The 222,635-nt window shown below is 39.7% G+C and overlaps 6 protein-coding genes and 1 long non-coding RNA gene across 15 annotated transcripts; 5 read left to right on the top strand and 2 right to left on the bottom strand.

Moving 5' to 3' along the window:
• Window positions 1-4,560: 4,560 nt before the first annotated feature.
• Window positions 4,561-20,919, top strand: FBXO28 (F-box protein 28). 2 transcript variants are annotated; one of them, XM_085575924.1, is made up of 6 exons: window positions 4,561-4,804; window positions 10,516-10,625; window positions 11,560-11,698; window positions 13,773-13,968; window positions 15,227-15,334; window positions 15,833-20,919. In XM_085575924.1, exons 1-6 carry the CDS (start codon window positions 4,592-4,594, stop codon window positions 16,225-16,227), a joined length of 1,161 nt encoding a protein of 386 aa, XP_085432050.1. In that variant the 5' UTR covers window positions 4,561-4,591; the 3' UTR covers window positions 16,228-20,919. The 2 variants fall into 2 exon arrangements, with proteins under 2 accessions (XP_085432050.1, XP_021399985.1); XM_021544310.4 differs by lacking the exon at window positions 15,227-15,334 and having other exon boundaries at window positions 15,833-18,909.
• Window positions 20,920-22,456: 1,537 nt separating this feature from the next.
• DEGS1 (delta 4-desaturase, sphingolipid 1) lies at window positions 22,457-26,813 on the top strand. 2 transcript variants are annotated; one of them, XM_021552917.4, is made up of 3 exons: window positions 22,457-22,575; window positions 23,306-24,048; window positions 25,801-26,813. In XM_021552917.4, exons 1-3 carry the CDS (start codon window positions 22,494-22,496, stop codon window positions 25,945-25,947), a joined length of 972 nt encoding a protein of 323 aa, XP_021408592.1. In that variant the 5' UTR covers window positions 22,457-22,493; the 3' UTR covers window positions 25,948-26,813. The 2 variants fall into 2 exon arrangements, with proteins under 2 accessions (XP_021408592.1, XP_021408593.1); XM_021552918.4 differs by lacking the exon at window positions 22,457-22,575 and adding an exon at window positions 22,874-23,095.
• A 5,418-nt stretch (window positions 26,814-32,231) lies between these two features.
• Window positions 32,232-70,515, bottom strand: NVL (nuclear VCP like). 2 transcript variants are annotated; one of them, XM_031504195.3, is made up of 23 exons: window positions 70,423-70,515; window positions 68,453-68,526; window positions 67,849-67,901; window positions 67,662-67,758; window positions 66,738-66,792; window positions 65,952-66,218; window positions 64,659-64,782; window positions 64,294-64,370; window positions 63,867-64,001; window positions 62,332-62,433; window positions 60,384-60,501; window positions 59,757-59,901; window positions 57,186-57,444; window positions 54,761-54,979; window positions 54,094-54,198; window positions 53,276-53,338; window positions 52,011-52,130; window positions 51,229-51,328; window positions 43,371-43,477; window positions 39,643-39,719; window positions 38,079-38,167; window positions 34,271-34,341; window positions 32,232-32,503 (listed from the first exon to the last, which is right to left on the bottom strand). In XM_031504195.3, the coding sequence occupies exons 1-23, from the start codon at window positions 70,477-70,479 to the stop codon at window positions 32,459-32,461; spliced, it is 2,559 nt and encodes an 852-aa protein (XP_031360055.3). In that variant the 5' UTR covers window positions 70,480-70,515; the 3' UTR covers window positions 32,232-32,458. The 2 variants fall into 2 exon arrangements, with proteins under 2 accessions (XP_031360055.3, XP_085432045.1); XM_085575919.1 differs by lacking the exon at window positions 68,453-68,526.
• Window positions 70,516-70,567: 52 nt separating this feature from the next.
• Window positions 70,568-95,537, top strand: CNIH4 (cornichon family member 4). 2 transcript variants are annotated; one of them, XM_085575921.1, is made up of 5 exons: window positions 70,568-70,670; window positions 71,998-72,066; window positions 72,854-72,966; window positions 76,946-77,086; window positions 95,389-95,537. In XM_085575921.1, the coding sequence occupies exons 1-5, from the start codon at window positions 70,602-70,604 to the stop codon at window positions 95,411-95,413; spliced, it is 417 nt and encodes a 138-aa protein (XP_085432047.1). In that variant the 5' UTR covers window positions 70,568-70,601; the 3' UTR covers window positions 95,414-95,537. The 2 variants fall into 2 exon arrangements, with proteins under 2 accessions (XP_085432047.1, XP_021398971.1); XM_021543296.4 differs by lacking the exon at window positions 95,389-95,537 and adding an exon at window positions 77,673-77,874.
• WDR26 (WD repeat domain 26) lies at window positions 74,963-113,409 on the bottom strand. 2 transcript variants are annotated; one of them, XM_077781911.2, is made up of 14 exons: window positions 112,615-113,061; window positions 110,996-111,095; window positions 110,823-110,879; window positions 104,154-104,290; window positions 103,495-103,592; window positions 102,558-102,714; window positions 97,850-97,988; window positions 94,272-94,412; window positions 92,873-92,992; window positions 91,994-92,139; window positions 91,382-91,460; window positions 90,662-90,791; window positions 88,052-88,237; window positions 74,963-75,215 (listed from the first exon to the last, which is right to left on the bottom strand). In XM_077781911.2, exons 1-14 carry the CDS (start codon window positions 112,971-112,973, stop codon window positions 75,202-75,204), a joined length of 1,863 nt encoding a protein of 620 aa, XP_077638037.1. In that variant the 5' UTR covers window positions 112,974-113,061; the 3' UTR covers window positions 74,963-75,201. The 2 variants fall into 2 exon arrangements, with proteins under 2 accessions (XP_077638037.1, XP_021398970.1); XM_021543295.4 differs by lacking the exon at window positions 74,963-75,215 and adding an exon at window positions 85,934-86,662 and having other exon boundaries at window positions 112,615-113,409.
• A 246-nt stretch (window positions 113,410-113,655) lies between these two features.
• LOC146768028 (uncharacterized) lies at window positions 113,656-146,229 on the top strand. Its single transcript, XR_014953983.1, has 2 exons — window positions 113,656-134,241; window positions 143,947-146,229. It is a non-coding gene; the product is annotated as an uncharacterized LOC146768028 (long non-coding RNA).
• A 628-nt stretch (window positions 146,230-146,857) lies between these two features.
• On the top strand, window positions 146,858-208,136 carry CNIH3 (cornichon family AMPA receptor auxiliary protein 3). 4 transcript variants are annotated; one of them, XR_014953982.1, is made up of 7 exons: window positions 146,858-147,063; window positions 167,438-167,506; window positions 170,364-170,411; window positions 185,756-185,868; window positions 188,274-188,417; window positions 190,117-190,609; window positions 191,294-195,600. XR_014953982.1 is itself a non-coding variant. In XM_031504269.3 (6 exons), the coding sequence occupies exons 1-6, from the start codon at window positions 146,983-146,985 to the stop codon at window positions 190,142-190,144; spliced, it is 483 nt and encodes a 160-aa protein (XP_031360129.1). In that variant the 5' UTR covers window positions 146,858-146,982; the 3' UTR covers window positions 190,145-208,136. The 4 variants fall into 4 exon arrangements, 1 of the variants encoding a protein (XP_031360129.1); XR_004147979.3 differs by having other exon boundaries at window positions 190,805-195,600; XR_014953981.1 differs by having other exon boundaries at window positions 190,117-190,960.
• Window positions 208,137-222,635: the final 14,499 nt, after the last annotated feature.

The following is a 222,635-nucleotide window of genomic DNA, read 5'->3' as shown; positions in this document are numbered from 1 at the left end:
TCTCATGGTTAATTTATCTATTTTCTTTGCACCTTCTCACACAGGGCTGTAGTCCTTGTGCCTCAGACTATCAAACTCTGCTTGAGATAACCCTGGCAGACCTGGGGACATCAAAAGTACTTGGCAGTTTGTTGTGTCTATGGTATTTCACCAAGCTGAACTGATAAGACACTGAGACATTACTGATGTCTTCCCTGAATTATCTTTATCATAGTGTAAATATGTGCTAGTATACTGAAATTAAGGGAATTCCTTGGAATTTATATAAAAACTGAGCCCTTTCTCATGGTGATAACTAATTCTGTGCCCTAGGGATGGCAAATATCCTACAAGAGAATAATGCAGAGCATTAGCAAAAGTCATGTTATCCAAAGGAAGACTCTTGTTTTTTTATCTAAGCTTGTTCACCAAGGTTACTTCTGAGTACAGCCGTGTGAGGGAGGATGTGTAACCTGACCAAGTCATCACGCTATCAGTAGCTGATTCTGCAGCCCTCCTTGGGGGAGGTATTTTGACTACAAGGAAATAGAAAGGGTATTTGTCTAAACCCTTGTCTTTTTTATCCCCCAAATAAATTGGTTTGCCTGATTTGTAATTAATTATTAGTAGTATATAATCAATAAAGTATGTGTCAACAAATGCCAATTTTTCTGTGGATATGAAAACACTTTAAGTTTTAAGAGGTTGAAATTTGACACACAAAAACATATTTGATGAAAGCTTGACTGTGCAACATGCCTGGCATACATAAACCACTCAAGATTAGTCTGGTCCCCACACTTTCAGTTCAGAAAAATCTACAGGGGTTGTATTTTCTGTCTTCCTGTCTTCTACATGTTTACCTTTTACTTCTACCTCTCATCTCCCATGGAGCATCATATTCTTCTGCGTCTCAACATCAACTTATGATTATTATCAGATACCTAATATACAGTATTACAAGTAAATTAAGGGGTGGATGTATATTTTAGAGTCAATTTCTCAACTATTTTTTTATGCAACATGTAGCACTACTGGGTCCGAAACTGATTAAATTGCAAAGGATCCAGTTAAATATTTATATTGGTTTAATTGAACTGGGATTACATTCCTATCTGAAGCTGACTTCATACCACAATATTTACTCATTTACTTATTAGAGGATTAAAAGTTTCAGCTGCAAAAGATTAATGTGTTCAAATTTACAGTGCTGTCTGTGTTTATTAACAACACTCTCAAAGGAAATTTAAATATTACTTTTTTCCCCCTTTTTAATGTCTTTCACAAAAAGACCTTACAAGAAAGACTTTACTCTGCCTTAGTGTCCAGCAGCCTGAATGAAAGTACACCTGTGTGAATAGACCAGACTTCTTTCAAATTTAGCATCTCTTTAAAAAAATCCCAATATCCATGAAATGAGCAAACTGTTGCTGCCCCCAAGAAGAAAACATATCATGTGGGAAAGCTTTTCCTATTTTTCTATTGATTACACTGACTTAATAAAACAAATCTGTTCTCCTCCCACCCAACTTCTGCTCTTACCATCAGTTTCTGAGCACATTACTCCTCTTTGCTCCAATATTCCTAATCAACATGACAGTTCTGACCTACTTACACACTTTCCTTCAGCTCCCAACCCCTGCTGCTAAATTTTTTCCCCCACTCCCATCTTCTCAGATGTCTGCCTGTTAGCTCCTGCTTCTCACTCTCTTTCTACCCTTTCTTAATTTCTTCTCCTTTCTCAGATCTCATAGATACAACTTGACTTGTGTTTGAGTCAGGCTCCTTCCTCTTCATCACAGTTCTTGGTGTTGCTTTACTAAGCCCAACCAAAACACTCCACACAATTTCAGTAAAATTTCACAGCCTGAACACACCAAACACCACACTCCAATCACTGGGGAGCACAATATGTAGTCCAGAGTATGGAGATATCCAAATTTCATTCCCTCAAACATAAATCAAAATAGTATGTGGATTTTTGCATGAAAGGAGTGAAAAAATTAATTTCCCCTAACACCTTCTTGTGAGTCATTGAGAAGTTAAAAATATCAATCCAACTATGCATAATTCTAACGAAATAAAAATTATGGCTATTTCAAGATTTTAAGATTTAGAGGCTATTTCAAGATGATACATGACATGTAATATGCAAATAGATCCTACATAACTTTATTTTATCCCTTTCAGAAAATATCAAGTTTTCTGGATTCACAGTATCCCAAAATAACTGAAAAAAAGTTCATCCACTGGAGAGTCTGTAATGGGGGTTTTTGTGAAAGTGCATGAGAACTGTGTTTTTCCAAATTAATGCAAAGTGATGCATGCTCAGAAAAATGACACCAGATGCACTGGGGAAAGATATGACTCAGAACCTGGAAGGCAGCAGAATGACCCAACTTACTAAAATAGAGTTATTAACTGTTAAGCTATGTATATAGTTAGCATAAAATATATATTGTTAATTGTAATTAATCTGTTTGGTTATATGATAAACATGCAGCTTATATTTATTAAACATAGAGCTGTATCTAAAAAACTGAAATTGTCTAAATGATATGACCAAAAAAAAAAAAACCAAACATTATTGAAACAATGTGAAATCCTCTATGCTTAGGTAGGATGAAAAACGCATTTCCTTTTAAAGCATCAACGCACTGCCAGGCCAAACTTCATGTGCCAAGCCACAAGTTCATAAAGAATTCTCCTGAGTGAGTTTTAAACTGCTGATGGTGCATGTGAAAGGAGATCAGGTCTGAAAACCATGCACAAGAATAAAACCCTTGTTGCAAGATAGCGGCATTGATGAGTTGAGGGGAGGGAGCAAAACACATCCAGACCCATACAAGGCACACAGTATTCTGCTCCCAAAAAGGAAATATTAATTTCAGTGCACATTTTTGGAGTGCCATTAGGATGACACACATAAAGCCTTATTCTTGCATTTGCCCTGCTCCCAAGTTAATTCTTTTCCAGATGCCTTTTTTTTTTTTTTTTTTAATGAAAGAGATTGCAGATGAATTTTTGAGGAGGGGGGGGAACTGAAAGAAATGGATTAAGATAAAACTTCAAAGAGAAGAAGCATGGCTAAAAAAAAATGTCCAGAGGTGCTGCAGGCAGCTAATTCTTTAGTCTTGTAATATTTTAGGCTGTACTACCTTGGTAAGAAGTGGTCTCTTTCTCCACAAACATTTGATGTCTTTTTCCCAAATACTTTGCTATCATCACTCTTGGCATTTGTTTAGTGATTTCCTCTGACAAATCAGTCTTCAGCAGCAGCAGCTCCCCAGTCAAGCACAGACACCCAATGCTGCTGCTGAGAAACAAAGCAGCAGCAGCAGCTCAAGGCACTGATGAGACTGGCACCATACTTTTCAAAGGTTGTGCCAACTTCTGTCAGGCTAAAACGCGTGTGAAACCGAGATGTGTCTGTTCTCAGAAGCACTAGGGAATGTTTTAGAAAAAGCCCTTGGTTCCATCCCTTTGTTGTCTCGGCAATCTGATCCAGAACCCTCCTTAACATGCAGGATAAAGGGCAAATAAAGGAGCAGGGTTCGCTTTATTCTGGGTGTTCTGCCTGCTCAATTGTGGCTGGTTCCAGGCAGTGGTTTTCGGGCTGCCGGGGGTTTTGCCAGCTGGCTCTGATCCCAAAGGCTGGCAGCGGACCTGCAGCCCCCCTGGTGCTGTGGCTCCCCCTGCCAGCACAGTAGGGGCAGCTTGGACATCAACCACAAAAGGGGCGCTCGCCCACCCGTAGGTAAAATACAGCGGGCTGGATTACTTTGTATTGAGGATGTAGTTTTGTCTTGCTTAGAAGCTACGGGGTTATTTTCCACCGTGTAGCTGCCTCGCTGTAATGCAAGCACATTCTCCCGGTAAATCACTGTGCTGTGCGGGCGGAGCACTGCCGGACTCCTGCGCAGCAGCACCCACGGAGCTCGGGGGGTCCTTCCCACGCAGTTTCCTCAGAGGGGCATGGAGAGGGAGGCGCCCATCCCTTCTCTCCGGCCTCCAGCCGTAGCACATGAGGGGATGCTCCAAAGCCGCCTCGGGGGAAGTTCAGGTTGGGTATTAGGGAAACTCCTCAAGGAGAGTGGGAATCCTGCATGGGAATCACAGAATCGATTTTTTCCCAATCCAATTAGGGTTGGATTTGGAGATCACCAGTCCAATCCCCCCTCCCAGGCAGGGTCACCTGGAGCAGGTGACACAGGAACGCGCTCAGGTGGGGGTCTGAATGACTCTCGAGAGGGAGACTCCACAACCTCCCTGGGCAGCTGTTCCAGTTCTCTGCCACCCCCAGCTTAAAAAATTCTCCCTCGAGTTGGCGAACTTCTCGTGTTTTAATCTACGGCTCTTGCTCCTCGTCCTGTCCCTAGGCACCGCCGAGATGAGCCGGACACCATCCCACCATCCCTCTGGCACCCGCCCGCGAACGGCTCCCCGGGCAAGGGGAGCGACCGCAGCCCTCAGGAGCCGCCGCGGCAGCACCGAGGCGCCGTTTCCCTCACTCCCTGCGGGAATGCCGGGGCGGGGCCGCCCGTGACGGCTGCGGAAGAGGCGTCACAGAGAGGCGGTACCGTCCCCCCGCGGAGGAAGGACGGGCTGCAAGATGGCGGCGCCGGAGGAGCGGCTCGTGTCGGAGGGCGAAGGCGGCGCCCCGGGCTCGGCGCGGCTCTCCCCGGCCCCGCTGCCGGAGGCCGCCGAGCCGCTGGCGCCCATGGAGCCGCCACCTCAGAGCAACACGCTCATGGGGCTGCCCATCGTGGCTATCGAGAGCATCCTCAGCTTCCTGTCCTACGATGAGACGAGCCAGCTGCGCTTGGTAGGGGCCGCGGAGGGGAGGCGGCGGGGCGGGGGCCCCGCTGCGGCCGGGACCGGGCTCAGCCCGCCGGGCTCAGCCCGCCCGGCTCGGGCAGGTGCGGGGGTGGCGGCGGCCCCGGCGCCCCCCGCCGGGCTGCTGCTCTCCCAGGGAAGGGGCTGGATGAGGTGGGGTGGGATCGAGCTTTATCCCTTCTTCGCTCTCCGTGTGCGCTTCCATACACGTATTCCTAAAGCTCTTTATACCTGTATATGTCTCTTACTTCTTTCATTTCTTTCACGCTCTGTGAGAAAGCACCGGGCTGCTGGCAGCTGATTTCTCCTAGTGACTGGTTGGGGTGGGTAGTCTATTGTGTCTCATACGTGTGTTTATTTTTGCTTATAGGGCTTAAGCCTACAAGTGTAGGAGGTGGTGAGCCTGCTGCTCCAAGAATCTTCCCCTATCTAGAAATGTGGGTCAAAAAAAGAAGATGTTTAAAAAAAAAAGACTGCTTGCTTCTTGCAGTCTTAGTGGATTTGTAATTAATAAGATATAGTGTCTGCACCTCTGAACTTGATAATGCCAAAAAACCCCGCAGCTGACAGTGAGGAGATCAATGTATATCAATATTTAACTGCCTGCATAAGCAGCCTGATGTAAACTATGTCATATTATGATAAGCTGCTGTCTTACTGAATCTCTTACGAGGTTGTAAATGGAATAATAGGGAATTAATGCACAGCTTATGTAACTCTTAGTAAATGTGCATGCACTGTACCGTTTCTATTTTAAGAACTCTATTAGTCTAAACTGGATAATATTACAAGTGTATTTATGCAGGAAATTGGACTGTGTCTTGGATCAGCAACCTGAAGTGTTGCATCCTGACTGTAACTTAAACCAAAAGCTCTTCAAGCAGAAAATCTGTTCTCATTTATACTACCCCAAGCATACCAGTTCCTGAATATTTCTAGAGTGTGCTGTCAGGCCCCTGAAGAATTCAGCTTCTTCTGTGAGAGTAGTGGATCTGTAAAAAAGATGCGGTACTTGAGAACCACAGAACAGCCTGAGCCACGAGTCCAACTCCAGGCCCTGCACAGGACATCCCCAAGATCACAGGTGGTACTTGCAGTTTGACCATGGGGAAGGGAAGTATCTTGCGTGCTGTTTGGATATGCCACGTTTCAGGCTCAGAATTGCAACGCCAGGCATAGCCCGTGGCTGCAGCTTTCCCAGTGCATCTTATGAATGGTAGTGCTGTGGGAACTCTCACAAGTCTGCAGAAGGCTTTTTCTTTCTCTAGCTCTAAGTGTTTGTAATGCTCTGTTGGCAGTGAAGGTGAGAGTAGCAAAGGTGAGGATGTCAGGACTAAACCAGCTGTTTAACTCTCACTGGAGCTTAGGAAGTCAAATGTGACACTTTTATGCTCTCTTGTATAGCACTTCCAAGTTCCTTTTTCTAGAAGAGGACTGCCCTTTTCAGAACTTTCAAAAATATGCAAAACCAGACTTGATAAATACCAACTTTAAAACATATGTAGAACAATACTGGGCGTAAAAGGAAAGAAACTATTCAGTTGGTCTTTCCCTACTTTGAGTTTTGGAGTCAGTGGCAGCCAAGAAAAGTAATCTCCATCAAATTCCCAACTATTCCTTTAAGTACATCAGAAGGCATTATGAGCATTCTTGTGAGAAGAAAGTAGCCTTTTGTTAACCAGAAGTAATGTAAAGAATCAGAGCCTTTCTGGTTTGAGCCCATAAGCTTGATCAGCTGGGTCTTTCAGATGGCTGTTCAGAGCTGAAGGTGTTCTTTTGACAGCTCACTGAGAGGCAGACACTGAATGTTCTTCATAGCTCCAGGTGCTGTTGTCAGAGAATTAAGGTAGCCTTTAAAAATAGCAGTTCCCAGGCATAAATTCATAATGAAATTTCATTACTTTGGGATTTTTAAAGGTGGCAAGTAGCCTTTGGAAAGACCTTGCACAAACAGTACATTTTTGTTTTCTGTGAGGACTGACTTGAGCTGCTTATCAAAGATGAATGAATGTATCTTATAGTAAGTAGTATTGTGCTAAAGATACATTGCAGGAGCACATTAATTGAGTGACAGATATTAAATTGCTCTGATCTCGTGCATATTAGAAACATGCCCAAAAGCAGGTTCATTACCCCTTAGAATGTGGGATTCCATGGGATAAAGCATCTTGAGGAAGGCAGGAAAATCCAGGACAACAATCAACGTAAACAAAGTCTTATCATACATGTTTAGACAAAAAAAAAAAAGTGCATTCCCTAAACCAATAATTTTGATGCATTTTCTGGATCCCAGCATGGAAGGAATGGATGTCTTAATGTGCTTTTTATTTTGGATGACCTTAGCTCAGTGATCCATAAGAAATAAAGTCTCTGAATTGAGCTGGATTTAGATCTACAGTGTATACAAAACAACAGACTGAGGAGTTGGCTGGGTAGGAGGACATAGAACACCAGAATGTTTTCAGATTGAAATGGAGATAGGAATGTGCATTGTTTATGTGGAGCATAATGAGGAGCATAATCTCAGGCATAAGATCCAGAAGTCTTTTTCTGTCATCAAAGGATGAGGTAAAGAACATTTCCTGCTTGTGATGATTGCCATCAGGCAAGCCAAGACCATGGGCCCCTCATTGTGCAAAAAGCACTTGCTTTCCTGAGTATAATGCTTTCTGCTATTCCTGGGGTTACTGCGTGTGAAAGCATGAATGAAGCACCTACAGGTTAAGCAGTGAAGTAGATCCAAGGAGCAGAGATTAAACAATAGGTATTCAGAGAGCAGTCCTGTCTGAAATGAGGGGAACCTTGAGCCCTCAAACTTTTGTTCAGACAAAGTGAATGAGAGGAAAAAGCAGCAGCATTTTGCTTTCAGCCCTTTTGAGTATTTATTTAATCTACTTCCTCTGATGATCCCCATGAGAGAAACACAGAAAACCCCAAAGATGCCAATGTCTGAAGCTGTAATGCTCTGGACGAGCCTATTGTGCATGCTGAGAGGGAAGCTCACTATCTTCCAGCTTTTGAAGGCTCCTTTTACAGGGACATTTTTAGTGACTTTAGAAGCTTTGAAAATTTTACCTCAGTGGGATAATAATGAAATTCTTAAATTCCAGTTTATTTTTCAGTCATGTGTCTGAGCTTGGAAAGGCACTTCCATTCAGGCTATTACTACAACAAGCATGATTAAAATCACACAGCCCACACCTCCTTCCATGAACACTCTGAGAAAATTTTCTTGGATTCTGACACATGTCAGAATTACATTGATTCTGTAGCAAACTTGTGCTTATTTCCCGCACAGCACAAGTAAGGACTGATAGCCCTTGGACAGCATGGCTTTAATATTCCCAGTTTCAGTCTGTATTTAATATTCCCAATTTCAGTCTGTATTTACAGGCATTTCTATTTTAAAGTTTCTTGATGAAGTTATAAGCATTTTGCCACTTTTTTTACCCTAAAAAAGGCATTTTATGGAACATGGTGCCAGTGTACTATCTAAGAAAAATAACATGTATCGAATCTAAATACTCTAGGATATTTTATATTTGTTTTGGAATTGGTTATCTGGTAGTGAAGCTTAGAAGAAATAAAACATGCTTTTAAAGGAAGTTCGTAGTTTGTGTCAGTTTGTTTACAAATGAAGTGGAAAATTAATTTATAGGATCATAGAAAGCTGTTATCACATAAAAGTCAGTACATGAAGAAGCAACCTCTTTCTGCTTTTTTACACGGATTTGGAATACCTTTCTAACCCTGAAATTTGAGTACAGGGTCTGGTTGGACTTGACCTTTGAGGAAACACAGCCTCTTTTAGCTCTGTGACTAAAATAATAAAATATTCACCAAAATTGCACATACAAGGATAAGGAAATGAAACTTAAGATCTGTTGAATAGGTAATATCAAACTGTCTTGGACTGCTATGGACACCTAAAAGTGTAATGATGCTACTTTGTGTATGACTGACTGTGCAGTCTAGAAGAGATATATTGTTCTTATAAATCCAGATGCTCTATGGTTTATGTAGTGAACCTTCTGAGAATTATGAGATGATTGGTAACATAAGTTGGAAACAGTTTTGATTTCTGGTGGTCCCGGCGTTTGGGTTCTAGACTGATTATTGGCTAAATATGGGTAACGTTGACAAATTGGAGCAAATAATCCTTCATGCGGTGTAGGGCAGGAAGAGGAGGAAGGTTAAAAACCCCAGTGTGGTTCGTGCGGTGGGCTGCAGCTCCCTGGGGCCTCTGCCGGCAGATGTCACTGTGCGCCAGGTTAAAGCCTCTCGCCGCCTCCGAGCGCGGAGCTGAGCGTGGCTGGCGATGTTTTCCTCTGGTGCCCGGTCACTGCGGAGCTGACGCAGCCCTGTGCAGGTCCCAGTTCCTGCTTCAGGGATTCGGTGCCACTAGAGCTGCGAGAAGGCTGCAAAGCCTTGGCTCAAAAACGATTTAAATCCGTGCACCCCTGGAGCTACGAGCTCAGGGAAGATCGATTTCCTCCTTCCTGTAGGAAGGGCCAGCATTTTTCATTATACACAGGAGATGATTTAACTGGATCACTGAATGTGGGGCAGAGTGTGCTGAGACTCTCCCTCTGCCGTTTGCCTGTCTGATCCTTCTTTGTTAACCAGAAAGATCTCACACCAAGGAGCACAGACAGATCCAGAGTCACTGCTTAATGGTCTGACCACACAGATCTGTCTGAAAGTGGTCAGTTCTCACAGAACTTGGGACACAAAGCAGAACTTCTTTCTTTTTATACAGAAGGCATTACACAAAGTAATTGCAGGTTTTTTTGGGAGAGGTGAGAATCTACTTCCTCAAGGTATAAACTTACATAGACTTTAAAGTTATGAAATGATGAGTCTATGGAGGAAAGGAGTGTTTATTAAAAAAAAAGTGTATTTATTGGCAAGTGGGGTCACTGTGGGAGCTGTGGACTTTAGTACCTAAAAAATCCCAACAAAACCAAAACTATTTTAAAGAGCAGCTACCCTTGCATCTTCAGAATTGAATAGCAACTGCTTTAAACTTTTGTATGAGTTGGCTTTGTCCTGTAACTGGTAACTTTGTGAAGGTTTAACTTTAGTAGTTTAATATATCTTCTGTAGCTCTTTGTGACCCTTCTTCCTAAATCTGTGGTGCAATAAACCCCTGAGACTATTGCTGTCCAACAGCAAATAAAGGAATAATTTAAACAAAGGAGAAAATACTTTCTTATACAAAAAGGAAAATCTTGTTCCATGTCCAATGTTTTCCATGTGTTTTTAAATTTAATTGTGGTTGACTTCAGAAACATGAGCCTTAAACACTGGAGGAAAACCACCATGATTTCTTGTCTTTAAAGGTTTCTATTTTTGAGACTACAAAATATTTCATCTACCAGAATCAACCTGGAGACCATGCTAAAATCCAGGCTTTGGCATTTGCAATTTCCATTAAAATCAGAGGAATTCAGCCTACTGTCTCTTGTTAGGCAAAATCAACAGATTTATTTGTGAACTGTGTGAAACATAGCTGCTCCTTTTTGGAGTATCATGATCTTTGGTGGAGATGGGGATGTCTTAATCTCAACTGCAGTTTTTGCTTGTTGAAATTGAGCAAAAAACAGTAAGAGAATCTTTTGCTACCTGGCAAGTAGGGATAAGATAAAAGTGACTTGTGGCCTTAATTGAGCCTTAAGATTTCTTTTTACTTAAATACAGGTTTGTAAGCGAATGGACTTGGTTTGCCAGAGAATGTTAAATCAGGGATTTCTGAAAGTGGAAAGATACCACAACTTGTGTCAAAAGCAAGTTAAAGCTCAACTTCCAAGGTATGTACCAGTTAAAAACTGGAATTAAATTTAATTGTGTTAGATTCATTTAAACAGACTATTGAAAAGGAATTCCTTTCTGGCTAATTCTCTTATAGATCTTGAAAATTTGAGTTACATTTGCCTTTTTTTTTTTTTTTTCTTTAATTCCTAAAAGCACCTTGTGGTGTGAAAAGTGTGTCTGGTGTTTCAAACAGAGAAGTCTGGGTTCTGTATTACTCTTCTGGCAAATCAAACAAGGATTCCTGGGAATGAATAAATGCCATTCCTTTTCAAGACCAACTGCCTTCACTGATGATTTATCAAATATACTGCTTGAAAAAAAGAGCAAAGTTTTTAATTGGCAAGGATTAAATGGGAACAAGGAAGAGGGATTTGACATGTGAGCATTACTGGGAACTGGTTTCTCACTAAAGCAATGTCTTTCTTCCTCTTCCATTGAATAAATGTAGGTGCTGCTGTGTCCTAACAGATTTCCCAGTGAGAGTGAAAAAACTAAATGCTACTTAGCATAGCAATCCTTTACCAAAAAGTGTTTCTATCTCAACCTAAATGTCGTAGTAGTTCTTCACTACATAAACTTCACTACTAATATATTACATTTATTATTTCAATTGCATTGAAGTACCGACCATATGAGTGAGTGGGATAAATATATTCACTCTGACTCAGTGTCTCCTGCTAGTTAGTATTGCAGTCTTCTTCTTAAATAGTCCTCAATTACATACAAAATTTATGGAGCACATATGTATTGTAATTATATAGAGAACAAATTTTGTCTAAGAAAGTGTAGTATGCTGTTACTAGCTGGGTCTCAGTCAGTATCTGTTGTTTCTGTGAAGACAAATGTTAGTGGTTTTAGGGGTGAAATGAAATTGACAAATGTTACAGTTCAATTTTTTAAATCAGTGTCACCTTGTGGTCTGTTTTCCAGACGGGAGTCAGAAAGGAGAAACCATTCATTAGCTCGCCATGCAGACATCCTCGCTGCTGTGGAAACGAGACTCTCTCTTCTAAATATGACTTTCATGAAGTATGTGGATTCCAATCTTTGTTGCTTCATACCTGGAAAGGTAAAATGCAGACCATATTATGTGAATATTTATCTATATTTAAAAAATAGGATTGTGTAACTTAACCTAGCACAGCTGGGAAAAATTGATATTGTGTGTATATATATATATATATACACACTTGTAAATAAACCTACAAACCAGTACTATGTTTTACCAGGCAGTCTGAAATGAATAAACCAGGCTGTATTTAAATATTAATTATTTTAAATTAGATTTCTATTTGCCCTTAGGTTCTCTCTTGATTCTGATGTTTGACTTGTGATATACTCATCTTCTACAACCTTTTAGAAAGAAACACGTGATCAGGCCATCTGAAGATGTAGTAATTTAGTTTACACATAATACTAAGTACTCAGTCAATCATGAGTCATGATTTTAGGCACCTTCTTAAGGGTTTGAGTACTTCAGGTTAATTGAATTAAGATATTCAGTATGTCAAAACACTGTTCAGTATCACAGTGGATGGTATATTTTTTGTACAGTAGGTGGAATTAGTTTTATATGTAAAGTGTGTTAAATGGGAGCATTACTGAACAGTCCTGGTGTTTTAGAATACCAGCCCAGCATTAAATATAAATTATGTAGGCAAGATGTACATTGGAGATACCGATGTTTTATAAGCTGTGAAATCACCAGTGCACAGGGGAATTGACAAAATCCTGCTCAGAGGAAGACTGGTACAGCTCAGGGATTAAATGAGATCAGTGAACATTATCCTAATGCTCTAGTCATTGATCTTCCCATGTAGGGTTTGGATATGTTGGTGTTACTTTTTTTGTGGGCAGAGAACTGAATTGCAGTGAGATGAATAGAAAAGTTATCTCTTGGATTCTGGGGAAGCATGCAGGCATTTATGCATACACTGGTAGGATAAACTGTGGTGTGGAATGTATTCTTGTCTTGAAGAAATAACTATTTATGTACATTCTTGTTTATTTGATATTTAATTCATTTTAAATTATATTCTTATTTGAATTTACATTATATTTTTAATATACCATGTATTTTTAAAAAATTAATGAAGTCAAATTAATTTAAGTCCCTGATAGTTACATGGTAGATGAGATATTAAAAAAAAAATGTTGCTTTACTGTTCTGAAGAGTAGAGGGAAATGTAGTACTCATCCTAGACCAGGGGTGTGCAGGACTTGGGCAGGTGAGCTTGATTTTCCTTGTGGGCACCAACTTGTAAGTACTGTGATTTTATTTTGATACAACTGGTAAAAAGTTGGTGGTGATTTTTTTTTTTTTTAACTATTTACTTAGTGTGTGAGATTGCTAGCGCTCCTGCTCTCTCAGCAGTTACCAGTTCACCCATTAATTAATATGTTGGTCAATCAGATTCAAGGCTTAGTGTTCACTTACAGTCTGTGGTTTCCGTCCCACCTACTTTGCTTCCCTCAGGAAATTTCACCATAGAACTGCCAGGAAGTGAATTTGTGTTAGAATATGCAAATCCTGGTTTGAGGTTCAGCATTCTGTGTGATAGCAGAGCACTGCTGCAAGGTTTCATATTCATGTTGTTGCTAACAGGATATAAAATGGGTGAAATTGGAGCAGTCATTTGTTGTTTGTTGCTTGATGAGAAACTTAGGTCTTGTCTCGCTTTTGGGACTTTTTAGCTAAGCTTCCTTTAGCAGAACAGAAGGTGCAACTGTATTGCAAGGTCCTGATGTGTGTTCTTCAAACATCCTTAATCCTGTGCAAAATACCTGTATGGCTTTGGCTAAGAGACCAGCACTCCTCTCTTGACCTGCCTCAGATTTTAAGGAAATGATCATGCTCTGCTGAGTATAGATTATGTAACTTGCAAACCAACTATGGCTGTACTTCAAATTTCACCCAGTGAGCATTATTTCATGACTTTGAAGAGAGCTGTTGTGATACATTAAATGAATAGCTTCTCTGAAATATCATTAGCAACACTTCAAAAAGCTGATCTGGAACTAAAACACACAGTGGTGTGCAACTGTTATGTGGTAAAAACCCCCTGAATATGCCTGAATTCCTAGAACAAACTGAAATAATCTTGCCTTTATCAGAAAATCCTAATTCTTCTTAAATGTTTTAGGTAATAGATGAAATTTATCGAGTGCTAAGATATGTAAACTCTACAAGAGCTCCTCAGAGAGCTCATGAAGTTCTTCAAGAACTAAGGGACATTTCCTCCATGGCTATGGAATATTTTGATGAGAAGATTGTTCCAATACTGAAAAGAAAGATGCCTGGGTCAGATGTATCGGGACGTCTAATAGGAACTGCCCCAGGTATTAATTCCAACGTATAGTTAAGTTTTATTTAGTTGTTCTTTAAAAAATCACAGCACTGTATGTTTTCTAAGCTCCCTCCCTTAAATGGGAGCTTTATTACATAAATATTGATGATACTTGTTTCTTAAGAATACTAACTGAAATTCATTTGCTTTGAAATTTAAGGAGCCTTTGTACCACTAAAAGAACAGTCACTTGAATGTATATTAGAATTATGTATAGTGTGTATGTGTTAAACAAATGCTTTTGTGCCACCAATGAATGAGACTATCACTGCATTTGATTGAAATTTGGCACATGAGATGACAACTCGATGCCTTTTATTTTTAGAACAAGTTGCAAATGAATTTGCCTAAGCTGTAGTAGTACATAGAGGGCTGGAATGAGTTTTTTTTTACTTTACTGGAGTTACTATTTTATGCACTAACAAGCAAAATAGTTACAGGTAATAGTGAAAAGTCAATTAAATTAACAGTCTGTAAATAACCTATTAAACTGATCCTTCAAATACTCTGTCAGACTTTCCAGAACTTATGTGAACCAAACTCTAAGGTAGTTGCCTCTTGGCTGAAGTTATCGTAATGGTAAAAGGCAAAAGATTGGTAAAATTGTAGAATTTTCAGTATAGACGATATGTTCACATTTTAGGAACTGTGAAATTTAACTCTCTAGAAGGATAACTTAGTAAAAATTGGGGGAAAAAATACTCTTAAGCAAAAACAATACGCCTAACTGCAGATGGTTTTGTTTCTTGTATGTCCTGTCTATCCTTTTAGCCATAAGTGTGTATGCCACCTTTAGCATATCCTGCTAATTGTACTTTAACTTTTATAATTATATACCTTTTTTAAAATTATATATGGGTTAATTTTTTAAAAATTATATGTATTAGTATATACTGAGCCTATCAGCTGAGGAAGTATTGCCGAAATCTACCGCTGATAGCAATCAACTTTTCAAGGCCAAGGTTTTGTAGTGCATAAAATGCCTCTCTCATGTTGAGGGAAGGGCATAACCTCTCCAATAGCAGCCCCTTAGTGTCACATAATGGTAGCTGTGCTGGCATCCTAATGGAAAAAAAGGAGGAAAATGAGGATGACTGTTCCAGACTTTTCTGTCTGTAGAGCACTTAAGTTGCACCTTAATTACACAGCATTGCTAGAAGAATATATAGATAGAAAAAGTGATAGATATCTTTTATGGCAGAAAAAGTGAAAGAAATTATACAGTAGCTGTTAGTCTCCTTGATTTGCAGGAACTTTATTAGAATCAGCAGTTCCAAGCTCAGATTCCAGTATGGTTTTAGTGCTTAGGAGGAGTGATTCTAAAGAAGCATGGAAAATAAATTCCTTTCTTCTAAAATGTAAGTTATACTGAAATACCTTGTTAAGTTCCAAACTACAAACTTGTAGAACTTTAGCTGTCTGCAGCCAAGACAGTAGAATTTTGCTCGTCTAATGAAAGATATTTATTCAGTCTTAATTATTCCATATTAAGTAATTTAGAGGTGTTTTGTGGGATTTTGTCTTAACATCTGTAACACTAAGTCTAGGTGACAACACAGTAGTTCTACACAGTTTTTGATACAGCAAAAGGAGGGGGGCTCATATACAGGAAATGAATTAGGAACTTTTCCAGACTACTGAAAAGCTGTAAGTATTTTAAATTAAACTGGTTGTGCTCTGAGATTACAACGTGTTCTTGTTAGACACTTAAGTGGCTGTAAATCTGCTTGCCTGTTCACATGACTTGCAATGGGTATTCAGATTCATGTGTGGGAAGTAGGGATAAGCAAAATATGAACACTGGACACCGTTTCTACCCGTAAGTTGCAGAGTATTAATCACAGTTCTCTCTGAAGTTCCAGGGCCTTCTGCAGCGCTGACAACAATGCAGCTGTTCTCCAAGCAAAGCCCTTCCAGGCAGGAAGTCACCAAGCTGCAGCAGCAGGTGAAAGCCAACGGCACGGGCCTGACGGCGCTAAAGCGGGAGATCTCGGAGCTGCGCGTCAAAGTGCAGGAGCAGCAGAAGCAGCTCCAGGATCAAGACCAGAAACTGCTTGAGCAGACCCAAATCATTGGGGAACAGAACGCCCGCTTGGCCGAGCTGGAGCGCAAGCTGCGAGAGGTGATGGAGAGCACAGTAGGGAATTCTTCAGGTTCCGGCTCAAATGAACAATCTCCCAGGAAACGGAGGAAGGCGGTGGATTCCACAGACTGTCCTAGGAAATCTAAACGCCTTCGGAACAGAAAATAACTGGGGAGGAAATGGCGCCTTCAGGAGGATACACTGCTCTAATAGCCCATGCAGGCCTGCTTGTTTGGATACTGTGACCAGCTTCATGGCGTCATTTAGGCTGCTGGCTCTTCAGAACACCACTTAGACTTGAACAGTGATTTTCTTTCATTGACTTTTCCCCTGCTTTCTATATGGGTGGGCCTAATGCACAGAATCTTTAAGATTTGCAATAGCTACATACTAACCAGACCTGCTCTGTTATGTTTTGACAGGTGCAGATGTGCACCCTTTTTTTCCGTGCAGATGTGTTTTAAAGTAAACTTATTTGTGTTTATGCATATGTTCACATGAAATCTTAAATAAATTGTCTTAACTGACTTAATGGTTAAGAGTAAAATCAGATGTCCTGTTCACTTGAAGGAAAGATCCGCTTTTAAAACCGTGTTTTTGAGAACTTGACCTTTTTTGTTACAAGTGACCTTGTCTGGAATGTCTGAAAAGTAGTTAATACTTTTTGGGGTTCTCTGTAATGAGTAAAACTGACTTCCTAAGCTACAGTATTGGCTATATATTTTTATAAACTTCCATGGAAGGGTCTTCTATCCAGTCTTCACATGCACACACCCTGGTTCTAGGTCTTGGGAGCCATATTCTACATTTGCATGAATAGATGCATGTACAGCTTAGTCAGCCTGCCAAAAGCACTTGCCTTGAAACTGTTCCAAACTCTGGGAGAGAGCACAGAGACCTATCAAGCAATTCTTTGTTCCTCAGCCATAACTCAGTCTCTGCTTTCAGCACAGCGGCTTCCTTGCAGCGAGGTGTTCTGGGGAGGTGAGCGACAGAAGCGTTTGAGCCCGGGCTGTGTGGCTGCCACCCGCCCTGCCTGGAAGGCAGGGATTTACTGTTAGCCAAAGCTGGAGGATGGAGAGGCTGCCTGTGCATCACTTGGGTCTGAACACCTACAAACTGTCCCTGGAGTCACCAAGCTCTGGGGACATCATTTGAGTGAAATGCTGTATTATGGTAAAACTTAAAACTATTTTATGTGTCTGTGTCGGGGTTGGGGTGGAAATTTCTCTGTAACACTGATGACAATATTCTAAGCTTTCCTTATCCTAAAAGGTAAATCACTTCAGACAGAGCTTTAATTTCTTTTGCACTTCTGTTTTGAGCTTGTAACTGGAAAAGCATGTCTTGCACTGTTCAGTCTCTCTGGTCACTTTAACCACCTCAGAGTTGTGTACAGTGATTATTCCCCCCCCGCCATCTGTATATTTTTGGAACCTTATACAAATACCATTGTCCTTGGTTTTGTTTTAATGTACTAAACTATGTAGCTTTATAATTTGACTTATGTTTTCTTTTTTTAACCAGCTGCTGCTTTGTCTTTTAGTGGTTCTGAATTCAAGTGGGTATGGCACTGAAAATGCAAATGCTGCATTTGTAGCTGTTCACAATCTTGATATTACTGCTGTGGGTTAAAGTGCAGTTTCATTTTGCATGGCTGTCAGCATAACCTAGTGGCTGTATTTAAAGCACCAAAAAAAATCAGAAGCTGTCTGGTCAGATATTATATAATCAGATGTTATATAATCAAACTGAAATTTTTCCTGAAACTTCAGCTACAATTTTTACTCCTAAACACAGTAGTTCGTACCAGAAGTATCATTACATATTTGACAGACATTTAGCTTTCAAATAAACTTCTCGAGTAGTTTGACTTCTTTTCAAAAAAAAAAGGGGCATTTTTCTAAAGCATCAAGGAAATTATAAAAGGCTATCTGGGAGCAGATTTAAACTGTTGAAGCAGCATTTGCCTGTTCTGGTTTAAACAGCTCAGATGTTTTTTACAGCTAAATCTATCTTGGAGACAGATACCTGATATCAGCTTAAAAATACTGGCATATAAGCATAACTTTTGAAATGTTTTTAAAATGTTTTGAGTCAAAGAGTCAGCATGATAGCTGGAATCAGTGTGTGATACAAATTCAGTGAATGGTTATTTGTGATAAAAAAATCCTGTAATGGACTAATTACCAGCTACTTGTGTTTTAATACTTCCAAACAAGTATAAACTTGTGGTTTTCATTTACTGAAAAGGTTTATTCATACATTTTGGATATTTTCTACTCCAATTTCTTTATTAATTTATAGAATATGCAGACAATTTCTCCTCCCCACCATCCCAGTGCACAAATCGTTTCAGGTCACTCCAGAGTAGCATTTCTGGATGTGTTGGGGAATCTAGCTGTTAGTAAACTGATCTGGAAAACAACAGCCAATTGTTATGGGAAATGTTCTCTGGGAACAGTGCCAGCTTGGAATCTTCAGCTCAAGGAAGTGTCATGTGCTCCAGGATTGCAGGTGCATCCTGCTCCTCCATGTGCTGACAGTGAAATGAAGTGAGGCCCATGAACCTTAAGGGGTAGAGGGGACGGCTACAAGGCAGCTCTGGGAAATTCCACAATAAAGGTACACCTTTAGTGTTTTCTATTTCATACCCCAGAGAGGGAGACATCAGATGGCTCTTGGCTGGAATGTATACCAGAAAAATATAGAAAAAGCCAGAATGAAGTAATTGTTTGGACAAAATAGCTGGAACGTTGATTTCTGACACCATATTGTCCCTTGTTAAAAGGATGAATTTTACAATATATGAATCACCTGAAGTAAAACTAAACCTCTTTTCACTCTCAATGCCTGTGTACATTTATATGAGTTGGTTATCAGCCTCGAAGTAGTGTTGTAGTGATTACTGATTGTATCATCTGTTCGAGGGAGAGCCTTAAACCAGTGAGACTGACATGTAGTTTGCAAAATTACATGAGAAATTGATTTATTTGCAGCCGCTGTTCAGTTTTAGTAATCAAGGGCTGAAACTGAAAGAAAGGCCAGAGCTGCCAGGGAATGCAATTTTAAGTGTCTTATATTTAGTTTCTTGAAATAACTTAAAACTACTGAGGCCAACTTTACTGCTTTTCTAAAAATAGCACTTGCTTAGAAACTGCTTTTCGTTTCATAGTAGTGTTGGGGATTTTTTTTTTTTTTTACAAATTTGTGTACCTAGTGAGCATGGTGAAAATGACATCAAAAGGTACCATAGTGGTACTTTTTTGAGGGAAAAGCTGTTTGCGACAAGATCTTGCTTCCCAAACTGAACAGCTTCTGTGTAAGTACAGTATGTAAGGACCCTCCAAATCTGGGCTAGTGGATGTAACAGCTAGAAGTGCTGAAGGAAGAAAGAGAACCTGCTTAACCAGATAAATTCCATAGATGAAAAAACAGATGGAAACAAATGGAACTTGGTCAGTTCCTGATACTCAGCATTGCATGTTAGTCACCGAATTCATTAATGCTACAAAGGATGCCTGTGTGTAACTTCTTAATGTAAAAGGTAAGACAGAACTGAACAGAAACTTAATTGCTCTTACTCAGAACTTCTAACAGTAAATTGCAGGGAGCACTAGGATTGCCAAAGGAAGTTTCAAAATCAAGAGTCTCTTGAAAATAGGATGATAGAGTATATAGTGGAATGTGTCTCAGCACAGGAGAGGATTCTCTGATTCTTTGGTGTTCCTGATGCTATTAAGAGGGTAACTAGCAAATTTCAGTGATTGTAACTTCATGAATCAGTAAATTCAGTTTGGACTATTTTACAGCAATATGTTTGCTAGTTGTGAACTGTTCTGTTTGACTCAAGTTGCATTTCTGTGCTACTTTACACTGTACCTGGGCCGGGTCGCTTGTCTATGTGTTCTCCACTCCTGCAGTTCTCCTGCCTGGATCTCACCTTTCCCATTCTAAGGATGCAGTCCTGGCTTTGGTTCACATGTAAATGAACATTCCAGGATTTTTGTTTAAGCTTTGTGCAGCTGAAGACAGTAGATACTGGATCTCACTGTCTCTGGAATGGAGAATGTCAGATACAAAAACTGTTGGCTTGCTGAAGCCTAATTTGGCTGGATTTGTTACACAGACTGCTTAAGCCAGACTAATTAAACACAGTGATTAAACAGGAAAGACACTTTGCTCTCCAGTACACTTGGACAATTAAATTGTCCAAAGCTTTCCTATTTAATATATTGTTGTTGTTGTTTAAACCTTGTTTAACTGCTCTGGAATGTTTAGTTTATAAACCTAGGATCTTCTGTTTCATTGCCCCACTGAAATTCGTGACCATTTACAAACCTATGTATGTTTGTAGTGCTGTAAACCTGCCTGAACTCCTGATGTGCTGTCACTCCTCTAGTGCTCCTGCTGCCACACTCCTTTTGGCAGGGTCCTTCCCATGGATGAGGAGGTCTTTAGCACAATGATGGATAGCAGTGCTAATATTTGAACTCCAACCAGAAGGGAACGCTGTCAGAAATGTTATATGTGGTGTTTGGAGTGCAGCTGGGTGAAACACTTGTGACCCTGGCAATTCTGCAGTCAGCTGCTGCACTGGCAACCCCAAAGTTTCCTGGTTTATTGTGAAATGGTCACTGACCAAAAAGTAAACCTGGCAAGGTCACAGAGCCTTGATGAAATCTCAACATCTGCTTTGCCTCTTATGCTGCACCAGTCTTCACAGTCTGTACAGTTCAGCTTCTGTGACTGAGGAGTGAAAGGCTGAGCAAAACCTTTTCCATGTCTCACCTCCTTGCTGCGTTTTTCACTTCTAAATCCCAGCCTCACGTGCTCTAATTAAAATTCATGCAAACCAAACTATTCACAAAAGTGCTGTTTATAGCTCCTGTGCCTTTTCCACTGCTTCATGGAATTGCAGACATTTCCAAGTAGGGGTTGAATTTCCCCTCTAAGAGCCCTGCTGCATATGGGACTTCCAGTAGCTTGTAGGCATAAACCTTTTGTAGTCATTATTACTAACACATTTTAAGTCATGAATCATAACCTTGAGATACTAATACTACCTGAAGAGATAAGGCATAATTTACTTTGTGATAATAGCCTCCATTGTTTTTATCACTACTGCTGATTTAGATTAATTTGAGTGGATTTTTGATCTACTGATGTAGATTATTCTGAGTGGGCAACTAAAATTCCAAGCAAGCAGTAGTTCAACTTCTGCACAGGGTAATCTTTCTCACTGAACAGCCCACAGTCAGTGTTTTATGACAAATACATGCAATGACAGATTAAATGGAGGTAAGTTCTTACAGAGTAGTTTGTCAAAGAACTTCAAATATCGTACCACAAAAAGAGAAGGAAACAGACTTTGTTACAGGCGTTTGGAGTTGTAGTTCAGTACCTTTAGGCAGGGGCCTGTAAGCACAGGGTCAGACCAGGACAGCTCACGGGAGCGCAGGTTTAGGACGGCCTGATAGCTGCTCCTGTCCCGCTCTGACAGCTCCTCCTGTCCCTCTCTGGGGGCTGCTCCTGTCCCTCTCTGGGGGCTGCTCCTGTCCCTCCCTGGGGACTCCTCCTGTCCCTCTCTGGGGGTTCCTCCTGTCCCTCCCTGGGGGCTCCTCCTGTCCCTCTCTGGGGGTGTCTCCTGTCCCTCTCTGAGGGCTGCTCCTGTCCCTCTCTGGGGGCTCCTCCTGTCCCTCTCTGGGGGCTCCTCCTGTCCCTCTCTGGGGGTGTCTCCTGTCCCTCTCTGAGGGCTCCTCCTGTCCCACTCAGGGGGCTCCTCCTGTCCCTCTCTGGGGGCTGCTCCTGTCCCACTCAGGGGGCTCCTCCTGTCCCTCTGGGGGTGTCTCCTGTCCCTCTCTGAGGGCTCCTCCTGTCCCACTCAGGGGGCTCCTCCTGTCCCTCTCTGGGGGCTGCTCCTGTCCCACTCAGGGGGCTCCTCCTGTCCCTCTGGGGGTGTCTCCTGTCCCTCTCTGAGGGCTCCTCCTGTCCCACTCAGGGGGCTCCTCCTGTCCCTCTCTGGGGGCTGCTCCTGTCCCTCTCTGGGGGCTCCTCCTGTCCCTCTCTGGGGGCTGCTCCTGTCCCTCTCTGGGGGTGTCTCCTGTCCCTCTCTGGGGGCTGCTCCTGTCCCTCTCTGGGGGCTCCTCCTGTCCCTCTCTGAGGGCTGCTCCTGTCCCTCTCTGGGGGTGTCTCCTGTCCCTCTCTGAGGGCTCCTCCTGTCCCTCCCCGCGAGCCCCTCAGGGCGCGCCCCTCCCGCCCCGCCGGCAGGGGGCGCCGCCGCGGCGGGAGCGCGCCCAGCAGCCGCGGCGGCCAATAGGCGGCGAGGGCGGGTCGGGGGCGTGGCCGCGGGCCGCCTCCGCCGCGTATAAAGCGCGGTAGCGGCGATCCGCGCAGCGGGCGCGCAGCTGGCGGGGAGGTTTGGCGCTGCCGCCATGGGGAACACTGTGGCTAGAGAGGATTTCGAGTGGGTCTACACGGACCAGCCGCACGCCGACCGCCGCAAGGAGATCCTGGGTGAGGAGCCGCGGTGCCGCCGCGCGTTGCCGCCGGCTGCGCGGCGGAGCCGGGGGGCCGCGCACGGGCACCCCACAAGATGGCCGCCCTTGTCGGGGGGCGCCGGGCCCCGGAGCCTCCGGCGGGGGCCCGAGTCGGGCCGGGCCCGCGGAGGCGGGAGCCGCCGCCTTGGCGGCGCTGGCGGGGGAGGGGAAGGGAAGGAGCGGGGGAAGGAGGGGGAGGGCGGCCGCCCGCGGGGGCCGAGCCCGAGGCGGCGGCGGCGGCCTCGGCTGCCATCCCGAGCGGAGAACGGGAGCCGGGTCCCCGGGCCGCTCCCCGCCCTGCCCTGCCCTGCCCTGCCGGCGGTACGGCGGTGGCGGGGCCGCAGAGGGCACCGCGGCCGGGGGCGGCCGATAGCGGGGGCGAGTGCGGCGCTGACATCGGGGCTGAGCCTTCGTGCGCCCTTCGGAATTACGGGTGGGCTGTCGGCTCAGAGCCATTTCCTTCCTGAGGAGGCTGATGTGCTGCTGCTGCTTGCCATGTACGTGTCTAGTTGCCGAGCAACGTAAAGTGCTAAAATGATTCATTATAGCAGCAAATATCACTAGTGGAAAGGTTATGCGTTTTCGTTAACCTTTGCAGACAGCTCCTAATTGGGACAAAGGGAGGAAAAAGCTGTAATCTAATTGGGGTGGTTGGCTGTGAGGAGAGCTTTGAAATAACTTTTTTCATTTAATTTTTTCCCATCTAGCTAAACATCCAGAGATAAAAGCATTGATGAAGCCAGACTACAACCTGATCTGGGTGGTTGTGCTGATGGTTCTGGCGCAGTTGACTGCATTCTATCTGGTTAAAGACTTGGATTGGAAATGGGTGGTTTTCTGGGCTTACGTTTTTGGAAGCTGTATTAGTCACTCCATGACTCTGGCTATTCATGAGATCTCCCACAACAGTGCCTTTGGCAACAGCAAAGCCATGTGGAATCGATGGTTTGGAATATTTGCCAACCTCCCTCTTGGCCTCCCCTACTCCATATCCTTCAAGAGATACCATATGGATCATCATCGTTACTTAGGTGGTGACGGCATCGATGTGGATATTCCTACCAACTTCGAAGGCTGGTTTTTCTGCACCCCTTTTAGGAAGTTCATATGGATTGTTCTTCAGCCTTTTTTCTATGCTATTAGACCTCTCTGCATCAATCCTAAACCCATTACTCGACTTGAAATAATCAATTTATTGGCTCAGCTCACCTTTGATGTGGCAATATATTATTTATGGGGAGTCAAATCAATTTTTTACATGCTTGCTGGTTCAGTACTTGGTCTTGGGTTGCACCCAATTTCAGGACACTTCATAGCTGAACATTACATGTTTTTAAAAGGACATGAGACCTATTCCTACTATGGGCCACTTAATTTGCTCACTTTTAATGTTGGCTATCACAATGAACATCATGACTTCCCCAATATTCCTGGCAAGAGTCTTCCACTGGTAAGTTAACTTCTAAGGTTATGACTTTTTCTTAAATTAAGGCCCTCTTTAAATGAAAATAAGGTCAAACACGAACAGAAGAATGGAAACTGGGAGGTTAAAAACAAAAAAAAACCCCCACAGTTTAAACTGATTGATAAAGAAGGTAATTTAGCATTTTAGTGATAGCCTGAACAAGCTTCCACTTTGCTGCTGCTCAATCCTCTTCCATAAAAGGAGAGGGGAGGGAACGCATGTCTTAAGCTTTGTGCTAACTTTAGCTTTCTGTAATTACAGCCTATCTTCTGAATTCTTGTTTGTAAGTATGCAGAAAGCTAGTAAAAGGTTGCAGGTAACTCTGGAGATCTGTTATTTGTTATTGAAATGTTAAGGACAGTACTGTAACATGTGCTTATGCTTCAGTCTCTTCTATCGGGGACATCCTCTGGTGGGGGAGAAGAGAGGGTTTGAGGTACTGTTAATGTTTGTTGTACTGTTGACAAATATTTAATAACTGCACTAGTCTGCAGCACTTCAGTTTCCTCTAGCAAGAACCTTTGAACCCTAAATAAGTATCAGCTGTATGTTGGCAGTGTAGGACAGGCAGAATGAAGAGTTCGAGGCCAGGACTTAGACCTGTCATGCCTGCATGAGTAGCAGAGGTGAAGTTTCTCTTACTTCAACCTTTGCTTCTTACAGGCAGGAGTTTCTTTCTCACTGTATCCGTGCTTCCCCAGTGAAGCATGGTAGGCCATTAATTTTTCCAAGTATTTAATTCTAGGAGTAAATACCCAGTTCTGCTGCAGGACTCATAATCCATAGCTCTGATAAGAAAAAAAAACCCTTCTTTTGGAACAGTGAAGTTAATTTGATTGGATTTGACTCTGCTGTGTGCTAAAGATCCCCAAGTACTGAACACTTGATTCCTCAGAACTGGTGAGCTGAGGAGTTATTAGTGTTGAGTAAAAGTACATTGCCTGGTTGCACTATTCTGTAGGTATGCTATGGGTCAAAACAAGCTTTGCCTTCAAACCAGCCGTGTAAAGGTATAAACAAACCCATACCTTGGGTTTGTTTATATTTTGGGTTTGTTTGCTTATACAGATTCATACTATTCTTTGGACTAAAGCAATGGAATTTTGTGAAAAAGCCTTTATGTTCAAGGCTCTAAGTGGTTGGCCCTAAAAAGCAGTATGAACCTGCTGCTCTCAGTTTAGACAGCGGTCTAGTTAACATGTGCAACTGAGAACAGTCTTTGGAAGCAGCTTATATTAATTCTTTCAAGTTTGTCTTCAGAAACAAAATATTCCTCAGAAATGCCTTTTTTCTTCTGAGTACTGAGATTTGAAACTACATGTAAAATAGCTGTGTTAAACAGCTCTTCCTATAACTTAAAACATCCTTTTTACTGTTATTTGTATATCTAGGAGTCAGCACTGAACTGAGTCACACACTTTCAATAGCAACCAAACCACTTGCTTTGTGAGCTCCATCCTCCTGTAGGCAACACGGCGAAGGGACTTCAGAGAGTTAGCCGAGTTTGTTCTGGCAGCTCCAAAAACTTCACACCAGATTTACTTAATAACCAGGGAATTGCTTTTTCCTTCAAGGAACATTCACATTGTGGCATAAGTGGCCTTTCCTGTAGGATGTAACTTCTGGAATGAGACTTCCTGTGCTGTTACACATTACTACGTTACACATTGAGGGTTGTAAAGTTGTCACAACTGATGTTAATATAACCAGTAAATAAACCTCATATCTTTCCTCCAGGTGAAGAAAATAGCAGCTGAATACTATGACAACCTGCCCCAATATAACTCTTGGATAAAAGTACTGTATGACTTCGTGATGGATGACACAATCAGCCCATATTCACGCATGAAAAGGCAATTAAAGGGTGAAGTGAAGCAAGATTAAACTTCTGGCAACCAAAAAACTTTGAAATGTCTGCTTGCTTTAAAGTGGCTGGTATAAAAGTTTCCTGCTAAAGCTGTTCACCTGTGTCCTGAATTAAGATGTACAGCAACACAGCAATGCATCCTTAAGGATTTTGTAGCAGACTCCAAACAGCTATAACATTCCTCACAGTCCTCAGATTTGTTGGTTTAATGTGTCTCTGTTTGCCTAAGGATCAGTGTTATATGCATAATGCAAAATCACTTTGTTACAGAAATTACTTTGGTAGGTGTTAAATCTGTATAAAATGTCTGACTCATAACAGTTTAAAAGTTCTCAATGTATTATACTGCCCTCAACATGCTATTTAGATGACTAATTTTAAAATGCTGTACTTAAACTGTTAATTCTAAACTAACATGATTTGTTAACTTAAACATTCTGTTGAAAATGTTTCCGAACTGATGGTTGGAAGAACTAAATTTGCACAGAAACATTCAGTCTGCTTTTGTTTAAATATGTGTCATTTGAAGCAATGCTTTAAAGTTCCACCTTTTTTACTGAGAGTACCTTAAAGGAGCAATCTATCAGAATGAAACTGATAACTTTGAGATTGCTTCTGTGACTTCTTCATAGAAAAAAAAAAAAAAAAAAAGGTGGGGAATTCAAAGGTATTGCCAAACTCCAAGGGTCCCACCTACTGCGTGAGCTGCTTCTGTTGGCATGTAGTGTGAGCAGGTGGCATTTAGGTAACTTAATATACCTGATATGGGGTTTCATGTTGGAAAAATCTTGTTTAGAGAGTTTGTGGGTTTTTTGATCTTCGAAGAAAAGTTATTACCATGTTACTATGGCTTGAAATATAATTATTTACACTTGCTTGGAAATTTGGCTTTTATGGAAGTGTGAATGGATTGAACAGATACTATTTTAGCAAACAAGTCTAGCTACAACCACTGTCAATACTACCTATTAGCACATTAGTCATTTTTGTACACAGAAAGGTTGTTAAATAATCTTGTTTGGTTTTTTCCCCCTAAACCTACAGTACCCTCCATAAATACTTTCTTACATATTAAAATGTGGTAAGAGGTTGTGTTATCAAACTTCCTACCTAGGAAGTTTTTCATTGGGAACAGATAGACTTGCTGGACAGTGAAGAACCTTTCCCTACCTCAGCACAGTAGGTTTGCCTTATACCCTCTAATGCATTGATGATGGCTCTAAGCAGTCAAACGTGGCTACAAATCACCCTTAAATCTCAGATGGTGGCTCTGTGGTATGTTCTTCATTTATCTGAAAGATGGAGTCCGAGGAAGGTGGAAGTTGTAGCTGCTGTAACTCAATTTTAGGCGCCTTCAACTCCTGTATTTTGGGGTGTTTGTTGTTCATTTGTTTTTCGCTTGTTTTGAAAAGGTGAGTGCTTGAAAAGATTGTACTGGTACCTCTTAACTCGATCTTGACTGCGGTGCTTGTTTTAATGTGTGTTTAGTTTAAGCCTGGGCCCTTATCTGTGGCTAGGCAAGAGAAGTGGTATGAAAGTGTGCCAGCCACTTAGAGTGACTTCATTATGCCCACAACCTGGGAGGTAGCCAGTGTGTTGTTCAGAGTGGAGTGTAATGTCAAAATAGACTTTGTCCAGTATTTTTACATGTAATTAAAAAGCAAAGATTGAAATAATACTGGTGAATTTTTGATTGGTCCTCTTATGCTGAAGGACTTAAGCGTTAGAGAAATCTGGTATTTCTAAAGTAGATTTGAGACCTTTCTATTGAGTGGTGATATAGATGACCTGTAAAGAATAATTGTCTTTCCTCCCTACACAGAGGAAAACTTGGGTTGAAATACTTGTAAAGGCTTAAGAAGTTGCAAACCTTTTAAATTTCTTTTTAAGCCACTTTATATCCCTTTGTTTTTTTAAATTATCTTTGATGTTGATGATTTAGTCATATCTGGATGAAGGATGGAAAGTGTCTACAAAGTTTTATGGCTAAGAGCTAAAGTTAAGAAGTTCAGTTATCCTACATGAATATTTAAGATAAGCAGAGTTCAGAGTAAAAATTTTGTAGTTAGTCTTCATTACCTACTTCATGGAATTCCTGCTCTTAAGCAGGGCTGAAGTTGCCCTCTTTTCTTGTTTAAAATTGCAATTGTTGTGTACTGAATGGTGGAGAATTCTGAGGGAGATACCTGTGCTTGCCATAATCTTTCTGAAACATCTGCTGCTGCCTATGTGCTGGAGAACAATTTACTGTATTAGGCTAATCTGAGCCAGTGAGATTTAAGTTTGGATCTAAACAATGGTCTGATTCTTGCAAGCATTGGTAGCTACCCTTAATCATAGCATTCCTGTGTAATACATAAGAAGCTTTAGCAGCCAACTTCAGTAGTAAAAACTGCCAAAAGCAGATAACTTTAAAGGTAACCAGCATAGTTTCATCCCTAAAAAACAAGCATTTCTGAACCACTGGTGAAAGTAATTAGGACCAGCTGGCCCTAGTTAACTTGTTTGATGTATTCTAAATGAACAATGAATTTAAGTTTTATGGCATGGTGCGTACTGCAAAGGCATGATACAGAAATATGAAACACTAACATTTTTTTTTAAAAAACACATATAAACCATCTAGTTATTGTTTTAAGGACTTAAATAGTTTTCATTAATACAATGAAAACATACCTGGCAGAAAGCTGTTAGTATAATTTTTGAAACTTTTTATCTGAAAGTTGGAGGGAACTTCAACTTACTGGTGAAGAACAAATTAAACCTAAAGAGCATCAAGAACCCTGACAGTTAACCCAGTTGTTTTTTCCTAAATCTATTCAGATGGAATGAGTTAACTTTGATGTTTCTACATGTTTATCAGGGTTTGTTCCATTCAGTTTGTCAGTCTGGAAAACCTCCTTTATGTGAAGTCAGTCAGGAATTTTAACTGTCACCCAAGTATTTTAGTTGCAGTTAAATTGTGCAGAGCTCTGAATCTTCAGGACTTATAGAATAACCTGTACTACTCGGAATAAATGTCCTTGCATGGCTTTTAATGCTCCCTACCCCCAATTATCTGGAGCTGCTTAAGTGGAGTAAGTAATGCATCCTGGAATCTGATTGTGCTAAGCATTAGTTTTCCCACAGGACAGGCGTGGGTATAACTCCTCTTTCAGAACAACCCTTCCCTCTGGCATTCCTGATTTGCTGTTGAACCTGTCTGCTTCCAACACGAACGTGCTAAATGGGTGCATCTGTGTCTCATTTCAGAGTTCCATGTTTTAGACTCTGGGCAGGGCTTCCTCCCTGGAACCAGAGGTCAGTTGAAACAGTTGAGACTTCCAGCTGTGTGTTTTGGAAGGCCTCTGGTGAACTCCTTAAGTGAGCACGTAAGACAAAGGCCTCCAGGTGTTGAGACATGGATCTGTTCAGGGCAAGTGACCACTGTCAGATGCTGAGGTCAGTGGCTCACCTCTGCCTCCCTGACATTTATTCTGACAGATGCAGTGGTATGCCACAGCAGAGCTTAAAACTCTTCCTGATTTAATGATGAGGTTCAACAGGTGTTAACATCAATGCTGCAGGCTGCTCTACTCCTGTTGGACTAAGAGGAGGAAAGTGACTTTGAAGCAGCAACCTTGTGTAAGTAGCTTGGCACAGCTTTTGGAAACTACTCTCTGTAATTTGGAAGTCTCAAAGACTTACAGCAAAGCAAGTTCTGCTGTTTAGCTTGCATATTGCAAGGCACAGGAGCCACTTTTGAGTCTGCCAGCATTGCTTCTGCAAGGTCCTAGGAAAACAATCTGATAAACAGGTGGGTCTGAATCATGTGCATCTGCTTTTGGCACAGCAACCTGCAACTCCACGCAACTGTCTGTTCTCTAGCAAGTCTTCTATTTCACAATCAAACCTGAAGTGGGATACTAGACTTTAGTCAGGATAACGATGTGGGAAAAGCTTCCTATTGAGCCAAGAATGACAGACCTCTGCACTGCCTCTCCCCCCTATCCATGCCTACATTAGCGTCTACTGTGCTTTGGGACAGGCTCATTCTTGTGGTTTTGATATGTTGTTAGCCTCGGGAGAAGGGAGAGGAGAATGGCATGACGAACAATTTCTTGATCTTGTTACAACAGAAACAAGATGACTGGAGGCAAAACCTTGAGGCATGTCTGCTAGGAGGGGCGGTAGCTAGCATATGCAGAACAAAATATTTGTGTCTATTGGGTGAAAAGGCTCCTTCCTTAAAGCAGTTCCCATTTTCTGTGTACAAAGGATCATTTAGTGATACATACTATAGCCTAAGCAGTATTTCCTACAAGAAGCAGTGTGGGTGCAACACGAGTGTGTGAGCAGGCAAATGGAATTCAGCTGCCTACCCATGCCTGCTTGTTGCTGCACATGGAGCCCAGACAAGGTAAGCAGACAGGATAAGGAGACTTGACTGACCTGGCTTTTTCTGCCTTTAACTTCAGATTTTCTTGTGCATTCAAACCCTACTGCACCCTACTTCCTCTATCACCTGTTATGAAGAATAATCATGAGACACCTTGTATTATAAACCTGGTTTGTGCTGGCACTCTTGATAAGACTGTAGTGCTATTACTACTCCTTGATAGCATTTTCTCCATTATCTTGCCTTGCAAGTCCTACTTTGCTTTCTTGCTCCATATATACACAGGAATCTTATCATAAAAGGAAAGGAAAATTCTCAGGTGGATATGCCAGAACTTGAGGGCTCCGCTTCTGCTTAAGGTCATAATCTGCAGCTATCCTCAAGTATGGTAGCAGGAATATTCTCTGTATATCCATGAAGGAAAAATCACTTATTCTTTTCACTGGTCACTCAGCCACTCAAGTGAATTGGGTGTATCATTATTATTATGCTTTTGTAGTATTATGAGCTAAGACTGAGAGGACTGTGTTTGTGCAGCCTTGAGAAAATAAAGTTTAGGGAGAGAACTTAGCACCATGTTCCAGGGGTGGTTACAAAGAAGATGGAGGGAGATTCCCTTTTTACAAGAGTGACCTGGAAAAGATGAGGGGTAAGGGGTGCTTCCAATTGGAAATGAGAAAAAACTATTCTACTAGTTGATGGTTCTCATTGTGAAAAATCTCCCAAGGGAAGTGGTGGATTCCCCAGTGTCAGACACTTGTAAGATCTAGCTGGGCAGGGTGCTGGGCCATCATGTCTAGACTGCTTTTTGCCAAGAAAGGTTGAACCAGATGATCGCTGAGGTTTCCTTCCAGCCTAGTATTGATTGAAAGTGATGATGCTTCATCTTGGATTTCTGGGAATCATAGCTGAAGTTTCAAGTCTGATTTACAATTAGAAGCAGACACATCATCATAATCTGTATTTTATCCAGGGACTTAATTTGTCAGTCTTATGAGTCAGAATTTGAGTCACTGAGGCGCCAGCTTCCCTAGGAGAGGAGGGAATGTCATCCCATGTTGAGCAGAAATCCCACTGGTAAGAATGAGCTGCCAAGAGCTTCAGTTTTTTTAAAATGTGAGTTACGTGATCTTTGGGTAAAAAGGTGCAGCAAGATTTCTTGTTAGCTGGCAGATCTGGAAGAATTTAAGATGTACTATATCAAGGTCAGTCTTAAAGTTAGATCTGGTTGTTCAGGGTATTTATTAAAATTAATTCAATTGGGAGATTAAATGAACTCCCTCTTAAGTGTTTAAATAAGTAGGGGGGATGCTTACAGATTAAATGTTGCTTACTAAAACTATTTCATTGGGGTTTTTCCCCTGAAGGCTTGTGGGTTTCATAATCTGTCACTTTTCAGTGTTTTGTCTTAACTCGGATACTTCTCAGTTTTGAAAATTTATCTATTTAAGAAAAATAATTAAGACCCAGCTTAAGTACCTCTTAACTCAAACGTTTCTTAGGTTGAATCATAGTGTCATAGCACTTCCAATTTCCAAACTTTACTCTCCCAGATAACTCTCCCAGCCTGCCATCTGTGAGCAGTTTATTTTGTGAGGTGGAAGGAAGCTGTTAGCAGCTCGGAGAGCCTGTGCTGGCACAATGTGTCAGTGTACTCGGAAAATGCATGATTAATGGTGTAATAACATCCAGGGCAGCACTTTCCCAGCCTACTTTCACAGCTCTGTCCTCCCAGTGCTTCTTTCAGTGTCCTTGTTCTGGAAAACACAGCAATCTTCTCTGATGGTTGAAAACAGCTATTTGAGCAGTGTAAACACTTGGAAGGGTTAGCCTGTGCCTCAGGGATTTCTGATTCAGGGCACCAAATAGATCAGAATGGTGTTAGCTTTTTAACACTAAAAGCATTCATTTGGAAAATGTAAATGGTTATAAAAAGGAAGCATGTATTGTATCTTTTATTCTGGAAACAGTTAATTTAAGGGTGCTTTAGAGCAGTAGGTTATGATTACCTTTTTTATAGGTGCAGTATAAAAAGTTGAGGGATGGATTTAGTACAGCTTCTTTCCAGCCTGCATCTTGAAAACAGGCACAGAACTACAAAAATCTTCATCAGTGCAGAGTGAGTCTCTTTTGGGAATTGTCCAAATGTATCACCTGCACAGCGACCGATGCAGTTGTTCATACATTATTTGATCCTAACAGTGCCAAGAGAAGAGGAAAAGGACCTCAGACAGTGGTAAAAAAATACACAATATTTAAAAGTGACTTTGTGTATTATTTAAGCAAGTGAAACAAACCAGCTCTGTGAGTCACTAGCTGCATTTAAAAATATTTACAAACAAAAACTTAAATAAGGCAAACCCCCACTACCCTGGCTCATAAATGAGGTAGAGTCACTAATGGTATGCAATTCCTAGAGGCCTCAGGCAAAGTTCTTGCAGTTCCTGTTGCCATGCTAGGTTTGATGGCAGCTTCACTGAGAAGGCACTGCCCTCTTCACTATAGGAGCTGCTGAATTGACACTTTCCTCCCCCATCTAGTTCTGCACAATGAACAGACAAGATCATCCTTTACAAGTTTAACTTAACTGTTCCTTCACCCTTTTTGCTAGTCACTCAAAATGAATTTTGAGGAACAGAGTACTTCCACTGAAATGCCTGGCTTCAGAAGGTAATGTCTTCACAGCTTAAAGAATTCTTTCTGTTTATCTTGAGTCAACCAATTAAACCAAACACAGAGATGTGTATGGGATAGAAGAGGTAGATGCACTAGATCAGTAAGATGCAGCTTTTTTAGCCTTTTTAAATTTTCCAGTATCATAGCATGGTCTGTAGTTTTTCTCAGACTGATTTTGCCTAGCAGATAGGAACTGGCAGCTGGAAAGGGGAGGTAAGTATCTTGTACTGCAACAGATATTTCAAAATACCTAACTGACATGTCTTCAGATTAATATAAGTGAAATACAGGTCTCTCAGATACGTGGATATCTAAGCTGCCTTTGAGATGCAGAATAACATTTTTGGTTAACCAGAAGGAATATGTTCTAATACTTAACAATCATTGCTAGGTTAGAGGAGATGTTTTAAATTTTTGTGGCTGTTTGCTTAGTGATTAGCAAAGGGAAAACAACAGCCAACATCATCCTTAAAGGTTCTTGGAGCCAAAGATTACTTTTAATTTTATGAAAGGTCACTGACCACCAAAAACAATAAAAATGAAAGGAAATAGTTTACTAACTTCTGTCTAGTTCTACATGTGAATACATTAATGTATTCTGGCTGCAGTACAGTACACTCTTGGCCACACATGGAGACCTAGACATAGGTTCTGCAATAGTAGCAATTCCTATATATTAAATTCAAAATTATAGTAATTAAGATGACTGAACAGCTTTCCTTTCAGTCATTAAAAGGAAAAGGGCATAAAGAAACATTTACAACAAACTTCCTTAACAAATACAAATAATGAAAACAGTGATAAGGAATAGCTAAGATCATAAAGTGTGTTTTATGTCCCATCTCAAATTTACATCTCTTGCACATCAACAGAAAAGACTGAGCATCTCTGTGTGTCATCATCACAGAGGAGGAAAAATTGTGGCAGGATGTGGTGCACTCTAAAGGACTTGACTTCTACACTGAAAGCTCAGCAGACATAAGAGCTTAGGGCCAGGTTAATAATCAATCTGGAATGTCAATGAAGTCCAAGGCACCACACTAAAAAGTAACCTTGGTATCTTGGTAAGCCATCTACATAGAGTGCATCATCTGCAGCTGAAAAGGGAGGCTTTGATTTCTGGCCTTAACACAAACATCAGATTTGTTTAATGTAGAAACAGGTAGTATCAGTTTGAAATCCACCTAAGGATGCTGCAACCTTAACCATTCCCACCAGTCTCCAGCATCAGAAGAGTGTCCTTCCTAAGGGAGCAATGAACTTTGCAAACTGGAATATTGCCTTACCTGTTTGGACACTGAAGACTTCACTTTCCTGAAAGCTTCTTCAAAGTGTTTATGAGAAATCTTGATTTCTCCTTAAAGAACAAAACATAATAAATTACTAAAATTGCAGACAAGTGACAAGCAAGTGACTGTTGCATGTATTTCAAGGCAGCATTCATGAAACCTAACTAACTGAATTCCATAACCTTTCTGGAAGTGAATCCCTCAAATTCTGCTGCTTCCACTTCTGGGCTTTTTTTTTTTTTAACATAAAGTCAGTATTAAACTTCCCTGTTATTTAAGAAGTACTTAGAAGACATTTTGCTGTCATTTCAATTCCACTCATTTTCTAAGTAATTGGCTTCATTTCATTGTGTTCTCTGGCATTACACAGAAGTGATGAAAGCTTTCACTGCTACAACTGCCTATGTTTAAGTTTATGCAAATTACCTTTTTGACCTTAATGCAGCTATCCACAGTAATTATTCCTAATAATAACCTTTTGAACAGGTTTTCTTAGTATGTTAAAACATAAGCATACATCAAATAAGTAATGGATTCCTCTGCTCTCACAAGGAAGTACCTTGTTTAATCTGGATTTAAAAATCCTAAAATGTCACTACATAAAGATTAATTACCAGCTACCACTATGCACAGGTACCAGATATGTCAGAAATACAAACTGTAGTTTTCTTTGGTGCATTATTTTCATCTCTTTCATTAGGTTGATTATTGCTTTTATTTCCACCTCTGCCACATGAAGTGGGATGTGCCAACATGAAAAAACTCTTTAACATTAATATATTTTGAGTCTGAGTTGAACAAAAATCTTCTCCTGATATAGTAAAAGACTAAAAAGCAAATGGAAGATACTAAATAAAAAATGAAATAGACATTGTCTAAGGTATTAAGCAGAACAGCAAATAGCCTATAGTTATTATTACCTGGGTTAAAGGTAAACATGAAGGTTAAATTTCACTGAACTAAACATAAAACCTCACTGCTCTGTCATCTCACTTCTCTGGAGCTCATGGTCAACATTCCTATTACTACATAAAGTTATACCTGGAAAATTTGAAGATGCAAGTTTAAAATATCAGGAATCTAACATATTTCCCCAAGGAAATGCTATTTACAGTAAGAAAAAGGTTCAAAGGTTCAAACTGGGACTTCCCCAGAAGACAGATAACTTAGACTGAGTCATTAAAACTCCATGAAACAATAAAATAAAGCTATGAGAATTTAATTTTGCTTTCACTTTTGTTTTTAAGCATGTAACTTTTAATCAAACTGCGACAATGTTACAGGGAGAGAGAAAATCTCCTGCTAAGTAGCAGACCTCTCACTGCAAGTAAGCTAAACTCCTCCATGTTTATTATGTGATAAAAGCTTGTCCAAAGCTTGATCATGTAGAAAATGTAGCTGTGAATAATCTAGACCTTGGCTACTTGCTTCAACACACTTTGTCTCAATTTCTAATGACAAAACCAGTTAGTCTGAATAAGTAAGTACAAATACTTTTATTGTTTAAAACCATTTCTATTGTTAAATTAAAATAATGAAGTCTATCAACAGGTACAATCTTTTAAAAATAAGACAATGTACTTAAAACTCTAAATATTAATTTGGAGTTTTCCTATTTACATGGTTCGTATCAAACAAGGCCCAGATCTTGCTTTACAAATTCAATTGCAAAGATGCAAAACTTTATTCCCACCTGTTAAACCACACTTGCTCTTAACTGCTTTAACAAAAAGCCTCATAGATTCTGTGCTTAGGATCAGCCTTACAGACTGCAGGTGATGTGGGACCACTGGCTCTCTCTTATAAAAATTCCTATTATTTCTCATACCCTGTGAATTCTGTGTAACTAGATTTGTTTGAAGTAAATACACAGCATTAAGCTAAACAGGTGAGTCAGGATGGGAATGGAAAGAAGTCAATGGCAAGAAGTCTCCAGGAGCACATGGTGTTCCAAAGTTGCTGAGGAAAAGTTTCTGACAGAAACTGCAGAGCTGCTGCAGTAGGGTGGGTCCTACTCTGGCAGTGGAGCTGAAACCACTTTTATGCACCACCTTCAGTGGTTTGGAAAAGGGAGGCAGAAGTGAAACTCCAAGTTTGCAAATGACAGTGAACTTTTCTGGGCATTAAGTGCTGGCCCAATGATAAGGAAATCCAGGAGTACTACATAAAAGTGGAAATCTGCCCAGTTTTTAGGAATTTCCCCTACAAACTTCTGTATCTGGCAATTCTCAGATCATAGTGACTAACATGATCAGGTTGCCTAGGCCTGTTCAGATTAGCAGTAGAATTTCTGAATTCTCCTATGAAGTATCAAAAAAAGGATATCTCTCCATTTCACTTTCTAAAAGTACCTTCAAGCACCACTGCCAAGCGTTAAAAAACCACACCCCGATTTTATTCCAGAGGGAAAATATCAGGTATAACAAGAAGTTGCAACAGTTTTCACAAGAATAGAAAGGAGCAGCCCAGACTCAAAGGACACTCAGCACCCATCCACAGCCAAGCAGAGCATGGGAGGGGAGGCAGCTGTGCGTGTCTTCAACAATGAAGGAAGAAAATCCCCAGTCTTATCTTGAAGATAAAAATGAAGAGGGTCTCAAATAAGAAACCAACTCACATGTTTTCATAGCAATCAGGGCTAACATCTTGTAAACCCATGGACAGACAAGCAAGCAGCTGCTATAAATATGCAAATCAAGCTGTACATATATTATGGACTTGCTGGCTGCCTACACATTCATGCAGTTGGTGCTTAGGCTGCAATCCTAACTGTGAAGGCTGAATTCAAGAGATGAACAGCTTTGGATAAAGTCTGCTGTATTCTGAACAATTATAAAAATGACCAGGATAAACTCAGATACTACTACCTCACATCAAGAGTTTTAGCCAGCTACAACAAGCAAAATGGGTAACCAAGTCATAAAACAGGGAATACAAACACTGTGCTCTGGTAACTTACTGTTGCTAAAAACCAGGTAAGATTGGACAGGTACTAGATCAAAAAGATTCATTCAAAGCTATTAAAATACAGTGTTGCTCTTAGAAATCAGGGGCATAAGGAAAGCCTACAATATTTTCCAAGGACATAATCTGAAAAGTCACACTTCCATTTTAGCTTTGCATTTTGGCTTAAAGATAAAATAACAAACAAAATTACTGGGAAGAAATCTAAACAGACAGGCATTTTATAGAAAAGTTTCAATCTATAATTTAGAAATCCCTACAAAAATACAACTTAAACCAGCAGTTCAGACAGATAATAAAAGGGCAGAGATTGTACTTGAATCAATTTATAACTCCCTGGTAAAGTGCTGGCAAGAGGCACTGATGAGCTAAGCACCAAAGATCAAAAGTGGCACAGATTTTCCCAACTGCTGGATATACGTGTTCAGTTACACAACACAGCTGGGTGCCAAAGGTAGGAAATCAGGGAATGTGCAGTTTACAACCCTCCTCCAAATACATGAGCATAATTAGTCTTTGGTAGTAACAGGGAAAATTGGCAAAGGAGTACTTAGTCTAGAAAATAATCAGTTTATATAACCATTTAACAGAAACTTTTCTTTAAGGTTGCAACCTTCACTTCTTTAAAAATAAGAATTACGCTGACTTCTAGCATAACCATTTTTCCTGTACCTTCCCTTACCTTCCCTTATGCGACTTAATTTTTGTATGGCTCGGAAGTCAATCAACCAATGATGTACAGCTTTCACAGAATTATGCTTGTCTCCAACTGTTTAAAATACTTTCTATTCCATTTATCTTTGCATTTTCAGTTAAGATTTTATTTTTAAATATTTCTTACCCTTCTTGCTTTGAGTATTCTGCAGGACCATTTCCTGTCTCAAGGCACAAATGGAAGCTTCACGCACGAGAGCTGAAAGGTCTGCCCCTCTAGGGATACAAACAACAGGTTATTTGGGGATAAATTTCAGTTATGCTGATGGCATATAGACAGATAAGACAGTAAAAATGGCATAAAAATTTGGTTGTGCTGTCACAAAGTTTCATCTTAAGAACACTAGGAAGAGGCCTGATGATTATGCAGTCTGCAGCCTTCATTATAGAGTAATGCCCTTCAGATTTTAGCCACAATTTAAGATCAAATTAATGAGAAACAAGGGAAGAGACAAAGGGTTGATTAATACTGTGCCACTTCTTGGGAACATAACTTCTTTTTTTATAAATTTTATGAAAGATACAAATTAAATCCCTCACCACTACAAAAAAGAGTTGCTCAAAGCTGCATCAATAGTAAAGTTAACATGCTCTTAAAATAATAGTATCCACAAAATATGGTCAGACCAGTTTAAGAATTTCTTTCCAGTTTTCCTGGAACTGGAACAGCTGGAACTTTTCACATGTCTTTTAGCTGGTGAAAGTCATTGAATCAAAAAAAAATTCAAAATCAACTCCCCATGCTTCATTTGGGGGTACTAGGCATAAAGTACTTAAAAATCAAAACCCCAACCAGATAAAACAAAAACCCCAAATAAACCAAAACCAAAGACATCAAAACCCACAACAAAAACCCAAACACACACAAAGCCCCCAAACTCAAAATACAGGTAAACAAAAGCATCAAAAAACCCACAACCAAACAACAAAATCTCAAACTAAAAACCCACAAATACCCCACAACAACAAACCAAACCAAAACCCCTGCACACTGAACAAAAAAAAACCACTGGACTATAAAGCAGTGAGTGAAAGGTGTAGAAAGGTGTAGAAAGAATGAAAATACTCTTTCCCAAGTAATATTGAGGCAAGCAGCCTGTCATAAACTTTATCTTTCACAAACTCCATAAAAACATGGAGTATTACTAAACTATTAACTAGCTTAAAGCTTTTTAAGTTTTATGGACCATAACTGCAAATGATTCTGACAGATTATGGTCATCAAGCTTTCCCTGAAGCCACACCTTGCTATTCCCAAAGCACAAGCTGAAATGGGCCTTTATGACTTTGTCAAACAGATGGCTCTCAACTCTGTGACAGAACAAGTTGGCTATGGCTGTTTAGCCAATTTGCTTTCATCACCTTTGTGTATGGACTCAACATAAAGAGGGCTCTTTGTTCCTCAGATGATGCAAGAATTATAAAATAAAACCAAAGAAAACAAACATGCCTCCACTGTTCTGTATTTGCAATGTAAGGACTATTTCAAATGAAGAAGATTTTAGCATCCATATATCCTATCAACTTCTTGGAAAAAAGCACAAGGGGAAGCAAAAAAAAATACCCTAAAGGAAAAGGTTTATCAAATTAAGAAACACTCTTAATAATACCAGCAAAACACAGCTGATCATGCATCAAAGACTGCTGGCACTGTGCATGAAGTATGAAAGGCAAAACCAGAAGATACTCACGTGTAGCAATCACAGTGCTGACTGTAAGCAATTTCCTCCAGGCTCACATCACTATCTAGGGGAGGCCGGGTGCCATCCTAAAGGAGTTGAGGTAAGGAAAAAGAGAAGGTAAGAAAACATTTTTTTTTAACATCTGCCATCCCTGAAGTGATGAAGTTTCTTTAATCAGGAATCATATAGGGGCCTGACAAGTTTCCTGCAATATCAACAAATATAAACATTTTTAATCTCAAACTGGCAAGAAGGATAATCAGCCTTAAAACCATTTAATTAGAAAATGTTAAGCAATGGTAAATTTTAACTTGCCACCCACAGATTAGATTTTCTCTAAGGAAATGATGGCCAGCCTGCCCCAGGGCATTGTAACACCAACACTATTCCATATGTGGGCTTATTTTCAATAATAGTTGGTTGCTTCAGCAGCTTGTTTAGCTGAACTTCCTCTAGTGTTACTGTGTGTTGAAATCAAACAGCTAAGTAATAGGCATGTCAGTTTAGTCTTACCACCTTTAAGACTAAATTAATTGTATATCTTTTATATTCTGGATATAAATTTTCAAACTTAGAAGTTTTCTATTTAGATTTCAGAGGAGTTTAGATAAACTGTAGATTTTTGGACACTACTTTTCCATATTATTACTGCTTTTGCCAGAAAGATTCTAGAAGTGGTTTCTTTTGTTATTGTTTTTGCATCTCCAACAGCAAAAATCTTAAATGACATAAATGGTATTTGAAACTAGCCAACAAAATTTCCAAACACTGTAAGCTTGGAGATCCTCCTGTTACCCTGAGACAACAGTAAACTATTATCATGATAGTACAGAGATTTAAGATGTCTTTTTGATCAAACAATATCTGAGTTTTGACACGAAAGAACGCTTTTATGATATAATGATACATTTCTGCCAGATACTCATTTGACAGAAATGCTCAAATTCAAATAAATATTTTCTGACTCCTTCAGAGGAACTCATATACTGCATATCTACAATACCTTCAAGAGAAAAAAATAAAATGTATAGTACCTTGCAAGTTAAAATATTTGAATACTTAACAGAGAGTGGAACTGTCAAGGACTAGGCAGAGTAAGGAAACAATCCTGAATGAATCTCTAACATTTAGAAAGGGAAAAAAATCCAGAACAGCACCACAACAAAAAGATAAAGGAGCAGCCTGATTTGAAAACATCCTGAGAGACACTAACCTGTAAACAAGGAAGCTTCATACAATTTCATATGGGATACTTTACTTATTCTTATAGAAAATTGCAAGCCAGAGAGGCACCTCCTCTCCTAAAAAGAAATGTTTTAACCTATTGCTTTGTGCAGCAAATACACTGGGCATTTTTACTCTCCCTGCTCTGGTGCCAAGCCCTGTTCAGCAGAGGAGCTTGATGCAGCTTCCAGGAATGTTTAAGTATAAAAGTAACTGAAACATGTAAAGACAGACTTCTCTTGCATAATGTGCATAATTGGGAATGACTGATTTGTACAACTTAACTGAAATAAGTCTTTCACAACAAAGCTTCAACCCACATTTAGACTGTCTGTCTTCCTGACAATCTGTGCCTCCCCCAGGTCCTTTTTCTACCCCTCATGGGTGCATTTCTAAGCATCCATGTTTTTATTCAGCCAGGATTCTGCTTCCACATGCTGTGCATGTACTCCTTGGAGATTCCTGGGAATGCATACCATCATTCAGCAGCCACTCACATCTGCACCAAACATTTTTTCTCTGGCCTTGAGCAAATATGTTCGCAAATTTTCACACTTCCTCACCTAGAACGCATGGATGAATTCTGACAATAAAGTTTTTCAATTCATTTAACACATTTTCCTCTCTTCCTACTCCATGTTATTCTTTCACACAACTCCTACACATCTTTAAAGATTTAACTCTTTGTTCACCACAAGGATTAGTAATCAAAATAATCAGACTAGTGTGAATTAAGCATGCATGAAAGCATCTTGCATACAAAAAGCATGATAAACAACATGATAACCAGTGACAGGATCCACAGAAACCAAGCTGATAAACACTGTGCAATGTGTTCTTGCTGTCAAGAAGCCCCATAAGCAGATAGAGTCACATCAAAGCTGATGTCAGCAGAAGACAAAAATATTCTGGCAGTGGGATAATAACAGGGTTACCACATCCCATTGCCACTCCTCTTGGTGTTATCCCAACAGGAAGATAGGATTGTAGGCTCAAAGATTCCCAGGAGAAGGGAGCATTTCAGTGACCTCACCCAGGATTTATGGCAGTAAATGCAATTCTGAACTTGATTCCTGATGGGAAACTGCAAACAGTTCTCCCTAACAACCAGCTGGTCATTGACAGACACGAATAAGCCAAAAGGTAAAGTGAGGAGTCACTACAGTTCCTTGTCCTCAGTGTTGCCCATGAGTGATCCTGCCCTTGCCAGGTGGGTTCATGTATCTTGGTGGCTACATATGGCTGTGAGAGTGTGAGCAAGGGAAACCAGTGAGAGTGAGAGAAATCAGCTCTGTTTGATCCACCTTTGCTCCAGTGAAGGAAGGAAAGCACCAAGCTCTGCTACACTGTTCCCCTACACCCCTAATTACCTTTAAAAATATATCTGGTAAAATAAAAATCATGATTCCTTACAGTATTCACAGATGTTACACTCAATTTCTCTCAACATATCATGAAGAACATTAAGAACAGGGTTTAAAAAGTATTAACTGCAGTATTTCTGTAAAACTTAGAGACAACAAAATGGTCTACTGCAAATATCAAATGGGGGAACACTTAATCTATTTTCAACCATGAAGTAATGCACAGAACAAATGAAGGGAAGTCTAACATCCTGAATTTTTAAGAGAGGTCACCCTATGAACATCCATTTTGGCATGAAAGAACAGGCTGGAACAAGTCCTCACTTTCTGAATTCTGAATCAATTATTGCCTATACACCACAACTTTAAGGTTATGCAAGTTTTATTACAGATACACTAAACAATTTCTGCCAGACTTCTCATAATGTTATCTTTTCTCTATAGAAAAGACTTTGTCTCCTTTGCAGCTCAAAGAAAGATCTGATAGAATACCTGGTCATAACAATCAATGTTGATCTACTGGAAAAAAGAAGGAAATATCCATGTTATTCATAATGCTTTTTATGATCTTTTATAAGGCCTTGACTCTTGCTGTGCCATAATTGGAGAAACACTCACAGAATTCTGTAATCCAAGTCCTTGAAGTGGCAGATTGTGCTGTCCACCACAGGGAGGACCCACGAAGGCACAGATTGTACATTTCCACATTTACTTTAACATACAACCTCAATCATCACAAGCTTCTTTTAATCCTAAGGCAAATTAGGTGTCACAACTACTGTTGAGCAAAAACAGATGGAGCTTGTGAATCATTCTGCTGAATGTCTGGAACCCCCCAAAAAAAGCTTACAAAACACTTCTAGGCCCATTACTCACTCAGATAAGAATCTTTAATTAAATCTGTTCAAAGTGTGACTATAAGGTCAGCAACTTCTATGTTTAACAGGTTTGCTTTACTCAACATTCATCAGCCCCTTGCAGTCCCAGAGCAAATTTAACAGCAGATGGGCTGAGGGATTATTTTTATGACCTCATGGAAAAGCTGAAAGTGTTTAATGAGACAGGATTCTGCAATTCTTTGTAATGTTTAATTTGTCTAACATCATTCCACCAAGCTTCAAGATTAAGGATATATTTCCAAATACTCACTTTGGTGATGGTCTTTAAAATAGCAAGTCGATCTTCAGGTGGTGGCAAACCCACATAGAGTGTTTTATCCAGCCTACCAGGACGCAGGATAGCTGGGTCAATTATATCTTAGGGAGAGGAAAAATAGAAAATAATTAATCCAGAAATGAGATACACCCTTGGGAACATCTGCACATGAGAAGGAATACATGCATATTTGTACCAAGACTCAAAGAAGCATTTGTGCCACGACTGAAGCTCTGAGCATTAAAGGAGCTGATTAAAAAAGTTTCATTTTTGTCAACAAGTCTCTAATACTCAATACAATTAAGCCACATCTGATTAATGATGGCTCATAAATACCACGTTCATCTCTTCAGATAAGAAGACAACTCTCTATTTGGCAATACAGAATTAGAACATTTTTGCTGAGGAATTCCATGCTAATTTTTAGCAGTTTCTTCTACTGGAAGGAACTCTACCCAAAGGGACAATGGTAAGTCAAGCAAAAGAAGCACACAGGGCCAATCACAACCATCCATATGCAAACTGAGTTTTATTGGTCATTTGTATTTCTACTACATAATGGTTATATGAATGGCAAACAGGAAACCCAGGAAAATGCCAAAGATAGCTGCAAAGTACAGAATTTGTTTCCCAAGGAGAACGACAGACTCCAAATTTATTATGTGTGGAGAAGAAACCAAATATTATCACAAATGTTTCTAGAAACCATTCAAAGCTTAAGTGCAACAGAAATGTGCAGCTGCCTTTTAGCACCACAGGCTGTGATACCAAATGTACACAAAGTCCATCAGGATATAAATACTGACTATTGGTATAACAAGAGCTACAGACATGGCATATAACCTGGAAAAGGCCTCAATTCCTGTCCGTATTTCAGCACAAACTGCCTGCCTGATGTTTTTCAATGCTTCTTGATGCCCTATTTCCCCATCTGCCAAAACCCAATAATGGTATTAATCGCTGTGTTTCACTAAGGAATTCTATAGAGTCACCATCCCTGGAGGTACTAAAAAGACCTGTAGATGTGGCACTTGGGTACATGGTTTAGTGGTGGACTTGGCAGTGCTGGGTTAACAGGTGGACTCCATGATCTTTGAGGTCTTTTCCGACCTAAATGATTCCGTAACTCTCCGATATCCTACATGCCACAGTAACGTGAGCAGCAAAGTTACAGAAACACTCACAGATGAAGAAATCTGTACTTTTTTACTAGAACAGACTATTTTAAAGTATGTAAATTATATGAATGTGTGAGGTAGCTACTGCAAGAACCTCTCCTAAAAGTAACAGTTGATAGTTCCATCTAAGTCTAAAGCTGGAAATTATCAAGGTCTCCCAATGAAGCTGCCAACACCCTGCATTGGCTCTGCCCCCCTGACAAAACAGAGCTCACAGACAAACTACTGCATTCCTGTACATTAACGGTGAAGGACTGGAGAAAGTGAAGCTGCTAATCTTTACTGTACAGATGTTTTAAAAATAACAGGCACCACCCAAGGCCTAAAAGAGCAACAGGGAAGTTAAACTATTGCTTTTTTGCAAATTAAGAAAGTTTGCTTAATTCTGTCAACATTCGAACTACCTGAGCCTACCACAGTATGGTCTTGATCCATTTTTTAAAAATGTTCATGGTATTGTTCAAGTTGCTCTCTCAGTTATGCTTAAAGGACAACTCTCATCTTTTTCTTGGACAAAAGCTTTTTTCCCCCCCTAGAATACAGCAGTCATGGGCAGAAACATCTACGGAAGAAAAATGCAGATGCTAATGTGATGAGAATGGTGAGGGAAAAAAAAAAAAGGAACTACTTGTATTAATTTAATCCAGACCAGATGAAACAAGGGTTAAACAGAATCCTGCCATGGCAGGCACAGAAAAAAAAATGTTACTTATACATCTGTGCATTGTTACAGATAACATTTTGTCTTCCTTTTGACAAGTGCACTTTCCTGTTTTTGTGTTTCTTGTCACATTATTAGTAGATGACAAAGTTCACTCCAAGAATCTGTTACAAACACCAAAACAAATACTCTCAAGAGGGCCCAAATTACAACACAGACACTTGCTGATTTCCCCATTCTAACATTCCAAAAAAAATTTATTAAATAATATTTGAAAATACTAAGCTTGCTATGGAAAATACTATTTCCATTTTGCACACTGACAACATGGTACTTGCTATTTGTCCAACAATATGAAGACAGCAATGTGGTCTGAAGTTGTATTTATCTTTTTGTATGGAAATTACCACACTGCCTGCATTCAAAATATTACAACAACTGCCAGAACTAGATAAACTGCAGTAATGGTAGTTTACAGCAACAAGACCACACCAAAGTCTGAAGCCCAGACTCCTCATCTCTTTATGAATCAACTAATTTCATTCTTCTGGTTCAGACCTGGGCCTGGATTTCTTGAAAACTCAAGTCTCCTAACCCAGAAAATTAGTATTTACTCATTGGACAAACTCACTCATTAGATGCACCTCATATCCACAAGGTACCCCTTTAAGAGATTTCAAAGCATTCCACCCTGGTAAATCAGAACACCCTCTCAATATCTATTATCTTAAAACTTATCTAAACAGAAGAGAGTCAACTCATTTTAGATACGTTTACGATTTTAATGAAATTAAGGCAGTTATTGGAGATACCTCTTTCAAAGCCTATTATCCCTCAAGTTGGAAGGAAAGTGAAGCATGGAAATGTGATGAAACACAGCACCCCTTTTCCAAGCAGCTGTCTCACACACAGAATATATTTCTACTGGGAGAAATGTTAATAATTTCCTGCCTTTCTGAGGTGGTCAATGGTGTTGACTGTCATTAGAATACAGTAGTATAATTTTCCAAATAATCTGACAAAATTACATGAGAAGGTATTTACAGTATATGCATTCCTTGCTCTGTTTTTGAGGGTTCAAACAGGCACTAACCTCTAGAGAATGAAGTCACAATTCAGTTTGCTACATTGCTCTTCAAACTACTGCAAATTCTTACAGAATTATTACATTCCATTGAAAATATCTGTGCATGAATTCCTATACAGTGACATTCTATTGTTCTATAGCAGAATCTCTTAATCCCACATTCATTTCTAGTTGATTATTTATGTCTTATCTCAACTGTACAGGAGCCCAGCACATTCAGTGCATACTAGCAATGACAGCTGTTGTGTGAGTCCATCAAACTTCTCCCATGCTCTCACTCCAGCTTTTAAAAATATATTTGGATACACAGGATCTAGGCCCTCCTATTTGTGATGTTCTGAAATGCAGGCTCAGAAGCCCTAAAAGTTCTGAGATTCCAGGTGAATGCTGTACTTAACTGAAGTTCCTGTGAAAGATTCACAACACTCAAAGGCTGCTGAAATGCAGAAATATAATTTGTGTGAATTAGAACTATTATGAAAGAAATTGTTCCATGCCTTATGTATTAAGTACTTTTCCTAGATCTTATCTTCCCTTTAATTCAGCAACATGTATAAACAGGTAAAAACATAAACAATGCCCAAACCCAAACTGTAACTATTGCTAAATACTGGTGATTATTTTTTTTATTGTGTTTCAAAACATGTGGTTCAGGTGAATAGCTCTAAAAAAATGAAAATAAACTTGCCAACAAGAATAGAACTCACTAAAACTAGGATTGTACTCAAAAGTAACAGCAGAAGAGAAATGTTTCAAGAATTAATTTAAAAAAGTAGAGAAAGAGGCCATGAATAAAAGCAAGACATTATCACAATTCATGACCAGTTTAAAATCACTGTATTGTCTGTTTCCTCACATGACACACAGTTCCCTAGATCCCAAGGGAAATGCTGCTGATGTCTTGGTCAGCATTTTTCTAAGTTTATAAATGTTCAAAGCCCAGGAAAGTAAGAGGAGAGCAGAAGGCAGCAGTATCCCATCCTGAAATTCAAACTGGTAGCCAGAAAGTGGTGGGAAATTACATATTCAATTCAACAGTGGTGTTTGGCAGTTGTGTAGTATTTACTCTTGAATTTGGGTAAGAAAGTGTACTGGAAAAGAATTTAATTATTCTGACTCATAAAGGTGCTGACAAGACAAGACAAGACAAGACAAGACATTTCTGCCTCTGTTTTTTTCCCTCTCTCTCTCCAAGGATACTGAGTGCTTTAAAAATTTAATCCTCTTCAGACAAAGTGTGACATCGATTCTGCATTTAGGTGGAGAGAGATTGAGTTTGGAATACTGCATCCCTACTAATTTAGAAGGAGAAATATCTACACAGGATATTCAAAGTCATTGAGTGCAAAAAACATTCAAATATCCTGCTTTTTAGGGCACATCAAAAGTTTTTTTCAGCACTGGCAGAATAAGAATTACCACTTGAAGATTGCAGATGATAAAAAAGGAACCAATCTATAGTGCCTACCCTTTTGTTAAAATGGGAGTTAAAGCCTTCCAAGTGTTTAAAGGCTATATGAAAGAGAATGTGGTGATTTTCAGCCATGGTGTATAAACCACCACCATTTCACAGGAATACTTTGTCCCAGGTGCCAACACCTCTCTGAAACAACTGTGCCAGGAACATACCTCAAGATGCCAAAAGTGGATGAACCACTGCTACCCTAACTGCAACTACTCCTAAATAACAATAACAATAATAGCAATAACAATATCATAACAATAGTAATAATAACTTATGTGAGAGACTCTTTCTATTGTATAATAATTTCAGGTTACAATGCTGACAGCAAACACAACAGTCATGAACAGTACCAGCAACCAACTCTCAAAGCTACCACATATGCAATCACTCTAAAAACTTATTTTCACTCCCAATAAATTATACTAATATGGATTAAAAATCATGAGATCTCACAATTTACAGCACTGGCTCAGTGGAAGACTGCAGAAGTTCTGCTGGGACACATATATTATTTAGATTTACATTACACAACTCCCCTCCCCAGCAGCACCTCTACTCACCACAACTATGACAGAAAAATCTTCCTTACAAAGATTTAAAAACCTTTTCAGGCACCACAACTTTAATTGTTTGGGGGAAGTACTTCAATATAGTAGCCAGTCTAAGCTATGCCTGTCCAACAGGTTTCTGCTTGGACTTTGCATTCTTAAGGTGGTTAAGAGTGTGCTTTACTAGCACAGACTTCACTGCTCTCTACCTGCAGTGTGCTCCTTTCAGCTACCCAGACCACACCAGCCAAACTTCATTAGGTGAACACTGCCTCCTCCTAGGCCCCATGAACAGTGACTAAACTACAGGAGAGAAAGATCAGCTTCCCCAACTTAACCACAACTTCAGCAGAAATTGTTCTGATGAAATTTTATTTCCTCATACTGACAAATGCAAGTATCAAATGCAAGGAAAAACTTATGGTCTAAGCCTTCCCAAAACATTATTCATATACACAGTCCTTCTGAAGCAAGACATCCATCCTATCCAAATGGCACCTTCCAGCTGAAAAAAATAATTTTTTAATGTTGGTAAAACAACTCCTTGTATCTTTATCAAGATAAAATCACCGAAGTGAAGGACATAAATTCACCTACAAATTCAATAAATAGAAATTAATTGTATTTGATATCCCTGCATTTGCATTTTCTTTACATTTGGCATTTTTACCTCAAATCCCCTTTTTTCACCAATGCCACTGACTAATAATACACTGCTGATTTCATGCCTTACATATTTCCCAGCTGCCCACAAATATAAGCCCAAACTTCATTATTCGGTAAAGTTTTGTAATTTTAACTATTCCTGTATGGTCAAACGGTAGATCTGCCACTGCAGCTGAAAAAGGCAATAGTGACTTTTTAAAGCTGAAGGGGAAAAAAAACCCAAACATCCCCAAGTAATTCCAGAGGTCCTTTCTAACCGCAAAAGGGTAAAAATTCACCTCATATAAGGCTTATAGAGAGGGGAATTAAGAAAAGCCTTATAGAGAGGGGAATTAACAATTGAACGGGTGTCTGTTTCACATATGCATGGAAATCAGACCTGTAAGTAAGCACAGGATTAGTGCATCTCTAAATCAAGGAATTAGGACAAACCTGGCATACATAAATATTTATATTTTGAAATTAACATCTGAGCAATATTTACCCTAGGCTGACCCTGGTGGAGCTGCTGGAGTGCTTGCACTCAGTTGCCTCCACCAGAGGAATCTTTAGCTCAGACCAGTGACACAGAGCAGCCCAAAAAAGGATTGGCCCCCTGCCCAACCGGCTGAGGAGGCACTGCAGGAAGTACAGCTGGATGTGTCCTCCCTTCAAAAGTGCTGGAATTGCCAGCCCAAGCTACCAGTCAGAGATAATGACAAGTCAGTAATTAGACATGAATTACTGAGAAACACTTCCAAATAGGGCTGCTTGATACAAATGCTTGCAATAGCACAACTAATTTAGGGAGAGATCTCCTTGCTAAGGCAACTTGATGACACTTCCACCAACACTCTTGGTACATCCAACTGCATCTATACACAGCATAAACTTATTTTCTATTCTGCATTGCATTAGTAAGCTCATGCCAGGAAAACCTGCCACTTTAAGTCAAAGAATCTGTACAAGCAGGTAGAGATTTAAGCCCCTACTGCTCATATTTCACCACATGGAAGGTTTGTCATGGTGCAAAGAATTTGAGACATAGGAAGATGTTCTTCCAACCCTTTGAAGCTTTTGACCATTGGGAAAAAAAACCCCACCTAACAGTTGCCTATCATAGATAGGCAATTTTTTCTTAATTTATAGAACACAAGCAATATAAAGTATTTTAACTTCCCCATCTTCCAAATTATATCCAAAATAGCCATGCTACTATTTTTCCTATTAAGCCATTTCTCAGCAAAACTACATCTTGTCCTTACTCAATACATGCAGGTAAGAAATAACTGTCTCACTGTAAGTAGGAATTTACCAAATACCTGTTCTAGGTGCAAACGTTCTTTCCAGTATTCTGGTACCCACACCAGTAAGGCTTTACCAAGACAGACTTGTAACCCTGAATTTAATTTCACTTGCAATATTCAGAAAAATAATCATAACTAAAGAAGTGCAATACCTTCACACTTGTTTCTTCCTAAACTGACAACAAATTCCATTATCTACAACCCATAGCTTCTACATGGAATTCAAATTCAGGAAAGACAAGTTTGTTCCTATGTATAAAACACAAGATGTGTCCATAATCCAAAACAAACCCAAAAACAGAGATACAAAGTTGCCTGTAAAACACATGATGTTTGTAAAGCAGTGTTTAGCTGCCTAATTGAGAAGGTGCTGTGGGAATTGCAAGAGCTGCCAAAAGCTGAAGAACCAGCAAGGGAGCAAAGACAGCTGTTAATATCCAAGCTGGATAGAACATGAAGAAACAGAAGAGTAACCATTACAGAGTCTAGTGTGGAATATAGAGCCCAGGAAGCAAATATAAGCAAATGGAAAAATTACTTACCATGAGACAGATGTCTTAAGGCAAAAAAAAAGAAAAAAAAAAAAAAGATAGCAGAAAACGATAAGGCTGCTTTGGATAGAAAATCAATTTAAGCAGAAAAAAAATACATTTTAAGTCTCTTTTCTGCTTCTGTATTGCACGGAGATAATCCACAGCAGTCAAAGTTCTTTCAAAGCAATTTAACAGCAATGATACCAGGTGCTAAGTGAGACACATTTTAAAGAGACTGCTTTATCTCACAATACCACATGAACATGGAACAGATTAACTGATCAGAAAAGCTTTTGATTTGAGCAGACACTGTAATTTTAAGTAGAGAACAGGCTTAGTTAGAGAATTCAAATATTTAGGAACACATTACTTTGTTAAAGGAGAACCGAGGACGTCTGATTTCTTGTTTCTGACTTCTGGGTCCTTACCTGGCCTGTTTGTGGCAGCCATAATGAAAACCTGCTGCCGATTCTCCAGCCCATCCATCTCGGTGAGGAGCTGGTTCACTACCCGCACACTGGCTCCTGACTTTGGAAGGAGAAATTTGTCAACAAAATCAAAGGAACACTGGGAATGTGACTATTTCAAGGTAAAAGAAACAAAAGATCTACTAACTCCCTGCACTGAAATATTACTCCAAGAAAAAATTTATTTTTCACACTTCCAATGTAGCTCCATTGCCAAGTCCTTCTCTCATACTCTTAGTATATCTGCATCCCAAATTCATGCTATCTACACACTTCCCAAATATTTTTACACGTGTCAAACCTTTTCTTGCCCATCAAAACTAAAGGACTCACTTGAAGGAGTACATACAAATATTTTTACTAGCTGCTTTGATATCTACCTCAACAGGACAAAATTTCTCAATATTCAGTTTTTTGAAGGAAAAGAGTTCTTAAATATTGAAACCTCTGAAACAAAATTTTAAGCAGGTGAGCTACTGAGAGGTAAATAGCAATTCCATAGTAGTGACATCCTATAACCAAACTTAGTAACTTAACCTGAATTTCTCTGGATATTTTTTTATATATGCATACAAAAAAAGTATTAAGCTTTATAAAACTTGACCAATATATTTCACTCAAATAAAAGTTTAGTGAATTGCTTTTCTTGGGAGATATCCTTCTGGGAAATTCTGTTGCCTGCAATGTCCCAAAAGCTGTAACTGAGAGGATTGATTTGTGGAGATATCCCAAGGCAGACTCACTTCACGGTCAGACCTCCGAGGGCACAAAGCATCAACTTCATCGAAGAATATAACACAGGGGGCAGAATTCCTGGCACGCTGGAACACCTGACGGACAGCACGCTCACTTTCACCCACATACTGAAACAATATGAGACACAGCATTGAAACTATGTAAGACACGAAGGTTTTGCAGTAGTTTTAAACACTATTTAAGGCACTTTGCAAGGAAGAAATCCAACCCAGTAATCTGCTTTTTTTCAGACAAGTCTCTTATCTCTGTTTCTTTACTGATCATGATTTACAGGGGAACTGTCACTAGCTGACTTTTGACAATTTGCAGTACATTCAGAGTTTAAAAGAATTCCTTTTTTCTGGACAAGAACTCTAACTTGCCATAATTTTGGTGATGAGAATTAACAAATACAGTCTTAGTTAAGGACCCTGTTGTTCAGCTGTTCCTAAACAAACCCAGTGAGCAATATGAACACAATGAACATCTGAAGTTCATGGAGTTGTTGCCTGAAGACAGGCTTGGTGGTAGGGAACTGAAAAGTCAGCCAGAATTTCACTCTGAATGTTGAATTGTAGGAACAGGGGCTGTGAAGCTGTAAATTGAAAAACTTAGTTTTTTCCAAACAAATATGTTTTGATACAATTTATATGTTAACACAGTCTCTGAACCACAGCCAACCATCTTCTCTGTATTTCACATGGAAGTTGGGCTCCTCATTAACTTAAGTGTTCTATTTCCTATCTGTATCAATACTTGAAGTAGGCATATAAAAAAATGTTTGGGAAGAGATAAAATCCAGTACGTGGGTTTCAGCTTCCACATTACTGATAATGGCCCCACTACATGGGAGCTGCAGCCACCTTGCTCAGCTCAACACATTCTCTTGACTCTGAAAGGGACTGAAGTTACATCACAGCACCTCTAAGTCCAGTGCTTCGAAAATTTGAACTACAGCACTTTTATCTGTTGACATTTAAAATCTCCATGCTACAGAAAAGCAGTGATGTATGTAGCTGGTCATTTACAAATCCTACTTCGAGTCAAGAAGGGTTACATGCCACATAATTTAAACTAAGATAAATATTTAAGATACACAGGTGATTTTTTTCTTCCCACATGAACAACTTCACTGCTAAAAACTTTAAGGAGAGGTTAAATAAGGCAACTCCAGCTGCACCAGTACCAGTTGTGTAATTATCAGGAATTTTGCCTGCCCCACATTTTGGACAAGAATTCCATACATAACAAAAGCCCCATGATTAGCATGTACCATATTTAGCAGCTCAGGACCTTTCACAGATATGAAGTTCAGTCCAGACTCGTTTGCCACGGCCTGTAAAAAAGGCAAAGACAGATAGATGAAGATATATAAAACACACGTTTATCATGTCTGCTTGGGTTCTGTCCATGGAGTAATAAAAGTAATAAACAAATATAAGGGGAAGAACATACAGATAGCAACTGTTTGCAAAATATAGAAAACAGTACAAACTATAATTATATGTAATTAAGAGTGGGAGGGGAGTGGGGAATTTAGCAATGTATTCTCTCTCCCTGATGAGGGAGCTCCAGATTCACACCCAACCCCCCCACACCAGCTGCAGAATATCCAGTAACTATGGGACTTAAAGATATATTCAACACCCTAAGAGCACCTGAAGACAAAATGAGAAACAATCTGAAATTTGCATGATTATCTGCATTTACACGGAGATGTGGCAAGAACTGAAATGCTCAAGAAGCACAACAGAAAGAACTATTTTCACTAAGAGCTGCAGAGTACTCCCAAATACATAATTTAGTTATAGTAAAATATTCCAAACAGAGTTTCTTCTCATCTTTGCTATTTCTTCCTTAATCAAGCTCATTCCTTCAGGTTTTGCAGGAATTCCCTCTCCATTCAAGTAAAGTTATAACTTTCTGCAAGAAAAATCAAATCACTTCAGCACAAAGGCCTAAATTTAGATTTCTGATGAAATGTGGTGCAAAAGGCCAACTTCTTGCACTATGATCCAGACTCATCCTACAAAAACATCCATTTCAAGAGGATTCTCCAGTATTTTTAATGATGTTTAGAAAATGCATTACCTTAGCTAACAGTGTTTTGCCACACCCTGGAGGCCCTGCAAGCAGGACACCAGCTGGAGTAGTCAGGCCCAGAGCTTTAAACTGCTCCGGGTTTCGCACAGGTGCCTAAAAAAAATTATCATTGTTATTTCTGGAATAAAGAAAACAAGAAACTTTTCATTTTAGTTACAACTGGATGAAAAATCATTCATAGCAAGTTATTTATCCAATTTTTAATAGACTAAAAGAATAAAAATTTGATCAGCAACTTAATATCTTGCACTGCTAATTACCCCTAAATGGGAGAAATATCCTTATTCAGAGGCAAAGATTTTATTTACCAAAGTTACCTAAAGGTGTTAATGTTCAAGATTGCTAAGCTTCCAGCTAAGTAGTCCCCAATTCTTCGTGTGGTAGTTGCATAACCAAGGTTATTGGTACACAACTTCTAGAATACTTAAAGATTGAGCAATACAAACACACTGAAAGCATGAATATGAAAAGCAAAATATTAAATACAAACACCAGACTTCAAAGAAATTCTGAAGTAAATTATACAAGCGTGACTGCTTTAAATAAAGATATTGCAAAATAGCCCTATACCTTAAATAAATATTGAAAACCAACAGGTTTTTTTCCTGCACAGGGGGGAGTGCAAAAGCCCTTTGGAAGTGAGGTTAGGACATACCAATATTGCCATGGTCAGCTCCTCCCGAACATCTTCCAGGGCTCCGATGTCTGCCCATGTCACATCAGGGATTGTGACAAAGCCTTCTCTCTTGGCAGAGGGCTGCACTGATGACAGTGCAACAATAAAATCATTCATCTCAATGCACAGCTTCTGCAGCTGCTCCTCAGGCAAGGGGGCTTGCTCCTTCAGCAAATCCAAAAGTCTCTGCAATTCATCCTTAACGTACATGGAAAGGGAGGGAAAAAGATTATGCAACTGGGTTAGATTTCCAGAACCATTTTTAGGGCTTTTTCAAAGCCATACTTCAACTATCAATCACATTATTATATATAATGCACATAAAATATGCAAATTACTATAAATGATAAAAATGTTTCCGGGAAGCTCTGTATACATTTAACAGGTCTGAAGGCACTGAGCTGAGCCTAAAAGATGCTACAGAAAATGAGCTAGCACATGTATTTTGCCTTCCAATTCTTCCTACTGCTTCTCCCACATTGACTAGGAAAAGTTATTTCCATGATGAAATTTCCAAAATATGTATTATTTATATGTATTAATTCTACTTTTAACAAGCAACTGCTTTCAGGAATAAGTGAAAACTGCTGGACAGCACAATTCCAACAATTTGCAGAGTATTCAGTTCTGTATAAACTGTTAAAACTCTGAACACACTTCTAGAACATTCACTTTGATTTAACACCTATCTAATTTCAAGACAACTCATTTCCTCAGCCTGGTTAGACCTGGGTTCTGGAATCAGGCCCTGCAAAAATTTGGGCAAACAGGACAGAGATGCAGGGTAATGCTTTTCTGCACTGCCCCATGTTGCAGACCACAGCGACCAAGGGAGGTACATTCCAATTTCTCCAATCAGTTCCATACTGGGAACTGAGAACACATTCCACGAAAGAACTTTAGATCTTCACAACATAAATGCATTCCCATTCTAATACAAAAGGCAGCAGCAAAGCAAACTGGCACTGCACTACAAGTAAAACTGTATCAGGATTTTCATTATAAAATAGAGGGGAAAAAAAAGTAAAAACTCTGTTAAGTTTCAATGTTTTTCCTACAGGCGTAGAAAGAAAAAGTATCAATTCCTATCAAATTCATACAGGATAGTTCTACAGCTGATCACAAAGAAATACAAGTGCTTCGAATGCCTGATATTCCTTTTAGGTCCTCCCTCCTCCTCTTAACAGAGCCATTGAGAGAACCTCTGAAATAGCCAGGACCACTGGGTTTGTTTACTCTAATTGTGTGAATGATTTTTAAAGGTTTTGTATGTTTATTTTCCCATTATAAACATAATACAAGGGTTTTAATGACAATACCCTGTATTAGACTATGTCAACCTCCTGCCAGCTATCAAAACATGGCTTTGTTAGGATTAGACTTCCTCATTCTCAATGACCCCTTTGATCATGGTGATGTTGATAAAAGCTGCAACTACCTGCCCCTCCCCACTTTCTTCTGGCTACAGCAGGCCCCAGGAAGCACTGGGAGGTATAAGCACTATGCTTATGTTACACTAATACAAAGGCTTACTACAGCTTTTTATACTGATTCTTGTCATCACAGCAACACTGCTCTGTGACAGCCCTCCTGAAAACAGAACCCGAGCACAATGTGCATTTAGGCCTGCTTATCTCCAGACAAATCTTTAGGAGGCCTGCACATAATGAAGGCATATACAGACTCTGAATTTTGAGAAGTAGGACCAAGGATTTCTATATAAAGTTGTTCTGCTTCACTAACCTTCATGTTACTTAGACCAGAGTAATTCTGGCACTTGAAATACTAATTTCTGCAACAAAGATCCGCTCGTGCTGCATTTTCACAGCTCCTCTCTTACTCAAACCTGCTACAGGTACTAGACACATGTGATTTACTTGAAGTCATCACATAGCTGGAAGGCAAACAAAGGCTGCATAAATACTTCTAGACTGGTTTACTGTAACTCTACCAGGTCAGGGAAGAGCCCTAGGCATCATCACAGACATATCACTGAGGGCACAGCAAACAGGTGGTGCAAAATACTCAGTTCAAGTCTGATACTTATAAAATTCTGTTACAGTCAATACACTTTTGAAGAGAGGTACAGCCACTCTTTGAAACTCTGCTCTGTTAGAAGACAAAACAACACAACACAAAACAAAAAATCCCAGGGAAAAAACACACCTTGTATAAAAACATGAACATAATTTTTAGGAGAACTGGGGTTTGGGATCTACTTTTCCAGGCCCACTATATGGATCATTAGCAGTTATGCTCCTGCCTTACAAGCTGCCATTTCTACATCTAAATTTAATATTAGGTTGGCTATGGATGTTTGATAACTTATGAGTAATGACTTTCCTAACTGCAAAGTGGCACAACTCTTCAGATGTTAAAAACACACGCTTCAAGGAACACATACCTTAGGTGGAAGTTGTGGTTGGTTGGTGCGCTCTTCCTCCAGGATGTCTGCTCCTACCCCTGGGCTTCCTTCAGCTGTGCTCCCCCCAGGTGTGTGGTGCTCCCCAGATGTTATCAGGACCCTGTTGACTGTGCCCATGGCTGCCTCACGGCACAGGGCCATCAGATCAGCCCCCACATAGCCCGGAGTCAGCCGTGCCAAATGACGGAACTCAAACGACTCCGGGAGCTTCAGTTTGCGACACAAAGTCTGAAGAATTCTAATCAAGTACGGGAAGAAAAAAAAAAAGAAAATATAAACTGGAGAAAAAGCTGTTAGTTTTTTTTTTCTTCACATGAAAACAAACAGCATTTAATGTCTCTTTCAGTCCACATGAACTGAAATAGCACAGTGGGAAATTTTTGCTCAAGTAGGAAGTAACCACCACTGAAACCCACAGAACTGTGCTATAAACTTCCTGTCACTTCTTAAACAAAACCCAACAGCCTCAACCAGGCATTGCTAATCAGTAGTTTTGACGACTTAAGAATTACAGGTCACCTTTCAACTCCAATATTAAAATCTGACAGGGTAAATCTCAGTGTACCACGGAGATACACACAAGTTATCCTCTGATAAATTTAACCTTGTACTCCTAACAACCTAAGGCTGCAATATCTGTTCCATGCCACTTTTTAGAAATTTATTTATTGAAGAATATTTACAACAAGCTGTTCTGCAAGAAGCAAATGAAATCAGACTGTGTGAGAAGCTCTGGTTTAATCTTCAGTATCTTTACCTGACCACAGAAAGAAGAATACAAGAATACAACAGCAAAATATAACTTCATTGGGAAAATATTTTTAAAAGGCAGCACAAACCAAAGAAGTCCAGATCAGTAACATATTCCTAGTTCCTATAAAAACTAGTTCAAATTATTTCTAGCTCAAATAACGTAACTATAGAAAAGTTATAAAAAACCCAAGTAATTAAACTCTTCAAAACTCTAAAGTTGTATATATTTCATCTTTTTCCCTCCCCACTAGCAAGTTCTGTCATCTCTTTTCAATCTTTATTAGGGATAACAGCCTGTTTCTCAAGATTTTTTAACCTGTCTGACAAGAGCTGCAGTTAATCGATTGAGTTGAAGTGTAAACAGTTCAGGACTACACATGGCTCATTCTGAATTTGCACAAGAAAACACTTTACAGGTAAAGCAAGATCTCCAGGTACACTTTCTTATCTCACTCCACCCCTTAAGGCTGCAGAACCACAAATCAGCAGTTCAAATCTTGCCTTCAGCAAGACTCACCCTGTAAATCAGCACACTGTGAGGACTTATAAGGTCTATGCAACCCTTTCATTTTAAAATAAAGGAACAAATCAACACCACCATGCTCTCCAAAAAAAAAAAAACCAGAAAGCAGGAGGAGGGAAGAATTTAAAAATAAAATCATCAGTCCCTGGAAACCTACATCTCCAGGAACAAAAATACAAACAAACAACACCATGAATGCCTGTGACTCCACTCAAACCTGTGAATGATCTCTACACACCACGATGGCTCTGCCATCCACAACTCCTCTCCATGCTATTTTTGGGAATATCAGCATTTTACCATGCTCCTAGGAACTATCAGAGAATCACAATCTCCTCAGGTACCCATTAGTTCTGCCTCTAACCACCTGCATGTCTTGCCCACAGCCAAGAGGAACGCAGTTAGTACAGGGCAGTAAATCTGGAGGAAAAAGAAAGGGAAGAGAAAAAAAAAAAAAAAAAAAAAACCCAGTGGGAATAAAGGCCTGAGTGCTGACAACACAAAGTGGGCAATACTGCAGGCCACTCTGTTTGCCTCTTCAACCTGAAAATATTATTATTTGAAACCAAGAAACTTATCCTTTAACCTTTCTTTCCTTTCCATAACAAGATAAGCTGTAAATTTTTCAGACTTCCCTTCCTGTGTTTTTTGCTGTTGAGAAAATGTGTAGCAGTTCCTTTTTAATTAAAGATGCAAAAATGGATTTATTTCTTTTAACTTAGTCTGATAGTCATAGATCTTTGGAGTAAAAAAGGACAGTTACACAACACAGGATGACTGCATCTCAGCTTAATGCCTGGACTGGTGTATTTCCATGAGGAAAGGAATGGAAGAATCCAGGCCTGCTGCTTAAGGTACAAACAGGCTTTACGTAATTTACATTCCTAATTTAATAACTACATTGGAAGCACCAAAGACAGAATGTTAACTTCCTGAACATGAGGAAAGACACGTTATGTCTTAAATAATAAAAAAATTAATAAAAAAATTACATCATCTGTACTGTTAAGGCACTAGGAAAGTTATTAACATAACATTAAAAGGAGATCTGCACATAAGAATGGAAATTACTCCACATGTAGGCAGAGCTACCAAGATAGGTGCTCACTTAATGTCTTCTGCAACTTTTCAGTGTGTGCTGACCCACAGGTGTGTACATGTACAAACAGAACTAAGCACACCAAAGTACTTTTCCTTAATTTGTAAGTCAACTTGCACATTATTTTCTTATTTGTCAATGTATCAAAAAGAAAGTTTAACTTCACAACACATACTTCTCTCTTGCCCCTTCATCTGGGATCCCTAAACAAATTTCTCTGTCAAATCTCCCAGCTCTCCTCAGTGCAGGGTCCAGGGAGTCAGGTCTGTTTGTCGCTCCAATAACAAGGACCTGGGTAGTGGCAGCCACATTATTCAGGTCTAAGGGAAATAAGGAAGGAAGTCAGTACACATATTCACTGTCCAAACTTTGTTCCCATATCTGTGGGACGCTGTTTCTGCAGCACATTATAGTAGTCAGCAGAGATAAACTACTCAGTCCGACTGAACTGCTGTTCGTCTCTGTCTCTACTACCTAAAACTTGAATTTTGCACAATCAAGAAAAAATTTTAAAATTAACAGATTAATTAATTATTAATAAATTTAACAGATTCCCCATTATTTCTGTTTCTACAACAGACAGGCTTATATAATGCTGTACAGACCACTGTCAAAATATTGTAGTAACACCCCTTCAAATTTATTATGGTCTTCCCACCATTGCCCAGGCAAACTGAGTCAAAATAAGAAAAATTATTGCCACTATCTCCTCTAAAGTAAGTACAAGTCACTACTGAAAGGAAGCAGACAGTGAGCCTGATAATTATAATCTGTTTTTAGCACAGCTGTTCCTGAAACTCACCATCCATACAAGTGAGGAACTGAGCTACAATCCTCCGCTCCATGTCCTTGGATGCGACTTCTCTCTTTGGGGTGATCGCATCGATCTCGTCAATGAAAAGGACACAGGGAGCACTGGACTAAGGAACAGGGAAGATTCATAATTACAAAATCACACTGACAGAGTGTATTACAAGAAAGAGATGTTTCAGGTTTTCTGATCTCTAACTCTTACTGTAAATCTGCTGTACAATCAAGTCCTGGAATAATTCTGCTGTTCTTGCTGACAATCTGGAGAGCAAACAGACTATGAAACTTCACTGATCTGAAGCTATGGAATTATTAAGGCATGAGATATTAAATTTTAGACAGTCTCCAAACAGTGTCTAAATTTAAATATACCTCTGTGTTGCCTTATGTTTTCCCTAAATATTTCATTGTGACTGCCTGCTGAAGTCCATAAATGACAAGCACACAAGAAAGGTCTGGTTAGGTTTATTGTTTGTTTTGTTAGTGACATTAGAGCTGTGGAATTTCAAAAGTAGCATTATTGCCACACAGAAAGAAACAAGAGCAGTAGGTGGTCATGGAACTTCAAGACTACTACAGAGCCCGACCACATTCAAAGAGTAAAAATGAGCAGTAAGAAACTCACAAAAGTGTTCTAAACTTCCATGAACTTCATTAAAATCCAATAATAATACGGATCAATAATTAGTGTAACTAATATAACGGTGCTTAGCTGATGTAAGATCATCAATATTCCCGAAAAGCACAAGTTGTGCAAAGGGATACTTAAGGAAAACAGCGGAGTCTTGCTCCAAAGAAGCCCCAGGTAAAAAGCCGGCGGCTCCCCAGCAGCACTGGGTGCTCCCAGCTCCGGCTGCGCCATCTCGTGGTCATCCCCTTCCGCTGGGACCGAGGGGAAAAGGCCGGGCACATCCCACGGCACACAAATCATGAGTAATCTTTATTACCGGCTTTCCCCCTGCACAAAAACTGCTGCGGAAACTACCTAAGGGAATGTAGGAGACTATCAGAAAGGCAAGAGATTTTATGTATTTTATTACGTATTTTATGCAATAGATGTTATTTCTGTAACAGTAATTTACAGCAACCTCCCCTTGATCACTACACATACAAAACATGCATAATTTCTAAAAACTCCTTGTCATAACCTATGTAATTTTATTTTAAACAACTTCTTAATAAGGATCTCTAAAAATTAAAATTTAGTATGAACAGGAAACATAACAAACAGCTTTGCAAACAACCTTTTTGCCCTGTTTAGGGGCATACTTTAAGTACCTACAAACAGTTTAGGGGGAGAATAGAAAAATGAAATAAAGTCAGAAAACCAGAACATTCTCAGGTCAGGAACAGAAGACCGGCCTCATGAAATAAAACATCAGCCTCATACTAAAAACCAGAAACATCTGCATTTCTTAAAATTATCTCAACCTGTCTTGTTCTCTTTGCTTCCTACTACATCCAGAAGTCACACCAAAGCAAGACTCCAACTTTAACTTTTCTCCTGCTCTTATCATGTTTGTTCCAAATTTCCTGCTTTCTGCCTAGACTGCCACAGCCTAAAATCTCTCAATTCACTCAAATTCCATGCCATACAAAACTAGTAAAAACCCGTTGTCACAAAAAAGCACAATGAATGGCTCTTAATATTTTTTTTTTTTTTACATATCAAGCCGAGCAGATCCAAATATGTAAATAATTTATGTTGCTCTCTTTACATTGCTATGATGAACCATCTTTTGTCAAGGCTTCAGAATAGTAAGCTTTGTGCTCTGTGAGATCATGACAGTACAATGGAATTCTGGTCACAGAAGGGGGGACAAGTCGTGTGTAGCAGGATAAAGATTCACTCACATTTAATTCAAACCACAGCAATGGTATGGATCTTTATAAAGAAAAAGACAAACAATTCACAGAGCTATTTTCAGTGGGCATCTTACCACAGCCTGCTCGAACAGTTCTCTCAGTTTCTGCTCAGATTCCCCTGACACTCCAGACACAATCTCTGTTGCTGCCACCTTCAGCATTGGGAGCTCCAGCTCCTGGAGGAAACAAGGAATATTTTATGATATATCCAGAGATTAGAAAAGCTGGCTGTCCTTGAGGACGAACATTTTTCAGTATGACCTACAAATTACATACTCAAGACAAAATCTTTAGGAATTGGTAAAAAAGATAAGGATCATCCTCCAACTTAAAATGGGTAACAAAGCATTGCTTAGCAGTGTGGAAGGTATTCCCCAGCAGGTTTGGCTCCCAGAGTCCTGTTCAAGAAATATCTGTGCAGGATTGTACAGCAAGATATTTGCAAACCTCACACTCAATGTTTTCTGCTATATCACAACTGCAATTTTAATAAACTGTAGCACAATAGTGCTACAGGTTGTTGCAGCCTATTCCAAGGTCTTGGAAATACATATAAAAGAAAACTATCCCAAATTTAACATATAAAAAAAAATGAACCCTAAGTTATGCAACTCAAGGCTACCAGGGACCCTATGGTGCCCAAAGAAAGTAATTTGCCTAAAAGAGCACTACTGAAAATTCTCTTATGTAAAAAAAATATTTAAGAAGCAGTCATTAAATTTATTTAATCTCCAAGTTTTTCACTTGTGACATGTTTCTTTCCTCAAATGTAGTACCTTTCCAGCGCACAGATACTTACTGAAGCATTAAATATCATCAAATTATTCAAAGGGTTCTATGTTACAATAAGAAAGATATTCTAATATTACAAAGAAAACATCTAAATCTTCTTAATTAAAACATCTGAAACAATGTCAGAAGCGTGTAACCAGCATTTCAGGAATAAATATCTTTTATTTATCTGCACTACAAAAGTCAGTAATTTATGTGCATCTAACTTTAAGGATATAATCAGTAACATTGAAGGAGCAACTGTATTAAAGAAAAAGAAATGTCCACAGTTATCACTGAGAGCCCTTTAAAGTCCTTAGATTTATATCCAAAACAGAACAGTAGCACAGTAGCTTCACTTTCACCCCCAACTATAAGAACAGTAGTGTCATGTGCTCTGAAAACATTAGTATGACACAGGCAAGGCAAGATCCAGTTCAGAAATCAGCTGTTTAATAACCAACAGAATCAATGTAATGCCTCATAAAAGGTGGTAAGGTTGAGCCTAGATCAGAAACAGTATGGTAAATTTAACCAAAATTATCTTTCATTTATACCCTTCTTAAAACACCTGTGGTGCCTGTATTGCTCTGTTCTGGGAGTGCCTCAAAACAGTTAAATTACAGATAAAACCTTGTCAACGTGACTCTTTATGTATGAGGTTCTATCAAGCAAAGATTCAGATGGAATACAAACAAAGGAAGTAAAGATTAACATTTCAGACTATCATAGGATGGTTAAAATGAAAAGCTCTAGTCTCTTCTGACAGAATATTATTCTCTGTCCCTCTAAAAGTAACTCAGAAAAGGAAGAAGCTGTAAATGTGAAGCCATCTCACCCCAGCAATTGCCTGTGCCAGCAGTGTCTTCCCACATCCTGGTGGCCCATGCAAAAGAAAGCCCCGAGGTGGAACCACTCCTAAGTGGGTGTAGACCTCAGGATGACGGATGTGAAGGAGCATCTTGCATATTTCCTGTTAAGAACAAAATAAATCTCCATTTAAATTGAAGAAATTAGTATTTGCTATGCTTATAGACAGGGCTAAATAAAACAAGTTCTGTTGAACAATCTGAATTCAATGACTGCTTAAAGAAAAATTAATTAGAGAAAAGCCAACAACCTTGCCTGTTGGTATAAGCAGCTTTACTCAGTGCCATGCAGATGCATACTCATGCCATTGCAGAACTCTGCAGTATTTCTTGTCATTTTTCATGACACATTTTATTCAGTGCATCCTGTAGCCCACCAATAGAATTTTAACTAACCTTTAATGTTTCATCATTGCCTCCTACATCCTCAAACTTCACTGAAGGGTGGTAAAGCTCTGACCCCTTATTTCTCGCTGTTAAAGAAGAGAAGACACAAATTTAGCCATGGCGTAAATGTATTTGCTAATACTGAACAAAACGTACTCAGCCTAAACAAATAGCCAAGCACACAGTGTAATATTATTTTATAGTAGTAGACACGGGATTGCAGTATTATTTTAGTACAACATTAAGGCTAAATTTCTCTTAAAAACTGCCTGGGGTCACTTCTCTGCACATCAGAAAATACTTCTCTGGTAACAGATTACAAGATCTAATACTATCTCTTTGTTTGGAGTAACATACCAAAAATAGCTTCTCACCTTTCTTAAGTAACATGGATTCAATTTCTCTATCTACATCTGGAAATTCTCCTTTTTTCCTTTTTGCTCTCCTGCCCTTTGTCTTCTTTCTTTCACTTTCCAAGACAGAAAATTCTGTTGGTTTCTAGGACATAAAACCAGAATTATATACACAAAACCTTCCAAGTCAGTGAACTTCTGCAAAAACTTAAAACTAACAAAATGGGTGTCTATGATGCTTAACTTACACAAATATAAAGACAAGAAAGGCAGGAACGTACACCTTTTTGCAGGAACTCTTACTTAGGATTTGCCTTATTTTTAAATGGGTCAATTACAACAGTCACTTTTTTCGTTAAGACAACAGAGCAAAAAAACCAAACAAACCCCCTCAAAACTACTAACCAAAATCAGACACCAGTTATTTACATGCCATGGAGGAATCCACTTTGGGCATGAATGCAACCATACAAATGTATTTATTCCACTGGAAACAAGTTTTATTTCTAGTAAGTCACAAGGAGGTGTAAGAAAATGTTATTCAGTGCTAACACAAGTTAAATGCATACAAGATAAGTACTATTACAGGATAAAAGAAATAAAAAGAAGTTTCCCCAGGGTCACTAAAACTTTACCATTGGCCACGGAAAAACACCTGCTGTGGCTGCAGCAAGCCACAGCCCAGGTAGTGGTCACCGGCAAATGCAATAAATAACAGCTATGTTCTGCTCATCTTTCTCTCAGTATGGACACTAATCTGGGCCTCTTTGATACTGACAATTACATTTTCCTCAAAAAAATCTGGAAGAAATTCATTATTTGGTGACTTTCTACCTTCTGTACAAACATGCTTGAAATGGGCCTGTGGCAAGCACATTTCTCTCTCTCTCAGGATTTTTCATAAAGGTGCACAGAGAGAATTGAAAGAAAACTATCTGTATTTCTGCTCCTTGTTTTTCTCATGTGGAATGTGTTTGGAGAATTGTTTACCTGGAATAGTTCCTTGATTGGATCAAGGTGGATTGTTTGGGCCTGATGGCCAATTCAATCCACCTGTGTCTGGACTCTTGCGAGAGGGTCACCAATTGTGAGTTAGAGATATAGTTAGAACAAGTAAGTTTATATTTTTTTGTATCTTCCTTTATATAGTATATTAATGTATTTTAACATAATTATAATAAAGAAATCATTCATCCTTCTGATTGAGTTAGACATCCTCATCTCTTCCCATCAGGTTTACCTACATTTACAACATGGGCCAATTCTATTTATGCATCTACTTAGAACACCTCGGGTTTGTGAAACACAAAGTACCTCAGAAATCTCTTTTTTCTCCTCTCCTTCTCCATCCTCAGAAAGGTCAATGAAGAAGTCTTTCCCATCAGGAGTTTTATCAATGTACCAGCCACCATCAGAGATTCGTCTTTCACCTCTGGATTCTGGTGCGAGGCTGCTCGTGTGAGGTGCTGTTCTCACACGAGGAGAGGTCTCCACTGGGTCATTTTTTGGAGTGGATGGAACAGAATCAGGATTTCCCTTCTTGTATAAGCTCAGCAGGGAACTGTTCATGTGATTTGCAGACTGCAGATTTACACATTTGTAAAGAAAATACACAAGGTTTTAACTAGGATTATTTATATTTAGAGGTCAATGGAAACTATTTAATAAACATAATTTAGCATTATCCCCTGCTGGAGAAAATAGATAATGCATCTTCCAACCCACTCCTCTGCAAACCAAATGACTGCATATAAACCTGCATGTGTTGGCTGAAGGAGCAGCAGCCTTTGCAATCTACCCTGGAATGACTCCTGTTAATGAGCAGGCACCTCTTTTGGCAGTAGTTGGAGATGTCAGTTCACCCATTTGATAGCCAAGTCCTTCAGGTTCTCAGTGTGCCTTCCCAAAAGTGATTCCCCAACACAAATTCCTCTTTTTCCTTCAGGAAGCCTTCTTCCAGCTCCACAGATTCTCAGTTGGAATTGCTACCTCTGACTAGACCTTACCTTTATCTCCCTTTTCAAACCCTTCAAGTGCAATTTCACAACATAGAATCATATATTATACACCTACAAACAATCATAATAAAATACAACTTACTAGATCTTCTGGATAATCATCATAGTCAGAGTCATCTGTGCCACTTCCAGTAGTGCTTAACAGGGAAGGAAGACAAAAACTATTAATTTATCAGAGCAGAAATGCAAGTGAGACACCTGTAAAATAAAACAAAAGTGATTTATACAATGTGGTTCCCCATAATCATGGTGTGTATATGATGCCTAATTTCTCTCCAGCCTAATGCTGGGAGAAATTCCTGTCTCCCATGCTTTCAATCTTCTAGCATTAAAAGTTAAAACTTAAAACTTACATCTTTTCCAAGTGTATGATGAGTTGGATCAACTTGCCAACCTGTCTGAAAGACTGACCTATATAAGTGATGTAGAGTTCACTCTGATTCAGTTCACCAAGGGAAATAGGAGCAAATCACTGCTGAACCAGAACAATCCTTCTGACAACAGTGTCCTACTTTCCCATGAGATCCTTAATATCTATTCCAGGTTAGAGAAAACACAGCACTCCGTGAGATTATGGACAGAGTTAGGAGTCAGGAAATCATTCCAATCTCACACCCACTGGTGATTTACTCTGAACAGCCTGTCTGGCAGTCTCATCTCTCAGACGTGGCCGGTATCTCTCACACCCAAGAACGATTAAGAACAAAACAAAGGAACTGAAACAAAGGGCATTATGTGGAAAACTATCAAGGAAGCCATAAGGTTGTCCACTAATTCAGGGCTGTATGTTCCCCACAGCAGAGAAATCATAATTGGCTTTGATATCTGCTTGTCTTCAGCACCAAAAAAGTTTCCAATAACTATAGGTAACTTCTGAAGAACACAAGCCTATGGGATCCACCTGCAGCCTCGAAGCAATCAAAATATAATAAACCAAACCCAGAAAGCTTTAAAGAAACAGTAATAGCAATGACATTATTAATCTAGTGGTAAAAATTCTTCTTACTCATTTTTTTCTTGTTGTCTTGCTCTTTTTGCCACATGTTCAGATTCTAAAACTGCCAAATCTTCACGTTCTTTTTCATTACTGATTATTTCAAACACTGGAAGAAAAAGTTCAACCATGTTAAGAATTAACAGCCAAAGCACAATCAAAGAATTTGGAATCTTGGACACAATATTAACAAATCTACCTTTTGCAACTTGTATCCTAAAGGCATTTCTTTTTCTTCGTCCATAATCTACACTGAAAAAAACCAAAATAAACAGGTTGCACCAAATGATTTTTCCTTCAACATAATGTCATTCCTAGTGGAAAAGATACATGGGAAGTTGATTCTCAAGCTTCCACACAGGTTCTTATTAAAAACTACCTGGGCAAAAACGTGATTGTCCTGCTGAGCAAGCAGGCAAGGTATTAATTAGCGTCTTACTGGATCCTCTATTCCTCCCCCATGTCTCCACTGAGGTGTCATTTTCTCTCACATTTTAAACTTGCTGGGGTAAACCCCAACATGCTGCAACTAATCTGCAGCTTTTTATTTAAAAAAAAAACAAAAAAATCATCCCATAAAAAACACAAACCACAGCTAGATCTTATAATGCCAATGCATTAATAAAATATGGGTCATTAATATATCAACAGAGGGAAATAATCTCATTGTTTCAATCAACCTCAACAACTGCTAATGAAGGTATAATAAAAGAAAATTATAACTTTCATAATGAATGTAATGGATCAGACTAATATATTCTACATTTTGAACACAGGATACAAGAAGACAAAACTTGGCTCACCTGTAGGTTTTCTGCAAATCAGATGCTAGAATTCCAATGTCAACATACTCCCCACATTTACTACTTGCAAGATACTGAAATGAAGAATTTTAAGCAGGGAATAAAATCTTTGTCAATCACTTCACCAGAACAGCTCTACCAAATATACCTATTTTAAATTCTTCCCTCCTTAGAAATCAGAATCAGCTTTTCACGCCTTGGAACACACCAGAAAGTATTCCCCAATGACATAGGAAATGCTTATTAAAGCACAGATTACTGGGCAGCTCTGCTTCCTGGGGAAAGGCAGCATCCTACACCTGGGGAATTTGATCACTTCTCTTGGGTCAGCTCTGTTACTTTTATTTAGCAAGAAAGCTAAATAAAAGTAACAGAGCTGACCCAACACCATCTTATTGTCCTGGTTCCCCTCAGTTATCCTCCTTTTGGTTTAGATCTCCTGCCCTAAAAATGAAACCATCTATGTGAATCAGCAGGGATACTCTCATAAGAACAACTTTAATCTTTACAAGACGTTTCAGAGAGCACTACAGAGAACTATGTTAAGAAAGTGAATTCTCTCTCTCAAACATTTTTATTGCTCTGACAGCAGCTAATCCAACCCATTTTCAAACCCCATTTATGAAAGTGTGAGAAAATGTACTAAATTTCATGTACAACTGTACTCCATTTGCTTTCTTCCCCCACTCTCCAAATCAGCAGCAAGAACTTTTGATACCATAAAGATGGATTCCTTCTTGAAAAAGAGGAAGAAAATCCAGAATCATCCTAAAAGATCCGGTATCACAAATGTCAGAGCAAGGAGGATTTCAAACCCTCATTTAAATTTATAACTCAATACAAAACACTCAAACTGAATACGTATTTAGCTTTTAAAATTCTGCTGCACTTCAGATCACCTATGGGCAGCTCCTGCTCAGCACAAAACATCAAGGCTACCATAAACCCAGCTGGGCTTTCCACTTTGGAATAGTCAAGACACACTCAGTGTGATCTTGTGAATTAAACCAAGCAGCCACTGTCTCATTTTAAGGAATTAGAAGTGGAGTGCATTTATACAGAGGCTCAGAAACCTGGTGTTCAAGCTACAAAGTCATTATAAACCATCATAAGATGAGATAAGATGCACTTGAAGGAATCACAATTTTCCCTGTTGTCCCATGTATTTGCGAAGTAATCCCATTTTGCCCTTTTCTCAGCTGTTCGATAAAATCACCGAGCATATTTCCAAATACAAACAGCATTTGCCAGTATCACAGAACCGCAGGATCATTTAGGTTGGAAAAGACCCCTGGGACCATCAAGTCCAACCCCTGACTGATCACCACCTGTCCACCAGACCACGGCACTGAGTGCCAAGTCCAGTCCTTCCTTAAACACCTCCAGGGACGGCGACTCCACCACCTCCTGGGCAGCGCATTCCAATGTTTGATCACCCTTTCTGTGAAGTTCTTCCTAAGGTCCAAATATATACATATACACACACCATTTACACATGCAGATGTATAGGTGTATATATACACACCACATGTATACATATACACATATAAATATATATATATACATACGCATATATACACATAGACACACAAAATAGGTACATATATACATATATATATATATATATGAATTACTTTGAGTACTCTTTTGCCCTATTCATTCCACATGTGAAGCAGCAGCAGCCAGCCTCAAGACCAGAGCTACTAAAGAGGGCAGGAGCATGATAGAATAAAACCCCCAACTTTAAAGAAATTTAAAATCAATAAAACAAACCAATAGACCTTTCTAAAGCCTTTTTAAGGCCTTTCTAAAACCCTCAGAGGCAGGGCCGTGGTTCGGTCCTCTCCTGCCACAGTGCGGGCCGGATGCTCAAGGCCCCTCAGCCACAGCGGGATACACGAGCCCCCCGCCGGCTGCTGCTGCCGGTGGTACCGGGGGGTCCCGGGGGTGCCGGGGAGGGCGGGCGGTACCTGCTTGATGCGCTGCTTCAGCCGGGGATCGGAGACGCGGCCGGGCCGGCACCGCATGGCCGCCACCCCGCCTGAGCGCGGACTCCATTTCCCAGCATGCCGCGCTGCGCGGGCCCGCCCGGGCGGGGCGGTGCCTACGGCGGCCGGGAGGGCCCAGGCGCGGCGGGCGCGGCGGCGGGATGGAGTCGGTGGTCTTCATCTTCTCGCTGATCGACTGCTGCGCCCTCATCTTCCTCTCCGTCTACTTCGTATCCTGCTCCTGCGGCGCGGGGGGCGCGGCGCGGGCAGGGAGGGGCACCGGGGCGGGCCGGGCCCGCTGGGGCGGCGGCGGGGCCGGGGGGCTGAGGGCGGCGGGGCGGAGGGCAGCGCTGGGCCGCGGGGCGGGGCCGGGCGCTGCAGCTCCGCGGGGCCGCGGCCGAGGGACCGGGCGCGGCTGCGGGAGCGAGCGGGGCTCGGGAGCTGCCGGGGAGCTGCGGGGCCTGCGGGGCGCGGCCGGCGGCGCTCTCCGAGCGAGCCCGGCGCTCCCCGAGCGAGCCCGGCGCTCTCCGAGCGAGCCCGGCGCTCTCCGTGCGAGCCCGGCGCTCCCCGAGCGAGCCCGGCGCTCCCCGAGCGAGCCCGGCGCTCCCCGAGCGAGCCCGGCGCTCTCCGTGCGAGCCCGGCGCTCCCCGAGCGAGCCCGGCGCGTTTCCATCTGCTTTGTCAGGGACAGGTCCGCAGCCTGGGCTGGCTGGCTGGAGTTGTTGCAGTGTAAAGGCACTGATTTGCCTTCTTTTCCTTAGTTTTCTCAGTTTTCTTAGTTTTTGGTGGTTTTTTTTGTTCTTTCAGTCCTGATGGGATTGGGATTTTTAAGGGTCTGCCGAGTTCTGGCAAAACCACTAAAAAAAAAAAAAAAAGAATCATCCTAGAAGATAAGTTGTATGTTGACAAATGAACAGACTTTTCCCATTTTTTAGGAATATGAAAAAGATCTCTTAGTGTTCATTTCCTCAGAGAAAAGAACCGTGAGCTCTGCAGGGGACAGCATGGTGAGGTGCATGGTTAGGTCCATCCTAAGACATTTTTGAGAGGACTTTTCTGTCTGAAAGCTCATTCAGTAATTAATGTTACTCTTATTCTTTCTTGGCAAAGTGTTAATTAATTCAATATTGTTGTAAATGTTGCGGGAGAAAAAAAGGAAAGTAGATTCACTGCTTAAAACTGCACAATTTTGTGAGGAGAGTTTAAAAGTGCATTAGCTCCTCCTGCCCATTAAGTTTTGGTTTCAAGGGTTGTAGTAACAATTTGATACTAAAAGTACTGAGTTTGCCTCCTTGGTCTGTTTTAAGAGCTGAACTGAACTTTAGCACTTGTACAACAGTTGCCCTGGAGAAAATATAATAAAATCACTTGGCCTGATAAAATGTAGCCAAACCTCTCTAAAATAAGAGTGAGTTGTAACGAAATACACCTTTGACAGAGCAAGGTAGAGCAAGGCAGTGAATGCTGAGAGCAGAGGGTTGTCCCCAGTTTATTGGCTAAAAGTAAAGATTTGTGTATTCTGAATTACCATACAGTGTTTCCTTATCCTGAACTTCAGATAATCACACTATCAGATCTGGAATGTGACTACATCAATGCTAGATCGTGCTGCTCCAAGCTCAATAAAGTAAATTGTTCTTCTTTGCACTTGCTGTGCTTTGAGAAAACCACATCCTTCACCTGAGCATTGCAAATAACTGGGGTGTGATGGGTATCTGAGGAACCCTGTTTGGCAGTATTTTGCATGTATCCCTTATTTCTACTTTTTCTTTCTTTTCTTTTTTTTTTTTGGATGTCCATTTTTCAGCAAATTCCATTTCAAAAGTACCTTTTTAAATGAATCTGCTTAAAACTCTTGGCATTAAACCAATATGGCCTTCCCATGGGTGTGTTTACTTTGATTTAAAGGTGTCTTTTTCTTAATGTGAGATAGAAAGGCAGAGAATCCTGTCAATCCAAGAACGTGTAATTGCCAGGGGCTGACCCAGTTTGTGATGCCAGTTTTTATATTGACCACCTTTCTTATCTTTTCCAAGCCTGGGGCTGTTTGTGGAGGTTTTAATTATCTGAATCCCTGAACCCACTCTTCTCTGCAGTGATTTCAAATGAGCTCTGTCTACTTTCTCAGTTCTCTTTCTTGGATGCTTGTGTACAATAGTTGTGTTCAGAGAGCTGCTCTCTAGAAATGTTTGTCATGCTTGGAAAAAGTACCTCTGTTACAATATCTCAGGGCTTGATTTCTGCTTGCTTGTGTGGAATCTGCCTGAAGGTATTAAATTTGTCCAGACCGTGATGGAACACCCTGCCTCTGCTGTTACATGGTTATAATCACATTGTAATCCCAAATAGATGTCTTTTTCATAAAGGAATTTACATGTGTGCATGTAACTCTTTCCTCTTTCCCCTTTTTGTAGTGGGTGGTGCCTGAGGTGATTGGCCATGCTGTTGTCACGGTATTAATGCTTATTTCATTGCACTGGTTCATCTTTCTCCTTAACCTGCCAGTGGCCACATGGAATATATATAGGTAAGTGCTCAAGGGATTGTGGGGTTTCTTTGTAGCACTGTTTCTGGTTTAGCTTTAAGTGTAGTACAAAAATGAATAATATGTCATGGGGAGATGTTTCAGTTGCCTTCTTGAGCTGCTAACAGTCTTCATTGATCAAACTAACATAATTCCTTGTCGTTAAAATGACAAGAAATCCAACAATGTAAAGGACATGACACTTCTGGCCTTTACTTGCATTCTCTTTAATGCCCAGGAATCTCCATTTGTGGGTCATTTCCAAATTCATAGGAAATGATAGCAGATTAATTTGATTATGAAATAGAACTGAAAACAGAGTTAATTATGTTTTCATGCCATTCCTGATGGTGCTGTCAGCATAAAAGTGCTTAGGCTGGCATGGCTGATGGTTGTGAAACCATGGGGCTGTGGTGCTGTCCCTTGCATCCTCCTTCATTTACTGACTTGTGCCTTCCTCTCATCTGCACTGGTTTTGCCCCCCCCCCCATCCTGCAGGTTTGGATTTGGGAAGGTTTGCAGCCTTTTCACCCTAGGACAGCTGTGTCTTACTGCTTTTTGTACACTGGGCTGCCCCCCTTGGAAATGGTTTAGTTACCAGTGGGGATTTCCATGTGGCATCACTGGGACTGTCAGTTCAAACCATGTTCTTTTTATCTGATATCATTTGGTGTGTGGAGAACTGACCCTTCACAGGTGTTTGGCTGATGGAAACTGGGTGTGAATTTGTCACAAATTATCTCCAGTCACTGTACTGAGGGAACACAAGAACCCAAATGTTAAATGTACAGGTATGGAAAGTGGCTGTAATTCTTGTTTGCCTGAACCTGCCAGGACTAACTGTTTGCAGGGCTGGGTTGAGTTGCTGGTAGAATTAAACAGGAAGTCTCACAGCTCTCATTACAATAAAGTTGAGGCTCTCTGTACTGACAACCTGGTTGGGCAAAATAGCTGTGCTATCTAAATTTTCATAAGTATCACCCTTGTTTCCTACAGAGCTGCCAGCAAAGCCTTCAAATGTGTCTAAGCTGGAGAAACATGAGACAGTGTAACTTTATGCTTAATAAATAAATGTTGCCTAAATACACACACATGGGGCATGGTTTTGTTTGCCCCTCTCTATGTACAGCTGTGACCTGTAGTGACCAATATTTGGTTTGGGATCTGCTGGCAAGTTTAGGGTTTGATGTTTCATTTAGGCAAGGCTAAGACACCACAGACAGAATGCATTTTATTTGAAGCTGTCAAAATTCCTTGTGCTGGTTACCACTTTGCTGCTTCATTTTGTGTACCTATATTAATTTTTAAAGCAGGCTCTTGCTTTTGCTTCTAAAACTGGTTAAAGATAGTTTTAAAAGAGAAATTATTTCTATTTCTACTGTTGGGCAGTAAGCTTTGATTGCTGTTTTGTATTGACAGCTCTCATTTTATATATGTCCTACATAGCATAAATATTCTGAATATCCTAAAATCCAGGATTGTTTCCTTAATTTTAGATGTGCAGTGTAGGCAATAAGAAATCAAAATATTAGGCCTGTATCACTAATCCCCCCTTCTTTCTGAGGATCAAGGAGTTTCTCCCACATTAATAGCCTGGACTATCCCATCTCTAGTGAAGGAGTTGGAGGCCTGCAAAAGCAAGTGTGGGGTTTAGCATTTCAGCTCATTAGGAACTGCAGTGATAGCACCAGGAATAAAGGGTCCAAAGTAAAAGAGGGGAAATTTAGGTTAGAAATACAAGAGAAGAAGAATCCTGTTGAGATTGAAGAAGCCCCTGTTTTGCAGTGTAAGTGATAGAAGGAAAGGTAGGATAATCTCTTCCCCTTATTCACTTTTCTTTAAAACTTCCTTAATCTCAATGACTGCATGGCAGCTATGGGCAGTCTGGCTTAATTTAGTAATTCTCTCAAGGATTTCAGTGAGAGAGGAGAGGTTTTGTGTGGGAAGGGTATCAGAAACAATCCTGGGAAGGATAAATTACTCAAAAACAGCATCAAGAGAGACTTCCAAAGTTGCAGCTTATTTATTGTAACATCCTACTGGCCCTTCTTGTTCAGCACACTCATATGATAGTGAACCTTTTTTTGATTATTTTTGCAGTGTCTCCAGTCAGACAGTTTTGTCTTATATTCTCCTTGTTTTAAAATTCAGAGGGAAGCATTCAGCTTTATTTTTCTTCTTTGTTATATAGATCTCCTTGAGAGAATAGGTCCAAGTAATGAGATTCTTGCCATGCCTTTAAGAAGATAAAACTGGAAAAGTAAAAAAAAAAAAAAAAAAAAAAAATTAAAAAATAAATCTTTACAATTCACTGAAAATTCTGGTCAGAACTTCTACATCCCTTTAAAAATTGGGAAATCTAGAGGGAAATATCCTGTTGCTGTGGTAGCAGCTTCCACTGAATGGAAATCCTGGAGGCACTGCTGCATATATTTATTAAAGCTGACAGTTTACTTGTTTGCTGCAGAAGTGTTTTTGCTGTGTAGAGGATGACAACTGGCTTGAGCTGGGTTTGTCAGCATTGAGCAGCATTGTATCCATGACTCAGCTCCTTAGATATAGAATATAGGCTGTCCTGCCTTGTGGACCTCTTGGAAGAAGTGCCTCACAGTTTACATAACTAAGTTACATCATTTAAGTTGCACCATTTTTAAAAAAATCAGAATTAATGCATGCTGTCTTTATGGCACTCATATCCCAGACATGGAAGAAAAACATGCATTCTGTTTCTAGGATAATTTGGTACAGGAAACATGTTCCTCCTTTAATTTCAATAAAATGTGTTACATTCCCAGGAGATGGACAATAATTTTTAGTGGTAACACTAAAAACTAGCATTCAAAACTTCAAATTTAGAAGGGAATTTCATACTGGAGTTATTTAACATGAACTATTTTTAATGGGACACAACTGTCTCTGGTATTAGTCAAGTATGCTGCAGTGCTTTTCAGTGCCTCTGTGATAGACAACTGCTGTAGGCTGAACTTTTTCTTTCCTAATGTCCTGCTGCTGCTAGAAAACATCCCTGTTGCTTGTTTCCTTTCCTTCCCTTCCCCTCCTTTATGGAAATGAATGTCACTGGAGTATACTAAGGAAACTGAACAAGTGTGCTGTTCTGAGACCACATTTCTGCTCCAGCTTTAAGACAAAAGATTAAATTCCTGTATAGAAAGAGTCTGATCCCAGAAAGGCAGAACCTATATAACATCTGAGTGATGTTCTAGCCTGAGCTCAGCTGGAGTGAGAAATTCTTCTGACAAGAGAATGTGCTGCTGGCTCAATAGTCACAGGACGTAAACATTTGGTTTGCTGGTTTCATGCTTCCTTGGCTTACATTCCACTCAGCTTTTGTTCCCATGTGGGTTTGGACAGCAGAACCTGACATCTTCAGTTCTGCCCGACTCATCCTCTTGGCCTCAGTGTCTGTGCTGAGGAGTCCCAGCATGGCTGTGACAGAGGCAGGGGTAACAGCACAGGTCCTTTGCTTTGGCTTATGCCATCTCATTGTGACCACTGGAGTTTGTGATTTTCTCTGTAAGGGCTTTTGCTAAATAAATTACAGATTCTTAGTTAAATTAGGTTATTTCCCAGTCCCTTTGATCTAATGCATCTTTCCATCGTGGGTGGGTGTTTTCTCCATGACAGCAACTAACTGTGAACAGCAATTAAAATGAGCTGGAATTGGCTGTTAACTGGGATCTCTCTAATTTATACATGGGAAGCTGGGCTGATGCTTTTAGTACTTCTTGTTCTCTTATTATTTGTGAGTTGTACTGGCAGAGATAGCTGCAATATCCAGAACTCCCTTACCTTGAACTGTGAAACAACTGTTCAGATTAAAGTCTTGGCAAGCTTTTCCCTGCCTCTTGTCCTGACACTCCCTGATGTTTCAGTGATTACATTTTTGAGTTTTGTTGTGTGCTTTTTTTTGTTTTGTTTTGTTTGTTTGGGTTTGTTTTTTTTTTAATTCTTTAACTTTCAGGTACATTATGGTGCCAAGTGGAAACATGGGAGTATTTGATCCCACAGAGATCCATAATCGAGGACAACTGAAATCACACATGAAAGAAGCCATGATTAAGCTGGGCTTTCATCTGCTCTGTTTCTTCATGTACCTTTACAGGTTAGTTTCAAAAGTTGCTCCTAAGGAACAAAGGGATTGTCTGCCAGCTATTTTTATCTCCTCTGTTCCACTGGTGTAATTGCTGGTATTCACGTCTTAGATTTTTGCATCCTGCTAAGCCTCAGTAATACATTTTGACAGCTATCTCTGGGCTCATTATATGATTTTATTCATTCTGATCAAACACTGTTTGGAAACTCAGGCTATTCCTTAACCTCAAAACCACAAGTGCAATGTAAAGAGATGCATGCTTCTACCACCTACAGTAAGTGGCCTGTTTAGAAAGGAAATACTCTTGAGGATCAAGTTTATTTTACAAGTTGTTTTTTGAAAACGAAGATCATCTGGCTGAGTTACAAATAGATGTGTTCTGTAGTAAGGCCACTTACTCCAGGGCAGAGCTGCTGTTCCTCTGCTGCAGTATTGATTCTGCAGCCTTGTCTTCCTAAGCAAAGCACACAGCAGAAAATGCCTTGACTTTCTATTTCAGGTTCTCTCAGTGCAGCTCTCCCATGACAGTGAGAGCTGCTCCTGCTTGCACAAGCTTCAGTAATCCACTGGTATCATGTTTTCTGTTTTGTCACAGTATGATTCTGGCTTTGATAAATGATTGAGAAGTTGAAAGAGAACCATTAGCTGCCAAATTGGGTCATCACTCCAGTGACTGGTTGTGGAGCCACAGACACCTCCTGAACACACCTAGATCAGTGTCGTCATGCAGTATATTTTTCCTCTTTGAACAAGAAATATTTTTCTGTATTTTTAACATAAAATATTTTCAAAAGGCATTGGATCTGTGTAGCAGTTGTTTTTGTTACTTTACAAGCCAAACTTCTGGAGCTGCTGTTTCTGTAAGATGACATCCTTGCTTACAGAAATGACCTCATAGCAATTGAAAGGTGATAAGGGAAACTCGTTCCAGTAGCATTAGCTGCTAATGATGGTTGTTCCTGAACACATTCAAGTGCAGCAATGATATCTGATTCGTGCTGAGAGGTGTCAGGATGAGACTCGGGCTGCCAAGCTGTCCTATCAGAGTTTAATTTAAAGGAGCACTTGGAACAGATTTCAAAGTGGAACAGGAACACAGCTTGCATCTTTGTGTTGGTACTCTTTCCAGACAAAAATCAATGGAATAAAAGTTACATTTTCCTCCCTTTCCCCACCCTTCTGCAGCAATCTATATGAAGTCTTGCATTTGGATGGATTAAGATCCCTTTGGTGGATATGACAGTTGTGTGTAATAGTCCAGATAAACGTGATTAATACTTGCTTTTTCCCTTCAACTCTTATTTTGTCATTGAAGTGCATCATGGACATTCAGATAAAGATACGATCATATTGCACTGGGGTGGAGTTGGTTACAGAGCAAAAGACTATCTGCAGTTCTACTCCCTGAACCTGCTGTTTGCATAGCCAAAAGGGTGAAACAAAAGTCTGTCTAGCTCAGGGAAATGGTCTGGTAACCCATAACTCCACTTACTCCAATTCTGATGTGACTCTGCTTCAGCGACACCAGCAAGTTCTCTTTGTGCAGCTCTTGATCAGTGATAAGTGTATAAACCTGAGTTTGTACCCTCACTGTCCAATAACTGTCTTTTAAGTTTTTTATATGTGCTTGCAAACAGGTCTCTTGGAACAAACACATCAATTAAAACACTTTAAAAAATACATTTCTGTAATTACATCTGAAAATTTATGAGCTTTTTTTAAGTACTTGGGGTTTCAGTCTACAGCTGGCGTCAACAATTGTTTTCAGGGCTAGCCATGAAAAGGCAACACTGATGCTTTATAGTTGTAGATAACCTTGTGATCAGTGTTTGTTCTAAGAGGAGTTTGGCTTTAAATTTTTGATGGAGTCCAAGTTAAGCAGTGTTTAAGATGAATGCTGAAAATTGTGCTCGTTAAAAAAAAACCTAAGGAAACAGCTACCCCAGCTGGATGCCACTGACTACCTGGCAGGACAACATCAATCTACAGAAAGTATTGCTCTCTAAAGCCAAAACTGACACGAGGTAGGTCTGGAGAAAGGAGAGTTTTCTACTCAAAAGAGCAGAAAGTCAGTAACTTCTTAGCAGATTATGGTAGGCAATTAAATGATTTTGTGTGTGAAAAAAACCTACTTGACATATTTTGGGTGTTGGAATAAAAGGCCTAAGTCAGATCCTTGCTGTATTGCTGACAGTAGACTGTCCAAAAACTGATTATAAGACTTGAAAAAACCTTAGCAGCAGGTCTCAGAGACTACAATGCTGCTGAATAATTACACTGGTAATGTTAAAGCCTTCTTACTGTACAGGATCAGTGCCTGCTTCAACAGAGATCTTCAGAGGTCAGTGTCAGCTACAGAAAAAATATATTTGTAATAGCTAAAAACATGATTAATTAGCTAGAAATAGGGATATTGCAGTTATGTCATTCCTGGGAGACCCACAGAGCATAAAGATTTTTATGGTGGTAAGAAAAAAAAAAATCCCTATTTTTCAGCAGAGAACAGAGTAATTTAAACCCAAACTTAAATACAGAATTCAAGACAATAAGAAATTTTGAGATCAATTTTTTTAAAAAAAATTCATCTGGCTATCATCGTAAATTGGTGTGAGATCAAAGACAGATTCCTTCCTATTCACTCAGACTATTTCTCTTTGGATTTGAGGTACTCAGGTATAACTTCGTGAGGCACCATTATCTATGGCTGATAGAAAACTCCTAATCAGTGAACATAAATCAAAGTCCTGCAGGGATTCCAACTTTTAACTGATGCTACTGAGCCCTTTTTCCTCACCCACAATCCACAGCCCAGCCAGCTTGCAAAAATGATAATCTTGCATCAGTTTTCAGAGAGATTACGTAACAGTTAAGAATTCTACATTTGGGGGGCTAATTAAAATGTGTAGAATTGCATGTTTCCTCCTAATTAATCATTAGTTACAGACTGTTGGTTATTGAATTTGTTTTTCAAGAATATACTTGCCTCCTCAGTCTAGTAAATTACTGGTTTGATTTTCTAAAATGGTTCTGTATTCTGGAACATGGTAAATCAGTGGTCTGACCAGTAGTAATTCTACATGCAGGTTAACAATCAACCAGAAACCCTGATAAGCCCAAAAAGGCAAATCTTTATCTGTTCAGGAATGTCAGAGCTTTATTCTAATTCTTTCTTCTCATAAGAAGCTCTCTATGATTTTGTTGTACAAGTGACAAAAGACCATTTATGCCTTTAAGTTTAGGGTGTGATAGACATCGGAGGTAGCAGTAGGAAAAGCTGGGCTACATATGATAAACCACCATGCAGTTATCAGTACATTCACCACCTCAGCTTTGGCAGGAACAGTGGCACACAAGCCTCAGTGGTTACCTTTCAGAGCACTACAGGTCTTTTAAAGTGAGGAGACAACTGGCACTGCCACTTCTGGGATCACAGCCCTGGCACCTGTGAGACATGCAGGGAGGTGACCAGGCAGCACAGAGAGCAGGGACAAGGTGTAAGGGAGGGCTCTCCTTGAGCAGAGTTTGGATTTAAGCTGATTAAGAAACACACATCTACTCTCAGGTTCCTTGTGGAATTTCTTTGAAATAACCTGAATTATTTAACCAAACAAACAAACAAACAATACATTAGGAAAAAGAACCCCAAACAAGCCCCAAACCCACAGGACTTAAATGTCACAAATGCTGAGAAGTCACAGGCCCATAGAATTCATATATCTGTTTCTCTTGCACTCTTCTAGCCCATTAAAGGCAGATGAAGCACAGCTCTTTTGGCTGGGTTTGTTAGTAACTTCCTTCATCTGCTGTGTAAATAATTTATGGCTGAAGTAGGTTTGCAACCCAAGAACCCTCCTGCATATACCAGCAGCCAAGAGAAGTGGCACAAAGGACATGCAGAGGAATAAGGCCATCCCTTCTCTTGCAGCTGCATTTAAGCCATAATTATCTATGTGCTGCCTAAGCTGTAAGGGAGTGAACACTGTTAATACAAACGTGCTACTAGAGAGAGCAAAGACTTCTGATCAATGCATCAGTTAAAAGAATTCAAAAATTCAATGCACATCAGCAGAAGGTTTGAGTTTGGAAAAGCTACAAAGAGTGGAAATTCAGGTACAGCTTTTTAACACAACATAAGCTAGAGCTGAATAAAAATGCAGGACAAAGATGAGGTTCTGGTTTAAGGCACAGGGAGGAGGGACAAGAACGTGGGGTCAAGTTGGAGGGAACAACAAGGCAGGAGACACGAGGACACCTTCTTACTATGAAGTATGAACAAACCCCATAAAACTCAAAAATCACCTACAGCAACCAGAGTGTGGTATTGAAGCAAGCTGAAGCATTGAGAAATGGATTTCACGGAGCCTCAAGGGAGCAGATGTTGAGCAAGTGAGATAAGCACAGCCTGGGACATGGCAAGTCAAGTGCTAAAGTACAGCACAAACACAAGGGTGAGGTGGGTTAGAGGCACACAGTAGAGCCTGGAGAGCCCGAGCACAGCACCGAGTGACTGAACTGCAGCTAAATTGCCACAAATTAATTTTCCTAGCGAGGAAGTGAAATACTATAGAAGAAATCTATAATTAATGATCAAGAAATCAACATCCAAGTCAGTCATATAAGTGAAGTTAGGGAAACTAAGAACTATTCATTCCAGTTATTTATTGTTTATTGAATTGAAAGAAAGGGAATACAAACATTTCTGTTAAGTGCTGTGCACCAACATGGAAAAAGTGTATTTTTTTTTAAAAATCCTAATAAAAACAAATCAGAAGTTAATGTAGTTCCAATTGAACAATTTTTAAAGATATGTTTAAAATACTACACATTTATAAAATAAAAAAGTTAAAATGGTGTTCTGTAAATAATTAGTAAAACAAGTGAAAATAAATACGAGACCCAAAGTTCTTATGTTTTTAATGTAATATAGCAAAAGAAATTTTTAACTACTTAATAATATTTGAAGAGAGTAACAAAAATCCAGAAAGTTTAAGAACGCAATCCTTTGAAACATTTAATATCAGTCCATAGCAAATAGTCATTACATACCAAAAGCTCTAAGTGTTAACTAGTTCCACCACAACTCCATATAAATCTTGACAATTTAGAAATCTTGAGATCAACAATAAAGTTCTTTTCTTGATCTCTACAGCTTGGTTTGTAAGTACATACATGCTTTGAGGATCCATTTTGTCCCATATGTTTTCAAGGAGCCAATAACTTTTTCCATCTGTGCCTAAAAATGTTAAGTTCCAAATCTAGCACATATACCCTAAGAATGAAAAATGTTTATGAAAAAAGATGGGGCACAATGAATTTCAAATTTATAAAAATATACTGATATTAACCAAAACCTTCTGGTCAAAGGACACTTCACATACACATGACTTAAAAGTATGCAATAAAACATGACAAGTACCTAGAACATTTGGTTCTCTGTCTGTTCATGGAACACATGCACACACACACTCATACCAGATGGGAGGAACACTCTCACACATGTTTAACTGAATCCAGATTATCTGGATGAATAGATAGAAAACTTGGCTACAGTTTATTTCAACTAGAGGCAGCTACTGCAGCAGTAGTTCAACACTGCACACTTCAATTAAGTCCACCCTGTTTAAAAAAAGTGTCATAGTTAATGATTTTGCTTTCTACACATCGTTAAAAGTAGCAGTTTTCAAAAATCAAGTATGGCAGCTGAAAACGGACTCAAGCCAATGTGGAAAAGACAGGAGGAGGGCAAAAGGAGGATTGGCCATTTGTGGGATGGGTGCTCCTCTTAATAGTTGTCTCAAAAAGAACTTAGATACAAGTGTATTTTGTAGCTAAAAATATGGACAAACTATTGAAAGTGCATTTTTCCTCCTCCCCCTTGAGTTACAGTAGTTTGTTGGTCAGTAAATCCTGCTTTTTATGTCCATTATTTTTTCTCTACCTCCCTCCCCATTTGGATCTACAACATATCCCCTCGAGCTACAGCTAATTGTACGAGTCCAGGCTTCCTGCTAAGGAAGCCTTTACAACTAATTTTGGGTGGGAGTATCACTTGGCAGTGTAAAAATACACAACTAGACACAAACTCCCAACAGCAGATAATTTTATTAAACATTACCTGGTTGAAGCCAAGTTGAGAAGTAACTGGCAAGATCTGGGCAGATTTCTAGCTTGCATCTTTGCTCCAATCATAAAGAGAAGTTAACTTTAAAGTTGGAGAACTTTAGAAAAGACAGAGGGAATTTACAAACAAAGGTGTCATTTCCCCCACTTCCCTCCCGTCCAAAACATGAACAGAGCTACCATTTTCCCTTTTGTGTTCAATTGTGCCTTGAAAATTACTTACCTGAACAGCTAAAGAACATTCATAATAAAATGCTTCAGCATTTTGTTTTTTGAGATCTGCCTTGATAATAACCTGGGGCTACTGTGAATATTTGAAGCCAACAGGTGACCAGAGAAAGTTACAAAATGAGTACACACTTACAGTATTTTCTTCTCTAAAACCATGGGCCTGCTGACTGGAAATACAGTAATTTATTGTGGGTGTTTACTTGTTCCAGCCTTACACTCCAGTCTATGAACATTTTTAAGCACATGGAAATCAATGTGTTGCAAATGAGCAAACTAATTTGGGTTTTCCCTCCACCCCACCCTAGTCTCATTTTATTGTCTGTGCACAAAAAGTATTGGTACTTTTCAATCCACATAGTGTGAATATGCAGTGTGTTGGAAATAATTTAGGTTGGTCTTTCATCTCCAGGTTGGGGTGCTACTCACTGCTACATCTCTAATGGCAGCTGCTGTGGGACTGAGTAGTGTGGCAAAATGAAGATTAATCTCACCTTTCTGTCCTGCCTGCTCATAGCCCTGAGATGCAAACAGGCTGGCACTGAGACACTCTGGAAGCAGTGCCACCTGCTTGGAGCTTGCCATTACATGGCATGGCTGCACCAGGACACCAAGGGAGAGAGGTCCCACATGTGCTTCGCCCTAACTCAGCTTCTAAATACCTCAGAGGGACAAACCAAGTCCAGAAGAGAGGGGCAGTGTTTTGGCAGAGGTCCTACATTTAAATTCCTAATTGCACTGCTGTGCAAAGCAGGCATCAGCCCACACACCCCCTGCAGCTGTACCAGGGAAGGAGTCTCACTCTGGTTAGTTATGGCCACCACATTAAAAATGCCTGAAGTGCATATAAAACTTTAAATCTGCACTTGAGATTTGATCCAGCCTTCAGCATTTGATTTGATCCTGCCTAAAGTTCCCACTTTATTTCCACGAGTACATAGTGACAGACCACTGCATGAGACGCTAAGAGACATCAAAACCATTATTCTCCTTACTCTCCCTAAACAATATTTGGTTTGAAAACGTAAGTTCCAGAGTAAGAAAATACTAAGAGTAACTTCCAAGGATTCACATGCTGGCATTGCTTAGGAATTATACCATGGTTTGAACATTTAAAACACTTCTACAACTTACTGTTTACAGTTTAGGTAATTAATTTTTCCTTAAACCCCAAGGTTTAGCTTACTCAAATTTGATCATGGGAACTTGTGTGTTTTCCTGCAACATTAAGGCCACAGGCCTGACTCATCTTGCACTTTCTGAACTAGGAAGGGAAATAAAGAATTTCCTCCAGAACTGATTAAAGGAAGAAGGAACTGATGTATAATCTTAAATTTATACATGTATTCTCAGTGCTGTGAGACAGTAATTGCTATCAAAGCATTCACCTTACTTTTAAGGCCAAACATTAAGTTCCTACCTGGTTTTGGAGGTATTAGAAGACTCATATGTCAGATTTGGGGCTGGTTTCAACCACAGTATCAGAATATCAACTCATGCTTAAGTTTGCACACAAGGCAAGACAAACACCATTGGATGGCTGGAATCTAAAAGAAAAAAAAAAATCTAACCTGCTAACCTTTGTTCTTCTGGGAAACGCCACACTCCCCTCATCAAGGTGGCTACACCTCTCTTCCCAGGAATTCCAGCAAACCTTCCCCCACCCTTCTTCCACACATGACTAATAAGGACACTAAATCATTATCTCGTGAAAGGATGAAGTCCACACTCCTGCTCAGATATGACTCTGGTGGCTTGCCCTTCCCTGCTCCTTCTTTACTTCACAGCAGTACCAACACTACCTTTCCAAGGTGGCAAAAGGGAATCCAGTGCCATCCCATAATGGATCTGTATGGAGTGCAGAAGCACAGAGATGCCAGGCCATCTGTTTATGTCAAAAAGAATAAATATTTAAACTATAAGTGCTTGGTTTTTCTTAATATGGGACATTAGTGGAACTAATCCTAGATGTGTCAAGATGTTCATGGCACCAGCTTGCAACGAAGTCTGGGAGAGGCATTTAAATCTGCAAACTTAAAAGTATAGTCTCAACAACAAAATCTGTCCACCCTGTTTATCAAATAAAGAAAAAATTTCCATCATAATACAAGTGTTTAATTATGATTTGTACGTAAATTACTTATACAAAGTGTTGACTTTGTGAAGAAAGGACTCTTTCAACACATTCTTCCCCCAAAGTGTAGTCTACCTTTTACACCAGCATTGTTGCATATGTTTATGTAATGAAAAAAAACAAAATACCTCTTCTTATTTCAGCTCTTACACTGGTAGGTGCAGTCTGAATGCTTTTTTTTCCTCCTAACTAATACAGTTTAACTACTAAGATGGACAGTGAACTCCTCCATCTGAAACAAGCTTTACTGCCTACATAAATCTCCTTCCAGCCACTGCTTTTGATTGGGTCAGGACACTCCAGAAAAGCATCAGTGATACCGTGTTTCACAACACTTCTTGCATTGTTTAAATTCCAAATGTATACAAATGAAGTCATTTTAATCCTATAAATAATTTATTTTTAAAAAATTGTGCTGTTAACCCCTTTGCAGGGCAACGAGCTATGTGAAAAGTACAAAACTTTTTGTCAAATGTGATACTGAGAGTGCTTTTGACATAGTTCATTGGTTTATCCTCTCAATTGTTAGATATACTGCGCAACGGGCAAGGCTAGAATCCATGAACCAAGCTGCAAAGATCTCAAGCTAAGTAAGGCGGAGAGAGACTTGAGAAACAAGAGAAGGAAATACTTTCCTATCCAATGTATACTCTTCAGACTAAAGCACTCTTTCTATCAAGCCTTCTAAACTGTTAAATAAAGTGTTCCAAACAAGCATTTAAACTTCATTACACAGAAGAGCAACAAGAACAGTAGCCTGCCAGACAAAAAGGCAGGAGGGAAAAATATATATACTGAGTTCAATGGTTAGCCTGAATGTAGCACAGTTCTTCACAACCGATGGGGGGGTAATTTCAACACGGTGTCCAACAAAGTTCTAAAGACGTGCTTCATCTCGACTGGTTACTATGAAGCAAAGGTGGTAAATGTTTGGCCCCAACCGGGCTTCAGAAATGGTTCTTTTTCATGACGAGCATGTCTGTCCAGCTATCAATCATGTTTGTTTGCACCAAATCCCAAGCCATTTAAAATACGACTAATTAAGTTAAACTGAAGTCGTCTGCTCCAAATTCGCCATCAACTATCCATGCTACTGCATTCCTCTGAGCAAAAACAAAAACATAGAGAGAAAGAAAGAAATCGCAGCTTGAAGGTCTTAGCAACAGTTCATATTTCTATCATAAGGTAATTAATACAGTGTATTTACATAAATTTTAACCAAACATGCACTAGCTAATGGATCTTCTACTGTAGCTAAATTCCATGCTTAAAATTACTTATTTTACATAAAATTATTCAAAACAATCTAGGAATTATTTTAGCATGTTACGTGTGGGTACTCAAAAAGCATCTGGTGCAAAAAGACGTAACACACATTTACATACAAGTTCATGGGGAGTGTGCTAATGACAGAGCTGTCTTGTCACCCATTTAGGATTCCTAAGTGGTTAGATATTCTGTGCACCTACGCCTCTTGTGAAAGCACTGCTATGAGAAATCCATTTGTGGTTGGTTTGGTTTTCATGGCACTTACTGGTTAATTTTCTGGAGGAACTAAGAAAGAGCGAGCAAGCAGCTCACCGGAGAAAACCAAACAAAAAAGCCATGAGTAAAACCAGCTGGAGGACAGGCTCTGACTCCTTATGGGGCCATTCCAGGTGTTACAGATTAGCCAGGCTGGTCCACCTAGTCCAAGACTAGAAGTACTTGTATCAAAGCACTGGAGCAGGCAGAAGAGTTAATTCTTCCTCCTAACATCCTTCCAACTTTTAGCCATTTTTATCTAAGGGATATTCTGAACTAGAGGTGTTTACTTATCTACCAACACTTAATGATTTCTCTTTGATTACTTTGCCCAGGTTCCCCTTGAAGTCTCATCCATGAGGTTCTGTGGCAATAGGATATACTATATATCATTTTAATGTCTCCTGTAAATTCTCACTGCAAGGCTGAATACATAATGACAGAAGCATATAAACTGCTCAACAACTCCTCAGCAGTCATCTTTTTAATCTGGGGGAGGCAAGAAGGGCTGAGAACAGCTGGGCGCATTTTGGCAGGAAAAAAATTAGCATTATCTCTCTCTCCCCTGGACACATGTGGTTACTGATGGTTAGTAAAGATACAAACTTGTACAGGTTCTCTAGGGTAAAACTTTACACTCTCTCTAGACACTGGAAATTCCTTTTGTAACCATTACAATACCATTACTCAATTTGCAGTGTGGTTTAAATTTTAATAACATCGTACATTAGTAAACCTAAGCATCGAAAGAAAGGTTTTTATGTAGTCTGCATAAATAAGTTAATATAATCCTAAGGTCTTAGTGACACCACAGTTTTCTACAGGGCCATGTCAGAATAATGTTGGAAATAATCAGTTTTGTCTTCTTTTATACCACAAATTGAGTAACTCGGATAAAAACCACCAGTCATACACTAGAAAAACCAAAACAAAGCAGTAAGTGCTTTTTCAGTCCGACATTTTTTTACCTTCAATATCCTGGTTGTCTACGAAAGGCGCTGGTCCCCATATCCTAACGGTGCCGTCGTCGGAGGCGCTGGCCATCATGGCCGGGACCTGCGGGTTCCAGCTCACGCAGTTCACCGTGCGCGTGTGCCCCGTCAGCTCCGCGATGGGCAGCTCGCTGCGCTTGTGCCAGATGTACACTTTGTGATCTGAACCAAACACATGGAAAGCAGCCTGAGCAGCGCTGCTCTGTACAGACCCACCTGTGGGGCCAACAGCGTTTTCACAACTGCTCTCATTAAAACCCATGCCAAAAACTCGAGTCTCCAGTGTGGAATGGCACTAACAAAATTTTTCTTTTAAAAGTCATCAAAAGAGCACAAGCAAAGCTCTTCCATTAAGAGACACATTCTTTTTTAACACCTGCAAATCTCCTACACTTGGTGTTTGAAGAAAAACATTTGACTGTAATGCAATTAAGTCAATACAGGGGCAAAAATAGAAACTAAACTACTCTTTAATTACATGTATGGAGTTGTAATCTTATTCAAAAGGAAGACTTGCAGATTTTCCCCCCCTCAAATTAATTGTATTTGCAAATTAGTAAATGCAATATAAAGTCATGAGTACTAAGAATAACTATAACCACCTCCTGTTGATGAGTACCAGGTAAGACCACAGTTCTATAGTTTATGAAAAACATTTTAACACTAAAAGCCTGTAACACTCCAGTGAAAGTGCAAACAAAGCAAATGAGGGAGGGCTAAAGCTTAATGGCTCAAACTGTGAACTATTGCTGTCTTCAACAACCAACTACTGTGTGGTATTTAAAGGTATCAATTTGTACGTATTGAAGTAGATGCAAATAAACTCTGCACATCCTAGTCTGTGATGGGAAGCTTTTAATGACTTCTATTGCTAGTATTACACAAAGCCTAGTATTGGGGTCTACCAACCAAATGAATGTATTTTGATCTATTTAAAAGGCTTTCACATAGATGCCACTGAAGGCTCAGCAAACACACCAGTCTTCCTCTATTCCTCCTCCCAGCCCCTTGTAAAACATACTTGCTCTCTGACCTTCCTGCTAGAACAGCCTCATGGCTTTTTCCCATGTGGTAACTCTTGTCCTGTGCTGAATTAACTCATCTGAGGCATCACCTTCACATGTGCTTGTGCTGATGCCAATGCTCTGGCTGTGCTTCCATTCCATTTAGGATTTCATGGGGACTGCATATCCATGCCATTCACCAAACAACACAATTCACACACTAGACACACAAGCCTCTGCTCTGTCAGATAACCAATGCCTAAAGACAAAGCAGTACTTTTGTTCGGGAAAAACAAGATAGCTACTTTAAGGCAGCAGTCAATTCCCCTCTGAGACAGACTTCTATTTTCTTCCTATGGATGCAATTGCCAGGAAAACCCCTACCTAGCTGACAAGATGTTTTAAGAGGTTATGACAATGTGATCAACTACTTTTTAAAGCCAACTATGAGAATATGACCTGTAATTATTGCTTGCTTGTTTTTAAAAAATAGTTTCAGTAGAAACATTTGCACAAAGGCAACAGCTTCAGACAGTTCAAATCTAAGAAACCATCAGTTCCTTACTGCCAGTTTCAACTACAGTAGTTTTTAAACAATGGAAGTCAAACTGGTAGTCAAACCAGTCAAAAAGACTGGTACACTACAGTAGCTACACCTGCACATAACTATAGCTAAATTCTGAACTTTCAAGCACTCAGGTCTCAAAGACATTTGTCCAGCCATGGAAAAAGGTTCACACTGGATTGGAGGACTGCAGGTGCTGTCTTTCAGTCATATTCGACTGGATATAGTCAGAGTGTGAAACTTGGTTTTCTTTTAGATATATTTCATATTTTCCAAAAACAGAGAGTAGGAAATGCCTTGGCCAACCTTGTTTCCTAAGAACTATGTGTTACACGTTACTTGCAGTAATTTGTTTACATATTACAAATGTAATTCTTACCCTTGCATAAGCTTGAATTTTAAGTGACCTCCATGGCAGATGATGGCACCACCCCAGTGACAAAACTGAACCAATTCAACACATAAGCTTTTGACAAATTTCTACTCTTGCCACAGACAGCTGAATAAAAACATACTACAAAGCCTTTAATCACCAAGAAACTCTACCAGACTACGTCAACAACTGCCTAATTTGAGGCTACTCTGTCTGTAATTAAAGTGATTCTATGGAAATTAAAATAATCTCACCACACCTGTATCTTCAACAGGCAAATGAAGCTGCTATTCCCCATAAGTACATTTCATTCAAACCAGAAGTCTAAATATCATACCACAAAAAAAACCCATCAAGAACACCCCACCCACTTCTAATTAAAACTGTGCAGATGCTTTTGCTTTAGAGGAGGAACACAAAAGAGACATTAATGTGTTCTACCTCTGCCATCCTCTCAGAAGATTCTGTCTGCCAGCCCACAATTACTTCTTGAAGTATGCCACAATCTCAGCATGCCTCAAATTTATTTCATGAGCCAGTTGGTTTGCTTTTCTAATGTTTTTGTTTGCAACTGTCATCTATAAGATGAAGGTATAGAAAGGATACAGTATTCCAATTTTCTGCACAAAGGAGAATGGTGTTACCTTCACTGCCACTCGCAATGAAATCTTCATTATGACCTCCAAAACACGAGTGAATTGTGTAAAATCCTTGTGTAACACCTTGATACTTTCTCACTAAAACTCTGTCTTGTAAGTCCCATAAGTGAACTCCCTGGAAATAAGAAATTTAAAGAAAGTTATTTTATCATTAAGTATTATTAATGGCATTCTTCTGAGCAATGAAAAAAAATTAGACACGGCACTACTTTAAAGCCAACTTCAGTACTGTTATTAAGTGAAAAGAGTAAAGATGTTTCAAATTACTAAACTAAACTTTCACAGTAGGTCGCTTCCACACTGAAAGCTTTATTCTTACCCAAGGTTTCAAAATCAGAAATAGATATACAGAATCTGAGCCCCTAGACATGTAAAGTGCCACAGCTCTTGCTACACCTGGCTTCTCAATGCAACAGCCAGACAATAACATTTAATAGTACATATTTCCCAATATGAAACTCTTGACTATGAATCAGTCAAAAAAAAAAAAAAAAAAAAAAAAAAAAAAAAAATCAGGTCACAAGAATAAGATTGCCTTCTTGTCAGAGAATTAATTCCATGCTGTATTTATGAATATTAAGGCCTTCATATTACACAATATACAACCGTTAATATCAAACATTCCAACTCACATCTAAATATTTAAAAACAGGTAGCAGTTGCAAGCAGATTTATTTCCATTTCCTTTCAACATCCCCAACTCACCTGAGTTGCTACATTTAACAAAGCTAAACGGCCATTTTTTGAAATAGTAAACGACATAATAGGATGATCCTCTTGTACTCTGAAATGATAAGACATGAGAGTCAAGATAACCAGACAATGATGCGGCATCAAGACAACAGGCATGTCCTGTCTCTGCAGTATGATCAGGGAACAACAGTTCCAAATCTGAAATACTGTATGACTCTATAAACCAGTACAAGCCAGGTTTGCAACACTTGTTTATATTTAGGCCAAACACCAAGACCAAAAGGGACTTTGGACCTCAACTCCTAAATTCAAGGCAGAATCTACTAAAATATGCCAGGAATTGAGAACACTACAAGTACTAGTGATGACAGAAATGCCAAAACCAGAAACCTACTCTAGTGCTTAGAAGTTATTAGAACTTATTAGTTCTAATATTAGCATTAGAAGTTATTTCTAATACTTGAGCTAATGCTGCTTGTTGAAATTTACTCACTAATCTTTGTCCCATATTTTAACATTGAGAACATTTAGTAACTTGTTTCTCATCCTGTCCCCCACATCCTTCCTCAATTTTCTTCTGACACTAAGAAGCAGGAATTCACAACCAAATAAAGAGGCATTTACATGTTCCTGTCTGTGAGATCCTCGAAGTTATAACCCCGAATTCGCTGGTGTGTGTCCGACGCTAGAACAGTTTTCCCATCACTCAAGCACCAAAGGCATTGTACTCTCACCCCTTCCCAGGAGTCAAGGAGATTACCATCTAAATCCTGAGCAGAAGAAAAAAACAACAGACATTCAACTATTAGTCTTAGGTTTCTGAGGAGCGAGCAGTGACACAAAAATATTTTCCACTTTGTATTCAGGCAATTGCTACAGAAAGCAATCTTACCCTTTATAAGGGAGGTCTTAATGAATTAGGAGTTGGTTGATTTAACCAAGGGTTTTTATAGGAATCTGCCCTGGAGAGCAGAGAATCCCTCCTGTCACTTATTTTCTCATGCCACCTGCACCCCATCACTGAGCTGACCTTCATAGTGTGGTCTGCATACTACATTATTATTGTGGGAACCAGTTGAAAAAAATAATCACGAATATGGTGAAACTGTGGACTACCACCCCAAACCAACATTAGTCAAGTAATGAGGGTCTCACATTTGTTTTCATTAAGCAAAGACAGCATGCAAAAACTAAGAAAGACGTAGTCAAAATTCCATGGAATAATAACACTTGTGGACAAAGCTACTGCTTTTTGTTAATATTTTTTTTCTGAAGCAGCTAAGAAAATTCCAGACCACAAATCCTCGAGGCAGGCAAAAATTTTTGAAAATCTTCAAACTGCCCCATACAAAAGTGCTGTTGAAATACCTGCATTAATGTATTGCTTCTTTGAATTACAAAGGATTAGAAGCTTTAGTGTACACACACACAAAACCTGAAAAAGCATCAACCAAACTTTAATTTCTTGCTTTGCTTTCAAAGGGACAGATGGAGAGAACTTACACACTGATAGAACTGTCCACGCTGCCCTCCCGTTACAAAACGCTTCCCATCAGGATTCCAGGCCACACTTGTTAAACTGTCTTCATGAGACTGGCTCATCTTTGTCCTCAGCTCCCCAGTCTGGAAAATAAACGAAGGCAGCGGGGCCTTATACCAGAACCCTTTCCCAAAGAGGTACTAGTAATTTTATCTGACATGAACAGAGTTTGGAGGTGCATATATTTCAACAGGCTTATTAAAAAGCAACACATATTTATGAATAATGCAATGAAAAGGCAGAACTACTTTAGTATATCCAATGAATCTGGACTTGATTTGGGTCAATTTCTTTTGTCTCTAAAATCAAGAGAGATAGAATAGTTGGTGTGTCAGACAACTAAAAGATTTTGAGTGAACAAAAACAAATTATACAAACAAGCCAAGAGAGTGACAAGCACTATCAAATGAAAAGAAACCAAAACACTGAAAGAAAGGAGGCAGGTAGGGACTACAAGAAAAGATGTGACAAAATACATTTTAGTAAGAAGTTAGGAATATCACAATAGTTAGAATATTTTTTTCCTTGAGCTGAAGCTCTCCATGCCAAAATTTAGCTTTCATGCCTAGCATATAAAGCTACGGTTTCCAGAACACCAATGAGTGGCATTGTCAGCAGTGCTCTTCACTGAGCCAATTTAGTCAATTAAACAGAAGAAAAGTGTTCCAAGGGTGAAGAAAGGGAACGTTTTTGTTTTAGGAAACTACATTAGTTCAGAGTCCAAGACAGCACAAGGAAGTCTATGCAGCTCTAAACCAAGGCAAGGGAAGCTTTTGTATCAACTCAAGTGCCCATAAAATTCAACAGCAGAAAGTGACTTTCAAATTCATGGAGGGAATGGCAAAATGCCCAAGTGCCTGATGGAAAAATCATAAATTGAAACCTCTTTCACTAACTTCACTGGGAGGATTACATGAAGCAAAATAGTTTGCATCTTTTACTTTTGCTACTTGTTACAATCATCGTTGAGCATCTGCTTCCCCCTTCAGTGATACTTCTGCCCTCTGCTTCTCTTGATTGATTTGCTGTCCTCCTCTTCAGGAACTCTCTGACACACTATGCATTTATGCCATCGCTTCTCAGAAAGGATAGTAACCACACACACAAGAATTGCTGCACAATCCCAGACACTTAAGACTTGGAGTTCAATTTCAGGTCTGTCCTCCAAAGAGCATTTTCAGACTACAAATTATTTTTTTCAAATTGAGAGGAGGACAGCGAGATCAGCATTTCTTCTTTACATTCCCACCTTGGCAGGAGTTACCAGCAACTGCTTTTTTCATACCTGCAGTGTTTAGATATTGAAACAAAAGCAGCAGGCTGACCACAAAATTTTCTTTTTCACTCTTAGCCACCACTTACTTGTACATTCCAGAGCCAAAGCTCAGAACAATCATCTGGGCCACAGGCAACAAGGTAGTTGTCATCTGGACTCCAGGCAATGTAGGAGACCCCGTACGCATGACCTTCTAATGTCTTAAGTAGTTTTAGCTGGTGAGTGTCCTGGAACAAGAGAGGTTCTTGAGACAGTGCAAATGAACTCCCACCACATTTCACACTTCCAGAGCAACCATCTACAGCATGGGAGGTTTGACAGTTTACAGGGTCAGAAAATGAAAGCCCTAACTTTAACCTTCAAAACAAAAACACTCATAAGTATTTTTGTTCCAGTATTCTGTGATTCTCAACATAAAACTGAAGAAAGACCACTGTGTACCAAGTTTTACATTACACTTGCCTTAGTACAGAAGATTTCTGTAGTGTCAAGTTTTTCTACAATTTCTAATGAAAGTATTATCATCTGTATTTTACAGAATTAAGTTACTTTCTTAAAAGGAAAGACATGTTGGAAACCTGTTCTGGTTAAATACAGAATCAAAACCCTCACAGCTGCTGACAAGGAAAAACCTTGAAGTGCCAATATTTTTATCAGCTTGCATGTATCTTGTGTGTGCTGCTCAAGGAAGAAGATTTACAGAAAGATCTTTTAAAAGCTTCCTTGTGAGGTGTTATTTCAGAAGCGTTGCCTACAGCAAGCCGTTTTTTGCCAGATTTAGTGAATGAAGCATACTTGGCACATGCAGCATCTTGTATCATCTCTATATTACAACTGGTTTATTACTGCTTTGTCGGAGGAACTTGACTTTTCAAGAAGCTTGTAAAAATAAATAGTACAGCTAGATACTGTGAAACAACCACACACTGGCTTCCTAAATACAGAAACATGTTTCAGTACAGTATTAGCACTGATTCTTGGCAACAGCATGTACACAATTAGAATAGAGCTTGTTAAAACGCTGACAATAATTATTCTAAAGCCTCTTGGAAACGGCAATCAAATTGTCCTCCCCCTACCCACCCTCCCCCATTTTTTTCCATGCATGGCAGATGCTTACATCTCCACCTTTTTTTCAAAAAGCATGACTAATTTGAAAATCTAGCTCAATTTCTCTAATTGTCCCTTCTCTCTTTTTTTCAGTATTAATCAACAGAGCACTTCTTGATTCTAAAGAGAAAAACCAGAGGAAGAGTGACACACAGGATTGTTTCCTGGGATCAGCTGTGAGGGATTTGGTGACTCTCAGCCAGCCTACAGCACTGGAAGTTCTGCTGGCTAGAAAAAGTAAATTCCTCAAAAGAAAGCGAGCCGAGAATAATCTTCAGAGTAGCAGAGAAAGAGAGGCAAATGAATGGACCTCCTCAAGACCCCTTTTTCATTCTAATCATTATTCCTGGGCTGCATTAGACACTGCTGTGTCTATAGCTAAAGTGATTTTCAAGGAAACTGAGTCATGTCTGATGATATCTCACATCCTGGAGCTTGTCTGGAACAGATAATTTTTTTTTTTTAACAACAGGATTAAAGTAGCCTGTCACTTCAGCACATTCGAAACTCATGAGGAACAAGATACAAAGGATATTCCTCTTCTAATGATAGCACTCTGTGCCTGTTGCTATCTTCCATACTGCTCTCATACTTCCCTTCAAATACCATAAAGCTGCTATACTATGCTCTAAAACAGTAGTATTTCAGGCAAACATCCCCAAATGTAGTCAACCTACCTCCCACCACCAAAAGAAATCCCAGCACTTCTAGCCCTTAAATACAGCTTCCCAAATTTTTGTTGTGTATGACAAGCAGCTATTCAGGCATCAAGTCTGCAGTAGCTGAGCTCCTTGGCTGAAACACCAAAAACCTGTCAACAATTTTCAGAAATTGCAGAAGGGATTTTTGTAATGAGCCAGTTAAAGGAGAACTCTTAAGAAGATGCATTTTAGACAAGGTGATACACAGGGTGCTTATCCTTTGTGCTCCACAGAGATTCTGCCACACTTCCTGACAGTCAAATAATGCATCCCACACAAACCTAGTCAACTCAAGACACTGTTTAATGCTGCTGACTCTTCCTTAGAACTTTGAAATTAGCACACAGAAACAACAGCAGAAACATAAATTAAGACAGTCTAGACATGTGGCTGGGTCTTAGAAAAGAATAAGAAATTCAAGGTATAAAAGTAAGAAAACACATTGGATCAATATCCTTACACTTCAAGAGGGGCAATAAAGAAAGAAAGGGAGAAATGAAGGATTCACACATGTGTGAAGTGTGTGTGTAAAAATCAAACACTGTTCATTTAAAACAGGGCTCTCCCACCACTTGTTCAGATATTGCTGGATGTTTGTTTCCATGTAGTTTATGCAAACAAATTAGAATAATTGTGTATACCTAAAGCCTTGAAAATCAAATTAAATTTATGGGTCAAAAGACCTTGTCAAGTGTTACAGGAAATGTGAGAAGCATGTTCTGGCAAATATGAAAGTGAATCACTTGATGTGGCCTAATGCTATTTAAGCACCCACCTGCTTGAAAGTGTTGCATTTTTTTGTCTCAAAAAAGGAGACAAACCGATAAAACTCTACAAAATCACTTTCCCACTAACTATTTTTTAGATAATTTTATTCTTTAGCAACCCTTGGTCAAAAGGCTTAGTCTAAACACTCACAAAACATTTATGTGGTTTTACTAAGCAGCTATTAGCTAACAATTCACTTTAAGATGGACTAATCAAGATGTATAATATTAAAACCCATCAATATAGAAGGAAGATGTGCATCTACAGCCAAATAACAAGTTAACACCAAAAAATGTTTTATCATTAATTCACCTAAATTACTCTGTTAAAAAAAACACCAAACAAAAAACAAACCAACAAACAAAACACAGATAACTTCCAAATTAAATAACAGGACTCAGCTTTGCTGCTATGCAGCACTTGGCCCAGAGCACACTGGCCCCAATAAGACACAAACCACAGCAGTCTAATGCCTGAAAAAGCCACGGTGCCTGCTGTTAGTTCTGGGGCTACACAACATTTATGCACATGAAACAGGGCGTTAAAGTCCTCCCATCATTTTAATAGCAAAAAGGACTCGGATTACATGGCTTCCTAACCTAAACTGAAAGAAAAACTCAGATTCAAATCCTATTGAATACCAGTATGGAACACAGAAACCTTTCATTTTCCACCTCACATACCAGGCTGCAGCAGTGTGGTAAAAGAACCTTAAGGATCTTATTTTTGATGGAGTTTCACAAGCATTAGCAATTTCAAATGCTGTGTATGATCAAATTTATTCCCAGTCTTCAATTATTATGAAATATATGGACATACTTTCATAATCACCTCTACGAGTCAAAAGAGGCTTAGATTCATTAATCAGCCTCTTTATTTATATACCAGTAGATATATGTAAGAAAGATGTACGAAATATCCTACTGCTATGAGATTTACAAAACTTTTACATCCCAGGGAATGGGATATAACAGAGCTACAGTACATGTCAGCCTGTCCTACTAAAATCACACCATCCTAGCAGGAGAAAGCTGAAAGGAAAGGGAAAGACAAGTCATATACATTTTCACACTTTGAACACTTACTGGATCAACCTGCCATATAATAACAGTTGTGTCCTTAGATCCTGTTGCTAATTTAGTGCCGTCGTTGGAGAATTTACAGAACCACACTTCATTACAGTGCTCTGTTAGGATCTGCTGGGTATAGCATGGGAACTGTTTCCTGAGAAAACAAAGGGATGCATTCACAGATTAGTAAGAAAGCCGTAAGATTTTTTAAAGTCAAGCTATTAAAAAAAAAACCAGTCAAACAGAAACCTTATTTAAATGCAAGGCCAGACAACTTAGAAAACCCCTCTATTAACAGCTGCTTCAAGTAAGTACAGAATGAAGTTTCTTATCTGGCAACAAGCTCACATCATTAAGTCATCATAATAAACCATAAGAACATAGAACTGTTCTTATTTCACCTGCATAATTTGTTATTTTCTCATGTAACTTGGAATTAAACTGACTTCATCATGAGTATAACAGTTTATTACAATATAATTTTCTATTGTATAGAAAATACTATACTATAGGGATCTTTGAATTATAGGTGCAACGTCCAATGTTTTTACTCATGAGGTTTTTGTAGGTATTTAATTCACTTAGCTATATCTTGCTAAGAAATGATTCTTACATAGAACTTCCTTTTTCCTGAATGTGACCTTGCAGTAAACCAGATGTTTCTTTGCCTTTATTTTGTCATTTTTCACCTTTGCAGAGTACCACATACAATATTTAAGCATAACTAGCAAGATACCATTGAGCTTTCAACTTGAACAGTTCTCTTTTACAAAATCAAAACTACTTCATAAAATGCTGTGTTTATCAAACAAAATATTACATGATAAACTACTGAAGAAGATTCAAACATTCCTCTAGAGTCAATATTTAGTATTCTAGCTATACACCAAAAAAGCTAACAGTCAAATTAAGTTAGGTGAGAACTGGAGACAAGCTTTATTTGATTTAAATCTTGCCTATGAGCTTTCAAATAACAATTTCAGATCTAAGATAAAATAAATATAGCCTTTGATAGCAGATGTCTTTAATTTGAAGTAATACTTCAAGAAGTACAAGTTCATTGTTCAGATGCACTAAGCTAACCACAGGCACGTTTTCTTCAACTGCAGGGATCCTGAAGTGGTTTAGTCTTAGGCTGAGTTTTTACAACACCCAGTGCAACAGGGCAACACAACTCTGATGGGACACAGTGACACTAAGGGAATGACTGTGAATACACAGTTGTGTTTATCACTGGAGATAAACTGGCTCAAGAAAACCAACCAAAAAACAACAAAACCACATCACAACCCACTCACCAAAGGAAATAAAATAAAAATGAAAGAAGTCAAACAACCTCCCCATTAATTTAAGCAGAAAACTTACTTCCTTCACATTCATGTTTACAAATACAGTTTGGTAGCAGCCAGGCTGACAGATACCTAAAAATCTACTTCTTCCCTGAAGCTAGAAAAAGTTCTGCTGCACATAGTGTCTCTACCCTCTCAGTCCATTTTCTTTTATTAGAAGAGGCTTCCTAGTCTGTGCTTCAAGACTATCAAGCAGCATGGAACAACCATACAGTCTCATTTCCTGTCTTATGGTAGAGAAGGATAAAATGTACATATATATATATATATTTGGCTTCCTTGGATATGTCTATACTTACTTGTTTCTAGAGAAACACAAGTGTGTTCTGCTCCTGCTTTCAGCTGACCAGGAACTGCCTGATTGCCCCTGGAAGAACACTAAATCCAAGGTAAAAAAAGCCCCACCCATGAAAGAAGATTTTGTTTTCCCTGAAGTCCAGAGGGAAGCAGGCAAGCCCTTACACAGAGATGTGCACCCACAGGAGCAGTGTTTCATTATTATTTAGCCATACTGTTATAAAAGAATGTTTTTGCTCTGAGCAGCAACTTGCCCTAGTAGGTGAGGCTGCATCCATAATTCACACCAAGTACAAGGGGTATGCTGTGTCCCAGGAAAGTCTTTTCAGCACATTTCTTTTAAAAATAATACTCTATGGAACAACAGCCCTTCCATCTTAAAGCATAAGAAAAGCAGCCAAGGTTTTGTAGGCATGTAAAGCAAGCAGGATAATGCTGAAGCACACCATTTTCCTAGTAAGAAACCTTTAGGTTCCTAAAAGGGGTGACACAGTTATTAGGGCTGCAGCAGACACATCCCAATACTGAATTATGGCTGTTCACAACCCAGCTGGACCAGAGGGTTCCCACAGAAAGTCCTCTTCACTTAGCTAGTGAAACAGAACTCAGCAAGCTTGACTTCACAGATAGCAAAGCCACATTAAATAACCTGGCTGTGGAAGGAAATAGCAGTAATCTTGAAACAAGAAACCAGAACCAGTAGTCTTAACAGCTTCTGGTTTTGGTAATCAGATATTAGTGAAGCTCAAAGGTTTTTCTTCTTTTTTTTAAGTGTTTCATTAGAAATTGTTCTGTTCAGCACAAAACACCTGAATTATGTCATTCACTTACTGAGATAAAGCATCTAATAAAGTTTATTGTTGTTGTATTTACACAAGTTCAAAATTATAAAATAAAACACTAAATAGATACCATTTTATTCCCTGTACATACAATGAAGAATTTATTCCTCAACAAAGAAAACAAAAAAGCAAATGAACAAAAAAATTGCAACATACCCAAGTAGGCTGAAGGTTCTCAAAACCAAAAATCATCATCCCCAAGAGCATCAATTCTCTACTAAAAAAATCCCTGGCACAATAACATGAAATCCTTCACCTTCACTCCCCGTAGTGCCTCACTCATCTCTCCTACTCTTATAAAGTGAATTTTACAGTTAAAAATCATTTTGCCTGTTAGTGCAATTCAAGCATGCTTAACCAAAATATTGCCAAATATAAGTCCAAAAGGGATTTGTTTGAACTAAATAGGGGCAACTTCTCAGCATTATATCAATCAATTAGCACAGGACAAACTGTCTAAGCTATTAGACTACTATTACTTCTTGTCACTTCCATCAAAATTTGGCTTCCACTATCTAACTCACCTCACTATGCCTAAGCATGGCAGCACATACAGCACACCACAAACTGCAACAGGCAGACCCCTACGACAGGATGCAGACAGAATGGAAGATTTTTGAGTACTTTTTTGGTTGGGGTTCTTGTTGTTGCTGGATTTTTTAAGTACAATAGCCATGAGTATCTATGTATGTATATACATAGCAAATATGCAAGTTTAGGAAGTGCTACTTTAGTGGAAAAAAAAAAGGAATCAACAAAACAAAAACCCAAACTATGGCCAAACTTTTATGTCAGCAAATAGATTCCAGTGGGAGAAATTCAAACCCAGGTTTGTTGCATATATTATCTTTTCTATCTGGCTCTCTGTAGCCTGGCTTCAGTAAATCAAACTCTTCACAGTGATCTGGAAGGCTACTTGTGATTTGATTAGTTATATCAAACCTGTTGCACAACAGACAGTATTACTCATGGACTTGCTTAAAGGTTAAATCTCTTCTAGGCAGTCTGATTTTAAGACTTGCTTCTAAAGGAGGGAAGCCACAATACCAGTACATGATAATGTCAACAGCTCTTAAAATGGGCAACATTCAAATGTCTGCACACACATATACAACTGCTGAAACAATGCAATGCAGCAAAATTGTAAGCTAAAAGGCTACTTGAATATATAAAGTGCCAAAGACAGTAATTTTCAAACTTTAAGATGGCTACAGCAAAGTACTATGGAAGTCTGCATTTTTAAAAACTGATTCCAAGTAACCCAAGAATGCAAGTCAAAGCAGCTGAGTTCAGAAAATTCTATGAGCAAGTTTATCAGTTCTTGATTACCTTCCTCAGATGAGCTAACCTTTTAATTCCCCTGAAAGCCCAAGTGTTAGCCTGCTACATGGACAAGTGTATAAGGATATCCAATACAGCCCTTATTCCCTTAATGCACCACGTACAGCACAGTTTTCCATAAAAGCTACACTGAGTCTTTAAGTCCTTAGCCAGGTTTTCCTAGATGAGGAAAAACTGCTCAAATAAGCCTTCTGTTAAAAACAAACACCTTTCTGTTTCATGTCTATTAAGAGTATTGAATTTTGAAGGTTCAGAAGCAGCCTTCCATTTTGTCACAAAAAAAGTTATCCAGTCTGTCTAAAGAGCCAATATAAAGGTGTAAGGGACACCCAATTCTTAGTACCTTACAAATCTGATAAAATAGTTCTTTATATTATGAATGTTATGTATTATGTAACTCAGAAAACTCAACTGCACATTCCTCCTCTGTTTTAACCTTTGTGTCTAAAAGCACCTGTGTCCACTCTTACAGTTACAGCTGAAAGTTGAGATCATAGAAGCATGCTTCAGCATTCCAGTAACCCTGAAGACAGTCTGGATAAGCAACACATTACTGATTCTCCAGAGAAAAACACAGCAAGCCTGTGTTGATGAATAGATTGGCTATCCAAAATGACAAGAAACAAGTGGCTATGGATTAGCATAGCAGTATCTTCTTTTTATATCAATCTGATTAAAATTTTTAAGTTTCAGTCTGATCCCATTACCCCACATCCAGCTACCAAAATCTCCTCTACACACCTTCTTTACTCCCCCATTTAGCTAAAACTGCTTTTCCCCAGCAAAATCCTGTTAAACCAGCTCACAAGAATTTTCATGTTTCTGCTAACAATCAGATTATTTTAAAAGACCAAGAAAAGATTGCCCATCTCCAAAGTCAGGAAGGTTTCTTACCTACTACAAACGTGATCTATTAGCAGCGAGACAGAATCTAGGTTGCTGTCTAGTTTGGTGTTGTGATATAGGCACCGGTCCCGTTGGAGTTCCACAGCCTGGCGGAGCAGGTTCTGTAAACGCCTCGGAGGAAGCATCACTGATGGGGGCAGGTAGGCTTCAGAGGAGTTAGGAAGGAAAAACAAATGAAGAAAAAAAGACTTATCAAAAGCAAGTTACAAGTAAGAGCATACCTTGATTTGAGTGGTTTTAGAAGAGACCTTAGTAAATAATAGCACACAGCTTGTTGAATTTACAGCTATACACCTGGAATTAGAAGCATGAACTTCTGGAAAGCAGAGCTGTATGCAAGGTATTTGTTATTATAGAGTATGCTGTCCTGGCCAACAGGCCATTTACAAAAGCTAACTCAAAACTCAGTATTTAATAAAATCTATAAAGCTGCATAACAGCACCACCAGCTGTGTTCCTTTAAGGAATTCTCTATCAGCACTATGAAAATGAACACCATGGGTTTTATCAGAGTATTGCAACAGCCACAAGAGAGGAGAAATCATAATTCAGAGCAAAGTATGAGACCACTATCAACCAGTACCTGTATCACTACTGGTTATAGACCACACTTGGTTTCCACCACTCACTGTGGCTGGCCTTTATAACACACACTTACCCCTCCCTAAACCACACATTTAATCACCAAGTTATATCATTACTGAATGTAACAGAGCCAAGAAATAACAGTTCTTACTACAGTTTATCAGAGAAAGCAAAAGTTAGGTACAAAAGATCAAAGGGTAAAGACACCTAAAGGTATCCCCATGAACCAAGAAATACAAAAAACCAACCAGCCAGCAAACACAGTCAATTCCCTGGGATGTGTAAATTACACTGGATTTAAGAGAGGTGAGAAGAAATTCTAAACACTAGAACATCTTACTCTGGAGTTTGTCCAAAAGTTTAGATCTGGAAGCTGTTCCTTTCCCTTCCCACTCTGCTTTTGCACGCAAGTCCTCTGCATGGCTACACATCAGGTACCTGTTTCAAAAGTGCACATACACCAACAGACCAAGTCTTTTTGGAATCATTCTTTTCACTTTTAAGCATGATACATATCATAACATTTTTAACGAACTGTGAACAGGTAAGTTAAGCTTGAGACCAACATGGAATAAGGCAGGAAACTATTGCACACAAACACACATCTGCAAACTGCCCATACAAAAAAGGAAACCAAACACAATTTTAGGATGCTAGAAATGTCTTATTTTCATCTAAGAACAAACCAGATTACAACACTCAATTAAATTTTAAGGTAACTGGCTAATAATTCTCAAGATCAACCGACCATACATATATACATACAAATTAATTTGGGTTCTAGTAGTATTAAAATATATCATCATCAGGTTGTTTTCAAACATCTGAAACAAAATACTGTCTATTGAACAGCATTCTTTACTTAGCATTCTACCACATCTCAGTACAGCTTATTATTCACCAGGATAGTAGCTTGAGTCTTCACAACATCAGCTATCAAAAGCCATAGAATTCCTTAAAAAACTTCTCTGCAAGTGCTCTCAAAATCCAAACACTTACCCACTGAGGACATGAATGCGTTCTGTATTATATTTCAGAGGCGTCAGTTCACAGCGTAGAACCTGAAGTGCCTCCAGGACCTTGCCATCCTCCAGGTACTCCAGGTACTTCTGCTGCAGCAGCAAAAACTTCATCCTCTGACATGACAGAAAGCAGCAGTCAGGGGAAAAAGGTTGACTGAAGTTTCAGAAAACGTTTGAGCCTAAACAGAACAGTAGAAACCATTCTACTATGCCCTTCAGAAAGACAGCTCTAAGTAATGTTTCATTACTCAATTTCTTTTGTTGGCTTTTCAACAACAGTGCAGCTATTAAGCTATCCATGAATTTCTTCCCTGCCTGATGGGGCTCCAAGTATGTTCCTATCATTCCTCAGATCTCTCCTGCAATTGTTCCCATTTTCACCGGCTTTCTCTTTAGTCATCATTCTTTAAACCCTGCATTATTCAGGTTTTCTGGCAAAACATTCCATCAACAAAAGGACCCCAAATCAGCTACTCACATATTTAAGACTGCATGACAGCACAGAACACAGGGCAACTCATCAAGTTCTCACACTGCTTACATAGGTGTTGACACAGATTGTTTGCATAGCTGTATAAAATGTAATAGTAACAAACTGACACGGCCTAAGTTTTGGGGTGGTGTTTTTTGGTTTTTTTTTGTTTTTTTTTTTTTTTTTGTAGTTCCATGTTTACTTGTTTTCCTTGGGTGTTGTTTTCAGTATTACAGAAAAAAAAACAGTTTCCTATATTTAGGAGTCACTTCAACACTCTGAATTAAGTGCTGTAACTTCATAGCATTCCTTTCACTTTTACAGTTTTTAGTTGTTTTCTTTAAAAAAAAAAAAGTCCACTCTGCTAACAAATATCTGTGAGTAAAAAAATAAATTAGGCATTAAGTTAATATGTTAAAATTTTTAATAGTAATTTAGTACGAACACACTTTGGTTGTTTCTGGATAAAAGCAAGTATCTTGTGTTTGCACATATTCTTTACTGCTACCAGAAATGCCAGGTTTAGTCCAAAAACTCATCAGGTTGAAGAGGAAAATTAGGAAAATGTTCATGCTTAGACAAACTGTTAAGACATAGACTGGAGATAAAGTGTAGCAAACTACATTTGCTTTTCTAATGAATACACCACCAGTTTCCTCTGCTTTCATCAGACCTCAGGCACCTCACTATTTTCATGCTCATATTTGGTCAATGTTTACTTAGTTACAAACACACTGCCAGCCTCCTAAAGTAGAGGGATAATCAGGAAGTTTAAGATGTTCCTGTCCTATTAAAGCTCACATCAAAGTTTAAGGCTCACTAGATGTTAAATTCAAAGTTAAAACATAATGCATTTTCATTTCCAGAGACATTCAGTTCTTCAAAAGAATGAAGATTCCACATACAGTGCTATTAATTTACCACACAGCTTTGTGAAGCATAAAACATGACACAGTAAAGATGATTTATGTTCAAACTTGTCTGTAGTGCTCTGCTGTCCTGTATCTGATAGGCAAACCTGTATTACACTCCCAATCCAGCTCTTTAGTTGATCTGTATTTGGAATTATTAGACCATCACTGTACAGTTCATCCAGGTGAGACAACTTTTTTTGATGTTCTGACATATGAAAAACCAAATTAAAGATATTCCAGTTATTTACTAGCCCAGTGGTTGGCTCCATACAGTAGGCCATTGGCTCCATACAGCAGGCCAGCAGACCCCACACTGTTTGCTTATATACCAGCAGCAGGAGAGGCAAGAACTTCCCCCACCAGCTGTGCACATGCTTTCCAGGATACATGGAAATGCCCAGGTAGCAGACACACACTATATTTCACTGCTTTTGGTCACCTCACACTGATGATCACCACCAGATCAGAAACAGACTGATATTTCCAGTTTGGAATAAGAACTGTAATCCCTCCCCTATCATCCCTCTCCATCCACTGCGTGTGACATTTAATTTATAACATATTTCCTACCTTTTCTCCCTCCTTACTTTCAGGACTTGGCACATTAATTTAATTTTGTTAGAGGAAAATCTAAAAAGAGTAGAAAAACCCTGTAACATGGGTTTTATAACAGCAGTCTCAGGAATTCCATGAAAGCATTACAGGAATATTACCATTAAAAATGCTGTTGCCAAAGAGGTGTAATTTCAGTTCTAGGCTAGAAAGTATTGCTTAAAAAAAGAGCTCATCAGTGCCATGTGTGAATTAGGCATATTAGGAACATAAAGGCCTCCAGAAAAACAAAATATTATACATTTCATGCAGCAATCTAGCATTCCCATAATGGAGAATTAGAATAAGAGATAAGCAACTTGAAATAGTAACTTATTGATAACAGAGGGCAGGGACTAAAGTCTTGATGGGGGAAATTAAATTGAATTGCTAAGCTATTCTGGTAACTGCTCCAAAACTTGCCCTACAGCATACTCAAACAATGGCATGAATTTCCTTAAGGCAAGAGTCATACTCCAGTAACATCACACTGCAAGTAATTTTTCAACACTGGGACACTCACGGCCTCCTACTTCTCATTTTTGTGCAATTAGTGTCTTTGCTGACAAACAGATTTTTCTCAACTCCTTTACACTCTCCTAATACTACTCCTAATTTCTTCCAACACCACCCTGTACAAAATTCAAGACCATTTTGGGTACATCATCTCTTTCACAGCCCAAACAACCTCTTCTGGAAGGAAAGAGAACTGTTGAAAATACTGACAACTGTAAATCAAAAGCACAAACTCCACTGATTAAGTAGCTTATTCTTTCTCCTTAGTTGCCTTACAGAGAGGGGAATTCAAAATGACCATAATTAAAACCATAACAAAGTAACACAAGTGCCTGGGATTTATTATCATCTCAGTGTTTGCAACGGAAATTCAACATCATTACACTCATTACTGCTGAACAATTTAAAATTCATACACCACCTTTGCTTAGCTTATAGCCAAGATTCCTAACCCTGATGGACCCCTGGAAAAGTCCAATCCAAGTGCCAGCACTGCAGTCTGTCTGGTTTTATTCAGTTATTACTACCTCATCCTGTCTTTCACCTCTACACAGAGGATGAGGATAAAGTGCATTACTTTGTTGTTTCTACAAGCTATTATTTAAGTGTAAATTGAACTTTGATTACCCTGGGGCAAAACTAAGAGTTAACAGATTTACAGGGTTTTGTTTGCTTGCTTCAATGTATGCACTATTAGCATTTTTCTTTCTTCAAACTACAGCCTTGGATTACTAACACAAATGCTTAGTACTGTACTCCTTCCTTGCCCTAACTGTTATTAGGAAAGCCAGAATCCTAAATTCTAGGAAGTCTGGCATGTACGTAACTCACCATCACTGCATAACCAAAGATGAAAACCTCAGCAAACAAAGCAGTGAAAAAGATGAAAACCTCAGCAAACAAAGCTGCGAAAGGAGCAGGACAAACATACTGCACACAGGCAAGAAACTGGGCCATTCTGATCATTAACTGTAACCAGCAGTGAATCTTCAGAAGTTTGATGAACAAAATGAAAACTAACTTTAGGTCTAGATTTTGGTGTTATTTTCAACCTGTGTATCTTAGCAAGCTCCACAACAGTTTTATTAATGTACTAGGAGTCTAAAATAAGTAAACATTGCTGAAACAAGTGCTCTTTGAAATTAAATAGGTAGCTAAAACACATGGTGAAATTATCAGCAGATGTTTCAAAACAAACTCAACACAGTAGCTACTACTTACAGCCTGCAGAACTAAGATCTCAGTTTTCTTTATGCTGTAGTTTTTTACTGTGAGAGTTTTGTAAAACATTGATGGTAGCACTAAAAAAACAATCCAAAACTTAAAACGCCCTGATATGTAAAGGGCAGAAAACATTGTGCTCTACAGAATTCAGCAAGGAATTTAATAAGGCTTCAACCATACCGAGTCCTGCCACACAGGGAGCAATTAACTCCAGTAGGGAACTGCCCTTAATGCTGGCAGCAAGAGGGACACCACGCAGGCAGGTGGAGCACTTTACTCAAATGATAATATTTAGCTCACGTTTTAGATGGTATTGCCTGCTGCAGGCTGTATACCTCTGGAATAAGTAAAGAGAACAATTTTAAGGTATTTTTTGGAGGATTGTAGAGGAATAACCCTGAAGTTTCCTCCTAGGTGCAATTAAGTACCCAAGACATATGCCATCACATGCTTGAGTAGCCCCAAAGTAAGCAAAACCTCAGGCTGGCTTGAAGTTGGTGTTTTTTAACTGTTACTGAAGGAAAAACATCATGCTTGATTCAATTATAAAGTTTTCCTATAGATTTTGTAAGGCAGCTGTATCTTATATGCTGGAAAAGTAAACATGACTACTCATACACTGCACAGCACTCAGTTGTGTTAACACAAACAGAAATAGCAAACTGTCCTGTGTGCCACCACACCCTCCCCCCCAATATCAACACACTGCATCGAAGCTTTAAAAATTGACATCGGGCACTTCAAATTTAGTGTTTTCATCTGTAGAACTTAAAGCACTTAGCAGAAATCAGGAAATTAAACACTAGTAGGATTTTTTAAATACATATGCATCTCCCTTTACTGACCAGACATTTCAAAAGCAACTATGTATCCTGGTTATTTTGTCCAGGTCATATTAACTGTGAGGAAAAAAAAAAAAAAGAAAAAAAACAAACCCACCCAAACAACAACACAAAAACAAACCACAAAACACACACCCTACTTAGTTAAATACTCCCTGTGTCATCTAAATTTTTAGGTACCCATTCTTCTTGTACGCGCACATTTTTAAAACATCTAGTCATATAGTGTGAGTCACAAGTCAGGAAACTCAAAAGCCAGTTTTCTATTTTTAAAGAGCTACCTGCAGCAGCATCCTGTTTGGACTTTTCCTGATCAAGACATTTATCCCCTTCATTAGGTCTGACTTTACTGCAGTGGGGAATTCCTACAGAGCACAAAGCATCCCTCCTTACCTGTAATGATCTTTCTCTACCTTCCCAGCTGCTGACAGCACTAATACCCACCCAGAGCTTCAACCATGAGCACAGAAGCTGGACAGTGAGGGAGGAGGAGACTCTGTGCACGCAATGGAACACACACAAGCTCAACTTATCCTTGCAAAGAATGCTTACACATGTAAGATATTCAAAACTGTCACCTGTTTTAAATTATATGAAGTTAATATAAAGGAGATCAACTTTAAAAATAAAACAGTTAATACTGGTAAAGTTCAGTCTAAACCAAGTGTTTTTACTGCACCAAGCTTTATGGAACCAGTTAAGGTATCAATATTAATAATGCTCTTGGAGCCCTTCAGAACAAGAGAAGGAAAACATTCTTTTTTCTCAAATTGAGTTCTCCAAGAAGTACAATGTTGATAGTTCAGTTAAACCTCTTGACTCACTAACATGCAAAACATTTTAATACCACAGACAAACTTTCTAACTTCAGAAGATAAAAACATGAGAAAATTTGTTTCAAATGACCATTCATATTCCCATATAGCAGTTCCATACTTTCAGGCTGCACAAACTGTTGAAAGCTGCATGCAGTATCCTCAACTCCTTCAGGTCTTTGACAAAAGAGAAAGTGAACCACTGGTCTAATTAAGAGGTGCTAAGCTTTCACCAAATTAATACAATCAAATGTAAATTTCTGTCAAGTACCCTCTGATGTTTTGTTAAACATCTGTTTTTCCTACTTCATTTCCTGTTCTCTCTTTTTCTCCCTCCCCCACCAGACAGGAAATTGTCTTGACAACAAATGAATCAGCTAGAAGTGGAACTAAGCAGCCATCAGCTGATTCCTCATTGTTTACAGTCACAGACACTTCAAAAAGCCTTGATACTGTTGGCTTCCTAAGTGACCATAACTGTTGTAACTTCATCTCATTAAAATAAACGTTTAAACACAAGAGAGCAAGCTCCTTGAAGAGCCAAGCGATGATTTGCATCTTGAGATCCAAAAATCAAAACAAGAAACACTTTACTCAAAGCAGCTGAAATCATAACACATATTGTAATTGTCGAGTCACAGGATCTACCAACCTTCTATTTCTAGGTTTATCTTTTTTTTTTTTTTTTTTTTAAAAAAAGCCACACAAAGAGAAAAAGCTCTAAATAAAATCCCAAACAGCAATACAAATGCATTTGCTCTTTAAAAGCCATCTGGAAAAGCAACAGTATTGTTCATGGTGTATAGCAGCCTCTATATTCTTGTAATGTCCTATTACAATGCCAACTCCACATTAGTATTAGTGCATTTCTAAACTTCTCTTCCCTCAAGAAAACCTAACTCCTATAAACACAGAGATTGTGAGAAGTATTTCAAGGTTGAAATTAGCATTCAACATAGGCAGTTTCTACAGAAACTGACCTATTTTAGGATTGTGACAGGATTTATATTTTATCAGTTAGGTATGTTTAATAGAATTTTAACATTCAGTACACCAAATCTTAGCCTCAATACTTTTGGGCTGCCTATCTCATATTCTACAAAAAGTTCTGAAAAAAAAGATTAGTATGACGTTTGAGACAGCATGCAAGCAGCTTAAAGTAAACAAAAAAGAGAAAACAAGAACTATGGACACCAACTCCATAGTGAAAGATTACACCACTACAATTAGTCCAACTACACAGCTCTGAAAGAGTTCAAGTGTGCCTCTTACCACAATTGCATGCGGAGAATGCACTAAGGCCTTAAGTTCATTCAGGTCGTTCTCAGCCTGCAGAAATTGGCATAAGAGAAAAAAAAGTATATAAGGAGGATGAATTTTGAATTCTCTCATAGATACTATAAATTTCAGCAGTGGTTAATACAGTCCTATAAGCCCTACGTTACCTTATCCCATTCTCCTTCCATGACATGATTGCGGAATTTGGTAGCTGAAGGATGTTCTAAACGACATCCTGACTCTTGCATGAGAAGATCAACAGTCTGGCTGCAGGAGAGATACAGTGTAAAAAACCCGACCAGTTGCACCCTCACAAATACACCGCCTGCTACGATTAACAGTTTATCATATTTTAAAGTAACTTTAATAAAACAAGAATATGACGACCAGATTCAGATGCTTGTTCAAGCAGATGATCTCAGTTGCCTAAGACATGTAAAAAGCTACCTCTACCTAAAGGAAGTTGTCAAGGAACTTGAAAGCTTTGCTGAAGTACCATAAAGTACGTGACTTACCAGCCACCACAAACAGCCAGCCCTGCACAGAAGATAAACTTCATGAAGGAAGATACAGTCTAGAAAGCTGTTAGCTACTGGCTGCCATCCCCTGCCCCCTCCCTACCTCCCCCCCTAAATGAACAAGGAGAGCTAAAACATCTGGTAGAGGCCTAATTTTTTCTTCTTCATCACTTCTTAAAAGACTGGCTCCTTAAAAAAAAATAAACAAACTCAGGAACCTGTAGCCCTCCCCCTTTTATACTAAAAATAGCTTATTTACTGTGGTGTCATCTATGAATAGTCACGAGTTGTCTGCTGCTGTAAACTTGCCTCTTGTGTCAGAGGCAATTTATTTTATGGAATATGTTCTTTATAGCTGACCCATTCTGCAGTGTTTTGAAGACTTCTTTTGTGGCTACATAAGCACTTTGCAGGACTTCTCTACCCTCCTTCCAAAATGATGACATATTGGCTAGTTACACTGGCTAGTCACTTAGCTTTACTCACAAAGTGTTATGATTAAATACTTTAGACTTCCCCTATTCCACTGGGAAATTATTGTCTCTATTCTGATTTTAAGAAAGGGCCAACATTCTCATTTATTGTTTACAAGCAAGATTATTAGCACAAACACATGTCCAGCACAAATCTAGAGAGGCCTTCACCACTTAGAGGGCCAAAGGTTTCCAGAGTGAAACCAATCGGCCTTCTTAAGTGGCAGTTTACTTTGTGTCGTTTCCTCCGAGCTGACAAGCCAAATCTTGGAGCTCATCAGCGAAAAGCCGCCCCCCCACGCCCAGCTGCGGGCTCCATTATGTTTACCAGATAACTTCTCCCCCACTAACACATCGGTATCGATCTACCCTTATCGGTGTGCAACTCGACTTCCATATTGCCATCCCTGGCAGGGGAAGCTCCTGTCCTGTCCCTTCGCTACACACGGGCACGGGCTTGCAAAAACACAGCTCCGGCTCCCATTTTCCCGGGAGCGGGCCTGCGCCACCGCTCTCCCTAGCAGCCGGGCACTGCTCTCCCCTGGCCGGAGACCACCGGGCTGCGACGGGGCAGTTTTGGCCACCAAGCCCCCCCGCGCCGGGGGTCCCTTCCTCTGCCCTCCTCCCCGCTTGGGGCTGCCCATCCTCCCCGAGGCCCCGCACCGACCCTCCCCGCGGACGGCGGGGCTGCCCCGGCCCCGGGGGGACCCTCCGGTCGGGGCGCCGCAGGAAAGGAAGGAAGGAGCCTGCCCCCCGCCCCGGCCGCGCTGCCCCTCGCCCACCGCGGCCACTTACTTGAGCCCCAGCCCGTGGAGGTGCTGCCCGATCAGCCGGATCACGTCCTCGTCGGACTGCGAGAGCCGCTTCTTCTTCTTCAGGGCGCTGCCGCCGCCGCCGCCCCCCAGCTCGGCGGCGGCCGGGCCGGGCCCCCCGGCGGCGGGCACCCCGTTGTTGACGCCGAGCCCGCCGGGGCTGCCGCCGCCGGGGCCGCCGCTGTTGGCCGAGGGCAGCAGCCCGTTGGCGTGGGCCAGCTGCTCCCCGGCGGCCGTGCCCGCCGAGGCCTCGCCGTTCTGGGCGCCCAGGCAGCCCAGCTCCGGGCCCTGCGGCGGCGGCTGCTGCTGCTGCTGGCCCCCTCCCGCCCCGTTGGCCTGCATGGCGCTGCCGGCGATGCCGCCGCTGCTGCTGCTGCTGCCTCTGAGCGGGGCGGCGGCGGGGGCGAGCCCGGCGGGCACCGAGGGGGACTGGGACGAGGTGAGGCCTGCTCTGCCCGCGGAAGCCCCGGGCTCTCCTGCTCCCTCCGCCGCCGCCGGGGAGGCCCGGGCTTTCTTCCGCGGGGGCGGGGAGGCTCCGCCGGTGTCCGAGTCGGAGGAGGAGGAAGCGGAGGCCAGAGTTTCCTCGCCGAGAGCGGCCGTGGTGGGAAGCCGGGGGGGCGAGGAGGGGGAGGCGGCGGGGGCGAGGGGAGGCGGAGCGGGGCCCTGCGCCCGCCGGGGGTCCCGGAGGCAGCGCCGCCGCCCGCTCGGGGCTCCCTCTGGCGATGGCGGCCGCCGCTGCCCTGAGCCCCCGCCCGGCAGCCCCAGGCGCCCGGCCCGCTCCGCTCGCTGCCCGCCGGGTTTGTCTCCTCTCAGCCCAGCTGCACCTAATGGAGTCCGGGCCGGGACGTCACAGGAAATTCCTGCACTGCCCCCTACACACACTTCCGCCGCCCGGGGCCGCGGTGGGCACGGCCCCACGGCTGCCGGGGGGCGGCGGCGGGGCGGCCCCCGGCGGGGACGGGGACGCCGCAACGGCACCGCCCGGGTGGCCGCCGCCCGCGCGGGGTCCCGCGGTGCCGGCGGGGGCCGGGGGCGCCGTGCCCGGGGGGCTCCCGGGGGTCCCGGTGTGTGCCCGGTGTGTGCCCGCGCCTGGCAGAGGGGCGGGGGGCTCGCCACGAGGTGCGCCGGGCGCCCGCTGCCCCGGCGTGTCCCGGTGGGACCGGCTGTCCCTGTGGCACCGTGGCGGTGACCCGGTAATTTCCACCCTCAGGTGGTTTCCTGATGCAGTCTGGACAGGGAGAAATCGGTGCAAACAGAAAGAGGCGAAGGTTAGGTTGGGTGCGTGGAAGAAGTTCTTTCACGTGGGAGTGATGGGACACTGGGACAGGTTGCCCAGGGAGGTTTGGATGCCCCAGCCCTGGTGGTGGTCAAAGCCAGGCTGGATTGGGCTTTGAGCGAGCCCGTCTAGTGGAAGGTGTCCCAGCCCATGGCAGGGTTCTTTGGAACACGATGGTCTTGAAGGTCCCTTCCAACCCTGATCCCCTGATTCTGCATTTGGGCGTTTTTAAGAAAGGAAAATAATGAAGTCGCATCCTGGTGTTGCACAGGTTGGTTCCTGGAAGGTTTCAGGCCTGCTGGCGGTCTTGTTTCTTGTAGTCACTGCATACGTTGGCACGGAAAAAGGGGGGAAATGGCAGTTTTGCTGTAGATCTTACAGGAATGTTGAGGGTTGGGGCACATTTGTCATGACAGGCTGTCAGAAGAGAGTGGGAATTTTAAGGGTCCTAATCTCTGCCCTGTGGTCTCTGTCTGCTGACTTTCCTGTGAGGTGGAAGGCAAACTCAAATCCTGAGCCAAGCCTCTGGTCAAAAGTTATGAGATGAGTGAAATCTTAGTCTTTAAAAATAGCATCTTGAAATAATACATTTTATATTATTTGGTTTAGAGCCTAGAATTTTTATCTTTGGTATGCTCAAACTTTTCTCCAAAACCCAAAGGGAAGTAAAAGGACTCTTTTTTCCTTATTAAAAGCTGATGTTAATATCTAAATACCTTCCCCTTCAGAAGCTGAGGTTTCAGGAGTACTGCCTTAGGTTAAACTAGCAAGTTTGAACAACAATGCTTTGTCTTGAGCGAAACTTTGAAAAAGTCCAGCTGGGGAAAACCACAAGCCCAAGACCACTGGAGAACTCCTTGGAGGGACAAAATGCATGAAAGGATTGAAACCAGAGAAGGAAATGAGACCTCATGGGGGCCTGACCAGCTGAAGTAGATACCTTGGCCTTATTTAGAGGCTGCAGAAGATATTTGGCTGATAACATCTGAAGCTGGAAAGAGCTTTATCCCTGATAAAGCTGTAAGGTTAAATTTAACATCGGTCTTCCAGAGAAGGGAATGTTGATTTTGTGTTTTTAGCTCACCAGCCATTGCTGGAGAACACAAATCTTGTGTTTTAGCCACTTCACTGCTGTATATACTCTCATTTCCATTGTTCTATGTTTTCAGCATTCTTGAGTTCTTTCTTGGTCTTCCCCAGATGCCATCACTGGATCCGTAATTCAAAGACTTGGGTAAAGATGACAGGAGCAGTTACAGAGAGCAGCATAGACCCTCTGAAGGCGCCTAAAAGTGAACTGTAAAGATTAAGACTAGGTTTTAAGAAAGGTAAAGTTGCTTATCATTCTTTCCTATTCTGTGCCTCAGTGTCCAGGGGAAGGGGATGGTAAAAATCCCTTCCCACTGTCTGCTCCTGTTATTCTTTGTCACCTATGCCTTCCTTAGTCGTAGAGGTGGTTTATACTTCTCCTAGACTTTCTCTAGTCACCAGGAGGGGATCTTAGAAGACAGGTCTGGGGCTGGCACAGTCACAGGAAAAAGAGAATTGTGACAGGGGTAATGGCACCATGCTTTGTCAATTTTTCATCAACTAAGCCCTGATTTGGATCTGATTCTATTCTGCAGCCAGATGAGAGTGGGCAAATTTAATAATCCAAATAAGTGTGCAGCTTTTTGAGCAATTAGAGGATCAACGGGTAAATACAAAACATGTCTCACTTGTGATAGATGACTCTATTACAATAAGAGAAGTATGAGTTCATCATATTTAGGCATTTTCAAACTTTCCCAAAAGTAGAGAATTAATGCAACAATTCAGCTGTAAAAAATGACAAACTTATAAACACCCAGAAGAGGAATTTTAAAGAGGAATTTTGGCAACCTTAAGTACAATTGTAGTACCGGCCATGTTACTGAAGCAGAGTTACATTATATAACTGTGAAGAATATGTACAATTCTGACTATATTGTAATTCAGAAAGCTTCCTATTGTATAGATCCACATCTTTAATAGAAAAAATGTTGCAGAAATGCTTCTTGTTTATTGCGATAGCTTAGAAAACCAAAGGGACCAATCACTCCCTATCAAAAACAACCAATGAAATTACCAATGTAGAATATTTTGAACTAGTGTTACTCCTAAGTGTAAGAAACCTGTCCTGGGACATTCTAGACTAAATACAGATACTTGAAAAGCAAGGAACACTTCCATTTTCTAGGTCTGGAAAGTAAAAAAAGAATAAAACAGCCCTTGAATTTATTGTTTACAAGCTGGCTAGAACTAATAAACTTTGGCTAATTTGGGTGGTTTTTGTTGGGTTTTTTTTTGGTTTTTTTTTTTTTTTTGGTTGGTTGGGTTTTTTACTTTTTTTTCCTCACCATTTTGTTTTAGAGGAGGATGGAGCACATAGTCCAGATCTGAATAATAGGAAGGAACTCTCATTAAGGGCCTGGGTTATTTGATAGTAACCATGTGAGGCTGCTTCAGCAGAGCTGTAATACTACAAAATATTAGAGAAAATCCTTGAGAGATGGATTAGCAGTCAAAGCTGAATGCTGAAGGTAATTAATTGTTTGATTCCCTATCAGGTGTGTATACTTTCCCTTTTCTTCTGCATCAAATTTGAGGTTACTGGAAACAAATCAACTAACAACAATGAACAAAGGAAGAAAGAGTAATTTAGAACAATCACATTTTCCACAGTACCAGCTAAATAAATGCTTGAACAGGTACGTGGATATGCTTGCCACTTTCAAAAAAAGAGATGAGGATGAAAGATAAGCACCTTCCTTAAACAGCATTTTTAGAAATCATTCACCAGATAGTGAACAAATTACACTGGTGGGAGATTGCATCACTTCATGCACAGGAGGATAGTCAGTATTTTAGTATTTTAAAGGAGTGGAGTATGGAAAGCCAAAATCTGACTGGAGTTGCAACTGAAGGACATGAAGGATAACATAAAGAGCTTTTACATGTGATTGGCAGCAAAAGGAAGACAAGAGTGTATATGGGCCGCTGCAGATCTGGGTGATTAAACTAGCCATAAAGGTAAAGGAAAAAGAAGAGACCTTTTTCATTTTAGACTTTGCTGGGAAAAAACCCTTTCCCATCTCCCAAGCTGTTGTGGCTGGTAGCAGTATTTGGGAGAGGAGGGAAACTCCCCACAGAAAGTCCATTGTCAAACTGGGCCAAATTTCTGTCAGGCTAAGCCTGGGGAAAATCTTTCTCTTTTTCTCTCTGACTGAACTGAGAATATCCACACAAGTCCACTGGACAACATGACACTCATTTGAGTGTTGAGGGAGCTGGCCAGTTTTATTTTGTTCTCACACCTTGTAACATTGGAAAGTCCATGGCATTTAAAGACTGCAGATGACTGAAGAAAGGCTAATGCAATTAAGTTCAGTTGTGTTTGACCCAGTGCCACTGACTTTAGGCTTAGTGGGCACAGGGAAAGCAGAGGATGTAATTTAAGTTTGTCTTTATGGTGGACTTCCTCAATAACCTTGTAACTGGGGAGACATGGGTGAGGTGGGCAGACTTTGTGTGTGAAAAACTGGCAATACCCCCAGGCTTGAAGGTTGTGTGTCATTGGTTTGAAGTCTTGACTGATGCCCCGTTAGGAGAGGTCAGGGATCAATAGTGGAGCAAGTCTTGTTTGGCAAGGTCACCATGCAGGGGGTGGTACAGAGTGCCCCCTCAGCAAGTTTCCAGCTGGTCCCCTTGCCAAGCTGGAGAGATCACCTGATACACAGGAGGCCACCAGTCAGAGCAGGCTTGCCAAGCTGCAGGAGTGAGCCAGTAAGAACCTCGTGTTGGTCAGCAGAAACAAGGGCAAAGTCCTGAATGTGGGACAGACTATAGGATGCTACAGGCTGAGAACTGGCTGGCTTGGAAGTAGCCCAGAAGAAAAGGGCCTGGCCAAACTGGTGGACAAAAGAAGTTCCTCATGGGATTTCAACAGCTGCAGGGCTGCACTATCCATATACCCAGCAGGTACTAGCTTTGCGTGCTGCTGCACTGGCGAGGCCACACTGGATACACACTGTCCAGCCTGGGAGCAGCCAGTTCAGCAGAGCCTGCTGAGGTGGTAGGGGCTGAAGCTCATGCTGTGTGAGGAAGTGGGTTTGGCCACAGCAAGATCTAATTACAATGTGCACCTTCCCAGAGAGAATTACAGGGAAGATTGCACAAGCCTTCTCTCTGAGATGGTCACCAACAGGATGAGAGACAAAAGTGAGAAGCTGCACCCAGAGATATTCCAATTGTGTGTGAAAAAACAAAAGTTGAAAGAGAGAGTGGTCAAGTAGCAGAACGTTTCCCTGAGTGGCTGTGGATTTTCATCCTTGGAAAAAAAACTAGACAGGAAAAGACTTTGAGCAAGTCTTTGACTAGTTTATCTTTGAAGACAGCTGTAGAGGGAGCAGGAGGTTGAACCAGTGACATTCAAAATATCTTGCCCAACTTTAATTTTGCTGTGATTATAAATACACTTTCTACAAGGCTATCCTTGTGTTAGGGGGGGAACAGTATTGGTACTTGATAATGGTCATGTCTCAGAGATTGCTGATATTACATCCCAAAGCTTCAGTACAGCCATCATGTTGCTTTGTAGCTGAGCTTGCATAGTGAGGATAAGGGCAGCAGTGCTATTGTTGCAACCTAATTAAATATTAGGTAATCACACAGTGTCTTCTGTCCACCAAATTCATGTGCATACTCTGATGTTGACCTCTGCACTCTCCTGGGTAAGCACAGCATGGTGTGGTCACAAAAATAAATGTCAGAAAGTGCCAGGGATCCCATGTGGTACAGAATGCCCTGTTGAATACAGGGTGTGTCATATCATTACACAGTCAGTGCAATTTCTCATAGGAAAAGCATACATGGCATGGTTTCCTCTGCATTTCTGTTGCCATAGGTGTCCTTCTGGATGTGCAGGATGTATGGGGAGAGCTCAGACTTCCCTGTAAGGACAGATAAAATGTGCATGTGCAAGGGGTGTGCTGCCAGATTGGTACTTACTGTGCAACTTCTATGAGCAAGACAATATTGCATTTGCTGTGAATCTGACATGTCAGACTTGCTTTGCATGCAGGATTTATCTGTCTGGGACTATCCTAGATATCACCTTGCAAAATCTGTCTATGTATCCTGTGATGTATCAGGCATTTTCAGATATATTTAGAAGTCACATGTGGCCAGGATTTGGAAAGACAGTAGGCCACCATGTCAGTGCTTCAATGGATTGCACTGGACAGAAAAACAGCATGCTTGGATTTTTCTCTTTTTTTCTCCACATCTTGATAGGTGTAAATGTTCACTCTAACACTTATGAAATCTCCTTCTGACCACTCTGTGCAGCAGGAGCTGGCAGATACTCCACAGAAAAGCGAATCGCTGATTTTATTCCATGGAGGATTCCGAGCTTGTTTTTTCTTGTGGTCTGTGTTCCTTAATATCAGCGTGTCGATTTCATGTCCAGGTCTCAGATGGGTTATTGGTGTTTTTATGTGAGATTAGATTTGTCCTGCTATTGTTGCAGTTATTTTACTTTTCCTACAGGAGGGCTGCTCCCGGCCTTTTATTTTGTGCTGGCTCTCAAGGCAATTGTTATTTCAGGCTTGTTAATTGTGTCTACCAACTCCCACATAGCTCCAAGAACCTAACCCTGAGTGGGGTAGCTCACCATCTTCTATTGCTTATCCTTGGAAATAGGACCTGTCTCTCCCAGAATGACACGTACACTTGGCCTTTCTCTAGGCAACTGCAATGAGCTCTCACACCTGGAACTAAACATTCAAGACCAGGCATGTAGACTCTAGTATCTCATATCCACTCTGGAATCGGCAGAGGGGAAACTATTACGTAATCACTAGAAGATTACATCTTAACATTAGGCTTGTGAATAGCTCCTTGGAGCTCTGGGATTACTTGCTAATTTTTTCCCCTTCTTAATCAGAAATATATGGTGTTCCAAGTCTGTGTTTAAAAAAGCAAGTGAACCAGACCCTCCTTACTTTGGGCAAGAGATTAAAGGCTAGTGTCACAAGAATGTCATTGCACTATTTAAATGCCTCTTATTTGAGGAGAAATCATTAATTTTTCTTGTAACTGTACCTTTACTTAAAATACAACTTCCTGTACAAGCTTCTCCTTCCTTCCATCAGAAATAAAGAGCCACAAAATTAAAGAAAAGATTCCTTTGTGTGGCTCCATACATTTATGTAGTAAAAAGTTTTCCCCACTTAATCTAATGTTTTTTGGTACATCAGCTCTGGCACTTAATCTCAGACTTAAGACGTCAGGAAATTTCAAATACCTATTCTGATAAAGAACCCAAGGCACCAGCACTAGTCCAGCACAAAAATACTTCTGCATGCTTGAAAGAGGGTGTTGTTCCAGAACTAGACTGGCCTGAGATGCAGGAGTGGACAAGAGCATTGCATGGTACTGAAAACTGATCCCTCAGGCTTTCAGGACGACCCTCATACAAGACACAAGTTCTATCTGAGGCTAACACCAGGCAGTAATATGCTAAATCCATGTGATCTAATAACTTTTAAATGTTACATTTTGATTTCCAGAAGAGTTTCTTAAGATGCTTTTCCAAAGGCTCTTAGTACTAGAGAGTTCATTTTTTTTTGTCTTTGACTAATGTATTTGGGTCTTTTGTACTAAACCAGTCTGATTTCTCCAATTGAAAGTGTAACAGTCACCAAATATTCTATAACACTTGGGTTTTTTGTTGTTTTTTTTTGAAGAGGGTACAATCTTTGAAATGTAGGCAGAGATAGTTTTTTACTGAGACATATTTGGAGCAACTAATATACTTTATTTGAATCTTTGCCTCATCATGATTTTGAATACATGCAGATTAGACCTTTATGCTTTTGTGGCTTCTCTCTTAAAGAAGAGTGCCAAGAGGGTTTCTGAAGCATGGTGTGGTAGGTAGGATTTACTGGGTAGGATTTACTGATGTGCATTTGGCTGCATTACTCATCACCAGTTGGACTAATGGGCAGGACACCCTAGATATTGTCATTCCTATTTTTATCCAGCAGGACATGTTGATACAATAGACACAATTACATCTGTAGAATTTCTGAGGTAGTTCCTCATTTTCTATAAATACCAACACCTTCTTTGTCAGTAACTCCGATTTAATAGCACTTTTCACAGTGCCACATCTGAGAGAGGAGTGTCCTGCTGGATACTGGCAGTGCTGGGAGGTATGGTGGGAAGTAGTTCCAGCCGGAAGGAGGAAAGGGGAGTTTTGTAAAATTAGCATCAAAGACTGGGTGTTTTAAATATTTCAGTGCATGCATAGACATACTTCTGTGGGCAGTACTGTTTACTGCGTTTTCACAGTTGGAATCTGGTTTTATGGATTATAATAAATCTGTCACCTCAGAGTAACTAATTATATTGCACACCATGGCCTTTCAAAACCTCACAAATGCATCCTGAAATGAGCTCAAGCCTTCTCTCCTAAAAGACAAAGACTCCTCTCCCTGAAGCTAAAAGAATACCCATGTGTTGTTAGGAGTCCCCTGCCAAGGATGTGTAGTGCCAAAGACACAGCTGAACAGAACTAATTTCATTTTGCCAGGAGCATTGACACAAATGCAAAGTAGGTAGCTTGATAAATCTGCTTTGCTGTTGTTGTAACAACAGTGTTAGCAGGAAAACAGGAAAACCTTGATAGAACTTTTTTTTTTAAAAAAAACATAGTTCATGGCATTAATCTAGCCTGACTTTGTACATCTCTAAGTTAAGCAGTTGGCATAGCTATTTTCATAGGCTTTCTCTGGAGAGGTGGAGGCAGCCACAAAGGTGATTCATCCCAGATCCTTATCAGAGGATGGTATGTGTCGCTTTCTGGTGTCTTGCAGTGACACTGCGGGAGCCTAGCCCAGCGACCTTAGAGCATATCACTGACTCGTAGGTGAGTAGAGTTAAAAGAGGTGAATTCTGGCCTACATTCTACCACTGTGATTGTAAATTTGGAAATTCAAACAGTGTCACATTGGCTGAGAGATGCCAATGTGCCACTAACAGCTGTGGCAGTGGAGCACTTACTCCCATGTTAGTGGGAGGCCAGCCTGTGGCTTGTGCATTGTGAAACTGTGCCATCACATCCCTTGGTGATCTCTCATCATCTGTCCTCAAAGTCATAATGGCTCCTAAGACCCAGCTGTGGGAAGAAACCAGCCAGACAGGGATGCTCAGGCCAGTATTGACGGGTCACATGAAGAAGCAGAAGGTCTCCAAGGACGTTAGCAGGAAGGATCCAGGATGATCTTTGGGGATCTCTGAGAGTCTAGGCCTACCACATCTTATCTTGAAACTGTTCCCAGAGCTTTCCATCCTCTTGATTCTTCAGGGTGTGTGTCTTGTGGCTCTTGGGCCTAAGTGGAGCCTGTGTACAGTTTGTTAGGTGGTAAATGGTAGTCACTGATGCTTAATTAGTTTTGTTACTCTAAAAATATGCACACTATTAAAATTATTATGGAAATATTATCAGAGGAACAAAAAGCAACGTGAAAGTTTAAAAACCTTTCCTGATAAAGTGCAGTAAGCATTTTGTGTATATAGAACTGCCAGCAGTTTCTCTTCCCACCATCTCTCATTCTTTGTAAAAATAAAGAAATACAAGTAATCCATCTTGAAAGTAAAGCCTTTTCAACAAAACTATAAAATAGGCACTTTTGTTCACTAAGCCTGTTCATTTTTCATATTAATTTTTTCTATTTTATAAGGTCAATTATCCCATAACACATACTTGCATGCCGTTTTCAACAATATTTTGATAGCAATATTTCAACACTGAGAAAAGACTTAGGATCATCTACTTCATTGTTAAAAAAGTTTTACCATGCAGATATCCTAAAATATCTTGTATAAACATATTATGACTTCCCTGAAATCTTACGAGTTATTTGATACTAAAACATCCTTGATCTGTCTTCTGCAAAGAACTAATACATTACTTTACATCTTATTTTTGTAGCATATTAAATCTTTGTGTTTTGTCACTATTGTCAACAAAATGATGATGAAATACATTGCAAATATTATGTGAATAATAAGACTATGCTACTTCACATATGCCCTAAAGTTTGTCATAGGAATAGCAATTTTAGTTATGCCTTTCAACACCTTTAATGGCTTTTATCATTTTACCTTTATAACACAAATGCCTATAAACATTAATTTAAAATTAAAATTATTTAACGTATGGAACAAACCCTGTGGATATTCAGTCTGGATGTTTTTGACTACAAGACAGCAAATTGAGGCAGATTTGGATTGTTAACAATTGCATCCATGACTTGGCTTTTGAAACAAGCCTTGATGAATAATACTGCATAGTTATTGCACTATCAAGCATTTTCAAAAGATAATTAAAATAGTAATTTTTTTTAATGAAACCATCTAGAATGCTCAGCCTGCTGAATTTTACATTGGACCTTTGTATTCCTTAGGGAATAACACTGGTGATGTTTCAAAAGGGAGCATTTTCAGGGGCAAGGCAATATAAAACCTCTGAGATAGGGAATTTTTGCTGCTTGGATAAACATAATCAAAAATAGAATAGTAGAAATCATGTCTTCTGTGGTGTTCAACCTGTGCTGATTTATGCTCTTTGTTTCTTTATCAGTGGATATCAGACTGAGATCAATCTTCTCATTTCTAAAGATGTTTTCATCAAGGGTTTTCAAGTTCACCTATCATTTTTATTTGTCATTACATTGGATTTCTCTTTGTCCAGATCAGGCTGAAAATTTTTCTTTCAGTTTTCTCCAAGGTTTTCATAGGGAGGAGAGAGGATTGTTCTGAGTGACACTGGCATGCAAATAAATAACACTGAAACTTGGAAGAGTGTTAATTAAAAATTATTATAACCTGACTGACCTGACTTGGCATCATAGTATCTTGCCAAACTGGCTCTTTATTCTTACGCGTGTCTGATTTGTGTTTGTGGTGTGAAGCTGATGAGCTCATGGAATTGTTTGGCCTAATCCTCCCCTCTTTACACTGCCAAAGTTTTATGTGAAGAAGAACAAGGAATATCAAAATGAGGTTCACTGTGTATGACTCGTGGTGATTAGCCCAAGTAATATTTGATATAGATTAATGAATTCAGGTAGATAATATATTGGGCCTGTTGTTTGTTTACCTAAATGAGATTTACATTGTTTTAAGACTGGCTTACACCCGTGTGTAAGATCTATTGGCTTCAGTGCACATTTTTTGTGATTCTTACCTGTGTGGGGTCACATAAGGTCCACTGAAACAAAATAGAATGTGTTTAATTATGTAGTTAATCCACAACAATGTAGCACTCAATTTGCTGTGACTTCTGATCACACTGCCATCATTTTAGCTCTGCAGAAGAGGAGCAGTTTGGGTGGTTATGAACAAGAAGGACTGGAGTCTTAGAGAGATCTCTCAGTTAAAAGAGAAGCAGATCTTATCTTTACATCCATATGTGCTATATAGACATCAGAAGGATGTATCTTATAGTCTTTGAATTGAGATGGATCTAACAATTGTCCTGTTCCTCATACCCATTCCCAGAGGGACACTGGGCTGTGGGCTGGGGCTCTGGAAGATGCAGGTCTCCCACCTCAGCTCTCCTTCCCAGCTGACTGCTGTGCTCATTATCCGGGGTGGAGCGCCCCGGTGACACACCTCTGCAGCATCTTGTTTTGGAGTTGGTAGGAGTGCTGTGCTGAGCTGTGCAGCCATATCCTGCATTTAACTATAGGGTTACACGAGTAATAAGTCAGGTAGTTCAACCAGAGTTATTCAGAATATGTAGCACAGGTGATGCAATTACCAAATACATGCTGTGGGACCCCTCTCTGGCCAGTTCTGTATTCAGTAATTGTCAGTGGGGTTTGACATGTGACCAGCACATTCTCAATATGATTTATCACACTGTCCTTTTTTTGCATCTCCTTTTTTTCATTATTTTTTGTAATATTTCAAGAATTCCTCGATTATTTCCTCTGTTTCCTGAGGCATGCATAGTAGCCACAATCTGACATTACATTCCATTGCATTATTTACAGCACATAAATGCAATGTCTTTAACGTCCCTGTACCAGTGATCCCAACAGGCTCAGGCAAAGTGAGTCCTACTTTTGTAGCTATTTAGTTTGAATTTAAGTCTGTCCATGCCCCTGCAAGCTTACAGTTTTGAAAGAGGAGACAAAATGGATAGGTAACATGGACAGAACAGGTTGAGTAGAGGGGATTTCCCTCCCCCTGTAGGTTTATTCTTAATATTGGCATCAGTCTTTCAGACTATTTGAAGGGAACTTATTGCTGAGAAGTGATGAGAATGGGAAAGGAAAGACAAATAGCACAGTAGTGTGAAGAGAAAGAGCAGAAAGAGTGAATTTGACTCAGAGAAGCTTTTGGTGACTGACTTCATAGAAATAATACAATAGAAAGTGGAGAAAAAGTCCATGGTCAAATCACATGAGGAGTCAGTCCAAAATTTCCAAATAGGTCGCTGATGTTTGCTGGCAGCTTTTAACTTCAGCTGGAAGAAAAGAGCCTCTTTTCCCCACAAACCAGAATGTGTAATGCTTTTCTCCTCCAACTCAAGTGACTTGTGTTAAGAGGGCAGCTTTTGGACAAGGACCTTGGACCAAGTCCTGTTTGGGTACAGTGAAAGATTTCCAGCTGTATTTTAAAGCACCATTCACCTCTTGTGTCTGAACTATTTATTTGCAGTGGGGTCACTCCCAACTTCCACTACTGCTAGGACATTAATGGTCTAAATAACTGCACCTGCTACGTTAATGAAAGTGTGCAGAAAAGCTCAAGTAATTTAGAAAATTATGTATTGTTTTGGGGTGCCAAGAAGGACAGAAAGATACAAGTGGCAAGAAGTTGGTCAAAAAAAATGGGGATTTCAGATCGCTTGCTGTGCTGTTGCCACAGTGTTAGCAGTGCTGCTAATGCTTTCAGTATTTTACTGACTGTATTCAGCTTTGTGGTTGAATGTGTTGCAGAGTGGGAGGGCTTTTTGACTAAGAGAAGGAATTGGAATAATGTTTATTTTTAAAGAAGTCCTTTTTATTTTGCTGGCAGGTTTTTAAGATTGTGAGATTTGTTTAAGACCAATCCGTAGGAAAAAAAATAGGTCATTTGGCATCTTTGGATCGAAAAATCAGAGGAAAACAGAACTTTAAACAATCCATTCCTCGCTCCAGTCTGCAAACATGAATCATACCAATATGATTCCTGATAAATGTTTGTCTAACCTGTTTTTGAAGTCTTTTGCAGCCTCCTCAAGCAATCTATTCAAGTCCTTATTATGCCTACTGGTAAAAGAAGCCATTTCTAATGTCTAGTCTAAAACTCCCACCTGGAGTTCACACCCATTACTTCTTATCGTGCCATGCTGGGCATGAAGAACAGCTTAATTCTCTTCCTCTCTGCATCCATCTTTTATGTATTAGATAATGCTTGCATTCTCCTGCATGTGCCTTTTTCTGTGCAGCTGGACTTGGATGAATATAGATTGAAGGGAAAAAAAAAGGAAAAAAATCACATTTCTGGCTGAGACAGTCATTTTAGTTGCTCAGGCAGCAAGTGGCTGAAATGGAGGAGTTAGAAAATGCTGGGCAGGGCAGGGTGATTTGCTTAAGGCAATCTGAGGCCCTAAACATGTGCACAAGAGAGAGAGGCTGGTGCCTGCCATGTGTTGCACATCTCTCATGACAGTGCCTGTTTGGCATTTCTGTCTTACCTGCCCGTGTCTCAGCCTGCATCTCTCACCCGTCACCTGAACTGTGGCCAAGAACTGTAGGTGCTAATGTGGAGCCTGATTTTGAGGGATTAGGTTAGTTCTCTGCTTCCATTTTTAGTTGTCTCCATTTTTGAACTCAGAGATGGGTAACAAAAAGTAGGGAATGAGAAATGTGTCAGCTGGTAACTGACCCACACTCATTAATTCATCCCTTCAAAGTCATACTCCAAGATACAGGAGATATCCATGAAATACCTTCCCCCGTCTTTCTTCACATCTTGCAGGTCCTGGTAAAGATCCCCAAAATTGTTGTTCAGAATTATCCCAAACATGAATCCCTGACTGCTCTCAGCATCTGCTCCAGACCAGTATCCCTTAGCTTGGGTACGACAGAGGCTTCCCAAATATTCTAGGCAGACATTCCTAGACACTTAGGAGCACCAATCCTTTGGCTGTCCACTCTGTCTCCTCCCAAGTGTCCCAGCCATGCCAGCCTTTCCTCATGGATCATTTGGGTCACCTATATGGTGATACAGTCTCTAAAACTGCAAGTTCACATGGTGCTTGGTTTACTCGGTGCTGCCTATGCTTTGGGTTTACGGGGCAGCTCTCCAGTTCTCCAGGTGTGAGGCACACAGGTGGGTGGGTGAAATCCTCATCTCATGGGGATTTTGTGGGGTGAACAGTGCTTTGTTCCTTTGGGGCTGACAGCTGAATGAAGACACAGAGCAGTTTGCATGATTTAAAGCTGTTTTTTGCAAACCCAAATAGTCACTGGGGTCACATTTTCTTTTCTGTGATGAAGACCATAAACTTACTTTTAAGTTAAGAAAATTCACATTCTTTTGCTAGTTGTGTGATTCTGAGAGGTGGGACTGGAAGCATAAGGCTATAATGCTATTTATAATGCCAAAATATTTAGAGCAAATGAGATTCTTATGAAGTGGAGAGGAAATAATTATTTCTCATGTCACTTAATTCTTGAAAGAGAAAGCCTATGGAAATTTTTCCTCAAGTTCATGAAGTCTAGCATTGCCTCATTCCACTCCAGTAGTGGACTTCACAAATGTGCAGTATGACAAAATCTTACCTGTAGGCTAAATTTGGAAGAGAAATCCCCATTTTGCTACACTTTCTAAAAGAACACAGTTTGTATTGTGAACTCTGATTTTTTTTTTTTTTAATTGAGGAAGGCATTTTCTCATCTTGGAATGGGAGTGGGTATTAACATTACAGGTGTAGGAATTGGTATTACCTCTGATGATATGAATCCCAATTGAAATGAACCTGGAAAAGTCCCCCAAGCATTTTCTGTTGATAACTGTGACACCCAGTGGTTATTTAAAGAAGTATAAAATGTAGTACAGTAGGATTGGAGTGAACCTAAATGCTGCACAAAATACTGAGGTTTATACAGTAAATCTGTGCTTTTAGAGTAGTACTCTTTTCTTTGGTGTTCAGATACTAAATTTAAGCTACTTTAGGAGTTGTGAGGCTTTAATCCATTAGGTTTATGTTTTGCCATATTTAAAACATACACACACACACACACACCACATAAATGTATTTATGTGTTTACTTGTACAAAGCTTTTTAATACATGGTGAGGCTGAGTTTATAACTTTGGTGAAACACTGACAAAAAGTAGCTATGAAGTATGAAATGGCTTTTAATTCTTGTTGGCGAGAAGCTGGCTCAGAAGAAGTGTGGGAGATAAAGGAACCTTGTTTCCTCTCCTTTGTTTGCCACTGACTCATTGTGTGGCATAGAACAAATTGCTTGTGTGCATGGTTGATAAGTGCTTCAGTCTGCTCATAAAGGTGCAAGGTGTAATTAGTATTAATCTAGGTGGCATTCACCTCCAACTGTTTATGCCAGAGTCAAGAATGATTAAGTTACATGCTGTGTATAATGCCTCATATTTGTATTTCAGAGCATAATATTACTTTATGAGCTGTGTTTTATTACAGGGCACTGAATACAGATTTACTCCCATATACCTGCTAAATGAGAAATTAAACCCTATTGTTTAGGGATCACTGACCATTAAATATTTACTCTGGGTGGCATGTTTAAAATAAAGGAATGCCGTTAAAATTCAGAATATCAGTGCAGTGGACCAAGCAGCAGGTGCCCATTATGAATAGATTACTGTATCTATTGTTTGGGAATGTCTCAGGGAACTGCTGAAGCTTTTTCTTGCAGGTAAGAAGAATTACACAACAAAAGGGGCAATGTCAGAAGGCATCCCCTTATAAGCCTGGAGATTAGACAGAGCTGCAAAGTCAGTTGCTGCCTAAGGCCCTGTCTTGGCTGCATTAGCTGTGGTTGTACTGTATGCCTCAGAACTGTGCTTCAGCTCCCTGAGTGTGTGCCTTGTCTTCATCCAGAGCTGGGGTGACATCTGTATTCCCACCCTTTATTAATCTCTACCCTACCCAGTTTTCATGCAGGGAAACTGCAGCCAAGAGGAGAGAAATGAGACATACTGGCAAGTCCAGCCATATCATGGTGAGAAGAGAATCAAGACACACACAAAAACACAAGCTGAATGGCTGTGCTACAGCATCACTTTGCAAGAACATCAATATTATCTATTTCACACTTTTTTTTTTTATGATCATCAGTGTTTCATATTTAATAGGATCATATGAAATATCAAATTGTCATAAGAATCTTAAATGCTGAATTCAGAATAAAAATACCTTAAAACCACTACCCATGTTGGAACTAAACTTGTTTATCATGAGAAAACAGGGTTTGGATGTTATTACTTGGAATTCTGAAAGGTTTAGTAGTCCTTGTTTCACACCTGCTGCCCAGTCTTTACAAGGACACAAAAAGATGGAAACAGAAGAGTGAAAATGAAGTAATGCTTGATAAAGTGCAGTGTTTACTCTGTTGCTAACAGACTGTCACCCGTTGTTAACTGCAGGATGAAGAGTGCTTTTGTCTTCCAGCTTCTGATAAGAAGAGATGTGATAAAATGCTCTTCTAACAGAAGAATATATGCTGTTGTTTACTGATATACTAACACATGTATACACTCGGCTCAATCCTCCAGAAGGAGGTGATGAAGAGATACTTTGCTCTTTAACCTAACCCTGAAATATGGATATGCAGAAATTTGGTTTTACTTGGTGTCCCTCTGCTGTTTATTTTATACTCAAATTACTTGAATTTTTGAATTCTAGCTCTGGGTCATTGATGCTACTCTTGGTTTGGTTTGTTGAATTATACATAGCTCATTTCAATCCTTCCACTAGTTTGGCTGGTTGATTGTGTTGAATTTAGTGTTAAAAAGTTTGGTTTTATTCCTCAAAGACTTGGCAAATCATGTTAGAAACCAGTTTGTCTTCTGCTTTGTTTATATCATATTTTGCTAGCCAGCATAAATAAAGCCTAGGGCAATTTGCCATCTTATTCTAGACAGGATGTCCAAAAAGTGGAGTCAATGCAAAGTCTTCTGTTTACACTGTGAATTGAGTTTGGAGTTTTTTGCTTCCCTGTTCTGGATTCTTTGTCCCAAAAGTAGTTTCTTATCCTATGAGGAGAAAACTACAACTCACAGTGCACAAAACTGCATTTTTAGGTAAAAGATATGTAGTAGGTGGAGGAAATGTGTCCCAAAACTTGGATTACAGAAAAAGAGTATGCTGATAGAAGAAAGAAGTCTGCCATGTATGTTGATATTTACCTTAGTTTCTGCGTTGGGAAGAGCATACTTGAAAGATACAAGTAGTGATGTGCTTTATCCCTTCCCAGTCTTGGCATGGAAGAGAGTTTCCCAGTAATTATTATTAATTGCTGTGATGCAGCACTCCAGTGGTTCATGAAGTGTCTCTGGTGTCTCACTGAAATGGAATGTTTCAGATACAGACATGAATATCATAAAAGACACTTTTCCCAATAAAGCTACACCCCTGCTGATTAGCCAGTGCCCTGAGGTCTTGTGATAATAAGGTCTGACTTAAACCTCCACACTCATCCCTCTGCACACCTCCTCTCTATGTCAACGCAGCTCTTCCAGCACTCAAGTTCATTTCAACAGTTAAAATTTGGCTCCTCACTCTCAAGAAGATCAAGGTCTGACTCTTTGCGAGTGGTGGCTGCTAGACATGCACATCCATTTATAATTCCAGGGAGAAAAACAAGAAAAGGGGACAAAGAAAAGAGCTTAGGAATGGAAAAAGAGCCAGAGCTGCAGGAGCAGCCCCACAGCCTGGTGGTAGCAGGGTGAGCCACAGTGCTCTGTCGGGAGATCAGAACAAGTGGATCCACCCTCATAATCTTCTTCTTGCACAACCCCTGACATGGCTCTGTGTGGCTGTGTTTCACACTGAAAAAAGGTGAACAGAGGGCAGACCACTGACTTAAACAACATTTAGAGGAGATAGAAGTGAATTTTTAGATAGTCCCTGCAGCCAGTTCACTGAATAAACTGACAAGTATAAAGAATGTAGTAAGCAAGTTGATTTTCTATCCGGGTGCAACTAATTTAATAATTACTAGACCAAACTCCTGCCTTCTGGTGTTTTGAATTGTGAGGTATGAAAATAAAATGTATGAAGAACAAAACAGGATTTCTAGATGGTGAGAGTGAGCAAGATTTTATTAAGGATATTTGTTTAAATAGTGCTACAGCAGATGTAATACAGATCATACCATCTCACTAAGTCACAGGAGTTCAAGAGTTGAAAAAGGCCATTTAAAACTTGTGTGTATAAATAAGTGTCAGAGAAACGGAATAAATTCTTTTCTCTTGAAGTTGAAAAACCTTCTCAGACACTATAAATGACAGAAATTTCATCTTATTCACCAATAAGCCTTTCCAGAGCAGTCAGTGACTCACAAATACAATATCAGTCCTAAAAGCCTTCCAACCTGAGGAGAATATGAAATGATGAAGCATCCTCTGCTGCACATCTGCTTGAAGTACAGCATAATGATGTTTTAGCACCCATGATTTCAGGAACACAGGCACCAGTCTCAAGTCACTGAGCATTTCTGTTGTGGCAAGACTGGAATGTCCCTTTTCTGTGGAGTTTTTTGTTTAGGTTTTGGTGTGGTTTTGTTTGTTTGTTTTTGTTGTTGTTGTTGTTGTTGTTGTTGTTGTTGTTGTTGTTGTTGTTTGGGTTCTTTTTTCCATCTTCAAGCATGGATAGCCAAGGGAGGAAGTAACTGACTGATTGATTACTTGTGACTACTGAATGAAGGCCCTTTTAAAAGGAAAAATCCTGTCTGCTGCTTTGCAGAAGTTCAAATGGAGCACTGTGCTTTGCTTCATCATCACTTACATTGTGTAGTATTCCTGTAGGAGTGCGAAGAATGGGCAAGAGACCAACATAGAAATTTTAAGAAGTTAGTGATATAATATCTTGGCCATTGATTATAGCAGGATTCAACCCAGCTGTGCTGGAAATGTGCTCTGTTAGTTTGGACAAGCAATTGCACCCATTGGCATCTCATGGCCTTATTTGATTTAGGACAGAAGTTTCACAATTAGCTTAAGCCAATCTGGGACTGTACTGCTGCCAAAGGGACATTCCTCCCCCTCTTACATCAGACCAAGCACCCACATGACCATACAATAAACTGATCCATCTGAAAACCAGCCCTGGGGGGTAGGAAAGAGGGAGAGATTACTTTTTTAAGTCAGAAAGTTAAGCAAGAAGCCAGAAGGTTGCCGGGGCTTATGAAATGGGTGGACTGGCAACAAGGATCTAGGGGGATGGAGAGGTGAGACCACCACCTCTGAGGCAGTGGGATTCAGCAGGTGAGTCTCATTTGAAGTTCCTTTAGCGTGCAGTGTGGCCCAAGAAGGATTGCTCTGGAGAGAGAAGCAGGTTGTGCTGCCACAGCAGCAGCTGTGCTGAGTGTGTTGGAGGGGTTGTACTTCAGATTAGCTCTGGGCTTGTCCCTGTAGGAGCTTGCTGTAATGGGTGTGCTCCTGGAGTGTGTCTTCTACTTCAGTTGATAACACAAACTTGTGTAGATGCACCCAGTGTGTACCTGGGTACACTACTGGTACTCAATTTTTTTGAGATTTTGAGATGCTCCCATCATGGGGAAGTATTTAGAGTCTGTTTAAACTCTCTTCGTTGGGGGTGAGAGGCAGGAATATAGCAGAGCTAGTGTTGAGCAAGAAAAGAGAGACCACAGGGATTTCATGTGGTTTTATCCCCACAAGAAACTGAGTCTTTTCTGTGGTCCTGGTTTGAAGCAATGGAGGTGTGCCAATGCTGAAGCTCAGCTCCCTGCGTGGCTCCTATTGGCCATGGTGCACTCAATGCTCTTCCTCTTTGTGGTCATTCCCAACATAGAGCTCTCCTCAACTCCTGAGTGCTTCACCAAAGCAGTCTATGAACTTACACTCTAGATTAAATGTGCCTTTTTGAACAGCATCCATAATTTGCCATTTGGGGGTGTTTTGTGCAGTTTAGTGTATTTAATCACTTACTCATATTTTTCATGGGTCACTCTGGTAGTAAAAGACAGCAGGGGGCACCAAATCTGCATAATTCTGTTAAAATTGCAACATCTAGGTCCATGCTCATAAAATTTATGGCATACTTTCAGTTTAACAGTTATTATGCATACTTTCAGTTTAACACCTGTAAGTTCATTATGTCACTGATATTTTCTAAGATATCTCCTTGCTTCTCAAGAGTTGCAGTGCTGGAAGTCGGGGTTGAATTTCCACAAAAGTATACGTTTGGGCCAGTAGCAGATTTTCTCCTGCCAGTTGTCATCCCATTTCCTTCCCTACTTAGTGCTGTGGGCTCCAGAGTTCATGCCCAGGAAGACACTCGCTAATACTTAATTCAGGAAGCAGTTTGTATTTGCAGAATTGGATTAACTGAAGGCTTTGCTTTTAAGCTCCAAAGTATCCTGATATTTGCAATGTGGAAAGACTTTGTGCTGAAATCAGTGTTGGACTATCTAAAGGAGTTCTCAATGGCCATGCAAAATATTTTCAAGCCTAGAATAAGCAATGTAGCTGCCTTTGTACTTTTGGAGAAACTGGAACTCAACTGTCTTCCAGGTTTTTAAGAAAAAATCCTCTGCAAAATAAAACTGAAACACAAAATATATTCTCTAATGCTTCTTTGAGTATTGATTTAAACATAATCTGTGAGCATGGATCTGATTCAAAAGCCTTCCTAAACGGAATGGTTCACACTCAGCTGTGGGTACACTCGAAGAAGTAAATCCAATATATATAACATATAAGTATTGTTGGTATTTTGGAAGTGCTTCAGGGTTGGATCCTCATTTGATAACATACAAGGAAAAATAGCATTGCAGTTTGACAGATACTTTGAGAAATCTATTAATTGTGAGCTACTAGTAGTGTACTTATGTAACACACTCAACCCTTCCTGAGATGGTCATCACATGATTTTTTTTTTTCTGCCCTGCATGCCCAGTCTTGGATTTCTAGTCTTCTAAATTTAAAATCCTTCTTTGAAAAATCAGACCATAAAGAGAGAGAACAAGTCATGCAACTAAGAAGAGAACCTAGGTCCGAGATATGACTTCTCATCCTGTAGCTTCTGGTAATTTTAGTGTCATATTCATAAAATAATTTGGTTATTTGAATTATAAGTTCAGCTGGGTAGGTGCATGCCTAAATAAGTAGCATTTCCAGGCTTATTTATCTACTTTAAATGTAATCACTCCTTGGATAAAACAGGCAAACAACAGACCTGCTAAGCTTTCCAGAACAGCATGTTCTTACAGGCAATTGCTATTGTTTCAGTCAGCAGGAAAAAAACGCCTTATCATATGACCAAGACTCAGGTAAGAGCAAATAATGTGCATATTAGAAGCTTGGTAAGTGTCTAACAGCCCTGTCCTGCTCTGTGCTGAACTCATCTGTGCATGTACAGTCTGCCCAATTTGTTGGAATTCAGTGATTTGGACAGATCAAAAATGTTAAGAGCAGGAGCTAGAAGTGTGATTTCCTCTAAGGAGATACTACTGGATTACTCTTCATGGTTGTTTTACTGAGCATTTTCTCTTTGGGTTCCCAAATCTTGTATTTTTGATTGTGTGTTTCACAGATTTGCTGACCTTACAGCATTATTGTGAAGAGAATATTAAAATTAAATACTGGGAAGAGTACTAATACTGCCATAATGGGGATTGCATAAATATCTTGTGTAGGTAGACTCTACATTATCATTGATTTCTTTAGAGAAAATCTACACCCCTGAACTTTTGGCTTCTCACAATAGCAGGTTAAAATAATGAGCATCCCTGGAAGTGTCCAAGGTCAGGCTAGATGGGCCTTTGAACAACCTGATGAAGCAGAAGATATCCCTGGGTCCATGTGCATGGCAGTTTTGAATGTGGGCTATGGACGCATGGTTTGGTTGGCATTTTTACATTACCATGAATGTCATGTTGGAAATATGCAACCTTAGTGATGTATTCTCACTTTCATTTCTTTGTAGTTTTTCTACCTCCTGATTTAAATCACTTTTTGTAGTTTCAGACCATTATATTTTACCCTGTGTGTGGTGGATAGAGAATTGTATTTCCATACTTACTACCACTTTACATTTATGTTTTCATGTGTGTCTGCAGAGTTTTCTTTTCGTGGAATGAGCTCAGTTCTTTCTGCTTTATGTCCAAGGCAAATAGCTCTATTATCTCCTGAATTATTTCAAATATGTTTTCTGTTTTCATTCTGGATTGATATAATTCAGTTTGTTCCATTTGTGATAAAACATGCATCTATTTTTCTGAGTACTGGGGAAAATGCAGCTGGTTTTGCTAACCATGATTTATCATCAAAATGAAAGGATGCTGCACATGGGATTTGCAGGATCGTACCTCAGGTCTAGCACTATTCAAAACTTCCACTAATATTTTGGATAACAAGGTAGAGGGATTATTAAAATAGCATCCTGCCATCAGCTGCAGAGGATCCCTTAACTGCCCTTGAAAGGGTAGGATGTAAATTGAGAATCATCATGAGAGTTCAAGAAATCAGTGTCAAAAGTATGCAAAACTCAACAAATTAAAATGAGAGCTACTTCATTTAGGGAGGAATAATTAAATATACAATAGTAAGAGTGGGAACAATCAGACAGCACTGTGAAACAGATTGTAGAGCTGGCCTATATGGCTTTAATTGCTCATTCTTCTTCCCAAAACCTATTACTTTGTTATAGAAAGAATTTTAATTTAGTTTCATACAATTTTCCTTTGATTAATCATTGGTCCTTGCTATTTTTTTATTGCTCTCTTCTGGATACTTGCTTAATTTAAATCAAGAGAAAAAGAATGGAATAAACAATTAAATATGCCAAAATGTTGACTGTTCCAAGGCTATTCCTTTTTCTTAAGTTTCTTGTCTTTACTAGTCTTCTGGAACCTAATCTGTCTTTCAGGATTTCTCAGATATGTAGTCAGTCTGAGATTACAGCAACTTCTGCAATATAAACCAGACTGGAAATGTGTGCCAGTCTCCTTACAGAACTCGCTTTCCTGGAGGGACGTTTCAAGCATATCTCAGACTGCCTCAAAATGTTCTATAGTATGTAAGAAACATTTTTATTACTGTCAAAGATAGTAATATGTTACTTTTTGTGGAGAAGCACATTTCCACAGTGTATCGAGATGCCATAAAACTCGCATATTGAAGCAGAATTTCGTTGAAGAAGTTGTATGGAGAGAAGGGAGAATATCTGCTGCACTTGTGAATTTGAGAAATATTCAGATATGAAGTTGTATGGCAATCCACTTTCACAACATAATATGACAGTAAATTCAGATACCTCAGATTTGCAGGGTTTGGAATTCATGTATGGTGTTCAGAGGCAGAAGACACTAAATAAGTTAACGAAAGAGGGAATTGCTCTTGGTTTATCTGGAGACTCCCCCCAGTTTGGTTTCATACCTTGCCTAAGAATTCAAACAAGCTGAATGTATCTTTGCCTTGCAGCACTGTTAAATTAGTGTTCCTACAACTGGGATTTCTAAATTCAAAGTTATCTTTTTAAAGAAGACCCTGGCCATATAGTGGGGAACAATGGAAGATTTCATGCAGTTTCCATGTGTCTTTGTAGTTAAGAGCATATTCTTATTGATTTAAAATAAAGTTCTACACCTGACAACAAAGAATACTGATAAATAAAATCAAAGAACTGCAAACAGTCTAATGTGTTTGGATTCAATTCAGGCCTGGCAGCCCTGCAGGATGAAATAACCCACATAGGATAATTCTGGAATGGGCAAAGGCATAGACAGTCCCTAGTGTAATCTCTGGATTTTAGTGTGCAGGTACAAGGATAATTAAGTTTTTTGTTCCTCTTCTCTTGCACCAAGATGATTAGCTGGGGAATCTGATGCTTCTGAGTTTTGCAAGGCGGACACTTTTCTGATAAGAATTGAATTTGCTCATTTCAGTCAGTCTGGTGAGCAAGCATCAGAGAAGAGCTTCTCCCAGCCGCTGTGTCGGCTGGCAGCAGCGAGGGCACACCTTGCCATGCTCAGCTCTCTTGGCTCTGGGGTGGGTAGTTAGTTAGCAGGCACACCAAACTGTTTGCTCAGCTACTTAAGGTCATTTGCAGTAATTCTGCCTTCCTTCTTTGGGATGCACTACTTCCTCCTCTTCAAGGTGAAATGAGTTCAGTAACACCACTTGTGGGCATAGCTCACCTTAATTCATTTTCCTAGTGACTTATGCTACTTTTGTGATATATATTTTTTTTTCCTTTCTGGGCATCTATTACCCTGTCAGTCTGCTCCAGCCACCTGCTCTATTTATGGGCATTTTAATAGAAGGAAGTTAATAGAAACTCACATTGGGTGTGAATTTCCCTTTCACTAATTCACACTATTCTTGCTGGGGACACTCAGTGTTAAAGGAAAAATAGCTTATAGTACTTTCAAAGCCAGATTGCTTTCTCCCAGCAAGACAAAGTGGCCTTAGTGGGAACTAGGGCAGCTAAGCTGCAGTGCTTGGAAATCTACACCCTAATTATCACAAATTAGCTTCTCCATCCAGGCCAGAACAAATATGTGTAGAAATTCAGAAGGTTGTCTAGTGTGTTACCTTTTCCTACAGGATGATCTCCACTGAGTGCACATGGGTCATACTGAGAGCATCACAGTGGAAAACCCTTTTGCAGTTCAAATTAGCAAAAGTGCTTTCTGATTTTCAGTTCCCTGAAAGTTCAAAGTACCTCTCAGAAGGCAGCATGCTTGTAAATTACAGCAGTAACTGATGGATTGGAAACACCTTTACAGCTAAAATGTCATATTTGCTCCCATTTCAAGCCTGAGTCCCCCCACTTGGCTAGCTTGGCTTAACTCAATAGCTTTGGTTATGTTAATTGCTTCCATGGGCACAGAATTATTGTCACTAAAATGAATGCTTCAGAAGCCAAAATAACCACTCAATGGAATAATTGCTGAAAAATATTTTTTTTCTTTTAGAACACTATGTCCTCAAAGAAAACCTAGCTGGAGTTCATTAGGTTTTGAGAGTTGCTTTACTTGCAATCCAAAGCAAACTCTTAAAAAATCTCTTTGGGAAGGAAAAAAAGAAAGTCAATTTCTGTTATGTGTTGTTCAGAAAAGTTTATAGGTCAACAATTTATGTAGCAAGTCAGCAAGAAACACACATATAGCATCTACTTCTCTGAATCAGAGAGCTGGCTGATGTCAAGGTAATTACATTGATATAAGGCTGTTGTAAGTTCAAGGAGATGAGAGCTGAATTTCTCTGTAGAAGAACTAAATGCCTTGAACAGAGAAGAAGACTGTGTGTATGAGTGCGTGTGTGTGCAGTGCTTGTGAGTCATGACAGTTTCTAAAAGGCTGTTTAACTTTCTGAAGTTGATGTGAGTCATAGTTCTCTTCCCAGGTAATGACTAGTTAAGATCCCATTTAGCTCTTCCATTTCTCTAGTAATCTCTGAGACCTGTGTTTCATTCATTTTCCAGTGAACAGCTGCTTCAGAGCTCTGAGTGACATGTGAAAGCTTTAGGAAACAACATAGATCCTTCCATTTGGGGAGCATAGATGACTAGAGCTGGAACTTGTCACTGCTCAGCCACTTCTGTCACAGTAAAATGATAATTAGTATAACAAAAGAAAGCTTGTACTAAGTGTTTAATGTAGGTACAAAGCATACAGGATTGGGGAAAAGGTGACTTTGAATGACACAGAATAAAAATAGGCACAAGGGCAGGTTTTTTACTTATGACATCATAAACTCTTTTTCTCCTAACTATTGCTACAGTTAAAATAAGTATTTCAGAGGGCATATGGAATAAATTAAAGGTCTAGACCCAAACTTATCTTGTGGTTTAGGGAAGTTTATCTAGACATTTCAAGGTAACTTAAAATAAAAGCATTACAGGAAAGAATCACTGTGGAAAGGACCGCAGTGGGTCAACCTCCCTAGGGTCATCCTAGAGCAGGTGGATTCTGTCCAGATGGCTTTTGAATATTTTCAGAGAAGTAGACTTCACAACTTCCCAGGGTGACCTGTTCCAGTGCTCTGTCACTTGCACAGTAAGGAAGTTCTTCCTCATTTGCAGGGGAGCCTTCCTGTGTTCCAGCTTCTGCCTCTTGCCTCTTGTCCTATTGCTTGGCACCATAGAAGGCAGAACAGAAACTGAAATACTTGCAATGCAAAATGCACTGGAACCTTTAAACAGGAGATTTCAAACCTTCTCTTCTTTGTAAGAGATAAGTAAATTGCAGAGAATCACCTTGTCTTGCTTGTTCTTCTTCAGACTGGCAATAAAAATATATTAGGATGTTAAAGCCAGGATTGCTAATGTATTAAAGATTTATATTTAGAATAAAAATGATCTTTCAGCACAGCGTTCTCATGAGATTTCTTGCTAAACACATTCCCAACTCCTCCATTGCCACCTCCAACCTTTTCTTCTGGTATTTTTCCAATTTACAATATGAATTCTTCGGTACTTGTTGTCAAATGCTAAAATAGTTTTTATAAGGGATTTTAGCTGAAGTGACTAGAAATTCTAAGTGATGCAGAGTGCTATAATCATTAGTTTTACTCCTACAGTTAAAAATATTCCTATTTACGGGTTTTCTATTTTCTCTGGTTTAACATGAGGAATATGTTTCAAAGTTACAAAAGCTTAGGGGATCAGTTTGGAGAAGGTTTAAATTCAGTGTTTGATAAAGAGTTGCATTGCTGATGTGCTAATAATACAAGTAATATTTTTTTGGCAACTGATTTATTTATTCCCTTTAAATAGAGAACAGACAAACCTGATACTAATTTAATGAGTTAGAGGACAAGGAAAGAGGGCTATAGGGGTACTGAGCTGATGGCAACCAGATAATTCCTACTGTTACTGCAGCACATGCTGCTGTACACCTGTGTGGCTTCTCCTTCCTTTTGTACTATAGATGAGCCCACTTCTCATAAAGCTGCATCAAAAACAACTCTTCTGAATTAATAAAGCCATAATTTAATGTTTATATATTCATTAGTCAACACTGTTAGTTTTGCAGACCATATTGTAGCTATTCATTTATGCGTGCAAGTTAAAAATGACTAAGACCATTAATTCACTGAGAACACATATGTCAGTTTGGTGGAATACTGATTTTTTTCCTAAATTATAGCAAAGACACCAGGTCTAGGTTTTCTGCAACAGATTGATATTTTTGGGACAGCAGGGATGAGCATTCAGTATCAGTCTCAGTACAGAAAGACAAAGAGAGCATTTGGTTTAATTGGAGATAATTTAATCATCCTCTGAGAAGGAGAATTTTTGAAGGGCATTGCATATTTGACTTTGTTCTGGCATCTCTGTCCAGAGTGATGGAGCTATGGGGTGTAATCTGATACATCCTGCAGTGGGTGGGAGCACAAGCAGATCTTGGAGATTACTAGAGTATTACAGGGTGGGAAAAAATGAAACATTGTCAAAATCAGAGGAATCTGGCCCAGAATGTTATTTCAGTGTTTGGACAAATGCATATCTTATGCAAATTGTCTTATTAGAGGTCTGCAGGGTCTTCAGTGACTAATGAAGGATTTCATATGAGAAAGCTGATTCAGAAAATTTGTCATTCCATTTTCATTTCTTTGATGGAATTCAGTTATTCAGACTTGATGAAGTTGTAACCCACTCTCTCCCCAGCACAGACACAAATTAAATTCCTTCTTGGCAGGATTAAGCAATGTTAGCAAGAATTACTTCTGTATGCTTCCCATGTATTGATTTGAAGCAAAATAGGTAATGTCAAAGGCAATTAAGACTGCTTCAGATATTCCATGTTAAGATCTTACTTTCTATTCCCTTCATGGGCTCCCATTTTTATGTTTGGCTTCCCCTCCAGACTAAAGGTCTTGACCAGTTCAGAAAAATCTTCTTGGGAAAAACACACCGATGATATTTTGCCAATGAAGATCTCATTACTAATTTATGGAAGGTTCCTACCTTCCATGTGTTGGAAGGATTTCACATCTGGAAGGAGGTAATTGTTGTATGATGAAGATTACTTCTACTGTTGCCATGAATAATTATGGGTTTTTTTGTCCGATTCTAATCCTGAAAATTCCACACACAGACATTAGAGATGTGTTGTAATTAAGCAAATCCTTTCCCCAGTCAGTTTCACTTTAAAGCAGGACCTCCGCTGCAACTGCTTTTTCCACTTGCTTTTTCTACTCTGTCCTGGAACCAAGGGCAGAGATTCTGTCTTTCTTGAGGGGATTAATATCCTGTCAGATATTTCATCACAGGTGAGGAAGCAGTCTTGATGAGCTCCCAGGAGATAAAAGCTGGATTTGGAGGAGGTATGGAAGTGAGAGGCAGTAGATGGACCAGGCTGAGACTATGAGCTAACAAGAAAAGGGAAAAACAGGCTAATGGGAAAGAACTGTGCAGTAGAGGGACAGAGGAGGCTGGAGTAATAGAGGAGAAAAGCATCTTAATAATTAAGGGGTGGAATGGTATCTATGCTCACAAAGTTGCTCCACTAACCCTGCAGGTAATGGAAAAGTCACAGATTCCCTGATGACAGACACTCTTCTATTTGCTAGTAGATCACTGGTGTCGTGCAGAATCAGCATGTGTGTCCTGCCTCTGTGGTGCTGGTTATCAGAGCATGGCACAGAACAGTACTGAGATCACTTTGTTTTCAGCTGGGTGATCTCAGCTGCAAACCCAAAGCTCCAGTTTTGCCAGTGGCCATTATGGGATGGCCACATGAGTGGGATTCTGTGTAATTCTGATACAGGCTGTCAAGGGAGCAGTAGAAGCAAAGCAACTAGTGTCATGCTCTGAACAGTCTTACTTTGCTCTTTAGGAACATTTCTGTACCCCATATTAATCCATGCTTTTAAAAGTGGATTTCTATAATATGGAGTTTATAGCCTAAGAGGAACCTTACAAACTTCACCAGGGACAAATGTAAACTTGTGTACTAAGCAGGGAATAAGGCTTGGCAATGAAGCAGGCTGGGACCTGACAATTCTGCTGAAGATGAGCTGAAGCAGGCAGTGGAACATGTTGTCCAGAGAAGCTGGACTGACCTTGTCCATGGAGGCTTTCAAGACTTGTCCAGATGAAGCCTTGAATAAGCCTGACTTTGCCTTTGTCACTGCTTTGCACAGGAGGTTGGACTAGAGATGGCCTGAAGTCCCTTCTGACATAAACTTTCCTGTGATCTTTGATAATATACTTAAAATTTATTCATCCAGGTCCTACAAAAAAAAAAAAAAAGGTAGGAACAGCTGGCAGTAAAATGAGAGTATTGTCAGTGGGTTTGTGAACTATCTTATTCTTGGTTTCTGAAAATGAGACTTCATTAACAAAATGTCACTTGCCTTTATTATTGCAAAGGTAACCTTTTGAAAATGAACTGACCATGAAATAACAGAGTAATTTCATCTAGAATCTGCAGATAATCTGAAATAATAATGCACAAGGGTATGAAATGCTTCTATTAATCTCTGTGGGGTATAAGCGGTAAAGCCCAATGTTGGCAATTTGTATATAAGCATTGTAAATAATTTAGTATTACTTAAGGTTCACAAAAGAGAGAGTCACATGTATTATTAAAAAATAATCTGTGAATGAGAGTTCTCTACTATAATTAATATAATGGCTTTTACTCTAACAGGCATTCCGTAGCATGTTACAGTTAAACAACAATAATATAGTAATAATATATAAATCTTAAAACTATTAACTACTTTGGCTGATCACCTTGTGGTGTATCACCTTGTGGGTGGATTTACAGTGATTTTAGCCTCCCACTTCAGAGACTATAAGCCTTATAAAGATTTGTCCTTTAGGTTTATCCAGTTGTGGTAATTATTTGGGAGTTGAAAGGACTCATTAGCAGTCCCTTCTCATCTCCGATGCTATTCTGTAAATTAGCCACTGGAAATTTCTTTAAGTACCTTTGAATTCTTTCATTATCTAGCACAAAAGGTCATTTCACACAAAATCAAGCGCTCTGAGACCTGCTAATGTAAGGCATCCTGAACTCGTGAAGCTATTAAATCTGTTTTCACAATCTGTTTTCACATTTGGACGTTGTTTGTTTCTGAGGGCTGTCTGCTGCTCACCAGATGCTCTCTGTTATTATTTACCTGGTGACTGAATTTTTATGGTCCCTTCATAGAGGTCCTCACCAAGTAAAAAACCATCCTCAAGTAAAAAAGTCCCTGATCCTGTTTGTGCTTTGAGCTGTGGTCATATTTGCAGAGTGATAGTTTTGAAAATCAGCATCTCAGTACTACTTGTAGAAATGCAGCACTACCATCTATCTGCTTGTGATGACTATGTGTGAAACTGGGATCAGACTGTACTGCAATCATGTTTTTCAACAAATATGCAAAATAAAGAGAAATTCTTTCTGTTTACAAGCACCAAATCCAAAGAAGGATAACTAGCATTCCAAAATTTCATCTGCTCAAGGAAGGCAAGAGCCCTCACTATTTTTTGTAAAACCTTTTTCTCCACAGGGTTTACATATGTACCATCATGATCTGTTTGTGGGTACTGTAGGACAAAGCCAGCTCGTGTGAAAACTTGTGCTAGGAGCTGTTGTCAAGCTTGAAAGTTCTTGTGTACCCATCATTTGAAAGAAAGAGTCTCTGGTTAATGAGGGGAGAGAATACAAACTCTTTTTAAATCAGTCTGAACAAAATTTACTTTCCATTTCTTACCGACTCTCTACTTTCAGCCATTCATCTCATGGTTCAGCTTTCTGACTATTTTTTCTTTTGCATTCCTGAGTTACAGGTGTCGGCCACAGAGAGAGAGCAGCAATCCCTTCTGGAAGTGGCTTGGGAATACCATGGAGGAAGCAGGAGCATTGGTGAGATTTTGAAGATGGAAGAGTGAAACATGAGGTGCTAAATCTGAGACTGTGGCTGCTAAAATGAGCTGCTGAACATCAGAGAGCAGGAATTACTGCATTTCCTGAGAGTGCTGCAGAACCTCTGAGTCTTTTATTTCTAGTAGTAGAAATCCACATGGGTCTCAAGAAGTGTTAAAATAACAGGTTTTGAAAGCAACAGTTTTTCATAAAGGCAAAAATATATTTTATATGTATCCTATGCTCTGTGTTTGTCTGGTTTGCCCATTCCAGGTCCCTTGAGCAGATAATGCTGCAGGTCTCAGCTCCCACACCCTCCACCCTCAGCTACCTCACCTTCCATCCTGGCTGCTGTGTGTACATCATTTCAAAGGAGCACAGCTGGGTGCTGGACTGTAATTTCTCATGCAGCTCAGATCAAGTCCATTAGTTTATTTGAAGGTTAGGACCAAGACCATGGAAGTGCATGAGGAGCTAATAGACAGACTGGTGTTCCTGCTGTGTTCACGGGGGCTTAAACCAGAGAGAAAATAGTCAGGCACATCCATATTATTTTCACCTTTTGCTTCACGATTTGCAGTAGTCTCATTCATAAATGACAAAGAAACAGCTCCCTGCTGTGAGGTCCTCATACCACAGAGAGCCATAATGAGTTTGTAACGAGATAGAGATAAGGAAGATTTTTTGTGATTACTCAGACAAATCTCTGAGTGCAAATCAGAAATGTGCTGAGTGAGGGGATGTCTTTCCATCACTCTCCGTGGCTTAAACATCTGAGGATACTTAAGGTATTCTCATGGCATTATGTAAGAAGAACTCAGTAAGACAAAAATGTTCTAAATGCATCTTTATGGATTTCTTGCCTTCTCTGTATCTCAGAATCTTTTGTAATTTGACAGCCACTAGCAGTGATTAATGGCTAGCAATATGGCTAGGGGCAATGTATGTTTCAAAGTCAGTATCAGGAAAGACTCTGTGATCTGGAAAGTATTTGGCTGTGGAACTGTCTCCTTGTAAAATCAGAAACAAGTATTTTGCCTGTGTGCTACTTGAAAAGCTGCAAATAAATAGCTGAAATATTAATGAATATGAGAGTGAAAACAGGGGAATATTCACCTTGGAGTGTGGTGCCAAACTGAGATTTAAGGTTGTTTTTGTTTCAGGCTTTTATGATAGCTATAGTAAATTTATATTTTTCATATGTATGCATATATATTTGTGGAGGTGCATACATATAAGTGCTCCAGAAAGAAATGTTTTATTTTCATTTTCTTAGAAGCATCAGGTGTTTTCAGTGTTGAATCTTAGTGTGGGTAATATATACCCAGATATTAAAGTAACCATGGCAAAATAAATAAGTAAGTATTTCCAAAGATGATGCCTGTACCTCATTTACTGCTCTATTTAAAATGTGTGGCTATGAACAAACCATTCACAAGTATATGCTCTACAGGATTTCAGGTACAAAAAATTTAAAAGGTCAGATAATTACAATAAATAGGTTTACTGCATCCCTGTATAACATAAATCTCATTTCTATTTGCCATGTTCTGTCTTTCTTAATTAAAGCATCAGACCACACGTACAGTCTGGAGCAGCTCAATTATGAAATGTTAGATCCATTAGTTTATTCCTGATTGGTTTATTAATTACTGGCCTTGACTCTTGATTCAAATCATCACTCTTTCCTCAGGATAAAAGTGCATATTTTGTTAGAAATAATATACTGTACTTTTAAACAAAAATATAATGGAAACATTTACAAAGAAAGCTTCCACTGGATTTGGCTTTGATGGAATTATGTTTTCTTATGCCATGAAGTCTGACTTTCACAGGTGACCACTGGCAAGTGTCTAAACAGTGTTGTTACTGAATTCCTTTAATCCATAAAAGGAATGAAAAAATGCTGTGAGCTGAAATTCTGTTTCAGTTTTGTAAGGATGTTTCAAATACATAACTTCCATCCATGGTTTTCAAGATATTTTTAAATGGGACTTGTGATGGTTGTCTGGTATTTTCTCATGAAAACTTTTTGCTTGCAAACCTGCTGTACTGTGCCAGCTGATGTGCTCCAAAGAAGTGGAAGAACTTTTGACGTTAAATCTAAACCAGATCTGCAGAAACAGCTATGTTGTGTCTGGAGAAACTGTGGAGGCTGCTAAAGACAAGATATGAATGGATCCATCTATTAAAAATAAGAGAAGGCAGGAGTTTGCTCTTTCTTTATTATTTTACATATGTACTTCAGCAATTTAGATATTGCATATACCTGAAAGCAGTGGCAGTTAAGAAAGGCTTTATTTATTTACTCCAGCAGTAAATGCCTTTTTTACCTGATGGGAAAGGGCAGATTGATCCTGCTTTGCTGAGCTACTCTGCTTTGGTTCACGAGCTGAGTTCATGTCCCTCTGTTTCAGAGGACGGACACTCCACCGCTGCTCCACCCACTGTGCCTGGGCTACGCTTCACCCGCTTTAGCTGTTCCTGAAATGGAAAAAAAAACCCAAAAAACTTAAAAACCCCCCATCAAAGTACTTCAAGTTTAGGCACATAATTATCTTCTCAAGATCTGGCCCGAACTGATCCCAGCCTACGCTCCTTCCTCTCACGCTGTCGTGACAGGATTTCAGTCAGAAACACGCGGCTCTCTGACTGCAGGCGCTCGAGCGGCGGCAGGAGCCCCCGCCAGCCGCGCACCGCCGAGCCCCGGTCGCAGCGCATCCCGCCCCTGCCGGCCGCCCACCGCGGGAGCGGATCGCGCCGGGGCGGCCGGGCCGGGCGGGCCGGGGGCGGTGCGGGGTCGGGGCGGGCCCGGGCGCGGCGCGGGGGGCGGCGGCCGCCCGGCCCCGGCTGCGTGCGGCGCTGCCCGCTCCGCTCGCCGCGCCGCCGCTCCGGGGGTGGCCGCTCGCCCGCTGGCACCTCTCGCCCGGCGGAGGGGGGCGCGGAGGGCTGTCCCCGCCATGGCCTTCACCTTCGCCGCCTTCTGCTACATGCTGTCGCTGGTCCTGTGCGCCGCCCTCATCTTCTTCGCCATCTGGCATGTGAGTACCCCAGCCCCGCGGCCCCCGCGCTGGAGGCGGCTCCAGCCCCGGTGTGGAGGGTCCCGGCGCCGTGAGGGAGCGGGGCAGCGGGGCGGGCTGAGGCGGGGGCGAGCAGCCCCTCGCCCGGGCAGCCGGGGCGCAGCGTCCCGCGGCGGGGCCAGGCGGACGGAGCTGGCCGTGAGACCTCCGCGCGGGGGACGGTGCTCATTACACTGATGCAAGCGCAAGGAGCCGCGGCCGCGGGTCCGTGGCAGCCCGGGGTCCGCGGCAGCCCGGGGTCCGTGGCAGCCCGGGGTCGGTGGCAGCCCGGGGTCCGCGGCAGCCCGGGGTCCGTGGCAGCCCGGGGTCCGCGGCAGCCCGGTCCCCGCTGCCGGCAGCGCTCCTGGGCGCTGCCCCGGCCCCGGCTGGCGGCGGAGTTGGGCGCTGCCCGCGGCTCAGCGCCGGCCGTGCCCCGGCGGGAGGGAGCTCTCCAGGTAACATAATCTGCTTCTGCCTGCGAACCGAGCGCTGTGACGGGGAAACCGCCCCGTATCTGAAGAAGGAGATACGGTGTTTTCTCTTCAGTAATTGCTGCATTAATAACTTCCTTAAAAGTTGAAGGAGAAACTCTCTCGTCCTTCTGATACATGACCCGCATATTGTGGTCCACCTTCGTTAATTTAACTCCACAGGGTTGGTGCTCGTTCCTTACTGCTCGCTGGGTGTCTGTGGTAGGCGTAAACGTGTAACTCAGAAGATGTGAAATCATTCTAATGCATAGCTTGCAATTCTTTCGAACGATTACATATTTTAGAATTAATTACACTTCATGTGTGCTACACGATAACTCCGTGTTGTAAGCATTCAGGATGGAACAGGATCAGTTGGAAAATAGAGCGAGTCTCACGGATGCTTCTACAGCTACCTGATGGAGTATGTTGAAAAGAAAAACCCTCCTTTGACTAACAAGCAAGGGAGCTGCAGAATTTATTTTTATTGAAATGGAAGTACAACTGCTAGCTTAGTTGTATTTGCACACTGAAAGAAATCCTTCTGTTGCAAGAATGCTTTGAAATTTAATTATTTTGTACTCTTCCTTGGATGTGTAACAACGTTACAAGTTGTTTGGCTCTTTTTTTTTTTTTCTTTTTTTTTTTTTAATTAAAGACACTGCCAAGGTGTGATCGTAGTGCCAAGTGCTGTTGTGATGTCAAGTACTGCAAGGCTGGAAAGGATCTCTAACAGCCAGCTACTGCACTACTCTGAAAAAAAAGAGTAGTAAAATTTAGATTATTACTCATGTTTTCTCTCCTCCTCTTCTGCAAACCTTTAGGTCTCCAAAAGTGAGAACTCCACAGCTTCCTCAAGGGGCTTAGAGTTAGAAGTGTGTTCTCCTTTGAATCTCTAGCTACAAATTAAACTGCAGCAATTTTAATGGTTGTTTTATGTGTTTGAAGTCTGTCACTGTGTCCTCTTCTCTTGAATCTGGAGTTATTGTCATGTGAATTCATAAAGGACTTGTAGCAAATCTGACAAATTATTCTCCCATAAATGAGTGCAGTTACTGCAAATTTACTCTTAGTGTTTTTAACTTTCAGTCTATAAACTCATGAAGATCAATCCCTCAGTACAAGAGCTCTGTGCAAGTAACTAGGAAAGAAAACCTTTTCTCAATACACCTATGTTTATGATGCATGTTTCTTACATCTGTTTAAAAATTGTTGAGGAATTGGAATGGAAACGCTGGAAATGCTCTTCTGTTGTAAGAGAGAAAGAATTGGCACTATCTTTTCTAGTAAATAGAAAAATTCTATTAAAATATGTGGTTTGTGAAGGAAAGTCATAGAATAACAGATTTAACACCCTGCCAAAATAAACTTTTAGGTGTCCATGTTATCCACGTACACAGAACACTAGGATTTTTATTAGCCTTTCTGTAAGAACTGGTGCAGTCTGGTTTCTTCTGTAAGTTATGTATTGAGTCATAGGAGTTTCTTTTACCTTAAACATCTCAGTTGTGAAAATCTTCCCAAGAAACAAAACTCCTACTCCTTCCCTGTGACCTGATTTTTCTTCCACTATAATATACTGGTAAGGGACAGTAAATATTTTGTAGATAGGTTCTAATAATGGCAGAGGAGTGTTTCAATAATTATAATATCCTGTTTATTTTTTTTAAGAAATTCTATTGCTAAGAGTAAGTTGATGAATAATCTGAGCATTCCATCACTTTGGAAGATTTCTGAGAATAAGAATTTATATTTTGTACATTATTTTAAAGGATAAGAAAAACTGTAACATTTGACTTGGTGTTTTTCTGAAGCTGAATGAGGTTTGGACATATATCTGGAATGATTTAACAGCAGATCAAATAAAACTTAATTTTCTTCCTGCTGGCAAGTCAGATGAATTTTGAGTTTCATTCATTTTCATCTAATAAGTTTAATAAAAACTGTACAGCCAAAATAAGAGAGTAAGATGAGGATTTTTACTTTTGGACACTGTGTCTTTCTGGTACCTTTCCTCTAAGAAGTTAAATACTGTTTATACATTCCTATGCTCTTTATTCTTTGGAAGCACATAGAATGAAGCTGGTTGGAGCATTTTAAAGAATTTGTAAACAAAATTAACACAGTCCTCCAGATACCTGGAATATATTACAATTTTTTTCCTGCCTCTGATTGATTTTCTTGTAAAGGTAGCCAGAGATGCCTGTCATAATAAAACCTCCCAATAAAACCAAATTAAACTCTGCACAAGAATTATCTTAACGCATTATTGCTGTAATTTCACTCATATATATTAAACTGAAGAAAAGGACTTGAAAATCTTCATGTACTACATTAAACCAACATGACACTCTGTGGTACAGGAATTTTTACAGCATTTAGGTTGTTCAGTGACCACATTTCCTCTAGGTGTAATGTCAGAGTATTAGAAACACTGTATAGAAGTGCATGATACAACTAACAGCAGCATTTGGTCTGCTAACTACATAATTTGATCTTGTAAGCTCAAGAACAGTGTTAGTCTTCCTGCTATCACAGACACTTTGCTTTGCTGTCCTCAGCTCTTTTTCTTCTTTATATACAGCTTTTTACTGATCAGTTTTATTCCATTCCTAAACTATCTTGAACTAAGATTTTAGCTTCTTGTAACATTGAACTGAGCCATGTCAAGTCTGTTTGAGCTCCTGACAAGACTTGACACACCACTTTCATTTCTAGTGTAGCTCCACTAAGTTGTGTCTCAAGTGAAGTTAACTGAAGTTGACCAAGTTGTGCCTTATTTGTCCTCAGTTAAAAAGGGAAATGCTTGTGTTGAGTCCTGCAGCACTATATTCTCTTAAAGCATATTGGTTTTGAGTAATCTGAGTCCTTCTCTTCTGGTGATATTTTAAGATGAAAAGACTTGCTTTGAGATTGGTTATTTGAAGGAAAGCTTTAAGAAAAGAGCCTTTCAAAGTGGTCTGTCTTATAATGCCACAGTGAAACAATTCATAAGTACCAAGAACATGACTATTAAAAAGAAAAGAATTTCCATGGTGGACCATCTCTTTTTCAAGTCTTTGCATGTGACTGCTTCATAACCTAAGGATTGCCAGAAAGTATCAGAGGTATCATGCCAGTGAAAAAATTGGCAGTGCCAGCCTGAAAAGTTGTACCACACCGGATGCTTTTTGGAGTATTTTGATGTAGTTATGAACACAGATGAATCCAAGAACAGCCCTTTGGCACAACAAGAGTGGTATGTGTTGAAAGTAATGGCAGCTACTTCTATAAGAAGAATAAAGCAGTAGAAGATGGAGCTTTTTTGGTTTATGGTCCCCACACCACATTACTTTTCTTTTGAAGTGTGAGGATAGTATTAATCTTGATAAATTACCTTAATATAACTTTGGCTTCAATTAACAGTTACAAGTTCACAAGTATAATTAAAAACAGTGGTAGGCTGTGACCGAACAGAGTAATATAGGCCAATATTGACTTGTAGTTTTAATCAAAGCATCTTTTTTTTGCAAACGCCAGGGAATCAAGCCCTTGGAATCTGTATTCAGTGTTGTTTCTGCTAATGGCTTTGTGTGTTATGTTTATCAGACACCTTAAGTTATATATGCTTTGTTCTCTCATTTGCTAAGTGTGAGTAATGGAACTAAACTGCAGGTACTGCCTGTCACTTTATTTAAGACTATTCCTAAAACATCTTTGCTTTCTGACAGAAAATGCTATACACATATAAGATATCACTTCTGGTTTTTGTCACTGTAGTGTCCTGGTGATGTGGTCTGTGCTTTATTAGCACTCAAGTTTCAATAGTGCAGGTAAAAATTTTGAAAGATCTCAAAGAGTTATGGATGTAGAATTTGATGACTATTTGGGTTTTGACTTACTTAGGCTTTCTCATAAAATTCCTAGTGTATTTTTTGATAAACTATGCAGCCTTAATTTTGAAGATACATGAAAAGCACATAAGTTTGGCTTGATAGGAAATTCAGTTGAGCAAAACACTTTGGTCACAAACTGTGTGCTGATCTATCAATGTTCTCCGTGTATCTGTGTCTTTTTGTTTCTGTAACTTAGGTTTGGAGGAGAGCTCTGCCCTACCTGAAACCTACAAAGAGATCTATGATCTGACTTGAACCTATGCTTCTCTCTGGTGAAGGCTATCAAACATCTCAATTTAACCTCTTTGCAATGCTTTAGAGCCTGTCTTGAAAATAAAGCGATTTCCTTACAGACTTCTGGTCAAGCCTGAATTCTTTACAGATATTGAAGTTCAGTACTGTTATTAATGAGTCATTAATGCATTTCTCTGAGAACTTTGGATAATTATGTGCTTAAAAATAAAATCAGATTAAGGCTTGATGAAGGGGAGCACAATTGCTATTGCTGTGTGTTATACATATTTCTTGAAAATGTCTTTTCTTGACTAAGCAGCTAAGCACATTGTCCCTCAAGGTTTTATGGTCAGGACAGTTTAAGGAATGAGTCTGATATTTCCACTCTTTTCAAAGACAGAGCACAGCCAGATTGCCCTGGCTATAACATAGCTTGACAGTTCCCTTACAACTTTTCTTTCAGAAGTTTGTCACATTAATGCTGACAGACAGATATTAAGCCAGGCAGCACAGGCTGTGGAGCAAACCATATCTTTTATATTGGGAAAGCAGTATATCTCAGTTTAGTAACCTTGCCATGCTTAAATAATAATTAAAAGATCATAGAAATCAGTCTATGGGCTCCAGCATAGACTTAAGCAGGATCTCTGTGTTTGCTTGAACTGTCATGATGAGATTCATTTGGAGAAGGATTTTAAATTGCATGTGTTTGCCATTGGCTGTAATTCTGGATGCCTCACAAGTCACAGTGACTCCATTATCTGTGTAAAATAAATTATTCTGTGGAGTCTCGTGCCTCCCACAATATGTGCAGAGAGGTATTTAAATGTTATCTGGTTGTCACATATCTGAGGGGTTGTTTTTGGTCTTAGGATTAGTTGTAAAATCTACTTACTAAAGGGATTTATATCCAAATTAGTAAAGAATGTATTTCTAGTGCTTTTAAGTAACTGCTATGCTTGTTAATAAGCAAGGCAATATAGCTGTCATATTTTATTAGACCATGAGTAACTTTTAGATTGAGTCGGAGGCATGAGTTTATAGCTCATTACATGTGTTTGTTTATTCAGCCACCACATACTACATTAAACCAAATTTAAAACATTGAATTGAGCCTTCAGACCTCTGGCTTAGTGGATTACCCTCACTCCAACATGAACATCCTTTTAGCAAAGTATTTTTCAGAAGGAGGAGGAAGCTCAGCAGGGAATGTTTTCCATACAGATAACAGAGGAACTCTGACCTGTTCCTCTTTGTCAGTGCCTGTGACATGCCCCTCATTTACAACCAGTGCAGCTGCTGACAGCTGGAGGTGAAACTACTAGGAAGAGGAACTAGGTCTCATTTAAGTTGTAAACATGGGATACTGGGAGGCTTACTCTTCTGGTGATTGTAGTTTGGAAAACACTTCCCATTTATGTGGAAACAAATTATGTCTCTCACATGAGAGAGAATTATTCTATTTCCACTTTGAAAAGAGTCACTTAAAGTCACAGGGCAGAGTCAGCTGATGAGATGAAGGCAAAAGAATGTCAAATACTGTTTGATTTACTAGGTCACCTTCCAGGGTTTCACAGTCGGACGTTCCCCGTTAAAAATTCAACTTGTGACTGTAATGGTGTGCAGAGAGCAAGAAGCAATTTTATTAACAGAATGGTTCCTGTATTCCTTGATAGTAATTACAACTTCAGAAATATCTTGTTCCTGTTAAAAAAATGGTCAAAGGTTCATAGAATAATTTTGATTGGAAGGCATTTAGGAAATCATCCAGTCAAATCTCTTTTTCAAGGCAGGCCTAATTTCAAAGTTAGGCCAGGCTGCTCAAGGTCCTGTCCAGATCACTTATGAACTCTCCATGGGTGGAGAGATGAAACACTGCCTGGATGGGTGAGGGGAGAGCCGTGGATATTGTCCACCTCAGCTTCAGCAAGGCTTTCCTCACTGTCTCTCACAACACCCTCATAGGTAAACTCAGGAAGCGTGGAGTAGATAAGTGGACAGTGAGGTGCATTTGGAGCTGGCTGAATGGTAGATCTCAGAGGGTTGTAATCCATGGCACAGGAGAGGCCTGTCACTAGTGGTGTCCCCTAAGGGTTGATGCTGAGGCCAGTGTTGTGTTACTTACCCATCCATGACTTGGCTGAAGGCGAAGATGTGTCCTCAGCACATTCACTGGTGACACCAAGCTGAGGGGTGGCTGATACCCCAGAGGGCTCTGCAGCCCTTCAGAAGGACCTCAGCAAGATGGAGAGATGGGCAGAAAAGAACAGCCTCAAGTTCAGCAGGAGCAAATTCAGGATCCTGCATCTGTGGAGGAATAACCTCAGGCACCAGCACAGGCCGGGGGCTGACCTGCTGGAAAGCAGCTCTGCGGGGAAGGACCTGGGAGTCTGGTTGGACAGCAAGCTGTCCCTGAGCTAGCAGTTTGTCCTTGTGGCCAGGAAGACGAATGGTATCCCTGAGCTAGCAGTTTGTCCTTGTGGCCAGGAAGACGAATGGTATCCAGGGATGCATTAGGAAAACTGTTGCCATCAGGTCAGGGAAGGTGATCCTGCCTCTCTACTCTGCCCTGGTGAGGCACATTTGGAGAGCTGTGTCTACTTCTGGGCTCCTCAGTTCAAAAGAGACATGGAGCTGCTGGAGCTCAAGAGACTGGAGCTTCTCTCTTCTGAGGAAAGGCTGAGGGAGCTGGGCCTGTTCTGCCTTGAGAGGGAACCTTATCAGTGTCAGTATCTGAAGGAAGGGTGTGAAGAGGACAGGACCAGGCACTTCTAGAGTGGTGCCAGTCAATAGGACAAGAAGTAATGGGCAGAAGCTGATGTACAGGAAGTTCCACCTGAAGATGAAGGAGAACTTCTTCACTTGCAGGTAACTGAGCCCTGAAACAGATTGCCCAGAGAAGTTGAGGAGTGTCCCTCACTGGAGATATCCCAGAACCACGTGGACACAATCCTGTGCCATGTGCCCTAGGATGACCTTGCTTGAGCAGGAGGTTGGTCCAGGAAACCCACTATGGTCCCTTCCAACCTGATCCATTCTGTGATTCTGCAAGTCTGAAAACTCATTCCAGTTTACTCATTGCCCTGTGAACACTGTTTTCTTATACATGGATGGAATTTCTGTGGCACAGCATCTGACTTTTATGTCATCCTTGTGGTGCATTCCCCTGAGAAAAGTTTTGTGCTAACTTCTGTGGAATCCACCCCAGGAAACTGAATGCAAGATCATGGAGCAATTCCTACTAGATGCCATGCTAAGGCATGCTAAGAAAAGAAAGGAATGGTTGGTGATAGCCAACATGGCCTCATAAGGGCAAATCACACTGGGAAATTTGGTGACCCTTTATAACAGGATTACTGTGTTGGTGGATGAGGGAGGAGCAACAAGTGTCATCTTCCTGGAGTTGTGCAAAGCATTTGACACTGTCCTGAATGACACCCTTGCCTCTAAACTGGAGAGACATGGATTAGACAGATGGATAACTCAGTGGATAAGGAGTCGGCTGGATAGTTGCACTCTCAGAGTTGTGGTCAAGAGCTTGATTGTTGAGACCAGTGACAAGTGATGTTCCTGGGGGCCAGAATTGGAATCAGTGCTGTTAAACCTCTCTGGTGACATTGAAAGTAGGACCAAGGTCACCCTCGGTGGGTTTAATGACACCAGGCTATGGGGTGTGGTCAACATGTGGGAGGGAAGGACCTTGACAGCTGGAGAAGAGAGCCTGTGTGAGCCTTGTGACATTTGACAAGGCCGAGGACCAGATCCTGCACCTGGGACAGGGTAGCCCCAAGCACAAATACAGCCAGGGTGGAGGATGCCTGGAGAGCAGCCCTGAGGAGGACTTGGGAGTGTTGGTGGATGAGAAGCTCAGCATGACCTGGAAAGGTGTGCTCATAGCCCAGAAAGCCAAACATATCCTGGGTTGTATCAAAAGAGGTGTGACCAGTAGGTCAAGGGAGGGAATTCTTCCCCTCTACTGTGCTCTCATGAGATCCCACCTGGAGTGCTGTGCCTGGTTCTGGAATCCCTAACATAAAAGGAACATGGCTGTTGGAGTGGGTCCAGAGTAGTTCCATGAAGATGCTCAGCAGTTTGGAGCACCCTGAGAAGGCTGAAAGAATTGGAATTGTTCAGCCTGGAGAAGATCTCCAGGGAGATCTTATAGTACCTTCCAGTACTAGAATGGGGCCTACAAAAGAGGGACTTTTTACAAGGAAGAGACCAAAAGGGAATTGCTTTAAACAAAGGGTAGGTTTAAATACAGAGAGCCATCAGTGTGCTTTGTGAAGGCAGGACAAAAGTCTTTACATTTTTCTCCCCTTCCCATTGAAAAAGTATTGCTATAAAGCAAGGATTTATTTTAGGATTGTCATTGTGGAAAGTTGCATTAAAATCACAAAACATTTACAATGGAAGTAGGTTTTCTCAGCAAGATACTGCAGGTGTGCTGAACTTGTGGCTCCAGTTTTGATAATGTGAATACAGGGGACAGAACATAAGAGAGATGAAGAGGCAGTGCCATCACTGACTTCTATTGCACACAGCTTGCAACTTCCTTACCAATGAATGTAACAGGTCATGAAAAATCTGAGTTCGTCTCAGGTTCTTTTGTATCTCTATGCTTCTGCAGGTCATGTCATTCTAGCTGTCAAATATAGGTTGGGCTTTTTTAAATACATCTGGAAGTCTAAGCACATTGCTGGAGAAGCCAAAGCTTAAAGAATTAAGGAAATTGACAATAAAATGGTGATAATTAATAACTTATAGCCCTTGCAATTATATCATACTAGATAGTGTGCAAGTGCCAGGCACTGTTGATAGAAGCACCACTTTTTTTACTAGAATGACATTTGATTTTTTAAATACATTTAAATGCCAACCATCTTCACGCTGTGTGTGAGTCACGGTTTCAAGTGTGTAATTGTTTAGTCAATCTTCTGTTGCATTATTATTTTGTCATGCTATGAGTTTGGGCTAAATAGTTCACATTGTATCACCATCTATCTAGAAACTTCTTTATACATTCACAGAATGGGCATTTATAAGCAAACATAATGAAGGCTCCACTGGAATCAATTTGATTGCATGTGCTTCAGAGTTGTTCTTCCCTCAGTATTATATAAACACTATTAGCAGATCCTTTAGAAAATTGATTTGCTGATCATCCAAGTGACAGGCCTGTTTTGAGCTATGCTGAAATGTATCCTTATCCTTAATCATGCTCCTGCAATTAAACTAAAGAGTTTTATGAGAACATTGCTGAACAGATGAGGATGCTTTTGGAGTTGCTGTTCTTTTAATCTCAATTTTTGATCGCTTCTACATGTTGTTGTGCCCATTCCCCTTGCCTCTTTTCTGCAACTGCAGCTCCAGTGCTGCTTTATTGCTTCCCCTTGCCTGAGCCCTGCAAACACAGCTGTGTGGCTGAAGCACATTTCACATATGTCTCTGTATGTGTGTCTTGGCCTTGGAATTATTTCCTCCAAGTTCTGCCTGGCCTCTTTTTGGCAAAGAAAGAAAACTTGGGAAGGTCTTTAATGTGGTCATCCCTGCCTGATGCTGCCTGCATTAGAAGAGTCCCTGTTCCATTGTCCTGTCTCTTGCTGGTCCAGCTGGGTTCCTACTGTGCCACTGAAAGTCAGGAAGCACAGATCCAGCAGAATTTCTGCCTCCCACGGGCTTCTTTCTGAGACAGCTTTAGTAGAACCCCACTGCTGAGTGGGTAATGGGGAATAAAAATGACGTGGGAAGGGGGAAAATGGAACTGTGGGAGGCAGGACTTCAGGGAGAAAGATGTGAAGGAAAGAGGAAATGAGAGGAAGAAAATCCATGTATGAGCAAGGGGACTAACAAGAGGGAGGATTGCTGCATTCGCATTCTCATTTGAGAGGCAATTATTTGAGCAGAAGAGGCTGTCTGAATCCAGAAGGTATGGTTGATGCAGGTGGTGGATGGTTTTGGACAGCCCATGTCATGAGTCTTCTGTGTGGGTATGGTGTAATGTGTAACGTGCTTGAACAGATTTTTTAATGACAGAACCCAGATTCCTTTATGTGACTCCTGGGTTTTGGTGAATGTGCATAAATCGTTACTCGTAGGAATGGAGAACACAGGAGAGGAGGGAAAATGTACCAGCAGCAATGAGAGGAAAACTAAGGAGTGTGTGGGGGAAAGGAAGGTAATGCTTCTCCCATACATATCAGCATAACAGAACTTTGAAATATCAAAATAATAACTTGTAGCAATATGTAGGAGTCTTTGAAAGCTCAAGAAAAGAGTAAATTGTGTTGTGTTGATAAGATTGGATACTTGCTTAGAGACAGCACCAGCCAGCTGGCCAGTCTCTCACCCATGACTTTTATGTACTGATATTGAAAAGAATCTTCTCTTTTGATCTCATTCTCTTATCATCTTCTTTGGGGCAATTTTTTTTTTCTAGTTGTGCATATTTTGATACATTTTTCCATCTGTTTACTACCCTTTCCCTGAATTTATATGCAGAAACAGTCTGTTTATTCCTAGTTTTGGATTATCAGCTTTGAGCTGTTAAGTTATAGAAAAAGTGCTTCAGTTAATTTTGAGAATAATTTATGAAGTTTTGTGGCTGTAATGAATCTGTGTGTTTCTCCTTGAATATACTATAATTCTGATGAGAATTAAAAGACAAGTAGAAACATTGCATGGGAGCACACTGAATTTAAGGTGAGATAAATTTGTAATTTTGAGGAAAAACAAGGGCAGAAGAATAAACCCTCTCACATCTATAGGTAGGTAGTTACCTTGCTTCCAGACACAATAAACCAATTATTGGACCACTGTAACCAGACCACCTTTCCTCCTACCTTCTACACCTGGCCAGCCGCTTGTTGGTGTTTCACCAACTCATGTCTAGCCTGTCCCCAGTTTGGTGTGGAAAAACTGGATAGTGAAGAATTTGGCCCATGCAAGTAGCAGATGTGCAAATCTGTAGTGATGCACCTGTGATACAGAGACAGTGAGAAATACATTGGAGTAGTTTAATTTCCTACTGTGTTTTCTTAGTTGATATGGAGTTTAGTATAAGGAGAAGCAAGGGCAAAGCAATGCTATCTCTTGTGCTGAAAACAGAGCTCTGCAGCCTCCCCTGGACATGGCTAGAAAATAACACTGCTTTCATCTCCCCCTGCTTGGCTGAGGGATCTGCAAATCAATTCATCTGCACTAGATATTCCCTGAATCAGAGCCACAGATCTGAGTTTGACACCTCAGCTGTAAAGCTTGGATACAAACTCCTGTAATTTCCTTTGGCCCATTGAAGAGATCAAAACTAGGGGTGAAGTCTTGGCCTGACTTTATACATATGCATGTTCAGTTTATCTGCAGATGTGGTCCTTGTTTACATCCTTTCCAGGGCAGAAGAAAAAACTGGTGCAGGAATCTGTATGACCTTGTTACAATGACCTTTGCTTTGATCAAGGGACTGGAGCATCTCCCATATAAGAAAAGCCTCAAGAAGGGACAACTGAGAGGGGACATCATCAAATGTCTGTCAGTATCTGAAGGGAGGATGCCAAGAAGGCAGAGCCAGGCTCATCTCAGTGCTGCCAGTCAATAGGACAGAAGCTGATGCACAGGAAGTTCGGCTGGACTATGAGGAGGAACTTCTTTGCTGTGCACTGACTGAGCACAGGAACAGAATGGCCAGAGGAGGTGTAGAGTGTCCCTCACCAGAGATATTCCAGAACAATGTGGACACAATCCTGTGCCATGCACTCTAGGATGACTCTGATTGAGCAGGGAGGCTGGACACACTGAGATCCCTTCCCACCTGACCCATTCTGGGATTCTGTGATGCCTTTTCTTGGTTTGCTGAATGTGTGGCTGTGACTGGGAATCCTGTTGTAGCAGATTGTTTGCTTTTCAAGTCCTGACCATCAAATCAAGTTAATACCTAACTAAGAAGTGACAGCATTCCCAGTAATGACATGTCAGTTTGATGTCAGTGGTGCGTGGTGAATAACTGATCTTGGGGCTTTGGTGCTGAACTAGGAGATCAGAAGCAGTTAGATACTGAAATGTTTAAAAGGTTTTGATCTTGTTATCTAAATTGAAAAACCTGTTTGTTTTAGAAGGAATCCACATTAAATACCCCATTGCACGTAGGAGGAGGAGACCATATGCAGGAAGAGAATATTGGCAGCATACTTGTGTCAAAAGCACAAGGAGTGTGGGAGATTTATACTCTGTTCCCTATTGCTGCAGAGATTCCACCTGTATTTCCCCCAGCCCACAATGATGCACAGATTTTGTGCCTTTGGGGCTGGTGGGAAACACTGTCAAATCCTCTGTAAGATTTTATTGGAAAAAAGAGAAGAGCACACCTACAAGTGCTTGGGAATGCCAACCATACCTTCTGCCTTTGTTTCAGACCCTGACATTAACTTTACCACTGACCCATGGAGTCTTCAGCCAGCTGAGGTAGAAGAATAGTTTCTATCACACTGAATGTAATTAAAGGGAAGTATTGCATCTCTATGAACAAAAAAGCTTCCATTCTGTTCAGAACAATGTGGTGTATTCACAAGTTTAGGTGCTAATTGAAAATGTGGGTGTTTTTTTCTTCTTATTGGTAGCAAATGTTTGTGTCCCACTGAGGGGTGAGTTGTGGGGTGTGTTTGATTCACAGAACACTGCTGGTTTCTGAACTGGCTCCCCATAGTGAATGCAGTAAAGGTTTAAGAAGGAAAAAAAAAAAGAAAAAAAAAGGAAGAATTGTGACAACAAAATGATGAAATCCTTTGGGAGAGAAGAAAGGATGGCAGTCTGGACATACCTTAAAAATTCCTCCTCTGCTTGTGGTCTGTTTGGAAATGTGTTCTAGCTGCAGGGAGCAAAACTATTAACCTATTTAGAAACAGGCTCTGTACAGCTATATTAGCATCATCCCTCCTGCACAGCTTGCCGCTTGTCTTCCTTCTCTTAACAAAATGCACTTTATATGTGCACAGCTGAATTTTGTCTGGCTGGATTTCAGCTGGTGTAGACTGCAAGACAGCGAGTGGGTATAAAGTTGTGATAAAAGCACAGGTCATCTCTGTCTGTTGTGAATCAGTGGGACATTTGTCTCTCCGTTGCAGGAGGGGGTTGACATCTCAGTTTCAGGATAACTGGGGAAGATATTTCAGTATCTGTGGTGAGCAAGTGAAATCTGTGGCCAGAATCCTGTTGTTAGCCAGTAAAAACTGTTTCACCTTGCAGTTAGATGAGATTATTTTTCAGTGCCCATTTTATACGAGTTGTAGAAATCTGTCAATAGATGATTGTCAAATCATCCTTCTGGAAACATTGCGTGCACAACAAAATTTTGCATTTGCTAAGGGTTTTTTAGTGGTTTTGTCAAAATTAATAATATGAATTCTTTACATTCAAGAATCAGATTGCTTTTCCAAACTGGGATCTGCAGTGTTGCAATAATAACTGGTACCATGGACATAGTAACCTTCCAATCAAGGCACTCAAAGCTCTGTACAGTGTGGTTGTATTCCTGAAGATAAATTTATTTTGTATTTTTTTCACAATGTGGATGTAGTTTTTCATGCTTGTACTAATAGATGTGGAATGTTTCAGGTGACTGCCAAATAGTTATTTTTAATTCTTAGTGGTTTCCCCTGCACCTCACTGCAGGCTTAGAAATCTGATTTTGTGTAGCTGATGCAGTAATATTGCTTTTTCCATCTGTATAGGGTTGGGGTGTTTTTTAATTTTGTTACATTTTCTCTTGCATGGTTTTTATCTATGCAGGTGAAAACAGAGGTGTAAATGTAGCAGTGCAGGCTGGCATGTTTGTGCACACATGCTCTCAGCAAAAGAGCCTTCCTCTATGGATTTTCACCAGTATTTACTTAGAGCAGTACAATTATACCTCTATATTCCCATAGGTATGTAGGAAATAATTTTGAGTCATGTTTACAGAATGGAGATTATGCTTTCTTAAATTTGCATACTGGACGTCCTATTGGAAAAACCTTAGGATCTGGCTTAAATACTTGAGAAATTACACTAAGATTTTCATTACTTTAATTAGCTTGAGCTTCCAGTTAGAGCCTAAAAAGTTTAAATTATGTTGTCCAAAATGTAACATCTTTTTACAGACAAAAGAACTTCAGCAAAGGGATATAGACTGGGTGCTCAGGTGTTTGCTTGTGCAGCACTGGATGGAGCCAAAATTTGGATTTCTGTGTGGAGGGTTGTTTGATGGTGGCAGCATGTGAAATTCAAGCAAAGTAGAGCAAGGAAATGGCGTACAGTTGTTAGTGTGAAATCTGACAAATAGAACAATTTTCTACCCTTGAGTGACTTAAAACCATTTGCAACTTTAATACAAAAAGGCTATGCTTAAAGCAGTGTTCTGCTCTAGGGATGAACAACAGTACAATAATCAGGCAGAAGTGCATGGTTTCACCTCTCATGTTACTAGTGTACTGACAGTATTCTTTTTCCCCTAAACTTTGCATGGTGCAACAATCCAGAGGCTTTGGTTCTTCTGCCACTGATTCTGTAAATAATTTCATTTCTTTGATCTTCATTCTTTCCCTTGTATAAAAATGGAAATTATATTTTCCTTTGTTAAGACCTTCATTGCCTTGGAGGCAGATTTATAACTACAAAGCATTTTTAGTTATTATTGTTTACTTTTATTAGTATGTTGTGAATTTATAACTGCAATACTTAGAAAATGAAAGAGAAGCAAAGAAAGGAATACTTTCCATCTCACTTTTTTTTCTTTCCCCCCGTTTGTCTCTATTGCTAAGGTTCTCATCAATACCAGTGCATGAGATCCACTGATCTGGGAAGCTACTGTGTTGCATAGAGAGGTATGATGAAAACCAATGACTTGAGACTCCTTTCTTTTTTTAATAAGAGATGCTTAACAAATGGATATAGACAGGAAATACACCATGATAAAAGGCGTAAAATTCACTGGAATTTGAGGCAGGTCGCCCCTCCATTCATACAATTTTGAAATATCTTTCATGCTTGGTATCATTAAGCAGATAAATTCAACCAAAGAACAAAGAGGGAAGAAGAGCACCTCATAGATAAATTTTTTGTTCAGGTTCATTTCATATCATGATAAGAATTGGGTAGCAGAAAAAAATGTTCTCTCGGTCTGCCACTTTGTTGTTGTCCCTGTTCTCTGTAGCTCTTTAGGGGCTCCCTCACTCCCTCATGTCAAGGCAGTGCCTTATCATCCTTTCCAGGTCCTTTTACATTCCTCCCTGACTGACTCTTACCTGACTGACATTTTTTTTGTTGTTTCCTCTTCCCAACAAAATCCAGACAAGTACCTCAGCCAGTTTGCATCAAAATGGATCAGCTCATGGTTCAAACCCATTTTCCCAATACAGTTAATATCTCTGTGCATCCGTTGCTGGGCTGGCATGAAATTTAGGAGCACATCCTGCTCCTAATCCTGCCTGCCTTCTGTCCATGTGCTGACTTGTAGTCATCCTGTGAAGTGTAGGCCTGGGTGCTCTGAAAGCTGCCTGGGAGAGTGGAGGGGACGCAAATTGTCTAAATGAACCATTAAAGACAGTTCCTTTAATATGGGATGGCAGTGCATTGCACTGACAGGGTGGTGGCAAGGAAGCATATGTTAGGTGTTACTGTTCTGTTCTGTGGTTGGTATGGTTGTCATCAAGTTCTGTTTTATCTTAACTTTCTTGAGATGCCAGTAGGCAATAATATCCAACTTCTTTGCTGTCACTGCATTCACACCTACACCAACTTCACTGCCACCCTAAACCACCACATTCTCAATTAAAATATGTTTCTATAACTGCTCAGTGATTAAAAAAAAAAGTTTCTTCCCTAAAAATGAGATTATATAGCTAATTTCTAGCATCAAGGGTACATAAGCATACCCTTGAGAGAAAGCAAAATTCATGTTCAATCTCATGTGAATACTTCCTTATTCAAAGCTGTTATGGTCTCTCTGTAAGCAGAGAGAGTGCAGGCAATTAAAACAAATTTTATAAATATACTTTCAATTGAAACATGTATTGTTATCACGATCTCATTGATGCATTATGTGTATAAATTGGGGCAAACTCCTTGCTGGCTTGTACTGGGTGTTTTGAGATTTGCAGATGGTGTGAATCACCAGAGACTGCAAGCAGTATTTTTATAGAATTTCAGTTTTATTAAGTGGAAAACACACACAAGTACACTTCTCTCACCAGGAAAAATCATGGCTAGGGCAGAGACAGAACAAACTCCCTGCAGTGATTTGCAGTGTGGATTCAAAGGGAAAATTCCCCAAGACAGAAGGCAGTGCAATATCCATTGTCCATTCAATCCCTGGCCTGTTTCTGCAGTAATTATATTAAAAAACATTGCTAAACATAATTCACTTTTTCTTTTTCTTGTAAGGCTTTGCAAATCAACAGACAGCTTGGTGCTTTGAGGTTTTTTTTTCCTTCAAGTTCCTAAATAAATATCAGATGGTTCTTATTGTCTGTCTATGAAGTGTGTACAACATGAGTATTTACTAATAGAAATAAATTTCTCCATTTTGTAAGAACCAGCCCCTAGCACATGTTTCCAAATTCTGTGCAGCTTTGTGACCAGGCAGGTCATTTAGCTTTGGAACAGTGTGTTTATTGTGTGGCCTTTGCAGAGATTGGGTTGCTGATGTCCATGCATGTGCATGATTTGTAGTCTTGATTGCCACCCTCCATCAAATTAGATTGGATAACTGAAAGATAATGAATGCTTTATAAAATACATTCATTTACCAAGGCGAAATGATGTCATTTCTCATGAAGTGCCCTGCCTGGGATCTATTCCATTGTCTCAAGGTGAGGTGAGGTGAGATGAGCTGCTCAGCTCCAGATGCTGTGAGTGTGGCAGGTCTGAGGTGAAACAGCCCCGGAGCGTGTCCAGGTGCTGTCCCAGAGCACTCAGCAGCTCTCCTCAGAGATGTGTGGGAATCAGGATGAGCTGCATCCCGCTGGAAAAGGAGCAGGCAGGAGGTTCTTCCTCTGGCTGTGGTCAGAGCACTGCAGCTGCCCTGAGAGCACTGTGAAATACTTCATGGAGACAAGTACTTGGTTATTTGGGGTTTGAATGGAAAAATGGCAGCTCCAGCCACTCAACACCCCAGGCTATTAAACAGCTGCAGAAGGTGAGTTATAACTGAAAAAGGAAGATGTTTCCTAATTAATTATGTAAACCCTGCTGCAGCACAGCCCAACTGTGTTTTCAGTAATATAATATAATTTCGTGCACTGTTACTCAGTGTGTTGTGAGCAACTGCTAATCTTAAGAAGCTACAGTTTTCCTCAGATGTGGCTTTAGATTTAGGACAAACCACATTGTAAGAACAATGGAAAAAACCCCAACACACCCCACTCCCCACAACAAAACAGAAGAAAATCATGCCCCCAAAATGCTTTGGGAGTTTCTTTATATTCCTCTGATTCTGAGACTGCCTATGATTTACTTTTTTTCATTGTAACTGAGAAATAGGAAACAGGAATGTGCTTTTTCATGAATTAAAATAGATATTTTCATGTCATCACTAGACTTCTCTTTCTGGAGATTTAACAAAATATTAAATAATATAGAATTTTTTTTAAAAATAAATTGAGGAGGATTTATTTTTGTCAGCCTCCTTCCAGAGAGACACTGAAACTTTTATTGAAGAAACTTTCCTCCAGTCATGTGTGCTTGAAACCAGACCTTAGCCTCTTTCAAGTGTAGCAGGAATGTCTCTTACCATTGCCATAACTTGCAGGTGTCTCAAAAGGTTTGTTTGTGAGACTGTTGCATTTACACTTACTGGTTCTGTGAAAACCGTGTGCTGAAATACCTGTCAGATGTGTTTCAGTTCACTTACATATAATGCATTGATAATATAAACTGTTTCAGCGAATAAAGAGTAGTGGTTTGGCTACAGAGCTGGAAATGTTGGTGAAGTAAAAAAAGAAAGAAAAAGAAAAAAGGAAAAAAGAGCAAAATATAAATAAACATAAATGTGTAGTATATTTGAGGCTAACATCTTTTGCACCCTTCCCCCTTTCTGTCAGTGCTGATGCTGATATCCAGTTGCAAAGAGATACCCAATTCTTTGTGTGTCTGACTCACAAACTCACGTGTGACCCTCTTAGCAGCTGGTCCAGCTGGAGGATGTGAAGACCTGTCCAAGAAAGATTACATACAGAGGTGTCATGAGCCTTATTCTTCACAAATGTACTGCAAGCCACTCACAGCTTCTCTTAGTTGCTCTTTTACCATTGCAGATCTAGTTCCTAACTTGGAAAGATACTGCATCCGTAGGGAGAAATGCTTCACTTACGATCACATTTTATAGTTCCCTTTGTGGTTTATTCTGCCACTTTGACTTGTCATAGTTGAATAAATTGAATTCTGTGGAGTGCTCTTGTAAAATGCCACACTTTTGATTTTTAAATGTGTTTCAGTGGGATGAATGCAGCATTAGAATGGGACATGGAGCAGTGCTGAAATTCATGGATTTTAGCTCTGGGTTTTATTCTCTAGCCCCTCACCATATTATTGTGATTCAAGAACAGGCCATTTTCAGGTTTTCTGCTTCTGCCTTCAGTCTCTGTTAAAGGAATATGTTTTGGCTATGCAGCAGGTCTGTGCTGACACTCAGCTGGTTCCTTTCTGAAGAGCCAGGCAGCGGGCATGCTGTTACACATCAAGGAATGGCTGTTGCACTCATCTACTAATTACCAGACTGCTGCCTTGTACTTCCATCATCTTTTATTAAGAACAGACACTTTAGGTTATAAAGTGTCTAAAAAGGAATCACTGTTTTAATAGCTGTCTATGTGGTGCCTGTCAGGGAGCTTTCCTTCCTTGGATGAAACAAGACAAAAGCAGCAGAAAAGGTATTCATAGAATGCAAACACAAAGTTAAGAATGTGCTTTGAGATCTTTGAATGAAGTGTGCTGAGGGTTATTACTGCTGTTTTCTTTCCAAGGAAACTGTCTTCCAAGAAAACACTAGCACTTCATTAGATCTAACACAAGATCTTCCAAAAAAGTGCTATCAAACACTAATATTTTTATAGATAATTTGTCTGCTGTGCTTTAAAACACCAGTGATTACCAGGGTGTCTCAATCCATCTGTTAATCGAGGAAACCAAAGGACCTGAGCAAAAGACATCTCTCTGTTAATGAGGTCTGAAGTAAAGTTCTAAAACCTTCCAGAATTTAGGCAGGGCATGTTTGCTCTAGAGTGCTTTACCTTTTGAGGAGCGGGCTTGTTAATGAATAGCAGCTTAATGGTGAAGCTTATGCTAATTCACAATTAATATTTGAGGTAGATTTAAAAACTAATAAGAATGGGCTGTTTATGCACTAAACCTGGAACATCATATCAGATGCATCTCTGTTTTAGGCAGCTAATGGCTTTTCCCATCAAATTTGGAGATGTATTTAGTTGTGATGTAGTTTTATGTCATATGGAAATCTGAGAACAGAAATCTTGCCGATATGAGGGAAGAAATATGGAAAGTTGCAACACTGAAAAAGCTATAGATATGATTTTGCAGAGTGACAGATTAATGAGTTCTAGGTGTCATATGTAGGAGTATCCCAAGTTTTGTTTTAACTACTTGCTTCTAAAGCGAGTGTGTCAGGGATGCTGTTTTTCCATATTTTCCCTGGAACGCAAGGAAGGCAGGCAATGCATCTGCTTATTCCCTTAAGGAAAATAAGTATTTGAAGGAGCATTCATTACAGGACTTGAAAAAATTGTTTTTCAGATAATTGCCTTTGATGAGCTTCGGACAGACTTCAAGAGCCCCATCGACCAGTGCAACCCGGCCCACGCAGTGAGTACAGCCAGGCCCTGTGGGGCTGGGCTGCTCCAGGAGCGGGCAGGACCGAGCCTGGGTCAAGGATGAGTGTGCAAATGAACAGGGAGTCTCTTGTGAAGTCAGCTGTGGTTTGGAAAATTGATTTAGTGGGCCAGTCTTAGGAAGCCAGATGGTGTTTTTAATATTAATGGGTTTCCTCTTTGCTGAAGGAGGCAGGAAAGTAATTTGGAAATTCAAAAACTGAAGCAATGTCATGTGATGCTAATGTTTTCTTTTTCACCTTTTCATTCTGTGGCACAAGTTTTCCTTTTTGAAATACTTTGCTTTCTCTGTGTTTGAGCATGGGACAACCACTTTCTCCCATACTGTCTGTATCAATGAGCCAAAAACTTGAAAGAATTTATTAAGAGATGCATGCCTGGACCTCTCTGTCCCACGGCAGGCCTCTGGATTATCCTATGATTTAGAAGAAAATATCATTTTCTGCTGCATCTGCTATGGGAGAGAATTAAATACCTTGAACTCAGAAATGCAGCCTAGATGTAAGCATATCCAAATTCCTCTGTTAATTAGAGCTGTAATATAGGGTGCTTTAGCTGACTGCAGCTGCACGTGCCACTTTGTACCACCAGAACTGAGAGCAGAACTTGGCTCCCCATCACCTCACTGGGAGTGACAATGATTATGACAGGTGCTGAATTTTATCTCTACAGAGTATCAAGTTTTTTAATTGCCTACAACTGATAACCAGGTGCAGTAGCTAGTACTTTGCCATTTAACCTTGCTCCATAACTCAGCTGAGGACATGTACTGTTTAAACCACCGATGATTTTAAGCATAATCTTTATAATCCTAGATTTTTTTTTTTTACTGTTCATTAACACATAAGCAAAGAATGAGAAGAAAATAAAGAAATTATATTAAGAAATCCTATAGAGGACATCAGTGGATGTAATCTGGTTTTGAATTTACTGGAAGTAATTGGATTTTCAATCCACTTTATCTGTTTTTACTTCCTTTCTGAGAACTGCACACTGAATTTATATGTACCAAATTCCAGTAAATTTTTCACTTTCTAAAACTTGAGACGCTCTATGGAGATAATCTCACCTTATTTTAAAATGGTAATGGAATTGGTCTCCATAATTAAAAAAAAAAATAATTAGAAGTCTCATTTTCAGTCATATGAGTCAAGGAATCAAAAAGTGAATCATAAAGGAAAGCACAGCAGAGTATTCTGTGGTTGGTTTACATACTCAACTTCCATTAAACCTTCTGTGATAGTTCAAGCAATAATCTCAGATTGTTTTTTTATGCACAGTATACATGTCCATGCCTTTTATATTGTCATAAAAGGAAGATTTTTAGCAAAGATCTTATAGCTTTGGTCAAGTGTATTTTCTTTTTTTCCCTCTGCACCATTGCTTGTGCCCATATTCCATTTATTTGATGGGGTAGTTTTCTCTTATTGCACTGCAAGAGTGACTGAACTCTTCCCATGTGTCCTCCACAATGTTTTTATGACAGAGGATAGAGCCTTTTTGACAAGAGGAGGCTGAATGAAAGACAAATCAGAGGCAGAAACAACATCAGTACTGAGAATTTAATTCAAATTTCATGGTTTGCTCTCTATTACCTTCAGTTCAGAGAGAGACTTCCCACTTCTCCAAGGCCAGCTGCAGTTGGCATCTGTCATTTCCTCTCCACTTTGAAAGGCAAGAGAGTTTTCTACAGCTTCTCAGGCACATCCACACACATCCATTCTCATATTTTCTACTGTGAGTCTAAAATTTCTGACTCTCTTTTAGCTCAGAGACTCCAAAAAGAGGCACGGTATTTTTCTGGGGCCTGTCAAGCTGCCACTGCCTCATTGTCTTTCCAAAATTATACTTTTTTTTTAAAAATGGCTTAAATTTAAGGACAGAAAAGCAAAAAAGGCATTTATTTGGAGACTAGAATTAAATTTGCTACAACCTTGAGTTTTAAAACATTTGAAAAGCAAAAATCTTAGGGAGAGCTGGCTTCTCACATTGTTATAGTACATCACCTGTTTAAAAAAGTTCATTGTTTAGAATATTTTCGCCATATCTAAATGAAAATATCAAGTAGTCTTCTGAGGACAGCAAACCCACTCTGCCTTTTGCAGTGTAACTAACAATAAGTAGAATCTTTCACAGTAACTCCAGTCAAGGAGTTATGCAGTGAACTTTGGTTTTGCTGGTGAGCTTCTGATTATGAGCCATTGACAAAAAGCCTGGTTTTGATTTGTCTTCTTTCTCTGAGTTGAGTTTTTAGAACATTTTTTGAGTCACAATGCTTAATTACAGTGATTCTCAGTATTTAGGAATGCATCTGTTGTTTAAAGTGGCATTTCTAGGCCATTTCAGATATTTTTCACTTATGTGTTAAATTCTAGTATCACATGTTCAGGCACCATCTTAGTGGTAGAGGAAGAGCTGCCATGCAAACTTCATTGTTTTTCCCACTCAGATTTCTCTTGAAGCCAGAGGTTGGATGCCTGAAAATTCCAGAACAAGTCTCTGTGGTATCAATTGGCACAATTGGATAGAGCCACAAATGATGACTTAAAAGAATTGCAGCCTTTGGCTGAAGGCGAACATAGACCTGAATTCCCAGCTGATACTGCTACAATCAGAAACAAATGGGAAATAACTTATTGGGATTTAGAAATGGGAAAATCATTGGGTTTGCAAGCAGTGGGTAAGAAGTGAATGCTGTCCATCCAGATTAATAACATGTGCTGCTTCACTGCAGCCATTAATTAAAACATTGACCCCTGGTAATTGTAATAGATCATCTTCATTTGTAGCACCAGCTAATCTCCTGCCTTTCCCCCCCTTTCTCTTGACAGAGGGAGCGGCTGAGGAATATTGAGCGGATTTGCTTCCTCCTGCGAAAGGTGAGTGTGAACCAGCCAAGGATTTGTGAAGTTTATGAGAATTAAAGCCATCCAGTGGCAATGTGCATTTATTTTCTCTTTGATCCTCACACTCTGTTGATGGAAAGCTGGATTCAACTGAGAAGTGAATGTCAGGATGACCTTGTAAGGACAGAGCAAGACAAATTGAAAAAGGTTGATATAACAGAGGGTGTTTGGATAAAAACTGAATTTAAGAACACCAGCCCATTTATTTTGGAACGAGCTTTTCCAAGGTGGCAAGTCCTTTTACAGTTGCAGCTGGAGGTTCTTTTATAGTCCTATAAAACTGCTGTTACTGTTGTAGTACAGGCTTTAAAAATACCAGGTTTTTTTTGAACAGTGGCTTAGTATTTGACATGCTGAACATTTTTATTAGTTACATATTTAATGTTCAAGGTTTCTGATTGATGGAATAGAAAAGCTGGTAACACTATGTATTTTAGCTTGACATAGGGGAGATGCTGAGTGCCTCAGCTTTTGAAACATTTGAAGGAGCTGATAGATTGTGAGCTACTCATTTGTGGCTTCAAATATGATTTTCATAAGCAATCTTTGTTTTTTCCTGACTGTGTCCCATTGAAGTAAAAATAATCATGGTTCCAAACTATTTTATTCTGTGTTCAAATTTCTATAGGTTGTGTTCTGCAGAGTGGTAATGAAGCCACCTAAATCCTGAATTTTTCCTTAAAAAGGCCATCACTGCAGTGAGGACTGCTGAACTCACCCTAATCGAGCTAAGACCTAAATTCAGATAGGTTTAAGAAGGTGGTGGCATCATTCTCAGAGGTTTTGGGAAAGCCAGTGATGGGGATCCAAAGGCATAACTGTGACTTCATGCAGAACCTATGGGCTGCCATCCTCTACTCAGTGAGAACCTGAGTCGTGTCTGGCACCACTGTGGGCATGTGACTGCTGGGAACCACATTTAAGTATTTCCTGAGCCTGGTTATGCCACTTGGGAGATGAAAATAGGGGGAAATTCTTGTAACCAATAGCTTTCCACTTTATCAAATAGGCAGCCAGCCAGTCTCAAGCTGTGTCCCAGTTTCTTGGACATAAAGCAACTGTTGAGTGGTAATGGTTTAATATATGTGAGCCCCATGGGAATGCCTTGCCTGCATCAATGTTTAATTTTTATTGCACATTGGCCTTGTTGTGAACAGCAAAATGTAGCGTTTTGGCTAATTGCAGACTCTGTATTCATAAGGGATTCGCTTGCTTCTGGTTCACTTAAGTGGTTTGTTAATTCAGCCTCTTCAAAGTTCTTTGGGGACACATTTGTTTTAATTGAGAGATTATATGCAAGAAGAGGAGGGTGCAATAACTACAGAGATTTGTAGCCTTGAAATCTGACAACCGCTAAAAATAGTTGTGTTTTATGTAGCATAGAGGAAAATTGAAGAAAAACAGCAAAGAATTGAATGCCAGCTATATTGATACAGGAAAATAGCTGTTAGGATTCTTCCAGCAAGTACTAAATATATCCTTCAATATTGTGTGGCTTTAGGGTCTGTTTCTATTTCTATGAAACAACAGCATACCTGTTTTGAAGTCAGGAAGTTCTTTTATAGGGCTTTGAAAACAGTGGTATCTTCCTATTTATGACATTAGAGCTTAATGGTTAAGAGCTGATGTAAATTTGTTGTTCTAAAGAAGTTATAGTGGGCTATAAAAGTATGTTCAGTTTCATTATATGATGGTTTTAGAAGGGATTCTTGGGAATTGTTAAATAAGTCATAGAAATCTGATCCCAGTGAGCAAAGACTTTTTAAAGGATCTGTTTTTGGGTTTATCTCCAAAATACTTGGAGAAATTTATTGAGAAACTGTGACCAGGTGTGTGATGTTTCTCCAGATATTATATAATATATGTAACTTATTTACATTTTCCAAAATAGAATGGAGGATACAACTGTTCTGCAGCCAGGCATTTTCTGACGTTTGGTTTGGGAAAAATGTTTCTATATCATTAAAACAAGCAGGGTTTGTGTGAAGCAGGTATATATCATGCTGGCATGTAGACATGCAGGAACACGTGGGTCCTTGTTTCTATGGTGCTGTAGAATTAAATAAGCCTAAATTTTTTGGTTACTAAAGAATGATTGATTCAGCATAAAGAAGCTATGAACGTTTTACAGCCACAGTCGGATCTCTCCTGCCCTGAAGAAAATGAGAAGAAGGCTTCTTTTCTGAACCCAGCACCATGTGAGGTCCTCTCAGGCTGCAGTGCCTCATTTTATTCAGTGCTGTGGGGTTTTCTAGGATAGATCTGTGTTCCCGTGCTGTGGAATGTCCCATCATGCGGACATTAGTTGCCATACAAGCATCAGGTGATTGACACAGGACACACCAGTGGGAGCAAATGCTGTGGAGGCTTTTTTGCTCTAAATTGCCTTTGTTTCCCTAAGGATGTGATTCCGTGGCTCACTGCAGGGCTGTCCAGAGGACACAAGTTAGTGTGGGTGGGAGCAGAGCAGTACAGAGCAGCTCAGGCTTCTTGGGCTTATCAACCTTACTGAGGGGTGCCTGTGATGTGCCAAGATCTGCCTGTGAGGTCTACCACAATTTTTGCAGTCAAATATTTTGGTGGGGTTGTTAAAATATGTTCAGTTACTGATGACAGCAATATTATTTAATTGTAATTGCAGTTGTATTTCAAGAAATCTAGCTAACCGATTGATTCCTTATTTTTTAACTCCTAATTGATACTTACGTTAACACTAAGGACAATTAGGAAATTCCTACATTAAAACACAGTCAAATTCATTAATCAAGCACTGCAATGTTATTACTTTACCTTGGAGGAAATTTAAATTAAATTTTGATTAGGTTATGCATTATAATTTTGGAATTAATTCAATAATTCCTCACTAAGGAGGAGAGCTGATTGAACTTCTTGCTTAGTGAACGCATTTCAGATTTCAGTTTGCTCATGCCAGTCACTGCTCAACAATTTAAGCAACCCTTCTCCAATTATCAGCAAATATTTGTTTTTAAAACCCATTACATAATTTCTCAAAGAATGATTTCTGAACATGAGAACTGGAACTTAATGGGGAGGGAGTTGATGTTAATAAACAACAGACTTTTCTCATTTTTCTAATGTAGTGCAGCATTTTAGTTAAGCTATTCCTAAAATTTCTAAAACTGCAAGTGTAAGAAAATACTGTACCAGAGCTTAATCCATTTTCTTGATTTTATTTGGGGTTTTTGGCTTTCTTTATTTTTTTTTAACAAATCCTGAAGGGATGATGGGAAGAGAGTAAATTCAACAAGAATTTTAACCACAGGCAAGGTGACATTAATCTCAAAGATGTTCCAGATGAACTTGAACTGTCTTGAAGGATACAAACACACAGACAAAAACCCCTGCAGGGACTGTATTTGAATAACCAAACTCAGCCAGTTCAGCACTCTAGTACTAGCAGTAGTATAGTAGATAGTGAATGAGGAGCTGGGGTGTTTAAAACAACAACAACAACAAAAAAACCAACTTAAAAACCTATCCATCTAACATTTTTGAAGCAAATTTTAATGTTTTACTTAAGTGGTTGGGCACTATTGGTGCTTGGTCTGGTCTTTTACCTCTGTCACTGTGGTTTCCAGTGGAGCTGGATCTGCTGTGGAAATTTATTCTGTATTCAGTAGTTCTGGTGTTTACAAGGTTCAATTCTGGTTTTTAACACTTCGCAAAAGTAAAATAAATATCTATTTTAAATTCATATTTCATTTTACCTAATACCCATGATAATTATGTTTTACTGTATTTACAGATTTTGGTAAATAACCAAAACTCATATTACTCCAAAGAGTGATTGTAGAATTGCCATTCCATTCAGACTGAGATAATGTAAATAAGATGTAAACCCTAATGAGTGTAGTATAGAATTCCAGACACAGAGTGTCTGTGCAGTTTTGTTTTGGTACATTTCAACATTTCTATATTCAGTAAAAACAGTTAAAATTTCTCACATGTGTACAAGTAACAGTAATCCAGAGACTTGAGCAAACAGGAGCTCGAATTGTTACGGGTTAACACCACAGGTTCAGCTTTGGACAGAGCATTCTGAGGATGAAGATAAGCTTGGTCCTGTGTCTGTGTCATGCCTGCTTGTCAGCACTGAATACAGACTCCCAGAGTTTGGACAAAACCCCACAATATGTTCAGTGAAACATTACTGAACTGGCTGGATCAGCTATCGGGGAACAAGTTAGCTTTTAGGCTTTTCCTTAACAGCAGAAGAGGATTATTTGAGTATGGAGATTCTTTTCCTTTATACGTATCTAAATGTTATGTGAAATCAACCTTGTTAAAAAGCTCTGTCTTTCCTTGTTTATCCTTATCCAGCTGACTTTTTTTTCATCCCTTATTTTGGCTGAAGGAGACTGACCAATATGTACTGGAGTAATTGCCATATGAAATAATTTTTTACTTGGACCCTGATAGGCTCCAGACCTTCACCTTCCAATGGCTCCTACCATTCCCTGCTTGCAGCAGCTACAGTGGCCACTCTCCTTTGATGGGTGTCAGGTGTCCCACTAGCTCATTTCAACTGACTGATGACTTTCTTTTCTTCTTGATAAATTTGCTGGTTATTGCCAGGATCACTCTCTGTTGCTCTGCCTCATGGTCACTGCCAAGCCTGAGGTAATGTGATGGATTTTAAGAGTGTGGGGAGAGAGGGAGAGTATTTGGTCTGTCTGTTGATTGCTTGGGCATGCATTTAGGGATTTATGGATGTGTGACATTCTTTTACCCAGCCTGCAGGCTGATGGTCATTAGCAGAGCCTGTCTGTAAGCCTATAGCATGGCTCATTAAAATGCTTGATGGGAGCTTATATAAGCAAATTTAGCAAATGTGATGCATAATAACAAGGAATTTTGAAAGTGGTGTATAGCCATCCATATTGTAAGAAGGAATCACACTTTCTCCCTGGGGCTGAGAAATCTCCTAAGTGGAAACTCCAGCAGCAAGACAATTAGTTTGTTGTGAAACTGGGAATAGCAGCAATGGTTTTACTTTGGTAGTGCTGCACATTTTTTACAACCTCAATAAAAATGTTTTTAATTCCTCATTAAGTTGGACTTAACAGAAAAAAAAAAGTGTTGCAGCATAGCCACACTTAGAGGAATAAGTCTGTAGGCTTAATATATCCCAGGTTTCCTCTTAACTGGTAGTGGTCTAGCCTTTGAAGCTTAGGTTATTGTGTTATCTAAGAGGAAAACAGAATTTTCAGTCTAATCATTAGGCATTTTTGGGCTATGGAAATGGCAGTGATATTCTGCCATGCAGGAGAAAGAGGCTGATGTTTCCAGAGCTCTGATAAAGTACTGCTCAAACAAAGATCACAAAAGGGAACAAAAAATGGCAGCGTGTGACATTTTCCCTGTTAACAGCGATTGTTACAATGACGGAGCACATGAACTTCGTCCACTCTCATTAGAGACCAAAGAGTCCATCATTGTTACTGGCTTCTCAGCACATGTCATGTTTCTTGATGTATCTAATGCTCTCTCTTTTCACACCTCATCAGTGTGATGAAACTGCTGAGTTTTGAGTAATCTTCTGGGCAGTAGGAAAACTGCCAGGAGACCCTTCCCACAGAGGGACTGGGAGCATAAACCTCAGTCAAGAGACAATGTGGATACCTTCAGGACAGTGAATATAAAATTCTGTGTAGAAAAAATACTGCAGATATCCTGTTATTCAGTGTCTCCCTGTGACTCAGGGCAATACAGAAGGTTATACCCAGGCAGTGTATAAAACTATTTAGGTAAATCCTATCTATTTTAAAGATTATTTTTATAATCTCAAATGCCTTTCTTTTTTTTTTTTTTTTTTCCCCTCCCCAGTCTTTGCACTGCAATTTCAGTGGTTCAGTTTTGATTGCATCACATGAGATAGTTTTGTCAGGATCTGAACTTGCTATTAACTGGCCTGATAAGCATTGTGAATCTGAAACAGATGTTCATTAATTCTTTTTTTAGAGATTGAAACATATGATCTGTTATTGGGACTACAGTTATATTCTGAATTACCATTATCAGATGAAAACTTAATGTTTTAAAACTGTCATAAGTCAAGAGGGTAGTTGTAGGCTGTTACACACTTGCCTTTCTGGAAGAAAATATAATGCAACTCTGCTTCTGTTGCCTTTAGGTGGATGTTCTTTTGTCTTAAATTTTGCCACTTTTTGAATTTTGCATTCTGTTTTCTTAAATATACTTTGGGTATTTAAGAAATATATATTTAATATACTTTAGATACTCTAATCTTTTAAAGGTTGCATTGAGAGATCACTTTCAGCAAGACCTGGCTCTCCTTTTCCATAATGTTTGTATTGGTGTTTGTGCTCTTGGTCTCAATTAAAGAGTAAAGGCTGGTTGTGCCAGATGCTACAAAAGCCACATGATAATAAATATGAACAACATTTGTTTACACTCACAAGATGTATACACAACAGGAAAGGAAAGATTGCACAGTTGTTCTGATGATAGGAATCTTGTTTTGGAGACCTACTTAGTTTTCTTGTTTGCAGGCAGACTTGAATATTTTCTTTTTAACCAAAGGTAAAAATTTGTTTGTTGTTTTTGAGGGGTCTGGTGTTTTGTTGTATCAATAAGTGCATGGAGTCTTGGTTATCTACAGCAGCTGTTGAAATCCAGCCCAGTTTGGAGTCAGACTCAAACTACTGTGGTCACATTGATATCACATTGCTGGGAGTGAAATTATCTGGTGTTGTATGCTTAAGGGCTTGGGATGTTTGCTCTACAGAAATACGAATGAACATAGGCCATAAGATGAGATATCACACTATGAGCTACACCCCTCTGTTACACACAGACACACAAAATTAGCTTCCAAACTGCCTCAGAAGAAATTCCAGAGTTTGCATGCAGCCAGGGGAATAAAGGATACTGCTGTTTCTGAGGCATTAATTATACCTGCAGATTTTGTATGGTGTAAGATTGCCATGCTCAGCATATTCTTTCCATTAGGATTTGGACTGTGATTGCATTATGTTTCATAAACTAAATTCATCGAAGTTCTCCTTTGTTTGAAGTGCCCCAAAAATTTTAAAATACATTAGACTCTGAGCATGTGCGAGAAACCCAAACGTTAAACTTCTACTGCATGATAAAGCCAACTTTATTCTGGCCTTCAGAGTGGCTCTGACAAGATATTTTTACATTAGGAGTATTTTTTACACTTCAAGTGCAAAATTTGAAGTTAGCTAAAAATGTACACGATTTTGAGTTTATGAAAATCATTACTTATGGGGGAGTTCTTTTTAGACAACTTTCACACAGCATCTCTCATTAGTCAAAAGAGGCAGGAGATAAATCCTAAATCTTCTTTTCATGGAAAGTGATGCTGTCCTTAGGTTGTACAAGGGAAAGAAAGAAAGAAGAATGATGACAGGAGAAGTAGAGAGACAAGAAAAGCAAGTAAAATATTTGTGGCTGAAATATGACACACTTTCACTAGCTCTGTGTTGGTTTAATTGTTTTCTGCAGTTTGCCTAAATGAGGAGGGAGTTAGTACACTCACAGTGATTCACACTTGGTGGAGGTTTTGTTTGCACCAGAAGGATGAAGGACAATGATTTTCCCTGAATCTTGTAATATATTTCCAGGCCTTCAGTACCTTTGTTACAAAGTTCCTATTTAATTTCTGCACTCTGACAGGAAATTCAATACAGATCATCTAAAAGCTTCTCTATTTCCCTCTCTTAAGTATTTTCTGCCTAGCTTTTTGTTACATTTGTTATCTATGAAGTGTGGAATGGGATAAAATTGGGCATTCCCTATTCAGTTAGTCTTTTGGGCACCCACATAGATTAAATTTCATCAGAAAGAATGGAACTTGGCACAGAAGCTATTTTGCAGAACTGATAATAGAATTGGGATCAAAGAGCTGGCAGTATTTATACTTTGTACACAAATTATCCCATAAATGTTGCTTGACTAGAGATAGTGCATCTCTTCTTCACACTTTCTGTTTTATTTTAAAGAGGTTGCATTCATATTTACTAAAAAGATATTGCTATTGCAGTAAAAATACAGAATATAATCCCTTTTGTCCTTTCTTTGGATACGGTATTGTATCTGGAAAGAAAGTCCCTAAAATAGGACTAAAGAACTGAGAGGAAGTGTAGTATTTCTATCAGGAAATTCATTCACTACTGACACTCATTGATTAAGTGAATTGTGCCAACACTATTTTTAGTCAATTTTACAAGGTCCTGAATTCAGCACTTTTGAAAAGTTAGAACATAACAATTGTTATTTTTAGCAATAATTGCCTAAGGATGTCTGTGTGCTTACCTAGGGATAATGAGAAGATAGATCCTGCTGTGTCTGCCAGGTGCTCATAGCAGGGGGAGCTTGTAATGGGAGAAGTTACAAAAACTATTTCAAGAGTGAAGAGTTCAAACTTGTGACTCAGGCACAGTTTGGTTCTCATTCCTCTTCTAGTCTTGGGGGGAGGTAGGATTTGCCAGAGTTATACCTCATGAAAACGGGAATATCCTTTGAAGGGAGATGTTCATAGTGTTATTACTCACTAAAATATTTCTGTATTAAACTATTTCAGCTTAACTGACTATATTTTGCTGCTAATCTCATCTCTAGGTGTTTAGTCAATAATCGACAAAGTGCCAAATAAAGTGTCACTCTGTAACTGATGACCTCTTGCTCTACAATTCAGCTTCTCCCAGTCCTGTTCTGGAGAGTTTGCAAACATAAGTCCTTACAGTGGGAGAACGTCACAAGCAACAGCAAAATAAAGCTGAAGATGCAGCAAAAATGTAGATGAGTAATGTTGTGTGTACTGTGCTCCTGAGAGCAGTGTACTTCTCAGCCACTTGGGGTGATGCAATTTATGCATCTGTTCCTCAGAGCTGTGTTGAAATTTTGTCAGAATTTGACTTGCTAATGGCTTATATTTGCTCTAATTCAGTATGCAATAAAGTAAGTATTTGCATTTTAATAAAATGAAGGAAGTTAAACCAAAGGTCACTGTTACGTTTGGCAGAATGTTCAGTGTGGGTTTAAGTTGGGATCACACTCTATAAAGGTATGCAATTACAAAAAGCAGTATAATTGCTAAATGTAGAGCACAATGATTTCGCACCATACCTATTTATGGATGCAGATTTTTTCTGCTGTGAGTTAAATGTCCTGCCTTGCATCTCGTTGCTGATGTTTTCTATAAAGCTGTTGTAGTGCCAGGGAGGGAAATGCCTTTGCCATGTCTGCACTGCACCAAATCTGCTTCCTCAGGCTGCCAGTCTTTACACCCGATACGGAAACAGCCCTTTAGTGAACACTCAGTTTTCAGCATTTATGGAAGTGTCAATCTTGGGCAGACCCCCAGGGGAAGGCCTGAGGGCCCTTCCTGAGCTGTGCAGATGGCTGAACTTCATTTTGATCATCCCTGAGGTTTCTGCATTCATAGCCCTGCCTGTGAGCTGGGGGTTGGTTTTGTAGCTCCTAACGAACAGCTGCGGTACTAATTGCCGTTCTCCCCAGTTTTGGGGAAGCAGACAAAGGCGGCAGGAGCTCCTGGAGCAGCCCAGCTGCGGGGTGTCCTGGCTGGTTGTTCCTGAAATACGAAGGTGAGGTAGGGCAAGAAGAGGTTAATTACCCTGTTTTCTGCCAGTGCTGTGGAAATTAGAGGAGTTTGCACTCCAGGGTTGCTAACCCAGCTTCTGTTACTGGTTCGGAATTAGCGTTAGAAAAAGGAAGGTCATAAAGATGTCTCCTGATCCCTGCTGAGTGGAAAAGAACAGTCTACAGTGGAGATACACTTGTAAGATCACAGCACATCTGCCCTAATGACGTGCCTTCCAAGGATGGGACACTTCTTGAATTGTGCCAGTGCCCTGTGGACCTTTCAGTCTTTTTTTAAACCCGTTTCATAACCTTTTTACCTGTTGGCTGCTATGACCTTCCATGGGCTCTGCAATACCAAAATATTTCTAGATACTCTTGATGAGTGTCCTATAAAGACCTGATTCTCATCTGTCACTCCTGTTGAAGTTATTACTGGTTTTAAGAAAAGGCTTAAATATTCTAGTCGTAAACTAGATCCACTGGCATATATAGAATTGAATATAATTATCCCCATGTTGCAGATGAGAGAAAGAGACAATGAGAAGTTAAATGATAGGCCTAAATATAAATGTGTTTAGTAGCTGAGATGGAAAGAGCATCCAGAAATCCTGTATTTTAATATTAGATCTGGTACTGTGTCACAGATGGATATGGAGCGAGAATAGTAATTAGGCTCTTTGTGTTATTCATTTCATTGTCTGGTATTTGTGCTGTGGAGTGACTTATGTTCACATCCACTTAAAAGAAATGTTTAAAGAAATTCCAATAGCTCTTCAGAATAATTAAATTACCTTCAAATAGCACTAGCTTTTTGCTGCTTTGTTTCATTGTGATCCCAAGCAGTGAGTGGAGGGGTGAAAACACTGATGTTATATCCCTTTTTTTTTAATTTGTGTTCTGCATTTTGTTTGTAACATTAAGTCTTGCATATGTGTGCTGCTGCTCTCCCACAGATAAAATGTAAAGCTGTATATATCAACTTAGTAGGTTCAACTGCACGTTGTCCTTTTGGCGATCCGGAATCCATTTCCCAGGCATTTTCTTCTGAACTACATGCACAAATCTGCCTACCAAACTGCTAAATACTTCCAGAGGTTTGCATAACATAGTTTTGAATTTCTTAAAATGATTTTGTTCCATGTTTGTGTTATAACAATTTGATGCTACTGAATTAGCAACAGTCTGCAGAGACATAAGCAAGTGTGAATTTTAACAGGAGAATTGAAATAAATTGGACCTGAATATTTGGACAGAAAACCTTAGTATATTTACTGTGACAGCATTGTATTGGGCTCTAGGGCAGCCCTTCAGAAGAGGCTTTGGAAGTCAAGTAACCCAAATCATTTAAAGTAGATTAGAACGACACACTAGCAAAGTGGAAAGACTTGTATTTCAAGAGTAAAAATTTAGTGTTTCGTGAGTTTGATCAGTGCAAACAGTATGTTTGAAACTGTTGGAATTATTAAGATTTGTGGTCTGTGTATTTAAATTACACATAGCTGACCCTTCTTCTTTGCTTTGTGCACCAGCAGGAGGAAACAGATGATTTGTTTCAGAGTATGTGCATTCCACATACACACACAGTCTGGGCTAAGGCACATGCTGCTACTATTTTTTTGTGTGATTTTGCTTTCTTTTTTTCACTTTCTTGTGCTGCACTTCTGATTATTCTGGTCTCTGCTGTTTAGTTAGGGGGATTTCGGAGTCATTAAATAATCTCCCTTGCATCTCACAGTGTCTTTAACTCAGCTGACATTCCCCAGTAACCCAGGTTAGCACCGACAGGCTCTGTAGGGATGGGCTTTAAAGTGTTATTGAAATAACTGCTGTGTCCTGAAAACCTTGGGTACACCTCCACCCCCTCTTTCCCTGTCACTGATAAGCACTGATTCTGTCAGCTTTTTTGAGGGATGTGGTGGAAAAAGCAGCAGAGTGACAAGCTGCAGTCATCCTCTAGTATAAGCAGATGCAGTAGCAATAACCACAGCAATAAAGCAGAGTGCACTTAGATCAAACCTCATCTGGGGCTTGGGAGTGATTCCACACATGCATGATGCTTTCAGTTTTCTGTTGCTTTCAGGTGGATGGAAAGCATCCTTGTGTATTTTAAGGTGAGCAACTTGTTTTCACTGGGGTAATCACCAGAGCTCTTCATGTTACATGAAGGAGATTCAACCCCCACTTCTCTGCAGGATTTTCCTGCCATCTGTAGGAGGAGAAGGCAGGCATTAAGAAGGGAAGTTGTTTCAGCCTCTAACCGTGTAATGAAGACTCTCAGAAGCTCTGTTAGGGTAGAGTGTGTAATGGCTGGCAATTTCTGGGTACTGTGTAAAATCTGTGGCTGCAGTGTGGAGGCTGACATGCACAGATGGAGACTGATGTAGACTCTTGAGTGTTTTGGGGAAGGAACAGCAATTCTGTGAGAATTATTATTATTATTGTGTAGCACTCAAGAGCATTGGTCTAAGCAAAGTGCTGGGAAAAAGCATCTTGACATTTCAGTGACTTAAGAGTGGGAAAATATTTGATTCACTTGTTGCAACTGGTTTTCTAACTAAGAATTTAGTAGAACTGATGAAGGGATATTATTATTCCTACTAGAATATCTTCCCAGTTCTGTTTTCTACGAGGTATTTTATGGGTCTTGTTCACTGGTGAGAGAGTTCAGTAAAATCAAAATTACATTTGAGAAGGAAGTATCCATCTGTAATAAGCAGAATAAGGAGGAAAAACAGACAGAAAAAGACATGTTTGTCATTTGTATAAGAACAGCAAAATGGATTTAGGACATGGGAAACAGAATAACGTTATTTAGGGCTAAGCTTCTCTAAGGAGGTCTTCATATTCCTGTAAGCAGAAAGAAGCTGCTGATAAGTGCTTAAATTCAGTGCTTGTTTTCCTGCTCTTTAGTTCAGCCAAACCTAGGTGTCTATCCATAGCAAACCCTGCTTTATTTTCTATGGAATTAGAGAAGGAACAATCTACATGTGCAGTGTGTCTGTACTACTTCATATGAGATGGTAATGAGCATGATACCCACCTAAGGCTTGCATTTTAAGTGTGCATGATGAATTGTGAATAAGGGTTTACTGATGTGATCATTTATTTAACTGTACAGTTATAACAGAGCAAAACTGATAAAGCTACAGTGGTTTCTTGTTCCCTTGCTTATGTTCTAGTAAAAGGCATTTCTGATTAGCAGCAATTTCTTTGTCTAGAAGCTGACTTCCTTTTCAGGCTTTCCCATGGTTTTTCACAGAGAAATATCAGCCAGCTGAATTTCTGGTAGTAAATTTGTAGTGCCATTTGAGCTTGGGACTTGAAGTGACCAAGCTGTGTTCCTTAAGAATTGTGCTGCTACACCAGTTTCTCCTTCTTCTCCATGTTTCATAACCATCACAAGCTTTATCTTCGGCTGTGTCAGAAAGCAGAGGTCGTTATTTGAATCAGGATGTTCCTGGTTCAAAATAGAAGTGTACTATTTATATCCTAACATGTTTACCATCTGACAGCTTCCTATGCTCTCACAGGAATGAATTAAAGACGTTGGTTTAGTTCCTATTGCAGTTATTTGTATCAGTGAAGTTGCTTTTCAGTTGAGTACCTCAGCAGGAACAAGGATTGACTGCTGCTTGTTTCTCAACCAGCTTTCTTCTCTCTAGGAGCTGAATCCCATGTTTGCTAGAGTTGATTTCAAGTTTTCATTGTTTTCAGAGGATATAGTGTCAAATTGCAGGATGATTCTTACAGACAAGAACTGAGGCAGTGTTTTATTTTAGTTATTTACTTGACCTCATAAGCCTTGCTGTTAGTTAGTGCCTTTCTGTACTTTATGCTTCCAAGTCTCTCACCTCCTTCTAGATTTGGTCTCTGAAATACATCAGCTGAGTGTAACTGGCTTTGCAGGCTGGGCTTTGTTTGCTTCTTTGCATTAATTCTCTCCAGAAACAGTGATTAGCAGTGATCCTTTCTTATTTATGTTTACAGGAAAATACTACTCCACGAAAAGCTGGAATAGACATAAATGACCCATTTGCTGTTCTGCCAAAAGTATAGATAGATTTAATTTACACCAGAAATTGTGATTGGAAAGTGAGCCTGCTTCTGAGAGTCCTCTATTTCTTTTGTTTCCTTTCTCGTTTCACTGCAGATTTTTGTTTTGGTTTTCAAGCTCTGCATAAATATTCACCGTGGATTTCTTTCCCTGTTATTACCAGCCAGCCCACTGATCAGGCACGAGGGTTGCAGTCTCACTAAGTTTGTGTATTGTGTTGGAACCAGATATCAAATATGTGAAAATGAATGTAATATGCTTTTGAGTGTTGTGATGTTCAGTGGGCAGACATACATCATGAAGACCTTTCTTGTCTACAATTTGTTATGAAGATGAATCATTCTTTGGGGAAAGGTTATAGTCATGTTGTAAATTGCATTCTAAAACTGAAAAAAAAAAAGATCCAGCAGTGATAAATAAGTACCATCTGGAATCTGAAGTATATAATTGCATTATGATTTCTCATCCACGTAAAATAAGCCCTTGGGAATGTTTAAGTTGAAGGCACAGTCACAGAGATGCCCAAATCTGTTAACTTCTTCAAGTACTGAAGTGAAATGAATTAAAACAGTATGTTCCATGTGAGATGGAAAGACTCATAGAGCCAAGACGATGGACTTCCTTGTAACATAGCTGTATGGTAGTAGGTATTTGGAGAAGCTATGTGGTAATTTTTACCTTGTTTAAAAAAAAAAAGAAGGCTCACTTTAATTGACAGATGATAATAAATTGTCATCAACAAAAGCCCCCAAATGCCTTTTGTGATTTAATTTTGGTTGATGTATCTCCAAGATGAAGCAGTGGATGCAGATGAGTTTTGTATGAGTTTGTCTAGCTTTGAGAAATATGCACTACTGGAAATTAGTCTTTTCTGTGACTAACAGGGATTTCTGAGAAAAGACATGGGAAGAAAAGAAGAGAAATGGGAGAGCAGTGAAGAAAGCAAAGTGCTTTTGAAATAACTACTCTGAATCAATATCACATACATTTCTTCTTCTGCCAGCTGCCCACTCATTTTCTCTTTTAATAGAAAGACTCGTCATGGTTCTGAAACAACTAGTGTAGGGAGCCATGGAATTTCTTAGGAAGTGAGTTTCCTGACTTAGTGGGTTTGTGCTTGTGAGACTGACTGGGCAATGGATTTGATCTCTTTATGGTGTACACAACATATCAAAATGGTAGAAGCAACACTTTGTTTTTCCAAAGACACTCCTCCGATGTAGAAGCAAAACTTCAGGGGTAGCTTTTTTCCTTTCTGAATGCTTCGGTAATAAAACTTTGTTCTTTGAAAACTCTTTTACTGGCATTCATTTAGTCTTGAAATGCTTTTGTGAGGGAAGAATTACTATAATGTGTGTTTTGTAGACATAGATCTGGAACACCAGGTAAGTCAGTAAGTGATTTGTCCCATGTATCTCAACAAGCCCTTGGAGTACAAACTTGGGTAGAACCTTAACAAACCTGGCCCTGGGTCCTGTGCTCCTTGCTCAAAGCCACACTCTCTGCCAGCTGAGGTGTGTCTAGGGACAGACACACAGGAGACTTGCAAGACTTGCAGAATTGATTTGTTCTCTGAAAACTACCTAGGTGACTAAAATCAAAGAGGCATTTGTTTTACTGACTTCTGTTATTCCTGTTCCTTTCCTTTTAGCTGGTGCTGCCAGAGTACTCCATCCACAGTCTTTTCTGCATAATGTTTTTATGTGCTCAGGAGTGGCTCACACTGGGGTTAAATGTTCCTTTGCTTTTTTATCACTTCTGGAGGTAAGCCCTTCTTTTATATGCTGACTGCTTTTTAGCCTTGCTTGCCAGCTCAGCACACATGCAGATTGTGTGAACAATGAAGGACAGTGAAGAAGTGTAGATAAATATCTCTTGCCTAAAGGCTCTTGCCTATAAGCCCTGAAACTTATATTTCCAGAGAAAAAGGACATTTTTTCATCATTTAGGATGGCTAAGGAAAACATGATAATACAATGCAGCCTTCAGTTACTTAGATGGATATTCTGAAGGGTGTCAGGATGCACTCATCACAAGTGAAAACATGGAAATGAAATAGGCTGGAATCTGAATTTAGAACTTGGTGAGGCTTTAAATGGGGAGTTGCAAGACAGTTCATATCTGAAAGGGCTTGGACCTCTTCATTCAGCCCTAGCAAGGAAACCTTTCCATTGTAGTTGTGAAATAGAGACTGGGAAGGTTGACAGATTTTTGTGTCTCATCTTCTTTGACAGCTTTTTTTTTCTTTTTTCAGTGTAAAATAAGTTGTTTCTTTCTGTAGAGTAGGGAATTTCTGTTCTGCAAGGGAATTCTCTTTTAGAGACTTGTGGAGTAGGGATTGGAGTAGGTGAAGAGCTGTTTCCTCACACTGCCCATATGAAGAAGTGGGGAGTGTTCCCACTCTGGATATCTGAATTGCGTTCACATTTACCAAGGGGCTTCCAGAGTTGATCACGTAAGACCTGCTGTAGTTTTCCAGACAGGCAGTGCAGCTGCTACTGCTGCATCTCCCTCTGCATTCTAGTGGAGGATCAGCCTTCTGTTGCTTCTGAAAATAACCAAGAGACATCAGTTTTTGTGGTTGTCAGTCTGGAGACTTCCCTAATTTTGTATTTTCACAATGTTTGTAAAAGCACAGATGATTTTTGTCTGTCAGGGTCTCTTTGTGCTACAAAGGTACATATGGTAGCAGAAGAATAATTCTGTAAAGAAGTCAAAATCATCCTCTCAACCAGGAACTAAAAAGCAGCAGCTTTTTTACACTTTTTTTCTACAAAAGCTTGGTTGTAATGCATAGTCATATGATAAAGTGTATTATTCAGAAATTAGAGTGCCAATATAGTTCTCAGAAAGCTAAATGAAATGAAGCTACAAGTGCTTTTCTCCCGATTGTTCTGCTTCAGTAAAAAAGATGTCTTATGCTGCTCCTTTGCTGAGGGTTAACAACCCTTCGTGTGACAATGAGCCCCATTTAAAAACTTTCTAAAAATAAATATATCCAAGAGGAAAATGGTCAGATTCTAACTAATGATATCAACTTTTGGAGAAAACTTTTGATTCTATCTTTTTTCTATGATTCTTCATATGCTTTGCTATAAATACTCTATAATTACTGCTGTTTTAACCACAGGCAGATTTGAGGTCATTGTGTCAAGTTCTGCACAGAACCATGGGAAGACACTGTCTAATATCTGCATCCAAATGAAGAGTATTAAACAAGATTTCACCTGTGGTTCTCCATAAAAGAACCTGCAATCTTATTAGAGGTCGTAAATGGATGTGACTAACAATGGTAGGGAGAAAGGAAAAGTTATTTTGAGAACATCTCCTTTCAAAGTAGTGCTGCTGGTCACTTGCTTGCTGTTTTTATATCTTCCTGTCTATCTATCCATCTGTAAGCAACCAGCAATGTTCTGCTTACTTTGTCAAAGCAGCAGAAATAACAATATTTCCTCTGATTTGTGCTGATCTTAGGGCTGTTCATTAATTTTGTTGAGGACTTTTATTTTTGTTTTGCTTTTGCTTTTTCCTGCAAACTGAGACAAAAGCCCCTTTTCCAAAGAAGGTCTTCTGTCATGATTTTCTCAAACATTCAGTCATTACTGAGAATAATTAGAAATTTCTCCTATGTAAGAAGAAAAATATTTTCGGAAGAAAATTATTTGGATGATAAATTCTTGAGCAGTGCCATATGTAGAAAACATTGGTCAGCCACTTCTTACAGTACTCCATATTGGCTTTTTTCCTTTTCAGAGTTGGAGGAACTTAGCTACCAGTTGGTTGGGACTATCACCTTACATCATGTCTGAAATCAGTTGTGTAGGTGCAGTAAAAGCCCCGTAATCCTTCCTCTACTCTGTGATCACAAACCACCATATATTGTCACTCATAACGTGTGAGTTATCAGTGGATAAGCCAGAAATAACTCTGTAGGAAGGGGAAATGTTTTGATCTGAAGAATTAATAGAATGCAGAAAATCCACATTCATTAATTGCTTGGTTCAGTAAGAAAGGAGTGCTTAGACTAGCATCCTGATTTTTACAATGTCTGGAAACAGAGACTTGAGAAAGAAAGGGATATTCCTCCTATATTATGGAAGATGTGTGTATCTGCATGTACTTAATAGAGATTATTACAGAGTCATTCCAGGTGTCTCCTGCTCTTTCAGGTATTTTCGTTGCCCAGCAGATAGCTCAGAGCTGGCATATGATCCACCTGCAGTCATGAACGCAGACACCTTGAGTTACTGCCAGAAAGAGGCCTGGTGTAAGCTGGCCTTCTACCTCCTTTCCTTCTTCTACTATCTCTACTGGTAAGTCTGGCCATTTCACTAAGAGAACAGTAGCTGCTTTTCATTTCACTTGTGGAATTGCATTTAGGAATGACTGGAACCAATTGGACAACTTCCTCAGTCTCATAAAAGGTTGCTTCTGCTGTTGATTCAGGGAAGCACTCCCACTGATTGCTGGCACTTCAGTACAGAATATTTAGTGTTTACCTAAGGCCTGAGTCAGGCCTCAGTGCCAACCAAAGGAAATAACTTTTGCTTCTCTGTGTGGTCTTTTAGGATGGGTGGAATAGCGAATGTTGTGCCAATGGCATTACATCAAATAAAAAAAACTATAATTCCTTATTATTTAAGAGGACCATAAGAAAAATACTATACCTTTGTTGTGGTAATACTTAAGATGGTAAATAAATGGGTATATAGATGTTGGGTGGAAACATGGGATGCACCATGCCTCTAATAATTCCTACAGGCTCCCTTTCATGACAGGGCAAAGCCTGTGCATGATCCAAACCCCTAATTAAAGTACATTCATGGAGATAGGCACACCAGTTGGGCATTGTCCCCCTGCCCCTTTCAGTTGTCACATTTCAGTGCACAGGCACAAATGCCCAGTGCAAAAATAGGTCAGGGTCATTTAAGGTAAGGCCTTGCCAGGATCCCAGTGGTTTTAGTCACCCCTGTAATCACACCATGAAAACTACTGGACAAGAAACTCTAACACACTTTAAATGGAGGTGATGTTTAGCTGTCTTTCTTCTACTCCTTCCTCTGTGATGTATTTGCATAGAGTTGCCTCTTCAAGCCATTCTTGCATGTAGTCATCCCTCTGCAAGTCAGGTGTGTGTTCTGGTGGAAGAAAAGTATGTTTTTCTCCTCTAATTACTGGTGTCTTACCTGTTCTGCTGTTCCCCACATCTTGAGGAGTCACTGCTGCATGTTGTTGCTTCTCAATATTCCTTTTAAATGCTATTGAGGTTTGTGGAAAAAAACATTTTTTAACTCCACATTTTGTATTGGTATCAAAGTCAGCTCTGTAGTGTGGTGTAGCATTTCTCCTGAGACTTTACTGCTGTGCAGCTTCCTCTGAGCCCTTCAATCTAAAATACGGCCACCATCCAAAATCCACTGCCTGGTGCTAGATAAAGTAGTATAAACAGACATTTTTTCAATGCTTTCCTAGGTATTGGCAGAATTAGAATTGCAGCAAAATGGAGCTGTGGCAATATATACTGTTTTCTCTGATTTTCAGAGTTGCATTTAACATGTAGGGATTCAGTCCAGCTGCTGGCTGCATTTTTTGTTTTTTCTAGTGCACAGAGTTTTTTTTCCAAAGGAATCAAAACAATGCAGTTTCATGGAAAACCTTGCCTGCCCTACCGAGAGTTGCTGGTTGAAGTTTAGAGATCAAACACGCTAAAGCAAAATGGTTTTGTTTCTTCGCTGTTCAAATCCAGACATCAGACTGAGCTTTAAAAAGCTCAAACACAGCTTGTGGTGCAGTAGGATGTCGATAATGAATTTGTTATTTCTTGAGTGCCTTTTGATACCCATCTTGAATACACCATAATTAAGATGCTTTAGAAAGATAGAAGGAATGCAAAGGAAAGCACAGGCCATTACAGTCAGACCTGAGGAACAGACAGCAAAGGGTTATAACAATCAAAGTGCTCTGCATGCTTCAAAGGGATACTTTCATATTGTGTCTTTCTTTTGCATTCAGCATGATCTACACTCTGGTGAGCTCTTAACTGAAAGATCATTGCCAAGGACTGAAAACAACAAAGGCTGGAGGTGCAAGGACGAGTGAACCAAGGGATGCATGATTAAAAAAAGCAAAGATGAAAACTTTGAACCCAAGCAGTAAATACAGTGCATGAAAGAGAGATCCAGCAAAGAGAAGCAGAATACCATGGAAGAATGGCTAAGTTAATTCTGTTTGTCTCCTGTTTCTCAATGCATTGCAGCAAATGATTTTCAAATCCCAAGCAAACAAAAAAAATTGCAACAACGTGGGCCAGATTATACAACTATTCACCTTTGCAGGGATAATGCTGCTTGGTTTAGTGGATTCATTAAAACTATAATGCCTATAGTCCCTGCTGTCTTCCAGGAAGCAACATTTCTTTTCTTAAGGACTATTCTGGACTAAGGAAGCACAGGACAAGATGATCCTACACAGAAAGAAGAGCTGTACAACATTCTGAAAACAAGCAGTGAGTGGACTTTAGATGAGATGTGTGGCTGTCCTGCAGGGCTATTCTCATGGCACTAGTCAAACAGGGATGTCAAATCTCATGGAACTGCTTCAGTGGTTTTAGTTTTTTGGTTTTTTCCCCAGCCAAAACAACAATAACAAAAGAATTTGCAGTTTCAGTATTCTATATTCTAACTATATGCTATTCCTGCAGGTGAACATCCAGGATATTTCTGTACTTCATTTGTGATATGCCAACACCATACAGTGAGATGTAGAAATATATTGGGTTTAACCTAATCAGGCCAAGCACTTATGAGAATAGTGTTCCTCTGACTGAAAAAAAAAAAAAACCAAAACCACAAACCAGGTAAAAACTGCATAAATTTAAAGAGGATTGTAACATAGTTATTATATTCATCACAATGCTGGATAGCGAATACTGGACCAGCTAATTGTGGTCTGTATTTCTGTTTTGCAGTTTTACTTGTGCTGTAAAATTTAAGCTGGAACAAATACACAAAACGTCTTTGTCTTGTATGAGTTTCCTATTGAAAGATGTTCAGTTTTTTATAATTTAAATGTTTTAAAATTTTGTCATATAATTCTCATTCTAATTCATTTATATGGGCTGCATATCTTTATACATATATATGTATATACAAATATATACCTACATAAATACAATCTATTTACATTTTAGGTCCATCTGTTTGACAAGTCAAAGGCATCAAGTGTCCAGAACTGCTGCTAAATATATTTCAGTGCCGATCCAGGTGAACCCAGACTCATTCCCTCAAAGTCACTGGTGCTGTGGGTAGTAGCAAGGCTGTAAACTCGAGACTGATACCAGAGCTTTCACAGACATTGCTTGGCTCTAGCACTGGAAATGAGCTGATAAGGTGGGTTTCTACCAGAGGTGGGCAAAGAACAGCGTGGAGAGGCCCATCTGTCCCCTGGCTTCTTCACAGCTGGTCCTGTTAGCACGAGCTCACTGCTCACCACGTTTGTTCTGGATATTGAGAGCCAGTAGACAGAGCCTGTACCAAGCTCTGAGGTGTTTTGAGGCTGGGCACAGCAGTTCAGCTGGAGAGATGCAGTCTCACAATGGCTGCTGAGTCATCCCATGTCTGGCATGTTCCCTGTGGAGCTGGAGTTACTGTGTGCCTGCAGTGCCAGGACTCACTCTGGTTTGGTCTGGCTACATTAACAGCATTAAATCCTGTTAACCAGCAAAATACAGTGGCTGCATGCTAACTCTGCTCCTGAACCATGCTAGCTCCCAAATCCTGCCTTGGCAAAGCTTGGAATGGGCTGTACAAGCATTATACTGGGGTCATTCTAACAATATTTATATGAAGTTGTCCTAAGGGCTGACATTCTTTAATTTACAGTAGTTTCATTCCTTAATTTTCAGTAGTTTTTACTGGATGCATTTTATCTTCATACAATGTAGTATAACCAGTTCTAGAAGCATAAGGCTGCCAAATCAGATGTTGGGAAGCTGATTTGTACTCTGGTGGTTCACAGGTTTGGATTTCACCCACCACAGAGGTGGCTGAACTGCTCTTGAAATCACACTGACCCTGCAGACAATACAGAGATGTTCTCTTGGAGTGAGCCTGAGCTAAGGAACTTCACTGCATAATTACAGAGCTAACAGATGAAGCTCTGTTGCAGTAGAATAATTAGTGCACAATCCATGAAAAGCTGATGATTGTAACTGATTTTCTTTTCTGCATCCTAACTAAAGCATCTAGTTCTACAGCAGTACAGGAACTGAATTCACAAGAGCAAATCACAGTGAATAACTTCTAGGTGTCTTGCTACCTCATAAAACTTTCATCTCTGAGCAGGTGACTGAATCTTTCTCTGCATCTTCTAGGATTTCATAGGAGATGAAAAGAAATTACTTCAGGTTCCCTATATTCAAAATACATGCTTTCAAGTCAGTTTCATTGAAAGACTTGGAATTTTGTGAGGTTGGATGGGTGAAAGTATGATCACTTCTTGCCTGAAAACACACAGGTTTCAAATCCTGAGGTTCAGGAATGAGCTGGACTGGTAGGAGGTCAATTATTTGCGTGCAGGGCTGAGTAGAATCTCTGTGAGTTTTTGTAACTGGCATTGGCCTGTAATTTTTGACTTTGGACAAAAAGCAATTGTGTATGTGGGTTCTGAGTGTAATCTCAGGGGACTTCAAGGACTGGATTGGATATGCTTGGTCATTTGAAAGAGGTTCTCTATTTCAGGCAACATCATCAATACACTTACCAAACTCTACTGGAAAGCAGAACACTTCATTTGATCCTACTACTGCCTTGAGTTTCCAGGATTTCACTGCTCTGGTACTTGATTTTTATTTTTTTTTTTTTTTATTTCCAGAATAAATTTATTCTTAGATAATTTATTCTACTTGCTTTTGAGCCAACATTAGCCTACTTACACTTTCTCTCATGCTGCTTAAGATTTCGATATACAGAGAAAGAAGTCCTTTTCACCCTCCATTCTGTTAAAAGTGAACTGTCTTGTGTCCTCCCATAGAAAACTCTATGTCTTCTTTAAAGAGTTTTTCTGTTGTCTTTCCAGTCAAATAAATCTTTCTTAAGAGTGGATAATCACAGCTGGTCAGAGCATTCTGGAGAGTATCTCACTCTAATTAGTCCTTGCTGTGAATGGTCAATGAAAGCTAACAGTCTCAGTTCTTTTCAATAATACTTATTCAAAAAAGTAATCACAGAGCTCTCAATAGCATTATGTTTTTCTTTGATATAAATCTTAAAGCTGATGGAAAAACTGATTAATACTGTGTTCCCTTTCATTGAATTTAGTCTGCAGAGCCAGGAGTTAGATTTGATGATCCTTGTGGGTCCCTTCCAGCTCAGGAGATTCTGTGATTCTGCTTTAACCAAAGCAAGGGAAGAATAGAAAAGAATACTGTGATCTTTGGTCACAAGGAAGTGTCTTCCCCATGTCACACTTTTGAGGGAGAAACAATCTATGCTATCCTTTTTGTCTCCAGGTCCTCCTTGTTGGTTAGTGGAGGCTGGAGATTTCTTCTGCAAGCCTGCTTTCTTCCTGTCTCTTTTCCCAGAAGGCTGAATGTCATTATTTAGGAGCAGAGTTCTCTTCTTTTCACAGAGAGAAGAATCTTCTGGGATTTTTCTGATGGTACAGATAAATCCCAGAAAACACATCATCACCCTTTGCTCCTTCAGGAGCAGGTGTGAAATGAGCACGTTCTTAAATGAGTATTCATTTTCCCCAACTGCACCATCTGTGAAGTGAAAGAGGTGATACTTACATACTTACCTTGTCAACTCTTCCATACATGTACTCTTTTTTTTTTTTCCTTTTTTTTTTTTTTTTCCCAGTAACTGTTGAATCTGCTTAAAAGAAAAAGGTAAGAGGTGGAATAAAATGGGAGAGCATGAGACCTGGATGAGCTGCTTACCAAAGAGGCATCTACACAGTGTGCTCGCCTTTAGCTGCCTGTTCCTGGAAGGGATGAAAGGCAAGGTCTCCTATTTATAGTCAGGTAATTGCAGTGATGCTGAATAAATTGTTGCTGCTCTGACTGTTTCAGTTTCAAGTACAGCAAATCAGTGCTGATAGCAGAATGCTTCGCCTACAAATAATTAACTGTACTTAAGCTGTCAGAAATGTTTTTCCATCTGCTTCCTTGAGCCGTATTCTTCCTTTTGCACTAAGCCCCTCAAAGAGAAAGAAAAACTTCTTCAACCCACACCTTACAGAAACTCAGAAACTGCTCTGAGGTTGTTATGATCTGGCAATGCTGTTGGGGTCATGAGTAATTCTACACTGTTAGCAAGGGTATTAGCAATCTATTGCTTTTCCTTTCTCCATTCCATCCCCACAGAGGTATTTTTGCAAAAAAAAAATTGAAAAATCACAGCGCATGATCCAAAATCCTTGAATTTACTGGGGGTTATTTGTTGTTTCCATTTAATGGCCATTCCCTCTATGTGGGGAATAGGTTCACACTGGAAAGTCTCTAGACTTTTGTTGGTAGGATCCTATAGATCTTGATACCACATCCATTAAACTGAATTATGTTAATAGAAAGGGAACCTGCATTTTTGAGGGATAAGGGTAAAATTTCAATGCTTATGCTAAGCTCCCACAGAAAGTTATACCAACTTGGTAAAAATATGGCTACATGGAAGCTGATGAAAATCATACCTTTTGTTTCATGTGAGCCCCATGTAACACTGCGTATTTTCTACCAAGAGATTGGTGGAAATTAAAAATAGAAAAAAAACCCAGACAAATGCCAGAAGTTTAGTTCATCAAAAATGTTATTGGATGTTAGAAAAGCTTGAGTTGCTACAAATAGAACAGAAGATGAGAAGGTCAAAAGAAACCAAGAGTTGATTTTTTTTATTCTTTGGGAAGCAACAAATACTAGGCTGCCATCCATGCTGCACTGAACTTTACATTTGTGATCTCAGTCCAGATTCCTGCTCTGGTGAGTTTTTCCATCATCCATTGCTCATGAACACATTGCTCTGATTTATTTTTTTTTCTGCTCAGTAACGCAGTTGCAGGTGGGAAGGAGGAAAAATTCTCCTGTGAAATACCATATTGCCCTTCTTTTCTCCCAGAAAACGTGAACATGCTGTAACAAAATTCTGATGATGTGTTTCAGTGGTACACTTCAACCAAAAAATGAAGTTTTTTGCTGCAAACAATATTTTGATGCAATTAAATAAACCACAGGTCTAGAAATATTTTTTAGTGCTTGCACACTTGAAGTAGTTATTTTATTACCTCTAATTGCTGGCCAACTTCCCATGTAAGAGAAAATATGCTTCTGTGGCCCAGCTCTGTGACTTTCTGTGACATCAAACTCTCAGTAAAACTCTGAGGAATGTAAAGTGCTTTTTAATATTTTTTTTCTAATAATGGATCCCCATATTTGAATAATATGTTATGGCAATGGAATATAGCATTAAAAGCCAACATATCTTGTTTAGTCTAAATCTCAAAGAGTTGTTGCTCCTTTTTTCCTATAAATTATCCCTAATATCACCAGTCTCCTGACAGACCTGAAGAAATTTTCCTGTCCCACTGTTCTGACAGTTTTGGTCTTTTTAAACAGATTTGCACCCAGTGATCAACAATGTGAAATGCTGACTGGAAAGAACTTTTACAACCCCAAGATTATGGAAACATTTTAAATAACACAAAAGTCATCCAGTCTCTTATGGAATGGCTCTCACCTGTGCATAGTAATGTAAAGTACCAAGCACTTAATAGTGCAACTAATACATAGTACAAGTCCTGTAGAACAAGCAAAGCAGGATTTCTCTCTGTGTTCTACGAGCTCTTGTGAGATGGAGGCATTTCTCTCTCTGAGTAGTGCCTGGTACTGCACAGCTGGAATTGGGAATTACACATCTAGATGATATTATAATCCTAAATAATGAATACTTTTTCTCATGGGAGGAAACAATGGAATTCAGTGGAATTAGTCAAAATGCATTTGTTCCACTGCCACCAAGATGGGTACCTGACCTGGGCTGGTGTTGTGCCTCAGGGCCTGCTGACAAACTGAAGTGTGCATCACCCTCTGAATGCATGTGGGCTGTAATTTGATGCTGCCAGAAAGCACTAAAATGTAAAGAACAGTGATCAAAACTGCTCCCCATTTCAAAATTTTACACCCTTCTAATTCATTTTGGCTTTGCCCATTTATCCTCCTTCTTTATCACACACTGGATCCTGTTTCACGCATCTTTCAGAGCTGCATTTAAAACAAACCCAGTGCGACTGAAACAGTGGCGCTGGTTCTAATCCAAATCCTTCATCTGCTTGTGGATATTTATTTGAGAATAAAATTATCCTAGTTTGGTTGTAACTAGGTACAAATGGAAATTAGCTATTTTGATAGGCATCCTTTCATCCTAGAAAATTAATAAAGCTGCATTTGTACAGGAATTTGATGTTTAAATGTGCATTACACAGATTTGTTATTAGCCTAGATCAGCAGCATAGAAGTTGCCTCAATCTGGAAAAGGATGATAAATTTTTGTAGGCTGCAGAGCAGCAGAGTTGTGTTCAAGGGAGGAACATGTCCCATTTACAGGCACTGGTGTAACCTTTCATGGTGGGGTCATGCAGATTGCTGGTGGGCATTTGGCCCCTTTTAACCCTTGTTTCATCCACTACAGATTATATCACCCTTGAATTTTTCCACCTAACATTTTGATTCTAGATCCTCGAGTTCAGCCCTGAAGCAGGCTTTTTTTAATACATATTGATATATGTTTATGTTGTCTAAGACATTGCATGAGATGAACTCTAAAGGAATATAAAGTGGGTTTTATATCCCCTTTATTGTCTGTTTATAGGCTTTTAAATACTTTAGTCTTTAATTATGTGCTCCTTGATATGCACATACCCACACAGGCTATCTAAAAACTAAATAAATTCTTGTCTGTTAATATAATGAACAAAGGAAATGCTCTTCTGTTATCTTTGTGTCTTATCTGCCACATAAAGCAGGTCCAAACAGTAACATTACTTACAGGATTATACTAAACAAGAAAAGAAAGCTGTATTTCTAACATGTTAATTCAGAATACATTTTTGACAAGTGCTGCTGGCAGGTTCAGAGTTGCTGCTGTGGGATCATTGTAAGCCATGCCACCTCAGGTCATTTGAGAGCCTTTTCTCAAGGGATGTCAAAGATATTCCCTGAATGTGCTCTTTCTCTGAATCTTTGGCCTTGAAAACATAGATGCAGTTAGCAAGGTCTGCAGGAGAAAACAAAAGCTGATTAGTCCTGCCTGTCACCCAGAGCACTGTCATAATCCCAGCAGCATTCAATGCTTTAGTTTTGAATACCTGTGGAGGAATCTGTTGAATTTTCTAGCATGTGTTTGCCTTATGAGAGCAGCCAGTGCCCCTTTATGTTAATTATTAAATAAGATTGTTAAGTTGTATTGGAAAATGTGACTAATTCTTTCAAAACCTGTTGCCTTTAAGTAGAAGCAGTATTTATCCTCCAAAAGCTTCCTGAAGTGGTAGTGGCAGCAGCAGAATTTTAATGTACCCTCTCTCATTCATCATTTGAAGTCTACAACAACAAGTGATGAATCTTTGATGAACCTTGTCACGCTTCCTTTGGATTGTAATAGCAGTTTTATAAGCTTCAAAGAAGTTCAGAAGTAATTTGCTATGACTGTATCTACTTTTTTTTTTAAATCTATGAGCACTCAGCCCAGCACTGATACATCACTGGATTAGAAAGCCTTGTCCCTGTGTTTCTGTTGTAAATGAAAACCTGTGTGCCATATATTACAAGTATATTTTCCAGAGAAATCCCAATAAAAGCTGCCAGACCACAGAGATCCCTTTAAATAAATAAATAAATAAATAAATAATAAATCTATTGATAGTATCTAGAGACAATCTCTTATTCTGGAGCACTGGAAGCAATTATGAATTGATGATGCTTCTTTTTATTTGATTGTAGGGCTCTGTTTTTTCTCTGCAGCATGCTTTGACACCCATGAAACACACTTCTATCTCCAGCAGATAGGGGTAGAGATTTTATCAGAGATAAAGAGTGTGTTCTCAAATGAGGACATTACTTTTGTCATTTCTTGTTTTGTCATCCTGTTTTTGTGCCTTGCTGTGCTAGAGGCTAGAGTCGGAACTACTGAGCACACTGTTTACTGTTAACACAACCTTTGCAGTCACCACTATTGTTGGCTACAAAAATAACTTGCCCTTTTAAAAGAAGTTTGCTCTGAAACTTTATGACTTGCAGAAACTCTGGATATAGTTTCTATCCAGAATTAAAGCACATCTGCACGGCTGCCATGTTTCAAGCCTTTCAAAATGACAGAGCAACCAGTCTACAAAAGATTCCTGGCACTCTGCAAAGCCCAAATGGAGCAGAGCTGCTTTGCCACGTCCTTGCCAATGACTGAGGGCGATGTGCTCTTGGTTGGACTCCATCCTGTCTTGCTGATTCTGGCTGCTGGAATGGTTCCCAACGGGGAACTGCTGGCCAGGCTGAGATCAGCTCTCTTACCCTGTTAAATGATGGGCTACTCTGCCAGCTCTAGCTGTGTTTCCCCAGTGGTTCAGTTCAGCAATACATCAAAGGGATGCAGCAACACTGGAGAGGTACAGCAAAAATATACAGGTTGTTTTGTGGGTTTCTGCTGGTTGGTGGTGAGGCTACAGACTCCTTAAATCGTCTCAGGGCAGGCAGGTATGTATCAATTCTACCCAAATACAAATATTTCCGTTTCAGTCACCGATGACTTAACAAGGCTTTATGAGCAGAGGTAAGTGTATCAGGGAAACTTCTTCATCAATAGTGGGTGAAAGAGGTGACCAAACGATACTGGAAGTGTTATGTTCTCTTTTAAGCCTGACTTTGAGTCTGCAGTTGCTCCAGAATGTTCAGAAAACTCTCACAGTGTCAGTCTTTGTAATTTAGCTAGGAGATCGGCAAGACAGAAGATCCTGATGTATCACCTTTACAATATTAATTATCAAATTCTGTGATGAGTAACAATATCTTTTGTTAGTGAGCAATACCAGAGTTCTTTGTGCTTCTGCACCTATTTTTATATGCCTCATCTCGCTTTTTGTGATGCCATAGCTGCATGTATTTTTGGCTGGGGTGATATCAACATTTTCATATTCTCTGTGTTATTCATTGTTCTACTTCACATGCAGCTGTGCGTGGTTTTCTTTTTCCTATATTTAAATTGCAGCTGTCATGCAGGAGTCTTCCCTGAGCTCTCCAACTCTGATAACCTGTTGGGCAGATACCCAGCTGGGCAGATTGAACTGAGATTGGTCCAGTTGGGCCAATTCCTTACTTGGATTTGGAATCCAAAACAGCTACTTTTAAAAGTGAAATACCTTGCAATCTCTGCTCTGGCTTCTGATTCTGCAGAAGACAAGTACACCCCCAAATGGAAATATCGCTCATCCCAATTTCTTAAGCCAGGAGATGCAGATTTGGGAGTGGGAGAGGCAGAGGGAGAGGAGGACCACAGAAGTGGATGGAGAAAATTAACCTTGGAGGGAAGCAGGAGAGTATGACAAAAGCAAAACATCTGTTCTTCCCAAACAGCCAGTTTTGTTCCTCCAATCTGAGGAGGCTGCTTTGTTTTAATAATCAGTGTTATGGGTAGGTGGTCATCTGAACAGGCCCACCAAACCTTTTTTGGGGTAGATTTTTTGTGTCATTGCTGCAAATGTGATAAGCAGATGATCTATTGTACTCTGACACAGGCTCAGTGTGTAATGATCGCCAACTGGCCTAAAATTTCTATGCTGCTGTTATTTCATCCCTGCCATAGAGATTAAAATACAGTATCTCGACACCACATTGTCAGGTTTATCTATAGCTTGCAAAAGAATTTGAATGCATCAAGTGTGGCACATTTCACTAATAAATAAATCCTTTTCTAATGAATAGAGGCAGCATACTTTAATATTTCAAATACTTGACAGGGGAGCCTCGGTTTATTTCTGGTTCCCCTAGTGACTTATTGTCAATGAGGCATCACTTCATTTTTAAGAACACTGATTTTTCCCTCTCTTCAAATTTGGTTGAGTGTTGAAACATCCTGCTTTGTGATGTATAAGGAAATTTCCAGATGGAGAATACCAGAGAGGAAAGCACATTATCACAGCTCACAAGTGCTGCGTACCCTTCAGAGGATTTTGAATGGTTAACAAATTGCATGTCTTCTTATGAAAACTGCCTTGGCAGCAGAAGTCTTAAAAATGGCACTGTGAAAATGATGGCATTGTTTTTAGGAAATTGTAAATCCTTATTTGCATAATAGCCCAAGTTCATCTGCTCAGATCCTGCTTGCAAGAAAACCAATGCATTTTGTTGGGTTGTGACAAAGGGCACAGAAGTTTTCCAGGTCTGACTGCAGGCTGGCTCCCAGGGTTATAATACTTGGCTGGCGGTTCTCAGAGTTACTTCATTTTATTCACATTCATCAAGTGAAGGGGGAGACAAAGACTCTCCTGTAATCCTGTAATTTGGGTTGGTGAAATCAATTCCCTGGAGGATCCCAGAATGAAAACTCATGTAATCAATATTGGGGCCTGACAAGTGATCAGTCATCTCAATTACCAAAGTGAGCTTTTGCTCTCAGCAGCACAGCAGGTTGAGCTCTGACTTACAGAAACAATTTCTTATAGTGGATCAAAGATCCATTAATTTTCATTTGGAGTATTTATTAGACAAGTTGGTCTTGCACAGTGGTATAGCAATTCCATTATATTTCTAGCCAAAATATTACAGTTAAAAACAAAAAACGCATTATATACTGGCTATTTATTATGATATCAGAAAGTTTGGTTTAACTTTTGATAAGTCCATAAGGAGATGTTCTAGTTCTGTTCTCTGAATTTTGAACAGCAGCTCCCAGGGTGGGACTGGGTGATTCTCACCAGTGATGTGCTAACACATAAATTTCCAGAGCTCTTTAAAATCCTGGGGTGAAGAACAAAATTGAGTTAAAGTTGATTTGGTTTGGATTTCATTTATTGTAGGAATTGCAAGTCCCTTCCTATCTCCATAGCAGCAAATATTTCAAAGGCAATATCTATAAACTTTTACTATCTTATCTTTTTCTCTGAAACAATTGTAAGAGTAGAATTACTCTTAATTTTCTACATTAAATTTACTGTCTGAGACCAAGCTGTGCTGGATCCTGAACAACTCAATTTTATATCTCTGTTCTCAGACAAAATAATTTTGGTTTTACAATGAGATTGAACTCTTCATTTGGTTATTTGTAATTTAAGAATATTCTGCCTAGGTCCTAATTTGGCTTTCTTGTTTCCAAGTTCCTTCCAGTCATTTGCAGAGGGAAAGGTTTATAAACTCTTGCTAAAGACAAGAGGTGAAAAATAAGAAACAAATACTAATTTCTGTTTATAAATTTAAAAGATATTATGTTATTGAAAAAAGTTTTTCTCTATTTATCTCTGTTGCACTGGTAGTATCTTGTGGAAAATACTCTGGCTCAGTTTACACAGGAGCTAATTGATGATTAGCCTGATGCAGCCAGAGGACAGCTTCACTTCCCTGCTGTTTTTTGGGGTTTTTTTTGCCTCTAAGCAGCTCAGGAAAGGCAAAAGGAAGAAGCTGTACTGCTAAAACCACTGAAAAATGGGAAAAAAGGTGAAAAACACACATGCACAAAAGACCCCCGCAAACACAAAAAATCTAGAGATGCTCTGATAAACCTTATCCCTGTTTCATGATGGAGATTCAAGAAGTCAGAGGGGTGAATGACTAAGTCTGGGCTTCAAAATATGTCCCTCCAACTTCTTTAAAAATTCCACCTTACTGATGAGGTATTTGCTGCCTGCTTGAGGACTGTGATGGTCCAAGTCCCTCATCCCAAAAAATGCTGACATTTGGCACATTGGGCATTAAACAGCAGGTAAGGGAGGAACTAAACAAAGCCATCAGCTATCCCCTGAGCTATCACTATCACTCTATCACTCTCAGCTATCCACCAAGCACATCAAACATTCTCAGAGAGATTTAAAGAATAATGACACTATTTGCCTAATTACTTGCATAGTTAACTGATTGTTTTGACAGTAAAATTACTTTAATTTAGATATCTGATCACATAGGACATTATTTTTTTTTACCTTTTTTAATTCATCACTTCTTGCCCTGCTACCATTCCATTCTGTGTTCCCATGGAGTTTAATCCTCATGTCTCTAAAATATTAAAACCACTTGAGGCACAAGGTCAATGTAGCCATACAGACAGTGAATGCTAATGCAGATGCTGTGCTTCATATCCGGACTGAGGCTTCCAGGAGGAGGAGGGATCAGGAAACCTTTCAAGTGCTGCACCAACATCGACAGCTTTATTATAATGTAAATCAAATAAGAGGAAACATGTTTAACAAAACATCAGAGTTTGCTGGAGTTTTTTTGTTATTTAGGAAATACCACATTCGAAATGGAATTTAAATTTGTGGTTTGTATTAAGTGGATGCCTAAATGCAGCTGTACAGTGATGTATACAGGGAGTTAACTGTTAGAACACTTGTGTGAATGGCAAAATCTGTGTACAAACCATCATGTGTAACAGACTGTGACTTATTTCTTGGCATGTAAAGCTGCCTATGTGGAATTCAGAGTTGCCTGGCAAGGGTCAGCAGCTGCAGCTTCCAAGAGCTGCTGTTGCACTTATGTATTACCACAGTAGCTGAGTAGAACTCAAATATTTGGTGGGTCCTCATATTGTCTCACTGAACTAGAAGGACCTGGTGATAAAGGCATTTATTCAGCATCTGTCTCTGGGATCAGGAGGAAAGAATAAAGGTAGGGAGAGAAGCAGGCAAATAATCAGGCAAAATTAATTGATGGAAGAGAGGCAAAAATCCACTTGACAATGGAGAAGGACAGACAGGTAGCCAGGGGAATTTGAAATTATAAATAAATCTATTCTGTCTGTCCATTATATGTCCCACTGCTCATCTGAGTTCCAAGAAAACGCAATTCCAAGCATGGAGATTGGGAAGATTGTAATTATTCAGAGCACAGGAGCGAAATAATCGTGACGAGTGCTGAACTGGAGCTTGCTCATTTCAATTTCTAATCAGACCTGTGCATGGCACAGAATAAACGATAATTATAAGCACTGCAGGAGCTTGTTGCTGTCATGACTGAAGTCTGATCATTCTGTATCTGTTATTTAATTAAATTTGCTTATAAATCCCACATTGAAGATAAGACCTAAAGTTGTTCTTTTAATCCATCAAAAATTCTTGGCCCAAACTGCTCCGTCATGCTTTCTTCCCCGGAAAAACCAGCTAGTAGTTAAATCTGTTATTTTTATTGTAACAGTCTGCTCCTTTCAAACTCATTCATGCATTGAAGCCAAAGGCTGAGTATTCCACAGTGACTTAAATTTTGACTTGTTTTTATTAAGTGTAACGGGTCTGATTAGCTATTTATGGAGGCAATCATACAGCCATTGGTGCAGAGCATCTGAATACTTTCAACAGTACCAAAATGATCAGGATTTCCAGCCTTAGGGGATTGTATTTCTGATTTCAGGTTTAACAGCTTGGAGGCTGTACAGAAATCGTGCAAGCACAAGCACCTCACAAGTTCTTTCCCAGCTTGAGAAAGGTCTGTAGATGGAAGTTTGGGGCAGAAGAACAGTTCAGAGAACCAGTGAGGCTCAGCTCTGCCACTGCTCAGACTTTGGCCTCTGGGGGTTTTTTTGACTTTTTTCTCCCTTTGTTTTTTTGTTCATTAACTTCAACATAGCCTGAATTTTACATAAAGAATTGAAGGGACTCAGCAGTGAAAGTGGTCACTTCTTTGAAGGGTTTGTGCTTCTAGCCATCAGTGACTACTAAATGCTAGTATTTCTTACCTTCTTGAGGAGAAGCCTTAACATTCTAGATTTCCCTTTTGTTAAAAATCAAGAATTATGTCCCTAGAGGTGGTGTTGAGCCAACATTTTTCTTTAAAAGAATTAATTTACCTTTTGCATATTATTGTTTTTTTTTTCCCAGACTGACTTATGATGGTTTTATTCTTCTTACAGTTTTGATATCTTTTTTCCCCATCTCAAAATGCAAACTATCAACTGATGATGTTTATATGGCTTGATAAAACTCCCTTTTTTTCTTTTTGCCAGCAAAATGTATCCTGACACATAAACTAATTGAAATTAACTTCACATAATGGTCATTTGTCATAAAAACTGTTTCCTAATATTAATCACAGAATGTTTTTTATTGGAATGGATCTTTAAGATCACTCAGTTCTAACACCCCTGCCATGGGCAGGAGCACGTTTTCCTAGACCAGGTTGCTCAAAGCCACATCCAGCCTGGCCTTGAGCACTTCCAGGGATGGGGCATCCACAGATTCTCTGGGAAACCTGTGCCTGTGCCTCACCACCCTCACAGCAAAGAATGTTATCCTAATAGCTCACCTGAACCTACCTGCTTTCAGGTAGAAACATTCCCCCTTGTCCTGTTCCTAACTCCAGGTCTGCAGTCCCTGCCTCTGCATCTGGTGCTGTTTGTTATCACAAGCTGCTTGATGGGAAAAGGGCTGATTAGAATTTGTGATGGTCTTTGAGAAGTAAAGTGGTTTCACAGTGGTCTGGCATATTTTATGGGTTTCATATGATACATTCTCTCTTAACTACAAAGGATCCTTCAAGTAAAAATAACCTTTGTTCTTGGAATTCATTAACACATGCAGCACAGAGGCTGCCACACCTCTACATGTTTATGTCCATATTTTAATTGGCACTGGACTGCACTGAGATATCAATTTCAGTTGGCTAAATCCAATTTATATACGAGATGTGAGTACAGACCTCTGTATTGTTTTAATTAATGTGGTCTCTGTCCAACTAGTGTTCATAAAACAAATAATTTATTATAGCTTGCACTCAACTTTCTTGTTTTTCAAAGAAAAACATTTTATTCAACTACTTTAATAGTCTTTAATGAAGGTTAATTGCATAGTTACAGTAATGTATTGTCCACTTTGTGAAAAAATTGCAATTAAATAAGGATAAGATTTTGGATGAGAAACCTATAATTTTAAATTAATAACAACAGTAAATGACAAAATTCGGTACAAATTCAGTTTCATCACTTCCAGCTTGACCACATCTCCTGTACTCTTCTCCAGTTACCACTGTGGCAAGTTTAAATGTTTAAATGTGTCCAGGTCAAGCCTAGAAAATTTACTTTTCTATTTCTAATGCCAGAAAGGCCCCTATGCTTTTCTGCTTAACTTAGCCTAGAGGCAGTTTTTCATACTCAATTTTTTTTTTTTTTTTTTTCCCTCCCAAGCATAATAGTTCATAAATTTTCTCATGCATTTTCCTTTTTTGATGCAGCCAGAGCAAAGAATTCCCATATTCCCAGGATTGCAGGGAGATGAGAGTTGTTATTCTGCTGAAGGGGGGGAAGAGGGCAGGTCCTGATGTGTTTGATATATCACGTGTGTGTGTGTGAAGCCATGCATGGGTGAGGAACAAAGCACTCCTACCTAACAAAGCTGCTCTCCTGCTGGCTCTTGGGAAGGGGAATGTGATGCTGCAGAGCATTTTGGTGTGTTTCTTTGGTTTTGTCGGGGCAAACTTGCCAGGAAAACAATGCCTTTTGCACTCAGGAGCTAGTGATCATTGTAATAAATTGTCTAAAAAGCACAACTACCAAGGAAAGATTTTCTAGCTGCTTTATTTTGAGCATGAACATAGATACACACTGCCCAAATACTTCATGATTAATTAATGTTTTGTGAGTCTGAAGCCCCTTAATTAGACCAACAGTTTGACTGCATTCAACAATTTAGGATGTAATTTATATTAGAAATGCCCATAGTAATTATCAAGACTGGAAAAAAAGACGACCCAGACAGGATTTAACTCAAAAATTGTCAGCAAAAGAAATTAAATAAACACTCAATGTTCCTGGGAGATGAGAAAAGTAAGTTCCTGATCACTCCCTCACTGGGAGATTTTAGGCAGAACTGGTTTGTCGTGCTAATTCAAGGATTGCTTCCTGATATTAAACCCCCCCCTTTCCTTGTCCTCTACATAGTTTCAAATTGTGAAATCCTTTAAGAGTATACCTGTAATATCAGTGAAAACCTGCCAGATTTCTACATAAAAATAACTGTGTCTCAGAAAGTGACCTTTGTATACATCTTCTAGAGGAAGCAGCTATAAATCATTAACTATCTAATAAGAATTTACTCAATACATTAATCATAATTAACTTTTGGGGGTTTTTAAACAGCTTGTCTTAGGGTATGTGATCCCAGGCTCATGTCTATGGCACAACGAAGCACAGAAGCACCAAGGCAGATGGGGGAAGCCCAAATAACTCAGAGGTTATTTCCTTAGGGGGGGTGTGACACATTACAGACACCAAACTCCATGTCTGGCTGTTGTCCTGAGGGAGGGGACTCTGTTCTGTGTTTGTGTTTGCATTTCAGTGCTGGGGACCGTGGGTCACAACAGGGGCCACTGTCTCTGTGCCCACAGTGGAAGGGATGGGGGTCCCCAGCTGCTGCCTGGTGCATGTGCCAGGGGTGAGCACAGCTAACCCTAACCCTGTTGTGAGTCTGGGTCGTGCACTGGAGAGATCAGCATCAAAGGTGGCTGCTGCAGGGACCAGGTGGTCCAAGGCAGCTCCCAGAGAGAGCCTGGGTCTGGGGCTGACTGACACAAGTTTGTAGGTCTGTTTCTCTCTGTGGGGGGAAATGGGGCTGAAAGGATCCAAGGGCCAGCTGCTGGGGCCATGATGTGTGTGCATGTTTGGATTTTCCACTACTGGACCCTCCTCCTGATGGTCCAGAGGGGAGCAGGATGAGGCCATTGGTGCTGCCCTGTGCATGCAGGAGTGTGTCTGGCTGAGGGAAGGTGTGTGGGTGTTTATTTATCATCACCTTGCATGAGGAACGTTGCTGGTGTCTCCCAGTTACTCTGAAGGTGAACTTTCCTGTACATCACCTCCACTGAGTACTGTGGGGGAGAGGGACCAGAGCTGAGGCAAATGTGTGGATAATAAAAGCAGGATACCCTTGGATCTTTCCCTTTCCCTGTGGATGATCTATGCCAACAGCAGCAACCTTTTACTGGATTACAAATACACAGTTTGCTCTATGAATATAAAAATTATTCATGATGCTGCTTTCAGCTCAAGTCTTCCAGCCCAGAGAAATGAGGACATTGATGGGCATGAATAATCAATCAGTGGTATATATCTTTGTCAGCTCAATAGTTTTTCAGGGATCTGGAAATGAAAATGAGAAAAAAAATTTCTATGACCGTGTTTGTATTTATGCATTAATGGCTGACATTTTAAATTATTATTTAATATTTCTATTCAAGGCACCAGGCATTTAGTCATTTGATTGCCCAGACTCTTCCTCAGAATTGCATCAGGTTTATGAATAACCTGTAATGACAGATGGCAAAGGGCATTTTCTGACAGCTATTGATTTCCCTGGAGTTGCTGAGGGATACAGGCAAATAGCTCCATAACCATCCATGGGAGGATTGCAATACTGTCTTCTCAAAATAAAATCCTGGGATAACAACTTACTAAATTTTCCTCTTCCCCTGAATATTTTTCCTAGTTTTGCTCTTTCAGAATCTCTTGAGGTTCTGTGGAATGGAAACTGTCTGCTTTTATTTGCTGCTTTAAACATGTTTCAGTAATAAAGAAAGCCATAGTCGGCTGTGGACCAACATTTTCCCAATATATTGGCAAAATACTTTCCTGTGAAGAATTTCAGTGTGTTACATGCAACACATGCATTTTCTGAAACAAAAAATCCCAAGAGCTGGACCAGGGACCTGACTGCAGATTTGTTGCCAATATGTGCTTCTTCCTTCTGGCTTTTTCAAAACTTGCAATGCAGAACATTTTAGTGGAGTCCAACATAAGCAGCTTGTCTAGCAAAGTATGTGAAATCCGTGCTTTTAAAGAAAATAAAACTCATCTATCTTCTTTTGTTAGTAGTGTTTGAAGTATATCCTAAGACTTCCATTTGTGTGTTCTAGACTAGCCCAGCAGATCACTAGAAATTAAGTTTCAGGTCAGCAGAGCTGATGCACATCAGCATTTGTGGGTACATTTTAAACTAAACTAAGAAAACAAAATGAATCCTGCACAAGGCAAGGCCATCAACAGCCATAACAGTTTGTTTTAAAATAATTGGGATTTTCTGCCTTTTAGGGCAAAAGCTCAGCTCTCATAAAATGGAAAATTTTCATATAGGTTTTTAAAATCACTAAGTGGTGTTTATTTGAAAATCACAGTCTACATGGCTTTTTTTTTCTTAGTTTTAATTTTTTTTTTAGTAGGAGTTACCTTATTGTTGCTAATTGTTGCTAACCTCTGTGTAATGTTTAGGCAGCCTTCCAGTTGCCAGCAGGAAATGGTCTGCCAGCTGAGCTAACCACAAGGCTGACCAGGTTGTCCAATTCTGAAGGCATTTTTTGTGCTGCTGGTACCTGCAAACTGAGAAAGAAATTAATTTATATGAATTTCACACTAACATACTTAAATTTAACTAAAGCTTTAATAAAGGAATGATAATAGCATTTTGATAAAATTAATAAGAGTGCAGAACAGTACTGCCAAGCTTCCATAAGGACATATATTTTGATCAGGGAACAGTTGGATCTGCTGTCTTGTGAGTTCTGATGCAGCATGCTTAGAGTTTTGTTCACAAGTCTCTGTATCTCTGCCACCCCCTTTTTGCTCTAGCAGCAGACACAGGCTATAAATGCACTTCCTACAGGAGCAGGAAAAATCAATACACAATTCAGGAAGTTTCTCTTCCAGGCCAGAATCCCATTGCACAAAAGAAAGACAGGGGGAGCACTGGTTATATAAAAATACATAGCAAAAAAGTCACTCTATTCCTTATCTTTTTTCTTCTCCTGGTATTTATTTGCCATAACTTCTTGGTTCATGCACATTTAACAGCCTGTTCTTTTGGAGGGTGATTTCAGGTCTTTGACCAAAAAAAGCAGATTTCCTGACATGCCATCAGTCTGAGCCAGATGCCACAGCTACCTCAGCATTCTCAGTATGGCTCTTTCAGACACCTTCAGCCTCAAAGCTGTCCATGAACTTTCCATGTTTTTGTTCAGGGACTAATCAGAAAGAACAGGACCAGCAACCACTTTTCAGCAAGATGGGACAGAGAGGAGCTGATAACAGAGCAGTGATTACTTCTGCCCAGATAACAGTGTACAATTATTATCTAGATATCAATGAATTTACTGATTATCTGGCAGAGACCACAGTCACTTCCTTGTACATATCTGGGACAAATTTGTCCCACAACAGTTCATAGATGCAGGAAACAACATGGCCTAGGATAGACAAGCAAGTGCTCATCTCCATCATGAGACTGTCACAATTAGAAACCCAGATCTGGAGGAAGTGTAAATTGGCCAAATGTTAACATGGTCCTATAAATTACATTTTTTGCCTAGAATAAATTTTGATGTTTGCATATTTACCCTTCCCTAAGTCAAGACTGGACAGCTTTTTTTCTTTTTTTTTGTTTAACTAATCTATTCTCTACCTCAGACCTAGTGCTGCACAACTGGTCTGCTCTTATCTTACTTGGCCCAGGAGATCAGTAGAATCTTCCTCAGTAACAGCCCTCATTCATTATGAATTATATATTCTGTGTGATAACATGCAATCCAATATGAGAAGTTATTCCAAAATAGAAGACAACTGCAAACCTGTCTGGAAAGAAGGACTGTGGTATTTAACAATTATCTTGGATTTGAGTCTATGAATGGAGACTTTATCTTCAAAGTTTAGGTTGATTTTGGGAGTAGGAGCTAACTGTTGCATAAACCCTTTCTTCACAGTCTCACAGTTAGAGTTCTTACAGAAACTTGTCAGAAAAATCTAAAAAAAGGAGTGGAGAACGAGACTGTACAAGTGGATGGCACTTGTACTTCTTATGTGCTAAAAAGAGCTTTGCTTTCCGAAAAGAGGCAAGAGAGCAAAATACACAAATATTAAATAAGTTCTACTGAAACTAATGAAGACTGTCATTTTCCTAAACTGTGCTTTAATACTGCCTAATCACTCCCCAGAAATATTTCCATCTTCAATTTTCATGCTTGGATTCCTCCTCTCAGCTTCCTCTCAAGTCACCTATTAATTAAACAAGATTATTAGCAGCAAGTGTCGTGATGCAAGCCAGAACACAGGTCCTTACTGATCAAATAATTTATGGTGTATGGGATGCAGTCCTTTCTCATGGCTCAGAACAGATAAAAATTGAGGCTCCATTACACAAAACATCATTTTTCACAAGCTGAGAAGTTCACATCTACAGCTTTCATATACGTTTAGATGCAAGGGATCAATTAATTCAAAATTCATTAAGTAGAAACTTCAAATGTTTAAATAGAGAATTTACAGTAAAACACCCTACATGTTGTTTTAACCCAATCTAAAAAAATGCAGGACTTGAGGTGTTCTGTAAGAAAGCACCAAAAATGACAGGTCTGTAGTTGGATTTTAAGCAAAACCACTCTTCTTCTAAATTCCCATATTTTTTTACTGAGTATTCCTGTGCCTGCAGGAAAAGGCCTCACAATAAAATGCAGCCTTTGAAATTTTCCTTACAAGGTTCCTAGGAGGATGACTTTCACTCCCACCACTGTATAGGCATTAAATATGTAATCAAAATGTACCCATATGACAACTTTCCAGGCAGAAGCCAGCCCAAAAAAAAAAAAAAAAAAAAAAAAAAAATTAAAATGCCCTGCATAAAAATACTGTGAATCTAGGATTATCCTGTGGATACCAAACTCATCCAACCAAAGAGCAAAAAAGAAAGTAGTGCAAAAACAACTTTAACACTTGAATAGAGTCTCTACAGACTCCTATACTCTACTACAATATTTTGGGTTTGGACCACTGGTACATCGCCTCTAATCTCGCCATGGTACTACAGTGCCCAGGTCCAGAGATCTGCCCAGAACTGCACATGCAGCAGCACTTTCTTTAATTTATTTCTTTAATTTATGAGTGCAGGAGCTAACCTGGCCCCCAGAATTAGCAGAATTCTGGCCACAAGTTTTAATTATCTGAATTTGAACTTCTGGGCACCTGGATTTAGCAAGGGTTCAGGGACATACATACTTTTGTGTTTAACTTTACTTGCACAGTGTATAACTGTAAAATCTCAGTCAGACTTTTAGTATAATGGAACTACAGCTAGGAGGATATCCTTCATCCTGACAGTAAAAAAAACAACTATTGAATTAAATCTGCAGCAGTGGCTCGTCACTATGCCCTCAGTATGAGCTGCATCCTTGAGATCAGCACGCCTCATTAGAAATCAGGTGGTGTTTGGATATTTGCTTCTGCAGTGCTGCAAATTAAAAGTAGTTGACAAATTAAAAACAGTTAATTGTGCACTAAGTGGCAAATTAAGCATTTATCTGCTTTGAAAAAATTAATCATGGGAAACTATGAAGGCAAGTGCACTTACTGCAATAAGCACAATTTAGATAAAAGAACACATGTTTCTGTATGGAGGCCAACAAGAAAAACCAAGAATTTCTGAGCATTTTAATCCTTATATTTTATTTACACTATCTATGTAAATTATAAAGGAGCTGGAAAAGATATTTTGAGGATTTTTAAAAAATCCTAAATCCAGACAAAATAGTCATCTAAAAAAATCCAGTTCAGCAAGACCATTGTATTTTTTTAACCACCAAAATATTAATACAGAGGAAAAAAGCAATGAAAACCAAGAAAGAACCAAGGTCTTCAATCCTGATTTGCAAGTATCACTGAGATTTTCTTAGTTTCCCAATTGAGGTCCCCCTTTTCCATTTCCTTACCATGCTTCAAAATCACAGCATCATCAAAGCCCACCCAGCCATGATAACAGATAACCTGGTAAAACCATCAAGTGTTACAAACTTCATTATGACCTGCAAATATATATAAGATTAAAAAGTAGATCGAAATAGATTACTGCAAATCAGCATCTGCAAAAGTAGGGGTAGGATCTGGCTCAGTATGTGCAAAACCCAGCCTGCTCTGTATCCACCACTTGCAAATGCTGCTCTCTGCTGACATCTGGTTAAAAGTGTCAAGGAAGAGCTGCTCCCTCCTTCCTCTTATTTGTCCTTCGTGGTGGACAAGAGACAGATGTGCAATAGGAGAAAGTGGTTTGACAGGATTTCCAGCTCTATCATCTTCGTTTCATTTGTTACCAGCTTCCAGCCCACATCTCACAAAATAAAATCTCTCACTTGCCACTAAAAAAAGGACTGATGTCCCAACAGCTTCTCTGTAAGGGGACAAAAAAGTTTATTTGCATTCTACTCTAAATCTTAGGAACTACTGAAGGCAAAAACTTCAATTCAGAATGGACTGCTGAAATTGTGTTACATACTACATTTTGAGTGATGTTAGCAAAGTACATGGAAGAATAAACCTGCATGAAGCGTCAGTTACTATTGTATATTATGTAAAAAGAAAGTATGTGATGTAGAGAAAAGAGAGGTGAAGATCTTGCGTTGCTTCACATTCAAGTTGCAAGATGCTTAATCATTGGCTACGGTGTCTTTTGTCTGGGATTTGAAACTCAGTGTATTAAGTCAATGAGCCAGGTTTGCTCATTCCTGTGGGAGTTAAGGAAAAAAGCAGCTGAATATCATTTAATGAGGCTGCAAACTTTGCTGATCCCCTGAGCTCATTTCCTTATCCTTTTTCTCTAGGATCCACAATAAGGGCACTTGAAATTAGCAAATATAAGGAGAGAGGACTTGTCTTCTGGGATGTCTTCCAAACCCAGAGCCTTCTTTAGATCTGGGTATATCCACAGTGGCAGCAGCTCCCTGTGCTCACTGGATTAAAGATGAAGTGCAAGCACGACCATACCTTAAATTTCACCCTGTGCTGAAGAGGTTTGCTAAATCCTGATGCAGCATTAATGTGGAAGTTTAGTTCTGCTGGGTCCTGATGTAGCATTAATGAGGAAGTTTTTAGCCTGTTTCTGGAGGGTTGGTAACATTCCTTTTTTTGACACCATGAGAACATCCTATTTTGAGAAGTGGCACATTCCCTTCCTGTAGTATTACCTCATAAACTAAGTTTCTAACACTCTGAAGCAGTTTCTAGAGGGAAGTGCTTTGAGCATTGGCTGCTGAGGCAGCTGAAAGCAGTGCTGACCCTTCAAACCTCTCCTCCTTGATCCAGTCACATCCCAAGAGACCAATGTGCTGCTCTTTCCTCAACACTTCTTGCCACTCAAACAGGAGCTCATATCCCACAGTCAACACCCTTTCAGACATCACCTGCATGTTCTTCACTCTGTTTAGTACAGAACAGATGGTTCAAAGCAATCCAACAACCAACTGTGCCCCAGAATTGATCAGGGCAGAGTTAGCTCATCTGTGGAAGTGTCAAGCTCCAAATGAGAAGTAATGAACCCTTTCCACACCAGCCAGATCCAAAAATACTTCAGTCATGCCTTGAGAGGGCATATCCACCAATAATTCTATACAGGTTAAACATTTTCCTGATACAGAAGCAGCTCTAGTGGCAGTAGCCATGCAGAAGTAATTAGTACCTCTGTCACATCTCTGCTAAGAATCAGCTGTTACAGATCTGGACAGACTTCTTCCAGCTACACCCCAAGCTCATTCTGCTAAAGCCTGAGGTGTAACACCATTGGGAAATACAGAGAGGATAACTCTGACTCACTCATTTCATTAACTTGTAGAGCATAGCAGGATGGGAAAGCTAAAATAAGAAGGAAAACTGAAGAAGATTGAAGACACCATTCATTTTTCTTGACTAGAAACATAGCTAAAAACTGCCTATTGTCTAGGCACAAGTATCAAAACTGACTAAGCAAAGTCTAAAAAATAATAATTTATTAAGGACTGAAAAGGATACTGTAAGGAATCACTATAAGAAATACAGCTGATGGTCAATCAAAATGCTTCACTTTTTTTAATTGCCAGCAAAAAAAATATGGACAAACTAATAAAATGCATGTCTGTTTGAAAAAATCATGATTTGTTAGTCTCTACCTGCACTGTAAATACCTTGATATGTGCAGGTGAAAAGTTAAAATTAGCATAATCAAAACATGCTCATTTGGTGCTGTAATGAAGCAGGACATGACATCAAAGACATCAAATTGTTGTTGTCTCCTGGGTTCATGAGGCATCAAAATCTGACTGGAGGGTGGTCACTGCAGCATTGAAGCCTTGCAGCTGAGAGGTGAATATTAATTTTTTGTGAAATCTATTCCATAGCAATGCTGAGTAAAGCCAGCAGTACATGAGTTCATGAACTTCTTTCAAAAATTCTGTAGTATGTCTCTCCCTTGTGGGGAGACACTTCAAGCCATGGGAATTTCAAGATGTCATTAATAAAGCAAAAACTTAGTTGAAATAATCAGATGCTGATACCCCCTCACCTAAGTGATGATCCACCAAAGTGGATTTTTTAAAGGCAAAACTGTTTGGTACTCCAGTATCTTGAAGTCAATCTGTTGATAAGTTTTCTTGAGTCCCCAGTGTATACAGTTTATAGCCTTCAACTTGTTTCTTATTAATCTTCATAGTTTTTCATAATTATATTAACATAATATACTTTAAGAAATGTAGGGCTACTTTATCAGAACTTCCATATTGTCAGAAATCTGAAAAGGAAAATAAAACTTTGCTCAGGACTAACTCTGCATACTTGATTTGACCATACATGGCTTTTCCTGAAGATGCAAATGTGACTAAGCTTTCATTTGTCAATCTCAAATTCTTACATTCAAATAAGATATTATTTCTTCAAATACATTAATGTGAATAAATCTGACTTGGTGAATCAGTTGCAAGTGCCATATTAAGAAAATGGAATCTCAAGAGATGTAACAAATACTTAAGTCCTTGTAGGAAACTCATCTGATTCCACACTTACCCACAGGAGATTTACATGCAAAATTTGTATTGAAGATACTTGTAATTAACATTAAGCACTTAAAAGAACACAGAAAATTGGAATTCTAGGTGGGGGAAAGCACTGTATTTTCTAGCCATTAAGATCTATGTCTTAATTTAGATCTGCAGATTTTTATGCTTATAAAAGTTTTGGCTTTTTGAAACATGTACAAAGGATGGCTCCTGAGAACTGAGATTTTCAATATTATCCTATTATTCTAGGACAGGTTCAACCGAAAAATATCCCACTTAAATCCAATAATAAACATTCTATGGTAAGTGCTATTACAAATCTGGATTCAATTATTTTGAGTCCTTGCAAAGCTTGTTGGATTAAATAGTTAAATGAATCTGGTTAATACCTGTAACCAGGAACATTCCATGTGGCTTTGAAATGAGCTTCCAATGCTTCACCTCTTTTTGTTACATGTGACTGTATTGACACAGTGTTTTGTAGATTTATGCAGGGTCATTTCCCTCTGTGTGTGAAATTTGTGCTGAGTTAAATCACATTTCTGCAAAACTGATGGAAGGATCACATGTTCCTGTCCAAGTAAAGCCAACAAACTCCAAATGAGCACATGCACAGCTTCCTAAAGTAATGTATTGCATTAGGGGTATGAAATAGTGTCTCTAAACATTACTTCATGTAAGTGCTGACAATGACCCTGGAACATTGCACTCTGGACTGGCTGGGGAATGTCAAGAGGAATGACAGCTTTACAGTATGACACATAAGTTCAAAAAGATTTAAATAAGAGCCTTTAAAATTTTAAATAGTGCATTCAGTGTATATAACAAAAAAAAAAAAATGAGAATACATTTAGCAGCAAAGCTGTTAGATCCTGAATTCTATAGATTTTGACTGAATTTTTTGTATTGTGCTCATGTGGAATCCTATAGATTTTGACTGAATTTTTTGTATTCTGCTCATGTGAAGGAATATCTGTAACTCATTAACATCCCATTGTGTCGGCAATCCCAAGGATAACACAGGTAAATATTTATGAATTTCATGAGTTATGAGCCAGCTACTATAGAACTGATGGAGCAAAGTTTTCCTCACCATTACAAAATGAAGTAATTTCTAAAATCTTATGTATTTTTACAGCAAAACCAGTACCTCTCCAAAGAAAAACTGTGTTTTGCCTTATTAAAGTGGTGATGAAGTTCCAGAGGATGATGACCCTGAACAACAAAGTCTGTGCAAGCCTAGGCCTGGCTTCTGAGGCCAAAGCATTCCAGAACTCATGCTCCAGTTCCTCTCTTCTCCAGTGAAGAGATTTCTTGAAGAAACCTCTGTGAGTGGTTTTTGCAGAGATGTTGACAATAAGAAGTGCACACTGATTTTCAGGAAAAAAGTGCTGGACAACAGCATTCTCCTGCAGCCTCTGAGGCTCTCCCAGCCCAGCCAGCCCAAAAACCCCTTGGGTTTGCTGCATGGCTGCTCCTCTATACCTTCAAACCTTGCTGAATCGTCACATGCCAAACCTGTGCCATCTGAGTGTCATGTCCTCTGCCTTTGCTTTTCTCCAGGTGGTGCAATTCCTGCCAGGAGTGCAGCCTGGTGCCCGTGCTGGAGTGCTTTCACATGAATGACAAGTGACACTGCTCAGGCTGCACTAACTTGACATGAAATAAAAATTCGTGGATGTGACACAGAGGTTGTTCCTCGGCAGACCCTCTGATACACAGCAAAATGCAGTCTCCTCTTCCCACAGAAAAGATTAAAGGCACCTCTGTCATGATCTGTTTGGAGCTCTCAAATCTGCAGGACACAACACTCTGAAAATTAAACTTTTCTCATCAGCTCTGGGAAAGAAGAACACAACAAACAAAGGCTCCATCCCTTTGCAAAGGAAAAGGCAGGCAGGCAGGGAGGAAGGAAGGAAGGAAGGAAGGAAGGAAGGAAGGAAGGAAGGAAGGAAGGAAGGATGGAATGTGGGGCACAGAAGAGCACCTGCACATCTGTACCAGCCTCTTCACTGTGTGAACAAGCCTTCTTGCAACTCTGATCCCATAAGGAGATAAGGATGTGCACAGAGTCTCTCTGGTGAAGGTCAGACAGCCTTTACTGCCACCTCAGCATGTGGAAGAGGACCAAAGTGTTCATTCTACTTCCTGTGCCAAGTATCAATTCTGACAGAAAGTAACCAAGACCCTCATTAAGCTCCATTTCCATATTAAGTTTCATATCCCTAAGATTCAAGTGAAATAAAAGAGGACATGTAACACATGTTAGACCAAAGTCCCCAGAACTCCAGCTGTCAGATGTGATTTTTCCACCTCACTGTCAAGATTCAAAATTTATAGCATAAAAAGGGGAATTTGGGGCAAAAAGGACAGAGGGGGGAAAACACCTTGGCTCGGGATCAGTTGACAGACTGTGTCCTTCCTCCTCTCCTGAAGAGACACTTTGAAGTGAAATTTGCCCTTCCAACTGCATTGGAGCAGAGGTGGAAATATTTATTTTTATATTTATATTGTTAGTAGATCTCTGTTACTATGCTTTCTGTGGCAATCTCTGTAGTTAGTGCATTTATCACCAGCAATTCTGAGCATGCTTTTCTGTCCCTTCAATAACCTGTGCTGTCTGTGACTCTGCATCGTGCAGGTCCTTACTTGAGCACGGTTGCAGTGCTGAACGGGCTGTGGTCAGAAATCACAGCTCACTGATCTCTGAAAAGCAGCTGGAGCACAGGGGGTTTATGGTCTGACAGATTTCTGTGCCCTGAACACAACAGGCTGTACGACACCCTCCCCAGCACATCGGTCCTGCTGATTCCATGGCAAACATGTCAGACCATCTCATTAATTTAGCTGGAAATTAATTAAAATACTTTATGTGTATATTTATTTCCTTGCCAGTTTTTTTTTTTTTCCGTCAGATTAGAGAGCTAAGTCATCTCACCAGAAGCTCAGAGTAGTGATAATCCTAAAAGAAGTACTAAAAATAATACCTGTTAAGAATGTGGGCACCACATTCCATGATGCTTCATCAGATCTTATACATCTTTGAAGACAACTCAAGTTTGAAGCCCTTTTTGTCTTTAGCATCAATACATTTTGGAATTAGTATGACACTAAACCTGCATAGATTAAGTGATAATTGCATAATTTACAGAACTCTATTGTTGCTGGATGCTAAACTCCCTGTTCTATATACCAGATACCTGATTTGAAAGTCAGAAAATCACAGGTATAGCTTAGAAATCGCTGCAATTATTGTTGCTAGAATGGGGAAAATGTATTTTCTACCAGTGGAGACACTAAGTTTTACAAAGTGAAATAGGTAGAAAAGGATAAATGTTGGGAATATGAATGGGGGGCAAAAGGCTACAGATTTGTTCCTTTGCCTTGAGAATGCTTACTGTAGTACAGGAATTTTAGGTACAGCCTTGATTTAAGTACAAAAGGGTGTGTTACAAAACATCTGCAATAAAGGATCTACTATTTGTTTTGGCCAAACAACAGAAAAGCTCATTCAAAACAATTAATTAGTGCTCACTATCCAGTCTCCTCTCATTCTGCCATGAAAGATAAGAAAGATTTTTACAAAAGTACATCTACACATTGCCACTTTACTGTATTCTTGCCAGTCAGGCTCCAGTTCCTAATTTGAAAAGCATCCTACTTTAATTTGTCATTTTAATCTCCTTTCACACAGGTGTGAACATTCTCTTTGGATAATTGAACTCTATTTGCTTACCCTGCTGTTGGTTTTGTTCTCAGATGCTGTTTGCCTACCTGCAAGATCTGGCAGGGGTTCAAGGAAAGATTTTTTTGCAGTTTGCTGCCAGAAGGTCTGAAGGTGAACACCCTCTGGGGGTAGCAGCTGTAAGCTTGTTCAAAATTAAACAAAAATTGCATTGGTAAACAAATTAAAACAGTGATTTTTTTTTTTTTTTTTTGCCACCACTGAGACCATCAGTATTCATACTTTGATAATGAAGGTTTGGAAATGCTTGACAAATTCTTTTTGAAAGTGATTGCTATTTTTTTTCCTGATTCTTTCACTACTTTTCTGCAGGCCATAATTTAGGAGAACTGAAATTAACACTGGTGCCAAAATGGCTACATGAAAGACAGCTGCCTTAGAAGTTACTCAGTTTTGATTTATTTTCCAATTTCATGTAAGGAGATGAGAAATAAATTGAAATTAACCAATTACAGTAATAATTTTTTCACTACCTCTATGTGATAAAATGCCATCTTAATACTGTGTTGACTCCTGCACAGATATCCAAGAACTTAAAGAATTAGAGAATCTAAAGATTACTTAAAAGTTTTTTGTTCTTATGTCTAAATTACTAAAGGAACTAGACATCTTCTTTTTTTCTTTTGATTTTTTTTTTCTTCTTTATTTAACCTTAAAAAAAATTAGAGTGTTTCTGATAATATCTTCCTACTATCTTCCTGTGCACTGAATTTTAGGAGGCAAGTTAATTCTTATATTTTTTCTCTTTCTTGCTATAAAGACTGCATGAAGTAGCTAGTACTGCTCAAGTTATATAGAATGCATTCCAGAAAATTATGTAATGATAAACAGAAGGAAATATTTAGTGGTGATTTTATCACATTTTTTTGGCTGTTTTGGAAACATCAGTAACAACTTGGTAGCTGAAGTTTAACCTCTTGCTTAGATAAATATACAACATTATTCTCCTACACATTCGTTTCCATGTTTTTTCATTAGTTTTTAGAGGGAGATGCTTCTTTCTGGCTAAATCTGGTTTGAATTTCACACATATTTGAAACTGTACTTTATGTTTGCCAGTTCCACATTCCACATTATAAAAATTAACTGAAGAAATAATGATCTTGTTCCATACATTGCTCCGCAAAGTTCTCAGAACATTTGCTGTTTCTGAAAATGTGTGTATATGTGTCAGTTAGAGAATTAATGTTTTCTGTGATGGGAATGTTTAGGAGACAGATAAGCCAATTTTAACCTCTTAAACAGCATTTTATTTGACTTTCATTCTTTAGCTGCACACTTCTTGCTAATATTTAGTTCATATCCAGCCCCGTCAAGCCGCTGCCCTCTGGATGTGGCTGTCCAAAAATGCCTCATCCACCGAACAGCCCACCCATCAAATCCATCTCTGGGCAGTTTGAGGAAAGGATGCTGTGGGGGACCGAGGCAAAGGCCTTACAGAAATGCAAAGATGACATTCACAGTCTTTCCCTTGCCCACTGCTGTGGCCAGCACAGGGATGTTTGTGGCTACAATACATCTCTGCCTAAGTTCCATTTTTCATGCATGTCTCCAGTGGAGGGAATGTTTGGAGCAGGTTTAGAAAGCAGGAGCTGGCCAAATGGACCTGCACCTGTCTCCCAACAGCCCAAGTGCTGCTCTTGAGCTGTCGTGACAGCCTGCAACATCTACATGCCTAAAGAATTGTTTCTGCTATTCCTGGGATGAAAAACTACTTTCTGGTCTGGAAAAACAGAGTCAGAGGAAGGAAGATGAACGAGACCAATGTAGCTTTTTCCTGGGAAAAGAATTAAAGATTGATTGATCTTCTGCTGTACACTTCATCAATTTTTGTCTTATTTCCCTTTATAAATCAACAAAGACCATCATACCTGTTGATAACAGCATGGAGACTTACTCTGATAAATTTTTAAGGTCCTGTCATCTTGCTGTGTAGAAGCTTTGAATTTTAATCTGGGGAAACCTGAGCTTTATTTTGATGTTTGTCTAGTGCCAAACACATAGATTCTGCTTTATGACTAGGGATTTTTGCTGTAAATTAGATGAAAATAATACAGTGTTGCATTGTAAATGAGATTGGTTGCACTGAATCCAGGACGAATATGGGCTGAATGAGAAGATGGAATGAAATCTTTATGTTGAGATGAGTTAAAATCCCATCACACTTCAGCTATTCATTCTCCTTAGGACTATCCTTTATCAGCATGTAAGTAATATTTGTACTGTGTAGGTTTGATGATAAAGAAGACATTGTTAACTTTTCACAAGAGATTGCTTTCCCCTATAGTGGAAATGTATCCTATAGTTGAGATCACTCTGACAGATTTTTAATTAGTCCTTGTGTTAGGAAGAGATTCCTTTCTGTGCTGAAAGCATGTGGGTTATGTTTTTCACTTGTATCTAGGGGGGGTAAAGGACAGGGAAAGGCTGCTGGACTTCTTTCACTTGAACAGACAAGAGGAAAAGGCATAAACTGTCAGACTCTGTCTGCCTGATATCAAAGTTACTGAAATAGGAAAAGCATTTGAGTAAACAGAGTTTTTAATTGCATAAAATCTGAAAGTCTGACAGTTATGGAATTCATCATTAAAAGTAATAGATGATGCATCAGCTTCTGAAAAATAGAATTTTTTGTCTTTATTTGATATTAGTCAGAACCATTTTTATTAATTCATACATTAATGCTTAGCAGGTACAAAGTGTTTTCCCTGATAACAGATTTTTTGTAGGTGGCAAGTTCATCAAAATTTAATTGGGGCACTTTAAATTATCTGACTGTGGAATATTTTTAGTATGTTCAATCAAAATCAGACTTGTCTTTTGAAATGTTTTAATATCCTGAAATCGTATGCCCTTAGATGTTAACCCTTCCATAAACTATCTTTATGCTTTAAGGAAAGCAATTTTAAAGTTTTTTTTGTTGGACTTGTTCAAATTCTTTATATTTCTTAAATGTTATGTAAGGCAAGCTCTTTGAAGTTAATTCATGCAGTAAATAACATTTGGTTGTGCCAATCCTCATTTTAAAGTCATTAACAAGAATACTTCAAACACAGGTAATGAAAGGCAAATACATTTGAATTGTATGTTGGCTGTTCACTGTCTTCTCTCCCCTGCACCAAGGTGCACACACAAATCACAACCCCAAAGAAAGTTTTTTGATTTGGAGACCATGTAATGGCTCTGTTATAAAAAACAAGAGACTGTGGTCTTAGCCCACTTAGATTTTTATGGTGTGTATCCATTTCCCCACAGAACCTGAGCTGAAGATTTTGTGACCAGAGCATCCCTCAAGGAGAAAACCTCCCTCTGGATACCCCAGTGCTACTGCCAAAGGCATAAAATCCAGTGCTGCTTCTCATCATCTAAGTCCCTCCTGCTACCTAATGTGACATATTTTAATGGTGTTATTTTAAAGGAATTATCTATAAAACACAGGAATTTCTGGTATTGTTTCAGTTGTCCTAAATTCTCAGCTTTTGGATTACTCATGGCTACAGTTATTTATACCATTGAATGAGTGGTGATATTAATACAGACAAAATTTTCTGAGATTTACATAAATTATTTTCAAAGAGTAGAGAGAGTTTAATGGAATCTTATGTAAATTAAAAAAAAAACAAAACAAATATTGCAGGAAAGACCAAACACTTTGCAGCTAGCTGGACTTGCTAGGGTAGAACATCAGACTGTACCTCTTGGAAAAAGTTCTATATTTAATTGCTTAAGGATTTTCATAAGCATTAAGAAACTGTCCTTCACATTAAAAAAAAAAAATTAAAA

The sequence above is a fragment of the Lonchura striata genome, chromosome 3, assembly GCF_050655825.1.
Source record: "Lonchura striata isolate lonStrDom1 chromosome 3, ASM5065582v1, whole genome shotgun sequence".
Lineage (NCBI taxonomy): Eukaryota > Metazoa > Chordata > Aves > Passeriformes > Estrildidae > Lonchura > Lonchura striata.
Note: the sequence above shows the minus strand (reverse complement) of the source record. Positions and strands in the feature narration are given on the sequence as shown.

Coding starts and splice junctions, on each gene's coding strand:
- DEGS1 (XM_021552917.4), top strand. CDS start 22,494: ATGGGGAACACTGTGGCTAGAGAGGATTTCGAGTGGGTCTACACGGAC. Junction 22,576..23,305: donor CCGCCGCAAGGAGATCCTGG/GTGAGGAGCCGC, acceptor TTTCCCATCTAG/CTAAACATCCAGAGATAAAA. Junction 24,049..25,800: donor CTGGCAAGAGTCTTCCACTG/GTAAGTTAACTT, acceptor TCTTTCCTCCAG/GTGAAGAAAATAGCAGCTGA.
- NVL (XM_031504195.3), bottom strand. CDS start 70,479: ATGCGGTGCCGGCCCGGCCGCGTCTCCGATCCCCGGCTGAAGCAGCGC. Junction 64,783..65,951: donor AGAAAAAAGAGATTTCTGAG/GTACTTTGTGTT, acceptor TTTATGTCCTAG/AAACCAACAGAATTTTCTGT. Junction 51,329..52,010: donor CTCGGAGGTCTGACCGTGAA/GTGAGTCTGCCT, acceptor CTCCTTCCAAAG/TCAGGAGCCAGTGTGCGGGT.
- CNIH3 (XM_031504269.3), top strand. CDS start 146,983: ATGGCCTTCACCTTCGCCGCCTTCTGCTACATGCTGTCGCTGGTCCTG. Junction 147,064..167,437: donor TCTTCTTCGCCATCTGGCAT/GTGAGTACCCCA, acceptor ATTGTTTTTCAG/ATAATTGCCTTTGATGAGCT. Junction 170,412..185,755: donor TTTGCTTCCTCCTGCGAAAG/GTGAGTGTGAAC, acceptor CTTTCCTTTTAG/CTGGTGCTGCCAGAGTACTC.
- FBXO28 (XM_085575924.1), top strand. CDS start 4,592: ATGGCGGCGCCGGAGGAGCGGCTCGTGTCGGAGGGCGAAGGCGGCGCC. Junction 10,626..11,559: donor GTTAAAGCTCAACTTCCAAG/GTATGTACCAGT, acceptor TCTGTTTTCCAG/ACGGGAGTCAGAAAGGAGAA. Junction 13,969..15,226: donor TCTAATAGGAACTGCCCCAG/GTATTAATTCCA, acceptor CTTGATTTGCAG/GAACTTTATTAGAATCAGCA.
- CNIH4 (XM_021543296.4), top strand. CDS start 70,602: ATGGAGTCGGTGGTCTTCATCTTCTCGCTGATCGACTGCTGCGCCCTC. Junction 70,671..71,997: donor TCTTCCTCTCCGTCTACTTC/GTATCCTGCTCC, acceptor CCTGAACTTCAG/ATAATCACACTATCAGATCT. Junction 72,967..76,945: donor GCCACATGGAATATATATAG/GTAAGTGCTCAA, acceptor TTTAACTTTCAG/GTACATTATGGTGCCAAGTG.
- WDR26 (XM_021543295.4), bottom strand. CDS start 112,973: ATGCAGGCCAACGGGGCGGGAGGGGGCCAGCAGCAGCAGCAGCCGCCG. Junction 102,715..103,494: donor ACTTTTGGACAAACTCCAGA/GTAAGATGTTCT, acceptor ACTCCTCTGAAG/CCTACCTGCCCCCATCAGTG. Junction 94,413..97,849: donor TTATATGGCAGGTTGATCCA/GTAAGTGTTCAA, acceptor CTCTTGTTCCAG/GACACTCACCAGCTAAAACT.